Source organism: Sphaerodactylus townsendi, linkage group LG08, assembly GCF_021028975.2.
Source record: "Sphaerodactylus townsendi isolate TG3544 linkage group LG08, MPM_Stown_v2.3, whole genome shotgun sequence".
NCBI classification, from domain to species: domain Eukaryota; kingdom Metazoa; phylum Chordata; class Lepidosauria; order Squamata; family Sphaerodactylidae; genus Sphaerodactylus; species Sphaerodactylus townsendi.
In genome coordinates, this window is record NC_059432.1 from 8198595 (window position 1) to 8483229 (window position 284635).

Genomic DNA, 284635 nt, shown 5'->3' on the forward strand with positions numbered 1-284635 from the left:
GGGGTGGGGGGGGGGGGGGGTGGGGGGGGGGGGGGGTGGGGGGGGGGGGGGGTGGGGGGGGGGGGGGGTGGGGGGGGGGGGGGGTGGGGGGGGGGGGGGGTGGGGGGGGGGGGGGGTGGGGGGGGGGGGGGGTGGGGGGGGGGGGGGGTGGGGGGGGGGGGGGGTGGGGGGGGGGGGGGGTGGGGGGGGGGGGGGGTGGGGGGGGGGGGGGGTGGGGGGGGGGGGGGGTGGGGGGGGGGGGGGGTGGGGGGGGGGGGGGGTGGGGGGGGGGGGGGGTGGGGGGGGGGGGGGGTGGGGGGGGGGGGGGGTGGGGGGGGGGGGGGGTGGGGGGGGGGGGGGGTGGGGGGGGGGGGGGGTGGGGGGGGGGGGGGGTGGGGGGGGGGGGGGGTGGGGGGGGGGGGGGGTGGGGGGGGGGGGGGGTGGGGGGGGGGGGGGGTGGGGGGGGGGGGGGGTGGGGGGGGGGGGGGGTGGGGGGGGGGGGGGGTGGGGGGGGGGGGGGGTGGGGGGGGGGGGGGGTGGGGGGGGGGGGGGGTGGGGGGGGGGGGGGGTGGGGGGGGGGGGGGGTGGGGGGGGGGGGGGGTGGGGGGGGGGGGGGGTGGGGGGGGGGGGGGGTGGGGGGGGGGGGGGGTGGGGGGGGGGGGGGGTGGGGGGGGGGGGGGGTGGGGGGGGGGGGGGGTGGGGGGGGGGGGGGGTGGGGGGGGGGGGGGGTGGGGGGGGGGGGGGGTGGGGGGGGGGGGGGGTGGGGGGGGGGGGGGGTGGGGGGGGGGGGGGGTGGGGGGGGGGGGGGGTGGGGGGGGGGGGGGGTGGGGGGGGGGGGGGGTGGGGGGGGGGGGGGGTGGGGGGGGGGGGGGGTGGGGGGGGGGGGGGGTGGGGGGGGGGGGGGGTGGGGGGGGGGGGGGGTGGGGGGGGGGGGGGGTGGGGGGGGGGGGGGGTGGGGGGGGGGGGGGGTGGGGGGGGGGGGGGGTGGGGGGGGGGGGGGGTGGGGGGGGGGGGGGGTGGGGGGGGGGGGGGGTGGGGGGGGGGGGGGGTGGGGGGGGGGGGGGGTGGGGGGGGGGGGGGGTGGGGGGGGGGGGGGGTGGGGGGGGGGGGGGGTGGGGGGGGGGGGGGGTGGGGGGGGGGGGGGGTGGGGGGGGGGGGGGGTGGGGGGGGGGGGGGGTGGGGGGGGGGGGGGGTGGGGGGGGGGGGGGGTGGGGGGGGGGGGGGGTGGGGGGGGGGGGGGGTGGGGGGGGGGGGGGGTGGGGGGGGGGGGGGGTGGGGGGGGGGGGGGGTGGGGGGGGGGGGGGGTGGGGGGGGGGGGGGGTGGGGGGGGGGGGGGGTGGGGGGGGGGGGGGGTGGGGGGGGGGGGGGGTGGGGGGGGGGGGGGGTGGGGGGGGGGGGGGGTGGGGGGGGGGGGGGGTGGGGGGGGGGGGGGGTGGGGGGGGGGGGGGGTGGGGGGGGGGGGGGGTGGGGGGGGGGGGGGGTGGGGGGGGGGGGGGGTGGGGGGGGGGGGGGGTGGGGGGGGGGGGGGGTGGGGGGGGGGGGGGGTGGGGGGGGGGGGGGGTGGGGGGGGGGGGGGGTGGGGGGGGGGGGGGGTGGGGGGGGGGGGGGGTGGGGGGGGGGGGGGGTGGGGGGGGGGGGGGGTGGGGGGGGGGGGGGGTGGGGGGGGGGGGGGGTGGGGGGGGGGGGGGGTGGGGGGGGGGGGGGGTGGGGGGGGGGGGGGGTGGGGGGGGGGGGGGGTGGGGGGGGGGGGGGGTGGGGGGGGGGGGGGGTGGGGGGGGGGGGGGGTGGGGGGGGGGGGGGGTGGGGGGGGGGGGGGGTGGGGGGGGGGGGGGGTGGGGGGGGGGGGGGGTGGGGGGGGGGGGGGGTGGGGGGGGGGGGGGGTGGGGGGGGGGGGGGGTGGGGGGGGGGGGGGGTGGGGGGGGGGGGGGGTGGGGGGGGGGGGGGGTGGGGGGGGGGGGGGGTGGGGGGGGGGGGGGGTGGGGGGGGGGGGGGGTGGGGGGGGGGGGGGGTGGGGGGGGGGGGGGGTGGGGGGGGGGGGGGGTGGGGGGGGGGGGGGGTGGGGGGGGGGGGGGGTGGGGGGGGGGGGGGGTGGGGGGGGGGGGGGGTGGGGGGGGGGGGGGGTGGGGGGGGGGGGGGGTGGGGGGGGGGGGGGGTGGGGGGGGGGGGGGGTGGGGGGGGGGGGGGGTGGGGGGGGGGGGGGGTGGGGGGGGGGGGGGGTGGGGGGGGGGGGGGGTGGGGGGGGGGGGGGGTGGGGGGGGGGGGGGGTGGGGGGGGGGGGGGGTGGGGGGGGGGGGGGGTGGGGGGGGGGGGGGGTGGGGGGGGGGGGGGGTGGGGGGGGGGGGGGGTGGGGGGGGGGGGGGGTGGGGGGGGGGGGGGGTGGGGGGGGGGGGGGGTGGGGGGGGGGGGGGGTGGGGGGGGGGGGGGGTGGGGGGGGGGGGGGGTGGGGGGGGGGGGGGGTGGGGGGGGGGGGGGGTGGGGGGGGGGGGGGGTGGGGGGGGGGGGGGGTGGGGGGGGGGGGGGGTGGGGGGGGGGGGGGGTGGGGGGGGGGGGGGGTGGGGGGGGGGGGGGGTGGGGGGGGGGGGGGGTGGGGGGGGGGGGGGGTGGGGGGGGGGGGGGGTGGGGGGGGGGGGGGGTGGGGGGGGGGGGGGGTGGGGGGGGGGGGGGGTGGGGGGGGGGGGGGGTGGGGGGGGGGGGGGGTGGGGGGGGGGGGGGGTGGGGGGGGGGGGGGGTGGGGGGGGGGGGGGGTGGGGGGGGGGGGGGGTGGGGGGGGGGGGGGGTGGGGGGGGGGGGGGGTGGGGGGGGGGGGGGGTGGGGGGGGGGGGGGGTGGGGGGGGGGGGGGGTGGGGGGGGGGGGGGGTGGGGGGGGGGGGGGGTGGGGGGGGGGGGGGGTGGGGGGGGGGGGGGGTGGGGGGGGGGGGGGGTGGGGGGGGGGGGGGGTGGGGGGGGGGGGGGGTGGGGGGGGGGGGGGGTGGGGGGGGGGGGGGGTGGGGGGGGGGGGGGGTGGGGGGGGGGGGGGGTGGGGGGGGGGGGGGGTGGGGGGGGGGGGGGGTGGGGGGGGGGGGGGGTGGGGGGGGGGGGGGGTGGGGGGGGGGGGGGGTGGGGGGGGGGGGGGGTGGGGGGGGGGGGGGGTGGGGGGGGGGGGGGGTGGGGGGGGGGGGGGGTGGGGGGGGGGGGGGGTGGGGGGGGGGGGGGGTGGGGGGGGGGGGGGGTGGGGGGGGGGGGGGGTGGGGGGGGGGGGGGGTGGGGGGGGGGGGGGGTGGGGGGGGGGGGGGGTGGGGGGGGGGGGGGGTGGGGGGGGGGGGGGGTGGGGGGGGGGGGGGGTGGGGGGGGGGGGGGGTGGGGGGGGGGGGGGGTGGGGGGGGGGGGGGGTGGGGGGGGGGGGGGGTGGGGGGGGGGGGGGGTGGGGGGGGGGGGGGGTGGGGGGGGGGGGGGGTGGGGGGGGGGGGGGGTGGGGGGGGGGGGGGGTGGGGGGGGGGGGGGGTGGGGGGGGGGGGGGGTGGGGGGGGGGGGGGGTGGGGGGGGGGGGGGGTGGGGGGGGGGGGGGGTGGGGGGGGGGGGGGGTGGGGGGGGGGGGGGGTGGGGGGGGGGGGGGGTGGGGGGGGGGGGGGGTGGGGGGGGGGGGGGGTGGGGGGGGGGGGGGGTGGGGGGGGGGGGGGGTGGGGGGGGGGGGGGGTGGGGGGGGGGGGGGGTGGGGGGGGGGGGGGGTGGGGGGGGGGGGGGGTGGGGGGGGGGGGGGGTGGGGGGGGGGGGGGGTGGGGGGGGGGGGGGGTGGGGGGGGGGGGGGGTGGGGGGGGGGGGGGGTGGGGGGGGGGGGGGGTGGGGGGGGGGGGGGGTGGGGGGGGGGGGGGGTGGGGGGGGGGGGGGGTGGGGGGGGGGGGGGGTGGGGGGGGGGGGGGGTGGGGGGGGGGGGGGGTGGGGGGGGGGGGGGGTGGGGGGGGGGGGGGGTGGGGGGGGGGGGGGGTGGGGGGGGGGGGGGGTGGGGGGGGGGGGGGGTGGGGGGGGGGGGGGGTGGGGGGGGGGGGGGGTGGGGGGGGGGGGGGGTGGGGGGGGGGGGGGGTGGGGGGGGGGGGGGGTGGGGGGGGGGGGGGGTGGGGGGGGGGGGGGGTGGGGGGGGGGGGGGGTGGGGGGGGGGGGGGGTGGGGGGGGGGGGGGGTGGGGGGGGGGGGGGGTGGGGGGGGGGGGGGGTGGGGGGGGGGGGGGGTGGGGGGGGGGGGGGGTGGGGGGGGGGGGGGGTGGGGGGGGGGGGGGGTGGGGGGGGGGGGGGGTGGGGGGGGGGGGGGGTGGGGGGGGGGGGGGGTGGGGGGGGGGGGGGGTGGGGGGGGGGGGGGGTGGGGGGGGGGGGGGGTGGGGGGGGGGGGGGGTGGGGGGGGGGGGGGGTGGGGGGGGGGGGGGGTGGGGGGGGGGGGGGGTGGGGGGGGGGGGGGGTGGGGGGGGGGGGGGGTGGGGGGGGGGGGGGGTGGGGGGGGGGGGGGGTGGGGGGGGGGGGGGGTGGGGGGGGGGGGGGGTGGGGGGGGGGGGGGGTGGGGGGGGGGGGGGGTGGGGGGGGGGGGGGGTGGGGGGGGGGGGGGGTGGGGGGGGGGGGGGGTGGGGGGGGGGGGGGGTGGGGGGGGGGGGGGGTGGGGGGGGGGGGGGGTGGGGGGGGGGGGGGGTGGGGGGGGGGGGGGGTGGGGGGGGGGGGGGGTGGGGGGGGGGGGGGGTGGGGGGGGGGGGGGGTGGGGGGGGGGGGGGGTGGGGGGGGGGGGGGGTGGGGGGGGGGGGGGGTGGGGGGGGGGGGGGGTGGGGGGGGGGGGGGGTGGGGGGGGGGGGGGGTGGGGGGGGGGGGGGGTGGGGGGGGGGGGGGGTGGGGGGGGGGGGGGGTGGGGGGGGGGGGGGGTGGGGGGGGGGGGGGGTGGGGGGGGGGGGGGGTGGGGGGGGGGGGGGGTGGGGGGGGGGGGGGGTGGGGGGGGGGGGGGGTGGGGGGGGGGGGGGGTGGGGGGGGGGGGGGGTGGGGGGGGGGGGGGGTGGGGGGGGGGGGGGGTGGGGGGGGGGGGGGGTGGGGGGGGGGGGGGGTGGGGGGGGGGGGGGGTGGGGGGGGGGGGGGGTGGGGGGGGGGGGGGGTGGGGGGGGGGGGGGGTGGGGGGGGGGGGGGGTGGGGGGGGGGGGGGGTGGGGGGGGGGGGGGGTGGGGGGGGGGGGGGGTGGGGGGGGGGGGGGGTGGGGGGGGGGGGGGGTGGGGGGGGGGGGGGGTGGGGGGGGGGGGGGGTGGGGGGGGGGGGGGGTGGGGGGGGGGGGGGGTGGGGGGGGGGGGGGGTGGGGGGGGGGGGGGGTGGGGGGGGGGGGGGGTGGGGGGGGGGGGGGGTGGGGGGGGGGGGGGGTGGGGGGGGGGGGGGGTGGGGGGGGGGGGGGGTGGGGGGGGGGGGGGGTGGGGGGGGGGGGGGGTGGGGGGGGGGGGGGGTGGGGGGGGGGGGGGGTGGGGGGGGGGGGGGGTGGGGGGGGGGGGGGGTGGGGGGGGGGGGGGGTGGGGGGGGGGGGGGGTGGGGGGGGGGGGGGGTGGGGGGGGGGGGGGGTGGGGGGGGGGGGGGGTGGGGGGGGGGGGGGGTGGGGGGGGGGGGGGGTGGGGGGGGGGGGGGGTGGGGGGGGGGGGGGGTGGGGGGGGGGGGGGGTGGGGGGGGGGGGGGGTGGGGGGGGGGGGGGGTGGGGGGGGGGGGGGGTGGGGGGGGGGGGGGGTGGGGGGGGGGGGGGGTGGGGGGGGGGGGGGGTGGGGGGGGGGGGGGGTGGGGGGGGGGGGGGGTGGGGGGGGGGGGGGGTGGGGGGGGGGGGGGGTGGGGGGGGGGGGGGGTGGGGGGGGGGGGGGGTGGGGGGGGGGGGGGGTGGGGGGGGGGGGGGGTGGGGGGGGGGGGGGGTGGGGGGGGGGGGGGGTGGGGGGGGGGGGGGGTGGGGGGGGGGGGGGGTGGGGGGGGGGGGGGGTGGGGGGGGGGGGGGGTGGGGGGGGGGGGGGGTGGGGGGGGGGGGGGGTGGGGGGGGGGGGGGGTGGGGGGGGGGGGGGGTGGGGGGGGGGGGGGGTGGGGGGGGGGGGGGGTGGGGGGGGGGGGGGGTGGGGGGGGGGGGGGGTGGGGGGGGGGGGGGGTGGGGGGGGGGGGGGGTGGGGGGGGGGGGGGGTGGGGGGGGGGGGGGGTGGGGGGGGGGGGGGGTGGGGGGGGGGGGGGGTGGGGGGGGGGGGGGGTGGGGGGGGGGGGGGGTGGGGGGGGGGGGGGGTGGGGGGGGGGGGGGGTGGGGGGGGGGGGGGGTGGGGGGGGGGGGGGGTGGGGGGGGGGGGGGGTGGGGGGGGGGGGGGGTGGGGGGGGGGGGGGGTGGGGGGGGGGGGGGGTGGGGGGGGGGGGGGGTGGGGGGGGGGGGGGGTGGGGGGGGGGGGGGGTGGGGGGGGGGGGGGGTGGGGGGGGGGGGGGGTGGGGGGGGGGGGGGGTGGGGGGGGGGGGGGGTGGGGGGGGGGGGGGGTGGGGGGGGGGGGGGGTGGGGGGGGGGGGGGGTGGGGGGGGGGGGGGGTGGGGGGGGGGGGGGGTGGGGGGGGGGGGGGGTGGGGGGGGGGGGGGGTGGGGGGGGGGGGGGGTGGGGGGGGGGGGGGGTGGGGGGGGGGGGGGGTGGGGGGGGGGGGGGGTGGGGGGGGGGGGGGGTGGGGGGGGGGGGGGGTGGGGGGGGGGGGGGGTGGGGGGGGGGGGGGGTGGGGGGGGGGGGGGGTGGGGGGGGGGGGGGGTGGGGGGGGGGGGGGGTGGGGGGGGGGGGGGGTGGGGGGGGGGGGGGGTGGGGGGGGGGGGGGGTGGGGGGGGGGGGGGGTGGGGGGGGGGGGGGGTGGGGGGGGGGGGGGGTGGGGGGGGGGGGGGGTGGGGGGGGGGGGGGGTGGGGGGGGGGGGGGGTGGGGGGGGGGGGGGGTGGGGGGGGGGGGGGGTGGGGGGGGGGGGGGGTGGGGGGGGGGGGGGGTGGGGGGGGGGGGGGGTGGGGGGGGGGGGGGGTGGGGGGGGGGGGGGGTGGGGGGGGGGGGGGGTGGGGGGGGGGGGGGGTGGGGGGGGGGGGGGGTGGGGGGGGGGGGGGGTGGGGGGGGGGGGGGGTGGGGGGGGGGGGGGGTGGGGGGGGGGGGGGGTGGGGGGGGGGGGGGGTGGGGGGGGGGGGGGGTGGGGGGGGGGGGGGGTGGGGGGGGGGGGGGGTGGGGGGGGGGGGGGGTGGGGGGGGGGGGGGGTGGGGGGGGGGGGGGGTGGGGGGGGGGGGGGGTGGGGGGGGGGGGGGGTGGGGGGGGGGGGGGGTGGGGGGGGGGGGGGGTGGGGGGGGGGGGGGGTGGGGGGGGGGGGGGGTGGGGGGGGGGGGGGGTGGGGGGGGGGGGGGGTGGGGGGGGGGGGGGGTGGGGGGGGGGGGGGGTGGGGGGGGGGGGGGGTGGGGGGGGGGGGGGGTGGGGGGGGGGGGGGGTGGGGGGGGGGGGGGGTGGGGGGGGGGGGGGGTGGGGGGGGGGGGGGGTGGGGGGGGGGGGGGGTGGGGGGGGGGGGGGGTGGGGGGGGGGGGGGGTGGGGGGGGGGGGGGGTGGGGGGGGGGGGGGGTGGGGGGGGGGGGGGGTGGGGGGGGGGGGGGGTGGGGGGGGGGGGGGGTGGGGGGGGGGGGGGGTGGGGGGGGGGGGGGGTGGGGGGGGGGGGGGGTGGGGGGGGGGGGGGGTGGGGGGGGGGGGGGGTGGGGGGGGGGGGGGGTGGGGGGGGGGGGGGGTGGGGGGGGGGGGGGGTGGGGGGGGGGGGGGGTGGGGGGGGGGGGGGGTGGGGGGGGGGGGGGGTGGGGGGGGGGGGGGGTGGGGGGGGGGGGGGGTGGGGGGGGGGGGGGGTGGGGGGGGGGGGGGGTGGGGGGGGGGGGGGGTGGGGGGGGGGGGGGGTGGGGGGGGGGGGGGGTGGGGGGGGGGGGGGGTGGGGGGGGGGGGGGGTGGGGGGGGGGGGGGGTGGGGGGGGGGGGGGGTGGGGGGGGGGGGGGGTGGGGGGGGGGGGGGGTGGGGGGGGGGGGGGGTGGGGGGGGGGGGGGGTGGGGGGGGGGGGGGGTGGGGGGGGGGGGGGGTGGGGGGGGGGGGGGGTGGGGGGGGGGGGGGGTGGGGGGGGGGGGGGGTGGGGGGGGGGGGGGGTGGGGGGGGGGGGGGGTGGGGGGGGGGGGGGGTGGGGGGGGGGGGGGGTGGGGGGGGGGGGGGGTGGGGGGGGGGGGGGGTGGGGGGGGGGGGGGGTGGGGGGGGGGGGGGGTGGGGGGGGGGGGGGGTGGGGGGGGGGGGGGGTGGGGGGGGGGGGGGGTGGGGGGGGGGGGGGGTGGGGGGGGGGGGGGGTGGGGGGGGGGGGGGGTGGGGGGGGGGGGGGGTGGGGGGGGGGGGGGGTGGGGGGGGGGGGGGGTGGGGGGGGGGGGGGGTGGGGGGGGGGGGGGGTGGGGGGGGGGGGGGGTGGGGGGGGGGGGGGGTGGGGGGGGGGGGGGGTGGGGGGGGGGGGGGGTGGGGGGGGGGGGGGGTGGGGGGGGGGGGGGGTGGGGGGGGGGGGGGGTGGGGGGGGGGGGGGGTGGGGGGGGGGGGGGGTGGGGGGGGGGGGGGGTGGGGGGGGGGGGGGGTGGGGGGGGGGGGGGGTGGGGGGGGGGGGGGGTGGGGGGGGGGGGGGGTGGGGGGGGGGGGGGGTGGGGGGGGGGGGGGGTGGGGGGGGGGGGGGGTGGGGGGGGGGGGGGGTGGGGGGGGGGGGGGGTGGGGGGGGGGGGGGGTGGGGGGGGGGGGGGGTGGGGGGGGGGGGGGGTGGGGGGGGGGGGGGGTGGGGGGGGGGGGGGGTGGGGGGGGGGGGGGGTGGGGGGGGGGGGGGGTGGGGGGGGGGGGGGGTGGGGGGGGGGGGGGGTGGGGGGGGGGGGGGGTGGGGGGGGGGGGGGGTGGGGGGGGGGGGGGGTGGGGGGGGGGGGGGGTGGGGGGGGGGGGGGGTGGGGGGGGGGGGGGGTGGGGGGGGGGGGGGGTGGGGGGGGGGGGGGGTGGGGGGGGGGGGGGGTGGGGGGGGGGGGGGGTGGGGGGGGGGGGGGGTGGGGGGGGGGGGGGGTGGGGGGGGGGGGGGGTGGGGGGGGGGGGGGGTGGGGGGGGGGGGGGGTGGGGGGGGGGGGGGGTGGGGGGGGGGGGGGGTGGGGGGGGGGGGGGGTGGGGGGGGGGGGGGGTGGGGGGGGGGGGGGGTGGGGGGGGGGGGGGGTGGGGGGGGGGGGGGGTGGGGGGGGGGGGGGGTGGGGGGGGGGGGGGGTGGGGGGGGGGGGGGGTGGGGGGGGGGGGGGGTGGGGGGGGGGGGGGGTGGGGGGGGGGGGGGGTGGGGGGGGGGGGGGGTGGGGGGGGGGGGGGGTGGGGGGGGGGGGGGGTGGGGGGGGGGGGGGGTGGGGGGGGGGGGGGGTGGGGGGGGGGGGGGGTGGGGGGGGGGGGGGGTGGGGGGGGGGGGGGGTGGGGGGGGGGGGGGGTGGGGGGGGGGGGGGGTGGGGGGGGGGGGGGGTGGGGGGGGGGGGGGGTGGGGGGGGGGGGGGGTGGGGGGGGGGGGGGGTGGGGGGGGGGGGGGGTGGGGGGGGGGGGGGGTGGGGGGGGGGGGGGGTGGGGGGGGGGGGGGGTGGGGGGGGGGGGGGGTGGGGGGGGGGGGGGGTGGGGGGGGGGGGGGGTGGGGGGGGGGGGGGGTGGGGGGGGGGGGGGGTGGGGGGGGGGGGGGGTGGGGGGGGGGGGGGGTGGGGGGGGGGGGGGGTGGGGGGGGGGGGGGGTGGGGGGGGGGGGGGGTGGGGGGGGGGGGGGGTGGGGGGGGGGGGGGGTGGGGGGGGGGGGGGGTGGGGGGGGGGGGGGGTGGGGGGGGGGGGGGGTGGGGGGGGGGGGGGGTGGGGGGGGGGGGGGGTGGGGGGGGGGGGGGGTGGGGGGGGGGGGGGGTGGGGGGGGGGGGGGGTGGGGGGGGGGGGGGGTGGGGGGGGGGGGGGGTGGGGGGGGGGGGGGGTGGGGGGGGGGGGGGGTGGGGGGGGGGGGGGGTGGGGGGGGGGGGGGGTGGGGGGGGGGGGGGGTGGGGGGGGGGGGGGGTGGGGGGGGGGGGGGGTGGGGGGGGGGGGGGGTGGGGGGGGGGGGGGGTGGGGGGGGGGGGGGGTGGGGGGGGGGGGGGGTGGGGGGGGGGGGGGGTGGGGGGGGGGGGGGGTGGGGGGGGGGGGGGGTGGGGGGGGGGGGGGGTGGGGGGGGGGGGGGGTGGGGGGGGGGGGGGGTGGGGGGGGGGGGGGGTGGGGGGGGGGGGGGGTGGGGGGGGGGGGGGGTGGGGGGGGGGGGGGGTGGGGGGGGGGGGGGGTGGGGGGGGGGGGGGGTGGGGGGGGGGGGGGGTGGGGGGGGGGGGGGGTGGGGGGGGGGGGGGGTGGGGGGGGGGGGGGGTGGGGGGGGGGGGGGGTGGGGGGGGGGGGGGGTGGGGGGGGGGGGGGGTGGGGGGGGGGGGGGGTGGGGGGGGGGGGGGGTGGGGGGGGGGGGGGGTGGGGGGGGGGGGGGGTGGGGGGGGGGGGGGGTGGGGGGGGGGGGGGGTGGGGGGGGGGGGGGGTGGGGGGGGGGGGGGGTGGGGGGGGGGGGGGGTGGGGGGGGGGGGGGGTGGGGGGGGGGGGGGGTGGGGGGGGGGGGGGGTGGGGGGGGGGGGGGGTGGGGGGGGGGGGGGGTGGGGGGGGGGGGGGGTGGGGGGGGGGGGGGGTGGGGGGGGGGGGGGGTGGGGGGGGGGGGGGGTGGGGGGGGGGGGGGGTGGGGGGGGGGGGGGGTGGGGGGGGGGGGGGGTGGGGGGGGGGGGGGGTGGGGGGGGGGGGGGGTGGGGGGGGGGGGGGGTGGGGGGGGGGGGGGGTGGGGGGGGGGGGGGGTGGGGGGGGGGGGGGGTGGGGGGGGGGGGGGGTGGGGGGGGGGGGGGGTGGGGGGGGGGGGGGGTGGGGGGGGGGGGGGGTGGGGGGGGGGGGGGGTGGGGGGGGGGGGGGGTGGGGGGGGGGGGGGGTGGGGGGGGGGGGGGGTGGGGGGGGGGGGGGGTGGGGGGGGGGGGGGGTGGGGGGGGGGGGGGGTGGGGGGGGGGGGGGGTGGGGGGGGGGGGGGGTGGGGGGGGGGGGGGGTGGGGGGGGGGGGGGGTGGGGGGGGGGGGGGGTGGGGGGGGGGGGGGGTGGGGGGGGGGGGGGGTGGGGGGGGGGGGGGGTGGGGGGGGGGGGGGGTGGGGGGGGGGGGGGGTGGGGGGGGGGGGGGGTGGGGGGGGGGGGGGGTGGGGGGGGGGGGGGGTGGGGGGGGGGGGGGGTGGGGGGGGGGGGGGGTGGGGGGGGGGGGGGGTGGGGGGGGGGGGGGGTGGGGGGGGGGGGGGGTGGGGGGGGGGGGGGGTGGGGGGGGGGGGGGGTGGGGGGGGGGGGGGGTGGGGGGGGGGGGGGGTGGGGGGGGGGGGGGGTGGGGGGGGGGGGGGGTGGGGGGGGGGGGGGGTGGGGGGGGGGGGGGGTGGGGGGGGGGGGGGGTGGGGGGGGGGGGGGGTGGGGGGGGGGGGGGGTGGGGGGGGGGGGGGGTGGGGGGGGGGGGGGGTGGGGGGGGGGGGGGGTGGGGGGGGGGGGGGGTGGGGGGGGGGGGGGGTGGGGGGGGGGGGGGGTGGGGGGGGGGGGGGGTGGGGGGGGGGGGGGGTGGGGGGGGGGGGGGGTGGGGGGGGGGGGGGGTGGGGGGGGGGGGGGGTGGGGGGGGGGGGGGGTGGGGGGGGGGGGGGGTGGGGGGGGGGGGGGGTGGGGGGGGGGGGGGGTGGGGGGGGGGGGGGGTGGGGGGGGGGGGGGGTGGGGGGGGGGGGGGGTGGGGGGGGGGGGGGGTGGGGGGGGGGGGGGGTGGGGGGGGGGGGGGGTGGGGGGGGGGGGGGGTGGGGGGGGGGGGGGGTGGGGGGGGGGGGGGGTGGGGGGGGGGGGGGGTGGGGGGGGGGGGGGGTGGGGGGGGGGGGGGGTGGGGGGGGGGGGGGGTGGGGGGGGGGGGGGGTGGGGGGGGGGGGGGGTGGGGGGGGGGGGGGGTGGGGGGGGGGGGGGGTGGGGGGGGGGGGGGGTGGGGGGGGGGGGGGGTGGGGGGGGGGGGGGGTGGGGGGGGGGGGGGGTGGGGGGGGGGGGGGGTGGGGGGGGGGGGGGGTGGGGGGGGGGGGGGGTGGGGGGGGGGGGGGGTGGGGGGGGGGGGGGGTGGGGGGGGGGGGGGGTGGGGGGGGGGGGGGGTGGGGGGGGGGGGGGGTGGGGGGGGGGGGGGGTGGGGGGGGGGGGGGGTGGGGGGGGGGGGGGGTGGGGGGGGGGGGGGGTGGGGGGGGGGGGGGGTGGGGGGGGGGGGGGGTGGGGGGGGGGGGGGGTGGGGGGGGGGGGGGGTGGGGGGGGGGGGGGGTGGGGGGGGGGGGGGGTGGGGGGGGGGGGGGGTGGGGGGGGGGGGGGGTGGGGGGGGGGGGGGGTGGGGGGGGGGGGGGGTGGGGGGGGGGGGGGGTGGGGGGGGGGGGGGGTGGGGGGGGGGGGGGGTGGGGGGGGGGGGGGGTGGGGGGGGGGGGGGGTGGGGGGGGGGGGGGGTGGGGGGGGGGGGGGGTGGGGGGGGGGGGGGGTGGGGGGGGGGGGGGGTGGGGGGGGGGGGGGGTGGGGGGGGGGGGGGGTGGGGGGGGGGGGGGGTGGGGGGGGGGGGGGGTGGGGGGGGGGGGGGGTGGGGGGGGGGGGGGGTGGGGGGGGGGGGGGGTGGGGGGGGGGGGGGGTGGGGGGGGGGGGGGGTGGGGGGGGGGGGGGGTGGGGGGGGGGGGGGGTGGGGGGGGGGGGGGGTGGGGGGGGGGGGGGGTGGGGGGGGGGGGGGGTGGGGGGGGGGGGGGGTGGGGGGGGGGGGGGGTGGGGGGGGGGGGGGGTGGGGGGGGGGGGGGGTGGGGGGGGGGGGGGGTGGGGGGGGGGGGGGGTGGGGGGGGGGGGGGGTGGGGGGGGGGGGGGGTGGGGGGGGGGGGGGGTGGGGGGGGGGGGGGGTGGGGGGGGGGGGGGGTGGGGGGGGGGGGGGGTGGGGGGGGGGGGGGGTGGGGGGGGGGGGGGGTGGGGGGGGGGGGGGGTGGGGGGGGGGGGGGGTGGGGGGGGGGGGGGGTGGGGGGGGGGGGGGGTGGGGGGGGGGGGGGGTGGGGGGGGGGGGGGGTGGGGGGGGGGGGGGGTGGGGGGGGGGGGGGGTGGGGGGGGGGGGGGGTGGGGGGGGGGGGGGGTGGGGGGGGGGGGGGGTGGGGGGGGGGGGGGGTGGGGGGGGGGGGGGGTGGGGGGGGGGGGGGGTGGGGGGGGGGGGGGGTGGGGGGGGGGGGGGGTGGGGGGGGGGGGGGGTGGGGGGGGGGGGGGGTGGGGGGGGGGGGGGGTGGGGGGGGGGGGGGGTGGGGGGGGGGGGGGGTGGGGGGGGGGGGGGGTGGGGGGGGGGGGGGGTGGGGGGGGGGGGGGGTGGGGGGGGGGGGGGGTGGGGGGGGGGGGGGGTGGGGGGGGGGGGGGGTGGGGGGGGGGGGGGGTGGGGGGGGGGGGGGGTGGGGGGGGGGGGGGGTGGGGGGGGGGGGGGGTGGGGGGGGGGGGGGGTGGGGGGGGGGGGGGGTGGGGGGGGGGGGGGGTGGGGGGGGGGGGGGGTGGGGGGGGGGGGGGGTGGGGGGGGGGGGGGGTGGGGGGGGGGGGGGGTGGGGGGGGGGGGGGGTGGGGGGGGGGGGGGGTGGGGGGGGGGGGGGGTGGGGGGGGGGGGGGGTGGGGGGGGGGGGGGGTGGGGGGGGGGGGGGGTGGGGGGGGGGGGGGGTGGGGGGGGGGGGGGGTGGGGGGGGGGGGGGGTGGGGGGGGGGGGGGGTGGGGGGGGGGGGGGGTGGGGGGGGGGGGGGGTGGGGGGGGGGGGGGGTGGGGGGGGGGGGGGGTGGGGGGGGGGGGGGGTGGGGGGGGGGGGGGGTGGGGGGGGGGGGGGGTGGGGGGGGGGGGGGGTGGGGGGGGGGGGGGGTGGGGGGGGGGGGGGGTGGGGGGGGGGGGGGGTGGGGGGGGGGGGGGGTGGGGGGGGGGGGGGGTGGGGGGGGGGGGGGGTGGGGGGGGGGGGGGGTGGGGGGGGGGGGGGGTGGGGGGGGGGGGGGGTGGGGGGGGGGGGGGGTGGGGGGGGGGGGGGGTGGGGGGGGGGGGGGGTGGGGGGGGGGGGGGGTGGGGGGGGGGGGGGGTGGGGGGGGGGGGGGGTGGGGGGGGGGGGGGGTGGGGGGGGGGGGGGGTGGGGGGGGGGGGGGGTGGGGGGGGGGGGGGGTGGGGGGGGGGGGGGGTGGGGGGGGGGGGGGGTGGGGGGGGGGGGGGGTGGGGGGGGGGGGGGGTGGGGGGGGGGGGGGGTGGGGGGGGGGGGGGGTGGGGGGGGGGGGGGGTGGGGGGGGGGGGGGGTGGGGGGGGGGGGGGGTGGGGGGGGGGGGGGGTGGGGGGGGGGGGGGGTGGGGGGGGGGGGGGGTGGGGGGGGGGGGGGGTGGGGGGGGGGGGGGGTGGGGGGGGGGGGGGGTGGGGGGGGGGGGGGGTGGGGGGGGGGGGGGGTGGGGGGGGGGGGGGGTGGGGGGGGGGGGGGGTGGGGGGGGGGGGGGGTGGGGGGGGGGGGGGGTGGGGGGGGGGGGGGGTGGGGGGGGGGGGGGGTGGGGGGGGGGGGGGGTGGGGGGGGGGGGGGGTGGGGGGGGGGGGGGGTGGGGGGGGGGGGGGGTGGGGGGGGGGGGGGGTGGGGGGGGGGGGGGGTGGGGGGGGGGGGGGGTGGGGGGGGGGGGGGGTGGGGGGGGGGGGGGGTGGGGGGGGGGGGGGGTGGGGGGGGGGGGGGGTGGGGGGGGGGGGGGGTGGGGGGGGGGGGGGGTGGGGGGGGGGGGGGGTGGGGGGGGGGGGGGGTGGGGGGGGGGGGGGGTGGGGGGGGGGGGGGGTGGGGGGGGGGGGGGGTGGGGGGGGGGGGGGGTGGGGGGGGGGGGGGGTGGGGGGGGGGGGGGGTGGGGGGGGGGGGGGGTGGGGGGGGGGGGGGGTGGGGGGGGGGGGGGGTGGGGGGGGGGGGGGGTGGGGGGGGGGGGGGGTGGGGGGGGGGGGGGGTGGGGGGGGGGGGGGGTGGGGGGGGGGGGGGGTGGGGGGGGGGGGGGGTGGGGGGGGGGGGGGGTGGGGGGGGGGGGGGGTGGGGGGGGGGGGGGGTGGGGGGGGGGGGGGGTGGGGGGGGGGGGGGGTGGGGGGGGGGGGGGGTGGGGGGGGGGGGGGGTGGGGGGGGGGGGGGGTGGGGGGGGGGGGGGGTGGGGGGGGGGGGGGGTGGGGGGGGGGGGGGGTGGGGGGGGGGGGGGGTGGGGGGGGGGGGGGGTGGGGGGGGGGGGGGGTGGGGGGGGGGGGGGGTGGGGGGGGGGGGGGGTGGGGGGGGGGGGGGGTGGGGGGGGGGGGGGGTGGGGGGGGGGGGGGGTGGGGGGGGGGGGGGGTGGGGGGGGGGGGGGGTGGGGGGGGGGGGGGGTGGGGGGGGGGGGGGGTGGGGGGGGGGGGGGGTGGGGGGGGGGGGGGGTGGGGGGGGGGGGGGGTGGGGGGGGGGGGGGGTGGGGGGGGGGGGGGGTGGGGGGGGGGGGGGGTGGGGGGGGGGGGGGGTGGGGGGGGGGGGGGGTGGGGGGGGGGGGGGGTGGGGGGGGGGGGGGGTGGGGGGGGGGGGGGGTGGGGGGGGGGGGGGGTGGGGGGGGGGGGGGGTGGGGGGGGGGGGGGGTGGGGGGGGGGGGGGGTGGGGGGGGGGGGGGGTGGGGGGGGGGGGGGGTGGGGGGGGGGGGGGGTGGGGGGGGGGGGGGGTGGGGGGGGGGGGGGGTGGGGGGGGGGGGGGGTGGGGGGGGGGGGGGGTGGGGGGGGGGGGGGGTGGGGGGGGGGGGGGGTGGGGGGGGGGGGGGGTGGGGGGGGGGGGGGGTGGGGGGGGGGGGGGGTGGGGGGGGGGGGGGGTGGGGGGGGGGGGGGGTGGGGGGGGGGGGGGGTGGGGGGGGGGGGGGGTGGGGGGGGGGGGGGGTGGGGGGGGGGGGGGGTGGGGGGGGGGGGGGGTGGGGGGGGGGGGGGGTGGGGGGGGGGGGGGGTGGGGGGGGGGGGGGGTGGGGGGGGGGGGGGGTGGGGGGGGGGGGGGGTGGGGGGGGGGGGGGGTGGGGGGGGGGGGGGGTGGGGGGGGGGGGGGGTGGGGGGGGGGGGGGGTGGGGGGGGGGGGGGGTGGGGGGGGGGGGGGGTGGGGGGGGGGGGGGGTGGGGGGGGGGGGGGGTGGGGGGGGGGGGGGGTGGGGGGGGGGGGGGGTGGGGGGGGGGGGGGGTGGGGGGGGGGGGGGGTGGGGGGGGGGGGGGGTGGGGGGGGGGGGGGGTGGGGGGGGGGGGGGGTGGGGGGGGGGGGGGGTGGGGGGGGGGGGGGGTGGGGGGGGGGGGGGGTGGGGGGGGGGGGGGGTGGGGGGGGGGGGGGGTGGGGGGGGGGGGGGGTGGGGGGGGGGGGGGGTGGGGGGGGGGGGGGGTGGGGGGGGGGGGGGGTGGGGGGGGGGGGGGGTGGGGGGGGGGGGGGGTGGGGGGGGGGGGGGGTGGGGGGGGGGGGGGGTGGGGGGGGGGGGGGGTGGGGGGGGGGGGGGGTGGGGGGGGGGGGGGGTGGGGGGGGGGGGGGGTGGGGGGGGGGGGGGGTGGGGGGGGGGGGGGGTGGGGGGGGGGGGGGGTGGGGGGGGGGGGGGGTGGGGGGGGGGGGGGGTGGGGGGGGGGGGGGGTGGGGGGGGGGGGGGGTGGGGGGGGGGGGGGGTGGGGGGGGGGGGGGGTGGGGGGGGGGGGGGGTGGGGGGGGGGGGGGGTGGGGGGGGGGGGGGGTGGGGGGGGGGGGGGGTGGGGGGGGGGGGGGGTGGGGGGGGGGGGGGGTGGGGGGGGGGGGGGGTGGGGGGGGGGGGGGGTGGGGGGGGGGGGGGGTGGGGGGGGGGGGGGGTGGGGGGGGGGGGGGGTGGGGGGGGGGGGGGGTGGGGGGGGGGGGGGGTGGGGGGGGGGGGGGGTGGGGGGGGGGGGGGGTGGGGGGGGGGGGGGGTGGGGGGGGGGGGGGGTGGGGGGGGGGGGGGGTGGGGGGGGGGGGGGGTGGGGGGGGGGGGGGGTGGGGGGGGGGGGGGGTGGGGGGGGGGGGGGGTGGGGGGGGGGGGGGGTGGGGGGGGGGGGGGGTGGGGGGGGGGGGGGGTGGGGGGGGGGGGGGGTGGGGGGGGGGGGGGGTGGGGGGGGGGGGGGGTGGGGGGGGGGGGGGGTGGGGGGGGGGGGGGGTGGGGGGGGGGGGGGGTGGGGGGGGGGGGGGGTGGGGGGGGGGGGGGGTGGGGGGGGGGGGGGGTGGGGGGGGGGGGGGGTGGGGGGGGGGGGGGGTGGGGGGGGGGGGGGGTGGGGGGGGGGGGGGGTGGGGGGGGGGGGGGGTGGGGGGGGGGGGGGGTGGGGGGGGGGGGGGGTGGGGGGGGGGGGGGGTGGGGGGGGGGGGGGGTGGGGGGGGGGGGGGGTGGGGGGGGGGGGGGGTGGGGGGGGGGGGGGGTGGGGGGGGGGGGGGGTGGGGGGGGGGGGGGGTGGGGGGGGGGGGGGGTGGGGGGGGGGGGGGGTGGGGGGGGGGGGGGGTGGGGGGGGGGGGGGGTGGGGGGGGGGGGGGGTGGGGGGGGGGGGGGGTGGGGGGGGGGGGGGGTGGGGGGGGGGGGGGGTGGGGGGGGGGGGGGGTGGGGGGGGGGGGGGGTGGGGGGGGGGGGGGGTGGGGGGGGGGGGGGGTGGGGGGGGGGGGGGGTGGGGGGGGGGGGGGGTGGGGGGGGGGGGGGGTGGGGGGGGGGGGGGGTGGGGGGGGGGGGGGGTGGGGGGGGGGGGGGGTGGGGGGGGGGGGGGGTGGGGGGGGGGGGGGGTGGGGGGGGGGGGGGGTGGGGGGGGGGGGGGGTGGGGGGGGGGGGGGGTGGGGGGGGGGGGGGGTGGGGGGGGGGGGGGGTGGGGGGGGGGGGGGGTGGGGGGGGGGGGGGGTGGGGGGGGGGGGGGGTGGGGGGGGGGGGGGGTGGGGGGGGGGGGGGGTGGGGGGGGGGGGGGGTGGGGGGGGGGGGGGGTGGGGGGGGGGGGGGGTGGGGGGGGGGGGGGGTGGGGGGGGGGGGGGGTGGGGGGGGGGGGGGGTGGGGGGGGGGGGGGGTGGGGGGGGGGGGGGGTGGGGGGGGGGGGGGGTGGGGGGGGGGGGGGGTGGGGGGGGGGGGGGGTGGGGGGGGGGGGGGGTGGGGGGGGGGGGGGGTGGGGGGGGGGGGGGGTGGGGGGGGGGGGGGGTGGGGGGGGGGGGGGGTGGGGGGGGGGGGGGGTGGGGGGGGGGGGGGGTGGGGGGGGGGGGGGGTGGGGGGGGGGGGGGGTGGGGGGGGGGGGGGGTGGGGGGGGGGGGGGGTGGGGGGGGGGGGGGGTGGGGGGGGGGGGGGGTGGGGGGGGGGGGGGGTGGGGGGGGGGGGGGGTGGGGGGGGGGGGGGGTGGGGGGGGGGGGGGGTGGGGGGGGGGGGGGGTGGGGGGGGGGGGGGGTGGGGGGGGGGGGGGGTGGGGGGGGGGGGGGGTGGGGGGGGGGGGGGGTGGGGGGGGGGGGGGGTGGGGGGGGGGGGGGGTGGGGGGGGGGGGGGGTGGGGGGGGGGGGGGGTGGGGGGGGGGGGGGGTGGGGGGGGGGGGGGGTGGGGGGGGGGGGGGGTGGGGGGGGGGGGGGGTGGGGGGGGGGGGGGGTGGGGGGGGGGGGGGGTGGGGGGGGGGGGGGGTGGGGGGGGGGGGGGGTGGGGGGGGGGGGGGGTGGGGGGGGGGGGGGGTGGGGGGGGGGGGGGGTGGGGGGGGGGGGGGGTGGGGGGGGGGGGGGGTGGGGGGGGGGGGGGGTGGGGGGGGGGGGGGGTGGGGGGGGGGGGGGGTGGGGGGGGGGGGGGGTGGGGGGGGGGGGGGGTGGGGGGGGGGGGGGGTGGGGGGGGGGGGGGGTGGGGGGGGGGGGGGGTGGGGGGGGGGGGGGGTGGGGGGGGGGGGGGGTGGGGGGGGGGGGGGGTGGGGGGGGGGGGGGGTGGGGGGGGGGGGGGGTGGGGGGGGGGGGGGGTGGGGGGGGGGGGGGGTGGGGGGGGGGGGGGGTGGGGGGGGGGGGGGGTGGGGGGGGGGGGGGGTGGGGGGGGGGGGGGGTGGGGGGGGGGGGGGGTGGGGGGGGGGGGGGGTGGGGGGGGGGGGGGGTGGGGGGGGGGGGGGGTGGGGGGGGGGGGGGGTGGGGGGGGGGGGGGGTGGGGGGGGGGGGGGGTGGGGGGGGGGGGGGGTGGGGGGGGGGGGGGGTGGGGGGGGGGGGGGGTGGGGGGGGGGGGGGGTGGGGGGGGGGGGGGGTGGGGGGGGGGGGGGGTGGGGGGGGGGGGGGGTGGGGGGGGGGGGGGGTGGGGGGGGGGGGGGGTGGGGGGGGGGGGGGGTGGGGGGGGGGGGGGGTGGGGGGGGGGGGGGGTGGGGGGGGGGGGGGGTGGGGGGGGGGGGGGGTGGGGGGGGGGGGGGGTGGGGGGGGGGGGGGGTGGGGGGGGGGGGGGGTGGGGGGGGGGGGGGGTGGGGGGGGGGGGGCGTGGGGGGGGGGGGGGGTGGGTGTGGTTATGAGGGGGGGGGGGGGTGGGTGGTGGGGGTGGTGGGGGGGGGGGGGGGGGGGGGGGGGGGGGGGGGGGGGAGGGGGGGGGGGGGGGGGGGGGGGGGGGGGGGGGGGGGGGGGTGGGGGGGAGGGTGGGGGGGGTGGGGGGGGGGGAAGGGGTAGGGAACCTGCGGCTCTCCAGATGTTCAGGAACTACAATTCCCATCAGCCTCTGTCAGCATGGCCAATTGGCCATGCTGGTAGGGGCTGATGGGAATTGTAGTTCCTGAACATCTGGAGAGCCGCAGGGTCCCTACCCCTGCGCTAGACCCTCTGCAGGGCTGATGCAGGTCGCCCACCTTGTATCTGCCAGTCTCACCTACTACATGGTGGAAGCTGGGAAAGAGACCCACAGCCTCTCTCTCACCATCTCTTCCTGCCTCAGGTGCAGGATAAGGAGGAATAAATCAGAGAAGCCCTTCTCAGTGGTAGCAAATACTTTAGCTTTTCTGAGATCATCTTGAATTTATGGTGCTGGCAGGGTTGCCAACTCTGGGTTGGGAAATACCCAGAGATTTTGGAGGTGGAGCTTGGGTGGGTTTTGAGGAGGGGAGAGGCACCAGCGAGGTCTAATGCTACAAAGTCTACCCTCCCAAGCAGCCATTTTCTCCAGGGGAAATGATCGCTGGAGTCTGGAGGGGAGATCTCCAGATGCCACCTGGATGTTGGCAACCTCTTGCTACCTGTTCAAAAGCCAGTGGTGTACTGGTTAAGAGCAAGTGGACTCTTATTTGGAGAGCTGGGATTGATTCCCCACTCCTTCACATGATGCCTGCTGGGTGACTGTGGGCTAGTCACAGTTCTCTCAGACCATTCTCAGCCTCACCTGCCTCACAAGGTCTCTGTTATGGAGAGAGGAAGGCAAAAGGAGTTTGTAAGCCACCTTGAGTCTCCTTTCAGGACAGAAAGGTGGGATATAAATCCAAACGCTGCCTCCTCCTCCTCTTCAGTGTCTGGCCTGGCACCCATATTAATGGCACTGGGAACAACCAAAATCCCAGCTATACAAAACAGCCTTCAATTCAGCTGCTGCCCATCTGGGTGCATCTCGAACCCAGGTGAGCCATCCTGTTAATTGTGCGGTTTCAAGTTGCTGCTTGCCTTTTGCGGCTACTGGCTTTTTCAGAATCCCTCTAACTTCTCTTTCTGCTTTGTTTTGGCATTCACAGAGGTCGATTCTACACAGACCAGAAGTTGTGGGCAGTGACGTAGGTATAGGTTTTTTATGGGGTGGGTTCAGGGGGCAGGGTCCTGCCCCACCTGCCCTTGGGGGTATGGCCACAACTCCCCAAGCCCCGCCCCTGGCCTCAATGCTTATAAAAGCAGCTCTCCCACCGGCTGAGCTCCCAGCTGGCAGCTGGCAGTCCCTTCTGCCCTCCCCTCCAGGCAGAGGCGTAGCTAGGGAAAATGGACCCGGGTGAAAAATCGCCCCCCCTTTTTTGCACCCCCTCCCCCAGGTGGTCGCTGTGATGCTGGAATTCACCTCTAAACAGCATCACCTTCAATGTGTTTAAACTAGGGAGCCCAGATTCTTAAATCCACCTTAAAGGGAGAATCTGGGGTCCCCAGTTAAAACAACATTGAAAGTGATGGTGTTCTGGGGTGGATTCTCCCACATCCTGAAACAGGATCACTTTCGATGTTTAAACTGGGGACCTCAGATTTTCCCTTTAAATCCATGCCAAAGTGAGTGGATTTAAAAGGAGAATTTGGGGAAATTTGGAGGTGGTGGTGGTGCCTGCTTTCAGGGATGCAATTGTTAAGCTAGCAGCACCAAAATTGCAGGGTATCTTTAGGAGGCTCTCCTGATGATACCATCCAGGTCTGGTGAAGTTTGGTTCAGAGGGTCCAATGTTATGGACCCTCAAAGGTGTAGCCCCCATCTCCTATTAGCTCCCATTGGAAACAATGGGGGATGAGGCACCCCCTTTGGGAGTCCACAAGTTTGGGCCCTCTAAAACAAATCTCACCAAACCTGGGTGGTATCATCAGGAGCGTCTCCCAAAAAATTCCTGAAATTGTGGTGCTGCTAGCCTAAAAACTGCACCCCCTGCAGGCCAAAAACTGAAAAAACACAAAAATGCAAAAAAAACACAAACGGGGGCAGAGCTTCGGACATGTAATGGGGGGATTGAACCCGGGAACCCCCCCTACATTCTCATGAGTATAGAATGCTATGTAACTCAGGGTTTTTTTTGGGGGGGTTTCGCATAGATCCCACCCCCAAAACAAGCCTGGCCATTTTTATTTCCCACAACACTGGATTTGTAATGTTTTAATGGATCTTTTAACCCCATTATGTTAGCTGCCCTGGGACTTCCGTGTAGGGTGGAGTATAAATGGAATAAATAAATTTATATTTTTTGAAAATGGCTAAACCGGGGATCTTTTTGAAAAATGCCTGGTTGGAGCCACTCCTGCACAAATGGCCAGGCTGCCGGCACTTTATTTCCTGCCCTTCCACTGCGCCGCCCACAATCAGGGAGAATCCACCTGCCAATGCCTGGCCATTGAAGGGAGGCCCCATTTTCTTTTAAAACATTTTTGTGGGTTGCATCATCTTGGCTTTGCAGATGCAGCCGGTCGTATTGCAGGATGATGGTGTGGCTGGGGGTGGGGGGGGCGGTGTTCATTTCTGCAGGCCTGCATAGCAATGCATGTGCTGCTGGAATTTTTTTTAAAGGGAGAGCAGCATATCTGTGTGAAGGAGATTGTTTCCTTGGGCTCCAGTCACTGCCTGCACAGAACTCATGTGAATGAGAAAAAGGCAAACAGGTTCCTTTATAACAACTGCAGCCCGCTGGACATTTGCTGTGCAGAATTGGTCAGAGTCATGTAACCAGTCTTCTGTCTCTGTTTTGAGTAAGGACTCTGGCAAAATAGGACTCTGGCAAAATTCAGGGCAGCCCCTGAATTAAAGTCACAACAAATTGAGAGCACAGAGAGAGGCCCTTCTGACTGTCCCAACAATCAAAGAAGTTCGTTCTGTGAGTGCATGAAAGAAGGCCTTCTCAGTGGTAGCTCCACAGCTATGGCATAACCTCCCCACGTAAGTTCACTGGCCCCCTCTCTTTTGATCTTTAGGAGGCAGCTGGTTTCATTTGATCACAGCAATCCTAAACAGTGATTTTAATTTTTGGGTTTGTGTATTTGATGGACTTTATGTTAAGCCACTTAGACTTAAGGAAGAAAGGTGGCTAATAAATGTTTTAAATAAATAAATAGCCATGTTGGTCTGCAGTAGAAAAACTAGATTTGAATCTAAGGTTGGTAGATGGGCAAAAAATTCGGCCCCAGTTTGGATCTGGGCCAGCCTTGGATAGAGGAGCTCGGATTGGCCGAGCTCCGAGCCTACCAGCCTCGGATCCATCCGATCCTGCAGGAACATCCGAGAAATTCGGATGTGGTTTTATTTTTTGTTTTGTTTTCACATTTTGTCCTGCAGGGGGCGCATTTTGGGTGTATCATCACCAAAATTGCAAGGTATCATCAGGAGACTGTCCCGATGATACCCCCCAATTTTGGTGCAGTTTGGTTCAGGGGGGGCAAAGTTATGGGCCCTCAAAGTGGGTGCCCATATCCCTAGTTTTGCAGCAGTAGCACAATAGGGCAGCCTAGCCTTGTGCTAGCCTGCTCCATCCATTCATAATTCAGTCATCGGACTGGGAAGCAGCAGCAGCAATGAGTGTGTGAGTGGGGTCATTTTGGGGGGTTGCAGGGGGTTATTTTGGGTTGGGGTGTTGGGGTTGTGTTGCCACCGGAGTGTGTGTGTGCTCCCCCCGCCCCCACGTGGGATCCCTGCCAGCTAGTGGGATCAGCTGGTGTCTCACTTTTCCCCAGGCTTGGTTGTTCTTTTTTGAATGAATGGAGTTTGCTGGGGGAATTTGGGGAGTTGCGGGGGATTATTTTGGGGTTGGAGTGCTGAAGTTTTGTGCCACAGGTGTGTGTGTGTGTGTGTTGTGTGTGTGTGTGTGTGTGTCCCCAGCCAAACCTTGCCAGCTGGGAGTGTTTGTTTTCATTTTTAAACTGCCGGCTGGGAGGGTTTTTTCTTTTTTGTAAGGCTCAGCTGCGTGTGCCTGGAAGGGTTTTTTCTTTTGCTGGGGCAGGGATCCCACGCTGCCCTTGCAGGGCTCGTCTGCATCCATGCAGGGGAGGGTTTTTTCTTTATTGGGGGTGGGGATTCCACGCTGCCCTTGGAGGGCTCGTCGTGCGTGCAGGAGGATTTTTTCCCCAGGCTTGGGGTGAGCTGCAGTTCGGGGGATCCGCCGCTCCGAACCTCATGGATTCGGAGTGGCTGATGTTTGGAGGGCCTTGGCTCGGCCCAGCGGCACCTGAGCTTGCCCGAGCCACGCCCAGCTCGGGCCGAACTGCTGGGTCGGAGCTCCAGAACCGCCATCTCCATTTGAATCCAGTAACACATTAAAGATCACAGCCCCTTCCACACAGCAAATGTATAACAGGTTGCAGTCATGATAAAGGAACCCGATCTCCTCTTTTCGTGTTCACGGGCGTTCCATGCAGGCAGCGACTGGAGCCCATGGAAACAATCCGGGTTGCTGTCGTGCCTTCGCACGGAGAGGCTTCTCTCTCTCTTTAAATTACTGCTTAGCTATGCAGCTGCAAGCTGCAAAATTTTTTTAAAATGGAAAGGGGCCTTCCCTACAACAGCCAGGCAATGGCGGGCGGCTTCTCCCTCCTCGTGGACGATGCATCGGAAATGAGGGAAATAGAGCCCCTTCTGCCTGACCATTCGCTTGGGAGAGGCTCCAACCTGAGATTTTTTGAAAAGGATCACTTGTTTAATGATTTTTTAAAAAACCAGGTTGGAGGAAATAAAGTGGAGCAGACTCGTTTTGGGGGGAGGACCTGTGTGAAGTGTCCCCCCCCGGGTTATTTAGTGTCCTACACCCGTGTTTATTGGCCTGTGTGGATGGGGCCCAAGAAGACTTTTTTGCACAGCCAGTCTCACTGAGGGAGCTGACACCCCGAACATCTTGGTCTAAGCTGCTACTGCGCTCCAATCTGGCAAAACTTCCCCTCTCCCTTTCTTCTTGGTAACAAAAGGGAGGGTTTTTGGGGGGAGGGGTGAAGCTGAGCCAAGAGACATAAACCTGCATCCTCAGCCCACCACCTGGGTTCAAAATGATGGACTTCAAAACATGACAGCATTGCTGCTTGTCCGGGGTGGCTGCTGCACTCCCACGATGTGCTGTGGCTGGCAGGAGTGGCAAGGGAAGGGGCCCAGTTTGGGGAAGGCTGCAGCGGGTGAGGCGGGAGGACCGCTGGGGAGAGGTCACTCAGCTGCACCTGCTGCACCCACTCCGGCCTGCCTTGGAACACCCCCATGGTGAACAGATCAGCAAGGTGAAGCGAGGAGGGCAGTCTGCTTGGGAAAACCTTGACAGCTCTAGCAGAGACATTTGCTACTGGTGACACTTTCCCCTCCTGGCAGGAATGGTGGGACTTCTCTCCATCACACTGATGAGTGCTGACCCTGGCTTTCACCCCACAGTTCACCGAGGCAGCGGGATTGGGGAGAATGGTGGCTTTGTGATGGGAAAAGAATCGAAGCTGCAACAAGGCCTCGGTCAGAGGAAGGAAGAGCGTCGACTTGTCTTTGTTGGAATCCCAGTTGTTGAAACGTTGGCTCTGAACAGAGTGTCACTTTTGTCAAGGAAGGAATACTTTTAGCATATTTTGTACCCTTCAGTGAACCCAGCCCCTCACAATAACCCTGTGAGGTAGGTGAGGGTGAGAGATAGCACAGCCCACAGCCACTAAAATACCAGTGGTGCTACACCTATGGTAGCAAAGGGGGGGGGCTTTTCTCTTCCATGGAGGGTCAAAGTTATCTGGCACAGCTGGTCCAGAGGGGTGTGTGTGTGTGTGTGTGTGTGTGTGTGTGTGTGTGTGTGAGAGAGAGAGAGAGAGAGAGAGAGAGAGAGAGAGAGAGAGAGAGAGTAGCCTGAACAGCCACATGCAAGCAGAGCCACTGACGGTGCTTAGTTGTTTGACGACAGTGTTGCGTTGTGCTGTTTGATCCAGTCACTTGCATTAGATGGCCCCACAGAGGCAGATCCCAGGCCTGAGGAGTCACCCCCACATTGTCTTGAGCTGCTTGTTCAGATCGGGTTCACCTGGTTACGTTGTAGGATGACAACAGAACACCAGGACCAGCATCTAGCACACACCCCCCCTCTTCTTGGGGGCTATTGATTAGTTTGCCTTGGTTTTTATCTCTGCCAATGCTCTTGAAGTGGCCTGCAAGGAACAGCCAAGACTGTCACCCTGAGGGTGGGGCAGTTATTAATTTGTCTATTGGCCAGTCTCAAGGGGCCTTTTACAGAGAGACTGGGCACGTTATGTATGAGTGTGTCCTCAAATCCTGGCAACTCGGAACAAGGCACGAGGCCTCCGCATTTAGCACTGTGTCGGTTGACCTCCTGAGCAGCTTTTCTTTGGAGGGCGGCTGAGGTGATACTGTTGGGTTTTAATTGGAACATGGTGGTGTCGTCCATGGGAGAGACCCGCAACTCCTGTGTAGTGACTGATGGGAATAGCAGGCCCTTATAGAAAAGATTCTGTTTCCTTTATTGGCCATTCAAATAGGGCGATAATAGGGACTAACTTGAGGTCCCCAGCATGGCTCCCACTGGCACTGGCAGGATGCCCACCGACACCTTTCCTGGCACCTGCTGCCCACTGTCTCTAGAAAGCAGACACAGCAGGCCGGTGGTCTTTTTGTGTGTGTGTGGCTCAGCTGGGTTTCTGGTGGGCCACGGGTGATCTGATTGGCTGCACAGATTTTTAAAACGTGTTTTGGCAGCTGCTGCCACAACAGTCCGAGGGTATTTCCTTCAGTCATGCTGTGACACTGTGTGTATTTTTAAACCACTTGTTCATTTTGAAAGGCAGAGCTTCTGCCTGAAATGTTGTAGAGCTGTTGTTAGAGTTACCCTTGCCCCTGACAGAACCCTTCGAGGATAGGGCGGGATACAAATCCAGTAGACAAACAAACTGCATGTTATGCCTGGCTCCGCCTTCTGTGGCAGCCATTTTGTTGCTGTGCCCACCATCCTGTGTCAAAATTCACAAGGTGCCTGCAGGTTCAAAAGGTTTGGGGGCCCTGGACTAGACTTCCTAGGAGCTACCATTTGGCATCCCACGCGGATCCATTTTCTCAATAGTTTTAATATGAAATAGCTACCGGTAGCTCATTTTAGATTCATGTGGATACTGGTGATGCCTGATACATTTCTTGTCTCCCACTGATATAGGAGCACTGAGTCAAAGGCCCGTTTTCCAATGGTTCCCTCCCCCTCCCCCCAATAGGCTTCTGGACAAAACTCAAGGTCTTCTAAGTTTGCAAGGCTTTAAGGAATTCCTCCACTCCATTCTTCACCGTTCATTACAATAAGATAAGCAGCCCACCATTATGAAACTGCCAGCGAGGTGTAGCAATTAACAGGGGTGGGCTCTAATCTGGAGAACCAGGTTTGTTTCCTTGCTCCTCCCCATGAATTCTGCTGGATGACCTTGGGCCAGCCACAGTTCTCTCAGAACTCTCTCAGCCCCACCTGCCTCACAAGGTGTCTGCATTGGGGACAGGAAGGGAAAAGGAGTTTGTAAGCTGTACTGAGACTCCTCACAGCAGAGAAAGACTGGGCTTAAATTAACTCTTCTTCATCTCTTCTGAGAGTGTGGACTGGCCTAAGGTCATCCAATGAGGGTCCATGGCTGAGTGGGGATTCGAACCTGGGTTTCCCAGGTCCTAGTTTGACACCTTAACCACAACAGCATGTCCTAATGTAGCCAACAATAAATGGATCTGGTATTATTTTTAGAACTGATCTTATTAGTGACTATTCTGACTTTCATTTTTTATCTTGTTTGTGGAGATATGCAAATATACACACCCCATGATCCTGCCCAGGGATATAGCAGCCTCTCACAAGAAAAGAGAAGTTATTTTTCATTTCTTATCTGAAAAAGAAGCTAAAAGAAATGCCAAATAGCCAAGAGGAGCCAAAACAGCTCAGAGAGCCCAAGGAGTAGAAAAGTCCCTGCACTGGAGCTGGCTTCTCCTCCATTTCTCCTTTAGGATGGGGGATGTCCTCTGGATGTGTGCAGCCCAGACAAATCCAAGTTCCCACAAAATCACAATTGTGTTTTTCCTCTCGTCACCCTTGGAGGATGGTCATTATAAGTTTTAGACAATTCCATACAGAGAAAATAACCTTTTTTTAAAAGGAGAACTCAAGAGGAGATAGCTGGCCATGTGGGTTTTTCTCTGCTTGTTTAATATCTTCACATCTTCCATATGTGGTTATCTCTGTATGTTCACTGTCCCCATCGAAGGGTGGGAAAGCATGCAACAGCCCCAGGAACATTCACAGCTCCAAAAAGGTGCCTGTTGTAATCAATAACTTTCTCCTCCCGCTCCATCATTTCACGCCCCTTTGGTGGTAGATGGCAGGTTGTACCCAACCAGATTAAGGTTGCCATTCCTGTTTCTTGTGAATAGCAAGAGTTGGTGGCATCCTTTCCCCAACATGAAAGTGAAGGGGTAGCCAAATAGCCTTATCACTTGTTTGAAAAGGAGAATTAGAGCAACACTGTGGGCTGTGGCAGGAAATGAGGGAGAGGAAAGAATAAGATGACAGAAGGATACGGGAGTCAAAAAAGGGGCCAAGTCAGGCAATGAAACCCCTTCATTCCCCAGGGTTCTTCCCCAAATACCTCCACATACTCAGCCAATGCTAGCGAGTGAAGAATCACAACACCCCCACCATGTACGGGTGTCTTTTTATTCCCATCATACAGCTTGGGAGGGTGGGGAACAGAAAGCACAAATTGGAGAGGCATGCCCAAAATAATCAGGAGAAGAACCTCGGAGCCTTGAATCCACTCATTTTTGTCAGCTGTCAGACAACCCAGTGCGCAAAGAGAGAGCAGGCGAAGGAGCAGCAATGGAGGGCAACGGCATGGAAGCTGGAGAGGAGGGGGACGGACGCACGGGCGGTGCAGGCGCCAAAGACACCTTTTTTGTTTTCTTCCCCTTTTGCATAGAGATTTTTCCTTCCAATGTTTTTTGCATTTTTCTTTCCCTGTATTTTAAGTTTTCTGCTGCTTAGAATTAACAAAAACAGAGGTAAAAATGGCCCTCCGCTTCTGAGGCTGTCGGACCGGGTCGCCAGGGAAAGGCCTTGCTGGCCTTGGTGGTTCCCACAGGTCTGGAGTTTGTGCTGTGCTTTATTGAACACAGAGCTTTGTTTCCAATGAACACAATGAGATTTGAACAGTACAGACAGCACGTTCCTTATCTACATGACGACGAGGGGGAGCCTGTTTTTTAATTACTACCATGATGATGGAGAATGAATGGGCTTATATACAAGAGGAATTTGCCTTCACAGTACACACAGTTTCTTCTTACAAAGCAGCCGTTCCACCCCTCACCTCGCATATAACAAAATATTAAATAATGAATAGGCTTTCCGTATTTCCTGCATAGTCCAGTCCAAAGGAATTGATATGAACATTGATGAACATTGCCATAGATAGTCACATGAATTCCCCCCATATCAGTGACTCCACTTCACTACAATACTGCTTTACACAATGCAACCCACCAACTGCTGCTGTAACCAGCCAAAACAAGAACGTCTTTGGCAAATGTAATGCAAACATTCGCAGGTGGCTCTTGAGAAGAGGCCGAGGGAATGGCCACGGCACGGCCAAGACGCTCCAGGCAGAACTGCGCTTCATACACCTGCCAGACAAAGTCAGACTGGGGAGTGAAGTCAGCAATGCTGCATCAGCACGAAAGAAAGGCTGGGTTATTCCTTTCCTTGTATCTGTTTCCTCGAAGAAGGGAGGATTGCAAATGAAACCTCCAGTCTGGGAGAGGATTTGGGCTGCAGTCCAAAACTGGCGACTTCACTTCCCAGTCACCCCGAGGCTCACCTTTAAGGAAAGTCAGTGGACAACTTGAAGGAGTTCTCTCTTTAAACAGAGACCTGCATGCAGGCAAGTGACTGCTGTAGCTGGAGAAGCAGCCGTCCCAGCCAGCCAGAGCTGAATTTTGGATAAGGAGGTAAATGGTGGCACTGAACCAATTCCAGACGGCCCACGATTACTAGGTGTGCCCAGAAAGAGGTCCAAGAACTGGTTCAGACAATGAGTTTCAACTTGGGGGCATTTGTGGCATGCATAGCACAGGCATGACTCTCTGCCCTTTCTTTTGGAAGTGGATTCTTGGCTGTCTCTTGGCTCAGTCAATGCGTGACTCCAAGAAGGAAATTCCATCCCCTTCAGTGTTTGCCTTGCCTACTCCAGAATTACACTTGCTGGAAGGGAGCAGACCCACCGCCTTCGGCAATACTTCTCCTAATCAGAATCCCTCAGTTCAGCGCACACCCACACGCCCACACACACACACACGCGCGCGCACACACATACACACAAACACCCTGCAAAATTCTGCATGCACAACAATGTGTGTAAGTAAAGCAACACAGTTAATGCAGAGGGGCCTCCTGGCATCAGCTTGGCCTACCTGCCGGTTTATTTTTGACCCAGGCATTTGACAGTTTGCGGGATGGAATCTATTTTCACAATGTGATGGTGTGTCATGGGGGGGGGGGCAGCAGGAAACGCGTGGGTCACAGGACTCGTGGGTGCCATGAAGGAAGGACACAGCAATGCAGGGAGTTCCGTCCCCCAAGAGGTGTGCTCGTTTTAAAAACCAAACCCAACTAAGTGAAACTGTTGAGTAATCCAAGTTCTGCCCAGCTTTTAAACCTGTGCAGAAATGGAGGACAAGAGCAGTCCCTAGAACTGGGATCTCATTAAGCTGGTTGCCAAAAGAGTCTATCAGAAAAATAAGGTGAGTTCAAGCAGAAAGGAAAGTGCATGTTTTAGGGAGGTGCCCCCTATTCCAAAATATCACAGATCCATCGAGAAAAGAGGACCCTCAGGCCCCCATCCAGACCCTCCAGGATAACCTGTGAAGTAGGAACAACCAAAGGGGGGGGGGGAAGGAACGATGGGAGGGCTTTTGTTGTGGGCTCAGCCTCAGCTGCTGTCACCCTTCAACGGCTGATGACTGAGCCCAGAAATCTGCACCTGGGAAGGGTGGGGGTGGGGCGGGGCTATTTGAAGTTTTCTTCTGCTCCTTAATTGCATCTCATGTGGACAGCAGCTCCCCCCAGAATGGCACTTGCACTCCGCCTCACACCACGTGGACCTCCTAGTGCATAACAAAAAAGGAATGAAATCCAGGAGAGAAAGGGGGACGTGATTTCTTCAGAAGAACATGTCTGCCATTTGGATCAGCTTATTTTCGCTGGGTCTTTTTGCTATTTAGAAAATTGAGGGTTCAATCTTTCTCTCTTTTTCCATTTTACAGACCTTCAGGACAAAGCATTAAAAACAGTTATATTTATATATCTATTTATATAGTTCTTCATTTCACCTATGGCTTGACTGGCCGACGTCACTCCGTCCTGCTGCCTGACTTGACCTGTGGGTCTGAGCATGTCTATGTTGGTGACCTGCTGCCAATCTACTGTCTGTGAGATTATGTCATAATGGGTACAGTCAGTCTTCAGATGAAACTAGGAAAATGGACCATACGAGGAAACCCTTGTGGAACACACACAACGCGGCAGAGGTCTTTTCCCCTTGAACCAGCTGGTTCCCTCTCTGGCTTCCGGAAACAGAGTTGTTGACCATTTTCAAGCATCGTCTCTTGAGGGAACATGATCTGTGAGTAGAAGTCTCCTTTTGCCATTCCTGTCTGTGCCACTTCCAAAATGACACATTGCAGGTGATACTGCTCACATTCCTCTCACAGTTGGAAAAGGTAGGGAAGCCTTTTGGAGAAGGAGCCGGAGGATAAAGAACACAGGAACAATTTGTGTGGGTCAGTCAGTCTGTGGTGACATTAGGAACAGCAGATGAAGCTGGGCCGCTGGTCACTGGGCCTGCTCTTGCCGTCATCCAGAGAAGTAGCTTGCATGGGTTTCTCAAACTGGTGATGGCAAATGCACAACATCCCAGTTTGTTCTGGAGTCTTAAAAAGGATGACAGGGTGGAGGGGGCAGGTGAGGGGAACGGAGAGAGTCTCTTCATCCTTCCCAGGGGTGGAGGAATGTTCATCAGACAGGTACAATATGGAGGCCTAGGCTGTCCCCCTGCAGTTTCATGTGGTTTCCGTGGTAACTAGTGGCGGTCATAGGCAGCGGCAGCAGTGGGAGGTGCGGAGCCCCGGGATGTGGCACTATAATAATAAGGGGAACCTGAAAGTTAACACAGGAGAAGAATGGACTGATTGAAAGGACATACAGTAAAATAAAATAAGAAAGAAAGTGAGAAAGTGAGAGAAAGAGGAATTAAAAGAAAAATTAAAGGGTTTTCAAAAGAACTAAAGGCAGACGTCTGGGGGTGGGGATTCATTCCTGCAGGGATCACCCAGGTTGCCAAGCCTGTGAGCATTTTGGGAATTTTGAGAATATCGAGTGTGTCTCCCCACCAAACGGCTGCCATGGGCTGTGGGTCCAAACACCAAATCCTGGCAGGATCCGAGCTGAGCAATTTTGTATGATTAAAAATGCGGTGGACTTTAGCCTCTTCTGGAGCATCTTGCGCTCCATGGAGACAGAGGAAACCAAGGCGGATTTTGCACTTGCTAAATGTTCCGTGGCTTAACTGGGGAGTGTACCTGCTGTGGGGCTTCTCACCTTGCTTGTAGTTCCCCCCCAGCTGCCTGGCACTTTCCAAGTCAGGGCCGGTGAGGGAAGCCCCTAATGGTTCCCCACAAGCCCAGAGCTTTCCCATAAGCACTGCTTAAGCACTGCGAGCTCTTCTACAGACTCTTTCATGCATGCGCGGGCAGCCTCCGTTTCCTGCGTTGGCCAAATCTTGCCCGATTCCCCCCACTCACTTTCACTATTTTTGTTTTAAATGACTCTGAACACAAATCAGCTGCTGAGAATTGGCGCCCTCCCCCCCATCTCAAATCCTTGCGTGTGTGACGGGATCGCTGTCCTCTACCCCCTTCCATCTAAAATCTAAATCTAAAATTCTTGCGTGTGTGAGAGAATCGCCACCCTTCTGTTCGTGGCACCTGCTTTTCTGCCCAAGGTTTCTCCCTCCGTTCTAAAAACCAAGGTTTCTCCCTCTGTTTTTTCAACTGCAAGGGGGGGACGGTGCCGCTTCTTAGCACCTGTCCATTGGTGGGGCAGGCCAGAGCAGCGAGGTGGGAAGACTGGCCCTGTTTATGCTAAGGAGGAGTTCTGCACGGCAGTGGAAGCCTCCAGAGCAACAAAGGGGCATTTCAAAAGGACCTCAACCTTTCCGATTCGGGAAATTCATGGAGCAAAGCCATTGCCTGAGGAGATCATTGGACTGACTGACTTTCCATGGCAGTTATTCCCAGACTCATTCCAAAAGCCACGTCACAGGTGCAAAGTGTCGTGCTGGAGCTGGGCCCAGCTTGTGTCTGTACTGGCCCACCTCAATTAAAGTCTATAACACTTGGTGGCTCAATAAGTTGCTTTGTATCAGCTTTCTACAGTGTTCAGTGGCCTCACAGTTCTAGAATACCTGAGTGGTCACTCCTGGTTGAAGGGATGTTGAACACAATGCTGAAGTGTGCAAACCAATACCAATCATTGCTCAGACAAACTGCTTCAACTGACTCCAGGGGGTTCCATATGCTTGGGGAGAAAACACAGTTCTGCCTTGGAATGGGCTTTTATCAGCCATTCTCACAGTGAAAACGTGATCATTCACTTGGTGGTCTAACAAATATTTCCATTTGAAAGGCAGTGGAACTGAGGCAAGGGATGAAGCCATACAAGTCCATGGCTTAACAAGGCCGGACACAAAGATCAGTGTTCCCCACACTGTGTTTGGCCTTTGAGAAAGTACTGGAGGTTTCCATTTGCAGGATGGGGCAGAAGGGTCAAAGGAGGTATGGAAAGGAACCGGTGGGATGCTCTGGCTTGTGAAATTGAGACCAGAGAGAGGATGGAGCCTCTGATAATAGCAGTGCCAATAAAAGAAGAAACAGTACCGCTTGCTGGAGAAATATCCCTGTGGGAGGCAGTGAAAAAAACTTCCTTTCCAGCTTGTTTACACAATCAGTTTTTGTGGGAAAACAACTGCTTAATGCCTTTCACTTTCTGATGTGTTTACCTGACCAAGGGACTAATCACTGATAGACAAGAGATGAAATGGATGGGAGGCCTCTTGTCTGCAATCTGCCTTAGGTGAAGCGACTGCATAAATCACCTGCCTGCCTGCCTGCCTGCCTGCCTGCCTGCCTGCCTGCCTGCCTGCCTGCCTGCCTGCCTGCCTGCCTGCCTGCCTGCCTGCCTGCCTGCCTGCCTGCCTGCCTGCCTGCCTGCCTGCCTGCCTGCCTGCCTGCCTGCCTGCCTGCCTGCCTGCCTGCCTGCCTGCCTGCCTGCCTGCCTGCTTCCTTCCTTCCTTCCTTCCTTCCTTCCTTCCTTCCTTCCTTCCTTCCTTCCTTCCTTCCTTCCTTCCTTCCTTCCTTCCTTCCTTCCTTCCTTCCTTCCTTCCTTCCTTCCAAGCCGTTCTGAAAGTGGGGAGGGTGGCCAAAGGAGTGTTAAAAGCCTATCTGCCTACACAATGGTGATGCCACCAGCTCTTGCCTCACACAGGGGAATCTCTCTAAGGATCACCGATGGCGAGGTCGAGGTCAACAGATCTACCTTCTGACTGCCTCCTGTTTGGAGGATCATGCAGACTACAGCAGCCAAATAGATCAGGACCCCTCTCCCCCGAACAATCCAGGAATATATGTAATCATGATCTTTCTTCTTCATGACTTCAATATGTTGGGACATTCCCCTGAGAAACTTTGACATCACTCACCTACCAGCCTGGCAGTACATTCCAAACCAGAGTTAGACCCTGCTGACTTCAAGGGTGTAACTCCACTTGGGTCTGCACTCGATGCATTTCTTCATCTGCCATCCCTTTGCAAGAACTCAGCCTTTTCTCAAAGCAAACCAGACTTGTGGCACTTTCTCAGGCCCACCCACCTTAGCCGGGATCGAATTCTCTCCAATGTGGCTCTACCCAAACTTCCTTTGGGGTCTTCTTACATCAGGGCTAGTCCGAAATCTGAAATGTCCTGTTCCTGGCAACAGACACTTCCTGCAGCCGTGCTTGCCTTAGTGTCACCCCATCCTGATTCCAGTTCAGATCCTGGGCACTAAAATGCACTGGGCTCCTTCTTGCAGTAGCAACCACCTGGCTAGCAGCACTTCAGCACATGCCAGGTCCTTTGCGTCTTGAGAGTTTGTGTGCGTGTGTGTGCACGTGCCTGAGTGTATGGTGCCTCTTATAGAAGAAGAAGAATCGTAACTTTGGAGGGACCCTAGTTGTTAAGAGAACCAAAGATCATAGGACAGATCTTCCCCACAAGTGCACACCCGTGTTTCTGTAGCCTTGTTGATTCCTCTTGGCCAAGCAGTTATGCCAGGTTTCAAAGCCCTACAAAAACTTGCAAAGTTTATCTACCTGTGGCAACTGTGGCACAAGTGTGCCCACTGTGGTCCACAATGTCTGCTTATACTACCTTGAACTTGTTGAAATGATATTATCTGTTTCTAGCCACAGTTAAAGCTTGGCATTACACAAACTGGAGGGGGGGGGGGTTGGGGGACTGTTTCGACATGTGCTGGAATAGTAACAAAATTAGAATAAAATGTCACTAAAATGCTAAAGCTCTGCCAATATGCAGGTAGCAACGATGGTTTGTTTTCCTGCCCATCTGCTCCCACGGGGATGCCTGCGGAGTGCCCCCTCCCCACTCCCCCGGCAGGCAGCTTCTTTGCTGAGAGCACCAAGCGTTCAAAGGCTCCATTCACTGGTGCCTCCAGCATCGCCCCCAAAACTATGGCAACTCAGGAATCTGGGCAAAGCTGGAAACTGGCACTGCTGCACTCTGTGTGCATGTGTGTGTGTGTCTGCGTGTGCGTGCGTGCGTGCGTGTGTGTGTGTGGACACGTATGTTGGGGTTTGTGCAGGTTCCAGGCTCTCCAGGCAATTTATGTCCTTGCTGACACAGGGACCAGCATGGTCCTGGCTGAATTCCCATCAGGTCACTCTAGAAATGGTTGCAGTCAGACGCCACTGGCACAGGCCGCCAGGAAAAATGTATTTGTGTCCCCAGTCTCAGAACACGGCAGAATGAAGAAAATGACGGCTCTCAGGTCAGACTCAAACTAGACATTTCCAGAAGAAAGAAGCCACTGGAATGACCGCTGCAGACCCAGAGAAGACAACTTCAGACTAGCTCTGTGAAGAGGGGTGGTCCAAAATATCTTCCTTCAGTAGCCAAGGAGGGAGGGGGGGGGGGAAGGAAAGGCTTGTGGGGAGGACAGTGAGGACATCTCGGGGGGGGGGGGCAGCCTGTTCTCCCCATTCCCAGGTGAGCTAGAAACAAAAAGAGGAAAGGAAACGGAGGGACAAACAGCAGGAAGAGAGCAAGAGAGGGAGGGGGTGCAGAGGTCACAGTGGATACTCACTTAGTAATGCTGGGTTGCTGAACCTCCAGGCCTCGTTGTATGTTGTGTACTGGGGGTGGCTGTAAGGGTTTCCCGAGAATTCGCTCCCTGGAAAGAGCAAAGGGGATGTCATTCCTAAAACACATCCGGAATTGGAGAAGGAAGAGTAGCAAAATTCTGCAGCGGAGAGCAAAGAAAGGAGGAGGCGCTGGCACAAGTCTGGGATCCCACTTGCATCTTTATTCCTCCAGCACATTGAGGTTTGCCAAGGATGCCTAAGGCCACCGGCTGCCACCGCCCTTTGCACTCCCTGGACCCTCCATCTACCAGACCTCTCTGCGGTCATGCAATCTGGGCTGGAGAAATAGCACTGTGAATGTGTGGGACAGCATGTACATTCGCACCATAGTAGTCATCTGTGGCCAGGGAGTGGCAGAGGGCTTTAAAAGTAAGGTCTACTCCAGGGGAAGAGCCAAACAGGAACGGGAAGGCAGACGGGCAACCTGCTCTGAAAGAGAAACGTGGGATCCAGAGCTCGTCCCAAAATATGCCGCTTAATCCTTCAGATGCAGCCTGACTCCTCGCTTGGGCGGGTGGGCAAGAGGAGAGTCCCGAGGGCACAAAGGTCATCGTGGTGCCTGAGGGAAACGCTCTCAAGTGAGCTCCAGCCCCTGAGCCTTGGACTGAGCGCTGCCAGCGACTGGGTGCACACTTTCATGAGGGCGAGAAGCTTGCTTGCCTTCCTTCCTTCCTTTCTTTTTTTAGCCTGACAGACACCAGACTGGTTCCGCTTGCCAGCGGCCTGCCTTCCCCAACCAGCAGCACTTCAGCCAAGGTCCAAATGGTCATCAAGACCACCCAGGAAAAAGTCCTCGTTGGCCTCAGCCCCACACAAGATGGGCAGGAGTTTCTGCCCCGGCTGTCAGCTGGCAGGCAGCCTCTGCCACCACTTTGGGCCTCCCCGCGGTGAGCCTGCTCTTCCCTCCTTCCTTTGGGGAGTGGGGACGCCACATCCCCCCCCCCATGTGCTACTGCCTGACTCCTCTCTCATGTGGAGACTGCCCAGTTCCTGGGGACTGAAGTGGAGCACTGTGACAGGCCCCCTCCCTCCAAGTGAAGGCCTGCTAGAGGGAGGCTAGCAGAGGGCCGGGCTCAGGGCTGGGAGGACCAGGTTGCCCAGAGAGACAGGGTCACCATGGGCGCTCACAGAACAGCTGGGATGCCAGAGCAGCCTGGCCTCCCTCCCTCCACTGCCTGGCCCTGCCCTCTCCTCACGGACTGTCACCCTAAACTGTTTACAATGATCCTGAACTGCAGGTTAAGTAGAGGAGAAAGATCCTCCCCCCCTTCTCCCTCTCTCCGGAGCAGCAGCAGCAGCGGAGGGTTGCTGGGGAGGGAGCCGCGGTGGGCGTGAGGCGGTGTTTATTGACGAGGAGTGAAGGGAAGCGTGCCACCGGATAATGAGCTTTTGAGCTCAACTGTGACCAAGAGGAACTGAGCTATCGTCTTCCCCCATTGCTAATGAAACACATGTAATTTCCTCATCAGTGCTGGATCCTCTTTAACTGCTCCCATCGCAGCCCGCTTTTTTCTGTGACCTGTTCTTATCTGGCCTTAGAGTTTTTCTGCCAAAGCCTAGGGTGCGCCATGGAAATGACCGATGGGGAGAGAGTGGAGGGTGAAAAGAAAGGCCAGCCACAGGAACCGTCCCAGGGGCCCCCAGATAACCTCCAGGGGGTGATCGGAGCCCCCCTGGAATTACCACTGATCTCTTCTAGGCAACAGAGATCAGTTCACCCCCAAAAATGGCCACATTGGAAGAAGAGGAGGAGGAGGAGGAGGAGGAGGAGGAGGCAGTGTTGTTTTTTATGCCCCACTTTTCTCAACCTTTAAGGTGTCTCAAAGGTGCTTACCAACTCCTTTCCGTTCCCCCCCCCCCCCCAGAATAGACACCTTATGAGGCAGGTGGGGCTGAGAGAGTCCTGAGAGAACTGTGACTGGCCCAAGGTCACCCAACAGGCTTCAAGTAGAGGAGTAGGGAATCAAACCTGGTTCTCCAGATTCGAGCCCACCACTCTTAGCCATTACACCATGCTGGTTGGAAGGGGGGCCTTCTGGCACCCCATTGAACTCCCACCCCTCCCCAAAACCCCCAGATACTACAGCTTTGCTTTTTGATGAATAACAAAATGAAGCATCCCTAACCCACCAATTCAATGCAGTTGTAAAACAGACAATCTAGACGATGCCCTGCTGGGCCCACAGGACTGGACAACTCAGCTCACCAGGGATGCCCCCAATCCTCAGGATTGGCCCAGTGGCCAGGCTGCCCCCAAGACAAGGGACTGGACTGTTTTTAGCACGGCCAACAAGAGGCAGGATGGGAATGGGTGAACTGGGATGTGGACACTTCTAGCAGTCACATGGGTTTCTCAGAAGATGCTTTTCATCCTAGGCAAGAGGATGAAAAAGCACTTTGTGTGCACAGTAAGAACCTCATCTAAAGACAATGCAGGCTCTGAAAGAACTGCTGTTGGGTCGGCTTTAAGAACATAAGAACATAAGAACAAGCCAGCTGGATCAGACCAAAGTCCATCTAGTCCAGCTCTCTGCTACTCGCAGTGGCTCACCAGGTGCCTTGGGGAGCTCACATGTAGGATGTGAATGCAGTGGCCTTTTGCGGCTGTTGCTCCCGAGCACCTGGACTGTTGAGGCATTTGCAATCTCAGATCAAGGAGGATCAAGATTGGTAGCCATAGATTGACTTCTCCTCCATAAATCTGTCCAAGCCCCTTTTAAAGCTATCCAGGTTAGTGGCCATCACCACCTCCTGTGGCAGCATATTCCAAACACCAATCACACGTTGCGTGAAGAAGTGTTTCCTTTTATTAGTTCTAATTCTTCTCCCCAGCATTTTCAATGGATGCCCCCTGGTTCTAGTATTGTGAGAAAGAGAGAAAAAATTCTCTCTGTCAACATTTTCTACCCCATGCATAATTTTGTAGACTTCAATCATATCCCCCCTCAGCCGCCTCCTCTCCAAACTAAAGAGTCCCAAACGCTGCAGCCTCTCCTCATAAGGAAGGTGCTCCAGTCCCTCAATCATCCTTGTTGCCCTTCTCTGCACTTTTTCTATCTCCTCAATATCCTTTTTGAGACGCGGCGACCAGAACTGGACACAGTACTCCAAGTGCGGTCGCACCACTGCCTTATATAAGGGCATGACAATCTTTGCAGTTTTATTATCAACTCCTTTCCTAATTATCCCCAGCATAGAGTTTGCCTTTTTTACAGCTGCCATGCATTGAGTTGACATTCCCATGGAACTATCAACTATCAACTAACTATCAACTACACTGCCGCTCCCCTTCTAGGCTCAGTTTTGTTTCCTGCTTTCCCATTACTTAAATCCTTGCTAGTGCAGCCAGTGTGAGGGTTTCACTCACGTAACTGGAAGCAAAATGGACTCAAAAGTTCTTTAGCATCCTTGGGGATGGGGCGGTATAAAAATCTAAACAACAAACAAACAAACAAACAAACAAATAAATAAAATGTATTTCCAAGCTGATACCGACAGTTTAATGTCCAACCCACACGTCCGTTCTTACAAGATGCTTCCTCATCCAACATAACCTGCCCCCGCACACTCATGCCCAGCCTGAAACACACTACAAACGTCCACGGGGCCATTGGGCTTCATGGAAGTCACTCTCAGGTGGGAAGAGACCCTGGCAGAGGGAGCCGCCGCATGTCTACCAGCTGAGGTCTGAGAGGAATGCCAGTCATCTAGAAGGTGTCCTGCTTGCAGACAAGAGAAGTGTGCATCTATGCTGTGCTACATCAAAAGGAGGAGCAGGGAGTCATGTTAGGTGGCCAGCAACACCCTGCCTGAGAAAGCTGTCCTGTGCGCCCAGGGCCCTCCTCAGGAGCTCCAGCAGCACCCGCAGGCAGGCCTGGCTTCTACCCATGGTGAGTGTGTCAAACAAGGAGGGACTTACCAGGCACCATTCCAGCCAGAGTTGAGGTTGGGTAGCTACCCTGTCCAGTTGGTGGGACGTGGGGTGGGTAGCCAGGCAAGGTTGTGCTGGCCATGTCGCGACCTAGCAAGGAAGAAAGCAGGGAGAGCTCATTGCGGGGGAGGCACTGAAGAGGACACGGCCAGCCAGAAGGGAGGGCTCTAGTTGAAACGGGGCTTCAGTCATGAACTCACTGGCCAACTCACACTCTCCTCTTGACTCCAGGCCCAGCTCCAGTATCAGGACAACACTACTAACCTACCTGGGTGGCCCAAGCTGGCCACAGAAGCTAAGATGGGACACCCCCCCCCCCCCCCCCCAAGGAAGAAATCCAGAGGCAGGCAGCGGCAAACTACTTCTGAATGCCTTCTGCCTTGAGATAGGACAGACTGAGAGAGAGAGAGAGAGAGAGAGAGAGAGAGAGAGAGAGAGAGAGAGAGAGAGGCTGGCCCAAGTCCCATGCGTCAAGAGGCAGCAGCAGGTGGCCCAGTTGCTGAAGACATCTGGATAAACATCTGTACTGTCTTCAACAAAATCGAGTTGCGCAAACACAACTTTACTCCACAAACATCTGAATGAAAAAGCTGGATGGAATGCATATTTACTCAGAAATCAGTCGAATTTAGTTCAATGGAACTCATTTCCCAGTCAGTGCCCCCAGAGCTGTAGACTTGATCTCAAGGCCCCATCTATAGGGCAGGATTAATGTACAAGGAAATTGTCTGTTTCTCTTTACTCAGAATTTTAATTGAAGTGCTCTATCTATTTTAAAAGATATTTTAATGGTCAACTTCTAGTCTGATGGCTAAATGTGTAGACTTTCTTACAATTGACCCTTAGCACACTTTTTTTGGGGGGGGGGGGTCAGTTCTGCATCTGTGCTACATCTACGATTATCAAAATATATTCACATCACTAAAAGGGACTGCACAAACAGTGCCTCATTGCTATAACTTTTTAAATATTTTAAGAATTACTGTATGTTAAAAATAGCAACAGAAAAAATTGCAGAAAAAATGTATATAATGTGACTTACTATTAATATAAAATTTGAATTTTCAGATCCCAGAATTGTCAGCTCCTAGATAATCCGCACTTGAGTGCAGTCAGAATAACCTCATTCACAATCATGCACCAGAAAGGGAGAAACCCACCCTTTGAGCTCCCCGGCTGTATGATGAGATGCTTAAAGTACATTCAAGTGGGGGCCAGTTGCTTTTGAAGCACCCTGGGATATGCTTGCATTTTTATTCTTAAGGGAACATCAGCAACAAGTTGTGGCAGAAGCAGGAAATGGCAAAAAGCCCCCCCCCCTTCTCTCCAGCCTTGAAACCCCTCCCAGGTCTGCCTCAGTTGGCTGTGACTTGGCAGCACTTTCCCCCAAGAGACAGTCACCCTCGCATAGCCAAGTTTCCCTGACATGTCTTTTTCCCCCTCCTTAATGCACAGAGTCCTTCAAGCCTCACTTTTGGTGGTTTTGTCTCTCTGCCATTTTCTCTAGAGCAGCCGATCTCTGTCACCCGGAGCTTTGATTCCAGGGGAATCCCAGTCCTCACTTGCCGGCTGGTGACCTCCTCCGTGGGAGGCCAGAACCTGGTGGAGGGTCAGCAGCCCTCTGGGTGGGCCGCAGGAAAGGCTTGTCCTTGGCACAGAGGCTCTCCCAGTCCTGAGGCACCCGGGCTCCTTCCCCAGTCCTTGCCTAGCTTTCTTTCTCTTTTAAAGCACTGCAGCCACACACACACACCCACCCACCTAATCCCTTCTATCCTGCAGCATTTTTCAGGCGCTCCATGTAAGTGAAACGATAATCTCTGGCAGAACAGGCTGCTTAAGCTGCTGAAGCATCAGGGCAATTCAGTCCCGGGCGTGGATTTCCTCTCCCTCCAGCCACCAGCGAGAGGATTTCCTCCTCAAAGGCTGCCTAAAGCCCGGCGATGGGAATGGCAGGGCCATGCAAAGCCAGGCAGGGTTAAGAGACCAACAGGTTATTTGTCCTCAGCATCTGGAGCCTCGTTGCGGCTGATCTTCCTTGTCAGGGTCTCTGAGGAGATCAGTCGACCGGGCCTCTTTCTCAGGCCTGGCAAGGAAAACTATCTGACACTTCTCAGAGTTTGGGATTGGAAGGGAATAGCAACCGACGGAGGGTGGAGGGCAGCACGCCGTTCAGACCCCCGGGAACAACTCTCAGTTGGCCAAAGAGAAAACTGTTTTAGCTCAGGCAAATGCGGGAGGAGCGACGTATGTACCTATTGGGTGGTGGAAAGGGCCATCGTGGTGACCCTGTAGCGTCCTCAAGGGCGGAGACGTCCAGAGGTGGGCTTTGCCATGGCCTGCCCTGCCCCTGTGTGGCCACCCTGCACTCCCCAGGGGGTCTCCCACACTAGGAACAACCCAGGCCAGCCCTGCTCTGCTCCTGAGATCTGGTGCGATCAGGCCAGTCGGTGCGGGCCATCCTTCGGCCCAGCCTTCCCTGCTCACCGCTTGATTCTGGACACAGGCTGGGACATGCAAATAGGCCCTTTTCATTTTCCACAAAGCTCCTTACTGGAACTGTTGTTCAAAGGGAACCAAGCGGGCTTTTTCTTACGTGCTGCTGAAAATGGGATGGCTTTACGAATCTTTATGCATAAATGAGCCCCCCCCCCCCCCCACACACACACATGCTCTGTCTCTCCTTCACAGCAAGAGTTGTACATAGCCAGCACATCCAGAAACATGGAAAATGAAAATTGTAGCATAGCCTGCAGAAAGAACCCAGCAAAGTCGTTTCCACGGAAGCTGATTTAGGGCTGATTTTGTTACAGACTTTATGCATTTTTAAGGATATCTATATTCTGCCTTTTCGTTCCCCTAAGATGTTCCAGGCCCGTTCTCAGAATGTTAAGTTTTTAGTTGCTTTTAAAGATCTGTTCTCAGCTTTTTACTGGGCAAAAGTATAAGTAAAGATATGCAATTGCTCAGTAGGAAGAATCCCTGGCCCCAACTTCCTGTCTTTTAGCCAATGAGGAAAGACACACGATTATGGATGCTGTGGGTGCGTGGGGAGCCGAGCAGCCCTCCTCCATTCCTTGCTCGTGCATGATCTAAGTGACACAGTTAGAAAAGGCAACGTTTTTTAATTTGGTCAGCAAGAGGCAAATATTTTCCCAAACTGAGAATGCCCCTGGGCTCTGGCTTGAGAATAAGTTTTAATTTTGAATTTTACATTTAATTACACTGAATATCATTAAGTTGTATTTTTGTGGCTGGCATTTTCAGAGGTGTATCACAGAGGGAAGTCTGTTACACACTGAGTCCAGAGAGAAGGAAATGTTTGGGGTACATATTTTTGTTCTTTCAACATGGCTTATAATGTCTCATACAAATGTGGATATAGTGTTCCGCAAAAAATGTAATTTTTAATCTGCTCTTAAATTTAGAACATCTGAAAAGAGATGACTTGAAGGGATAAAACGTGCTCTTTGCCTCCTTAGATATTGGCAGGGTTGGATTCAGACATGATAAGTTTAAGAGCTCTCCCTCAGTGTTATCCAAATGAACATTTTTTTTCTATTGGGAGGCCCCTTACAACTTGGGGCCCCAAATCATAGGCCCCTTCCGCACACGCAAAATAATGCATTTTCAAACCACTTTCACAACTGTTTGCAAGTGGATTTTGCTATTCCACACAGCTTCAAAGAGAACTGAAAGCAGTTTGAAAGTGCATTATTCTGCATGTGTGGAATGAGCCATAGCTTGCTTAGCCCTGTTGTTGGAACAGCAAGATTGCATTAGAGGAACCCAACAGTGGTCTGGTTCTGGTGGGTTTTCTGGGCTGTGTGGCCGTGGTCTGGTGGATCTTGTTCCTAACTTTTCGCCTGCATCTGTGGCTGGCATTTTCAGAGGTGTATCACAGAGGGAAGTCTGTTACACACTGAGTCCAGAGAGAAGGAAATGTTTGGGGTACATATTGTCCATGTCCCATGCCCCCAAAATTTCCTTCTCTCTGGACTCAGTGTGTAACAGACTCCCCTCTGTGATACACCACTGAAAATGCCAGCCACAGATGCAGGCGAAATGTTAGGAACAAGATCCACCAGACCATGGCCAGAAAACCCAACAGCCCAGAAAACCCATCAGAACCAGTTGAATCCGGCCGTGAAAGCCTTTGACAACAGTGGTCTGTTCTGTACAGCACAAAAAAGACATCTAGGGGGTGTCTGAAAAAGAGGCGACTTCTCTTTTTTACTCCACAAACCCAAAAGGACATCCTGGGAACCCCTTTTAAAAAGCCACCTACCTGGTTTGTTCTGGGCAGCACAGACATCACGAGGAGAAAAGAGGCTGTTGGCGCCCAGCATTTTGTGTGCTGCTGAAGGGATGCTCCCTGCCTCCATGTGCGGAAGGTTGCCCCAGGATGTTTGCTCTGCAGGCTCCGGTCCTGGGGGCCTTTTTAGCCTGCAGAGCACACAGCCGTGTTCAGCTCATCCTGCAAATTCTGGCAATATATAGTTTTCCTCTTTTTATAATTTTTTTTGGAGGAGCTGTATTTGAAGACACACACTCGAGAATCTTAGCCACTTGAATGAAAAGCATTGGATAATTTTTTCTTAATGAACAGAAAAACTAAGACACTCCGTGGAGGGCAGGTCTACCCAATGGAGGGTAGAACCGTCTTCCGAGTGCCTAAGACTGTCGTGTGCATGCCTGCGTATCTTCGCATATAGATCCTCCAAAATAAAAAAATAGGAAAACTATATATTTCCAGAATCAGCAGGACCAGCTGAGAACCACGATGCACTTTCAGGGCTGAAGTATCCTGGGGCAACTTTCAGCAGATGGAGATGCAGGGAGAATTCTTTCAGCAGAACGCAAAATGCTGGGTGCCAGCTGGGCAGGAAACCGACCAGAGAGCTGAACAGTCGGGTGGGAAACAGAAGACTCCTCCTGAGCTCCACACAGGCAGGCAGTTGACGTCTTGCAGACGACGTAAAGGAAAAAAGTCCACCTTTTAGGGTCTTCAAAATAAGATGGCTTGTTCTGAAATAAGACATCCTGAAACTACTTATCCTATGGGATTCCTCTAATGCAAGAACTGAAAGAGGTGGAATGTGAGTGGCCTTTATGACACCCACTCACAGTCCAAATCAAATTTCACTTTCCTTTTCAAATCCCATAAAATGGTGTATAAGTTTTAACCCAGGAGGAACCTGCAAATTGGTCTCAATCTTAACTTTTATTAGTAACACTGAGTAGCATTATGTGGAAGGTTCCACATTTAGCAAAAACCTTTTTTTGCTTCCACATGTTTTGCCCTAGCAAGAATCTCCAAATACACATTGAGATGACCATTTGAAGATATTCAGTGGAAACATAGGGGCTTTGGCTACCATGGAGACAGGCTACGGAATGTTCCTGAGGATTATACCATAACAGTCTTTACTTCTGGCTGCATCAGTTTGATCTGACCGGCCTTCCTTTCCATCACTGATAAATAGATAGAAGGGTTCTTGCCCCAAAATAGGCAAAGCCAAAGGATTCTTCCAACATTCCTCAGAGTTGGTTGCCTTCTTTGCTGCTAAAAAAAGGGAGGGGCAGAGCTGTTTCCATGATGTTTCTACCAGTTGCATCTAGAATTTCTTCTCCTTTTAGAACAGAACAAAGGAGACTGAATGGAAGATTCCCAACCAGATGTCACCGAGAGGATTAATAGTCCAGGCTAGGGAGGGTTGTGGGTTGGGGACTTGGGGGTCATGCAACATTGGTCACATCCCTATGACATTTCTGGGGAAGATCCAGAAGTGAGATAGGGCAGCTCTAGGTGATTCCCAGAGCTTCCCTCCATCACTTCTGGTGTTCCCTGTGAGTGACACTGTGATGCAGTCAACACTGCTGCTGTTTTTTAAAATCTTGCATCTGCTTGGGGAGGACGCAGGCAAAGAGGAAAGTCTCCCACTGTGGCAGGAAGCCTGGCTATGGCTGATCACTTTTTTTGGGGGGGGGAGAGAATGTACTCATGCAAAGAACTTACTGAGAGAAGCAAATCTGCATACAAGCAACAATGTTGTAGCTTCCCTTCCACTGACTAGAAATTCACAAGTTGCCATTTTCCAGTTCAGAGAGGGAGCATTTTTGTAATCATTCTAAAGTTAAACTACTAGCACTGAGGGGCCAAAGACGACATGATCATGTCCTCATGGCTAAACAACATCAAACTGAGTATAATGTCCACATAAGCAACGAGCAGAACAAAGTCACTATGCCCAGGCTACGAAAATAAGCAAAAAGTTGCTAACAAATGTGCAAATTTATTCCAACAAGAATAGAAACAAAATGCAAGGATCAAAGTCCTATGTGAGAACGGTCTCTTCTTTCATCTTCTTCCTTGATCTGCCTCAGATACTGCCTTTGCTGGCAAGAATTTGCCTTGTTTCCTGATCTGTGTGTTTATGGTTCCATTCTAACCTGGCTTAATGTTTACCTTTGGCACTGTTCATTCTGGATTCTTCAAGTTCTTTCTCCATTCCTACAAGCTTACACTAGCTGGTCTTCATGGGCTTGCCTTTGACTCCTCCCTTCTGGGCCCGTCCTTCCCCTCTTGGACCCTCTTTTAGTTGGTCCCATTATTTTTCTACAGATGTTTGGAACAGGGAGCTGCACTGACTGGCAAATGGTTTCGCTCCAGCCCCAAGACAGAGCTGCTTCCTTTGTGGCAATTCTCACCCTGCACGACTGCCCCTTGTGAAGCTCTTCCTTGCTTAAACACATGGAAGTAGCCATCAGGAAGAGGCAAAGACCACATTTCAGTGTTTACTGAAGAGAAAAGTGGCCGCTTCACATACCTTTCATGACTACTACTAGTCTGTGCTCAGGTGTCTATATTCAAGTTCGTGTTTCTTTAAGGCTGGCAGAACAACAAAGACCTTTTGAAAATTCTTGAACTCCTACAGGGGAAACGCTGTCTAGAAGACCACAGGGCAGGAAAATGAAAGGGGCAGAAGCAGGAGCATTTGCTGAGCCTTCAAAGGTGCCACCTCCAGGGGGCCAGCAGCCCCCTCGCAAGGTGCCCCTTCTCCGTCACGCTGCACTTCCTGGCTTTGGCTAAGATACATCTGGATCTCATGCTCGGTCTCCTTGTGGAGGCCTCCCCCTCTGCCCAACCCCCTGGCCCATTCCTATAATAAACACACCATGAATCATTCATCTTTAACAGATTATGCAAGTTGGGGGACACAAGATCAATAACAATCAATAACTGCAGCTCTTTAATTGCCAGAAAATACATTTTTAAGAATGAACATTATCTGCAGCCCCTTCTTGGGTAATGGCACCATTAATTCAAGTGCTGGATCTGGGCCTAAGCGCACCAAAACCCTCCTCTGCCCTTCCCCCACCTCCCAGTCCCCCACCCCTCACGGAATGTGTGTTCTTAATTTCCACTCTCTGCATTTTCCCCTCATTACTGCTGGCACACAACTCCGAATGTTAATGGCTCCTGCTTTTTTGTTACTCTGCGCCTGATTGAAAAGTCGCATACAGATTGTGATGTTAGTGCTAAACGGCCACCTGGGAACATCCAGCTGGGCCTGAAATGAACTTTTCTCTCTCTCAGAACCAGATGGATCAGCCAGGAGTGATCCCAAGCGGGGCAGGGGCTGTTCCTGGGCAGGCCGCTGGGGAACCGAAGAGAAGCCAGGCTCTCTGGCAAGGAAACGCCACCTCCTCTGGCTCCGGCATCCCAAGCCCTTCCTGCACATCTCGGCCTTTGTGAGGGGCCTGCCTCTCAGCACGCCTGAGCAACAAATGCTCGTTCTCCTGCAACAGGTGGAAAAACGTCTCCCGTGCCGGTTCTTCAGAGGCTGCCACGGGCATCCCAGTGAGCAACAGAGATCGCGTCAAGATAAACAGGAGTCTCCTCTCCACTCTATCTGGGTGATCGTGAGGCCTTGTGACACATTCAGAGATTCTCCTCCTACAAAGAAAATAGGGTGCCTGTTGCCACAGCACAGAAGGAGCGCAGTGGCTCAGTGGTCCAGCATCTACTTGGGAAGCAGAAGGTCACCAGTTCAATCCCCAGCATCTCCAAGTCAAAGGCCAGGCGGGAGATGATGTGAAAGACCTCGACCTGGGCAGCAGACGTCAGTCTGGGCGGGCAGAACTGACCTCGGCGGATCAGGATCAGGCAACTTCAGGTGAGTCCACTGGTCAAATTAAGCATTGTCCCAGCACTGCAGCAGACCAGGCCCTCAGCCAGCCTCTGACCACTTCCAAGCACCAGGAGGTGTCCCGCAGGGAAGGGAAGCGGTGGCGGAGGGAGCCCTCTCGGCTGTTCCGTGAGTGAGTGCGCTGCCTCGCAGGTACGATCCTGCTCCTCTAGAGGCAAGAGGCAGGCCAGCCTCGCTTGCTCGCTCGCTCGCGACACGTCCACACTTGCAGTGCATCTTTCCAGAAAGCAGCCGAAGCAATACGTTTGCTTGGCAGATGCCAGGATGTTTCCAAAAAGCTTGCTGGGCTTATTATTTGATACATGATGAGATTACTTATAACCGGGAGGAAAGACAGATCCTTAGGAAGGCTGATCAAGGGGTTCCGGTCACCGAGGTCTGAGCACTGCCTCCAGCTGCCGTTGGGTGATCTGCGGTAATGCATGCAGATGGCCCAGGCAGAAAAGGAGGAAATCAACCCCAAATACAACGCAAGCAAGAACTGGGGACCTAAAGTGTAAGAACGACTGCATGGGCACTGAGATACCCTGGAACTGGGATAGTCCCAGCTTCCTCCTTGCATTTCCCTGTTGGGGACCCTCTTGTGGAACCCATCGGAGCCAGCCATGCTGGGATCTCTCTGGTTCCTGGAGTTGGCTGAAAGCCCCGGTCAATCTCTTAGCTGTGGCTAGCTTAACTAAGGTTGCCAACTTTGGGCTGGGAAATTCTTCACGATGTGGGGATGGTGCGTAGGGGCAGGGGGGCAGGGCTTTTGGGGGAAATAGGTTGGGACGTGATGCCAGAGAACCCACCCTGCAAAGCTGCCATTTTCTCCAGGGGAAATCATCTCTGTAGTCTGGGGATCACCTATAATTCCAGGAGTTCTCCTGGTCCCTCCTGGAGATGGCAACTCTATGAAGGGCACTTCAGCCTGCAAGCTTCATACCCTTTTCAAAATTACAACAATTTGCCCTTACAAGGCAAAAACAGGCACTTCTGAAAAGTGAGAGTCAGACCAGAGGACAAGAGCAGCTGGCAGAACCCAGGAGGAAAAGAGGAGCTGCCGTCCCACAGGCGGGCGGGCGGGCGGGCGGGCGGGCGGGCGGGGGGCATTGCAGCAAACCTAATAGAGCTGTTGTGAAATGGAAACTGCTGGAACCCCAAACTGACCATTAGGCAAAATCAGCACCGCTGTCCTGAGGTTTCACTGCCTGGAGGAGGGGCCTCTGTCTGCTTCAGTTCAGAGGGGCAGCAGGTGAGAGAGACACTCCCTTGCTGAGGAAGGCAACAGGGAGGGAAGAGCGGGAGGTGGGGAATCGTTCCTCCTCCTGAACCAGAGCAAGCGGCTTCTCTGATGGAGACAAGAAAAAGCCAGTCTCACCAGCACCCCGTTGCTTGGATCCAAAGTCTGGTCCCAACCTGTGTTCATTTGAGAAAGTGATTTTGGGATTTTGGGAGAAATGGAAATGTGGGCACAAGAACTACCCTGCCCAGATCAGACCTGGAGAATCCCTAGTCCAGCATCCTGTTCCTACCTTACAAGGAGGGCAGGAAGTCCTCCTCCCTTTTATTAGTCCTCGCATCAGAGTCCCAGAGGTAGCGGGCCTCTTCAACACATTTGTTCCATTTAGCTACAGCAATTAATAGCCACCACTTTGATGTCTTTTCAAGTAATGCTTTTGTTTGCTTAGTTGTATTGTCTCATCATGTAACACTGACTTAAGGGGACTTTCTCTGCTATCCAAGCTGAGACTCAGATGAAGAGCACTGGGCTTCACCCACCTTCTTCGGGGTTGCACAAATTGTTACACCTGGCGTGGAAGACTGAAGCTGCTGTCCAGAAATAGCCGCCTTCTTTAACATTCAGAGAAAAGTCCTCTTTTCTTGAAACTTTTTTCTTACAAGTGCTTGTTTTTCTAGCCCTTTGGTCATTTCAACTGTCCTCTCTTATTCACTTTAACCGCCCTTATCCAACTTTATACCTTGTCCAGCTTCTAGATTGAGACAACCGGAATTCCACGTACTACTTTAAGTGTAACAACACCTGCGGTGTCTATCATGGAGTGCTGCTATTGGCTGATCATTATGAGGCGAGACCAAGAAAAACAACTTACTATGTAAATGGGCAGCAACTATATTTCCTGCTCTTGACCATCAAAAAAGGAACACTTGTCGGCAACCCACATTCATCCTCCTCCCTCAGTGATGAAGACCCAAAAAACTGGGCTCGGTTCAAGAAGACGCTGCATGAGTGGATGCAAAACACACTTATTTTCCAAAGACAGAGAGGCCGCGTCTTCACAGAGGTTTGGCTCTGGTCTGATAAACGGCAGCTGGGATCCACGGAAGATGCTTTCCACATCATCCCCCCCTGCTTGGCTATCTTCCCCAGACACGGTTTTGGAATCGTCTTTTGGAAAAGACCGCAGTCAGGACATGTTTGCGTCCCTTGTGGATGGGGAGGCCTATGCAGTTTTGAAAGTCTGGCCCATCTTGCTTCAGGCCCCCAATGGCCATCATTCCCTGCTCCTCTGAACAGAGGCAGGGTTTTTTTTTTTTTTTGGGGGGGGGGGTTGGCTATTAAAAATCTGGCCATTGACATATCACTTCACAATTACAATGATCTGCCTACTACTACTACTACTACTACTACTACTACTACTACTACTACTACTACTACTACTACTACTATTATTATTATTTTATTAAATTTCTATACCGCCTTTCCCCGAAGGGCTCAGGGCGGTGTCCATCATTCAAACAACAGTTAAAATCCATTCCACCCCAATCCCAGTTAAAACCATATACAAATTATAAAATTCAAAGTCCCGATGGCGATTAAAATTATTTCCCCTCCCCCTTCCTGCGCCCCCCCCCCACAGGAGGCCAGATTTTTCCACAAAAGTGAGATGTTATCCCGGCTGGCCAAATGCCTGGCGGAACAGGGTCTGCTTTTTACAGGCCCCGGCGGAAACTCTTGCACAACCCAGAGGGGCTCCTGATCTCACTTTGGGAGCCTGTTCCACTCAGGTAGGGCTAAGGTTGTAAAAGCTCCTTGCGGCCCTTGTGGAGGCCAGCCGATCACTTTTGGGGTCCAGGGATCACCTCTAGGGAGGTCCGCCTCCCAGGAGTGGAGGGGCTCTAGCAGGGCGATAGTAGGGAGAGACGGTCCCAGAGGTATGCTGGGTCCAGTCATGTAATAGCTTTAGAAGGTCAAACCAGAATCTTTAAACATGACTGCACTGGATTGGCAGCTACAGTGTAGTTGGTACAGGACCGGAGTAATCCGGTCCCTGATAGATGTTCCCCACAGCAACCTTGGCTGCCGATTTTGTACGAAAGCTTCAATTTCTGGATCATGGCTTAAAGGTGTGTTCACACAGAGCTGAAGTTACAGTAGTCCAACCTGGTAGAGGTGACCGTGGCATGGATCACTGTGGCCAGATCCGGGAAGGGAGAGGTAGGGGACCAGTTGTTCAGCCCGCCGCCGATGGTAGAACGCCGCCTTAAACGCCTGGGTGGACCTGGGCAACCAACAATAGTGATGGGTCCGGGTATCATCCCCAGAGGTTTTGGGCGGACGAGGCTAATGTTACTGCCTTGCCGCAGCGTAGGCAGACTAGCGTCACGGGCACTTGTACCCCCCGACTCTAGCCACACATGTGACCTCCGCTCTTTGTAGGGTTCAACTTCTCAGCCGACCTCGACTCAACCCAACCAGACATCGCATACTAAACAACGTATTGGAGAGCATCAGGAGCAGAGGTCGGGTGGCCCTCCATTGTGAACAAGAGCTGGGTGTCATCAAGTGATAGCTGCAGACAACGCGAGCCCAAAAAACCCGGACTCAAATCCTTGCCAGGGGTGGCATATAGATGTTAAAGAGCACTCGGAGAGAGTATCGTCTCCTTGTAGGCACCCCACTACATGGATGGGCCGTCGTCCAGAGATCTCACCCCCCGACGCTACCTGCTGTCCCCGGTCTTGGAGAAATGAGGTCAGCCAATTCAAGGCTGAACCCCGAATCCCAATACCAGTGAGGCGGTGGATAGATTTCTCATCTATCTCATCTGAATTCCAAGCTCTGATTTTCAAAAACCTCTGGCCCTTTTCATGAGAGAGAAATGCCTCCCTCCTCCTATCTCCACCACGAAGGGGCTGGGCACTTGCTTGGAAAAAACCCCCGGAATTCAGAGGATGGACTCTGTGGAGGAGGCGGGGGAGCCGTCAGCGCCTGCCAGAGCAGCTTCCCCTCTTCTCCCTCCCCAGCAGCTGCTGAGACTTCTTTCCTGGCACTTTTGAAAGGGACCTGCAGATAACAAAATGCTGATTGTGGTCACTTGGACATTTGGCAACTGGCTTTAATTTAAAGTGCTCAGATTGAAGAGACTCCCAGTGGCAAAAGCCACACAAGGAAGAAAGCGAAGAGAAGAACGGGAGAAGGGTGAGCACAGCCCTCTTCGTGACACTATCAAACAAGGGACTGATTCATGGTCGCGTTTTCAGTGACTTTACATTGTAACTTGGGAAGTGACCCTTGGAAATCCCCAGGCACCTCCCTTTGTGAGGCCTGAAAGAGGAGGCGGGGCCGGCCCATTTCCCCAGCCTCACCTGCGGGCAGTGCAGCTTGCGGAGGGCTTGGCCTGCTGCTCTGGGAAACAGCCTGCCGGGTGAGGCTGCCCAAGGAGTGCGCCTTCCCCAGGGACTCTCCAGACGCGTTCCAGGTGGGCAGCGGTGGCTGTCCGCAGAAGCAGCAGAGCCTCTGAGCTGGGTCCAGCGTGTGTCTCCTCTGCCCATCCCTACGACCAGCTACAGGCCCCATAACCAGCCTGTGCCCGCTTCCTCTGCCTACGTACGAGCCCTCCCACCGCGCACACTCACAACTGGCCATCCTCTTTCTGCAGTGAGTTTAGACAGTGTGAAACCAGGAGGGCTACTGCTGCGGTTGCCAAAAGGACCCCCCCCCCCACACACACACATGTAACCTTCCCAGAACATGCAGCTGAGAACACGGGGGGGGGGGGGCGAGTGCTTACAAATGAACAGGGGAAGGGGGTCCTGACAGGTAGGTGGGCGGAGGGCAACGGGTCCTACTAGGAGCCAAGGCCCTGCCAGATGCCCCACCTCAGGGGAAGTGAGCGCCAGCCTGACTCAAGGTCTGCAGTGCCTGGAAGACAGACAATGTTGTCTGATTGGGACAAGGGATTAGCACGTCCCCTAGGAAACACGGCTGGTCTTTCAGGCTCCTTGAACGTGGTTCGGCTCTTGAAAGCTCTCCCCACATTTTGCTGCAGATCTGCTGATGTTTGGTGGAGACTTTGTTAAGAATAAGACAGAATAAAATCAGAAGTCCTTTGATTAAGCCGTGGCTCTGGCTCAGGACTGGGGTGTGTGTGCATTTACTGCCATTGTTTTAACACTGGGGTGGGCTATTCCAGTGAGTATCTTAACTCTTAATTTATCCTGTGAGCTCCCTCACAGGCGCAGCACAGGTCAAAGGGTGGGCGAGAGAAAGAAAATAGAAATGGGACAAGTAAAAACATGCACGATAAAATGGACAGAAAACTTCAAGGAAGAGATAACTTTTCAGCAATGGGCATCATTATGGACTAAAAACATTAAACTCACTGCAAGTCAAATACTAAAGGAGAACTGGTATAAAATGTTTTTTAGGCACCTGAAATGATTAAGAAGATGACTAAACAACATGACGGTGTCTGCTGGAGATGTAATGAAGAGGTTGGAACTTTTTTTCATATGTGGTGGACTTATAAAAAACCTCAAGAAGTTCTGGATAGAAATACATGAGGATACAGCAGATAATCAAATTTAAATTTCCTCTTACTGCAAAAACAATGCTGTTGGGTATACTACCAGAAAAGCTTTCTAAGAAACTGAATGAACTGTGTTGGCATTTAAATTGCAGCAAACTGGAAATCTGAATGCTGGGAGGATAAAATCAGAGAATCTGCTATCACGGCCAAACCAACTAATCTTGTGAACTGACATCCAAAAGATGAATTTGAGGAGAAATAGAGTCTTTATTTTTCATATCAACCTGACCTGATCATGTAAAAACAAACTATCTCAAAGTTTGGAATTTAACAACGTTTAAGATATAATTAATGGATAACAATTTTTTTTAGAAGCATACAAATGATAAAGATTTTAAAACTTTATAAAATCTCTTAGAAAATATTATATTGGAATCCTTTATGTAATATGCACTTAGTATACATATTACAACTTTTTCTGATGTAATTATGTCTGTTTTCTATTCTTTCCTTTCCTTCTCTTCTTTTTTCTTGCTTTTGTATGTTTAATAAGTGCTGAAAAATAATAAAAAATTTTTTAAAGGTGGGAGATAAATGTGTATTTATTTATAGCCCACTTTCTCTCCAGGGGGAGCCCCAAGTGGCTTCTGTTAGTCTCCCTGCCTCCACTGTATCCTCACAACAACCCTGGGAGGTGGATCACTCTGTATGTGCACGACTGGCCCAGTGAACTTGTGCTGAAATAGTGCATTTATTAGCCTTTCTTTCTCATATAGGTCAATGCGGCTCACAATATAAATGTAAAAAAGAATACATAAGAGATATAAATTTAAAATCACAATTTTGGAGTGCAAATGCAATCCTAAATAAAGCAATCTTCAGCTGCTTGCTAAATTTTTTTGGGGGGGGGGAGCTGCATCTCCCTGGGGAAGTTTTTCTATAACCATAAACTTCCATGGCAGAGTGGGGATTCGAACCCAGGCCTCCCAGGTCCTAGACTCAAACGATGTGACTGAATCAAGGAAGCCAGCTTGTGCCACCCAAATGCTGCCTTCCTCCCTCTCTTCACAAGGCCTCTTCCTTTGCTGGACCCAGGTGGACAAACTGCACAAGGCAAAGCCAGGCTGGGCCCCGGCCTCTGGTCATGCCACTTACCAGTCACTACGGGGTAGGTTTGGGGTCCTGACACGTTGTTCCCCAGATCTGGATTAGCGGAGGTGGATAAACTCGACTTGACTTCATCAAGACCAGGGGTCAGAGCCGGGAGGGAGTATTCATTACCCTGGGGAAGAGAGAAAAGACAGCTCTCCATTGATGGGCTGGAAGGAAGGGAGTTGTGGGCAGGCTGGGTGGGGAGGGGGAGATGCTGCTGCTGCTGCACAGATGGGTGCAGGCAAAAAAGAGGGGCAGGAAGCAGATGAAGAGAGAGAGAGAGGCCACAGTCTCTGTGGCCTCCTCCCTATGCAGACAGTGGCCTTCCCTTCTTGGCCAGATCCTTGGTTTTCCAGCAGATGACTCTGCCCAGTGGAGCAGCTACTAGGGGTGGGGGGTGGGAAGAGCGGTTGTGGGGAGAGGGGGTGTTGGTGGAGCCTGCCCGTCTCCTTTTCAGGACATACAGCCTGCTTGATCACTTCTCCGCGCAGAGGGAAGGGTGGCCGCAGTGTGTGGCTGCAGGTCTGGCGACAGACAGACATGGTTCTCCAGGGTGTTTCTCCTGCCTGCCAGAAGGAGAGTGCCGGGGAGGAGATCAGGGGCTGCTGCTCCCCAGTAGCCTTGCTCGGGTGCTACATATAAAAAAGGCTCATCTTGCCTCCCCCAGCCCTTGTGCATCAGGGTATGAAATTGGGGTAGGGGCCGGCCACATGGCTGACAGAAGGGTGGGAGGGGGAACCTCATTGCATTTGAAAGGTTGTCCTGTCAAAGAGGCAGAGGTAATTGCCTTTGTATTGTGTTGGCCCCCCAAACCAGACACGAGAACTGGAAGAGAGGACAAAAAAGCAGGAAAAGTTGTTCTGATTAATATTACGTTAAATTAAAACTGATTTTCTGCTCTTTCTGTTTGGTGCTCTTTTCCCTCCCCCGCTGTCCCTGCCTGCGAGGCCCACTCCCCACTGGCTGCCCTCCTCCGGCCGCCCTCCCTGGCCAGCCACGATTGCCTAGTCATTTCCAATTCCTTCTTGTATTGATCTTGCTGTAGAAATCAGTTTTGTAATTAGCTGCAAATTAGGCTTTCTGCTGGGGGTGAGGCGGCCCCCTGATTTATCACCAGAGTAATTCGCTGTGATTGGAGAGAAATTAAAATGAACTCAATTAGGCTCTGGATTTGCTTTATGGGCCCCATTCAAGAGTTTCTGGGGGAAGAACGGCTGTGCTGGTGTTTAATAGTCTAATGAAAGTAAATAAAGGTTATTCATTGCAATAAACTTGGGGACTCGGGGATAGCGGGAGCCCAACACCAACCCAGCCTTTGCGTCGATGGCTGGCTTTCCACTTGGGGCAGTTTTAAAAGGCTTTTGATCTTTGTATTAAGACAAACTGCTTGGGGATAAAAGACCAGGGTGTGTGCGTGTGGGCGTCCATGCGTGCGTGCACGCGCTTTCCAAAGCAGTGGCCCTTCAGAATAGATCTGGCCCTCAGCTGCAACCTTCTGACTTAACAAATGAAGGAAGACAAAACACAGTGGAAGGTTCTCCTGAAGAAGGCCAGACAAAAGCACCAGAAACCTACAGCGCCAGGGTGCATTGTGGGAAACCCCAAAAGCAACATTTCCTCTTGCCATCTCTACTGCAAGAAGGACAGTTGTATTCCTCCATTATTAAGTACGGGTGGGTGGGGAGAGTGTAAGAATCCACCCAGTAGTTGTCACAAAACTATGATATGAAATAGCCATTTTAGGAATCCATTTTCTTAACTGAGAATTCAGTCAAAATAAAAAAAATATCAATAATTCCGCAAACTACAGGAAGACTGGCTGAAAGACAGATTCATGGTCAGCGTCTGACTCAGTCATCTGTATCTCCTTAAAGCTCTCGGAGAAAAGTATCATGTGGGGGCTGCACAGCGACACGGCCACCTGGCCAGCTGCCGGTGCAAGAACTGCCGTGTTAACATATGACGCTGACACAAGTGCAGCATCAGGCAGCTGAGGCATCCTCAACCCCTGTCCGTCAGGAGCCCAGGTAAAGGTGGGACCACAGCCTTCTGCCTAACAACCATTAATTTTGTTTCATTCAGTGGGAAAAAAATCTAGGTGCATTTACTAGCAATGAAATAAACAAATGGAGCGCGTCTACAAAAATGTATGTGTATAAAAATACAAAATAGTGAGTAAATGTGTATTTGTCTGTATTATTAACATGTCCGTAGGCAGGCAGGCAGAGGATTTGGCACACTTGATAAGACAGACAGTGGAGGAAAGGTTTATGGCTATCAGCAGACTTGTGGAGCTAACAGGGAGCGGGGGAGGTGCGCATTGTAGGGGAGGGGGTCAAGAGCCTACCTTAGTTCAGCCTGAAAGTGCAGGCTGGAAAAAGCGGCCTGTTCACTTGAGGCTGAAAACGGCCTGGTGGGAACTACACTTCCCAGGAGACCTTGCGAGCCCCAAAGTCTCCTGGGAAGTGTAGTTCCCACCAGGCTGTTTTCAGCCTCAAGTGAACAGGTCGCTTTTTCCAGCCTGCACTTTCAGGCTGAACTAAGGTAAGAGTGTGTGTGCTTGTGTGTGTGGGCGCCGCGGGATGTGTGTGTTGGAAACGCAGACTGCGCACCGGGCGCAGTATGGCCCAGCTACGCCTCTGGCCTTAGCTTTTGATCATGATGATCACAAGTGCCCATCCACAGGCTTGTGGGTCATGGATTCCTAGGTGCCTCCATCCACTTGTCTGTGCAGGGACTGTGTGCAGATATGAGTGTGTGTGACCTTTAAAAGGAGAGGCACAGGTGGTTTGGGTGAACATGTAAAAACACCCAGAGCAGTGGAAGTGTTTCCCCCATAAAATGCACTCTGCAGACGTAAATTGGTCTGAGGGGAGCTTGTCATGGCTGAGTGTAAGGAATGTTGGGGACAGTAGCTGGGTGTGACTGCTGAGATTCCTGTGGAGAGACTCCCCAGCCCCCTCCTGCAGCGCTGATCCTTGGGAGAGAGGGCATGGCCGTTCGTCCCGTGGTATGACCAGTGTGTAGTCCCTCTTCTCTCAGCACCTGCCTGGATCCCACCTGCTGCTCTTCCCAGGGCTCACACCTGCTCAGATTTGATATGTTCCGATGCCTGGAAGACATCTGGGTAAGAAGGACGCTCGAAGACTCGATCTAAAGCTTCCAGCTGCTGCTGCGTGAAGGTGTCAGCACGAAGGTGTTTCCGCAAACTATCCACACTACTCTGGGAATCGCCATTGGGGACGGAGCCCTCTGATACTTCTGCAAGATACAGCAAGAGAGAACAGGACATTAGTGAGGCCTGCCCCTCCCCTCCCCCCCAAGTACCCACTGATGCTGCACAGTTCTCTTGGCAAGGCAGCTCAGACGCCGCCTCACCATCCACTTCGGGGGGGGGGGTGTTGCGCTCTTGTCCCCTTTCAGAGAGAAAACCAGGGAGGAGGGGCCTCTAGGGTGTGGGATTTCAGGGACTCATTCTTTGCCCGGGAGGAAGTGAGCTCATTTGGCTGTGGAAGACCACAAGAGGGACACAACCTTCATCCTGGCGTTATGTTGGTTCCCACTGTTAAAAATCATCAAATTATGGCTGAGCCTTCGGGGAGGGCGGTATACAAATACAAAAATAAATAAAAGGGAGCAAAAGCGAGCAACAGGGATGCCTCCACTTCAGCCAGCCCCTGAGCGGTGATGATTACGCCTCCAGCAAGTTGTACAGGAGGAACACTCCTAGATGATGCTTCCAAACAAACATCAACCAAACAGCTTTTCAGGACTGGTGTGTGCAGATACCACACCCAGATTTGCTCATTTTGCTTCTTGACTAACCGGGCTTTTCAGTGGCTTCTGTTTAGAGCCCAAAGACAATCCCTATCTTGGCAAATATAAATGGTACTTCTCTGCTGTGTTACCTCTCTTCTGACTGTTCTATATGTCAGTTTATATGTGATTATACAATATGATATAATCAATATTGCATTATATACAGTAACCTAATATAATATCACTCGTAAGACCACGGACAATATTACATATTGATTAATCTGAGTCCGCTGCCTCCCCCTCTGGTCCCCCCCCCTTCTCATTTCCATAGAGACAAAGTGGGATTGCCAACAAACAAGTGTTCTAAGCACAAAACCAGTGTCCGCATCTCCTCTAAACCAGGAAAGAGGCTCCGGACGATGGGATGATGGCTAGAAAGAATAGAAGGAACCACCCAGTCAATGTGGAGCACTTCAGAGAGGCCGGCACAGATCAGCGAGACTCAGTGTCTGTTTTCTCCAACAACAATGAACGTTAGGATCACACTAGGCACCTTCAGAAAACACCACAATCTCCTCCCCAAACCACAAAGGCATTTTCCTTTCTTGCTATTGGTGGGCCATAAAAAGCAGAAGCATCAGCACAGCTGAGGAGTCTAAAAGATCTTTGCAGCGTTGGGAAGATCCATTTTAAATTTTGACAGGCTCCTAATCAATTGCAGGTGTTTTATAAGTATCTTAGTCACTTGAGTATCTTTCTGGATCCATCCCCATTGAAAATGACAGGAGAGCTCCTTAAGGAATCCTCTGACAAAACAAAGGTCCAACCTGGAGGCGAGTCCCGACAGGAACGGCTGCTTGTTTCAGCTGAATGGCTGTTGCAACTTCGGACGTCTCTCCCTCTTCCTGAGCACCCTCGTCCTCTCGCAGGAGAGGCGCAGAGTGGCCAACTGGCAACCAGGGAAAGGAAGCCACAGCCTGCCTCTGGGCTAACTACAACCGAGCAGGCTTGGTCCCTGCTGACTGTGAGCCACTCGATCCTGCATGACCAAAGGAGCCCTGAGGGGTCTTAATGACTCCAGAGGGGCCCCCCTCTATGGGTCTTCAGTGGCTTTCTTCCAGCACCCATCAAGGCTTGCAGGAAGCAGCTCCCTGTGGCCAGAGGGAAGGAGCAGGCGGCTGCCTGTGAGGAAAGAAAGGGGAGTTTCGATTCTGAAAACGGACACAGAGGGAGGCAGGGAGTCATAGGGGCAAGCTGGCCAAAGCATCCGGGGCGCACCCATCTCTCTCTCTCTCTCTTTTGGGGGTGGGGTCTGTTGTGGGGAATCTGCTCTGTAGTCTGGCTCCTTTGCTTCCACTAGTTCTCCAAATCAATTGCTGCCAAGTTCCCAGTGTTTCCTCTCCCCAGGAGAAAAGCCAACACCACCACCACCTATCCCCTACAACATGTCACCAGCTAGCGAAGAAGGACCCGGTAAAATGGCGGATCCTGGGCTGGCAGCTGACTTGGGATGGCAAAAAGGTCATGAACACAACAGTCTCAGAGGCGCAGCATCCTAGCACTGGTCACACTGAGCTTTGTCTAAGGCAGGGATGGCGAACCTTTTCGAGACCGAGTGGAGCCCAAATGGCATCCCCAAAACCCACTTATTTATTGCAAAGTGCCAACACGGCAATTTCACCTGAATACTGAGGTTTTAGTTTAGAAAAAATGGTTGGCTCCAAGGCATGCATTACTCGGGAGTAAGCTTAACGGTAGTCAGTGGCTTTGCTTTGAAACAACTGTGCAACTCTTCCAACAAGTGAATCACGACCCTAGCAGGGTTTACTCGGAAGCAAGCCCCATTGCCAGCAACTGAACTTATACTCAGGTAAAGGATCGTGCTTCAGTTCTTCGCATGAAAATCAGTGGGGTTTAACAGCGCTTAACAGGGTTACCTACACTGCTTTCCCAAAACTAGGTCTTAGGTTTAATGCTAATAATCGAGCCCAGCGGCCCAGGCCAGCCTAGATGTGTGGGGAGGGAGTACTCTGTTTGCGCGTGCCCACAGAGAGGGCTCTGAGTGCCACCTCTGGCACCCGTGCCATAGGTTCGCCACCACAGGTCTAGGTGATATTTCCTTGTATGGGCAAGCTTCCCAAATCAATGAATCAACTCATCTTTCCTTAGACACCCAAGTCAGCTTCTCTGGACCCATCCTTCTTTGTCACCCCAGTCATCTTCCACTCAAGAGGTCCCCCTGCATGCTTCACCCGTGCCCCGTGCCCATCAGATCTTGAAAGACCCCCATGACTGAAGGATGTCCCTGCTTCACAAGGTCTCGGCTCACCAGAATGTCACTGGGACAGCAGCAGGAAGCAGGGGTCTGGCAGCAGCAGCTGCCCCCAAAAGACCGAACAGCCTCTTTCCCTCAAACCACATCTCTTACACAACGTCGGGGGGGGGGGGGGAAGCATTCTTTGTCAGCAGATATTCAGTTGAATTTCAGATTTTATTTGAAAAAAATCAAAGGCCCGTTATGCATGGAATGCTTACCTTGGGGCTCTTAACTGAGCAGTGGGCTTGTAGTGGGGCCTCCTCGCATTTCTTGGTTTCCATGCAAGGAGGCATCCACTCCTTGCTATACAGCGTATCACCTGAAATCTCTCCCTGGTCTGTTTTTCCTGGCTCTCTTAACTCTGCCCATTAATTCTCTCTTAAAGGCACAGATCTCACATCACACCTGGTAGTCCCAATTTTGCTAGCTTTGCTAAAGCCCTTTAGATCACAGTTATAACATCATTGCTTTACTTGCAGCTATATCAATATTGTGGCCCCTATCCAGAAATAATCCCCCCCTGCTCAAATTAAAGAGGCAAAGCAATTCAGTGGACCAGATTCAGCTGAAGAAGGCGGGGGGGGGGGGACCATGTCCTAGAACTGATATTCTTTCCCCCCTCCCCTCCCCTCCCCTCCCCACTCCACCCCTACCCCCCCCAAAAAAAACACATTTCCCGCCACTGCTGGGATATTCCTGTATTAAATCTATCATTATTTTAATAGATTTAATATCATACAAATGCCTAAATTAGAAATAAAGTTTTTAAAAGCCCTCTAAATCATCGGAGAGGGCAGAAGTAGAGTGGAGGAAATGTGGTGCTGTGAGCAGAGGCAAGAGGTCTGGGGCAAATCTGCCCTTCTCTGGTGGTGAAGGAAATTAAAGTCATGCTAGTGGTGTTGCTCACCATGGAGAGAATGGAAGATGAAAGCGGGGCTCAAAGAAATATGTCTGTACAAGAAATCTTTGCTGCGTCAGACATAAGCTGCTGCAGCGCAACAGCCAGACAGCCATCTCAAGATATGATTAAACATATAGTGATGTCAATCCTGCAAGCAACAAGTGGAACCTAGCCAGCTCTCCCACTCAATTTCCCACAGATCCCCTCATCCGGTGTGGCTTTTGAACTTGCACAACCCATGATTCTTAGCACAGCCTTTGTGGTGGTCAAAGGGAACCCTCCTTCCTTTTCCTCAGCAGAATAGTGTGGTCCAGCCAATCCATATGCTTATTAAATTATTAATTATTAAAGCCATAATTCCCAGAGATAATCACAGGAGTCCAGGCAACCACCTCCAAAGAAACCCAGCTAAAAATCTTTCTGGAGAGTACCATCCTACAAGCAGTTCAAAACGCCACTGGCTGACCTAGTTCTCTTCCTTGTGGGAAGGCACAGAAAGAAGTACTTGCCAGAGGGATGCTGAAAGCAACTTCTGTGCACAGGTGGGCTGCTGCATTCTGAACTAGCCCAAGATTCTGGGTGCTCCAGCTCCATGCAAAGAGAATGTGGGGGTCCATGGGGCCAGATCAGCAGATTCTAGGACAGGAGATAATCTCCAAACCAAACATAGATGTAAGAAATAATTCAGCAACAGCACTGACCAGCCTGCCCATCAACAGTGCCCCCCATGAAGAAAAGGGCTCTCCCACCTTTCTCTTTTCAACTAGCATCATCTCAGTCTTGTCTGAACTTCATTTCAGTTTATTGTCGAAGGCTTTCACGGCCGGATTCAACTGGTTCTGGTGGGTTTTCCGGGCTGTGAGGGGAATGGTAGCCTCAGTGGATCCACTACCTATCGTTTCACGAGCATCTGTAGTTGAGTATCTCAGAGGTGCATCACAGAGGGAAGTCTGTTACACACTGTGCGATACTTCCCTCTGTGATACACCTCTGAAGATGCCAGCCACAGGTGCAGGCGAAACGTTAGGAACAAGATCCACCAGACCACGACCACGCAGCCAGGAAAAACCACCAGAACCAATCATTTCAGTTTGTTCATTCTTAGCCGCCTGATTCCGTTCCACTGGCTGTTTCCTATTCCTAATTCTTAAATACTAATTTATTCCTATTTTATTAATGTTTGTTAATTTTATGAATTATTTTGAGCTTTTGAAAACTGATGGTGGGATAGTGGCATAAAATATCTAAAATTAATATATAAATAAAATAAAAGCCAAATGGAAAAATACTGCTGCCTAAAGCCCAAGGGTCCGTGTGATCCAGGGAACTGAAGAAGAGTTTGGATTTATATCCCCCTTTCTCTCCTGTAGGAGACTCAAAGGGGCTTACGATCTCCTTGCCCTTCCCCCCTCACAACAAACACCCTGTGAGGCAGGTGGGGCTGAGAGAGCTCCATAGAGCTGTGACTAGCCCAAGGTCACCCAGCTGGCGTGTGTGGGAGTGCACAGGCTAATCTGAATTCCCCAGATAAGCCTCCGCAGCTCAGGCGGCAGAGCAGAGAATCAAACCCGGTTCCTCCAGATTAGAGTACACCTGCTCTTAACCACTATGCCACTGAGGAAAGAGCATGGAAACATCTGAAAAGCTTTACCCCACACAGGGCTCAGAGGCCAAGAAGAGCATCAGAAGAGCCCTGCTGGGTCACACCAGTGAGGGTCCATCTTGCCCAGCAGCCTGTCTCACACAGAGGCCAGCCAATTCCTCTGGAGGGCCAACAACAGCGCGCAAAGGCTTAGACCTTCCTCCGATGTTGCCTCCTGGTGCTGTGATTCAGAGGTTGACTGCTTCTGGACGCGGAGGTTTCCTTGAGTCACCATGGACCCCCCCTCCATGAATTTGGCCAACCCACCTTTAAAGCCACCTATGCACGTGATCCTCATTATGCCCACTGACAGTGAATGCCACAATTTAATTACTTGTTTAGTAAAGGAGTATTTCCTTTTGACTGTCCTGCATCCAGCTCCCATCAGCTTAGTTGACTACCTCCCAGTTCTAGTACTATGGGAGCAGGAGAGAAAAGCTCTCTCTGTCCCTTCCCTCCACCTGTGCCTATCTGTACGGACCTCTATCATGTCCTCCTCCCGCCTCAGTTGTCCCCCCCCCCCCCCGCCACGCAGACTCTTTGGGCCCCCTCCCCCAGTGAGCAGCTGCTTCACAGCCTGGGCTTCCCGTTCTGTGGGAAGCCTTTCCTCCCCCTCAGCCCTCCGTGCTTTCCGAGGGTTCTGTGCAAGTCAAATGACTCTGAAGATAAACAGCTAAGTAATAAGTGATCACCTTTGTTTTGTAATATTGCCCCTGAAAAGCCTTGAAACCAGAGTCCTAAATCATCTCTGTTTTGGGCAGTGCAAACTGAACCGCCATCCAATTAGTGCCATCTGCTCAGTATCTACAATGCCCCGCAATGGATTCCTGCCATACAGAAACGTGCGTCTGCACACTGCAACTTTGTCTGTGGGAGCTGAAACCTGAGCTCTCTCGAGCCACTGTAAGCTTCTCTTTTCCTTCATTTATTCAGGGCCCTTCAAATCTTGACAAATCTGTCACTCTAAATTTGAGAGAGATTATGGCGCTCTCCTTGGTATGGAGAGAGGTGATATATGATATCTGCTGCCGCTATTGATTGCCTGAGCTGGTGGCAGAGGGCCGGCAAAATGAACTTGAAATGAACATCATGCCTCAACTCATTGTGCGTATAATACACTACTTAATCCCACATTCTTCAGCCGCTATGGAATTCAATTGATCAATCATGTCCCACTGATAGTTCTGTTCTGGGGGTTATTGCTTCTCGGCACACAAACCCAGGACCTCAGATGCGGTGGCAGGGCCCCTGAGCAGACATCGAGGCAGGGAGATGAAAGAGAAAGATCCCACGGAGAGAGAGAGAGGGGGGGGGGGAGCAGGGACCTGGGATGCTGTGAAAAAAGGAGGAAAAAGGGGAAAAAATGCAGAGCCCACAGCAAGCGTACTTCTGTTTGGGAACAAGAACAGTCCCATTCTGCTCAGAAACAAAATGAAACCGAATGCAAAAAGTCACGGGATAAAATGCCAGTGGCAGATGCAGGAAGCCCCCGGTCAGCACAGGCTGTGAGGCTGCCACTCCGCGTTCATGTTCAAGAGTTACACACTGCAAACTATGTACCCTGAGGAGACCCCAGAGATGACGAATGGTTAGATTCAGAATGCCAACAGACTTCTCTGCGCCTCTCTGTGTTCTTCATCCCTGGAATGTCCCAAGAGGAGAAGCAGAGACCCCCCCCCCCAAATTCTGAGCAAAGGAAGACCTCACCCCCTGCCCCCAAAGCCTCCAAGTGATTGTGCTATAACTTTGGAGGCTTTCAGGCCCACCTTCCTGGGGATGAGCCCAGCTGAGAAGGCTTCTGCTCACCTGGTCTGCTGGCTACTTCCAAATGCCAGTCAGGATCCACCGGGAAGGGGGTGGGGTCAGCTCCTGACCTACCAGCAACCCAAGACGTAGGTGAGGATCCAGAAAGGTGGCAGGCCACCGTGGGCCCTTCCCTCTCCAGGCGCTGCTGTGATCGGAGCCTGGAGCCCTGTCACACGGCTGATTTCACAAAACCAGGAAACCAGCAAAAGTACATCCACCCGCCGCAACCTGCTTTACAGACCTTGCCAGTCAGTTCTTCTCAGATCCACTGTGTAGATCTACTGTAGCTGAAAGGAATCTGGTGCTGTAGCACCAGAGGAGAAGTGAGTGGAGTGGATCTGGGCCACTGCTGAAACAAAGAACAAAAGACCCCCTAGCCCTTCACCGGGGGTGGGGGGGGGGAACTGCAGGAGGAGCAGCCGGCAACAGCCAGCCCTGGCCTTCTGCACAGGCAGGCAGGCAGGCAGAGGGGCACTGGGGGACTCAGGTTCAACCCCCGCTTTTGGCAACAAAAGCTTGGGCCAGTCAGGAGCCTTCTGGGAGAATAAAATGAAGAAGGGGAGAACTCCGGACGTCCCTTGCGCTCAGCAGGGGACGTCAGGACGATACCAGTGCCCTGGGCAGGTTCTAGTTGCGCCCGTCCTTGGGCCTGAGTAGGAGCCGGGTCAGCCTCCGACATTTGTTACAGACCCCTCGGCATCCTTCAGCCCCCTCCATCCGCCCCTTTCTCCCCTTCCCTGCCCTCAGCCCCCCCGTCCCCAGGTAACCAGGGGCAGTCGACTGACTTCTCCCCGAGATATCCGCTGTGCGGGGCTTTCGCATCACTGCCAGCTGTTGCCGTTTCAAACTCAATTGTTCTCCTCGGTACTGAGGCAAATGGAGTCATTAATTACCTTCTATCGGCTGGGACGAGTTCAGAAAGCGATCAATACGCTGCGCTTGTCATTCACGGCAGCCGGCCCGGCCTGCACAGACAGGCCCTGCTTCCGGCTGCACTGCCCGTAGGCCCTGGGCCCAGTGAGGGGCGGCCAGCACGCCAGCCACCTCCCCGGGGCCCCTCCTGCAGCAAGGAACCACGGTGGAAGAGACAGGGGCCGGGGGTCCCTGTTTCACAAGCGGCTCCCCGTCCCTGATGCCTCTGGGTCGGGCTCCAGGGGACAGTTCTCAAGCACCCCTCCCCCACCTCCCGTGCTTGCAAGAATACCGAGAAAGCGTTTGCAGGCGGCAGCGCCTGGCAGCAGGTTTCTCCTCCTGGGCTGTATGTGGCAGATGCCGCCGGGTGCCTGGCTAAGTGCTCACCAAAAGCCTCCTTCTCACCGCCTGCCTGCAGTCACTTCTTTCACCAAGCACTGCTCAGCCCCCACTGCACGGCAGATTGTTTTTCTTTATCACAGGGAGCATTTGCAAGCGGTACCCCCACCCCCCACCCCACGCTGCGTAGCCACACACGAGTGCTGCCGTCCAGTCACCCTCTCAACATTCTGGTACACTTTTCTGCAGCCCTGCCAGATCCGGTTTCAGTGGCTGTGCCCAGCAATGCCCACTGCTGCTCAGCCAGAGGCACACACGGAGCGCAGGAAGAGAAATGGAGCCGCAGCTCAGAGGCCCACAGTGGACAGGCAGCTGTGGCAGACTCCGGAGTGACCCTGCAAAGGGCTTTCAGGGCAGTTGGCCGTTGCCTCCCTCTGCAGACTCCTCCTTAGTGGTCTCCCTTCCAAGTACTGACCCTACTCAGCTTCTCCACTCTGACAAGATCAAGCTACCCCAAACCTCCTTCCCTCCCTGATTTCGAGCACCTTAAAGAGGCTTTCCCAAGATCCTCGGCTCTCAGGGCTACCTGACACTTTGCAGTTCATCCTCCCCAGGGCTGCCCCCAGGACCTCCGATCAGACCCGTGCTCAGAATCTTTTCCTGCGTCCAGAGGCACCCAGTTTGGATCAGGACCCCCATGCACGGGAAGAGAGGCTTAAACTGTGCCTTCTGAAATCCTCCAGGGGGATGCATACGTGTAGTGAGGGCCACGTGTTGATTTCTCCAACGGGTAAACTGATCCCCCCCCCCCCCAGTGTTATACTAGACTTCACCATGCTCTGCTCAACCTATTCTACTGTGCTGAGGTGATCACCTGAAGTCCTGTTCCGTGTGCTGCCTGGAGTTGCCAGGACATGCCAACCAGAGCTCTCCTGCTGAGACACCGTCCCACCCCATGTGGAAGGGGGTCGGTCTCAACTCCCTTCCCAGACTGCGCCAACCTTATGCTCTTTTCAGCACCTGGTGAAGATGACTGTGGTGTGCATCCAGTGGCCCAACACCTGGCTATTTTGCTGCACCCCACTGAGCCCTGATGTTTTATTGACACTACAAATTCTCTAGATCTGCCGGAAGGTGGGTGTTCGATTATCATTGCCCTGTTTTTATGACTTGTAAACCTTTGCTAGCATTGAGAGAGGCAGGATAGAAATTAACAAAATGAAATAAACCACCAAAACCCTTGTTTAGACACTGTCCCAGAAATTGTGAAAATACTGATGATAAAAAACAGCACAATGAAAGCTGGACAACGTATTGGTTCAAACCTTGGTTTTAATGCCAGTGCGTTTGACCGGCGGCAGCCACACTGATGGCTGCGCCCATTCGAGGTGACTTGTAGGTGGGGGGTGGGCAAACCAACGGACAGGCTCCTGCCCCTCCTGCCCCCAACTGACAGGCTCCTGCCCCAGACGAGGGTTGCCCAGAGATCTCCCAGGATTTCCACTTATCTTCCGGACTACAGACGTTTGTTCCCCAGGAGAAACTGGCTACTTTGGAGAGTGAACGGCTGGTGGCATTTTGTCACACTGAGGTTCTTCCCCAGGCTTTGCCCCCGGCCCCATTTCCAGGAATTTTCCAACCCACCATGGGCAGCCCTACCCCAGACACAGGCAGACTGGTCCCAAACTGGTCCTGCTGGGCCTCCCAGTCGTCCGGGAGGTTCTCTCCGAGTAGCCCCCCCCCCTTCACACAGGAGCAGAGCTTGTTCCCTTTCACCAAATCTAGACAGGACAGAATCTGAGGGTCTGTGACCCGCCAGCAAGGCCCTCCCCTGCCATCTCCCCCCCCCCCCGGGGTGCTTTTCTTTGCAGCAGCGGCGGTGGCGGCAGAGGAGCAACCAGTGGGAAACCACGCAATCCACGGGCGGAGCCTCCAGCTGGCAGCTGCTGTGTGGAGAGGAAGAGGCGGTCCCCTCCTGCATCAACTTCCTGGTGGGCTTTAGGACCCTCTTGGGCTCGCAGCCCCTTCAACTGTAGCCCCCCCCATCCCCTCCCATTTTGGGGGGTGTTGTTAGCTCAAAGGACACCAGAAAGGGGAAAAATCACCTCACATGCAGCTCCTAACTATGCTTGTTTAGAGAAACGGCTTGCACTTACGAAGCCTTCGGTGCGGAAAGCTGGCTCGCAAATGACTGCATCTGAACGACAGTCAAAGCCATTAATTTCCTGTTATGTTTTCCAGTGTTGGGGGCTTTATTAATTTAATTTTACATTGTCAAACAACAGCTCCAGAGCTGACACGGCCACGCTCGCGGGCCTCCCCTCCCTTCGTAGTAGCAGACTGGCAGGCAAAGCAACACTGTTAGGGAAACCAGTGGGCTCTGAGGGGACCAGAAAGACACAACCTGTCCGCTGGCTGTTCACACACTTCCCCCGTGCAATTCGTGGGGACTGACAGGGCCTTGGCCAATCCAGGAGCCTCCACAACACACCCCAAGGACTTCTTTTTCTGCACAGTCTCTTGGGTTCCCTTGCTGATCCTACACCTGCTCCCGTCCCTGTGCCAATCGGCGCCTGCTCCTCTTCCCCGTCTCTCAGCCTGGCGACCGCTTCCCCTTCCCTGGGCGATCCCCCAGCTCGGACTTGGACACGGGATGAGCTCCCATCCGGCAGCTGCCGTTTGCCTGATGCCTTCTCTGCAGGGGTTAAATAAAGATTTTGTGTGTGTGGAATGGAGAAATGAAGCACTTTGGACACCCATTAAAACGTGTAGCCTTATCAGTGAAATTTGTAGCCTTATCAGTGATATGATATTCTGTAGAAAGGCTGAGTCATCCATGTAGTCATGGATTAGTGTTTAAGAAATGAAGAGTTGCCAACCTCCAGATAGGGCCTGGAGATCTCCTGAAGCTATAACTGATCGTCAGAGGACAGAGATTGGTTCCCCTGGAGAAAAGGGCTACTTTGGGGGGGGGGGGGGGCTCTGTCCCATCATGGGGGCGACTGCTGCCAAGACCACATTTTTTAAAATACCTGCACAGCACACCCAGTCAGAAGCCTTGCTGGGCAAAAGCCTCCCCTGCCCCGCCCCCCCCTTCCTAAAACCACTTGTCAGGGGCCAGAAAAGGCGTCTCTGGGCTCTGTGGCTCCCACCACAGGCACCACGCGGGGGAGCCCTGCAGCGCACCAGAGGCAGAGCAAGCCTGCCCGTGAAGCCTGACGTGGCCTGCTGAGGATTCCACGTGGAGTGGTCTTCCTCCTTTCCGTAAAAGGGGATGCGTGGATTCACGGGGCTCTTCTGCTGCTGCTGCTGCTGCTGCTGCTGCTGCCGCTGCCCAGCCGGGCCAATCTAACCGCAGTGACCACCACAGAGCCCAAAGCGTGTGGCATCTGACTGACCCCTCTCACATGTCTCAGAAGGAATCTGGCTGAGGACACCTCCTCCCCTGCTGGGCTCCCAGCAGCCCTTCAGAAGGGACAATGGAGACATGGGGGGGGGGGGGCAGTCTCTGCAGGCTTCAAGGAGCCCTTTATGATTTTGGAAGGAATTTCTCAGAGATGCCATTTTCAGGGGTGCTGACCTGGACCTGGAGATCTCCCAGAGTTACAACAGATCTCCAGATTACAGAGGTGAGTAGTTCCCCTGGAGGAGACGGCTGCTTTGGAAGGTGGCCTTGATGGCCGTTTTGCCTCCCCAAACCCCACCCTCAAGTCACCAGGGACGCCCCAACTCTCATTGGGGACTGACGAACAAACTCCATGGTGGCTGTTAAAACAATCATTTCTATGCTCTTTAATTTCTTTAAACCATGACATTGTTTCTCTGTGGCTCACCAACAGAGCTGACAGCATTTTTTAAAAGCATACAAAATTGCAAGAAAATGAAATGGCACATTGAGAGACTCGCGTGCCTATTGCCACTGGCCTTGTAATTAAACAGTGCCCGGTCTGGTTTCCTCTTTGCAATCACAGCTTTTTACAAACTAGGGGATGGACTGCCAATGTGAAAAGGGCACTGCAGCCAGGAAACGGAGAGGTGCTGCAGTTTCGGTGCAGGGCAAGACACGTGTCAGGAAGGCACTTTGTCCTGCTGAAGAGTGCTCTGGCCTCCTTGCGCATCCCTTACCCTGTGCAGAAACTGCAGCGCATGGAAAAGTGACTTTGCCCAAGAGAAAGTCCTGGCTACAGAGAGCCACAAGCCACAGGGTGGAGGCACGGCCTCTTCCACACCCCAAATGTTCTTTGAATGGTGTGTGTCCCCCACCTATTGCCCGGGGAGGAGGTGCTTGGGGGCTCCCATCCAGCTGCTTGGCAGTCAGGGGCCTTCCGGTGCAGGCCCCTTTGGTGCAGGCCTGGCCCCTTTGGTGCAGGACCTGGGACAGCTGCCCTGGTTGCCCTGTGCACAAGACCAACCTGCAGGATGTCAGTTCAATGCAAAATCCCCATTCACCCCACAAACTGAATTTGGCCAAGTCCATCTTTCTCAACTTAACCTACCTCACAGGGTTGTTGTGAGGATAAAATGGGAAAGAGAAAGCAGTAAACACTGTTGTGAGCTTCCTGAAGGAAAACCAATATAGAAATATGAATGATAGATTTAAGTGTCAAGGAAAGACACTGAAGAAATTCCATATGTGGATTTAAAATTAGCTTTGTTGAAAATTTCACAAGCTTTAGATTAAACTTTACAGCACCAATTAGTCTCTTGACCACCCTGCTGATATGTGCTTAAAAGGGCTAAGATTAGCTTTGGAACAGTCATTCAGGGGTGGCAGTCTGAAATGTAAACCCCGGCTCCATAGAATCATAGAGTTGGAAGAGACCACAAGGGTCATCAAGCCCAACCCCCTGCCATGCAGGAACGCACAATTAAAGCACTCCCGAGATGTTCATCAAGCCTCTGTTTAAAAACCTCCAAAGAAGGAGTCTCCACCACTCCCTGAGGCAGTGAATTCCACTGTCGAACAGCCCTGACGGTCAGGAAGTTCTTCCTGATGTTTAGGTGGAATCTCTTTTCCTGCACCTTGAATCCATTACTCCATGTCCTAATCTCTCAGGCAGCAGAAAACAAGCTTGCTCCCTCTTCAACATGACATCCCTTCAAATATTTAAACATAGCTATCATGTCCCCCCTTAACCTTTGCTTCTCCAGACTAAACATCCCCAGCTCCCTTAGTCTCTCTTCATTGGGCATGGCCTCCAGATCTTTTACCATTTTGGTTGCCCTCCTCTGGACACGTTCCAGCTTGTCAATATCCTTCTTGAATTGCGGTGCCCAGAACTGAACACAGTACTCCAGGTGAGGTTCGACCAATGCAGAGTAAAGTCGTACAATTACTTCCCTCAATCTAGACACTATACTCTTATTGATGCATCTCAGAATTGCATTGGCTTCCTTGGCTGCCATATCACAGTGCTGACTCATGTTCCATTTGCGGTCTACTAAGACTCCCAGATCCCTTTCGCATATAGTGTTGTCAAACCCATCCTATATCTGTACATTTCATTTTTTCTGCTTAAGTATAGTATCTTACGTTTATCTCTATTGAAATTCATTTTCTTTGTTTTGGCCAAGCTCTCTAATCTGTCCAGGTCATTTTGAATTCTGACTCTGTCCACTGGGGTATTAGCTATCCCTCCTATTTTGGTGTCGTCTGCAGATTCGATTAACATGCCCTCTATTTCATTATCAAAGTCACTGATAAAAAATATTGAATAGCACTGGGCCCAGGACAGAACCCTGTGGCACCCCACTAGTCACTTCTCTCCAGGATTAAAATGAGCCATTGATGAGCACTCTTTGTGTTCAGCCAGTCAACCAATTACAAATCCATCTAACTATTGCGTTGTCTAGTCCACATCTTCTAGCTTACTCACAAGAATATCATGGGGCACCTTGTCAAAGCCCTTACTAAAATCAAGGTATGCTACGTCCACAGCATTCCCTTCATCTACCAAGTTTGTCAGTCTATCAAAAAAAGATATAAGATTAGTCTGGCATGACTGGTTTTTGAGAAACCTATGGTGATTTTCAGTGATCACACTATTCCCTTCCAAGTGCTTACAGACTGTCTCCTGTCTGTAAGCACTTGGAAGGGAATAATGTGACCCCTGAAAATCAACCACTCCAGGGATTGCGTAAATACGTCACACCACTCTAATGAATCCACAACTGCTCCCATCCACAATATGTATGCCATTATGAGGCCCCTCCCCAAGCCCCACACACAAATCCCCAGGAATTCCCCTTTCCCAACCTGGAGTTGGCAACCCTATTTAGCAAGTCCAAGATGGAGATATTGCTGTTCTACCATTCTGAACCCAAATGCATTGCAGGTGTCAGAAGTGCTCCATTCATCTACCATTAAATGCCAGTTGGAAACACACTGCTGAGAACACATCCTGTGAGGATCCTTTTGCCAGAAGCTGAGATATCCCACCAAATGCCATAGAAAGACCTCAAGCATAACCATCTATATGGCAAGGCCCATGTGAAATCCAGAAGAGAAGCCGTGGCTTTGCCTGGTGACCAAAGAAGATTTTGCTCTCCCCGCCCCCCCCCACACACACGCTTTCCTTGATCCCACTTGGAAGGAAAGCATTCCCAATCCCAGCTCTCAGCATTGCTGCTGGTTCCCTGCTCCTAATCTTCCAGCCCGCCCCCCCCCCCCCGCAACACACACACATACATTTTCTGCTTTGTCTCTGATGCCAGCCAAAACCCAACACAATCAAGAGATGTCAAAAGGAATAGAACATCCATGTTCTGAATTGGGGTGGTGATAGTAAGAAATGTGTTTCCATCAGCAATAGAGGAGGGGTGACTACTCTTTATCCCATCTAACGAAAGATTCTGTCCACATTGCCTGAACCAAGTAGAAACTCTAAATCACATAATCTTCTCCTGTCCTAAGTACTCAAACATCAGATACTTACTGCCACAACTCACATACCATAAAGCACTAAACTGTCCAGCTGACTCGCAAATGAACTTACTTCTCAATAGCAAAAAACAGGAGACATTGGAAAAGACTGCTGTGCAGAACCAAGGAAAACAGAAGGGAACATGACCTGTTTGATATTTACCCACTGCAACACCTTTTATTCTGCATGCCTAATAAAGGTTATTGACTTTTTAATGTTTACATTAAAAAGGCCAATATTAGGATTAGAAATTTTGAGTTCCAAATCTGCACGGTGAAATTAGCGCTTTTGTGCATTTGAGAACACTTTCACCTCTATTTCCTACATCCGATCTGCAATATCTGATATTCTTTCACTTCTATTTCCAATATATATCTTGATTTGCCAGACCCTTCTTTCTCATCATGTGATTCTCCCCCCGCCCCGGCCCAGTGTACAGCCCCCATTTTTATGAAGGCCTCTGCTATGATCACTTGGCCTCCTCCTCCCCTGAGGGGAGTTGCCCATTCCCACGTCTGTAGCAAGAGGATCTGATGCCCTAAGCGAGGCAGCAGCAGGTCTGGCTTTTCCTCACACAAGCATTTGGCCTGCAAAAGGCTCTGGCTTGCTCACCAAGAGGGCCGTGTGTGAGTATGTTTCCTTTCACAAAAGTTGGCCAGTGCCCTCCTGCCACCTTGCTGGCCACGGGGTATATTTGATCTCCAGGTACCAAGTGGTGCTGAGTAGCAAAGGGGCTCTCAAGGTGCACTGGAAGAATATCATGAGGCCCCACAGCTGCTGCAGAGGAGGAGGAGGAGGAGGAGGAAAACCAGCGGCATCCTGTCCTGCCTTTGTACAGGTGGGGAGTTTGGAGCCTGCAGTTGTACAGCGCTGTCAAGGTCAGCAGGTTTGGGTTCACTGAACGGTCAGGATGGTTTGAATTACCGGTGCTGTCTGCCGATTCCTTCACTGATTGCTCTCCGCTCAAGAGCAGCAGCAGCAGCAGCAGCTACAAGATGCTGTTCTGGGCATGCACTGATACAGAAACAAAGTGGGGGTGGGGGGGACAGCAGTCTTTGTGGTGGGCAGTCAGGTGTACTGAGCAAACAAGCATAATAGAAAAATGCAGAAAACCGTCTTGGCCTACAGAGGCAGACCCAAACTATCAGATCCTCATCCTGGATCAGAAATGGCAAAATCCCCAACCCATTACAATACGGAATGTCTTTTCAAGCTTTGGCCTCTCCAGAAATGACCAAATGGCATCCTGCATATCTCCCAAGCAGGAGAGAATGGGAATATCTCTAGTACCTGGACTCCCCCTTCCTGGGTTAATGCCCCAGGGCTACCTGGGATTTCTCTCTTTGTTCTGCCCCGGGATCCTTTTCCATCCACAGTGTGTAGGAGGCTTTTATAAATAATTAGGATTAGATATGGGCACCATCTTTTTAGTATAAGTTTTAGTTAAGTTTATAGGAGGTTTAAATGTGCATTAACAATGAATTTTGTATGTTTTTAATCCATTATTATTTTATATTGTACTATGCAGGGTTAGAGCAAAGGGGAACTGCGCTCGGGCGCACGCGCCCTTCGCCCCTGCCGCAACACCACTCGCCCCCGCCCTGGAACGCCTCGGCCATGCCCCCCACGCTGTGGGGGCTACACCACTGGTACTATGTATTGTTGGAAGCCATCCAGGGATGAATGAGACAAATATGGACTGGCTCATATTGAAGATATACGAATGAAATGGAAACTCTTACTGTAGGAGATTTGCCGTAGTACACAACACAGAGAACAGGGAATAGCAGAGATATGTGCTAAACAGGCCCAATGGATCCCTGCCTTTATCTTACATTCTCCAACAACCATGCATTGTGAGATCCCTGGCCCGATAAAACATATCTAACTGTAAGCATGGGGCTGTATGATATCTATTCTATGATGGTATCCATATATACATAGTTCAAGTATTATTTATTTATGGGGGGGGAGAGCGGATCCTGCAGAGTGGGACTTCAGCAGGGTATAATGCCATAGAATCCATCCTTCAAAGCAGTCATTTTCTCTAGGAAAACTGGCCTCTGCAATCTGGAGATCAGTTGCAACAGTGTGAGATCTCCAGATACAAGCCAGAGGCTGGCAGTCCAACTTTTCTCCCCAAGGGGTATCCAAAGCAGCTTACATTGTTCTTTGATTTAGTGTCACAACAACCCTGTGAGGTAGTTTAGGTTGAGAGTGTATGACTGGTCCAAGGTCACCCACAAAATGGGGATTCAAACCTGGGTCTGACACTCTAACAACAACACCCTACTGGCTGTTTCTATATATGCATCTGGCTTAGAATCTTACTATATAATTGAGCAGCGTGTTCCCAATGACAAACAAGAAAAAGTGAAGGACTCTGGGAGATGTAGTCCAGAGGGTGCCATTTCTCATGTACAGAGGGGCTGACAGGACGACAACTCCCAGACTCTTCACTCAGCTGACAATACCTCTGAAAGCTCCGGGGTTTGCACAGGGTTGTCCTATTCCTTGCCTGAGCCAACTCCCCAGTAGAGGTCCTTGCACAGAGCTGTCCTGTTCCTTGCCTGGGAAACTCGAGGGTAAATTAGCAGTGAGCTTCGTGCCGGCTGCCAGGACTGAACAGGCCTCCCCGGGCTGTTTGGGAGGAAGAGGAAGGCCTCGTCTCCAGCTGAGGTGGTGAGAGCGGGGCTGTGGGGGGAGAGGTCTCACCCTGCCCACCCAGAGCCCTCCAGGCAAGCTACCTGCAATTGGCCCCGGGTGGGAGAAAGAGAGAGAGAGTTGGAGTAGGGGCAGAAAGGGAACGAGTGCTGGGGAGAGGCAGAGAGGCAAAGAGCGAGCTGGGGTTGGTGGCCAGAAAGACAGAACGGAAGCTGGGCTCGTGTGGCAGAAGCATAGAGAAGAGAGATTTGAGGAAGGAAGACAAAAAGAGACAGCTGGAATAAGTGGGCAGACAAAGGCAGTTGGGAGAAGGACGGCAGAAAGAGGGTTGGGGTAGCCGGGCAAAAATGGAGAAAATTAAGAGAAGGGGTGGCAAGACGGAGATTGAGAGGCAGAGAAGAAGGGGGAGGACAGAAGAAAAAGGGTGGGAATAATGTCCTCTCAGGGCCCCACTTGTGGGTTTCCACCTGTTAGAACCCACTGTATTTGTTTCCTCACAATGGACTCCCCATCTTCACAGGCACCCTGCTGGCTCCACCCCTGCTGGGATTCAGCTTTGCAAACGGGGGGGGGGGGGTTGCCAATGGAGATGGGGAGAACTCTCTTCATCTTCCCATACACCCTGCTGGCTCCCCCCTTTGCTAAGCCAGGATCCAGCTTTGCAAATTGGAGGGCGGGGGGTGGGCAGTGCCTATGAAGATGAGGAGAAAGACACACTGCTGCCCCTTCTTGGCAAAGCTGGGTTGCGGGGGGGGGAGGGGGGAGTGCAATTTCATGGTTTGCACTGGGCTTCATTTCCTGTAGGTATCATTTCCTGTAGGTGTGCCCCACCCACATCTCTTGCCCTGGGAGGATTAGTTTAGAGCCCGTTGTGTTTTTTTATTTTGTACATCAGGCTGTGTTGTTCGTGTGGCTGGCAGACACCTGGTGGGGCAGGACAGCCTTCAAGTGAAATCTCACCTACTGAAGGACAGGAATTCTGCTCCAGCGCCTCAGAACTAGGAAAGGGCAGGCATTTCCAGAGGCCAAGGGCAATCTGCCCATTTAAAAAGTATGAAGTAAAATCCATCCTTAATCTTGAATACGAAGAAAAGAACCACTGGCCAGGCCTGGGCAGAGAAGGGTTCCTCACCTGGGTGGGAGGTGCCCCCTTTGTGAGTTCTGCATTCGGCCTCAGGGGCTGAGAGTGCGGCCCCTCCAGTCATCTCCCACACTGTCTCTGCCTGGACCTGCCACGCCACTGCTGTGCTTTTGGGGTGAGGAGAGCAGACTTTCTGAGCCTGGGCGAAGGGGGCCAATTCAAACCACCACCAAAAATCTGCACAGTTCAAAGATGAGCAGTTTCCACATAAGACCACAACAAGAAACATCTCCATGTGGACTTACCCAGAAACCACTTGAAAACTCTTCTTTGTGCCATCTGATCTCATGCCAGTTGGTGTAGAGGTTAAGAGCAGTGGACTCTAATCTGGAGAACTGGGTTTGTTTTCTTCACTCCTCCACATGAAGCCTGCTGGGTGACCTTGGGCCAGTCCTGGTCCTTTCAGAACTCTCTCAGCCCCACCTACCTGACAAGGTTGCTGTTGTAGGGAGAGGAAGGGAAGGAGTTTGAAAGCCACCCTGAGTCTCCTTACAGGGGAGGAAGGTGGGGGATAAATCCAAACTCCTCTTCTTCACTGTAGAGTTGCCAGCTCCAGGTTGGGAAATTCCTGGAGATTTGGGAGCTTAAGCCGGGGGGGGGGAGGATGATGGGGGGGGAGGATGATGAGGGGAGGGGAGGGACCTCAGAGGGGTACAAATTCATCCTCCAAAGCAGCCATTTTGTCCATTGGAACTGATCTCTGTTGTCTGGAGACGAGTTATAATTCTGGGGAATCAGCAGGTCCCGCCAGAAGGATGGCCACTCTCGTCACGAAAGTGGGGAGGACGAGGTGTTCCCTCCCTGAGCTCTGCTTAGAATTCAGCAGCCCTTGTGAAGGCTGGGGGTCAGTGCCACAGGCCAAGCCTTTCTGGCCCTCCCTGCCTGCCACAACCTACAGGCGGGAGGAGGGTGCCTAGCTCTGGGAGCCTTGCCGGTGTACATTAATGAGATCCCGGCCGCCCGGCCGAGGCCCCTCTGCAGCCCTGCAAACAGGAGTCTGCCACAAAGGGCGCCGCTCAGGTAATTGGTTTATCTATCTGGAAGCAGGGGTAGCAATCTCCACCCAGACAGACGAGCCAGCAGCCGTAAAGGCTCTTCCTTAGGGCTATTTCCTTTGTCTTTTCAATTGCTTCTCACATCCATGTGAGAGGGGGAGAGAGAGAGGAATGTTAATTTGTGAATTAATGGCTTTTCTCAGCGGAATTGTAAATTCAAATGTCACCTCACAGGGTGATGCTGCGCCTGAGCTGCTGAGGAAGAAATGATGAATCCGCCCCGTCCTCCCCCTCCTCCCCAAACACACAGGCCCACATTTGCCTGCCCTCCTCAGCAAGGAACCACGTTGGGCAAAACGGCCGGGCAGAGCACAGCCAGGACGCCTCTGTGGCTGCCTCCCCGTCCACCTGCTGCCCCGAACCTGGAGGGCTGCCGGAGCAGGCCCCGCTTGCCGTCAGAAACAGGCTGGAGGACCCCAGCAGCCTCCACCCCCACCCCACCCAGGGAGTGGAAAGAGGGTCTCTGTCTGAAGGGGACTCTTCGCTTCTCCTTCAGTAATCAGGAGAATTAATGACCCAGAATTTCCAGAGACCGCAGCAGCTACTCGGGCCTGCCCACCCGCCTTGCAGAGGGGAGGACAACTTGGCCCATTCTGAGCAGGAGGCGGGCGGTGGAGAGGGAGATTCATGGATGGAGATTGAATATGCAATTTCCTTTCACCTTGCCAAGAGCTGCCCCTGGGCTGTGCCTGGCCTAAATTCCTCCCCACCCCCCACCCCCGGCTTCCCCATCTCTGCCTTCTCCAGCCCCCCCCCCCACCTCCCTTTCATTCTTTCCAGAAAATTACCTTCAAAATTGATTTCTACTTTTACAAACAAATATAACGGGACCATGAAAGCGGTCCCGGTCCTGTGTTGAGCCGGGAGGGGTGTGAGGGCCCTTTCGGTCCTCTTCGCCTTGTGTCCCATGCCCACCCGCCCTCTGTTTTGCCAGTTAAGGTCCCACTTCCTGCCCTACCACTTGGGCAGTGGGCCCCTGGAGAGGAGCCCCCTCCCTGGAATGACACCCGATCTGCAAGCTCCAATTTCCCTGAAGATGGCAGCTTTGGAGGCACTATGCACCCTCCCCACCCCAATGCACACCAGGCTCACTGTGCCCAATGCACCCTCCCCACCCCAATGCACACCAGACTCCTCATGACGGGGGTGTCACGAAAGTGGCACAAAAAGGGAAGCATCTGATGTGTGTTCTGTTTTTGGCATCTGCTTGCCTCTGTCAACAACCTCCTTCTCACACAGCATTGCAGAGAGAGAATTCTAGGTTGAAAGGCCCAAAGACCCACTACACAGGTGGACCAGAGGCCAGTATCTCCAACCCCAAAGAGTTCTTGGCTGCCTCCACAAAAGGACGTGCATCAGAATAAAGGATATGTCTTGCTGTGTTAGACTGAGAGTCTCTCTGGCTCTTCTCCCTCTCTTGAAACTCTCCTTCCCTGCTCTGATTCACCAGGAAACTCCTTTACAGTTTGGTTGTATGCAAACTGCTTTCTTACCACCCTACACACCTCAACATGCACGCATATGTGCACATGAACACGCGCGCACACACACAAAACAATCCCAGCTCACACTGGATGATTTGAAAGATAATGCTAGATCTACACAACCTCGCTTAGTTATATGCTGGGTTGGAAAACACAATATTTTTCCCAAATGCACCACTGACAGCTACCACACAGAGGTACTATCATCCTCACTCCTGTAGAAGACATGCAAACTATACACATATCAAAAGAGAATTAAAGAAGATGAGTTGGTTTTTATATCCCACTCTGTTCTTCCCAGAGGACTCTCAAAGAAGTTTACAGTCATAATCCCTTCCTCTCCCCACAACCGGCACCTTGTGGAGCAGGTGGGGCTGAGAGAGTTTGGCTGGCCCAAGATCACCCAGCAGGAGCGGGGAATCAAATCCAGTTCTGATCTTCTGTCCAGTGGTGGGATTCAGCCGGTTCACACCACTTTGGCAGAACCGGTTGTTAAAATGGTGCTTGTAAACAACCAGTTGTTAAATTATTTGAATCCCACCACTGAGCACATCCCACTGTACTAACATGTACTCAGATTTGAGCATGGAAGACCTATAACCAATGGGCAACATGAAATGGGCAGACATAAATCAACAGCAAATATAAAACAGGCCCTTTGTCCTCTTGGCAGAAGTTCACGTAACTGCCAGCCCCCTTGGAGGCAATACGCAGGCACCTGTCCAGATATCAAAACCGTTACCTATGATGTGTTCAAATGCATGGGAATATCAAGAGCAGGCATGCAAATACTGGCACGTGAAAGAGTGGTGCAGGGCGGGTAGCCTGGCGTATCACAAAGTCCAAGCCAACTTGAGTCTGGAGATTGTCCCTTCCAGAAATGGTCACACCAATGACAGCATTTACGTTTCCTTCCCCATGTCTCCTTGAATCACGGAATCACAGAGTTGCAAGGGACCAGACTGGCTACCTAGTCCAATCCCCACTCAATGCAGGATCAGCCTCCAAGGAGCAGCCCTGACAGGCCCCACTGATTCTGTGCTGCTTGTTCAGCAGCATGCCATAGAGATCAAGGAGAAGATCAGATAAAGCGCTCTGGATGCTCAACAATGCCAAGGATCACTCTTTGCCTGGGTGGATCAGCAAGCACTTCCTACTGGGTGGATCAGCAAGCACTTCTCCACTTGGACAGGAGATGCCACCAGCAGGAAAGCAGGACAGCACCAGAGGAAACAAAGCCGGCTCAGCAGCACCAAGTTGGCAAGTGCTTGCTTGGCTCCATCTTTTCTCTCCTTCCATCACTTCGTCTCCTTCCTTCCGGCCATTCCTTTCAAGGAGTGGGAGCCGTCTGACCAGGAGCCTCTCTCAGTTTCACCTCCTAATCTACTTGCTGGAGTGAAATCTTTGCTCTTGGGAAACCCGCTGGGAATCAACAGCTGTCTCTTCAAAACACAACTTCATCTGGAGCCAAAGGCAGGGAGGGACTTATCAGACTGGATGGCCCTGACTGTGTTACAAGGGAGAGTCACTCTGCCTGCAGTGCTGGCGAGGGACCTTCTCTGCTACTGGAAGGGATCCTGCCATCCCCGGTATGCAAGCAGATCCCAGAAACAAGCTGCTCCTAAGGAAAAGATCTGGGCTCTGGCTTTACTGGCACAACCCGGTCTTAGTCAGTGTCAGAGCAACAGGCCCATTACTCATGGGAGACTGACCTCAGGCCTTTTAGTTGCGTGGTGGGACTGAAGTGGGGTCTTCTTGCATTTGTCTGTTTACATGCGAGGAGGCAGCCCAGTCCTCCCCGACAACTATTCTCAATAGGCCCCTGACTCTCTTAACTGCACCTCTCTAAAAGGCACTCACAACACACAGTAGTCAGAATACTATAGAGCTCACATTCTCCCCCCCCCCCTTCCCCTCCACAGGCACACACTCTCTCTCCTCCCCAGCCTCTCTCTTATGCTACTGCTGCAGGAGAGAGGCTTGTTTTTTAAAAAGAGGCTTTAAAAAAGTTTTAAGAAGGCCTCTGGATCATCGGGGAGGGCAGAAGCAGCCTGGGGGAGGTGGGCTGGAGCCAGAAGCAGACCCTGCTTGTGTTGTTTCTTGCAAAAGCCAACTCTGTTACATCGATCCATTGATATATCGCAACGAGTAAACACTCGTTGAAGCAGGAAGAAGCAGGAAGGAGCTGGCAACATGGAAGGGGGGGTGAGGGGGAAGGCACGCATGGCAGCGGGAGGAGTGAGAAGGGTGGGATTAGGCAGGCTGGCCGTGGACCGAGGGAAGAGGTCCGGGGCAAAGCTGTGCTCACTGGAAACCTCCCCACTCTGGCGGCGAAGCAAATTAAATTCGTGCTAGAAGTGGTCTTGCTTGCCACAGGGAGACTAGAAAGTGAAAGCGGGCCTTGAGGAAATCTTGTGGCAACACACATTTCCCCCCATCCTGCAGCAGATGCCTTGTGCGTAATCAGCCGTGGTTCACACAATATATCCATCATGTTCTTGGGAATTTAGGGTGTCTATTTCCTTAAAAAGCAAATTGCTAGCCTGGTTGCAGAAAAAGGCTTTAAACAGCCCAGGCTGCTTTCACTAGAGTCTGCAGGAGGTTTGGGCAGCGCTTCCAGTGCTCACAGTCCCCACCCCCACTTTTCCTGTTCAGTCCCTATTTTCCTTTCTCCTGTGTATTAGGATGCAACTTTTAACAACCATTTCTTTTCCTTTCCCTCAGTTCTTCATTAATACAGAATGTAGACTCAAAAAGTCCAACTCTACGCAATACGAGTTGGCTCAGGCAAGGGGTTTCCAGCTTCTGGTGGGGGCTGGAAATCTCCTGGAATTACAACTGATCAGTTCCCCTGGAGAAAATGGCAGCTTTGGAGGGTGGGCTGGTTTTCAGGTCACTCCTGGCCACCAGGGGAAGATGTGGGGTGGGGGGTGTGGAGTAGGGTGGACATGACCAGGTTGGGAAACTCCTGGAGCCTGGAGGTGGAGTCTGGGAAGGGCATGGACCTGAGTGGGGCAAAAGGCCACTGAGCCCACCCTCCAAAGCAGCCATTTTCTTCACGGGAACTGATCTTTGCACTCTGAAGATGAGCTGCAGCTCCAGGGAATCTCCAGATCCCACCTGCAGGCTGATGCCCATAACTCCAGGGCGCCCTGCCCTGCCCTGCCGAGCCCCTCCCCTTCCCCAAACCTTGCCCTCTTCAGAATCCACCTCCACATTTCCAGGAATTTCTCAACACAGAGTTGACAACCTTAGGCAGGGCCAAAAATTTGGATTAAACTATCTGCACAGCATCAACACAACTTTGTATCAACGGAACATAAGAACATGAGAATATAAGAACATAAGAACATAAGAACAAGCCAGCTGGATCAGACCAGAGTCCATCTAGTCCAGCATTCTGCTACTTGCAGTGGCCCACCAGGTGCCTTTGGGAGCTCACATGCAGGATGTGAAAGCAATGGCCTTCTGCGGCTGTTGCTCCCGATCACCTGGTCTGCTAAGGCATTTGCAATCTCAGATCAAAGAGGATCAAGATTGGTAGCCATAAATTGACTTCTCCTCCATAAATCTATCCAAGCCCCTTTTAAAGCTATCCAGATTAGTGGCCATCACCACCTCCTGTGGCAGCATATTCCAAACACCAATCACACGTTGCTTGAAGAAGTGTTTCCTTTTAGCATAGAGTTTGCCTTTTTCACAGCTGCCATGCATTGAGTTGACATTCCCATGGAACTATCAACTAAGACGCCCAAATCCCTTTCCTGGTCTGTGACTGATAGCACTGACCCCTGTAGCGTGTATGTGAAGTTTGGATTTTTTGCCCCTATGTGCATCACTTTTGCTACATAGAACTGCATTTGCCATTTCTGAGCCCACTCACCTAATTCATCAAGGTCCGCTTGGAGCTCTTCGCAATCCTTTACAGTTCTCACCACCCTACATAATTTGGTATCATCTGCAAACTTGGCCACCACGCTACCCACCCTACTTCCAGGTCACTTATGAATAAATTAAAGAGCACTGGTCCCTATTAAGAAGCGTAATAGTTTGCACTAACTGCAAGGTTGCATCACACAGCAAAGCTGGAGCCGGGGGTCCACGACTGAGCCTGAAGGACGCAGAACACAGCAATATTGGCTGAGGGTGGGGGTGGGGGTGGGCCCTCAATCCCTATGCAGAATCTTACAGCATTCAGGATTGCTTTCAGGTCACTGTCCGGCTGCCGCCCTGCTTGCAATGGACAGCATCGCAATGTGTTGCGAGCTTGTCTGCGGCCCCCATGGCTCAGCAACCCTTCCCTTCGCCTGATCAGCCGTTCAGCGGCAGATCAGCTCCTGCCCAGATCCCCACAAAGCATCCATCTGACAGAGGCTTGAAATGTTCAAGCGAACATAATCTGGAATCTTCTTTTGCAACGCTGGAGACCCAAAGTAGCGAGAGGACCACTTCTGTCCCCATGTGAGGTTTTGGCCTCAGGTCCCGGCTCTTCGGCTCCCACAGCAGAGGGGGGCAAGTTTAAAACAGCATCCATTTATTGCCAAGGCGATAACTGAGACGGGAGGAGCTCTTTTCAGAAGAAGGGAGCTGAGGCAGCCTGCAGTCCTAATAAAGGAGTAGAGACTCCACCCCTTGAAACTAAACCAAGACATGCAAGCATCTGAGAGGGGAGCAGGGTGTTCCACTGTAATGTATACAACGAATACACCACAATGCGTGGATCAGGGGCAGGATCCTTAGGCTGGAGGAAAACTTTAAATGCTGCTCAGCAAAGTGGCAGAATACGAGCGGGGAGGTCTCTGCAGAGACCCATCTCAAACTTGGTAGAGAATGAGATATGGAAAGGAGCCAGGGGCGTAACGAGGCAAACGGTAGCCCTGGGCAAAACCTGAGTTGGATGCCCCCCCCCCCCCACCCCCATGGTCGGCCACTTCACCATGACCAATTTTTTTTTGCACCTGGACATTGGTGCGTGCAGGGGGTGCATTTTTAGACATATCAGCACTAAAATTTCAGCGTATCATCAGAAGACTGTCCTTATGCTATCCCCCAAGTTTGGTGAGGTTTGGTTCAAGGAGTCCAAAGTTATGGACTCCCAAAGGGGGTGCCCCATCCCCCATTGTTTCCAATGGGAGCTAATCCCCAAATTGCGTGCCCTATGCAGCCCTTTGTCTGGAGTTAGGTCAAAACTCCTTGGAATCAGCCGCTTGGCTGAGGGCTTTTAGATTCTGGCTGCAAATTCATTTTCTCTCGGGCTGTAATTCCCTGGTCCACCGTCTGCTCTCTAACACCCATTCCAACCCCTGGTTTTCCATAATTGAAGAAAAAATGGCCTCTATTGGACTGTCAGTGGATTCACTTTGCCTTTTGTCCTATTCAGAAGCTTATAGAAAATTAAAAGGTCAACTATTGGATAGAGAGTTCTCTACCCTAATCACCACAGCCAAGAAAACATGCTCCCCCCCCCCACCCCCGTATTTTTCTCTCTCATTTGAATTGGGCCACTTGGCACACTACCTGTATTGCTTAATAAACCCTGCTCAAAGGAGAGCCATAATGCTTGCCAGGTTTAATGTTATGCCTTCTGCCTTGTTACATGGCAGATTTAATAAGCAAGAAAAGGCTAAAAGATTGTGCCCATGTAATGATGGCTCAGTTGAATCTCTGGCCCACCAATTACTACTCTGTCTCAGATTCAAAGAAATCAGATCCAAGTATGTGAATCTTACTCCTTTACATTTACCAGATCTCCCCGTTTTAATTAGATTACACTACTTGATGGACAATCCTGATCCTTTTCTCTGTATGATAGTGGCAGACTTTCTCCTGGAAATTACTAAACGCCAGTAGATTTCCTTCGACCTAACGTTTATTTCCTGTATTGTATATGCTTTTTAATCCGTTTTTATTATTGTTGTACTGTTGTCTGTGGGCCTTTCCCCACTTATGTTTTGCAGTGCGCTACTCTGAGTGCGAGCAATTTCCGCCCCGGGGTCATGTTCCCCACTGCCCCGCGCTCTGCAGTCAGAAGGTGCCATTTTCTTCAGTGTAACTTTTCTTCCATAACTTTGGCCCCCCTGAACCAAACTGCACCAAACCTGGGGGGTATCATCAGGGCAGTCTCCTGATGAGTCCCTGAAAGTTTTGAGACTGTGCCTTCAGAAATGTGCCCCCCCCCAGCCTGCAACCCCCATTGACAGCAATACAGCCTGCAACCCCCATTGACAGCAATGCAGAAAACTCAATGCAGAACAAAGATTCCTGGGCAAATGTCTGGGATGTTCCCGAAGGGGGCACATTTTTGGATGTATCAGCACCAAAATGTCAGGTATCATCTGGAAACTGTCCTATTTATTTTATTTATTTATTAAACTTAATATACCGCCCTATCCCCGAAGGGCTCAGGGCGGTGACGAAGGGCTCAGGGCGGTGAGGGGGGGGTCCTAATGGGACCCCCCCAAGTTTGGTGCAGTTTGGTTTAGGTTGTCCAAAGTTATGGACCCTCAAAGGGGGTACCCCATCCCACATTCTTTGCTAAGGAGATGGGGGCTACCCTTTTGAGGGTCCATAACTTTGGACCCCCTGAACCAAACTGCACCAAAACTTGGGGGGTCCGATCAGGACATTTTCCAGATGATACCCTGAAATTTTGGTACTGATACGTCCAAAAATGCACCCCCTGCAGGAACATCCCGAAATTTGCCCAAGAATCTTTGTTCTGCATTGAGTTTTCTGCATTGCTGTCAACGGGGGTTGCAGGCTGGGGGGGGGCACATTTCTAAAGGCACAGTCTCAAAGCTTTCAGGGTCTCATCAGGAGATTACCCTAGTGATACCCCCCAGGTTTGGTGCAGTTTGATTCAGGGGGGCCAAGGTTATGGACCCTCAAAACTGTAGCCCCCATCTCCTATTAGCTCCCATTGGAAACAATGGGGGATAGGGGCACCCCCTTTGGGAGTCCATAACTTTGGACTCCCTGAACCAAATCTCACCAAACTTGGGGGGTAGCATAAGGACAGTCTCCTGATGATACGCTGAAACTTTGGTGCTGCTAGCCTAAAAACCGAGCCCCCTGCAGGCCAAAAATGGAAAAACACTAAAATACCCAAAAATGAACCCAGCATTTTGATGCCCCCCACAAGGTAATGCCCTGGGTAGCTGTCCACCTTGCCCAATGGGCATTACGCCAGTGAAAGGAGCAAAGTATGTGCAGGGCCCCAACTCTCCTCCCAGAAGCACAGCTGGAAACTCCTGTCAAAGGCTGCCGGCACCTTCCCTGTGACGTCTCGATGCCTTGCAGGCAGCCCAGAACACAGGACTGTGTCTCCTCTAGAGCCACGGGAGCCATCCCTGCTGTCTTGGCAAGAGTAAATAGGCCTGGATGCTCCAAGAGTCAGCCACCTTGTTTCCTGAGGGGCTTAGGGGAAAGCTGGGTTTATAAATAAAGGGCTAGAAGGAGTCTATCCCAAAGAAAATAAGATTGCAAAGAATGGACCAAGAGCTTTCAGAACAGTGCTAGGAAAGGGGAGAGCACCGTTCCTGCAAAGGGGCAGGGAAAGAAACGGGTCACAGGAGCATGGCACAGAAGCAGACAAACACAGACAAATGCGTGGGATATTTTCCTGCCAAGACCACCAGACTGCAAGCTGACAGGGTCTAGTAGACACTTCAAGGGTTAGCACCTGTGTTTGCACCTGTGTTTTTATGCTCCCTTGAATCCTACCACATGAATGAAGCAGCCAACCAGCAGAAAGACCCTCTGAATTCATTGGCCAAATTCCCACTGAAAATTTAATCTAGATACAACCAAATTTCAAAAGAATTGGCACCTTTTCATCCAGGTTCCAACATCCCCGCTGCAGCATGTTTCCAGTGAAGACGTCTAGTCCTGCCCCTTGGGGGGGGGGGGGGTACCTGCTGTCAGGAGTGCAATTGTTAAGCCAGCAGCACCAAAATTTCCGAGTATCTTTAGGAGACCCTCCTGATGATACCAACCAGTTCATTTCTCAGGAACATGTCCTGCCCTGCCAAGGATTTCCAGCAGTAAAACCGAGAACTCTACAAACCTAAAGTTAACCACAGCAGAATCATTGTTAGGAAGGCAAGCAAAACAAGCAAAAACAAAACACAATTTCCCAACCTTTCAAATATGAAACGTCTTAGTAGACAGAAACGTGAAAAAGCCACACCTACAAATGTGCCGCTCTAGTGGGGGGTGGGGGGGAGAGGTTATCGGCGGAACATTTCTAGGTTAACAGGTGAGACAAAAATTCAACAAAGGCAGCAGTGGAATGATCAAAGCCACCTTCCTGTGTGACCATTTTAAAACTGGCTACAGGAAACACAGAGCTGCATTCCTGCTTTCTCCATGCGAGCCCCTGCAGCTGAAAGGTCTTGACACACCGTGTGATACCTGCTTGGCAGTGAACAGAGAGGCCCTCCTTTGAAAGGGGCCTCCCTCCTACACCCTCGCTGGGGATATCATTACCACCACTGAAAGCAACAATCTGTGTATTATGCTAACGATGTATCAAAACTGCTGTGGGTTTCATTCCCAGTGACACTGACATGCGGCGGCTGCTAATGCCCCTCCAAGGCAGGCCCCGTAATAACCCTTCTGACGACCCTTGGGGAATTATCCCGTAGTGGAGTGCCTCGGGAGGATCCCAGCAAGGCTCAAAGCTCCGGAGAAACTGCTGACGTTAATGTGGAGAAGGAGTTTGTGTCGCAGTCCCAGGGAATCCAGCTAGAAGGATTGCCATTAGGGAAATGCCAGATGATCACAGGAAACGGGACACAAAGGCTTCTTTCGCCAGATGGAGTGGAAAATGCAAATGGTTATCATTGAGTTTTTCCTTTTAAAAACCCTGCATTTTTTCATATAAAAGTGTCCAGGGACAGGGCTACTTCCCATTGCTGTGGTGGTGGCGGCGGCGGCGGCGGCGGCGGCGGCGGCGGCGGCGGCGGCGAAGAAGAAGAAGAAGAAGAAGAAGAAGAAGAAGAAGAAGAAGAAGAAGAAGAAGAAGAAGAAGAAGAAGAAGAGTTGGATTTATATCCCCCTTTCTCTCCTGTAGGAGACTCAAAGGGGCTTACAATCTCCTTGTCCTTCCCCCCCCCCCCAACAAACACCCGGTGAGGTAGGTGGGGCTGAGAGAGCTCGGAAGAACTGTGACTAGCCCAAGGTCACCCAGCTGGCGTATGTGGGAGTGCACAAGCTAATCTGAATTCCCCAGATATAGAACATTACCAATAGAGATCAGTAAAAAACAATTTGAGGAATGGGATAGGAAATTGAAAGCATGGGTGTTTGATAAAAAAAAAAGCAAGAGTAATGAATAAAGTAGTATACATGACAAAAAAACTCTTGGGATGGGGAATACCGAAAATGCAAGAATATCTTCCTGTGAGCCATTTCCAGTGTGATTTTGTGTACTTACCTGCTGCTTTGCACTGACCTTCGCCTCCTCTGAGCAGCTGCCTCGTTACTTGGCTCTTTGGAGATCCCTGAAGGTTCTCCCTGCTGCACGACAACAAACTCTGCCTGAGCCTGCAAGGAAGTGCTTGGAACTGGCTCTGCTGACTGCATTTCCTCAGGAGGAGCCAGCTCTGAATCCATAGTGCCTTCAGGCTCTGCATTGGAGTCCTCAGTACTCCAATCAGTGCCCAGGGACGGGCTCACGACATCATACCCCCCCTCAAAATCCCCCACCCCTCCAGGGGGAGCTGGGCTTGTGGGGTGGCGGGCATAGTGAAAGACCTGAACCAGCTGTGGGGCATGGACTTGTGTGGCAGGTTCCCAGGAGCAGTCCTCACGGCCATACCTCAGCCGGTCAATGAACTCTTGATGCTAACCCCTGTGTACTCAGGAATCCAGGATGCGGGCCACCTCAAACTCCTCCGAGTCATCAACTTGTCTCCTGCTGGCAGTTGCTGTCCTTTGGAGGTGCTGGGACCTGTAGAGACCTGTGGAATACAGGATGTACTTTCAGGCTGGCAGGCAAGTCAAGGAGAAAGGCCACTGTGTCGGTCTGTTGCAGTGCTGTAAAAAGCCTGATGAACTGGTAGTCCAGTTTCTTGGATGGACAGGCCAACCAGAGGCATTGGGTAGATAGCCAGACCTTGTCTCTTAACTAGCTCAGGGGCCCCACTTGGCATTTGGCATCTGCGTGCTGTTTACAGCATTGCTTGGCATGTTGCAGGTCCTCCTGCCGCAGGGTATGCTGTGCTTGCAGTTCTTGCAGGAGGGCATCTGTGGCCGGGGCCAGGTTGGTTGGAACAACATCAGGAAAGAACCGTGGATGAAATCCATAGGTGACCTGGAATGGAGTCTGGTTGGTTGAGGAGTGGACTGAGTTGTTGTAGGCAAATTCTGCCAATGGAAGGAACTCAACCTAATTGTACTGCTGGTATGATATGTAACACCACAGGTATTGTTAACTATTCAATTTGCCCATCTGTCTGAGACGATCAAACATCAGTCCCCAGAGATGCATAAAGGCTGCACCAACACTTGGAGGTAAACTGGATAAGTTCTGGGATACCATGAAGCCGGAAGACATGTTGCAGGTAGACCTGCCCGGTCTCCTTGGCTGGAGGGATGCCATTGCAGGGGAGAAAGTGGGCCAGTTGGTGAACAGGTCCATGACCATGAAGATACTGGTGTATCAGTTGAACCTGCTCTGTGTTAGTCCATAGAGATAGTGCACCAGTGACCCGATGCAGTCAGCAGGAGAACCAGGTGGCCTGGGGGCTTGCCAGACTGAATCTTGGCATGATGGCAGACTTCGCATGTGACCATGTACCACTGCACTTCTCTGAGCACTTGAGGCCACCAAAAGTTCCTTGTGACCAAATGCAGCGTTTTGTACTGACCAAAGTGCCCAGCCAGCAGGCATCAAGGCATAGTCTTAGGATCTCTGCACACATAGGTTTGGGCACATAAAGATGCCCCTGTTAAGTCAGGAGGCCATCCTGGAAGACACGCTCCGAAGCATCAGTCCTGGCTCGCTGGAGTGCAGTTTTCTGTTTCTGAACCCAGGGGTCGGCTGCCTGGGGTTGTTGGATTTGCTCCCAGAGGGTCACAGCAGCACAGCTGTTGGCCATTGCCCGAGCAGGCAGAATGGTCATCAGATCAGGTTGTGGGCTGTTCATGCACTGGCACTCGGGTTTGCAGGAGAGGGCATCCACCTGTCAGTTTCATGTTTTGGGGATGTACATGACTCAAAGCTGAACCAAGAGAAAAACACCACCCACCTGATTTGCCCCTGGGTTGGACATCTGGCAGACTGGAGGTGTTTCAGGTTTCCATGGTCAGGGCAGACCTGGACCGGCTGGCTGGTGAGCACCTTTGAGGGGAGGCCACCACATCTTGAAGACAGTTTTGATAGCAAGGAGCTTGTGTTCCCATATGGCGTAGTTCCGCTTGGCTGGAGTGAGTTGGCAGAAGTAGAATGCATACAATTGCAGGTGCTGGCTGCCGGTTGAAGCAGGACCACTCCAAGGCTGATTCCGCACGGGCCAAAAACAGCAGTGTGAAAATGGTGTGAAAACAGTATAAACCCTTTTACACTGTTTTAAACCCTTTTACACCGTTTTCGCACCACTTTCACACTGCTGTTTTTGGCCCATGCGGAATCAGCCCAAGGGTGGTTCTGGATGCATCTGTTTCCACTGTGAAGGGCAAGGCAGGACTGAGTAGTTGTAGACATGGCTTGGTTGCAAAATACTTTCTGAAAATCTTCTTTTGTAGTTGGCATCCAGATGAACCCTCCTTGGGGTGGCAGAAGTTGGGTCAGAGGTCAATCAAGCTCAGCAAACTGAGGAATAAACTGTCTGTAGTAATTGGCAAACCAAGAACCACTGGATGGCGTTCTTAGTCCGGGGTTCTTGCCAAGACAGCAGAGCCTCCACTTTCATGACATTCCGCTGAATACTCACAGGCAACAGCCTGTGGGTATTAATAAAATTAATAAAAATAAAATTAATAAATTGCTGGAAGACTACGGTGCATTGCACAGGTCAAAGATACTTGTACTGGCCGTATCAAGTTCCGAAGGTGGACTTCCACTCCTTTCTTTATTCGAATCAGGTTGTAAGCCCCTCACAGATTGATCCTGTTATAGATTCGAGTCCCGCAGACCCATCCCAGGAGTTCTGAAATGAGGGCCAAGGGATAGAGGTCTTTGACTGTGATTTTATTCCAGTCATCATTTCACAGCTGAAGTTCTCTGCACTTTTCTTTTTGACAAATAAGGTGCTGATGTGAGAGAAGCCCACGAAGCCCAGGAAGTGCCGCACGTTCTTGCCCAAGAAGTCTTGTAAGGCTTGTTCTTTGGGTTCCATGAAAGAGTACTGTCTTTTGATCGGCAAGGGAGCTCCCAATATCAACTCGATGCCACAGTGGTATGGCTGATGTAGAGACAACGTATTGCTCCCCCTTTCTTCAAAGACATCCTGGAAATCTTCGTACTCAATGGGGAGCCCCAGCAGGTCTTTGTGCAGAACTCCTGAGACCATAGCAGGTGTCTGCTGGTGGATGCAGGGATCTCTGAAGTACAGCTCCTGTGTTTTCCAGTCGATTAACATGTTGTAGGCCTCCAGTCATGACATGGCCAGGATCAAGGGGAACTGGAGCATCTGGGCGATGTCGAACACGGTCGTTTCTGTATGGCCCTGAACCACCATAATGAGGGGAGGCATTTCCTAGACCCGTGGTGGCGAACTTTTGGCACTCCAGATGTTATGGACTACAATTCCCATCAGCCCCTGCCAGCATGGCCAATTGTAGGGGCTGATGGGAATTGTAGTAGAACCAGGGGGCATTCATTGAAAATGCTGGGGGGAAGAATTAGGACTAATAAAAGGAAACACTTCTTCACGCAACGTGTGATTGGTGTTTGGAATATGCTGCCACAGGAGGTGGTGATGGCCACTAACCTGGATAGCTTTAAAAGGGGCTTGGACAGATTGATGGAGGAGAAGTCGATTTATGGCTACCAATCTTGATCCTCTTTGATCTGAGATTGCAAATGCCTTAACAGACCAGGTGATCGGGAGCAACAGCCGCAGAAGGCCATTGCTTTCACATCCTGCATGTGAGCTCCCAAAGGCACCTGGTGGGCCACTGCAAGTAGCAGAGAGCTGGACTAGATGGACTTTGGTCTGATCCAGCTGGCTTGTTCTTATGTTCTTATGTTCTTATGTTCTTATGTAGTCCATAACATCTGGAGTGCCAAAGGTTCGCCACCACTGTCCTAGACCATTGGTTCTGACTTCAGAGGCCAGTTGTCGATGTCCTCCACCTGCATTGGTGTTGCCTTGGCCACCAGGGAGAGCTGCTGTTGCTATGCAAAAGCCTGGTTTAAATAGGACCAGGAAGCGCCGGAGTCCATCAAGGCATGGGCCAGGAGTCACCTGCCCATAGGCAGGAGGAATCTCACAGAGAGCAGCAAGTGATTTAATCAGGAGTTGGAGGCCCCGTGGTGTCTGGTGAGTTCCCCCAGGCTGGGAGGGCTGCACTGACCTGAGGGTCGGCATTTCTTGCCAGTGGTGGGGCCACTCATTTTTCTGGACACTGGCTGGCATCGTGGCTATTCCTGCCACAATAGAGTCATGAGTTCTGGGAGTGCTGGTGCACCTTCTCCTCCGGAGTCAATCAGGGTCATGCCCCTCCAAGCTGCATGGGCTCTTTGCCCATCTTGGGTCATGACTGCACCCCTGTTGGACAACCACACTAGGCAGAAAGGCTGGCTCTCATGTTCGAGGTTGGGCTCCCTCGCAGGCTTGCTTGCATTCCTCAAGGAGATCCTCCGTGGCCTGAAACAGCTGTAATGATCCATTGAGAGTATGAGGCCGTTTGATTTGGGCTAGCTTATCCAGGATCACGTCTGATAACCATGCTGCAAACTGGTCCACCAGTGCTGGCTCATTCTGCCAGGTTGTGAGCAAGGAGTTCAAACTCTGCAAGATAATAGGTGATGGATACTCCCCTTGTCTCAGGACTTGGAGGCGACGACTGGCACGGCTAACCTTCTGACAGTCCCCAAATGTGGCTTCCCTCTTGGTCACAAAAGCATCTAAATCAATTCGCTCTGGAGCCCCAGCAAGCAGCAGGGGAATGACTCACCAGCCAGCGCAGCCTTTCATCAGGCTGATGATGAAACTCACTTTGGCTCTTGCAGCTATGGATAGTTTGCATTGGGCCAGGAAAGTGGCATGGTTTCCCCACTCTGCCTATCAAATTATCAGGAGCAGCAAGTGGGCATTTGGGTGAAGAATCTGAAGCCGTGGTGGCCGGGACCACCCGTTGCCGGAGGTCAGCCAGTAAGTTGTAAGCTGTAAGCTGTAAGTTGCTGCACCTGATTGGCAAGAGTCTGGTTCTGGGAGACCAGGTCTGCGAGGGTCTCCTCCATGGCGACCTGTAAGCAGGGTGCAGCAAGGGCTGGGTGCAAACTGTGATGCCACAGGCAGGCAGCAGGCAGGCAGGAGCTACAGTGCGGACAGACAAGCCAGAGTCAAGGCGGACGGCACGCGAGGCACAGTCAACCAGTCCAGAGTCAGGGCAGGCAGCAAACAAAGGCATGGTCAAGGCAGTCCAGGGTCTAGATAGGCAGCAGCCAAAGTCAAGACACAGGTAGAACATCAGCTGTCAGGCTGAGAGCTGGAGGTCAGAGGGAGACCTGGCATGTGGAGCTTACCAGGAAGTCCACTAGTTGCACCCAGGCAGAGCCAAGCCCAAGGCAGGGTTTATAGAGGGAGTTTTGGCTAATGAGGCTGCGATCCTGCAAGAGCTCAACCCTCCTCAGATGCCTTCATCTGGCAGAGCCTTCTGCCATACTTCCAGGGTTGTAGCTATAGATTGTTATGGGGCGTGGCCATGCCCCCACCCACCCCTTGGGGTGTTGCCACGCCTCCCCAAGCCCTGTCCCTCATCCTCAGTGCTTATAAAAGCAGCTCTCCGAGGCCGGGACGGCAGTCTCTTCTCCCCAGAGGGGAGGGAAGAAGGGACTGCCGGCTGGGACCCCAACCGGAGGGAGGGGCCAGAGGTTTGGACATGTAATGGGGGGTTGAACCTGCATACCTTGCAACAATACGTGCACTTCTCCTTTGACTTTGCAGCGGTATCCTCTGTCTTTGCCTCTTTTGAACAGCTGGCTTGTTACCCAGCTCTTGGAGATTCCTGAAGGCTGCCTGGCATCAAGCTGTGCCTGAGCTTGCAAGGAAGGGCTTGGAAATGGCTCTGCTGACTGCATGTCCTTGTAAGGAGCCACAGTGAGTCCTCAGTGCCCCAGTCAGTGCCCAGGGGCTGGCTCATGAAACTGCCATCCAGCCAGGGAACAGCCAGGGCCAAATGAGGCTACGGGGCCAGCGGCACTCAGATGAGGGCCACCAGGCCTTGGCACCAAGATGAGGCTGGAGATGGGTCTGGAAAGGCAGATGGCCCAGCCAATCAGAGCCCTGAGGGAAGGGCTCTGAGCCAGCACTGGGCTACTGAATGGTGGAAATGGGTCTAGAGTGGTGGAGGAAGCAGGGAGGGGCACAGCCAAGGTGGAATGGGGCAGAGGAAACTCCAGATCACACTGGGGAATCTCCCTGCCAGGGCCTGAGAGAGCATGGCCCCCGCCTTCTGTGAGCCTCATTCTGAGGCCAATCCCCCACCCCTCGCCAGACCTGGAAACCCACGAGGAGGATGCGGACAGTGGCAGCAGGATGGGCGGCAGCGCCAGGCTTGTTACACGGAGGGGGGGGCGAGGTTTGAGCCTAATTTTTTTACTCATGTTGAATTGAAGCAACTTACAACTATTTTATATTCACTCCCATTCTGGTTTGCATATTTGAGTTTCATCTAAACTGAGAGAGACAAATAGAACAAAGGGCGTCTCAAGAAAAATGGTGAAAAGGCCCAGTTCACGCACACGAGGAAACCAACCTCCGGGGGGAACCTGGAGATTTCCCAAAACTATAGCTGATTTCCAGATGACAGAGCCCCGCCCCCTGGAGAAAATGGCAGCTGCAGACTCAATGTTACTGTGCCTCACTGAAGTCCCCCCCACTTGAGCACGGTGGGAGGGATCAATAGACTCACACAAGCATCATTTCAGGGCGCTCGGAGGAAATGGGGAGGAAACCCCTGCTCATATATAGGTCCCTTCCTGTTTGCCATGTGGTGCCACTGAGGAAATCAACCCCTTCAGCATAGCCCCCCCCCCCATATCTTGAACATGTGCCAGCCTCAAGAACATAGCAACCACGCTGCCGGATCAGAGCAAAGAGCATCTAGTCTGATGCCCCCGGCAAGCCTGCAAGAAGCACATGAAGAAGCAGCCCCTCCCCCTTGCTTGCAGAGCTGCTTCAAGTAGGTTGACCAAACACCAGGTAGGGCCGGGAACCTCCCGGAATGACAACTGATTTCCAGACTACGGGGATCAGCTCCCCTGGAAAGAGTGGACTCAATGGCATTACCCTCCTCCCCAAGCCTTGCCCATTCCCATCCCAGGTTCCACCCTCCAAATCTCCAGGAATTTCCCAGCTCAGGGTTGGCAACACCCAATGCACATAGATAGTTCCAGGCAATTTAATTCATGCACTATTCTATATATATAAAAAGCCAACAGTGACTTTGTTAGTCATGCCCTAAGGCCAAAACAGCTGGACGGATCGCCTCCAAATTTTCACATGACGTCCCTCCCTGTTGCGGGCAGGTAATCGGACCTTCAAATCGCCAAAAGTACATACCTGAGCCAGGTAAAACGTCTTTTTCCTGGCACACCAGGCCATGAAGCTGGCTGTGTTTAACTGTCACCCTTAGAATGTCCGTGCAGCATGTCTGTGGCCTGAGGGATTGGAATGCCCTTAGAATGTTCGCGCAGATGGCCACAGATGAGCAGTTAAAAAAGTACATAGGTAACACTGTTAGGTAATACGAGTGGAAGTGAAACACATACACATTTTGCCGTGTGAGATGTCAGGTGGGGTCCCCCCCTCACACTCAGGTAACTTTCACTCTCTGTGCCTCACCCACTGCTACCACACAACACACATACTCTCATACACATCCAGCTCATCCTCACACACCTCACTCTGCCCTCCCTCACATCCAACCACCACTTACCCACTTCCTCACCCATATTCACCACAGCTCTCTTTTACTAAAAGTGAGCTGGAGTTTGCCTTTTTCTTCTAAGAAAATCTGTGGGGTGGGGGGCGAACGAACACTACTGGTTCTGGAGGGTTTTCCGGGCTGTGTGGCTGTGGTCTGGTGGCTCCGCTTTTTTTGCACATGGCCCTTTAAGAACCCAGGGATCTGGCCTCAATCTGAGCGCCTCACCCCCCTGCCTCTGCTGCCTGACTGGGATAGCCTCCTTGCCCCAGTTCTGCCTTACCCAAGCCAGGACTGTGCGTGTCAACCAGCCTCATGGACAGCGGGATTCGCACTCTGGACAGTTCCGTTGTGGAATGGAAAGGGTTACCTTATACTAAAAAAAAAAGACACCACCATATAACAATGTGAATTGAAAAGGGAAAGAGGGATTCCATTTGACCACCCCAAAAGGCTGTGCTGCGGATCATTGGACCTGCATGGACATCTGTGTGGGTTGCGGACTGTGATGAGAAGGACAATTGCCACAGCAACGCGTGGCCAGGCCCCGCTAGATATTCATAAACATGGTGGAAATCAATGAATCGGTTGGTAGATACATTTAATATCAGAGGTGGAGCTATCTCAGGGTGCCCTGGGCAGCTGCTGTTGGGTCACGTGGGGGGGTGGAAAATCGGCCCACCCCTCCTCCTTTGCCCCTTGGCCTGGCCCTGATAGGCCCAGCAGCAGCGGCTGCCAGGCACCCCTGCCCCACCAGGCTGCCTGGGACTGCTGCTGGCTAAAGTAAGTGAGGCAGGGGGGACAGAGCAGGTGTTGCCCCGGGCACCATTTTCCCTGGTCCAGCAAGCCTTATTGCCAGAGGCGTACCAGGGGTAACTGGCGCCCGGAGACAAATTGTCTCCAGGACGCCCCCAGGCTCTGCCCCCCCACAGCTCCGCCCTCTGATGCCCCCAGACTCCACCCCCACTGCCCTCAACCCTGCCCATGTCACCATGGACATGGGCAAGGTCTAGGGTGCCCACCTCCCCCCCGGACTTCCCTTGCCAGCTGGGCTCCCAGCCAGCAGCCTGCAGTCCCTTCTGACCTCCCCTCTGGGAAGGCCAGAAGAGACTGCAGTCCCGACCTCGGAGACCTTCTTTTATAAGCACTGAGGCCAGGGGGTGGGGCTTGGGGAGCAAGAAGGGGTGGGACTTCCTGCTCCCCACGCCCCACCCCTGCCCTCAGTGCTTATAAAAGCAAGTCTCCGAGGCTGGGACTGCAGTCTCTTACGCCACTGCTCATTGCCCATGGATCACAGGATCCATGGGCAGAGGTAGCTCTCCCAGCCTCCCCCCACCCCAACCCCAGCATGCCTCCTTGCCCATGGATCACCATGGGCACAGCAAGCTCTCCCAGACTCCCCACCCCCCATCTTGAGCAAGCCTCCCTGGCACAGAGTTTAGGGAATTACAAATTGCTTATTGCATGCATGCTACTAGATAGGATAGAATTAAGTTCCTGAAGGAGTGGTGTTTGCTCCCTTTAAAAAAGACTGAGTACATGGCTTGTTGCTAGAATAATCTGTTGAAACCTATGGATTTTGGGCATATTTTAAAGATTTTTTTTGGCAGGATTTTTGATGCTTTGTGTGAATCGACTTTTCTGCTTAGGGTTTATCACCTAGGCAATTTGAGAACTCCCTCTCTTTCCACCTCACCCCGATTTTGTACCAATTGTTGAAATCCCTTCTATATCGCTAGTCTTATGGGCTTTTGTGCAAAAGTTAAAAGTTAATACCTCAGTCTCCAAGCCTGATGCTGCTTCTGCCCTACAGTGTCATACGGGAAAACAAATGAAAGCCATTCGGAAGTGCCTTTTTGAGTCCTTTTATTTCATTTTTATATTTTTTCACAGTAGTAATAAAACATTTTGAAAGCCTTTTGAAAACGTCATTTTTTTATTTCCGCTGTGTGGCATGGAAGATTGCTGTGTTCAGATTTGTGAATTGAGGCATGTTCTGTAATGTTATGGTGACTTTGAAATTACCTGGTGCAAAAAATAATTGGTCGGTCGTGGTGGGGGAGGGCAGTCACCTACATGGGGTGGGGGTGCAAAACTCAGATTTTGCCCGGGCTCCATTTTTCTTAGCTGCAACTCTTTTTAATATAGAGCAAACATAATCTCCCAGGACATGGGAGAACCCAACTCCCCTGCCATGAAACAGACTGGGAAGCTCTGTTTTGCTGTTAACAGTTGCAAATAATTATCTTATAAAACACTGGGTGGCCTTTGGCATTTATTCAGCACTTTTACATAATGTATTGTTGCTGCCTGATGTGTTGAACATTCAGGAATGCATTACAGTGGATTCTATTTGTAAGTTTTATGTATTAATAACTATTGTAGTTAAAACAAACATTTATTGTATTTAAATGTTTAAAGATATGGAAAATATTTTAAAATTTGTTTTTTAAAAGGTATTTATTTATTTAATATTACATTTTCATAAATGGTATTTATTGTTCTTCAAATAATTATTGTTATTAGTATTTATTGTTCTAAGATTATCCATGAAATGTTGTAATGGTCTATTTTATTAGAATAATACCCTGTATTGAGGCAGGCAGCTCATCTTACTACAGAGTAAACCAGTTTGGAGAGAAACGAGCAAAAGACACAAGAACCCCCACCCCCTCCCCTTCTCCTGATACACCCAGACTGAAATTGATTCATGGACCACGGCTTGCACGGCTTTTAGCTTGACTTTGTTTCAGGAAATAGTTTCTACACTGTTTCTTTATGTTTTATATTCGCTGCTTTTGTCGATTGCCATACGTTGGTTTGGTTTTATATGTGGCTTGTTGTACTGTTTTTGCACTTGTCTCACTAGTTCAATTATATATGCCGACTTTTCTTTGCCAATAGCCTTTGTATAGCAGGTATCTTTTTATTTTCACCTCTAGCTCTGCTATAGCTACACTCTTTCGCTGTGGTCCTCTCAGTGTTATTGTGAGGGGAAAATGGAGGCAGTGAGACCACCTGTGTGACACTCGGAGCACCTGGGGGCAAGTGTGGGATAATGACTTGTGATGAATAAAATGTAACTCTGAAAAAGCTGCATGTGTAAAAAAAGTAACTGAAATAGATGAAAACAATTATTCTAATTAAGATGGGCAAGAAGAGGAAGAAGATGATGATGAAGAAGAAGAAGAGGCCGAGTACTAGTAGTAGTAGTTTGGATTTATACTTTCTCTCCTGTAAGGAGACACAAGATGGCTTACACCTTTCCTTTCCTCTTCCCACAACAGACACCTTGTGAGGCAGGCGGGACTGAGAGAACTGTGACTAGCCCAGGGTCACCCAGCAGGGATGCAGGAGTGGAGAAACACATCTGGTTCACCAGGTAAGCCTCTGTAAATTAACTATTTACAACTTATAAATAAGTAACAATACCAAAAACCTGTAGGTTTTACATCATTTCTAGTTAGCAACTGTTGCTTTCATTTTTCTGCATATGGTCATATATGAATTAGGTCTTGATGAGACCAGGAAAGCAGCAATCGTGCCTCTCTCTGGGGGCTGCCAGTTCTGCTGTTTTGGCTGTTAAAGGCATTGAAAATGAAATAGACATAATATTTTAAAGTAAATCTCTGAGAAAGGTCGGAGGACATTAGGTGGATCTGGTGCAGTGCCTGTGCCAGCCTCCAGAGAGGATCTGGGGATCCCTCAGAATTACTACAGAGATCGGTTCCCTTGGAGAAAATGGATGCTGTGGAAGGTGTGCTCTGTGGCACTGGGCCTCACGGATGTCCCTGTCCTCCCCGTGCTTCCCCCCTAAATCTGCAGGGATTTCCCAACCCGGAGTTGGCAACGCTTCCTCCCTTCCCCGCTGGTGCCCAGAGAGGACTTGGAATCCCTCGTCAGCAGTCACAGAATCAACTTGTGACCCCAAGTGGGGTCAAAACAGTACAGAATATGGGAAATATTGGATGTTGCCTAGTAGAATATGGCTGGACTCCAATAGTTAAACATCCGTGTTTGGGTGGCTCTGAAGCATCTTGCTTTGCAGGCCCCTCTACTGGCTACTTGCCAGGACATGGCTGAACAGGCCAGAGAAGGTTGGGAAATTCCTGGAGGTTTCGGGGATGAGCCCAGGGTTTGGGGAGGGGGGGGAGGGGCCTCGGTGCAGTATAGTTCATTGACTTCACTCTCCAAACCAGCCATTTTCTCTGGGGGAACGGATCCCTGTCACTTGTAATTCCCGGAGGGAGGGGCTGCACCTCACGGCTGTATGTAAGAATATTGTTGCTAAGAGGGCTTTAAGACAAACTTTGTCAGGAGGGCTTTAAACAGCGTTATGAAGGGAAGGGAGACAGTATTCAAGAGGACAGCAATTAATCCAGTACTAAATGTTATAGAGAGAATGTTATAGAGAGAACTGAGCAAATCATTCAAGAACCCAACATGGGGGGGGGGGGGGGGGAAGAAGACCCAAACAATTACTGCCCAGTCTTCCTGACATCAATACCAGAAAAATTCTAGAGCAGATAGTTAAACAGACAGTCTGTAAGCACATAGAAGGGAATGTTGCGATCACTAAAAGTCAGCATGGGTTTCTGAAAAACAAGTCATGGCAGACTAATCCTATTTCTTTTTTGATAGAGTGACAAGTTTGGTAAACAAAGGGAATGCTGTGGATGTAGCATACCTTGATTTCAGTAAGGCCTCTGACAAGGTTCTCCCTGACATTCTTGCAGGGAAGCTAGTACAATGTGAGCTAGACAAGGCTACTGTTACATGGATTTGCAATTGGTTGACTGACCAAACTCAAAGGGTGCTCACCAATAGCTCATTTTCATCCTGGAGAGAAATGACTAGTGGGGTGCCACAGGGTTCTGTCCTGGACCCAGTGCTATTCAATATTTTCATCAATAACTTGTATGATGGAATAGAGGGCATGCTAATCAGATTTGCAGATAACACCAGAGGATAGGGTGAGAATTCAAAATGACCAGGACAGATTAGAGAGCTGGGTCAAAGCTAACAAAATGAATTTCAACAGAGATAAATGTAAGCTTCTTTCCTTAGACAGAAAAAATGAAATGTACAGATACAGGATGGGGGGACACCTGGCTTGAAAACACTACATGCAAAAGGGATCTGGGAGTCTTAGTAGACCACAAACGGAACATGAGTCAGCACTGTGATACAGCAGCCGAGGAAGCCAATGCAATTCTGAGATGTATCAATAAGAGTATAGTGTCTAGATCAAGGAAGTAATTGTACCACTCTACTCTGCATTGGTCAGAGCTCACCTGGAGTACTGTGTTCAGTTCTGGGCACTGCAATTCAAGAAGGATATTGACAAGCTGGAAAGTGTTCAGAGGAGGGCAACCAAAATGGTAAAAGGTCTGGAATCTTTGCCCTACAAAGAGAGGCTTAGGGAGCTGGGGATACTATCCACCTAAAGTATAGTATCTAGGTTAAGAGACTTAATATTACCACTCTATTCTGCATTGGTCAGACCTCACCTGGAATACTGTGTCCAGTTCTGGGCACCACAGTTCAAGAAGGATATTGACATGGTGGTGTGTGTCCAGAGGAGAGTGACTAAATTAGTAAAAGGATTCTATACCCTATGAGCAGCGGCTTAGGGAGCTGGGAGTATTTAGTCTGGAGAAGAGAAGGCTAAGGGGTGACATGATAGCCACGTTTAAATATTGAAAGGGATGTCATGTTGAAGATGGAACAGTCTGGTTTTCTGCTGCTCCAGAGACTCGGGCAAGGAAAAGAGATTCCACCTAAACATTAGAAAAAACTTCCTGACAGTTAGGGCTGTTCGACGGTGGAATGCACTGCCTTGGGGTGGGGTCGGGGTTTAGTATCCTCCTTTAGAGTTTTTTTTACTAGGGGCTGGAAGTCATCTGTCAAGGGTGCTTTGACTGTATCTTCCTGCATGGCAGGGGTTGGATTTGATGGCTCCTGTGGTCTCTTCCAGCTCTATGGTTCTATGAGCTCTCCGGGCCGTGTCTGGAGATTGGCAACACTACAGCGGGGCCAGTGAAATACTGCCTGTCTGACAAGTCCACCCAGTGTTCCCATCTGTGTCAGTCTGAATGGATGTGCTCAGGCAATGTGCCTCAGGTAGCCAAGCAATTATGTATTTCTGGCAGGGGGCTTGCATTCTGCTGGGGGCTTGAAATGATGTTGTCTTACTTAATTCTTTCCCCACTGAGTCGCTTGACGCAATCAAGACTGAGCTTTGCAAACATTTTTTCTTGCGCTTTGTCTTAATTACATTTGGCCTGCGGGCCAGAAATGTGCCAAAGCTCGGTTCACTTGTTTCTTGTTTTGAGGAGGTAGCAGTGATGGAGTTTGGGTAACCATCCCTCTCAGAGCCTCAGGCAGAGCTACTGCTGTGAAGGGCCCTATCCAGGAACCCCAGATCTCTCCCCGCTATGAACCAGAGCCTGCCCAGAGACAGCCACGCTCCCCACAGCTCATTAATGCTCCACGTGAAGGCCAGCCTGGCCCCTTTCCTGTGCTGGCCATTTCCCACTACTCAAGAACACCGTGGGGGAGGGGAAGAGGCTATCAATAATTACGGAATCATATTCCTCCCCTGAAGGCAGCCGTTTTATCAGCTGAGATGATGCTCTGGCACATGAAACTTTGCTACATGTATTGCAGAATCAAATATCCCAGGGGAGTGAAAATGCATGGGGTTTTTTTGGTGCTGGTTCCACCCACCCACCCACCCACCCCCCACCCCTAAATCGTTAAGTCTGCATGCGAGGAGCCCCAACCGGCATTAAACCAGAGTGGTAAATGCCTCCATTTCCCCCAGGGCCTGCATCGTGGCAGGCCCAGGGAAGTGTGTGAATAAATGACAGAGCTAAAATAGTTGTGGCCAGTGCACACGGGAGGACACTCTTCAGTGGATGCAAATGGCATCTTTTTCACATTTTAAAGTGATTATTACCAGTTGGAGGCCCTTTGAGAAGTAACGGAGGAAGATACACATTTGGGAAATCTCCTCCTGATCCAAATCTCTCCTTCCTTCAAGATACTCTCTGTAGGTGTCAAACTCGCGGCCCTCCAGATCTTATGGACTACAGTTCTCATCATCCCCTGCCAGCATCATGCAGTTCCCTTGTAGGTCTCAGCAGGGGAATTTCTCCCACTCGCCTCTGTCTGCTTTGTGATCCTGCTGCAACTGCAAAAGGCTGCCGCCCTCCAAGCAGGGCCTGGAGACCTCCCAGAACTATAACCGGCCTCCAGGTGATCAGCCACCCGGGAGAAAATGACTGCCTTGAAGGGTGGCCTGGATGGCATTATAACTCTCCAGAGTGGATTTTGCACGGTAAAAATGCCCCTCTGTTGTTGGCACGGGGATTGCCCCGGCGCAACGGGGAGTTCTGCACAGCTCCCGGTGCTGCAGCGTGTCTGCCACGCTGTTGCCCCCGAGCCGCCCCACAGCAGTGGCTTTGCTCCAGGTCTTTCCAGAACCGCAAAGCTTGAGGAGCTTTTTGAATGCCCCTCTATTGCTCCGGTGGCTTCGGCTGCTGTGAAAACGGGGCCATTTTTCCTGCCTCACCGCTCTGTCCCGCCCCTCCAATGAACAGGCACCCCCCCGCCCCCTGCAGTGGAATAAAAAACACGGGAGAAACCTTGCAAAAAAGTGGTGTGTGAAAGTGCTGCGAATGGGAGGGCGGCGATTCCCTGATACATGCGAGGAGTTTAGACCGAGGTGTGTGTCTGTGTGTTGGAGTACCACAATTCCCTCACACATGCAGAGATTTTAGACCGGTGTGTGTGTGTGTGTGTGTGTGTGTTTTGTGCAGAGTCATTTAAAACTAAATTGGTGAAAGTGAGTGGGGGGGAGCGGGGGGAGGAGATTCAGCCAATCAGAACTCAGGAAACGGAGATTGCCTGTGCATGCATAGAAGACATTGCCGAAGACCTTTCAGTGAAAGTGGAGGAGAGCTGGGGAGCAGTGCAAAGTCAACAGCAGGGTAAAAAGCCCCGCAGCAGCTGTGCTTCTGGATATAGCACGGGGCATTTTCACTGTGCAAAATCAGCATAGGGTCCTTTCCCTCCCCAAATCTGGGCACTAGTCCGGGCTCAGCATGCTACCCTAGTGGCGTAGTGGTTAAGAGCAGGGGTACTCTAATCTGGAGGAACCGGGTTTGGTTCCCTGCTCTGCCCCTTGAGCTGTGGAGGCTTATCTGGGGAATTCAGATTAGCCTGTGCACTCCCACACACACCAGCTGGGTGACCTTGGGCTAGTCACAGCTTCTCGGAGCTCTCTCAGCCCCACCCACCTCACAGGGTGTTTGTTGTAAGGGGGGAGGAAAAGGAGATTGTAAACTCCTCTGAGTCTCCTACAGGAGAGAAAGGGGGATATAAATCCAAACTCTTCTTCTTCAAACTAGGTCTTCCCCAGGCTTTACCCCCAACCTCCAGGAACTTCCCACACTGGATTGGTCGACCCCAGGTGATTGGAGGGCAACGAGCACGCCTGGCACTCATCCAGGTGCCAGGGAGCGGTGACCTTTTCCTTCTGAATTCATCCACTGATCTTTTCCCTGCATGTCTAGAGGTTCCCCCAGCTAAGCAGATGTCCATGTCACGGCCCCGCAAAGGGCCCTCAGGTGCCCACACTGGCAACAGAGAAAAGAAGCCGGATAACTTGCAAAAAATCATAAGCAAAGCATAATAAACATGGAAGTTACTCATCCTCCACTCCCTCATCTCCCCCTACAAGATTTATAAACTGTCATGGGCTTGTGGGGAACCGGGTTTTTGTCCAGGCATTTCCCAACCTGGAGTTGGCAACACTTGGCCACGTGTCTGCCACAGTTCTATTGCCCAAGTGTGCTCTGGGAGGCCCATCCAATTCAGATCATGACCACGCTGCTTGGGGAGGGAAGCTTGAGTGCCCCCATGCCTCTTCTCCCCGCCCCCGCCCCCCGTCCCCCGCCCCCCGCCCCCGACCTGACATGGCCCAGGGGCTGCGCCTCATGCATGACCCCCACTTTCTACTCTGCTATAGCGCCATCATGGTCGGATACCTTCAGATGTCTGCAAATTTTATTTACCCAAACTGGCACTTTGAACAAGTTTTCAGGTTCAAAATATTGAACAAAACGTGTACATGAGGAAAGCAACTTTCCCCCAGGGCTGCCCTTCTGCCTTTCGGCCCCATTGGCAGTCCCACCAGTGTATCTGCAGCCAGTGTGCCCAGTTAAAAAGCATCTGGAAACTCCCTCTATGCTTGCTTGCAAGTGGAACATACGTTTGACTTTTCAATTCTTCCAAGGGGCAGGAAGGACTGCTGTCTGTAATTCCTAACTCCTCACCTATCTGGGATGGTCCCAATGGAAAGCATACGGTGCCTCGTTTTCAAATGCTTTGGGGGGAAAAAGAACTCTGCATGGAGCATCTAGGACTGGTGGATCTTTTTGGGACTATCATCTTGCTGGCTTTGATTGGAAATGCACCTGAGTAACCAAGGGAAGGGGGCATTTGCTCCTGGAAGGGCTGCCAACCAGTTCGTCTGGAAAATGTTGCCTGTCATGTAAGGTGGTCCAGCCCAGCCAAGTTGTGAGGGGACATGCTGCCCGCTTTCCAGCTACACTCACATGCAAAGCATTCTGCAAGCCTTCGTCCAAAGCCAGATCTCTCTGGGGCAGCAGAGGTGGAAAGGATGGGAATAAAGGGGTCAGAGCAATGGGGGCAGAGGAGAAGAGAGAAAAGAGGGGGGGAGCAAAGAAAAAGGGAGGATGAGTCCCTCCCGCCCCCTACCTTCATCACGTTTCCTTTTCTCGCCATTCGACCGAGGAATCCCCAGGATCCCGTTAATGGAGTAGGAACCCACTGGATCATTGGAGGCACTGGAGACAGGAGGGGACGCTGTACTAGGAACTGGACAAAATGAAAAGGGAGAAAGTCCCATGAGGAGAGCAGCCACTGGACCCGACTGCCATCGCTGGCATGCCCCAACTGCAGACACCCAAAGGGGACTCCTCCGGAAGCACCAGGCCTGGCAGCGCACCCCTTTCAAAACCCCTCTCTGGGCAGCATGTCCCCGGGCATCACACAAGTCGCTCACAACGGCAGCCGAACAAAGACTCTTTCTCAGCGTCCCCTGCTTTGGGAGTATGTCCAAGTCTGCCTGGGCTCCCCAGTTACATATCCTCAAATTCAGTGGGCAAAGAGGAAACCTGGCCCTGTGGTTTACTCATAAGCCACGTGCACCAACTCTGAAAGTAGACTTGCATGCATTTGACTTGAGTGGTGGTTGTAAAACTCAATGTCTAGGTTTAGGGAAGCAAGTGTGTAAGGAGGGGAGAGAGAGAGAGAGAGAGAGAGAGAGAGAGGAATAGGTGGGGGTGGAAGGGGAGAATTCTGCTAAGTGAAGGGGCTGAATCCCTTTAAAACAGCTAAAACTGACAATTGCACCTCATATAACAGGAAATGGTAATGAAAACTCATTGCTGTCCTGTTCCTTTTCTCAAATTAATGACAGGAAGTGTTGAGAGTGTGGTGAGCGTCATGCCAATAGAGGGCAGAATGGGGCACCATTTTTGTACCCAGCTCTTCACTGGCCGTGGGCCACGAGAGGAAGGGCCAGTGGAAAATTCCTGGAAATTCTGGGGCGGAGCCTGGGGAGGGGGCGGTTTTGGACAAGGGGAGAGTCCACCCTCCCAAGGGGTTGTTTTCTCCAGGGGGCAGCTCTCTGCTGCCTGGAGATCCATTGTAATCCCACAAGACCTTTAGGCTCCGCCAAAGCAGAGGTTGTGGGGATTTTGTGCAATTTTTTCTTGAAATACCAGGGATGTGTGGGGCTCATTCAAGCGGGCTCTGTGGTGTTAGGGGAAAAGGTTTGAGCCATACAGTTCTACCCTCCAAGCCTGCTGTTTGCTTCACTCCGGGGGGGGGGGGGCTTGAAATCTGGGGGTGGGGGCTTGCTCACTGCTCCCCAGGCAAATGCCAGCCTCAACTGGCAAGTAAACAGTCGACTGTGCAGTTAGCCCTCCACCGTCATGCCAGCACCTCCCAACCATGCTGGTAAGCCAGGGGTCTGAAATAGTGGGAGCCTGGGGGAGCTGGGACGGGGGGGGGGGGGCACCATTAGGTGATGCCATTACGTCACCTCTAGGAAAAAACCAGAAGTGACATTATGTCACTCTAAGAATTGCCAGGCACTCTCTGCACCACTGGTCCCCAGCCTGCACAGAGGTCAGTTCCTTTGGAGGCACGCTCGTGCTTCCCGGGGGTGGGTGGGGTGTCCCCTGCCCACCAGGAGCTGCACTGGGAGGAGGGCATTTGGGGCCGCAGCAGAAGGGGGCAGGCGGAGAAGCTTCATGCCAATCATAGAAATCCTTCCGCCAGTGGAGGTTGTGAGTCAAGCTATTGTAATGGCCTTGTGCAGCAGCCCCCTTGCCCCTGGAGCCAGCTGCATCCCAAGGCAGGGGGGAGGCTACGTGGGGCACATTCGCCTTGCTTCGAATCCCTGTTGAAGGGCTAACCCAAAAGGCCTCAGCACAAGTTGCAGAGATGTGACTTCATGTCGCTGTGAGTGCGCTGCAGGCCTGCTGGGCCTAAACAGACTGTGTTGGAGTCAGCTGGGACAGCCCTGGGCCTCGTGGACAAGATACAGAATGGCCAAGTACTATAAATCTCCTTTTCCAACCAAGTTGTTTGCTCTGAAGTTCCAGTGTTTGTTGGTGCTTTGCTATGCAATTGTCTCGTTACTCTGACCTTACGTTTAATATCTTGCATTTAAGTTACTCTGACCTTACATTTAATAGCCAAGTATTGGCTCCCTTGCACATTACAAAATAAATAAATTCCACAAAACAAGCTCAGACCCAACCACAGTGTAGCATTTTGCAAATTCAGGTTTACAGGGAGAAAAATTAGGGTGTAGAAGTACCCCAAAATATTACCAGCAATGTCTGCACAGGCACAAACACTGGCACAAAGGTAACCATGGACCGTGGGCAGCGTACTGAGTTTCTTAGCAACCCAAAATGGAACTCTGAAAGGTGGGGGGGCTGGGTTACCAACTTCCAGGAAGTACCTGAAGATCTCCTGGAATTATATCTTATCTCCAGACACCTGAGGTCTGCTCCCCTGGAAGAAGCCAGCAGCTTCAGGGGGCGGGGGGGGGGGGGACTCCAAGGCATCCTTTCCCACTCTTGGTGCTCCCCCCCAGTGGTGGGATTCAGCCGGTTCGCACCACTTTGGCAGAACTGGTTGTTAAAATGGTGCTTGTAGACAACCACTTGTTAAATTATTTGAAGCCCACCACTACTCCACCCTCAGAAGTTCCAGGAATTTCCCAACCTGGGGCTGGCAACGATGGGAGGAGGAGGGGGGTCTGGGGCAAGAGGCAGGAAAAGGGGGAAGGGGTTGAAGTAGATCTAACACGGGAGTAGATTTGCCAGCTCAGGGCAGGCAAACACCTGGAGATTTGGTGGCAGAGCTGGGGGAGGGGGAGGGGTTTGGGGAGGGTTAGGGTTAGGGTTAGGGTGACGCCACTTTCCAATGTGGCCATTTCCCCCAGGTGAATTGACCTCTGTCACCTGGAGATCAATTGTAATCCCAGGAGATTTCTCGCCACCTCCTGGAGATGGGCAACCCTAGAGAAGGGAGAGCAGGGGCTGATGGGGTGGGGGTGGAACTTCTCCTTCTGTTAAATGTGGCATCAGCCATTACCCTGGCAGGCCGAACAGCAGCTCTCAGTTTGACCTCTCCTCCTAACTGGCATCTCCTAACTGGCATCCGCTGCTCTGAAGTGAGAGCTCAGGTGCTCAGCACTTGCACTCTGCAGCACGGTCGGTCACACAGCAGGCATGAAACCACAGCTGGGGCCACACAGTGCGCTGCTGCGTATGTCACACCCGACACACAAACCCTCATAGGTTTCAGTTGAGGCAGAAAAGTGCCCTTTATCTCTAAGGGCGTTTCCCCACTTACCTCATAGCCCCCTATGCCGTGCGCTACTCTCAGCACGCGTCATTTCTGGCGCACACCTGGGCTTCCCCATGACCCTGCGCTCTGCGCAGGGTCCTCAAAAGGCGCCGTTTGGAAGAGTGCCAGGAATGACACGCGCTGAGGGGGCGCCACAGTGGCAGCGTCGGGGCGGCTGCGTTGTCGCCGCCCCTGTAGTGGGGAGTGCCGGGGGACTCCGCGCTACTTGCCTACGGTAGCACGGGGCAGAAGGTAAGTGCAAGGTAAGTGGGAAAACGGCCCAAGACTGTAGGTTCAATGTAGACAATTTTAAAAGGTGCTTGTGAAGGAACCTCAGCACTGTTCACACCCTGGCTTCTGAAACCTGCCAGTTTGAGTTTGTTTTGCATCTTCCTGTGTCCTTCCTCGGTGACGTTCCAGGGGGTGCCTCCTCTCCTGGCCTCTTGGCACGCTGAGTCATGAGAGGAAAGGGGGCACATCTGGTGTCCAGGCAGCTGCCAGGAGAGCTTTCCCCATCTCAAAAGCCCCGCACCTTTTGACTCTGCCGCCTGGGGCCTCTGCTTGCTTTCTCTGGCCCCCGCTCTGCCCTGTCCCTCCTCTTGCCAAACCCTTCTCAAATCTTCAAGAGCTGCCAATCCAGAGTGGGCAGCCCCAGCCCAGCACAAGCAAAATCCCACAGTGTGTGTGTGTGTGGGGGGGGGGGGGGGCTGAAAGGGCTCTTCATTCCTCTCTCAGCTTTGGCAGGCAAAATCTTCTTACAATATGCTGCGCACCCAGTGGTGGGATCCAAAATTTTTAATAACAGGTTCCGATGGTGGTGGGATTCAAACAGTGGCGCCGCCGCACACAAGCACCTCCAGTCCCTATTGGGCAGGGAGGTTGCTTTAGTAACCCCTTCTCGACACTCAGAAAAAAATTAGTAACCACTTCTAGAGAAGTGGTGAGAACTGGTTGGATCCCACCTCTGTGCGCAACCCCCCCCCCCCCCCCCGCCCCTGGCATAGAAAGAGGCAGGATTAGGCAGGATTGCACTGAGTGGAGGCGGAGGCAAAAAGCAGTGCCAGTTTTTCCTCTTGCAGGGGATTGACAGAGAGACGACGGATGCCTTGTTTGCCAGCTGCCAACGTAGCAAAGGCTGAGATGCGGTGGTGGCAGCGGCGGGCCTCTCATGCAGAAAAGCCAATGCAGTGATCAAACACAGGGGAAGACCTTGTGGGTTGTTTCAGAGTGGTCTGTGAACTTCACCTCTGTGAGTCGTTCTCTCTCTGCCAATTCTACCTCGCAGTGTCCTTTGCCACCTCCGGAGGCACCTCTGAAGCCACCTTCCTGGAGATTTTGGGGCAGTGCCTCGGAAGGGCAAAGTTTGCAGAGGGAAAGGATGTGGTTCCACAGAGTCTGTCTTCTGAAGCAGCCGCTGGTTCCAGATGTATGGCAATTATTAGGTGCTTTTCATTCCTTGAAAGGCTTCAACTGCAGAATTCTCCACATTAAACCTCTGTTACAGGGACAGGGCATTGTTCCGCTGTGCACAGGAGATCCCGCCAGTCCTGCCTCCCCGCCCCCCTTACGCTTGCCAGCCTCCAGATAGGCCAGGAGATCTCCTGCTATTACAACTGATCTCCAGGCAACCCGGGGGGGGGGGGAGGGGCTCTATGGCATTGCAACCCATTGAAGTCCCCCCCTTCCCTGCTGAAATCTCCAGGTATTTCCCAACTCAGAGTTGCCGACCATACCCCTACTCCACCTCCGCCACCACAGTTTCCTCTTACCTATAGTATGTCCAGGTGCAGACACTCCGGTCCCACTCCCATCTGGTGTTGGATGGAACGGCTGCTGCACTTTGGTTCGGATGATCCTGCCAAAGCAAAAACAAGCAGGCCAGGTTAGCGGAGGCTGACCTCCTGGAGATGCACAGGAGGACTCAGCAGCTGTGTGTGGAGGAGGCAAGTCAGACACGCAAGCAGGTGTGAGTGCGGAGTGACCTGGCCCTCAACTGATCTTCCATACCAAAAAGTAAATTGGCGCGTAGGGAGGTTTCTATACACCAGCTATATAATTTGCAGGTTTGATACAGTACATGTTTGGAAACTGGACTTGGAGCTCAAGAGGGAGGACGGGTGGCCCTCTCTGTGCCCCACCCTCATCTCATATGTCTTTTTGTCTTTGCAGCAGCCTCCATCCTTGGGTGCCACAGCTGTTCCTGGACAGAGGAGCCCTTCTCTCCTTGTGGGCCCGTGGGAAAGCCCACCTGCACTCCTGCTCTTCATGCAGAACCAGCCTGGAAAAATCACGGGTCAGTGGGAGAAGCTCACACGGAGGTGAGGCAGTTGGCCCTGGGTGCCTTGACTGTTTCAGTGGCAGCAGCTTCACTGCGGTGCTGCTCTCTGGCTGGAGTTGCTGCTGCAACGATTAATGTTTTATCTACAAGGTAACTCTCTCCTTTCCAAATAGCAGTTTGCATCGTGCTGTAAGCAAAAAAGGTCAGATCTCAAAGGACTGGACAGCGGCAGAGAGCAGGATTGGGGAGGGGTGTGTGTTTTTGTGTTGCCTTGAGGGATGAGATGAATTTGGAAAGCTAATTCAAGTCAAAGATCGGTATTTTGATTCCACTTATCACTTGTCAGACACAAACTTGCACATTTTAATTTCCATACCATTTCCACTTTCCTAGTGCCAGATTTGTTGAATTGTTATTTTTGTACTGCTGGTGTATAATTCTGCACATGTAAACAGCATAAAAGCAGCTTAAAAACCCAAAAGAATAAACAGCAGTAACGAACAGCGATGACAATAGCAATGTACAAAAGCAAAACCAAAAACCCTCCCTAGTAAACACAAATGACCTCAGAGGGCTCACTTCCAAGTAGATATGTTTAAGAACTTGCCTATGGAATAGACTGCCGACTTTCACACACACATACACACCGCCCACTCCCAACTCAATCCACACAAAGGACCTGAATAGTGGGAATCTTTGTGGTTAACACAGCATCTCCCTCCCTGCCCTCTTCCAAGGGCTCCAATATTACATATAAAAAGATGATTCAAAAACATAACCATATTTACAGCAATAAAATAAAATAGCCAGGCAAAATATATAATAAGGTATTCCCTTTCAAGGGATAAGAACTCCCAAAGAAACTCTGGGAGTGCAAAACACTTCCTTGAATCTTAATAAAATACTTTTATGCAATCTGGAAATCTGACTGCAATCCTGATGCTTCTCATGAACCACTCATGACATGAAACAAGGCGAAGTGTGCGGCTGAGTGACAAACCATTCATGGCAACCCCCTGAAGTGGAACTTTTCCAGGCTAGGGATGGCACAGAGGTGCACACCCAGTGGGGGAAATACAAATAATTTAACGACCGGTTCCGGTGGTGGGATTCAAATAATTTACCAACTGGTTGTTTACAAACACCATTTTAACAACCGGTTCTGCCGAAGTGGTGCGAAGCTGCTGAATCCCACCACTGTGCACACCACCCCGTTTGTGTGGGCTCCTTTTCCCCGTCAGCAGATGTTTTTGTTGGACCCTGTCCTCTGCAAGATTGGGAACTATCACCCATAGCTGAAACCCTCTCCAACTCCTCCCTTTCCACTTTTAGTTGGCTCTGGAATGCTTTGTGTGGTGTGTGTGTGGTCAGTGCTTGAAAACATATTGCTCATTTTTCATTATTTTATTAATAAAGCTCAATTTTACAATGACCGGCTCATTTAAGAGATTCCACCTGGACCCTTTTTATAGGCACAGGTTACAGAGCTCAGTCCCGCTTTCTTGCTAAGCTCTGTCTCTGAAAGCTGGTTTCTCCAAGTAAGTGGACACAGCCTGCTTGGGAGGTCCCAGAGCTCTCCCAGATTTAGGACTGATCTCCAGACCACAGAGATAACTTTTTTCTGGAGAAGACGGCTGCTTCGGAGGGTGGGTTCTGCAGTATTGCATCCCACAAAGATCCATCCTCTCTCCAAACCTCACCCATTGATTTCCAGAACTTTCCCTCACTGAGTTAGCAACCCTCTCTGGGAGCCCTGGGCTCAGAGCCCCACTCCATGAGACTCGGTGGCCACGGGCAACTGTCCTACCTCCCTGCCTCACCTTCCACACAAGGTCCAAGAAAGAGAAAACCCTTCCTTGAAAAAAGGAAGGGTGGCAATAAAAAATGGGCTGGAGGGGCAGAGGCCGACGGTGCATCCCTAGAAAGGGCCCCAGAAGTCTTGGGGAGAGGGCCCCCGCGTGTTGTGGAAGAGCCACAGAGCTTCAGGTGGTGGAACCTGGGAGATAACGGACACGGTGTTGTGCTTGGAAAAGAGGCCACCCTGGGCCATAAATCATTCATAGGCTGGTGATGTCTTTATAGCTGGATTTGATTGGCGTGTTAGGAGAAACATTTTGTTCGTCCAATGCTAGATACAGTTTGTCTGTCTGTGTTTTGAATGTACTTTTGATTTGTACTTCAGAAATGTCTGTAATGCTCTGGAGCCTATTTTAAGATGCCTAATGAAGGTTGTTGTATTGTAAACATTTTGTTTATGTGCAGAGAGGCTTGCGGGGTGGGTGGGCCCGGGTGGGGGGGAGGGATGTTGGTTGGCTGATCTCTAGTCTCTCCCAGTCTGGTGTTGCTTCACATGTAAACCAAATGGGTTTTTAAAGATGCTGAACAGGCAAATGATCTAATCCTGAGATTAATTTAAGAATGAGGTCCCAGAGCCTTGAAAGGGCAGACAGGGCTGTGCTAGAGAGAGGACTTCAGCTTTGGATGTTCCTTTGCATTGAAAAACAAAAACAAAACCCTCCGCGCACATAGAAAATGAGCACAGAGGACATCCCCTTTCTTGACGGGATCATTGTGCATGGCCAAGGTTCACACTGGCTTTCTGGGGTGGTGCAAATCCATGCAGCCACCTCACTGTCCGCTCATTTTCTGGCGTGTGTGAACCAGGCCTTGTGAACCGGGGTCAGCCTCCTGTCCAAATGTTCCTCTGATAGGTAAACCAACATACATGATGGGGCTGCAGCTCAGTGGAAGAGCATCTACGTGCAGGGGTGGAGTGAGGGGGAACTGCGCCTGGGGCTTGCGTGTGCCCCGTGCCCCTGCCACGCCCCTGCCACAGCGCACATCCGGGGCATCGCCCCCCCCCTGCCCCATTGGCGCTATACCTCATCTACATGCCATCAGTTGTGGAGGGGCATTACTGAGCTTGATCCTAACCACAGATGGAGTGCCCAAGCCTTGCCCCCGCAAAGGCTACCTTCAAATCTCCCCCGCATACATACATACACACACTTGTTTTCTGTTGTGGGAGATGTATCAGGTCCATTTATGTTTTGCTCTGGGTAGGGAAAAGCTTGGGGCGGGGGGAGGAATCCTGATGAGTCAAACACCTCTTTGGACTGGTGATCTGGTCCCCCCCACCCACATTAATGAAGACCAAAAAAAATCAGGAGACGGCCATGCATGTTCTGCACTGTAGCAGAGATAACATCTGCTCTGTGAGGTTCCCAAGACAAGCAAGGCAGGGCTACGGAGAGCACAGGAGGCCAGAGTAAAACCTTTGGTGCCCAGAAGGGTTATGAACCAAGGAAATTCTCCAGCCAACAGTCAGAGCTGCTCTGCTTATTCTCATGGTTGCGTACAGTTCTGGATCTGGAAGGATTGTTCCTGTGCAGTTTCTGCAAGGCAAATAGCTGCCCCTGAAGCCTCCACCAGACTCCCTTCCCATTCTTCTCAACCACAAGGAGAACGAGCCACTTGACCCTTCCAAAAGACCATGTGGGGTTCTGGGGAGCTGCTGCACACAGTCATGTTGAGTACCTTATTCTCAGATTTCACCTGTTGTAGAACAGCCCGGAAACCACACAACACTCAGGTGAGATACTGTCATTTTCACAATGTAGCTGACCTCAGTCAGTCACACTAGAGGAAGTTTGTGCAGGTTTTATAGGCCCCGGCCGCCCTCTATTTCGTTTGTGATGCTGAAACAATTCCAGTGTTCTTTCGTTTGTGATGCTGAAACAATTCCAGTGTGCTCTATGAGCCTTGCTATAGGTGACATTTTCCCCTGGAGGATGTCCTCAGCTCGGGTAGAGCCATGGGTTCCAGAGTTGTGCATTTCCCAGGGGGAAGTAGGGGCCCACTTCAGATTGGAACCACAACTTGCAAGGAGGGGAGACAGAGACCATCTCCCCAGTCCCATGTATGCGAGGGGAGGGTTGGGGAGGGGCCTCAGCAGGGGATAATGCCACAGAGCTCACCTCCCCAAGCAGCCTATTCTTTTAGAATTTTCTCAAGATGAAGGCATCACTTTTTTCTTAATCAATAGTATCCGGTACTCCATAAGTTGCAAATAATTGACGGAGGGGTGTCAGAGTGGTGGAAACAGAAAAGTAATTTTGAATAAGACTCCATAACAGTAAGTATACTGAAAAGGCCTAGCAGAGTTAATGTACATGTAAGGTCAGGGATTCTTAAAGACTATTCATGTTTAGAAACTGTATGGTGGGGTAGCTTCTGACCTGTGTTTTTAACCACACAGTTCCTGGGAGTGCTCAGTGCGGCATTGACAATATAAACGGGTGTCTCTGGGGCTCCTGTGTGCTTTTTCCACACTGAAGCTACTTTTGTGAGCCAACAGAGCCACCCTGGAAGATGCTTTGGAAACTTCAGCTGGTGCAAAAAGGGGCAGCCTGTTTGATTCTTTATCCGTCTCCCTCAGCTGACGCCACTGTCCTTAGCTTAAAAGGCTGCACGTGCATCAGTACAACAGACTCCGCGTCCCTTAGGACAACTCCCACTTTGAGGAGGTCATCGACCCTTGAATGTCATGGTGTCCAGTGGAAAAAAACCAGAAGTTTCTTCTCATTTCATTGTGCTGATGCGTCCACTCCCACTGAACATCTTATTCCCATTTGATGACGGGCTTCTGCTTTGTGGGTTTATCTTTCAAGATGTGATTTTAAAAGCTCAACAATCCTAGGAAGACTCAAAGCGAATCTACAAACCCGGATTCGAATATCACTGAGCAAAAACTGGCAGATAATAAGGCGATTCATCATACGAATAAAGTGTTTACAGAGACAGAATTGGAAGAAATTTTTAAAAACTGTGAAAAGAAATCAACTGTAACACCAGAAGAAAGAGCAGTTCATACTCCAGAAACATCAGGAGATATAACAGTCGACCTGCCAGATGAAAACGCCAGTACAGGAGAGGGAATAATAGTGCAACCACCAGAGAAGGTCCTCATGGAAACAACTGATGAACTGACCAAAAGACAAAAAGAACTAAGGGAAAAGATCATCCAGCATGCGCAAGCAAATGAGGAAAGACAACAGCCGCCAGCATTGAAAATGGTGCCCAAAAAAGACCCTGGCACCCATAATGAGGGATGTGAACAAGGCACTGATGACAATTGAAACAATTTCCATCAACGAACCAATCAGCTCATGTCCTGTGTGGCTGTAGTTGTCACACGAGAACTGGGCATTGAAATACCTAAACCCAAGGTAAAGCAAACATCAAAACCAAAGTGGAAAATTAGACTGAAACAAAAAATCAAAAAACTAAGATCAGATGCCAGTAACCTGAAAAATTTGAAGGAACAAAGATTAAATAATGGCAAGATCGTGAAAGAACTAATTAGACTGTGCTGGCTACACACTAGAACAATTGAAGAAGTGCTGGAGATCACCCAACAACAAATAACAGCCACAGTGAGGAAAATGGAACAATATGAAGCAAGAAACATTCAGTACAGACAAAATCAGCAATTTTGATCAGACAAAAGGCATTTCTACTGGTGGGAACATTGTCCAGAGAAAGTCATGGAAAATGAGACTGTCAAGATCTTGTGGGACTTTCAAATCCAAATGGACAAAGTATTGGCACATAATACGTTGGACATCACAGTGATCAAGGACAAGAAAGTGACCATCGTCGACATAGCAGTACTTGGTGGCAGCAGGGTCATTAAGAACATGAGAAGGTCACTAAATATCACGATTTGAAAATCAAGCTTCAGCGACTGTGGCACAAACCAGCTGAGGTTGGCCCAGTGGTAATCGACACCCTGGGCACCATTCTGAAGACATTGGGACAGCACTTGAAACATCTTCAAATGGACAAAACCATCATCTGTCAGATTCAGAAGGCAGCCCTGCTGGGATCCGCACGGATACGATACAGATACATTACAACTTCCTAGGCCTCTGGGCAAGACTCAAATTGTAATGAAAGGCCAACAACCAGCTAAAGATCTGGCAGCTGTGAAATCTACCATAGTAATAACCTCAACACAAAGATCAATGTTGAAAGAAAAAAAACAGAGAAAAATGCAACACTTCAGTTTTGGAAAGATCTGTGGGAAAACGAGAAGGATAACAACAAGAAGGCACAGTGGATAAAAGATTTTGAGTGAGATGTTAGCCAAAAACAAACACAAGAGGTGGAAATAACAACTGATATGATAAAAAAATCAAATCAAGAGAGTGAAAAACAGCCCCTGGACATGATCAACTGCACAGCTTCTGGCTCAAATACCTAACCAGTTTGCACCCAACAATGGCCAAGTAGTTCAATGAAGCCATGCAAAATGGGGAGATTGATGAATGGCTAACAACTGGGAAGACATACTTGATTCAGAAAGATCCAGCCAAAGGAACAACACCTAATTAGACTACATGAAACTACAGGCCAATAACATGTTTGCCCACGATGCTCAAACTGCTCACCAGCATAATAGCAGATAACATCATGGACTACTTGGAAGCTAATAACATCCTGCCAGTGGAGCAAAAAGGGAACAAAAGAAGGAGCAGGGGTACAAAAGATCAACTCCTGATAGACAAAACGATAATGGAGAACTGCAAGAATCGAAGAACAAATTTGCATATGGTCTGGATCGATTACAAGAAGGCATTCGACTCACTGCTCCATAGTTGGATCATGAAATGCTTGAAAACAATTGGTGTCAGCGAAAGCATTCGAGTATTCACTGAAAAAGTGATGAGACAGTGGAAATCTGAAGTGACTGTTGGAAATGAAAACTTCGGAACTGTCAACATTAAGTGAGGAATTTTCCAAGGAGATTCACTATCGCCCTTACTGTTTATCATGGTCATGATCCCACTCAAGTAATTTTGAAGAAAACAACGTCGGGATATCAAATGGCCAAAAACTCAGGCCAAAACTCAGGAAAAATATCTCGTAATGCCATTTGGATTACATGGTGCGCCCGGGGCTTCCATGTCCTTGATCAACGAGGTTTTGCAAGATTTATTGTCTAAAGGAGTGGTGGTGTATTTAGATGATGTCCTGATTTATTCCCGCACCGAGGAGGAGCATGTAGCTCTGGTTCGCACAGTGCTGCAAAGGCTTCTTGACAACTCTTTATTTGTGAAACTGTCCAAATGTGCCTTCCATCAGGAAAAATTGGATTTTCTTGGATATCGTATGTCGGGGAGGGGATTGGAAATGGACCTGCTAAGGTGGCAGCAGTAGTAAATTGGCCCATCCCTACCACCATAATAATCAAGGCAGGTGTACAACAGTCCTTTGTCTTCGGCAGTCCTTTGTCAAGCCAATAATTGTTGTACAAAGTATTCTTTTTCTTACTCCTCTAGGAGCACAACTGTTTTTTCTTACACTATCCTGATATCCAAAGGACTATTTAAAGAAGAGCCATTGAAGTGAAACTTGAAATTCAGTTTGGAAACTATTTAGTGTAAGAAAAAACAGTTGTGCTCCTAGAGGAGTAAGAAAAAGAATACTTGTTGGACTGCCGAAATAAAAACCTAATCTAGAGGTTTTATAGCCATACCTGATGGTGTACTTACTAAACATTTTTTGTATATTTATGATAGTAAGAATATGTTAAAATGATACTCACTTAGTGAGTTGGATACGCATGGGTGTAATATTTGTTACCATCCCTACCACCTGCAGGAAGCTCCAATCGTTTCTGGGATTTGCTAACTTCTATCGTGACTTTATGCTGCAATTCACCCAGATATCCTTGCCCTTAACTGATTTACTACATATGAAAGGCAAGGGGCCGCAAGCAGCTAAGCCGGGTGCCCCTCTTAATTGGACCAATGGTTGCCAGCGGGCATTTCAACAACTTAAGACTGCCTTTACAACCGAGCCTATTTTAACCCATTCTGATCCTGACTTGCCGTTTATAGTACATGTAGATGTGTCCGACAAAGCTTTAGGGGCAGCCCTGTTACAATGGGGTGTGGATGGAAAACTGTCTCCTTGCGTATATCTTTCGAAGAAGTTCTCTGGTCCTGAGCTCAACTGGACAGTAGGTGACAAGGAAACTGCAGTGATTAAAGAAACTCTCAGCACTTGGCGCCATTGGTTAGAGGGTGCTGCCCGCCCTTTCCAAGTTTGGTTGGATCATAAAAGCCTGTCAACTCTGTCCACCTCCAGTAAAATGTCGGCTAAGCAATTGTGATGGGCTGATTTCTTTTCCCAGTTCCAGTTTACAGTGCATTTTCCCCCCGGAAAAACCAACCGATTAGCGTGCGCGCTCTCCCGCATTCCTGGGGGGTGGATACCTCCTTACACGCCATCCCCCGTACTGTGCTTTCTTCATTGCAATTGGGTCTTGCAGTCACCCGGTCCCAAACTTGCGCGCAGTCCGAACTGCCCCTGGTTTCATCAACCCTGGCCGATGCTCCTCCCAGGTATCCTAATATGGTTTCCTCTATCTTACATTACTTTCTCATGGCGGGGAAAAGCCCCGTTCCGGAGAGTGAAGGCATCCCGTCACTGTTACTGCGGGATGGGGCGTGGCGAAAAGGAGACTGTTGGTATGTGCCACCGCATCTTACAAAAACTGTGCTTCTTGCTGGCCACGACGCTAAACAAGCAGGGCATTTCGGATTTTTGAAAATGTTGCATCTGCTATGCCGCCAACTTTGGTGGTGCACCATGCGGAAGGACATTGAGGCTTATGTCAAAGGGTGTCCTGTTTGTGCTGAAGCCAAATCCATTTCGGGAAAGACTCATGGGTTGTTGCAGCCTATTCCTCCTCCCGACCGGCCATGGCAGGTTATTTCCATGGATTTTATCACAGACCTTCTGGAAAGTCAAGGCAACACTGTCTTGTGGGTGGTGGTGGAGGACCTGTTTTCTAAACAAGCACATCTCATACCTTGTTCCACCATTCCCTCTGCCCCTAGGTTGGCAAGATTATTCATTCAACACATCTATCGATTACACTCTGACTCATCTAAGATAATTTCGGACAGGGGCCCCCAATTTGTTTCTAAATTTTGGAAGGTGTTTCTGGCCCTTTGGGGAGTTGAATCGGCTTTATCTTCTCCTTATCACGTGCAATCTGACAGCCAATCGGAACGTACGAATCAGACTTTGGAACAATATTTGCGATGCTGCACTAACTACCATCAGAATAATTGGGCAGACCTGCTGCCTTTTGCTGAATATGCGTATAACAATGCTATGCATACCAGCACCCAGAAGACTCCTTTTGAGATCATCTCTGGACGCTCTGCCCCACCATTTCCCCTTCTGGGCTCAGACCCAATACAGCCTCCTGAACTAAATGTCTGGGTCCAAACCATTGTTAAGGGCTGGGACTCAATTGGAATAGCTTGCGCAAAGCCCAGGAGTCCCAGAAAATGCAAGCGGATAAGCATCAGATTTCATTTCCTTTACGTGTGAATGACTGGGTGTATCTTTCCACTAAAAACCTTCAAGATGTACATAAATATACTAAGCTTGGAAAAAAGTTTATTGGTCCATTTAAGATTGTACAAGTTATCAATAATGTCACTGATAAACTTGAATTGCCAAACTCACTTAGCAATATTCATCCTGTCTTTCATTCCAGCCTGCTCAAGTGAGCTCCAGATTTTGATGCCTAGCACGGCCCCCCAGAATGGCCTCCTCCAGTTCTGATTGACAGACACAAGCATTATGAAATGATGCCATTCTGGATTCACTCACTCGTCGCCAGTGACTACAATATCTGGTTTCGTGGGTGGGGTTTCCCATGGGTCACAATCAATGGGTCTATGCTACTGACGTTCACGTCCCTATTCTTGTTACTGCTTTCCACAAGGCATTTCCTGACAAACCTGGGGGGGGGGGTTCTTAGGGGAGGCGGAATGTCAGGATGATGTTGGTGTGTGTTCTGTCCTTGGATTTCTTCCCGCCTGTTGGTCCTGGCTCTCTGCCTGTTCTGCGCTCTGTGTGAAACTCTGTGTGAAACCATGCATTGTTGATTATTCTGTGGCGGGAAAGTGGTTTGCTACTGTATTAAAGCTACTATCAAAGTTCTGAGTCTTTTAGAACTCGCATTGCCTGTATTCGACTATGACTGCCAGTACAATAAAGAACTGAAAACGGTTACTTTTGCCTGGACTTTACTAGTTCATTACATTCCCCTTTGTCCCACCTGGCAGGATCCAGGCCTGTGGTGCAGGCGATGGTGGATAGTCCTTCTTTCAGGAGGCAAAATGCCTTGAACCTAAGGTTTCCATCTCCAGGTTGGGCAATTCCTGGAGATTTGGGGGTGGAGCTTGGGGAGGGTTGGATTTGGGGAAGGGAAGGGTGGGGTATGATGCCATTGAGTCCACCCTCCAAAGCATCAATTTTTTTTTCCAGGGGAGCAGATCTCTGTAGTCTGGAAATCAGTTGTCATTCCAGGAGATCACCTACCCTACCTGGTGTTTGGTCAACCTACTTGCAGCAGCTCTGCAGGCAAGGGAGAGGAGCTACTTCTTCATGTGCTTCTTGCAGGCTTGTCGGGGGCATCAGACTAGATGCTCTTTGGAACAGCGTGCTGGGCTTGACAGACCTTTTGTCTGATCTGGCAGCATGGTTGCTATGTTCTTGAGGCTGGCACATGCTCAAAGTACTTTGTGGTGGGGGGGGGAGAGGCCTGTGCCGAAGGGGTCGATTTCCTCAGTGGCACCATGTGGCAAACAGGAAGGGACCAATATGAGCACGGGTTTCCTCTCCGCTTCCTCTGAGCACCCTGAAGTGTGAGTCTATTGATCCATCCCGCCGTGCTCAAGCTCCCTGTCCTGTGCCAGCCTCGGGAAGCCATGACGGGGGCAGGCAAAGGAACGGACATGGAAAGCTATGAATTATTTGTGACAGGAAAGCAATAGTGCCGGAGAGCGACGCACAAGTCCTGCATCACCATCAGATTCCTTTTAGCTCGATGACACTCTTAAGAGGGGTTAAGTGTCTGATGGGATCCTATACCTGGCAGGGCCAGCTGGGAGCTCCAGAACGTCTATGGGGAGGGGGAGGGGGGCGATATCAATTCTGCAGACCAATAATATCCCTCTCATTGATCACAGCCCAAAGTTCAGAAATCTCATTACAGCTAGGCAGGCCAGCAACTTTTCAGAAATCAATAGAGTGATATAATGTATGTATACTTAGTATAAATGTATCTATTCATCAGTCGGTCCACCCAAAATCTGCCCGAGGGGGTTTGAATTAAACCGACACATCATATCATGTCCCACTGTATTATAATATGCTCACCATAATGAATTGTGTCTGAAGTCTCCTCGGCAGCCTTGGCTGACACATGATCCAAAATATTTCCTAGGCTCTGTGTCCTGGGCAGGTCCCAATTGCTTCCTGAGCCACTTCACAAAGGCCCTTCCAGACACAGGGGGCACCCCCAGAATGTCACTCCTGCTGCACTGGCAGCACATGCGAACTACTCTTGACCTCCCCATCAGTTCCATCCCAGACTTCTGACATTTTAGCTGGGTCTCACATGTGTCCTTTCTGAATCTTTCTATGTTCAGGGGCAGAGTGCGACGGAGGGAGCAGATGGCTCCTCCGTGCCCTGCTGGTGTTCTTTAAGGTTGGCCCTTTTCATTTTGGTTTGCTGGACTTGGTCTGGTCAAATATGGGTTTTTTTCACATTCTCCTCAGGTTGCCCCTGAGCAGATAAACAAAACCACACAACTGGGTCAGCTAGACCTGGGAGATAAATTCACTGGGGGGTGGGAGGGACACAACGTTTAAAATTTAAAATGATTATTTTTTAAAAAAATCAAAATTGTCCCATTCCAAGGCAGTAGACACTACGAGAGAGAGAGAGAGAGAGAGAGAGAGAGAGAGAGAGGCCCTTTCTGCACAGAGGAAAGGGTGCCTCTCCACCAGCAGAAATTATGCCAGTGGAGGAGAGGGGGCTGTTCGCACGGGAGCGTGCGAGCGGCCCCCGCAGAGGCCAGCACAGAAGAGGTGGCTCTGCATGGAGCCGCCTCTTCTGCGTCCCCCCCACTCATCTTGTTCTCCAGCGTCGGTCTGGAGGGGTGCAGGGACCCGCCCATGCTGCCCTCCGACCTCCACGGGTCAGAGGGCAGTGTGGGTGGGTCTCAGCAGCCCTCCAGACCGACGCTGGAGGACAAGATGAGTGGGGGCGGATGGGAAAGTGGTGCCTTCAGCGCGGTGCAGTTCACATCACGCCAGTGGGAAGGCAGCGCTTTCCAAAAACCTCCCTCGGGAAGGGAGGTGGAAAGCGGTGCCTTCACGCCGCTCAGGGCCGCACAGGACGGGGCTGCTGCATTGCAGCAGCGCTGCCTGTGCAAACAGCTCCCCAGGAACTGGTGTTTTTCCATCCCTGGGCCACTGTTTTTGGCCCTGTGCAGAAAGGGCCAGAGTTTGGAGAGCATGTTGAACACACATGAACCCACCTTTCACTAAACCAGAGCAGTGGTCCATCATCACAGACAATATTATCTGCTGTTCAGAATGGCTGTCGCTCTCTGGAGTCTCAAACGGAGAACTTTTGCTTCACCTGCTCTTTTCACTGGAGTTACCAGGTAACCGGGGATCGAACCTGGGACCTGGTACATGACAAGCAGGTGCCCCCCCCCCCCCACGGAGTCACAGCCACTTCCCAGGCGGGGTGAGCACAACGTGCAGCATGAAAACACCATGGCCGTGGGGGCTTAAGGAGGCGGGACTGCCAGCCAGCTGAGGAGGCCGCCCTCTCTCAGGCACGCCCCACCCGCTGCTGTGGCCTCAGGGGCTTGGCTCAGGCCTGCTTGGTCCAGGAGAGGATCCAGCTCTCCTTTGCTGCTGAGACTCCCCAGCAGTTTTGCCTGCTGTCACTCCCACTCCATTATTTTATATACAAATAAACACGGCTAGATCAGTGCTCGATTGCTGAAATTGTACGTCAGGAAATGCACAATCCAGAAAGTCAATAAAGCTCCCAGAAAAGTTGCATCTAAAAGTGCTGGCACTGGAAAGAGCTGGGCAGTAACTCATGAGTAACTCTTATTAAATTCACTCATAGCTAGCTGCAAAATTTCCCATTTTGCCATAGGCAATTTGAACTCATGCAGTTTAGGGCTGCCAACCTCCAGGTGTGGTCTGGAGCTCACCTGGAATGATCTATGACCTCTAGTCTACAGAGGCTTGGAGGAAATGCCTTCTGTGGGAGGCGGATCCCATGGCATTGTGCCCCACTGGATTCCTCCCCTCCCCAAACTCTACTTTCCCCAGGTTCCACACACCGCCCCCCCCCCCAAATCTCCATGAGTTTCCCAGCTTGGAGTTGGCCCCCTTTGCTAGTCTCACAAAATGTCTCTTCAGGACCTCTGCATTCTGACATCATATCCTGCACCCAAACTGGAGCATTTTGCATGGCACATGTAGAAAATGTTATAAAGAAATGGACGTTCCAACATGCAGTCACATTTTCCACATGGCCTCCATAGGAGCCACCCCCTGAAGCACACTTGTGGATTTAACATATGATGCCAGAAGTGGCCTGGGTTGTTCCACACCTTATTCTCAAGAAGGAGGCTGTTTTGAGCCACACGGCCCTGCAGTTTTCCCTAGAACAGTGATGGCGAACCTATGGCACGGGTGCCAGAGGTGGCACTCAGAGCCCTCTCTGGGCACGCGCACACAGAGTTCCTCATGTGGGGAGCGGAGAATCAACCCCCCCACACACACACACACACATCTAGGCTGGCCTGGGCCACTGAGCACGACATGCGCGCACCACAGTGGGCAGGGAGGACTCGGCTGGCGGGCCTGGTGCCTGTGCTCCGGGTGGCTGCTGCCCAAGGGTGGGGGGGGGGGTGCAGAGGAAGCAGAGATGCTACAGAGGCACAGAGTGGTGCACGCGGGACTGGCTGGAGGCTAGAGCAGGCTGGCCCCTGCTCAAGTGGGTGGGGCAGAAGAAGAGGGAGCCAACCATTTTTTTCTAAACTAAAACCTCAGCATTCAGGTTAAATTGCCGGGTTGGCACTTTGCGATAAATAAGTGGGTTTGGGTTGCAATTTGGGCACTCGGTCTCAAAAAGGTTCACCATCACTGCCCTAGAAGCTAGTCGTCTGTCAGCCACAGAACAAAATGCAAATCTCGTTTTCCCATAGAATCTGGCACAAAAACTGTACTGTGTAACTAGTGGGAAACGCCTGGCACAGGAAGTAAAACACCAACATTTATGGGAGGAAGAGGAATATTCTTGTCAGAAAGCGAAGTTTTTGGAATCTGAGGCATGGAGCATGTGCAACAGAAGACTGGCAGCAGGCCAGGGGCAGGCAAAGCAGAGCTCTGCGGGGCCTTTCCCAAATCAGGTGTTCCTTCCTAGCCCTCAACAAATAAAATGCGCTTTTTTGGGTTCCACCTGCACACCACAGCACATCCAGACACAGAACATGCCGCCTATATCCGCCCAGTTGTGCAGATTGCTCACCACATGTTCAGAGCCTCGTTTGCTTGGGTGGGTCCCCGCAACCGTCTCTGAGTACAGTTTAGAGGCATCCAAACAGTGCGCAGTCAGGAGGTGGGGCCAGCAGCCGTGATCATAATGAGGCATGAAGACATGGTGACCTACTTGGACTGTCTGCACACAACTTCTCTCCCTCAGTCTTTAGCAGATGGTCTTTGCACTAAGGGCTAAACTACACAATACATTTTTTAATGAGCTGTGTGGGGATTCGTTTTCCCCACAGTCGCACAGCAGCTGTGAGGAATGAAACTCCACATTCAGAGGCCGTCACCCTCCAAATGCCAGTCCCAAGAGGCAGCATCAGGGAAAGGCCTCGGCCTCTCTGCCCTGCTGTGAGTCCTACAGGGGAACCGGCTGACCCCCGTGTGATCCAAGATGCTGGCCTAGAGGGCCCCTCGTGGGTTTGATCCAGCAGGGCTCTTCTGAGGTTCTGAGGAAGAATTAAGCACCAAAAGGTCACGAATAAATTCACATTTAGGGGCAAAAAAATTCAACTAATACAAATTGTATAAATACCGTCTCGCTAGTTTTTTTTAAAAAATACCACAAATGGGGACTTTAATAGCTCACTAGTCTTCCTCAGTGGTCAAAACACTAATCAAGTCTTTTTAATTTATTTTCTTTTATTGGATTTATATCCCTCCTTCCTGACTACAGGCAGACTCAGGGTGCCGTATAAACATTTTGAAACAATTTGCTACTGCATAAAATCACTAACCACATATCGTTGAAACACATTAAAACACTGAAAGGCAAGATGGCGAACTGATTGAAACATAGGAAAGCCCCTCTGGTCCACTCAAGTACAAGCATTTATCTAACAGGGACACTAACAGAAAAAGAGGCAACACAGAATGACCAGCGTTGTTGTTATATTTCAAAGTTGTCATAGGTTTTTATGTAAGTTTTTTTTTATGTAGGAAGGCCAGCAGATGGTATAGGGATGCACAATTGACCTCAGTCCAAGGCCAGGTGAAACCTCTCCGTCTTTCAGGCCCTGTGGAATTACTAAGATCCTGCAGGGCCCTCATGTCAGCCGGTGGAGAGCTCCACCAGGCCGGAGCCAGGGCAAAAAAAGGCTTGCCTCTGGTCAAGGCCAATCACACATCCCTGGCACCAGGGACTACCAGATGACTTTTATCTGAGGACCGTAACATCCTCCATAGGCAATATGGGGTAAAGTGCGTTGTAGATGTAATGGTCCCAGTCCACGCAGGGACTTAACCTGAACCTTGAACCTGATTTAGAATTCCACCAGCAACCAGTGCAGCTCCTGGAGCTCAGGTGTTATATGCTCCCTCGCCGATGCATCGTGAGGAGTCTAGCAGCCTCACAGAACCATACAATTGGAAGAGACCCCAAGGGCCATCCAGTCCAACCCCCTGCAATGCAGGAACACACAATCAAAACACTCCTGACAGATGGTCATCCAGACTCTTTTTAAAAACCTCCAAAGAAGGAGACTCCACCACACTTTGAGATAGTGCATTCCACTGTCGAACAGCCCTGACTGTCAGGAAGTTTTTCCTAATGTTTAGGTGGAATCTCTTTACCTTGAACCCATTGCTCCTGGTCCTAGCCTCTGGAGCAGCAGAAAACAAGCTTGCTCCCTCACCAACATGACATCCCTTCAAATATCTAAACATGGCTATCATGTCACCTCTTCACCAAACTAAACATGCCCAGCTCCTCTCCTCGTAGGGCATGGATTCCAGACCTTTTACCATTTTGGTTGCCCTCCTCTGGACCCGTTCCAGCTTGTCAATATCCTTCTTGAACTGTGGTGCCCAGAACTGTACACAATATTTCACATGAGGTCTAACCAATGCAGAATAGAGAGGTACAATTACCTTCCCTCGATCTAGACACTGTACTCCTATTGATAGTCCAGAATCACACTGGCTTTCTGGGCCACTGAATCACACTGCTGACTCATGTTCAGTTTGTGGTTTACAAAGACTCCCAGATCCCCTTCACATGTAGTGTTGTCAAGTCAGGTGTCATCCCTCCTGTATCTGTGCATTTCATTTTTTCTGCCTAAGTGTAGAATCTTACATTTATCTCTGTTGAAATTCATTTTGTTAGTTTTGACCCAGCTCTCTAATCTGTCCAGGTCATTTTGATTTTTGACTTTGTCCTTGGGAGTATTAGCTACCCCTCTTATTTTGATGTCATCTGCAAAATTGATCAGCATGCCCTCTATTCCATCATCCATTGATAAAAATATTGAATAGCACTGGGCCCAGAATAGAACCCTGTGGCACCCCACTAGTCACTTATCTCCAAGATGAAGATGAGCCACTGATGAGCCCTTTGAGTTTGATCAGTCAACCAATTACAAATCCATCTAATAGTAGCATTGTCTAGTCCACATTTCTCTAGCTTATTTGCAAGAATATTATGGGGCATCTTGTCAAATGCTCTACTAATATCAAGGTATGCTACGTCCACATGCATTCCCTTCATCTACCAAGCCTGTCACTCTATCAAAAAAGAGATAAGATTAGTATGGTATGACTTGCTTTTCAGAAACCCATGCTGACTTTTTGTGATCACAGTATTCCCTTCTAAGTGCTGGCAGACCGTCTGATGATCTGCTCTAGAATCTTCCCTGGTATTGATGTCAGGCTGACTGGACAGTAATTATTAGGGTCCTCCTTTTTTCCGCTTTTTGTAGATGGGGACAACATTAGCCCTCCTCTGGCAAGCATCAGCCAATTCTGAAATTTAGCTTTTCTCACTTTCTCCCTACATATCCTTGTTATTTGTTCGAATTCCTCTTTGGTGATTTCCTCCCTTTGGTGATTTCCGCCCTTAAAAGCTCAGTTGGGTTCTTTAGACAGCCACCCTGGTTTCCTTAGACACCTCCCATTTTTGCTCCTCATTGGAACCGTTTGAAATTGTGCCCTCAAGATCTCACTTTTAAGAAACTCCCATCCAACATGCACTCCCTACTCTTTTACTATTTTTGACCACGGGATCGCACCCAGTAGATTCCTAAGCTTACTGAAATCTGCTTTCTTAAAATCTAGAATGCTTAGCATCCCCTTTCCACTGGATAACAAACTCCAGAAAAGCATGATCACTCCTACCCAAGGATCCTACCACTTCCACTCCACTAATCAGGTCATCATTAGTAGTTAGGAGCAGATCTAAAATAGCTGTTCCCCTTGTTGCTTCTTCCACCTTCTGGACATGAAATTGTCTGCAAGGCAAGTGAGAAATTTGTTGGACCTGAATGTCATGGAAGAGTTTGATAATTGAAATCTCCCATTACTACCTCCTTTCTGAAAGTTTGATAATCTGTTCCAAGAATGCATCATCCCTCTCTTCAGACTGGCACGAGAGTCTATAATAGACCCCCAAAATGAGATCAGTGCTGTTTCTCTCCTCCTTAATTTTTACCCAAATGCTCTCGACCTGGCTTGCAGGATTTAAGTCATGGACCTGCTCACAGCTTTTACATATAATGCTACTCCTCCTCCTTTCCTATTTGATCTGTTATGCCCCCAGATAAGCTTTTGTTATTTTCCTATTAAGTATCAGTTTCCCTATAGTTATAATGGGTTTAGTTCTTTGTATAGTCTTCTAAAGGAGGGGATTTTAGTGGACCCTGTCCCTTTAAGAAATCTCACTAGAGGCAGTCTTCATGTTATTACCCAGTAATCCCCCTGGTCAGTCAGTCAGTCTAAGGAGCCGAGGGTAGTTGGAAGGCTGCAATATATGTTACGTCCAAGGTGTATAGAGATAACTTAAAGTTAAGGTGCACAAAAAATAGAATCCAGATAAAGGACACTCAAGGAACCCAGAAGAAGCACAGACAAAGTGGACTTTCTTGGAAGCAGTCAAAGAAAGAATAAAAGTCTCAAGCTTCAAACTGTTCCAGTCAAGCAAGTACCTTATCTTAGTCAGACACTGGGAGGAGTTAGGGTTTCAGTTCTAAGCAATAAACCTTGTTTTTGAATGGTTACACCAGTGATGGCAAACCTTTTCGAGACCGAGTGCCCAAATTGCAACCCAAACCCCACTTATTTATCGCAAAGTGCCAACACGGCAATTTAACCTGAATACTGAGGTTTTAGTTTTTAAAAAACCGGTTGGTTCCGAGGTGTGCGTTACTTGGGAGTAAGCTTGGTGGTAGTTGGTGGCTTTGTTTTGAAGAAACCATGCAACTCTTCCAACGGGTGAATCACAACCCTAGGAGGGTTTACTCAGAAGCAAGCCTCATTGCTAGCAACCGAGCTTACCCCCAGGTAAAGGATCGCGCTTCAGTTCTTCACATGAAAATCAGTGGGGTTTAACAGTGCTTAGCAGGGTTACCTACACTGTTTTCCCAAAACTAGGTCTTAGGTTTAATGCTAATAATCGAGCCCAGCGGCCCAGGCCAGCCTAGATGTGGGAGGGGGTGACTCTGTTTGTGTGTGCCCACAGAGAGGGCTCTGAGTGCCACCTCTGGCACCCGTGGCATAGGTTCGCCACCACTGGGTTACACCTTGCTTGTGTGTCTCCCACTCTGTTCCACCCAAGAACAGGGCACCTTTAGATTGTTGTATTTGGGTGACAGAACATGATCTGTTTCTCTGAAATAGGTTATACCAGTGGTGGCGAACCTATAGCATGGGTGCCAGAGGTGGCACTCAGAGCCCTCTCTGTGGGCACGTGCAAACAGAGTGTGCGCACACACACACACACATCTAGGCTGGCCTAGGCTGCTGGGCACGATGTGTAGATAACCCTGTTAAGTGCTGTTAAACCCCACTGATTTTCATGGGAAGAACTGAAGCACAATCCTTTACCTAGGAGTAAGCTCGGTTGCTGGCAATGGGGCTTGCTTCTAAACCTTCCTAGGGTCGTGATTCACCCATTCGAAGCGTTGCATGGTTGCTTCAAAGCAAAGCCACCAACTACCACCAAGCTTACTCCCAAGTAATGTGTGCCTTGGACCCAACCGTTCTTTCTAAATTAAAACCTCAGTATTCAGGTTAAATTGCCGTGTTGGCACTTTGCGATAAATAAGTGGGTTTTGGGTTGTAGTTTGGGTACTCGGCCTCAAAAAGGTTCACCATCACTGGGTTATACCCTTCAATTCTTATGTTCCAGATCATGATACTCATCCCACCAGGTTTCAGTGATATCTGTTATATTTGTTTTGCTGTGTTAAGAGTTTGAGTTCATTTTGTTTATTTCCCACACTCTGTGGCCATGGTGCATTTCCTCTGGCAGCTTTTTAAAGGTATTTTCCCTCCTGCTGTTGGCTTTTTTTCACTCAGTTCTCTCTATAACCTGTAACTTGATGAACTATTCTGCTTGAATACTGTCTCCCTCCCATACATAACTCAGTTTAAAGCCCTTCTGATCAGGTTTTCCGGACCAGCATTCTAAACCAGCATTAGTTCCTGAGTCAGTCTCCAGGGCAGGCCCGCATAGATCGAGTTAACAGTAGTCTATCCTACAGGTGACTATTGCACGGATCATTGTGGCTAGGTTGGGGCAGGATAAGTAGGGGTCCAGCTGCCCAGCCTGCTGAAGATAGGAAAAGGTGATCCTCACCACATTGGTGACCTCCACAGAAAGGGAGGACTTCATGGTCACACCCAGACTTTTTATAGATGCCACATCACTAAATCTTGGCAGTTGGAAACCCTCCACCGGTCCGCCTTGAGCTGGCCTCAGGATCTCTGTCTTCACTGCATTTAGTCTCAATCTGTTCTTTTCCACCCAACAAGCGATGGTTTCCATACGCTGTGCCAAAACAACTGGGGCAACAGGCCATCCATCAACAGAACAAGCTGAGTGTCATCAGCATATTGGTGACAGCTCAGCCCAAACAAACTGTGCCAGGGTCTGCATGTAGACGTTAAAAACACTGGGGAGAGGATGGCCCTTTGCAGCACACCACAGATGAGTGGATGCCTCGGGGGGGGGGGGGGGGGGCTCCTGCCATATGTCAGCTGCTGTCCCCAGTTGTGAAGAAATGATATCACCCATTTTAAGGCTGTACCCTGAATTCCAGCAACAGCAAGGTGGCGGATCAGGAGATTCATAATTGACCATGTCAAATGCAGTGGTGAGATCTAATAACACCAGCAGTGCTGACCGGCCTCGGTCCAGCTGCATCCAAAGCTTGTCTGTAACGGCAACCAGTCTCTGTCCCATGGCCAGGGTGGAAGCCAGATCCAACACCGATGCGTCATTTAGAAATACCCGCAGCTGTTCCACAACCGCTCTCTTAACTACTCTGCCCAGAAACGACAGATTGAAGACTGGGCGGATCCAAGGGAGCTTATGATAGCGGCTTCAAGGGGAGGTGCGCCACTGCCTCCTTAAGCCTCCCTGGGAAAACTCCCCAAGATAGGAAGCGGTTGATGACTTCCAACAGGAGGCCCCACAGCAGAAGGACATGGGCCCAGAGAGCAAGTGGTAGATCATTCAGCTGCAAGCGCACTGTCGGCATCAGACCAAGGGAGCAGATCAAAGAGGTCCAATACAGGACCAGAAGACAGCCAAAGGGTCTCCAGTCCCCTTACTGTTTCAACCAGTGGGAGGTCATGGCGGAGCACAAGACGTTGTCCACCAAGAAGCTCACAAAAGCCTCACAGCCGTGTGCCAATTCCCATCGGCAAGGATGTCAGAAAGCAAATCACATTAAATGATTGTGCTGGATGAGAGCTAGGAGACACAATGCAAGATGCACAGAGTCTCTTCTTTGGTGCCTTCACCACCATCTCATGGACCTTCAGAAACGTCCTCTAAGATGTTCTTGTAGTTTCATCATGACTTCGCCTCCAACCTCACTGTAGCCATCTCAGCTCCCTTTTCATCAGCCGAAGCTCCTCGATGTACCAAGGTGCCAAGCTGGTCTGGGAGTGGGGAGGACGTCAGGGAGCAATCACCTCGATGGCTTTGGAGAGCCGGATAGTCCAGTCCTCCACCAGCACATCAAGGGAGCCGATGGCAGGCTTTGGATCCCACAGGGCATTCTGGAAACCAATTGGATCCATGAGTTTCCATGGGAAAGCATAAAGAAGCCCGTTGCCTAGACAGGACATGGCGGGGGCGGGGGGGGATTGATATTCACCCAAGTCCTCAGAGCAAAGTGGTCAGACCACAGCACTCTATCAGTAGAGGTCAAGGCCACCTCTGCCCCACATCCCCATCCCAAAATCAGATCCAGCGTGTGGCCTGCTTAGTGGGTGTGATCCATTTCCATCAGGGAGAGCCCCAGCATTGCCATGTATGATACCAGGTCTGCTGCCTGTGATGATGGGGCCAAATCAACATGGCTGTTGATATTACCATAGACAAGAAGCCTAGGATGTCTCAAGGCCCACACAGAGATGACCTCCAGCAGTTTCGGCAGGCTGTCTGCCAGCGAATGAGGCCAACGGTACACCAGCAGGACAGCCAAACTCTCCGCGGTATCCCACGCCAGGCCCACACCTTCAAAGCCAGCCATCGCTGGCATGGGCAGTCCTCTGAAAGAGAAAGCCTCAGATAAGCATGGCCACTCTCACCCCCTGGCCCTTTGTCCGAGACTGGTGGGGGAAAGTTCTTCCAAGGCGATGCTTTTCCCTCCCTAGCACAGGACCTCCCAGACCCGGGTCTCGGTCACTCAGGCCAGCTCCACATTTTGTGCTGCTAAGTAATCTTGTAGCATTTTGGTCTTGCTGCTTCTGGGCCTGGCATTGCACAACACCAGAGTGGGCAAAAGGGGCAGCTTCCTGGGCCCGCCACCATTACTTTTTAAGTTATTTATGACTGTGGTGTAATATATTGCAGGATTAATCATAAATAACCCCGGGGCTTCCTCATACACTATCGACTTCAATCAGAGGTTGGTGCATTAACTCAGTGTATATCTTTCTCATGAAGGAAAAGATTTAAGCCGATTGTAGAAAGAAATTAACCTAGCATCATAGTCATAATTATCTCAATAAAAGGTCTGGAACATGCATAAAGTAGGAAGGTTGGCCACTGTGTGTGGCAGGATGCTGGGCTAGAGAGACCCTCACTGCTCTGAGTTTTCTTACATTATGTTCTTGTGACATTTTAATTGGGGGGAGAAGCAAGAGCCATTCTTTCTCCATATTGCATTCCCAAACTGAACTGACCCCATGGATTTTAAAAACAGTGTTCCCTACAGCAGCTGTGGGGATGCAGGGAAACTAACTCGCTTTTCAAAAGGACCCTGTCATTTGGCAAACAGGGGTTCTACCCGGGCCTATTCAATTTCACACTGCAGGGAGGGTGTCATGCAGAATTCTCCTCCATACAAACCAATAAGCATATTCTTGAATGTAGAAGTCTAAACAGCCAAGGGGACAAGTCGCCTGCCCTCTGATTTCCATGTTCAGAGGATATTCACCACCTAAAGTTGGCGATATCCTGGAATTTCTATTCCTGGCCAGACTCCAGAAATCCGTTCCCCTGGAAAAAACTACTGATTTGATGGGTCGACTCTTGTGGCCTTCCACCCTGTTTTGATCCCTAAACCCCATACTCCTCAGGCTCCACTTCCAAATCTACAGGAATTTGCCAACCCAGAGTTGGCAACCATGCCAACTGCTCTCTAGAAGGGGTGAAGCTCTGGCGCCAGTTCACCTCCTGCTGTTCAGGATCACCAGCCTCTCCCATGATCACAATTGATGTCCAGACAACAAAGATCAGATCCCCTGGAGGCAGCGGCTGCTTGGGGTGGGGGGGCTCCGTGGCACTGGCTTCCTCTCCTCCCTGCCTCGCTGCTGTTTGTGAGAACTGGTCATCATCCTCACCCCCGTTTTTGAGGCCCAGCCTTTCCTAGCTGGTGGGTGGTTCTCTGTGTCCCCAGTTCTCTTCTGCAGACAGGTCTGGTTTCCTTGTTTCTCGTCTTCATGTCTTTGCCTTGCGAATATCCTCAGGGTGGGGATGGCATGTCTGCGTGCCTTTTGTTTCTGTGGCTGGGAGAGGCAGGGAGGACCTCTCTTTCCCCGTATATTTATAAGGCGTGTGCGTGTAAGAAAGAATTATGAAACGCTCGTGAACATGCCGTATATCTCATTGATTTTTCAGACTCAACTTGTCTTCCGTCTCTTTCTGTTCCTTATCCTGGGGGCATGGCAACAAGCCCCTGTTTTAAATACCTTTGCTTCCTTCCCCCTCCCCCCCCCCGCCTCCCACTCCTCCAAAAAAGTGTCAATATTTTATTTGGATTTTTAACTTCACTCCATAACAGTTGCTTGACCTCCTGACTCGTACGAGTCACATAAATTCTGAGACTTTATTCAGGAGCCATGTTCATGCTATTGAATAAGCAATTTGGGAGGATGAATTAATGACTTGTGCTGTTGCCAGAAAGTCCCTGAAGAAATATTAAAATTGCTTGCAGACTGAATCAATACTCACTGAACACCCAGCGCGAGGACTTCGAGGCTTTTTAATGGTGGAAAAAAAGGCATTGGGGAGAAGAGGAATTCCTGAACACCCCACAAACATTCACACTCTTTAGATCTCCTCCCTCTGCCCTTTCAACATCAGCAGAATCACGTGGCACCCCAGAGCTGGCAGGAGAGGCCAGATCCGAAAGCTGCCGCCACCAGAGACGATCCCTTGCTCTCCTTGGGCGGTGGCCGGCCATAGAGGGGAATTAGTCTCACCCTCTGGAGGAGTTAACTGGAAGGCATGAAAAGAGGGTTGAACCTGATAGAGCAGCTGGGATCCGCGAGCACTGAGCCTTCGGTTCCTTCGGGCCGACCCGACCCAGAACTCCCTCCTCTGGATGCTGCACAGCAGCGCTGCCGGGAAAAGCTGGCCGAGATGTCTTCAAATTGCTGCATGAGCTTACAATTGTCCAAAGTGCGTGCGGGGGGGGGGGGCACCTTTCCAAGAGCAAGCAGGGACTCTGGCCTCAGGAATGTTCACCAGCAGCTGGGGATATTTGCACCCCAAAGTGTCTGTAGGCGTGCAAGGAAAGAGTGCAGGTCTTGTGTGCCTGCAGTTCTTGAGAGCCGTTCAGTCAGGACTTCCGTCTCCCCCAGGGTTGCCCACCAAGTCACTTCCGACTTATGGCAGCCCTGCAGAACATGATCTCAGGTCCAGGCAGCTGGGGGGGGGGCGTGGCTTCCTTGATGAAGTCAGCCCAGCTCCTCCTGGAGGAGGGTCTCCTCCTGATGCCTCCTGCTTCTCCTGGCATGACTGTCTTTTCCAGGGAGCCCTGTCATCTTCTCATAGATACGATCATCTCAGCCTCAGGCAGGAGTGCAGACCAGGTTACGGGGCCAGTGTGGCGCAGAAGGGAGTGTCGCACCGTGATGTGGGAGCCCCCATGTTCCAATCCCCGCTTTGCCACAGCCTCTCTCTGGGTGGCCTGGCGGCACAGCTTGTCACCTGCTGTCAGCCTAAATGACCTCACAGGGTTGTTGGGAGGATGAAATGGAGAGCAAAATAGTGGAAGCCACTGGATTCCCCATAGGATAGAAAAGAAGTAAATAAATAAAATAGACAGCAAAGCAGAATTCTCATCCTGGAGTAGGGATGCCAGCCTCCAGGTGGAACGTGGGGACCCCCCAGAATTACAACCCATTTCCAGACTATTGAGATCCGTTCCCCTGGAGAAAATGGCTGCTTTGGAGGGCGGACTCTCTGGCACTGGACCCCAAACCTTGAGCACCTTCCCAGTGGTGGGATCCGAACATTTTAGTAACTGGTTCCCATGGTGGTGCGATTCAAACTGTGATGTAGCGCCAATGGGGCTGGGTGGGACACGACAGGGGCGTGGCCAGGCATTCCGGGGGCGGGGCATTCCTGGGTGGGGCTGTGGCAAGGACGCAGCCGCTGCGCCTAGTCCTTGGGCGGGAAACGGATGCACACAGGCGCAGGCTGCTACGCACGCCGGTGCACCTCCTGCTAGACTGCTTCGAGTTCTGCGCGCTACTGCTGAGAGGAGGGGCGTAACGAAGGCAAAAATCACGTGGCAAAAACAACCATTAGTAACCCCCTCTCGGCACACACAAATAACTAGTAACCTACTCTCGGGAACCTGTGAGAACCTGCTGGATCCCACCTCTGCACCTTCTCCTTGGATCTGCCAACCCTAGCCCTGCCCCCCCCAAGGGAGGCCTGGCAGCTCTATAAACTTGGCCCAGTTGGGAGGGGAAGGAGGCCAGCAGCCACTGCTGGAACGGCTGCCATTGCGCTGGCCATCCCTTGTGAGCCTGCACTGCCACTGGCCACAGTCAGGACTTTGTGGTCTTGCCAGACAGGCCTGGCTTGGACCTGCCCTGAGCACCAGCCCGGGAGAGGGGGAGGGCACTTGATGGCTGGGAGGGATCCAACCCCCCCCCCCTTGTGCAACTCAAGGAAGTCCCTTGTGGGTCTGGGCAAGAGGCAGGCAGCAGAACGAGGGCATCCAGATGTCTGTTTCTCCCACTGTTGATATCACAAAGGTGCCAGCAGTCCTAGAACAGGCTCAGTCCAGAGCAGGGCCACAACATGCCCAGCAAGAGGGCTTCATCTCCCCCAGGTGGGTCCTGTTGGGAAATTCCTGGCAAGAGGAGAGAAAAGCCTGTGGAGGGCGGGGCTTGGATATGATGCCATCAAGTCCATCTGGGAAACACCTGGAGGCTGACAACTCCACAGGCAATCCATGGCAGGTGGCTGCAGGCAGCAGACCAAAGTCAGCTGATCCAAAGGGCCCCGGACCAGAGACAGGCCTCTGGGCAGGAGGACCCTTGCAGTCAAGTCAGTCATCCCCTTTGTTTTAGCTTGTTCCTGGGGAAACACACTGATTGAGCCGCAAATGGAGAGGTTGCCTCAAGAAATCTTTCACCAATCAATTGGGGAGCCCCGGGAGCCGCTTTTTCAAGGTTGTTCTTGTCCAGGTGATGGGACTAAGCACCAGGGCTGAGAAACTCAGGCTGAATGTAATCGTTGCCTTGATGCGTCCTCTGACTTCCCATCCTGCTTTGCTGGCGTGCTGAAGTCTCTGGCGGGTAAAGGCTCCCTCTTTCTAAGGCTTTCTGTGTTTCAACAACAATTCTGGAGTCTCCCCACAAATCTGCACTTCCGCTGTGTGCTCCAGAGGACAGCTCCGGCTTGCAGACGCCCTCCTAGGCGAACACCTCTGACTGCTCTTTTGTGTTCTAGTTTCATTGATCCTATCAATATTATTTTGTAATTCTGTCTTCAACATTGACTCAGCAGGCAGTCCCAGGGCTCCAGTGTATTGAATAATGATGTTATGTCTTTGTAATGGCCTCTTGTCCGCCTGGCAAGCCGATTTGCTGTTTGTATGTCTACAGCTGAGATCCCTTCTGTGTTGCGCTATTCCCAAATTTAGAAGAGCTCTAATGCACCCTTCCCACCCACACAGCACTGCAAATCACAGCGCATAAACCTGCTTGCAAGAAAACATATAGTCTCTGACCAGCTCACATTTCAGCGTATGGCGTCAGCAAAATGCATATTTTCATTAGCATTCTCTTGTGCAGGTGGGATAACCAATACAGTGGGAGTATGAAAAGAGTTAAGTCCAGGATTCCATATGCTGCACCCCAAGAGCCTCCAACAAGGGAAAAGTTGCCAACCTCCAGGCAGGGCCTGGGGATCTCCTGGAATCACAACTGATCTCCAGACGACAGAGCTCACTCCCCCTGGAGAAAGTGGCTGCTGGGGGGGGGGGGGGCTTTATGGCATCATACCTGGCTGAAATCCCCCCTTCCCCAAACCACACTTTCCCCAGGCTCCACCCCCAAATCTCCAGGCATTTCCCAGCCTGGAGTTGAAACCATAAGGCAGTAGACTAGGGCTGCATCACCCACTAATCCCAAAGCACACGTTCCCCTCCCCTCCCCATCCTTTGATGAAACTGACACACCTGTACAAACAGCCCAATCAAGGGCCCGCAAGAGCAGTTTTTGCTGAATTACTACTTATTGGTCCTGAGCCTCAGATGCAGATAAATTATGACTGGGGGTGGGGGGTGGGGAGCCAAAAAGTGAACACTGGGTAAAGAACTGCAACATACAAAGCATGCCGTTGCTAAAAGTAGATGTCAGAACACCTGTTACATGACATTGGCAGCAAAGTTACAAAGCAGAAGGTCTAACCTTGACACTTCCGTAGATTTTTAAAGTAGCACAACTGGCCACAGATGCTGCTGCTGCTGCACAGCCCCCCTACCCCACCCCCCCTCCAGATCTTCAGACTGCAGGTATCTGTTTGCCTGCAGAAGACGGCAGCTGTCGCAGGGGGGCCCTCTGGCATGCTGCTCTGCTGCTGGGGTCCCTCCCCTCCTCTCGCTCCGCTGCCTCCAGGCTTCTGCCCAGCAGGAACATGTGGCTGTGAGGCTGCCCTACGCTTCTGAGGCAGAAGATGCGACCTCACAGAGCCTGCCGTTTTCTTCAGGGGGACGGATCAGTTGTAATGCTGGGAGAACCCCGGGCCTCGCCTGGACTTCCTTCAGACCAGAATGCACCAGAGATGGGAGCAAAATGACATAGAAGTCCACTATCACCTTAATGACTAACAAAACAGCTGGAATACACTGTTAGCCTTTAAGGAGCTGTGAGACTCTGATTTATCTTTTTGCTGCAGAGTAACACAGCTACCCATCTGGAATTATCACGAAAGAGAATGCTAAAAAATCAATTTGGCTCAAAAAATTTACAATTCTTTTTTTGGAACTCCAAAATGTAAGAGTTTGTCTTACATGCTCATTTTGGCATAAGCCATTTTGAAAAAGCAACAGAAAAACTTTCCCAACCAGGTCACAAATGCCATATACGGCGCCACTACTGGGAAATTTGGCAGCGCATTTCGAAACTGGGAATCCCTTGGTGCTCCTAACACACCACAGCTTGGGGTCCACTTGGATCAGTACTGCTGATCTTGCAGTTATCTGGGCAATAAGGCAGGCAGGCAGGCAGCATTGACCACTTTGACCATCATAAGGACTGGACCTCTGTTTGATCTCTGATTATCATGACAATCTCATCCCTGCTGCTTTTATTGCCCAGGTACAGGGAGCTACAAGAACGGCAGAAGGCTGCATCCGTCCAGAAAACAGCGTCTTCTGAGCAAGCAAGTGGTGGGTTCATGTGTATCTCTTAAGAACATAAGTACATAAGAACAAGCCAGCTGGATCAGACCAGAGTCCATCTAGTCCAGCACTCTGCTACTCGCAGTGGCCCACCAGGTGCCTTTGGGAGCTCACATGCAGGATGTGAAAGCAATGGCCTTCTGCTGCTGCTCCTCCTGAGCACCTGGTCTGCTAAGGCATTTGTAACCTCAGATCAAGGAGGGTCAAGATTGGTAGCCATAGATCGACTTCTCCTCCATACATCTGTCCAAGCCCTTTTTAAAGCTATCCAGGTTAGTGGCCATCACCACCTCCTGTGGCAGCATATTCCAAACACCAATCACATGTTGTGTGAAGGCTTGAGGAGGAGACCAAACACAGCAAAAAGACCCTACGTGAAGATGGGATGGGATGGGAGGAGCCATGATGGTTTGGTTGTGACTTTGCCTTTGTGTGGCTCAACTTTTTCATCAACAGGGATCACATGGAGGGGGGAAGGGAAGATTAACCAACCAACCAACCCCCCCCCCCCCCCCCGGCCGCTCAGCCTTTCAGTTCTGATGACCCTGAATATATTGTCTCAGTGTGGCTTACTGAGAAAGAGTACTGTTCAAGCAACAGACTGTAGGCAGGTCGGGTGAGGGTTGATCTCTTCACCTGTACACCCCGTTGATGTTAAAATCAGCCACTCAACATGATGTTCTATCCAAGGAAGCAGTGTCTGGGTCTCATGCCTGGTGGGGATCTACCATGCTGGGAATGAATAAAGGGACCCTTCCTTTGCAGACCGTCTGCACCTACTGGCGTCCCCAAAGGACAAAACATGCCCCAGATCTCCAGGGACTGCTGTTCAAAGCGGGCTTTTAGCAGGAGCACACTTGGCGATGCCTTTGGCTGTCTTCAGTGCCTCTCTCTTCTCTCCCATTCCTTGCTCTCTGTTGGCTGTGTTTTCCCAACAAAATATCCCCAGAGGTGACCTTGGACTCGCACATGCTACCACGCCCCCCCCCCCCACTTACCCACCCCCCCTCATCTTCTCCAAGCTCCCTCACCTTCTCACTTAGGGGTGGCAACTTCTAAGGGAGAACTTGGCAAAACACAAAGGAGGCTGACTTTAAAATAATTGGAGGCTGTTAAACAGAGGAGCCCAGCATATCACTCTGGTAATGGAAATAAATTCTGTTATATTTGCATTTTAATTTTCCACATAAACAAAGGCCCAGAGCATGCCTGCTTCAGCAGAATTGGCGGCCAGAATTTAATTAGAAATGAAAAGTTTATAGGGTCCTCTTTAATGCGATTAATGCACAGTTAACATTTATCACATACATATGTCAGAGTTGCCTTATCTAAGCTCTCGGAGGCCAAGCAATACGTTTCTTTTCAGTATTTTGAGAACGTGAGTGAGCCTCGGGGTGTTCCCAGGAGGATGCTCTAGTTGGTTCGGGAAGACCGAGGTGGCCTCTGCCAGCCAGCCAGACAGCCAGCAGGTGGGGCCGGGGGCCGCCGGGTCTCCTGGGACCAGTTGCCTTGGAGGAAACAGCTGCTTTGGGGCAATGGACTCAGCAGCATCAGATCCCTGCTGAGCTCCTCCCACTCTCCAGGCTCCACCCTCAAATGTCCAGGAATTTCCCAACCTGTAATTGGCAGCCCTTCTGGTGGTGCCTCCTAGGAGGGGGAAGGGGGGTAAGGAAGTCCAGCAGTTCAAACCTCTCAGGGTCTCCCCACCCCCACTCCCTTCAGCCCCAGTCTATTTACAGTTGGGCAAATCACAGCCTAGAATATGTGCTCCTTTATGTGAATTAGCAGTCCTCTCCCTACGGGGGCGGGGGGAGGCTGGGGGGCAGCCAGTGTGCCTTTCTTGAGCACAGAATGACTGGGAAGCCCTGGGATGCAGCTCAAGCCAGGCAGCTCCCAGAGATTTGGAGGTGGAGCCCAAGGAGGGCAAGGTCTGGGGAGGGGCGAGACCTGCATGGAGCTTGAAATTATTTCATTTTGTATTTTATTGCATTTATATCCTGCCCTTCCTGACCAAAGTTGGGTCCATAAAGCTGAGCCCATGCTCTGAAGCTGCCATTTTCTCCAGGAGACCTGATTTCTGACATCTGGAGATCAGTTGTAATTCTGGGATCCCTCCAGGCCCCGCCAGAGAATGGAACGAGATGATGCAGCATCTTTGCAAAGCAGAGCTCTTTAGGAACCTTTTGGCTCAAAGCCTGTGATGATACTGGTTGTTGTGGGTTTTCCGGGCTGTGTGGCCCACAACAATCGGTTGAATCCGGCTGTGGAAGCCTTCGACAATACCTGTGACGATACTTTGCTTTGATGTTTTAATCTTGTGCATTTGGGAAAATTTTTTATTTTAATTGGTGTCTGTTTTAGTTGGAGGTGTGGGAGTGGGGAGGCACTGGAGCTGCATGAGAAAATGCAGTATAAATATCTTCAATAAGTAAATGCTAAATATTTGACAAAATGTTCAATATTTTTGATGTCAAGTGATATTTGATGTAAATATTGGAGGGTTACAAACGTGGCTGCTTTGGAGGACTCTGTGTTAGCAGGTTTCTGTGTACAGCAGCTTGAGAAGGCTGTGAAGAGAATACACATTTTGCTTGTCTGCTGCTACGTCCAAAGAGACTCCATTTTGATTATGGAAATGTTTTATGCCTCTCTTATTTTTCACATAACTGAGGAGCAGGTGTTTGCAATTAACAGACAAACTGCACCACCCTCCAGTCAAATTTCTCGTGAGGGGCCTGGAATCATCCTTGTTAGGTTCAGCTGGATCCAACCAGTCTGCTAAAGTCCATGAGATCTCCAGGAGCCGTCTGGAGTTTGGCAACCACATGTGCCCTTGGGTTACTTCTTACAGCTGTACACATATCTGAAATGATTCCACCAAGTTCTATTACTCCAGCAGTATTTTCCCCACTGTGCTCTGCCTGTTTGAAGAACGCCTGTTTCTGTGCCCTCTATGCCCTGCTGCCGGCCTTTCCTGAGGTGCCAGGTGCTTCCCCAAGCAGAGGCATAGCTGGGCCAAACTGAACCCGGTGCCAGTCTATATTTTCCGCCCCCCATGGCCCCCCTGCAGCTCCCCTTCCCACACTTACTTTAGTTCCTTTCCTTTTCCTAGAACTTTTTCAGGCTGAAAAAAAGCCCTATTCGCAGATCAGGCTTAAAAACGGCCTGGTGGGAACTATACTTCCCAGGAGACCTCGTGAACTCCAAAGTCTCCTGGGAACTGTAGTTCCTCAGGCCTTTTTTTCAGCCTGAAAAAGTTCTAGGAAAAGGAAAGGAACTAAGGTAAGTGTGGGAAGGGGGGTGGGAGTGCCGCAAGGGGTGCCGCGGGGGGAGGGGAGGGGCCTGGGGATGATTTTCTGTGCTTCCCAGGCGTGCGCCCGGTGCACAGCGCACCCCCATTCCCCTTGTAGCTCCACCACTGTCCCCAAGCCTACCAGGCAAGTCAAAGTGAGGCTTATGAAGCTAGGGGTGAGTCCTTCTCCCCTCTGTCTGTCTTCAATTTGTCAGGGAAAATGTCTAGCTCCTGAAAAAGTCATCCTGATTGGGTGGATAGAGGGGAGACCCAGAAATGTGTCTCTGATTAAAACCAATGGAAATGAAGCAAGTTCCCCTGGAGGAAATGGCAGAGGGTAGACATGCGGACATCACATCCATGCTGAGTGCCTTCCCAGGCCCCGCCCTCAAAGCTCCAGTTTAGGGACAAGTGACTCAGCCTAAGACCGTGTTGTGTCATAAAAGATCAAAAACCCTTTTCAAAGCCCTTGCTGGTATGTCGGGGGCGCAGGTGCCCCCAGCTCCAGAATTCTGGGGACAAAAGGCGCTGGATGGGGAAGGGAGTTTCAGGGGCCGTCCACTTCTCGGCTTCCTTCCCGACCATCCTTTCTGTTGCCCCCTCCTGAGAGATGCTCCCCAAACAACTTTGTGACGCACAGCAGAGGACACCTGCGCTTGCCACTCAAGGGTTTCATGACAAACTGTAGGAAACCTGCTCTAAGACAAACCAAAGGTTTCCAGAACTGCTGTTCCCAAAAGACTTTCCTACCAGCTTAGATAAAAATCTGAGGAATGTTTGAAATTAAATTTCAGCACCTCTCAATTTTGTTCCAAAATCTCTGTATCGATTTAGCCTCTACTTAAGATTTCTAGCACACTTGACAATCCAAGGCCAGACCTGCCGCCGACCCCCGAGGGCCCAGCAAACTTTTTTCAAAAGCAGCCATGTCCCCCTGCATTTCAGAATTCCTGATGCCTTCCAGCAACCCCTCGTTTCCTTTCCTTTCTTTTTTCTTTTTTTGTCATGGGTGTGTGTTATGTGGGGACCTGACAATGAGAGTTTTCTGCCAGGGCCTGAGCTGGACTGGACCAGAGGACTGGCTTTCACTCAAGAGCTGATTCTCACAACTCTGATGGTAGGAAGTGCCGCGGAGTCGCAACAGACTCATGGAAGCCCCATCAGTGAGGTGTTCCAGACAAGAGACAAGCAGAGGTGGTTTGCCATGGTGTGCCTCTGCGCAGCAACCCTGGGCTTCCTTGGAGGGTCTCCCTTCAAAGTTGCAACCAGGGCTGACCCTGCTCAGCTTCTGAGGAGGCTGCGCCGGCTGGATTGCCCGGGTCGGGGCCTCATGGCTCCAGGAGTAACTACGTTTCAGAATTCTGAAAATGGCTAGTAGTTTGCAAGGGAAAATGCTGGTGATAATAAAAGGGAGCCAAACAATATTATCCCCATTTTACAGTTGTTGTTTTTTAATTTACTTTACACATCTATATAGCACATTCACAGAAAGATAAAGAAAAGATGCCAATCTAGTCCCCCCTCCCCACATCATCATCATCATCATCATCATCATCATCATCATCATCATCATCATCATCATCATCATCATCATCATCATCATCATCATCATCATCATCAATGAAAAGGAAAGGAAAAAACACCTACACAAACACCTACACATATGTATGGTGACTTCTAGCTACCGCACTAAGGATCCAAGCATAAATCTTAACTTTGTTCTTATAATTAATATCTAATTTTTTTCATTTTTAGTCCGTCTTATAAAGTTATCTTAATCCAATACGCTGTTTTCATTTAAGTCTCGGACCCTGCCTTTGTTTCCCTGTTTGTGTATGTTTTCAATAAGTAGTCCGCAAAGAACCCCATTTTACAGTTGGAGAGAGGAAGGCTGATAGAAAGTAGCTGTTAAACCCCCAAAGACCCTGCTGCCTGTCCTCGGTGCTCATGGTCTGGACATTTTGCTGTGCTCACCGGTTCTTAGAGGTATTCCCAAATAAATCAATTAGCTGCAAAACTAACCAACAGCCCCTGCAACCTTTGTGGCTTGACAAGTAATTTCCTGTTTGGGAAAGAGGCTTGTAGCATTGACACAAACTCTGACCCTGCACAATCAGCACCTTCGGAAGTTTTTTCCTCCACCTGGTGTCCTCAGGTGACCCCTTCATCAGACCCTCACCTGCCTGCCTTGTCAGTCACCAAGCAGGTGCCCTCCGTCCATCCACACAAGTTTCCAGCACCAAGATAGCATCGATCCTTACAGACGATTGCCTTAGCCATCACTGCCTCCTCCAGAGGGATGGCCAGCCAGGAGGACAGCAGCAGCGCTGGATCCCTTTTTCTCTCGCCATTCCTCTGCAAGGCAAGCCCGATCAGCTGTTGCTTCCGTGTTCGATGGCAACACAGTGTACTGACCACACAGGCAGACTGTGTGTATTCAGAGGTTCTCTCTGGGCCCCAGAGGTTCCAGAACCTCAGCTGCTGGGTCAGAGGAGAGGGGAAGAACAGCTGCCAGATGAAGGGCATTCTGGGGCTGCCCAGCAGTCAGAGAGAGCCTCTTCTCCCTCCAGACCGGCCTGTCTTAGACCTCATTTTTAAGTGGCAGGCAGTACAGAGTAGGCCTACCAAATTTGCTTAAGAATGGGTGCCTCCCCTCCATGGGTGGACTCTGGAGCACTCAACACAGTGAATGCACAATGGAGCCATTGTTGTGTAAGCAGCAGCTCCAATGAAATCTTGGTAACCAAGCAATCAAACAGGTTCTCACTAAAACCAGGGAAGTGGAGTGGCCCTTTGGCTTATCAGAAGAGTTCCTGGTGGGCCACTAGAAGACAGGAAGACTCTTGAGGCCTCTGCCTGTGCATGGATTGGGCCAAGCTGGCAATGGCCACAGGGGCTGGATGAGCTTATGGCCACTGAATCACCCACCCAGCCTGGCCCCAAGTCAGTTGGCCCCTTGGCTCAGCTTGCTCCAGGGCTGCTTGGAAGCCCCAGTCCTGCCCCATGGAGGCCCCTCCCCAGGGCTAGAAGCAGAGTGTCCGGGGGATACTGTTATCTAGGTGATTGAGAGGCATTCCCGGAACCACGTACCTGCTTAAAATAACACATTGCTGCTGCTACAGAGATATATGTAACCAGCCTGCTATATGTATCCACTGCCATCTGCACATTCTTCCCTTGATCCTTGCTTTATGGCTTCACATGCTTGTAGACGACTAGGCTTCCCTTGGCCCTCTTGTTTACCAGTGTGGTACTTCAATGCCTGCTCAATAAACGCTACTGATCAATACTTCAGAGTCTGTTTATTGGCTTAAGGATCCGAGACCTGACATTAAGCCAGTTCTCCCTGACCCCTGTGCCTACTTCCATTCCTATCACTATGGATGGATCTATGGATGGGGAGGATACCAACAATGGGAGCAACGGGGACAATGGAGCCTAAGCTGCAGATGGTGGGGCTGCTGGGGGTATCCTTGAAGACCTCCTGGGGGACTCCCAGGAGATACCCTCAACGATATGGACCTGACCCAAGTGGAAGAAACACCCTTGAGATGTTTCAGCTGGGAGCGAATTGGGTGTACCCCATCCCACCAGGCCTCGTGGCTACAGCTTATACCAAAGCCACAGGTGGAGGAGATAGAAGGGGGAGAGCTGCTGGAGATCAAGCAGCAGGCCCCCCTGTAGGTGGGGAGGGGTCAGGCATGAGAGACAGCATTCCTGCAACGAAGCCACGAAAAGCTGAGATGGGGCCTCTGGGTTTTACAACAGCAGCTGATCGACCTATGCCTGGCTCCTGGTCAACCCCAGGGGGTGCCCTGGTGGCGGCCCATCCGCCAGTGGTGGGTTCTCAGCAACCAGTAGCACCCATGGCCGGGGCTGGTGTGTAGGCTCCACAAGCCCTCCAGGCTCCTATCGGGCAAGTGGGGTGAAGACGGAAGGAGCTGAAAGCTACTTTCAGCGGGGACCCTGAGAAACTCCTCTATTTCCTCATTCAGGTGGATTCCTACATGAGAATGATGAGGGATGAATTTGAAACCGATGTGGAACAGGTGTACAAAATCAGGGCACTACTGGCAGGTGAAGCTGCCACCTGGCTGGTGGGGCTGCTCGAGGACGCCCTAGAGCTGCAAGATTTTGACTGCTTCATGCTGTCGCTGCAGCAGTGATTCGAGGACCGGCTCCTGGAAGACAAGGCCCAGGCGCAGCTCCAGTGCCTCCGTCAAGGTCAGTGGCAGATTATGCGGGCAAGTTCTGGCAGCTAGCCAGCAGGATCCGCAACTGGCCTGAACGGATTTTCATCCATATGTTCAAGAATGGCCTCGATCCAATGTGCTGCAGTGGGTGCTGGTGGCCAGAGATCCCGAAACCCTGAGGGGGTGGATCTACTTGCCTGGAGATATGGAAGGGCCATTGAAGGATATACAGCACACCTGGCAACGAGCAACAGGACCCCCGCAAAGTGCAGCCCCGAAGGCAGGGCCCAAGAAAGGCAACCTCGGCCAAGCCTCAAAAGAACACGAGGAGACAGTGCTGGCCAATGAGTGCAGTGCTGCTGCATGGGGTTGTGCTTTTGGTGTGAAGAGGCCAGTCACCTGATTGTGGCGTGCCCGAAAAAGCTGACAGGGCTGGGACCAGCTCCACTGTCACGCGCCTCCACCCACAAACCCACCTTGGGGAAGAAGGGACTGAAGCACAGCCCCATGGGTGGAAAAGGGACAGTGGTGGGGACCCTCGACTCAACAGATTACAATTTCACCAAGGAAACTTCTGAGAGCGAGAACGGTGGTGAGTCAGCGGGAAACGACCATGACCTGGCCTAGACGGCGCCAATGGCCAGATCGGGAAATCGGGTGCTACTGAATGGGTGACTGTGGTCTTAGTCTTGCCATTGACTCTAATAAACAGACAGAGCGGGAATAAAACGACTGTGCAGGGCCTAAGTGACTCTGGGTGCTTGAAATGCCTAATGCACCCCACTGTGGCCAAGGGACTGGGACTCAAGTTGTTCTGGCTCAAATACCCCCTCCAACTCGAACAGATGGACGGGCATATGATGGGGGGGCAGCGGCCTATCAAACTGAACCAGTATTGGCTGGGTGTGGGACCCATTGGGAGAAGTTGCAGCGCATAATCATGGCTGTAGAAAAATACCCCGCGGTCCTGGGGATGACTTGGTTGGCTAAACATGACCTCAAAATCCAGTGGAGGGGCAGACTGGTGCAGTTCATGTCCCTTCCCTGCGAGAGCCATACGTGGTCCCAGCGAACAGCCATGGATGTACGGACTATGGCAAGAGCCACAGAGGGAGGGGCTCTAGCGGCAGTGGCTACAGAGAAGTCGCTGATCCCCATTGAATACTGGGACTTGAAGAGAGTGTTCGAGGAGGGGGAGTTCAGTGTCCTCCCCCCTGGCTGCTCCGGTGCTGTTCCAGAAGAAGAAGGACGGGTCGCTAAGGTTGTGCATGGACTACTGGGGCATCAATGCTACCTCAAAGAGTAATGAATACCCCTTGCCGCTCATCAAAGACCTGTTGGGGAGTTTAGCCCAAGGCGGATATTCACCAAACTGGACCTATGAGAGGCTTACTACCGGGTCCAAACTGCGGAAGGGCAAAAATGGATGATAGCACTCAATACCTGTTATAGACAGTTTGAGTACCCGGTCATGCCATTCAGACAAAGTGGGGCACCAGGGATATTCATGAGCTTGAGTAATGAGATAACGCATGACCTGTTATTCAAGGAGGTGGTGGTGTATTTGGACGATGTACTGAAACGATGGACGAAAATGTAAAATTGGTATGTGAAGTGTTAAAAGTGACTGATGGTAAACCAACTGTATGTCAAACTGTCAAAATGCGAATTTCACAAAGATAAGTTAGACTTCCTTGGTTACCGGGTATCCCTCGAGGTATTAGAAATGGACCCCAATAAGGTCCAGGAAGTAGTGGGGTAGGAGGCTCCGCAGACGCAGAGGCAACGCCACTCCTTTTTGGGATTCGCTAATTTATACAGAGATTTCATCCCAGTGTTTGCTGAAATAGGACTCCCTCTGACCAATTTGATATGAACTAAAGGCCCCACAGTAGGAAGCCAGGCCCCCCCTGCATTGGGATACGGCTTGTCAGGTGGCTTTTGATAATTTTTTTAAAAGCCAGTTGGCCATGCTGGCAGGGGCTGATGGGAATTGTAGTCCATAACATCTGGAGTGCCAAAGGTTTGCCACCACTGCCCTAGTAAATTAAACACTAAGCAAATATGATGGGCGGATTTCCTTTCAAAATTCAGTTTTACCCTACACTTCTTCCTGGGGAAGAAGAACTTTCTTGCTGATGCCCTCTCCTGACTGCCCCAAATCCCCTGTCACAAAGAGCCCACCCACTCCATTACTTTCACACCGACCCAGTTGGGGCTGGCTGTGACAACTTGTAGTCAGGCCCGATGGGAAAGGGGGACGGGGACTCCACCCAAACAATGAATTCCGAACTGTGTGTCAAATTGATCCTGAGACTAAAGAATTGGGGAATGAATTAAAGGAGGAGGAGAAGGCGGGACTATAGTGATGGGAGGGGAGGCTATATGTCCCTTCCACAATGTGTGTGAAGGGTGGGGTGCCATGATGTAAAATCAGCAGGACATTTTGGGTATGTAAAAACACTGCATTTGGTGAGAAGGCGGTTCTGGTGGCACACACGACAGAAAGGCGCCCGGTGTGCACCAGGACCCAAACGGTGCCAGGGCTGCAGCCAGGGCTGCTTCAGTTGCTCTCAGTCAGTCCTAACACAGAGCTGGTTGGAAGCCTGGTTTTTTCGAGCACCGGGCTTTGTGCAGGACATGAGATGCTTCCATTCTGAGTGACGGCCATGCTCAGATGTTTAAAGCAATTAAGGTACAGGATGCCAACTTTGTAAACTGCTGGGCTGTGGGAAGCAGCTGTCCTGAGCTTGCTGGGAGAAGTGTGATAAATGAGAAAGTCAGTATATGATAGTGTGGTCCTGTGCTGAGATCCAGCGCCCTTTTAAGTGGAGTCACGCAGGGACGTAGGTATAGATTTTTTATGGGGGGTGCGCGGGTGGGGCCACACCCCCACCCACCCCTAGGGCATGGCCACGCATCCCCAAGCCCCGCCCTCAGCCTAGTGCTTATAAAAGCAGCTCACCAAGGCAAGAGACAGCAGACTCCCCCGCCTTTCCCTCCCCTGCCCCGCACCAGCTGGGCTCCCAGCCGGCAGCTGGCAGTTCCTTCTGCCCTCCCCTCTGGGCAGAGGCATAGAGGGAAAATGGAGCCCAGTGCAAAATCTGAGTTTTGCGTCCCGCCCCCCCCCCCCGCTCCCCCAGGCAGCCGCTGTGATGCTGGAATCCACCCCCAAACAGCATCATTTTCAATGGTGTTTAAACTAGAGAGCCCAAATTCTCCTTTTAAATCCACCTTAAAGGGAGAATCTGGGGTCCCTGGTTAAACAACATTGAAAGTGATGCTGTTTTGGAGTGGATTATCCCCCACCCTGAAACAGCATCACTTTCAGCGTGACGTAGTGGTTAAGAGCAGGTGTATTCTAATCTGGAGGAACCGGGTTTGATTCCCTGCTGTGGAGGCTTATCTGGGGAATTCAGATTAGCCTGTGCACTCGCACACACGCCAGCTGGGTGACCTTGGGCTAGTCACAGTTCTTCTGAGCTCTCTCAGCCCCACCCACCTCACAGGGTGTTTGTTGTGAGGGGGGAAGGGCAAGGAGATTGTAAGCTCCTTTGAGTCTCCTACAGGAGAGAAAGGGAGGCTATAAATCCAAACTCTTCTTCTTCTTAACTGAGGACCTCAGATTCTCCCTTTAAATCCATGCCGAAGGGGGTGGATTAAAAAGGAGAATCTGGGGATATATGAGGGGTGCCTGCTGTCAGGGGTGCAATTGTTAAGCCAGCAGCACCAAACTTTTAGGGTATCTTTAGGAGACTCTCCTAATGATACCACCCAGGTTTGGTGAAGTTTGGTTCAGGGGGTCCAAAGTTATGGACCCTCAAAGGTGTAGCCCCCATTTCCTATTACCTCCCATTGGAAACAATGGGGGATGGGGGCACCCGCTTTGGGAGTCCATAGCTTTGGACCCCCTGGACCAAACTTCACCAAACCTGGGTGGTATCAGTAAGAGACTCTCCTGATGATACCTCCCAGGTTTGGTGAAGTTTGGTTCAGGGTGTCAAAGTTATGGACCCTCAAAGGTGTAGCCCCATCTTCTATTAGCTCCCATTGGAAACAATGGAGGATGGGTCACCCCTTTTGGGAGTCCATAGCTTTGGACCCCCTGGACCAAACTTCACAAAACCTGGGTGGTATCAGTAAGAGACTCTCCTGATGATACCTCCCATGTTTGATGAAGTTTGGTTCAGGGTGTCTAAAGTTATGGACCCTCAAAGGTGTAGCCCCCATCTTCTATTAGCTCCCATTGGAAACAATGGAGGATGGGGACACCCATTTTGATACCTCCCAGATTTGGTGAAGTTTGGTTCAGGGTGTCAAAGTTATGGACCCTCAAAGGTGTAGCCCCATCTTCTATTAGCTCCCATTGGAAACAATGGAGGATGGGTCACCCCTTTTGGGAGTCCCTAACTTTGGACCCCCTGAACCAAACCTCACCAAATCTGGGTAGTATCATCAGGAGAGTCCCCCAAACAATCCCTGAAAGTTTGGTGTTGCTAGCCTAAACAATGCGCCTCCTGCAGGCCAAAAACCAAAAATCACTAAAAATGTTTTTAAAACCCACAAACGGGTGGGCGGAGCTTTGGACCTTAATGGAGGGGGTTTGAACCCGAGAAACCCCCCCTTACTTACGTCCTTGGAGTCACGCCCTTCTGAGCACGTGGCCTGGATGGCCCAGGCTAGCCTGGCTGCATCAGCTCTAGAAGCGAAGCAGGCTGGCGAGCATTTGGCTGGGAGGGGCTGTGACGTGGAGGCAGGCAAAGGCAAAGCACCGCTGAATGACCTGTGCCTTCAAAACACCACCAGCCATCACCATAAATCAAATGTGACTTGATGGCACCAACCTCTCTTTTCCACCCTGCAAATAAAAAAACCCCATCATTGCCTCCAATGAACACAACAACACCAGAAGAGTCCTGCTAGGGCAGACCAGCGAGGGTCCATCCATCTCACTCAGTGGCCAACAGCAGGGCATGGAGACTGCAGCCTCGCCCCTGTTGTTATCCTCCCTGGCCCTGGGATCCAGGGGCTGACTGCCTCTGAATTGGGTGGGGGGAGGGAAGTCTGTTTTAGTCTCCATGGCTGGTAGCCTCTGACAGACCTCTCCTCCTCCTCCTCCTCCTCCTCCTCCTCCTCCTCCTCCTCCATGAATCTGTCCCCTGAAAGCAGAGATCACCACATCTCGTGGCAGCAAATGCCACATTTTAATCACAAGCTGAGAAAAGAAGGGCTTCATTCTGGCCACCCTGAATCTACTGTCCATTGACTTCATAGGATGGCATTGAGTTCTTGTATTTTGGGAGCGGTAGAAAAAGTTCAGAACAGTATGATCCTGTTTTCTATTGCAAAGGATTAATTATTCCGTGTTATTCCAACAGTGCCTGAAGGACAAACAACATCTATTTCAATATGAGCTCTGAGTTACAACTTCACTTCTTCAAACAATATATGAAAATCTAAGCCCAATTATTTCAGTGCACTTAGATGAGAGTTACTCTGTTTAGGATCTCACTGTAAATAATCTGGACTTTAAAAAAAAACTGTGCATAAAATCAATTTTTTTCAATACAATTTTGATTCATTCTCCAACCTCTGCTGGGCATTTGCTTTGCCAGTCATGGTCCTTGTATTGTTTGCTTGCAACTGACTCAAAGCTGCACAATTACACAATCCTAGTTTTACAGAAGGAGCAAAACACACATCTAAAAACAATACCCAAGACTAAAAACTGTGAAGAGCAAATGGAAACTCAAACAATAAAACCTGGATCAGGGAGGACAGTAATGACTCAGCGAATCTGCGAAGAGATGCTCCGAAAGAGACCAGCCCAGACAAGAGCAGAAGCAACAGGAAGCCTGTGGGTCGTTCCTGCAGCAGTCATGAGCTTTGCGTGGGGAAAATACAAAAGGAGCTCCCCACTACCTCCCCACATTCCTCACTGGCTATTAATCCTGGGATAGTCACCTGAAATATCCAGGCTCCCTTGAGATCTCCTCACAGCCAAACCATGGAACACAGATCAGTCCCGTTTCTAGCCCCCCCCCCCCCCCATCACAGGAGTTTTCTGGACCTGCTTGTATATGCACCTTTTGGGGGCGGGGAACACTCCACTAGGAGATGGTGGCTACACAGTTGAGGGTCCATAACTTTGGCCCCCTGAACCAAACTTCACCAAACCTTGGTGGTGTCATCAGGAGAGTCTGCTACTGATAACACCCAGGTTTTGTGAAGTTTGGTTCAGGGGGTCCAAAGCTATGGACTTCCAAAGGGGGTATCCCCATCCCCCATTGTTTCCAATGTGAGCTAATAGGAGATGGGGGCTACACATTCAAGGGTCCATAACTTTGGACCCCATGAACCAAACTTCACCAAACCTGGGGGGTATCATCAGGAGGGTCTCCTAAAGATACTCTGAAATTTTGGTGCTGCTGGCTTAACAATTGCACTCCTGACAGCAGGCACCTCCCCACCTCCCCACCCCCAGGGGCAGGGCTAGACGTCTTCACTAAGAACATGCTGCAGTGAGGATGTTGGAACCTGGATGAAAAGGTGCCGATTCTTTTGAAACTTGGTTGTATCTAGATTAAAGTTGGCCAAAAGGTGCTTTTCTGCACTCGCACCTATCCACATTTCATGTATCTGATTAACTGGAAAATTAAATGTTTTAGGTTTTAAAGATGCCACAAGATTCAGCCAGTGTGATGTAGTGGTCAGACTGTTGGACTAGAGTCCGAGAAACCCAGGTTTGAATCCCTGCTCTCCCATGGAGGCTGGCTGGGGTGGGAGGTGGGGAGTGGGGGTGGACCTTGGGCCAGTTACAGCCTAGCCTACCTCACAGGGTTGTTGTGATGATAACATGGAGGAGAGGGGGTGATGTAAGCTGGGTACCCATTGGGAAGAATGGAGGGTTTTGACATTGTTAACATGTCCTATCTAATACTTATGCTTTGCTTTCAAATTCCTGTCATCTAAGTGCTGTCACTGCCCTGGCCTGGATGGCCCAGACTGACCTGATCTTGTCAGATCTTAAAAGCCCAGCAGAGTCTACCCGGGCGTGTATTTGGAAGGCCAGCGCCACCACGGAAGGCCACAGCCACGAAGCAGAGCCAGGCCACGGCAAACCGCTGTGCGGACAGCAGAAGCCAGCTGGAGCTCGACAGCACTTCTCTTCACTGACCAGGGGCTGCATTCTGTTGGCTGGTTTTGTCATATGTGATCCACCTTGAGTCTCAGTGAGAAATAAATCTGAGTGAACATAGTTCTGTTCACAACCTCACAAAGTTTGAATGCCGACTGTTAAAGGCCCAGAGCTCTTGCCTCTAGAAAGCACTGTTTGGGTTCCCAAAAGGAAAAACTTTCAAAATGCAGAGCCAGGGGTCTCACCCGTGCACTAGCCAAGTAAGTAGCCAAAATTGCTGGTAAAATTCATGGAGAGAAAGTGTGTGTTATGGACCCCCAAAGGGGGTGCTTCATCCCCCATTGCTTCCAATGGGAGCTAATAATAGATGGGGCTACATTTTGAGGGTCCATAACTTTGGACCCCTTGAACCAAACTTCACCAAACCTGGGTGGTATCATCAGGAGGGTCTCTGAAATGTTGGTACTGCTAACATAGACATTCATCCCCTGACCAAAAATCCAGTTTTGAAGGATTTTAACTCTTGTGTTTAAGCTTGGTTCCTGGTTGAGCTAAGGTTTTTGTACTTTTCAAGTTATTGTTGAGACCATATTGTTTTTGTTGACCCTCTTTTCCACTTACAGAGCTAGTTTACTGTTTTTCTTTGAAATAAATATTCAAAAACATTTTACCTACTGATTAATGTAATTTTATTGGTATCAATTTTTATTTTTTAAATTTACCAGTAGCTGCTGCATTTCCCACCCACGATTTATATGCGAGTCAATAAGTTTTCCCAGTTTTTTGTGGTAAAATTAGGTGCCTCGACTTATATGCGGGTCGACTTATACACAAGTATATACGGTATTTGCCTGATGGTTTTTTTAAACCACAAACACGTTTTGAGCTTCTGCTGTCCATTTTTTGGAGGAGCTGTTTATATGGTTAATTTTTATGAATGATCTAGAACTGAAAGTGCAGAAGCTTTGAATTAATAGGCAAACTGCAGAGGCGTATCTAGGCAAACTGGAGCCCGGGGACAAAACCTGAGTTTGGCACCCCCCCCCCAAACTTGGTATGGGCAGCCACCCTCCCCCACCACAATCAAACAATGATTTTTTTGCTCCAGCTCACGAAACACCTCCCATCCCCAGTAAAACATACATGGCTCTCTCCCCACCAACTCTCTTTCCTAATTTTGTCCTCACACCAACCCTACGAGGTAGGTTGTTAGCCTGAGAAACAGCTCCAAGCCAGTGCAAGTGGTATTAAGCGTGTAAATCTCTCACAAATCACCCCCAGCAAAATATTTACCAAACGTCAGCATCACCTCTCACAAAACACCTCCAGTGGAATCCACCCCCAAACAGCATCACTTTCAATGGTGTTTAAACGAGGGAGCACAGATTCTCCTTTTAAATCCACCTTAAAGGGAGAATTTGGGGTCCCCAGTTAAAACAACATTGAAAGTGATGCTGTTGTGGGGTGGATTCTCCCCCACCCTGAAACAGCATCACTTTCAATGTTTAAATTGGGGACTTCACATTCTCCCTTTAAGTCCATGCCGAAGGGGGTGGATTTAAAAGGAGAATCTGGAGAAAATTTTTTTTTTGGGGGGGGGTGCCTGCCGTCAGGGGTGCAGCACCAAAATTGCAGGGTATCTTTAGGACACTCTCCTGATGATACCACCCAGGTTTGATGGTGTAGCCCCCATCTCCTATTAGCTCCCATTGGAAACAATTTGGGATGGGGGCACCTCCTTTGGGAGTCCATAACTTTGGACCTGCTGAACCAAACCTCACCAAACCTGGGTGGTATCATCAGAAGAGACTCCCAAAAATCCCTGAAATGTTGGTGCTGCTTGTCTAAAAACGGCACCCCCTGCAGGCCAAAACTGAAAAAACACTAAAAATACAAAAGAACACACAAACAAACATGAAATTTTTGCGCCGCTCCACATGACCAAATGCGGGTGCCCGGGGACATTTGACTCCCCATGTCCCCATAGCAGATATGCCCCTGTCACATGGTTAAACATAAAGGCAGTCAATATGGAAACATTCTTGGCCAGAAGATCAGTATCTGTTTACTGCATATTTCACCCTCAGCCCATTATCACAGGGGGGCTCCGGGTGGTACACCTACTTGCCTTGCTCACTAGCTGTTAAAGAGGCATGGGAGAACACTGCTGCATGCCAGTGACCCTGGTGCATGCAGCCACGGGGTGACATCTGAGCTGTGGGGAATTAGGTTTGTCCACAACAGCTACATGGCTTTCAGGAAAGGTGTCTAGGTGTCACACTATATTTGAGTAACAACTGCACAGTTCTTTTTGGAAGGAAAGCTGTAAGTATCAAATATAAACGATGAAACTATCATTTGAACAAACCGATCATCTCGGGGAAGCAAAAGAGGCAAATCCAGGTGGTCATGTAGAACAACATTTTCCAATCTGTGGGCCCTGACTCAAAAGGTTTCTGCCGTTTCAATTATTTGTGCCATTCTCTATTTTTGCAAGTGGCCCACACCAAGTCTTGGTCACCATGTCAAAAAGGTTGGGGACTATCGACGAGGGCTGTTGACATCTGGTGACCTGGGTATCTTTAAAAAGTGTGCAACATTTTGTCAACATTGCATTGTTTCAAGGTTGTGCCTTTTCAACTAAAAATTCTTTTTTTAATGCAACATTTCAAATATTTTCCAGCCTGTCTGCTGAAAATACTCCCTGCCCCCCACCATGGGAACTCCTTCAAACATGCTGTTTTAAAAATGTCATTGCATTTTATGCCAATAAAGGATTATGAATGTATGTTCTAAAAAAAAACGCCTTTGCATTGAGGGCATCGGTGTTCCCCTCCATGGTCCTCCTTCCTCCCGTTCTCCATCCCCCTCCCAGCAGCCTGCGGCCTGCCAGTTTCAAACTATTGTGTGGTCCATTTCCCAGTGACAAGGGCTCTTGTTACAAAGTTATTGGTTGACTTTCCTGCAGACAGGTGGGCTCATGGAGGTCTCCCCACCCCCTTGCCCACCGAATCCACCTCTGATGGTTGCAGCTTCAGGGGACAGGATTGCAGGGGAAGCCCACCCTTCACCCCCACACTGGACGGTAATAAGTAGAGCCCAACCAAGAGACAATAAAAGCAACAGAGTCCGTTACCTGTGCTGGCCTAGGATTTATATAGCCTCATATTTGAAGTGACTGTTTTATGGACTTCTCTATGAGGTCTGGGTGCTTTCTGTTCATTTGCTGGGGTTTGTGGCCTGGCCTAGCAGCCCTTTTCATTTTCTCAAGGGTGGGGACAAGAGTCCCCCGTGCTGGAAACAGGGATGGGCCCACCGCTGCCCACCTCCCTTTCCCAGTGCTGCCACCGGGTCTCTACTGAGATGCGAGCCAGAGTATTGATGCTTGCATATGCAGCAAAGACAATAGAAACACCGGACTACGGAAGGAAGAAAAACCCTTCGAACCAAACATCTCTCATGCTGAAGAGCAATGTGCACCACTTCTCAGACAGACAGACAAACAAACAAACAAACAAACACTGATAAGACAGGATGACACTGTGGAGGGCGGCTGGTGGCAGCGACCTCCTTTTTCTTTTTGAAGGGCTCCTGGTTGCCACTTCCAGGTTGGGACATTGCTGGAGATTTGAGGAGTGGGACCTGGGGAGGGCAGGATTCGAGGAAGGAGTTCAGTAGGGTGTGATACCAGCAGCCATTTTCTCCTGGGGGAAGACATGAGTAGTCTGGAGGCCAATTATAATTCTGGGTGACCCCCCAGGTCCCACCTGCAGGCTGGCAGCCTTGGTCTAGGGCCACTTCAGCACTTTGGTGGTGCAACTGAATGGGGCTGGCCCAGTGGTGGGATTCAAATGATTTAACAGCTGGTTGTTTACAAGCACTGAGACTCCCAGATCCCCTTCACGTGTAGTGTTGTCAAGCCAGATGTCACCCATCCTATATCTCTCTCTGTGTGTTTTTACCTAAGTGTAGTATCTTAAATTTATCTCTTTTCAAATTAATTTTGTTCGTTTTGGCCCAGCTCTCTAATCTGTCCAGGTCATTTTGAATTCTGACTCTGTTCTCTGGGGTATTAGCTACCCCTCCTAATTTGGCGTCATCTTCAAAATTGATTAGCATGCCCTTTATTCCATCATCCAATTAATTGATAAAAATGTTGAATAGCACTGGGCCCTAGACAAAACCCTGTGGCACCCCACTAGTCACCTCTGTCCAGGAGGAAGATGAGCCATCGGTGAGCACCCTTTGGGTTCGATCAGTCAACCAATTAAAAATTCATCTAACAGTAGTGTTGTCTTGGCCCACATTTTATTAGCTTGCTTGCAAGAATGTCATGGGGGACCTTGTCAAAGGCTTTATTAAAATCAAATATGCTATTTCCACAGCATTCCCTTTGTCTACCAAACTTGTCACCCTATCAAAAAACCATGTGGACTTTTAGAGATCCCAGTATTTCCTCTAAGTGCTTTCAGTCTGTCTATTTAACAATCTGCTCAAGAATTTTTCCTGGTATTGATGTCAGGTTGACTGGGCAGTAATTGTTTGGATCACTTTTTTCCCCTTTTTGAAGATGAGGACAACATTAGCCCTCCTCCAGTCTGCTGGGACTTCTCTTGTTCTCCAAGACTTCTCAGAGATTACTTCTGCTGGTTCTTTTAATACCCTTGGATGTAGTTCAACAGGCCCTGGAGATTTGAATTCCAAGTAATCAGGTATTTCTGTACTACCCCTTTCATTATTCTAAGCTGAATTTCCCCTACTGTATCTTCTGTTCCATTTTTTCCTGGCTGAGCACTGTTTTTCTTTTGGGAAAAGACTGAGGCAAAGAATGTTCAATCGTTCTGCCTTTTCTCCATCCCCTGTTAGCATTTTGCCGTCTCCTCCAGGCAATGACCCCATCATGTCTTTCTTCTTCCTTTTGCTAGGGATGCAACCAAAAAAGCCTTTTTAACTTCTTAACCTCTCTGGCAAGCCCGAGTTCATTCTGAACTTTAGCTTTTCTGACTTTCTCACTACACATCCTGAATATTTTTTTAAAATTCCTCTATGATAAGTTCCCCCCTTTTCCGTTTCTTGTATATGTCCATTTTAAGTCTCCGCTCAGCTGAAAGTTCTTAAACATCCATTCTGTTTTCTTTAGGCACCTCCTATTTTTCCTCCTTATTGGAACTTTTTGAAATTGTACTTCAAGATCTCACTTTTAAGAAACTCCCATCCACCTGCACTCCCTTCTCTTTTAGTATTCTTAACCATGGGATCACACTCAGTAGTTTCCTTTCCATTGTATAACAAACTCCAGGAGAACATGATCACTCACACCTAAGGATCTTACCACTTCCACCCCATTAACTAGGTCATTATTGCTGGTTAGGAGCAGATCTAAAATAGCCAAAATCCATGGTGCCTCTTCCACTTTCTGGACCATGAAGTTGTCTGCAAGGAAAGGGAGGAATTTGTTGGACCTTACAGTCCTGGTAGAGTTTGACTCCCAACAAGTATCAGGATAATTGAAATATCCCATTACTACTACTTCTCTCCTTTCTGAAAGTTTGGTCATCTGTTCCAGGAAGGCATCATCCAGCTCTTCAGTCTGGCTTGGGAGTCTACACTGAGATCACTGTTGTTTCTCTTCCCCTTAATTTTTATCCAGATGCTCCCAACCTGGCTTCCAGAATTGAAGTCATGGACCTGCTCACAGGTGTAATCATCCCTGATATATAATGCTATTATCCCTCCTTTCCTCCTTTGTCTATTTCTCAGAAATGGTTTATACCCCTCAGTTTTTATATTCCGATCATGAGATTCATCCCATCAGGTTTCAGTGATGCTTATTATATTATGTTTGCTATGACATGTTAAGAGTTCAAGTTTGTCTTGTTTATTTCCCATGCTCTGTGCATTAGTGTAGAGGCATCTAAGGCCATGGTTCATTCCCCCTGGCAGCTTATTTAAAGTTTTTTCCCTTGTCTCTATAACCTTTGGACTTTTATCTCTAGCACTTGATGAACTCCTGCCCACTTGAATACTGTCTCCCTCCCCCACTTAATTCAGTTTAAAGCCCTCCTGATCAGGTTTGTGGGCCTCCTAGCAAAAATGTTCCTACCTACAGTCCTGAGGTGCAACCCATCCCTTTCCAGTAGTCCAACTTCATGAAATCGACACTTGTCGTGCCAGGCAGGTGTCATCTTTCTGAGCATCCCCCCCCCCCGCCCCACCGGTGCTCTGGCCACTATTTCCTTGATTCATGTATATGTGTGTGCTGCCAAGTCTCAACCAACTTATGGCAAGTGAAAAGTCAAGCTGACCTGCCCCTGCCTTCCTCTGCAGAGTCTTCCTTGGTGGTTTCATCCAAGCACCAACTCTGCTTAGCTCCCAAGAACTGACAAGGTTGGGCTATACCATAAACACTGTCCGCTCCCTTGACTCTTGACTGCCTTTTAAAAATGTGACTGCTTTGTTAAAGCAGAAGTCAACATGTAAAATAACATCCTCTCTTCTCCCCCGACCCACAAAAAGGTAAATATAGTCAAGGCTGAAGCTTTAGGAGTAGACAAACACTTCCAAAACTATCCAGCAATGCTTCAAAGGGAGCAGGCAATGGGGGCTCGCCAAGGACTTCACTGCGACCTGCAAGGAGCATTTTATATGGTTATTTTAAATATTGGTCTCCCATTTATCCATCAGACATTTTCCAAAGGCTCCACAGTGGGTTTCATAGCAGCATAAAAATCTAACTGCCATTCATACTTAGCAAATAACCCTATATTTAAACACAGTAGCTAGTTCTATTTTAACTCACAGGAGAAGAAGCAAATGCTAACTCATCCCAGGCAACATTCAAACCTTTTCTTTGAAGCTAGGCATGCACTACCTGTTGAAACACAAGCTGCTTTCTCAGGGACTATATTCTCAAATGTGTGGCCACCACTGAAAAGAGGCTTCATCATTTGCTGTGCCTCAGATGGAAAAGGGTCATGCAAGATGGAGGGTTCCCCCATGTTGAACTGAGAAGGTGGGTAGTTATAGATGGTGGAAGATCTTTAAGAGAACCAGGCCCAGATCATGTAGGACTTTAAAAGCCAGGCTCAGCAGTGCAAATGGCATCCAGCACCAGACAGGTGGCTAATACAGCTGAAGGCATCTGGGAATGGCAGACTCCATTTACAATCAGTTTACACTCAAGCCACTTTATTGTGAACCAGCTGCAATTTCCAAATACTCTTCCTGAAGAGCACCTTATGGTACAGTTATCCCTCCCACATCATGACTTTCCCCATCACAGTTTTTGATATATTGCAGGTTGGCATAAGAAAACAAATGGGATTTTTTGGGGGAAGTTTTGTAGAAGCCACAGACAACAGGCAGCCAGCAGCTGACACAGGAAAAGTTTAGAAACTCAGAAATGCATAAAATATATGTATAGTATTGTATTATAACATCAACACATTTTATCTTTTAATACCATAAATATACACAATTTCTTTTAAAAAGTTAAAACAGGGGTCTTCAAACTGTGACCCTCCAGATGTTCATGGACTACAATTCCCATCAGCCCCTGCCAACATGGCCAAGTGGCAGGGCTCATGGAAATTGTAGTCTATGAACATCTGGAGGGCCATAATTTGAAGACCCCTGAGTTAAAATAAAAGAAGAAAATCAGACTTATTATCTGGTACAAGGGGAGGGCTAACATTTTTTACACAAATTTCCAGTCTGCGGGTGATGCCATGCCCCTCGTTCCAGCACTGTGGAAGAGATAACTGTCATCTAGTCTGAATTTCCTGTTTGGATCACACTAAAAACTTCCAGGCTAGCATTCTGAGTAGCAAACAGATGCCTCTGGAAGCTCAGGCATATGGCACAAAGTGGACAATTACCCCTATTTTGGTCAGTGTTTGATGGCCAGAGATATGCTACCTGAGTGAACCAAGATTGCATTTTGCTTTGTTGAGAGTCCAGGTACACATTACCAAGTTATCTAGGGCAAACGTCATTATAATTAAAGACCACATCTTGCAGCAAGGAACTGCAACACTTAATTATATATTGCTTTAAAAAATAGTTCCTCTGGCCAGTCCTGAATTAATTGCAGTAATTTCATTGGGAACAGCCAAGTTCCAGTATTATGAGAAAGGGTAAAATATTTTTTCCTATTCACGCTCTCTACATCTCTGACAATTTCACTCTTCCATCAAGTCTCACCACACACAAATACACCCCACCCATCCACTGCTTCTTCTAAACTAAAAAGCCCTGATGTGTTGATCCTTCCATTGTTGAGAAACCTGGATTCACTTGGGTTGCACTGTCCTTTGGGCCTTTGATCTCCTTCATGAGATCAGGCATCCAATCCCAAAGCAGAACATGCCAGATATTTTGACTGGTATTTTTCACTTATGAACAACTTCCTTGAATCCCAATTTGGAGAAAGGGGAGTATATGCTTTTGAAATAGTACAGAAGTATATCAAGAACACCGTCAATCTCACCGTTTGGTTTCAAACTCTTTTCCTCATTTGAATCAGTCGTCTTTTGAACAAAGCAGTAAAATCATCAAAGCAACTGGTCTTAAATAGGGAGGGTGGGAACACCCAGGCAAGTGCCAGAGCTCGCTGGATAAAAATATACAGACGCTTCACACTGTGCGTGTGGGTGTGCGTGTGCGCGGGGGGCGGGGAGGCTCCAGGGAAGGGAGATGACCAATTTTAGCAGAAGTCAAGTCTTGATCTGGATTGTTCAAGCTAGCCCCATCTCATCAGATTTCAGAAGCTAGGACTGGTCAGCCCTGGCCATCACTTGGGTTCCCAGGAGACCACCAAGGGAGCCCAGGGCTGCTGAGCAGAGGCGGGCAATGGCGAGCCACTTCTGTGTGCCTTTTGCCCTGACTTGGATAGCCCAGGCTAGTCCAATTTCATCAGAGCTCAGAAGGGTTGGCCTGGGTTAGTAGTTGGACCACCAAGGTAGGCCAGGGTTGTGACAAGGAGGGCAGGTAATGGCAAACCACCTCTGTCTCCTGCCTTGTAAGCCCCACTAGAGGTCCCCATAAGTTGGCACTTTCCACCCCCAAGAAGCCCCTTGGATAGCTCGGGCATATAACTGGTGCTGCTGACAGCAGGAACCCAATAAAGATGTGAGCCGACTTGGGTGGGACTTTCACATTGTGGATTGATTTGAAAGCGTGCCGGCCGTGTCACCAGGCAGCCCTGATTGCGCAGAAAGACAGAGTATAAATCTTCGTGAATCAATAAATAATAAACACGACTCTTTTCCATATAGGGGTGGAATATTTTTCCCTTTGCGCACTGACAGATTCAGTAGGAATTTAAGGAAATGTTGCAGTGATTAGGCTCCCTTCTGAAGCAAGGGAAGGGGGCAACCGCTGACAGGCAGATTTTACATCAAGCCCAGCATTTAGGTGTCTTATTGTTTGACAGGCACATCTGTCAAAGGACCTCATAGTCAAGGAGCGTAAGAAGACCCTCCCACTCGCCCGCCCACCCACCCTTCCTCTGGGGCGTGGCTCTGAGGGCCGGGAGTTCTGAAGCACTTCCTGATCCCTCTCGTCAGGTCCTAGCCTTGAACTCTTCTTGAGCGCAGGAAAAAAAGGAAGGAGTGGAGCTCCTCTACAGAGCACTGAGAACACGCCCCCTGCTGGGTGAAGCCCAGTAAAGCAACTCTTCCTCTTACACACACACACACACACACACACACACACTATCCAATTCGTTCTTAAATTAGTTGCTGCTTAAGACACAGCTGCATATGACTCCACCAAAATATATTGAAGTTTGTGACTCTGAAGAACTCTCTCTCTCTCTCTCGGGGGGTGGGGTGGGGGGCGGGGTGGGGTGGGGGTGGTAATGAAATTCTATGCTGGAGGTTCTTTTTCTGGCCTGTTTCATGACCAGGGGTGTTTTTTGCTGTCACATAGAAATCCAATCATTCCTGTCCCCCCAGACAGTTTAAAAACTGGGAGTGCCCTCATCTTCTCACAGCCCAATCCGATGCCAGTTTTCACATAAGTAATTCCAAGTGAGCAAATGGTATTTCCCCTACAGCAGCCTCTTAGGGCTGAGTCTTCACATCCCTGCCTACTTCCCATACTCTTTCCATGCAAAGTTTCCTACTAGTCCTGCACCAGTAGAAATGCAACAACCCCCCCCCCTCCCCTCTTGGAAGAAGTCTGCAATGCCAACATGGCAGACTTCTGATTGCAAAGGGCGTGACTTTCCCGGGCTCCTGCAGCTCTTCCCAAATCTCCAAGGAACAGGCACCCCTGGCATCCTGGCATCCAAGGAACAGGCAGACGACTGCTGGGTGCATTTTATGCCTCCCATGTCAGCGGCAACAATTGACTCCAGAGGGCGCACATGTTGTTATACCATCAACAGGAAAGGGGAGGCAGGGAAGTGGCTCATGAAATGGAATCTCCAGTTACAAATGATCCCATCCTGTGCTAATCAGATCCAGCAACCAGCAAAAACTCACATAAACTACCCCATGAGCCCCACTACAACTGCTCATGGTTGGTATAAAGGAAATGCCCTGGAACAGGAAACATTCTTGTGTAAATTGCCGGCGGGGGGGGGTCTGCTGCATCTAGATTTTCACCTCTTCCAGCTGCCTCCTATCTTGGGCTCTCAAAAGAAGCAGCCCTTCCTTATCTGGACTCCACTTACACCTGGCCCTCCCTTCCCCTTGGCCAACTGCACATCTCGAGCACCTTAGCTTTCTGCCAACTCCCAGACAGTGGGTGGCCCTGGGAACCTGCGCCTTGGCCAATGTGGACTCTGGGTCAGCAGCAATAGTCCCACATCACGACGCATGCCCCTGCACCACCAGGCCTGCAACATGCACCACCGCATTGTGCAAACTTCTTTTTCCTGTGGGATTGGGGCCAGCCCTACCCACCACACAAATCAGGCAGAGGAGTCCTCTGATTAAATCGGAAACCGGGCACGATTTGAAGTTGTCCTTCTACTATTTCTGCCTCACCCCCCATACCCACGCTCTGAGCCCAAACTCTGCTCCAAAATGCAAAGGTGCCTGTCTCTCAATCCCAGTGGCTGAGCCAGCATCTCACGCTCACACACCCTTGGTTGTTTCTGAGACACCCCACGGCCGAAAGTTCTCTGGCTCACCACAGAGCAAAAAACTTGCTCAAGTTCTTCCTTAGGCTCCCCCTCAAATCTTCAGGAATTTCCTAACCCAGAGTTGGCAACTGGAGCTCGACCTCTGCTAATATATAATGTGTGTACCTGCATAAATACATACACACATATATATATACTGAAGGACTTTTGAGTGTCACAGAACTGTGACATCCCAAAGACACGACTGAGAAAAAGCCCCGTGAAGCCACCTCACCGTCTCTCTTTTTTTGCTCAACAGACTTTGGCAAAAGGCGACCAGACCAACCCCGCCTGTCAGCAGCAGGCTCTCCTCTCGGGGGAGTCTCGTGTGGGGGATGCTGTTGGGATCTCTTTTTTTCTTCTTTTTTCAGTTTAAAAAATTAGGTCATCCTGGCAGCTCTGCAAACATTGTAACTGAGAATCTTTAGCCAATTGTTAGATGGCATAATGAAAAGCCTTCTTTAAACATAATTTCCAGTAGTGCCCTGATATAAGATTGGAAAACAGCACATCTGCCATCTATCACACCCCAAAAAATAGTCCAGCCTGCCAGGTGCCAAATCGGAATCAACACGTTCTCCAGGAGAGCTGGGCAGGTGAGGGCTGCCCATGCAAATGTTGCATTCTTCCTCCAGATGGAATCCAAAAAGGACAGAAAGAGCGGCAGTGGCCATGCCCCAAGATGCAGATTCTTGGTCAAAGGACCTCAGCCGTTCCAGCGCAGGCAGGCAACTGTGATTTCAGCAAGCGCAAGTAGAGAAGTTCTCATATGTACAAGGCCAGCTCCCCAGAAGGGCAAGTCCTGGCCTACCCCGGGGCTCTCTCTTGGCAGTGCCTTGGAACAACAACATACACATGCTTTTTACCACATGCAACTAAGCACTGTCGTCTTGCTGCTGTTAAAGGCACAGTTACAGGTTGGGTTCCAAAATGGGCAGTGTTAGTTCTTCATTTCTGTCTGCCTTTGCAGACTGTCCTAACATTTCAAACCAAACCCAGGGATGGGGTGGGAGGAGTAGACAGCAGGAGATGAACAAAGCAAAGGCCTGTGAGTCTTGTAAAAAGACTGCGCGCCGTGAAAGGAATGGAGGAAGGCACAGAAACTCCAGCCCTTCCCTAAGTCCTGCCATTTTGCATCAGTTTGTTGTTTCCCGTCTGTCAGACTATCGCTCATTTAATGGCACGTTTATATCATTCGGTACAACCCGTCCTGTCTGAGTTTACCAACCCTAATCTGGTTTATTCATTGATTGGTGTATCACGGACATCTGTTTTCTGCCGTTCATAGACAATTGCCAATTTTAGGCCATCGATTTCCTCCTCCCTTCCAGAATCCAAAGATCCTCTCAAAGCCTTTCCCCCCTGCTCCTTGTTTGCATAACCAGAGAGCTTCCCTTTGTGCCTAGCAGCACCTCACGGCAATGCTTCCATCCCCACAACATTTTTAACCATTTAGATGTCCAGTTTTTGAAAAAACACTTTGCCTTGTGACCTGCAGATGCCTTTGTACTAGGACCATCCGAGCAGCTCAGAGGCAAACCTTACTGAGGTTCCAATCATCTTTCTGTCGCTCCAACACACACACTTCACCTCAAAAGTAACAAAAGAGACAAGAAACGGGGGAGGGGGGCAAAGGCATCTGCAGGTTAAACAACCAAACAGAACCAAAGGCATCTGCAGGTTAAACAACCATGGTTAAACAACCAAACAGAGTAAAAGTTCATTAATAACTCAAGCAACTCCCAGACGTTTTCTATGCTGGAATTGTTGCTCAGCTGCAAATTGCAGCACATTTATCATGCAGACAAATGCTTAGAAATGTTTGAGTGCAGAGGAGAAACGAAGCAGCCGCCACCACCACCGAATGGTTAAATGGAAGGAGGGATTCCACAGCTGCCCCATTTCAATTGGGTGCTTCACCAGCTACTGTTTTGCAGCACCCCAAATGAATCCCGTTTGCTTCTCCTATCAAGGCATGCAGCTGAAGAAATACTACAATTATACTGTGATTATTTACAATAGTTCTACACGTACAGACAAAGAAGGCTGTTTACCAAGCTGGATTGCACGGTGCTTGAGAAAGAGACAACCAGATTGAACACAGAACTCCTAAGAGTCATTTATGCACCGTTCAGAACCTCTTGCCCCACAAGCCTGATTAAAAATAAGAGGGCCTGCTCTTTCATACCTTGGAGAAACTGAAATTCTCTGCCTCCCACAAGCATCTCTCACAAAACATAACAATACTTTGCTTATGACATCAAGCAGTCCCATCTTAAACCCAACTGCACTGTTGACAAACTTTTCTGTAGTGGAGGAAGTGGCAGCGGCGGCCAGAGGATTCTCTCCTGGAAACTCAGTTTTTAACAATGGTGAAAATATGCATTTGACGGCAAGTAGTTGGTTGGTGTGCATTTTCATATTTTCAGCTGTCTCATCATACTCCCAATACTTTGCTTCCCCTTCATGGAAGAAGGAAGGAAGGAAGGCATGCCAGGACTGGGTAATAAGTTACTCTTCTTCGATTTCTGAGTGGGCATGCTCTGGGGCGAGTCATTTCACACAGGGCCTTAAATTCTCAGACTGATAAGCAGAAGGAAGGAAAGGGGGAACTCAGAAAGGGGGGATTCAGTAACAAGGGAACCTGATGTTCTACAAACTTGTGCCGATTAGTTTAACTGATTATTTTTACCATTACAGGAGTGTGAAACCCCCTTCCAGAAAGCTGAGTTTCAAAGGGAGGGAAGGTCTTTAGGGCCAGTAGGGTGAGACAGCGTTTATAGCCTTCTCCTCCATGACTTGATCAGATATAATGATCAGACGTTATTAGCAGCATCAACTTAATTTCAGGGACATGTACATAATATCCTGAACAATCAAGGTTCTCCTCTGAAATGGAGAACAGCTAGATCCAAGAAATTACTGATTCAGGTAGATTTGGGCTGATCTAGTGAATCAACAGCTGGTCAATGATAGAAGAAAACATGGAGTGTGGACAATAATGGGCTGATGCCCCATCCCCCCAAAGATCCCTGACCTGTGGTCACTGCGGAAGCTGATGGGAACTACAGATGAACATTGGACAAATGTATGGGGCTCATTATGGCAAAGGAATGTTGATGCCTGTGATCGCCACTCCACCTCTCCCCTCCCCCAAAAGGACTTTCATGCAGGGTGGGAAATGTGTGCGCAAGTCCTCCGTGTACTGCATTTACTGCTTCCCCAAAGATGGCACCCTCCCCATGCTGACACCTTGCTGGCCATGGGAATTCTTCGGTGCTAGCTGAGGAACTATGCAGCAATTGGGAGAGATGTCCTGCTCCATTGCAAACTCCCAATAAATCCAATCCGCCTGCTGGCATTTTGGGGCACTGACCTCTCCCTTCTCTTGGCTGCACCCCCCCTTCCCATCTCCAAAGGCACTGAAATGTCAAACTGCAATTATTTTAGTACCAGACTCAGATAAAAACAAAGGCCTGCTTCTTTTTTTTAGGAGGGTGCATAATTAGCCAATCAGTATGATGTTATTCTGTTAATAACTTAATAACCATTTTAATACAGATGGCCCACACAGGGATCATTTCTGAGGATGGCTGCGTGTCAAGGGGATTTTTTGAAAGCCGAAGTGCACATTCTCCCACTTGATTTTACCTGCTGTTTTTGAGATGATTTGGGATCATTCCATATAATTTTCAAAAATATGAACAGATACTGCTACCGGCTAGGAAAATGTCTACCAGTTATTACAATTCTTTTGATAAAATCTTCCACTGAGACACCAGGAATTAACCCTTCCCACCCCCCACTCTAAAAAAACCCTGATTCCAGGCATACTGGTATAATTTTTTTTACATGGGTAAATGTTCTACAAATTCCAGGATTGAGTGTCTAGCCAAGCAGCAGTGCAGACGAAGCGGTATTTGGTTGTGTCCATCTGGACAGAAGTTCCTCTAAAGGGCTGCTTTTATTGTGTGTTTTTTTTACCTAGAGATTTGAAAGTGCTTCCAGCAAAGGAGGAGACAGACTCGCGGGAACTCAGTCTACATTTTCTAAAATATCCGCGGGGGGTGGGGGGGAGAGGAGTGCCAGCAGCACCGACTTCTTGCTGATATGATATGCGAAGCTTAACCAGCCTCATTTCTTCCAAAGGGGCGTCCAGGAGAAGAGGGCGCCTGCAGCAGACACCTCGCGGCAGCAGAGCAGGTGGGGAAGAAAAGCAAGCTGTTCCTCCCCACAGACTGAGCGCCCTTCTGCCCAGAGGACTTTCCATCTCTGGGGCGCCCAGAGACGTTCTGCCGGGCGGGCGGGGCCTCTGCTGCAGCGCCCAGGATGTCCCGGCCCGCCCGGGGTGCTCCGTATGACCCTACTGGGGCCATTTGGACAAGTGCTGAGTCTGACCTCCATCATGCGGGCACCGTCTTTTCATTCCTAAGCAAGAACGTGCCTGATCGGCGAGGTCGCTCCCGGGGCTCTGCCAGCGCCACAGAAGACCTGACCTGGGACGCCCCGACGGCCCCCTTTGCCGCAGCCACCGACCCAGCCCGCCAGCAAAACCCGACAGGGGGCAGGAAGAGGCAGCGGCGCCACAGCCGGGCACAGGAGGCGAAGAAAACGCCCCAAGCCCGACGCTCCTCCGGGACACGGAACCCCCGTCCGCTCCCCGCCTCCTTCCGCTCAGAAATCGCTGCTGCCTGAAGCTTCTCAGAAAGTCCCCCCACCCCCGTTTCCTCCGGGAGGAAGATGTCCGTGCCCCGAAGAGGCGAGGCGAGGCGAGCCGAGGCGCGCGGGGGTGGGGGTGGGGGGGGGAACCTCGACGTCCTGCGGCGGCCTGGCTCTTTCCCAGGCCCCGCGCCCTGCCCAACTGGGGAGCCTCTTTCCCAGGCCCCGCGCCCTGCCCCACTCCCCAGCGTGCTGGGGAGTGAGGGTGGGGCGGCGGCCTCTCCTGTCATCAAGCAACCGGCCTCACGATTTTCTTCCAAAAGTTGAGCAAGCCCCGCGCCAAGTCCTTCCCAAAGCCGTCCGGGACGCACATTCCTCGCAAAGCACAAGCCAAACGTGGCGGCGGCGGCGGGGTGGGGGAGTGGGGAGCGCCTGGCACCTCGCGGCCGGGGGTGGGTGGGCGGGAGGGAGGGAGGGAGGGAGGCGTCAGGGCAATGCCCGGGCGGTCCGCCTACTTACCGGTTGATGGAGGAGACGCTGGGCACCGTGTCGTTGTCGCAGATGCCCTCGGCCAGGAGCCGGTCGCGGATCTCCCAGGCGAACATGGTGGGGTTCTGCCTCTTGTATTCGGCGATTTTATCCACGACTTTGGGGGTGGCCACTTTGGGCTTGGAGCCGCCGATGACGCCGGGCTTGATGCTGCCGGTCTCGTAGTACCTGCCGGGGCAAAGCCGGGGTCAGCCGCTGCGCCCCCCTCAGCCCAAGGTCCCCGGCCCGGAGCCCCCCCCCCCAAGGCCGCTGGGGCAAAAGGGCGGGGAGGGGCGTCATCCCCACGACACCCTGCCAGAACCGCCCTCCAGGATCTGCAAGAAAAAGCCCTCGCCTGCCCTCGCCCCCCCCCCCGGCCCAGGTGGGTCTTCGGCAGCAGCCTCGAAGGCGCGCCAAATGGCAGCAGGTCTTCCCGTTACACGCCCCCCCCCCCCACACACACGGGAAGAGCTATACCAGCTTGGGTCGACGCAACACCTCCAGCCCTCGCCCGCCCCCTCCCCAGGCACCTGCAGCAGACTCGGTTAAGCAGACTCTCTGGAGGGTGGGAGGGCGCCAGAAAGCAGCTCCTCGCCCCCCCCCCTTCCCGTCCAGCTTTCGAAGCGGGGCTCTCCTGCTCCGGCCACTCTCCCTCCCTTCCTTTCCTCCGGGGCTTTGCAGCCCCCTTGGGGCGGCCACTGCCAAGCAGTTGGCCCCTTGCTCTGGGCGGGGGTCGACTCACCCTCCGGCATGCAGGCTACTGCTCCCCCCTCCCCTCCCCTCCCCTCCTCGGAGCCCCGCTGTGGCAAAGGCCGGCGGTGACCCGGGGTGGGTGGGCGGGCGGGGCGGGCGGCCGCTGGGTGCTGCTGACCTGGGGGTGGCGAGAGAGTAGGGCGCGGGGAAGGGAGGCTTGCCGGCGGGCCTCGCAGCAAATGGGGCGGCGGGCGGGTCGGGTCTTTGCGTGTTTGGCTTTTCGCCCTCTCGCCGAACCCACAGCGGGTGCCTGTTGCAAGACAGTGCCAGACAATTAACGCAGCCGGCGGCCTGGCCTGGCCTGGCCTGGCCCGTCGGCCACCCCCACCCCCACCCCCGGTCAGGGCGCGGCGGCGGCGGCGGCGGCACGGACACCCCCCCCCCCCAGCCCGTCCTTGGCCCACCGGCCTTACCTGCCCAGGATCTTGCTGACGCAGCCGTGGCTGACCCGTAGCTGCCGGGAGATGTCGCAGGGCCGGACGCCCTGGTGGGCCAGCTCCACTATCCGTTGCCTCACCACGTCCGGTAGGGGCCGGCCGTTCACAAACACCCCCCCGAGCTGATTGACACCCCCGTGCCCTGCTGGGAAGAGAGAAGAAAACACGCACAGAGCCAGGCACGCAACACGCAAACACACACGGGGACAGAGACACGCGCGCACACACAGCACACACACACACACACACAAGAAACGCCATTAGTCGGGGCAGTTCCGTCCTGTAAAAGTTTCAGGGACAACCGCGGGTCGGGGGGGGGGGGGGCGCGGAGGGAAGGAAGGGATTCGGCACCCACAGGATTTTAAACCCCGGGGGCTCTTGTTCGGGGCGGGAGGACACCGGCTATTCCGAAGCTAATGAAGGCAACACCAGCAGTAAAGAGACCCCCAGCCCCAGCCCTGCGCCCGACGGCTCCCCTCCCGCAGCCTTCGTAAAGGTCGGACATCGCAAACGACCCTTCGCAAATGGGCCTTCGCGGACCCAACGCGCCGCTGGCCCCGCAGATTTTATTTCGATGGGACCGCTCAGGTATCCAGGGTGTGTCCCCCCCCCCCACAGCTTGATATTTCCTTGCCTTACGTAATTGTTTATTAATTGATCGAGATGTAAAAATCGACCATAGATGAGAGAGGAAGATAAAAGGAGAGAGACAGAGAAAAAGAAAGAGGTGCTTAAATCCTTTTAGACACGAGATGTTTCCTTCCATCCTTCCTCATGTGTATATAGATACAATATCTATCTATCTATCTATCTATCTATCTATCTATCTATCTATCTATCTATCTATCTATCTATCTATCTATCTATCTATCTATCTATCTATCTAAGATAGATCTATCTAAGATAGATCTATCTAAGATAGATAGATAGATAGATAGATAGATAGATAGATAGATAGATAGATAGATAGATAGATAGATAGATAGATAGATAGATAGATAGATAGATAGATAGATAGATAGATAATATAAATTATCCCGGGGAGCGGAGAAGTCTCAGTCAGTCTCAGGTGTTTATTTTTAAGGAGATTCCTTTTCCGGCTTTGTTATTTGTTTATTTATTCTTTAAAAACCCGGCCCCCTTCCTTGTCTCCGCTTCTAGATGCAGCGGCTTTTAAACTCTTCTAATAATCCGAATTTGGCTGCAAATGGCGAGCGGGGCTGAGTGCGGCCTCGAAGCTGCGGAGCGGGCTTTTGGGGCGAGGGGTGGCGGCGGCAGCCTCGGTCCGCCTGTGGGCCGTGTTGTCCTGGCTCGGCTGGGAAGGCGCACCTGGCGCCGCCACCGCTGCCCGAGAGCCGGGGGCCGGTGCTCCTGCTGGGTGGGTCGGGCTGTCAGGGGTGCCCCGGCTGGCCCTTGGCGGGGACCCCCACGAGAGACGCGTCCTGGCTTTCGCAATTCAGGGAAAAATGAGCTGTTTGTCCTTTCGCCGAGCGCCGCTCGCCCCAAGGCCGCTGACACTGACGGATGGCCTCTGCACTCCCGGGAAACTCGCCTCGCCCCTGCGATCGATGCCGGCCCCCAGTGCCGAGCCGGCTGCCCTGCCCCCCCCCCCTCACGCCCGCCCGCACCTTCCCCCGCGCCCGACCGGGAGCCGCCGCTCGCCTTCCCCATGGCCGGCCCGCGCGGCCTGATCCGCCGGCTCTCTTTCTGCCGTGCCCCCCCCCCCCGCCGCGGGCTTTGTGTTCGGTGTGGTGGCCCTGGGGGCGTCCGTGTGTGTGTGTGTGTGTGTGTGTTCAGATGGGTTCGGCCAGCGGGGCTTTCTGGCCGCCGCGTGGCTGTTGTCATTGGCTTCGTTTGCCTGGGTCACCTTTTGCAGATGTTGCCTCTAAAGTTACCGACGGGCCGTTTCTGCCGCGCCTCCCGCCTGAATAATTGAAGGCCCCTTTGATAACTCGCATTACAGAGGATTAAAAGGCAACAGATGCAAAAAAGATTAAGGAATTAATAATTCAGATTATTTGCACCTGCGCCTGTCTCGCAACCCCGGCGCTGCGGCCGCGGCTGCTCTGCCTCCAGTCACCTCGGCCAGGTGGGGCCTTTGTGGTGCCTGCAAGCCGCCCAGAGCCCGCCCGTGCGAAGGCGCCCCGGGTCGGAAGGGGTCCCGGGTGATCGCAGGGGCCGTCCGGGCCGCCGGGAAGGGCCGCCGGTTCTGGGAGTCAGACCCGCGGAAGAGATTTCCCAAGGCCACGATCGACATGTCAGCTCCGTGCTGTGAAACGGCGCGCGCGTGGATCGGCCCCCGCCAGTCTGTTTTCTGCCACATAGAAATGTGTTCCGAAATGTTTTTTTAATTGAAACGATCTGCGGAAAATATTGCCTAGAAATAACCATTTAATCAGCGTAAAAGATATTCAGGTTATTTTCTGATGTATTTACAACATTTTCCGCTCTCGAAATAGACATATATCCTGGTACCCTCAATTTCTTTCTGCCTTTCCCCCATCTTTTTAAGTTTATTTTTATGCTAAAAAGTTACGGGTGTCCAAAGTAACAAATGGATGTTAATTATAAATGTACCAGTTCGGTACTACATGGCCTTCTCCCTCCCTTCCCGGTTTCATTTTATGTTCAAAAATCCGTAAATGGTTTTCCCCTCTGCCCTTTTTGTTTGTTTAACATAAAAGAGCTGGAGTCGATCAAAATAATACAGAGCCAGGTGAATTCTGCTTATTTCTCCTGACGAAAAAAGGGTCTGTTCTAGACTGAAACGACTCCGGGATGTGTCAGAATGCGGGCCAAGGAGGGGAAGAATCTAACTCGGACAGAAGCTGCCTCCCCCCAAAACTCCTTTTGAAAAAAGCGAAGAATTGAATCGAAGGGCCTCTACGTCTCTTTTTAAAAAAGGAATCGCCGCTCAGGTCAGGGCGAAATTTCAGCTCTTCCCCAGATAAATCAGGGGACGCGGAAATGGATTTCTGCCCAAGCGGAATTCTGCTTTTGCCAGGCTCGTTTCAGTACTGCCCGGCCGGATTTGGAGCAGCAAAGGAGCCGGAGCGTGGCCGGGAGTTCGGGCCCGGGATCGCTTTCTCCAGGTGGCCGAGAAAGAGCGGCCAGCAGCGCGCCCGGGGCTCGGCTCCATCGCGGGCCGGGGAGAGGGGCTTGGCCTGTTGTTTTTTTTGCTGGGCTGGGCTGGGCTGGGGGGTCCCCGAGCGGGCTGTGCCCAGGTGAGGAGCGGCCGGTACTCACGGTGCATCGCAGAGAAGGGGTCTGCCTTGCAGTGCATATCCATGGGGAGGCAGAGGAAGGGGAAGAGGTCGGCCGACGCCGCCGCCGTGGCGCCTCTCCGGTCCAACTTCAGCACTTGGGGGAGAATCGGGTCGCCGGGCGGCCGCTGCAGAGAGCGACGCCACGCAGCCAGGCAGCAGGCGAGCGGGGGCCGGCGGGGCCGCCACCGGCGCCCCCCGGACCGGACCGGACCGGTAGCGGCAACTTTCGGCAGCAGCGGCGGCGGCAGGGGCGTTCAGAGTCCGGCGGGGCCGGGGCAGGTGCGCGGCATGGCCGAGGCGGGCAGATCCGGGCCGGGCGCGCCTTCCTCTTCTTCTTCCTCCTCCTCCTCCTCCTTTGCCTCCTCCTCCTCCTCCTCCTCTTCCTCCGCCTGGCTGCCCCCCGCCCGCCCCCTCGCGTCTCTCTTGGCGGCACCGGGCAGGATGTGCTTGCCACGAGCGGTGCCGGGAGAATGGCGCGCCCGCCGCCAGTGTCTCTGGCTCTAAAAGCCGCGAAGCCCCCGCCGGAGCGCCCCCTCCCAGCCTCCCGCCCTCCGCCCTCCTCCCTCCTCCTCCTCCTCCTCTTCCTCCTCCTCCTCCTCGCGCCGGGCGGGCGGCCGAGATGGATGGCTTGTCAGACAAAGGCAAGAGATTCCACCACTCTCGGTTTCGCCAATCGGCCGCGCCCCGGCCCCGGCCCCCAAAAGTGCCGGCCTGCGCGGAGGGCAGGCGCCCGGGCGCCCGGAAGGCCTGGCCCGCGGGCCCTGGACCACCTCTTGGGCCTCGGCCGGGCTCTCCGCTGCGGGCACGGGCAGAGGCCTCGGCCGGGGTGGGGTGGGGGGAGAACGGGGGCCTGCAGCCTGCATGCCGGCGCCCCTCTGCGGCCCGGCCTCCCTTGGCAAGGTGGCGGCGGCGGGAAGGGCGCAGTTGCCGCCGGTTGGCTTTCACACTGGGCGGAGGCTGTGGAAGCGGAGGGCGCCCGCCGCTCGACTCGCCCAGGAAGGCCGCGGCAGCCGACCACCCCCGCCTCCTCCACCAGCGCCGCCGGGGGGATTCTGTGGCTTGGCGCGGCCCTGCGGTGGCGGAAGCACGGGAGGGGGGGGTTCAGACCCCCCCATCTCCCGATCCCTGGCGCGGACTGGGAACGGCCTTCCGCAATGGTGGGGTGGGCAAAACCTGGGGTGGGGGGTCGGGCAGGGGGAGTTCCATTTGTGGTCGCTCTTTTTTTCTCGAAGCAACTTTTGGGCCTTTATTTTGTCTCGTCCTGGGAAGCGGTTGAAGGAAGATCTCCGGAGGGAAACGTGACCCGGGATCCCGAGGCGGCTCTTGACTTCAGGCTCCCGCCACTGCCCGCAGACTTGCCCCGCCGGCCTCTTCGCGGAGCCAGAAGCCCCTCCCCCCGCGTCTGTGAAAAGGCCGCGCGTGGGCCCCCGGGGTGTGCGGGTCAGTCTTTCGGGGTCTCCCTGGACCGGGTCGGGCGCTTCCCCGGGCCTGCAGGGCGGCCTCTGAGGCCTGCTCCCGAGGAGAACGGACATGCGAGGTGGTCCGGAATAGGCGAACTGCGGGCCCCACGTTTGGGGAATAGCCAGGCGGCATTTCCGCACGCGCCCTCGAAGCAGGTGCGATGTATGTTTGTTTCACACATACTCACAAGCACACCCTTCTGCACACGCACACATGCACGCACGCACACGCACAGCGAGAGAGGGAGAGAGCGAGGCCAACAAAGACTGTCGTCAGCGCAACTGTCCGGAAGATCTGAACTTGCATCGGCTCCCACCCCAGACTGGCCAGACCCTCCTTCCACCCACCGGTGAACTCTTCACAGAGTCTCCAGGCCAGCCCCTCCCCCCGCTCCTCCAGGGCCCCCCCCTCTGGCCGCCCCACGCCTGCTTCTCCCCCTCCCGTGCCGAATTCTGCCCCCCGCCCTGAGGTTGGGGGCTCCAGGCGGGGCTGTCCTCTGCTGGCCAGGGCGAGGCGGGAGGCGGGCCGGCTCCGGGGACAGGTGGAGAACGGGAGTCGCTCTGGGTCCAATCCGGAGCCGGGAGAGGAAGGCAGCGGGCCAGGCCTTTCCCAGGCGGCGCCTGCAGGTGGCGCTCCGCGGTTGGCTTTGGGTGCCAGAGCGAAGGGGAAAGTTTCCGACCGGCCGCCAGACGGGACTGCTGGTCCGGCCCCGCAAAGCCGCTTCCGCCGCCTGGGCCGGCGCTCGAGGGGGCGAGGGGAAGGCGCCGCCCAGGCCCGACTGGCCCCTTCCAAACCACGGGCTCCCCAGTCAAATCACCCCCTCCCACCCTGGCCGGACCCAGCGGGGAGACTGGGCCAAACCCAACCACATGCTCAGGACCAATAAGGGAGCGGGGCTGTGAGGGCGAAAGGCCTCTGAAAGGAACTGCCTCTCCTTCCCCAGTGCAGCCTTGCCCTCTGTTACTTTATTTATTTCGACTACAGTCAGAGACCAGCATATACAAATAAACACACTGTTTGATGTTAAAATACAAATATTGTGAAAAAATAGTACTAGAAAAATAGTTTTCTGTTAATCTAAAATTCACAAATTGCGAGTTACACGTTAAATCGATGGGCCTTCCCAAGTGTATGGAAGGACTGATGTCAATAACCAGAACGCATTGCGGGGGGGGGCTCCTCCTCCCCCGCTCCTCCTCCCCTGTCCCAGTGGTCTTTGGGGAAAGTCTCCAAGCCCCGCTCGAGGCCTGTCAGGCTTGGCTGCTTCGTCCACCCCCCCCCCCCATCTTTTTTTTCCCTTTTCAAAGAGAGGTCTCCTGCCCGCCCGGCTCGTCCCGCCCCCTCCCGCTCCAAAGATGTACACTTCAAAAGAGGCTCCCGCTTCTGGCGGAAATTTCGAGGAAGGGGGGGGGGGACAAAGTTGGGAGGGAGCTGCGGCCCTGCCGGTCGCACCGGTTCTCCCCACCCCACTCCCTATCACGAGACAGGCCATCCCCTTCTTCCCCCATCCCCCTTCCAATATGATGCCCTCCAGAGAGCGGCCGGAGACCCCGCCCATCCCCCTCCCGTTCACGGCCTGCCTTGGTGGCCTTCCTAGTTCACACTAACCTTCTGCTCTGTGATTGTTTCTTTGGGGGGGGGGGTCAACTGAGTGTGTCTGACAGGCAGGAACAGGAAGGCAAGTTTGGAGCCCACCCCCCCACCACCGGGAAGCCCGCTCTATGTGCCTGAAAATTCGGACGGCTCCAGTCTGCCCAGTCATTCGCGGAAGCCTGCCCCAGCGCGGAGGGCTCTGAGCTGGGGGTGGAAACGTGCGGGGGAGGGGGGGCTGGTCTGAAAAGGACCCTCTCTTGGCAGTGAGGACCCCCAGCGCCTTTTCCCAGGAAGAAACTCCTGTGAATAACCCGGAGCAGAGTTCTGTGCAGATCTGCTCCTTCCAGCAAAGCTAGCAAAAGCCTTGGGGGGGGGGGGGAGGACGAACCTGCCGCGGCTCTTCCCCCCCCTCCCGCCACAAGCCCACCGCGATCCTTGCTCAACCCAGTGACCGGACCGGGAGGAAAACATCTGGGCCCAGTGCCCGGCGCTGGTTGGGACCTTCTGGGAGAGCTGTAGCCTGTCGCTGAAAAGGAGCTTCTCCTCGCCCCCCCCCCCCCGCCCCGTTGCGGTGCCTCCCCGCTCTGCCCCCGCGGTCGCGTCGCAGGATGCGGGCTTTTGGAGAGCTTCTGGTACAATCTGGCGCACCGGGGGCTGCAATTTCACACTCCAGAGCGCATCCCGCCGCCGGCAACTTTCTCCTTGCCTCGCCAAGCCCCCTCCCCGCCCGCCCGCCCGCTCGTTTGTGGCTCGCGGGTGGGTTCGTGTCTGGGGAACTCGCAGGCGCGGGGGCGGGGGGAGGCACCTTGGCACCGGGCTTTCCTCTTTGGACATTGGCCTGCCCGGAGCGAGCGGGAGGCCGCGTGCTTGGCGGGGACGCTGGAACCTGCCGTCGGCCGCTGGGGCTGGCCCCGGCCCCGCCGGCCCCTCCCCACAGCGCGCTTCCCCGAGCCCCGGCCTGCCTGGCTCCGCTGCCGCTCGGCCGCAAACTCCGAACGAAGCAAGTGCAGCGGCTTTTGCCACCGAGGAAATATGCCAGGCCCCCCTCCCACCGAGGGACAGTCACAGGAGAACACTTGCCCCTTCTTTCCGTTGGGCAGGAAAGGGCTGCTGGAATGGAAGGGAGGCACGCAAGCCCCCGCCCCCGCCCCCCCCCATCACAAAATATTATGTGGCTTTGATGTACTTGAAGAAAGAGCATTGCTTTTTTCCGGGAGAAACGGGCCTTCGAGCAGACGAAATGGGCCACCACCCCACCCTCACCGCCACTGGATTTTCTTTCTTTCTTTCTTTCTTTCTTTCTTTCTTTCTTTCTTTCTTTCTTTCTTTCTTTCTTTCTTTCTTTCTTTCTTTCTTTCTTTCTTTCTTTCTTTCTTTCTGTCCTCTCTAATTTCTCCATAAAACTCCCGATGAGTGAATTAGATGCTTATTAAAGACTCCTTTTAATCAGCAGTAATGGGAGATCCTCCCCGCCCCCCTCGGTCTCTCTTCTCTCTCTTCTCCCTCTCCCACTCCCCACCCCCTTTGTCCGTCCAAGGTTGGTTTGCCTTGGGGCCTTTTGCAAATGTTAGGATTTACAGATCTATAACCCCCTCACTATAATACACCCGTAAAAACCGGGAAAGGAGGCGAAAGCGCTGCGCCTCAGCGAAAACCCCGCAGCTCCCCTATTAAAGCCCCTGCGAAGGGTTAAGAGGGCCAAAGAGAATGACGCGCGCCGAGAACGCGGCCCAGAACGCGGCCCAGGAAAGGCTGGCCAGGGAGGGGAGCGAACCAGCGGGGCGGGGGGAGGGGAGAGAGAGCGCTCCCTCCCACCCCCAAACTTGTGCAGCCACCAAAAAATGCAAGAGGTCCAGAAGTTTATTTGCAGACCCCCTGCCTTCCTCTCTCTCGCCTTTTAGGCTAACAGTGTTTGTTTTATCTGGGCAGCCACCGAGGGGGAGGCATTGTCGTTGAGATCCACTGGATTCTGAAGCCATCCCGGCCATCATCGCGATCCACCAACGGGATTCGTTTGCTCCTCTGTTTTCTTCAAAGGCTGTGATGTTATTTTCATTCCAAATATTATTGTAATGTTCTATTCTTAATTTAAATGACTGAATTATTTTATATCAACTGAAGAAAGGTCTTTTTCTTCCCCGGAAAAGAACAAACACAAACGCCCGGGGTTCTCTGCCGCCAGCTCCCTTCCTGATATTTCAGAACCCGGAGGAAAGCAGTTCAGATCTTAGTATGTTTGTGGAAGGAAGGAAGGAAGGAAGGAAGGAAGGAAGGAAGGAAGGAAGGAAGGTTTCTCTTTGACCATAAACACGCGGGGTGTGTGTAGGAAGCGTCTTCCTCCCCAAACACGTGCAGGTGAAAGAGCGACCCAGGCCGTGGGTTTCAAAGGCCGCCAAAACTTTATTAGAGGCTAGCGTCCGCTGAGAGAACAGCGCGAGGCCCGGTAACTCCCCCCCCCTCGCCATTTACTCGTCCCTTTGAACTCCTGCAAACAGGTAAACCTGGGATCGGCAGCCCAATTAAGGCGGGTGTCACTTCGAGTCACTCGTCTCCGGCAGGCCTGGCTAATGGAGCGCGCGCGCCGGTGTGTGTGTGAACGCGGGAAGTGGAGGGGGTGGCAAGACGGGGGCGAATTATGGAATTATTCACCATGAAAGGGACAAATCGGCAGGGGCGGGGGGGGGGGGAGCTGGCAGCAGATCCCGGCAAAAGCCGGGATTCTATTCAAGGCACCTAAGAAAGGCGCCAAGTTGTGGGAGAGCCGCTCCCAAGAAATGGGGACCGAGTCGCCGTTTCCAGAGGCAAAAATGAAACCAATGAAACCACAAGGCTTTTCTTTCATAAAAAGGCGCGCACGCGCGTGTGTGCGTGCGTGTGCGCGCAAAGGGAAGGGGAATGAGTGACCAGCAGAATTTTCCTTTCCAACCCCAGATCCGCAGAGACCTGACCAAACGCCGAATGGGTAAAAGCGATCTTCACCCGCTTGCCCGTTTGTGAGGGAAAGGAACAATCTGTGGACGGTGGCCTGCTGGTGGTGGGGCGGGGGGGGGGGGGCGGGGATGGCACAGGCGAAGGGCTTTGCAGGGCCTGGCCTGCCACTCTCCCTTGCCAGCCCGGCTGCGTCCTGCGCTTCCTCCGCGCCTCCCCACGCGGCACCCTTCTCTCCTGGGGGTGTGCTTGAGAAAGTCCCTCTGTGCGTGCTGATCCTGACCGCAGGAACTTCTCTGCAACGAGGCAAGCGCCCAGACGTCCCTGCCGGCCTGTAAATTCAAACTTTCCTCCTTACTTCATTTATTTGATAAGATTTTATATCTCGCTCTCCCCGGTTCAACGGCCAGGCCCCGAGCCGCTTAAAAAATCCCACTTTCGAGGGGTCCTGAGCCCCGGAGAAGCGCAGCCGTCCGCGCCGGCCCGCAGGGATCCGCGCAGTTTCTCTGCTTGCAAACTTTGCGCAGGAATTCTTGAGCTACTTGCAGGGAGAAAGGCGCGCCCGGAGCACTGGGTTGGATCCGTTAATTTCGGACACAATCCCCACCCACCCCAAGGAAAACAAGGCCTTCCGGGTACATCCCCCCACCTCTCTCTCCAGGAATCCTGCGGGAGCCTCGGCAGGTAAGGCGGGGGGGGGCGGCTCTGCCTCCCCCCCCCCCCGTGAGCAGAACGCAGAAGGGCCGCCCGGGTGCCGGGGTGCCGGGGGCGAGGGGGGGGGGACTCAGCTCAACACCCACAGAGAAGCTGGGGGGAAGGGTCAGGCGGGAGAATGGATGTTGGTGGGTCTCCCTAGCTGGCAATATTCTTCTGGTCCCTAGATTGAGAGGGTGCTGAGTAGTAGTAGTAGTAGTAGTAGTAGGGAGGAGAAGGAGGAGGAGGAGGATAGTGTCGGCGGCAGTAGCCTCTGCGGGGCTGGTGGCCATTTCTTTTTGCCTCCGCCATCGGCTTTTCGAGAGGTGCCGGAGAGCCACTCCGGCCTGGAGGGATCCCCGGGGTTTCTGTGTGGAGTCCCCTCCGCCCGCCCCTGCCCCTGCCCCTGCCCCGCTCCCCCTCGGCGTTCCCTGTCCACCTGCAGGAGGGGAGGGCGGTTGGCAGCCGAGAACTGGGGCGGGAGGAGGGCGAGCCGGGGCTGCGGCTGATTTGGGCGCTTCCTTTTTCGCAGGGCTCCAGCAGGCAGGCAGGCAGGCAGGCGGGGAGCGGTTGGGGCGAGTCGCGGGCGCCGGCCGGCCGGCCCCACGCCAGGGCCCGGCTGCTGCTACCGCCGCCGCCGCCGCCGCTGCCGGAGAAGCCGAGGAGACAAAGGCGAGCCGGGCAGGGCTGGAGCGGCGGCGGGGACGGCAGAGGACCCAGGAGGAGCAGCGGGGGGCTGACTCCAGAGGCGAAGGAACCGGCGACCGAGGGGCAGGTATGTGTGGCTGCTGGGGGCTGGGATGCCTGGCTAAAATCGACGGGACCACGCGTGTTTGCACGCACACACGGACGGTCACCCGGGTCTCCCCCGCGTATGGCCTTGCCTTTGCCCGTGCCGCTGCTGCAGCCGCCGCCGGGGGACCCGTCTCAGGGCAGAGTCGTTGTGGCCACGGCAGCAGCCTCGGTCAAGCGACAAGAGCCGCTGTTGCTGGATTGGCTGCCCGGCCCGCCTGGAGCGGAGGGCAAAACATCCTTGTTCGGACGGCACGGAAGGCCCCTCCCAAATGGAAGCCCGCTTCCGTTGCAGCGGGGTCTACTCTCGAGTTTGGGAGTGCGGTACGGTTGCATTAACGCCACCAATTCGCCTCCTTTTCAAAAAGACAGCTCAACGGCCTTGCAGAGTTGGGCTGCTCAGAGGTTTCTCCATCCCCCCCTCCCCACAAATAATATACCAGGCATTTAAGTTCCATTCGTTGATAGGGGGGGGGGGAGCGTTTTGGGGCTAGGTGGGACAAAATTCCTGGCTCAAAATAAACGACAGCGATCGGTCTAACCGATTAAACCCGAAGGCGGTCCCTCCAAGTCCCCTGCGGGTGGTGGGTGGCACGCGATAGGGAGCTCCTCGCCTGGCAAAAGTGGGGAGGGGGCTGTGGGTCCACGTGGGTCCCGTCTGAATGGGGCACGGGATGGTCTAACACGAATCTACTTTTCCCAAGTATTCACCGGCCACAGGCAGGAACAGGAGCGCGGAAGGCAGCGGAGGCTGAGGCTCTTGTTCTGCAACTTTACACTTTAGGAAGGAGAGAAGGGGGGGGGGGTCGAGATAGGAGGAGATTCCCAACAGCCTGATCCCATCAGCTCCGTCCTTGGACTGCCTGTTTATACGGTCTAGGAGGTGAACAGATGGACTATCAATTTAATTCCATCTTCAACACCATCAGAGATTGATTTTCTACTCGCTTTTAATTTTGCTATAATTAATTAGATCATTACAACTGTTTTCTATTGATCTCCCCATTTAAACCTCAGATGCAACGGGACTTCAGCCGATCTTTTAGAGACACAGAAGGGAAATGGAACAGAGGGGACTGCAAATGGGGGGGGGAGAGGAAGCGGGGGGTGGTATTCCCATTTCCTCTCTCGAGCCCTTGTGTGGGAGGCCGGCAAACTGACTGACAGGGACGCGCCTTGCATTTCGCAGGTGTATCGTGCAAGTAGAATGTTTAACAGCACAGGCTATTTGCGTGTCTGGCGGTTTTTTAAAATGACTAAGACCCTCCGTCCAGACATGCCGGTTTTGCCTATGAAATGTTTGCTTTATAATGAAACTAATTCGGTTTTTTAAAATATGTTTTCTAATAACACCCCGCACTTTACGTGGAACGGTTTTGATGATATAATACATGGAATATAAATATAGTTGCGCGGGAGGGGGGCTGCGGGGCGGGACCCCTCCGAGCCGGCTCCTCCCCCCTTCCCCCCAAGTGGGGCATCTCTTGGCTTGCAACAAAGAAGCTACCAGCCCGAGCCCTCGGCTTTCCCACCGCATTCCCGCCAGCCAGGCCCCGCTGCAGCTCCGGCTTGCGTCTCCTCCGCCGCCCCCGCAAACACCTCTGGGGCCTCCTCCAGAACACAAGTTGTGAGCCCCCCCCCTCTGTTCTGTCCAACGACTTGGCCGCCTCTTAACCGCCCCTTCCCATTTGCTACATAAGAACATAAGAACAAGCCAGCTGGATCAGACCAGAGTCCATCTAGTCCAGCTCTCTGCTACTGGCAGTGGCCCACCAGGTGCCTTTGGGAACTCATATGCAGGAGGTGAAAGCAAGGGCCTTCTGCTGCTGCTGCTGCTGCTGCTGCTGCTCCCAAGCACCTGGTCTGCTAAGGCATTTGCAGTCTAAGATCAAGGAGGATCAAGATTGGTAGCCATAAATCGACTTCTCCTCCATAAATTTGTCCAAGCCCCTTTTAAAGCTATCCAGGTTAGTGGCCATCACCACCTCCTGTGGCAGCATATTCCAAACACCAATCACACGTTGCGTGAAGAAGTGTTTCCTTTTATTAGTCCTAATTCTTCCCCCCAGCATTTTCAATGAATGCCCCCTGGTTCTAGTATTGTGAGAAAGAGAGAGAAATTTCTCTCTGTCAACGTTTTCTACCCCATGCATAATTTTATAGACTTCAAACATATCCCCCCTCAGACGTCTCCTCTCCAAACTAAAGAGTCCCAAATGCTGCAGCCTCTCCTCATAAGGAAGGTGCTCCAGTCCCTCAATCATCCTCGTTGCCCTTCTCTGCACTTTTTCTATTTCTTCGATATCCTTTTTGAGATGTGGCGACCAGAACTGAACACAGTACTCCAAGTGCGGTTGCACCACGGCTGTATATAAGGGCATGACAATCCTTGCAGTTTTATTATCAACTCCTTTCCTAATTATCCCCACCATAGAGTTTGCCTTTTTCACAGCTGCCATGCATTGAGTTGACATTCCCATGGAACTATCAACTAAGACGCCCAAATCCATTTCCTGGTCTGTGACTGATAGCACTGACCCCTGTAGCGTGTATGTGAAGTTTGGCTTTTTTGCCCCTATGTGCATCACTTTGCATTTTGCTACATTGAACTGCATTTGCCATTTCTTAGCCCACTCACTTAATTTACCTGGCGATCCTGACCTCCGCCCCCCCCCCCCAGCCACCAAGTCACTCGCCCAAGTGGCTACCGGGAGCACCACCTCTCTCTCTCCCCCCCCCCCAGCCCTCTCTCCCCGAAACCGGTGGCCCCTGTTGGAGAAGAGAACCTTGGAGGGGGGTCAGGTGGGTGCTGTGGGCCGGGGCTTTACGGCTGGGGGAGGGGAGTGTCCTGGGAGGCAGACACAAAATGGCAAAGGGGGGGGCACTTCATGGGGACCGACTTCCTTTCCCTGCCGGGGAGATTTCCGCTTCTCAGGGAATCCCACCTGGCTGTGAAGTCGGTTCAGAAGGGAGCTGGAGGAGGGCAGAGCAGGCAAATCCCCGGCAGAAAAAGTGTCTGAAAGAAGAGGAAGAAGAAAGGGGGCGGGGCGGGGCGGGGCGGGCGAGGGGCCAACGGAGGGAAGGCTCTGTCTCTTCCTCCCGGCGAAGGCGGCCTGCGGCGGCTGGGGTCCCTGCTGGGCTCCCCCCCCCCGCCTCTGGCCGCCCTTTCCTGCTCTCCCGCCGCCGGAGCCGTGACCGCGTTGCCTAATGGTGCGACTCCCGCTTGCCCTCGCCTGGTTCAGCCCGGCAGACCCGCCGCGGCCTTCTGCGGCCCCCCTCCTCCCCCTCCTCCCCGCTGACTTTGGAGACTTCGGCCGACGCAACCACCCGCAACTAAACGGTTAAGAGAATGAGCGTGCTGCGGGGGGGGGGGTCTTCTCTCCCTCCCCGCAAGGAAAATAGAAGCAGGTCCAAAAGAAGACGCAGACGCTGCTCCACGGGGCCAGGCTGGCTTAAGTTGGGGGGCGGGGGCGTGCGTGCGAGTGTGGAGACCGCTGCTGCACAATCCAGTTCTGGGGCATCCCTTGAAGCTCGCCTGGGGCTGCGGCCACCCTGCCCCCCCCCCCACCAAATGCCCCCGCCCCAGGCCGCCGGCCTTCGGTTCTTCTTCCCAGCTTGGGGGCGCAAGAACTTCCCGGGAAGTGTGGGGTTGATGAAATGTGGCGCGAGGAAGGGTCCAGGGCCACTGGCCCGGCCCCCCAAGAGCAGAGGCAACCGCGCTTCTCAGCAGTCCAGAAGCAAACGAAAGGGACTCCAAAGCCTGCTCGGGGCGCCGCGCTGTGCTCTGCCCCGCCGCCGCCGCCACCCCTCCCTCCTTCCAGAAAGAGACCCCCGGAAACGGTTCTGGAGCCCTCCCGGGTCGTTGTGCGGGAAGGGGAGCCAGCTGGCCCGGAAAAGGCTTCAAGCGCCTGGGCGGAAGTCTGACTGGAAGCCCCGAGACCTCGGCCTCTCCCCCCCCCCCCCGCAGCTCCCCAGGAGGCGGCGGGAGGCCCAGGTTGGCGACTGCGAAGCTGGCGCCCCCTCGTCTTCCGCCCCCCTCTTTGATTGAAAGTCTTGCAACTCCAGCAGTGGATCTTCGGAACACTGAGCCGTTGGCCCATCGATTCCTCATTAAAATTCCATTTCTGCATCGGCTAAATTGGTTTTAAAAGGTTTCCCCGGTTATTCTTGTCTTGTCAAAACCGACGCGGCTCCGGACAAACAGCCCCCCCCCCCCAGTCCCGGGCGCTTCCCCGTCCCATTACGCTACCCTGGAGCGTAATGGGGGCACAAGATGGGGGGCACAAGAAGCTATAGTTTTTTTTGGGGGGGGGTGTTACTGTGGGGTCATCAGCATGGACTCTGGACCCTGCCCTCTCCCCTTCCGGAAGCAAATACAGGGAACATCGATTTAGGCCCATGGAAACAGACCCGACTGAATCTGGACTCTCCTGTGGATCCGTCTGGAAGGGAAGAGGGTCTGGCGAGGGGGCGGGGTCGCGGCCTGCAAACTCAGTCCTGGTCGGAATTATCGTGGCCCTTCGCAGAAGCCCTTCGCAGAAGCCACTCTAGACCAAGCGAGCCCCCCCCCTGAAAATAAGCCCTCCTGCTGCCTGCCACCCTGCGGCCCGGCAGCAGCACCTTCTGGGCCTGACAGCGTGGGGGGGGGCGTGTTGTCGGGGTTCCGGGGTGGGTGCTGCCCCCCCCGAAGGCGGCCCGGGCCCCCTCTTCTTCTTCAGACCCCTTCGTGCCGGAGTGGGGCCGGATGGCGGCGGCTGCGGGGAGCGGAGGAGCAGAAAACGTCTTCGCGATGTGTTTATCCGCTAATCAGTTCATTAGTTATAAACAACATGACATTAGAAGTTAGGAGGCAGCTGATATTAATTTTTATTTAACTAGTTGATGTTTAATCCGTCACGCGGGGCTGCCTCGGAGAGCGCGCCGCACACAAGAGCCGCAGCCAGCCAGCCAGCCAGGGGTGGGGGACGCCGCCCGAGAAGGGGGTCGCCCGGCCGGGTGGGCCGCAAGAGAGCAGCGACTGCGGCGCGCCAAAGGGGTCCGGAGGCCTCGGGGCAGCCGCGGCCAGAAAACTGAGCCGAGCCCAGGAGCCGCAGGCGGGGCGGCCAACCCAGGTGGGCTCCTGCTTCGCGGCAGAGCAAAGGTCGCCCGGTGGCCCTCCTGCCTCCTCCCCCCGCCCGTCTGCATGCCCCACTAGTGGAAAGCGGCGGTGGGTCTTCCCAGGGATGCCGGCGGCCCAGAAGGAGGCGAAGCCGCAGCTAGTTTACAGTCGAACTATTTCAAAAGGCTCCGGTCTCCTTGGCCTGGTTACGGACTGGTCTCCTCAGCCGGCAGGTCGAGAACTCGGCTCAGAAACCCCGGAGAGGCGTCTCTGCCCCCTCCCCACTTATCACACACACAGAGAGAGGGAGAAGCAGCGGCTGGAATGAGATTATGCCCCCCCCCCCCACACACACACTTGCGCCTTTCCTTCTCGGGCACTTTGCCACTGAGCCACAGCGGATCGGTCTCTCACTCGTCCGGGATCCAGACAGCGGGGCTGGAGCATTTCAGCCCCAAACCACCTGCCTGAGACCCCCCCTCCCCTCCCCTCCCCTCCCCGCTCGGCGAGGCCTCCCCCAGCTCCTGTCCCTTTGGGTTCTGCAGTCGGCGCGTTTGAGTGCCTGGTTGGTTTTCTTCCATAAGAACAAGCTGTTGGTCGCGACTCCCCTCTGAACTGGCACTTGGGGTGTGTGTGTGTGTGTGTCTGGGTGTGCGCGGGTCCCTGTACAAATTCGTCTTCTTCGCGACTTCTGGGGAACCTCCCCCCCCAGCTCCCCGAAAAGGAAGTCTCTGAAATATCTCTCTCCATATTAACCCCCCGCCCCGTTCATCCGCAGCAGAAAGGAAATGCTTCGCATTCCCCAGAAAATTGCCCGTTCTGCCTCGGTTAATCGTTAACTCGGGGCGGGAAAAGTTCCCAGGGAAACCGGGCTGGAGAGGTGAGCTGAGGCGGCCGGATCCGCGGCTCTCCCTTGCGGTGTGGGGGAGGGGGGGCTCCGGGAGGCCAGGGGGATGTCGGCACGGCAGGCTGGGGCTCCGCAGGCGGGCTTGCAAGGGAGCCCCGTTCTCAAGTGGCACACAACGCGGGTCCGACGCGTGTACAGGGAGGCGGGATGGCCGACTCGCCAACGACCGTGCCCGCAGGAGGGGGCGACGCCAGCCCCGCATCCATCCCGGTCCTGGTGGTCACTTGAAGGTGCCAAGGGAACGCGCCGACCCCTCCACGCAGCGTGCCGGCCCCCACCGGGACACGGGAACAGGGATCGTGCCCGAGCGCGCGGGTGTGGGGGAAGCGCTCTAGATCGCGCAACGACCAGAACAGTCGTCAGCAACGGGCTGGGGGGGTGGGGGCTTTAAGTCCAAAGTGGAACACACCTCCGGGCTAGCAGGACTCACGAATCACTCCAGACCTGCTTTCCTTTTCGGGGTGGGCGGGCATTTTCTTCGCAGGCGGAACAGCCTTCTCATGGCCTTCTCGTGGCCAGACTCGTTCCGGGGGGTAGAGAACTAGCCAAGGAAATGAAAACGGGGCTCCCCCTGAGACCCTTCCATGTCCCAGCGGCAGCCCCACTGAACCCCCCCCCCTTCCGCAGTGACCCGGCCAGAAAAGATTAAAATCTTGTCCGACTTTTCCACACGTGACACCCGTGGACTCAAGTGGACAATCTCCAGGCATGTGTAACGCCCCCTGTCCGGCCGGCTGGGGAGCGGCATCCTACACGCTGTTTTCGGGGGCTTCTGCAGGGATTGGGGAGAACCCCCCCCCCCTCCGGGTGGGGCTTCCCGGCCAGGCAACGTCCGAGGCAGGGGCCCGATCCTTGCCCTCCTGGCTTCCAGGGGGCTGGGTGTGGGAGCCCCCCATCCTCGTCCAGGGCGTGTGTGCGGGCAGGCAAAGATATGCATGACGGAAAAATGAAATCTAATTTTCGTTCCTCGGTTGGTAACCCCTCATTTTCTGACCCAGCAGGTTGGGGACAGCCGAAGAGCCACGTTCTGCCGAACTTGAACCCGCGGCCGGCCGGCTGGGACGCCGGATGGTGAGACCCGGGTAGAATTCGGCCTTCGGGTTTTGCAGTGTCCAGTCGATCAGAATGAAGGGGGGGGGGGTGTAGCATTTGCTCGGTTGCAAGCAATGGGAGGGGGGACTCCTACAATGTGACCGCGGGTTGGACAACTTCTGTAACTGGGCAGCCCTCGCGTCGTTTCTGAGCTTCAGCGTCATTTAGCAAAAAACCTAAATAATCTGGCTCTTCTGCAAAATTTGAAAGTCCTTAAAAAACAGGGGGGAAAACACATTTAAAAGGGAGGCTTTGAACCTCTGAACCCAGAAAGATTTCTTGGCCTTGGAAAGGACTCATTTATAGCAACTGGGCACCAGTGGGGGACGGCTGGGATCAGAGCCATGTGCCCCCCCCATTTGTGCAGGACTCTGGATAGACAGGTGGTGATGTGCTTGCCACAGACAGACAGACAGACAGACAGACTGCCTTACTATTTAGAGGAACGTAATTTAAAGAATTCCAGATATTCTACTTCCGGGTAAAACCAAATTCTAACGGCACCGTAAAGGCGAACGACATTTATTTCCCTAAAAGCTGCCCAGAGTTTGCTCAGAAGTTGCAGGGAAAACGTGCTCGGGATGGCGACCTGCCAAACCCTGAGTTCCACCTTCGGCGACTGCGCGGCCACTCGATTAATAGACGTTTTAAAACGAATATTGCAGCGGACTCCGCTCCTTCCCGGGACAGCAAACGGGTCTCCGCAGGGCAAGACGGCTTTCGGCTGGCAGCAAAATTGCACAAAAAGGAAGGCGTCCCCGGGTGGGTCTCGGAAGCGGCCCAGAGGAGGGGAGGGGGCGCCGGCGGATCCCACTGGAGTTCTCCTCCGAACAAGGGAGCCGGAACCCGGGTCCTGAGAACGCGGAGCTCGGCGGTCCAGGGGACTCCCGCGGCGCTTCGGGCGGCGGCTCTTGCACGGCTCCCTTCGCAGCAGGCGGCGCTTCTCCACACCCCCGCGGGTCGCGCGAGTCCGCCTGAAAAGGGCGCAAAGGAAACACCTCGGGGAAGGGGCTTCCGGCACCCGAGCCCCATGGCCGCCCTGAGGGGCGCGCTGGGCTGTGCTTTTCGCCTGGGCCAGGAACACTCCAGGCCTTTCAGAGGAAGACTCTTCAGGGGGGGTCACCAACCACAGCTTTGCTGAGGCCTGCAGCTGGGAGACAGAAAAGACCCAGGCGCCGCCCTACCGTGAAACGCATTATCATTATATTGTTGTTGTTGTTGCTGCTGCTGCTGCTGCTGCTATTGGTTGATTTCACAGCTGCCAGATCTTTAGCTGGTTGTTGACCTTAATAATAATGATAATAATAATGATGATGATGGTGATAATGATAATAATAAAAGATTGCCCAGACTGAGTACAGACAATTAGATTTTGTTTAACATCACAGCTGCTAGATCTTTAGCTGGTTGTTGGCCTTCATTACAATTCGAGGTTCACCCAGATGCCTAGGAAGTTGCAATGTATCGGCAGCAGCGGCATAGTATTCCTGCGGATTCCAGCAGGGCTGCCTTCTGAATCTGACAGATGTTAATTTTGTCAATTCAAAGATATTTCAAGTGTTGCCCTGGCATTTTCAGAATGGTGCCCAGGGTGTTGATTGCCACTGGGATGACCTCAACTGGTTAGTGCCATAGATGCTGGAGATCGATTTTTGAATGCCTGGTATTTAGTGACATATTCTTTTTCAATGACTCTGCTGTCACCGGGTACTGCTACATCGATGATGGTCATTTTTTTGTCCTGAATCACTGTGATGTCCAGTGTATTATGTGCCAATACTTTGTGCCAACACTTTGTCTGGTCATTATGTACTTTGTCCTTTTGGAGGAGCAGCAGTGGCGTGGTAGTTAAGAGCAGGTGTACTCTAATCTGGAGGAAACGGGTTTGATTCCCCGCTCTGCTGCTTGAACTGTGGAGGCTTATCTGGGGAATTCAGATTAGCCTGTGTACTCCCACACACGCCAGCTGGGTGACCTTGGGCTAGTCACAGGTCTTCTGAACTCTTTCAGCCCCACCTACGTCACAGGGTATTTGTTGTGAGGGTGGAAGGGAAAGGAGTTTGTAAGCCCCGTTGAGTCTCCTATATAGGAGAGAAAGGCAGGATATAAATCCAACTCTCCTCCTCCTCCTCCTCCTCCTCCTCATTTTCCATGATTTTTCTGGACAATGTTCCCACCAGTTTTTAGCTGTCCTTTCATTACAATGCCTGAATAAATTCCAGTGGATCTGTACTCCGTCTGGGAGATCTTTTTGCATCAGCTGAGGACATGATCTACAGTTTCCTCAGCTTCCTTGCTCAATCTCACTTTGCATCATCTGAGGATTTTTTTGATACTGGCCTTGACTGTGTTTGTTCTAATGGGTTGAGAGGCTAAAATCAAGGATTCAGTTTCCTTTTTTCAGAGTTCCCGTTGTTAATCACAGCCAGGTCTTTTCGTTGTCCACCTTTTCCTTGATCTTCCCCAGAAATTATGATGATGCTTTCTGATATCACAGCTTCCAGTTCTTTAGTTGGTTGTTGGCCTTTCATTACAATTTGAGCCTCACCCAGAGGCTCAGGAATTTGTCATGTATCAGGGTGGTATTCGGGCAGATTCCATAACAACAACAGCAACAAAGACGACTGTGATGATGGTAAAGGCAACCGCAGCAGCGCCTCCATCAGAGTTAGAACCTTTAAAGAAACACGCTCCAGGGTGAGCCAGCTTTGGCGTTCTTTTTTCAGGGTGGGGCGACCGGCAACTTCCCCTTCTCTCCAAGCCACGAGCCTTTCTCTAGGGCAGAGGCGCTTCTTCCTCCCCTCCTCTTGTGGGCCAAGAGTGAGTGAGTGAGTGAGTGAGTGAGTGAGTGAGTGAGTGAGTGAGTGAGTGAGTGAGAGAGAGAGAGAGAGAGAGAGAGAGAGCCTGGAGGGCCCCTAAAATTTGACCCCCAAGTCCCACACATCTGTGGTTATCCCAAGGTATCCTCTTTGGACTCTGCCACGCAACAGGTATTTGGGCCATGATCCCTCGGGGAAGATTAGACAGCCCCATGGCTTTCCTCTTGAGAAGAACAAAAGTCTCCAGCGCCTCTACTTTTCCTCTCTTGGGGGCTTCCGGGAGGGGGGGGCAGCGGGCTACACGGTGAAGAGGCGGCGTGCTTTGGCGCCCTTTGCTTGACACGTGTTGCGCAGCAGCACCGTCTCCTGGTTCGAGTAGCCCCGATGCCGGGTGGGAGGAGGCGGGCCTCGGGCGAAGTCCACTCGCTGGCTGGGAAACCGGCATCCCCCCGGTAGAGGTTTCCCCGCCAACGAGGGTACGGAAGTCCTTCGCACCAGTGCCGCCCCCCCACCCAACGTTTGGCAAAGCGGCCCGTCGCCCCGGGAAGCTCCATCCCGGCCCCGGGGGAAGGGAGCCGGTGCGGCAATGCCTGAGACCCCGAGGAAGGTCCAGCAACGAGGGCGGCGGTGGCTCAGGTGGCCTTCGTACTCGGAGGGTCTCTCGGCAGCAAGATCCCCGGCCAGGGGCTCAGTCAGGCTGCGGGGTCCGATCCCAGCTTTGGGGCGCACACTGAGTTGCCCGGAGGAAGAGGCCCCCGAGCAGAGCATTTTTAGGGAGGCTGAAACTGAGAAGGCTCCAACAGGGGATGGGGGGGGGGGGGGGGGATTCGGGTCCAGGCAGAACCCCGGGAACCACGCAAGCGCCGGGTGGGTTTCACTTTCAGGGGAAGGAGGAAATCTGTACAGGAGCTGCCGGGAGGCCTCGGTCCCTTCGAAGGACCCGTCAGGCGCCTTCCCGGGAACTGGTCCCGCTCATCCCTGAATGGGCCCCTCAGCAGGGGCGGCGGGGGGGGGGGGGAAGGCGCGCCCGCAAGTTCGAGGGCCACCTTGGCAAGAATAGTTTCGGAGGCCAGCCAGCCAGCCAGCCAGCCAGGTGCGAGTCTGGGGGCCTGAAAAAACGCCTCGCTTCCTTTCTCCCACCCTGCTGGAAGCAGCTCTGCCCCGAGGCTATTCCAGGCGGGGTCACATCGCAAGAGCCGTTCACACAAAACAGGAGTCCATTCGGAGCTGAGGGTCTCCTATGGCTGCCCAGGGGCCCTTCTTTGCATGAGTTCCCAGCTCTGGCTTCGGAGTCCGGCCTGCACAAAGGGGGGAGGGCTTCATCGGAAGGGGAGCGGTTTTGATCTTTCAGTTGGACATAGTGGAATAGCCACATTCCAGCCCCGCCCAACCCACCGGTGGACACCGATCCAGGGCAAGCCCCCCTCCAATCCAAGTCGCCATCTGCAAATTTTAAATTGTTTAAATTCTATGAATTTAATATTGTTATAGATTGTTTTTATATTTGTATTTATATGATGTTGATGTACACCGCCCTGAGCCCTCCGGGGGAGGGCGGTTAAAAATGGAATGAAAAATAAAAATTTGCCGGCTGCCCCTTTGTGCGCAGAGATTAGTCTCCTGCGCCGGATCTCTGGAGAGGCGGCATACACGTGTTCAAAAGAAAGAACCACGCAATAGGCTGTACACGCAAGAGTGTGCTTGTGAGAGTGCCCACACCCACATGGCCGGGGTTTTTTTTCAAGGGAAAATCTCTTCGAGCACAATATGATTGGGGACAGTCTCCCCCCCCCCCCCCATGGGCTCCGGGTGTAGTAGACAAGCAGAGTGTTCGTTTTCAAAAAACTTTCCTTGCCGAACTACCCGTGCCCCCCCCTCCCCCGCTTGTTTCATTGTTATGTTATTCGTGGACTGGCCAAGGCGCGACCTCCTGCGACCGCGCAGAACACCCCATCATCGCATCAACAACGCCCGAGGACGCCCCCGCCCGCGAATGGCCCCACCGCTTCGCTGCCCCCGTCCGAAGTGGACAAGCCAGGTCTTTCCAGCCGGAGGTCCGCCTGGGCGTTTGTCTGCCCCGAGTGCGGCAGGGTGTCCACTTTCCTGCGAGCTCCGAGCTGCGGGTGCGGTTCTGAGGAGCCCTGCAGAGAAGGAATCCAGCCAGACCCAAACGAAGATGCGGGGGGGGGGAGGGGGGTTGCATGTAACTCCCTAAGAAGTTTTGCTAGAGGACTGCGGACTCCCGGGTTCGGGGGCGGGGGAGTGCGCCTGCTGCTCGGGCTCTTTTGGCTCCCCAAATCGGGCTGCGACGCGAGCCCCACGATCTGGTCAGATCTCCAATGCGAAGCAGGGCTGGCCCCGGTCAGCATTTGACTCCTGGCGGGGGGGAGGGAGACCACCAGGCAGCAACGCTTCAGAAACCGCCTCTGCTGTCTCTCGGCTGAGTCGCTGGCGAAGTGGGGGGGGGGGGGCTTTCCAGCCCCGGCAGCTTGGGTGAGTTTGGGCTAAAGCGTGCAGCGCCCCCTCCCCCACTTGGGGTTCCGTCTTTGCGCGCGCGCCTGAAACCTGGAAACCGAGGCAGGGGGGCGAGGCAATGGCCAGGAATGGGGTAACCGAGGGAGGGCTATCCGCCAGTCCCTCCACTCTTGGGGTGCCAGTTCAACACCCTCGCTCCCAGGCTGCCCCTGCGTTCAGACGTCGCTTGGAACCCGCAGCTCTTCAATAGCTGGGGGCGAAGTGGGGGGGACGCCATCTAGGAGCGGCGCTGTTGGCGTTTGGGTCCCCTAATTAAAAGCCCGAAATGCGTTTCCGACAGTGATGTGCCCACAACCAGCGGCCGACCCATCATTTCACACCGGGATTTACTTGCAGGGGTAGGAGATGCGAGCTCTATTAATAATCATAAAAATCCTGCTAACCCTCTTTTTAAAATTAATAACTCTGTAATTATAATAATTTTATGTGCTTTTTTATACGAAGAGGTTAATGTTGTCACAGTGTGGGGACAGGAAAAGAAGCCAAGCGCGAGGCCGGCTGCTTCAACTGACACCTTCCTATTTTATTAGGAGACATTATTATTATTAGACATCTGCAGGTAGAGAATTAAAATTAAAATCGCTTTCAACAATTCAATACACTTTTTATCAGCCATCTATCTGAAAATCAGGAACATTCATCATCGGAGGCATTCTCCCTGAAAACAAGAACCCATTCAAATTTTATACAAATTATCATATTTATCATAGTCTGAAAATCTGGAGTCGCGTCTCCACAAACTGTCTGCCAGCTCCCTGGGGAACTGAATCACACTTCGCAGCGGCTAAAAGCGAACCCCCCCCCCCCTTCATGATACACAAAACTAGGGGGAGGGGATACAAGTTCAAAAGGCAATTTTTTCTTCCCCCCCATTCCATCAGACACAGTCAAAGTGGGGGAGGAGCAAAAAATACCAATCTTGATTTCGCGAGTCACTTTTAACCCTTGGTGAACAGGCGCCCCCCTCTTTTGAAAGCCCAGATAGCCCCTGCGTCCAGGGCAGCCGGGCTGAGGCCTCGAGGCCAGGCAAAGCCAACCCCGGCCCTCCCCCTCCCCCTCCTGACGGATTGCGGCTTCTGCCTGGAGTGGACCGCGTCATTCACTGGACGAAACTCAGGGCAACAAAATGCAGTTGGGGGGGGGGGGTTACGTCGTCGCCTAAGCTCGCATTTGTTGTTGTTTTTGAGGGATTTATGATCAACGGATTCTGGCAAAGACAGCTATTAAGTACCAAGACCGGCGAGTACCCTCCCCCCCCGCCCCGAGCACGTGGGAAGGCGTTCTCTCTGCCCCAGAGCTGCTGGCGCCCGAGTTTGCCGCTTTCCCCCCTTCCCCCCTCCGCCCCGCCCCAGGGCAGACCCAGAAGGAGCTCTGCCAGTTTTGGGTCCTCCCGACTCCACCTGCGGGCTGCCGAAGCGCAACTCAGCTGAAGTTTCAGGGGAGCACAGTCCCCAAATGTGACTTGGCGGCACCTCTGCTCTGCCGGGAATCCGTGTCCATCCCAGGAGACCAGCTGGAAAACCCCAGAGGCTTCAGTCCGGCCCGTTCCGCCCGTGCAGAAGAAATGCGCCCTCCATCCACTTTCAGGGCACTTCGCAGCCGAGCGGAAGAGCAAAATCCACTTTCAAACAATGGTGACAGCGGATGGAAAGGGCTTTCTTCGGCATGTGCGGAAGGGGCCTCTGATCTCCTGCGAAGGAAGAAGCCCAGCCCCTCCCTGCGGGCCTCTCTGAGGGCCCCTCTCACCCCAACCCCCTTAGCGCCCTGGCCCAGCCGCCTCCGAAGGGGCTGGTGGAAGTCCGGCTGCCTCGATCCGCTCCTCGCCCGCCTTCTCCGGCCAGGCGACTCCGCAGGCCGAGCACGACCCTCTCGAGGGCTGAAGAGGAGCTGTAGCGGCGGCGGGCAGCCCAGCACCACCGTGTGCCTCCTGGATCCAGCAACCACGGACCGCGCCGAGGGGCGGCTGAGATGATGGGGGGGGGGGGGGTGCCCAGCCCAGGCAAAGGGACAAGGCGGGGGGAGGACGCTTCCCAGCCTGTTTACATTTCTCCTCGACGGTCTCCCCACCTGCTCGGGCCGGGGGACCTGCGGGCTGGGGAGGGGGGGTTCCCCTGGTCCCCCCTAACCGTTTCGGCCGGGCGGCTTCTTGGGAGGAAATAGGCCGCCCCTGCCCGGACTCCAGCGCCCCATGGCCACGAACTGCCCCGCCAGGCACAGATGGCCTCCGAGGTGCCCTCGCTTCCTTCCCTCTCCCCTGCACCCTTCTTTTCCGCACTACAAGCGACTGAGCTTTGAACCCCACTCCCCCCCCTCGCCGCCGTCGTTCCCGCAAAAAAGCAGCTCTGCGCACAGCCAGCCAGCCCCCCCCCCCCCCCATCCTGCACAGCAAAAGCGCGATCCGGCCGCCAGCGGGGTTGTTTCCCTGCCAAACTCGGCACGTGGGAACCTGGCAGCTCCCGTCGGGGGAACAGACCCGCGTTCGCTTCTGACGCGCCCCCACGCGGCCGGGAACTGCGTTGCAGACGGCCAAGGGGAAGCCCGGAGCCGCCCCCCCCCCGCTCTAGGGGGGCGGATGGGTGGGGGAAGAAGAGACCCCTCAGCCCAGCAAGAAAAGTACTTCCAATACGATGTTTGTTAACTAGGTTATCCAGGCAGTAGAAGATTTTAATGCTGAATTTTATGGCTCCACCACGCTCTACCGTCCTTGTGAATATTGTAATATTGCATTTTTTACAAGTTACTCTTCTGTTAATGTTCCAGCTAGTAACTTTTATAATCCTCCTCAATGAAATTTTTTTGTATTCTTCTGCACCGTTAACCTCAATGGCAGCACCTCACCAGCCCCCGGCAGCGGGCGGGCGGGCGGGGGGGGGGCTCTTTTCGCAGAATCAGCGGCAGCATCAAAACAGGCACACGCCTCCCTCCATCTCGGGATCGCGCCTATCCCCGACGGGGGGGGGGGCAGCAACGAGGGAGCTTCACTCTCCCAAAGAAACCCCCGGTTCCCCTGGAGAGGGTTGGCGGCAAGATCTTGGGTGGGCTCCATGCCATATTTTCCCGGCAACCGACTGGCAACTCCATGCCTGGCTGATGCTTTGCTCCCGCCCCAGTAGCGCTAGCAAACCGCTCCCAGACGCTGGGCAGCCGGGCTCCCCCCTTGAACCGGAGATTCCCCACTCCTCCACATGAGCTGCAGATTCTTATTTGGTGAACCAGGTTTGTTTCCGCACTCCTGCATTCCTGCTGGGTGACCTTGGGCCAGTCCCAGTTCTCTCAGAACTCTCTCACAAGATATCTGCTGTGGAGAGAGGAAGGGAAACGAGTTCCCTGCCTTGAGTCTACTTACAGGAGAGAAAGGAGGGATATAAGGAGCAAATCAGAAAGGATCAGCAGTGGCTAAGAGCAGGTGCATTCTGATCTGGAGAAACCGGGTTTGATTCCCAGCTCTGCTGCCTGAGTTGTGGAGGCTTATCTGGGGAATTCAGATTAGCCTGTGCACTCCCACACATGCCAGCTGGGTGACCTTGGGCTAGTCACAGCTTTTCGGAGCTCTCTCAGCCCCACCCATCTCACAGGGTGATTGTTGTGAGGGGGGAAAGGCAAGGATATTGTCAGCCCCTTTGAGTCTCCTACAGGAGGGATATAAATCCAAACTCCTCCTCCTCCTCCTCTTCTTCGTCTTTGTCTTCGTCTTCTATGAAGCTAAACTCCTTTTCTGCTTACTCTGGGCACCAGGTCAGGACAAGCAAAGGCTGCGGAAATGGCACCCAGACCTCAGCAGAGAGGGGGGAGCCATCCTGGATGTTCCCAGGCCCCATGAGCCCTGGCCCAGTGAAACAGGAAGCCCAGTGGGGGAGGGGCTCAGCCCTGCTTGCTGATTGTCACCCACCTGCCTGACCCAGCAGCTTTGAGGGTTGGGTTAACCAGGTGCTCCCCCTCCTCCAGTCTTCCTGCCATTTTTCCACGGACAGCAGGAACCCTTTTTAAAAACTCCTTGACTCTCTACTTAAAAAAACATTTGCACAGGGCATGGGTACCCTGATAATGTCCTTGGAGTCGAAGTCGGCAGTCAGAACAGCTGGTCATGGGTGTCTCTTTGTGTGCTTGTGTGTGTGTGTGTGTGTGGGGGGGGGATCTAATTCAAAGGATCTGATGTGAGGCCATTCTGCTCAACCAGCAACCGTATTTTAACCAATTTAACCAATTTTAACCAATAATCCCCACAATCCCAATCCAGAAGAAGAAGAAGGGTTTTTTTCCCCCCCAATTAATACTCCCTCCCTTTTTCAAATCTGGTTCAATCAGTGGCTCCAGACAGGAGTTTGCAGCCTCTAAAGAGCCATAAAATAAGTCAACTTGAAATAAGGCCTCATCCCCCAAAGTGAAGCTGTTCTCTGAGGAGTGCTGGTTTGGTGGGGCTTGAGCATCCTCAGCCATGGGGGCCACGTGAAACTCCACACCAGCTCCTTGGGGGTGTGGAAGAACCTGCTGCCACGCCTCCTTGAGGTCCTCTGAGGTCCTGCCACCCCCTGTGCTGCCTGGGCCAAGAGGAGCGGGAGGGGAAGAGAAACCTTTTGAACATTTGACTCTTGGGTACTGGTTGTTCTGAGTCCCATTTTGTTTCAAACATCTCCTCGTGCCTCACCCAAGCAGCAAAAGTCAAGCACTGGAGCCAGCATGATCTGCAAGGGGGAGGGGGGGGGGTTTCCTTCCTTGGACTCAAGGCAGAAGACACAGAGTCAGCCAATACAGTGGAGGGATGGGGTATTCAATAGTCAATGCAAAGGGATTAGGGATGTAGAAACAACTTGAAGTCTAAAAATAGAACCAGATGTTCACAGGCATTAAAATATAGGGCACTCTGATTAGCAGGATACCATTCCCACTGAAAGACACCCAGTGCGATTTTCCCTCTTCACTGTTCACTGCTCGGCAGCCAATCATAGAAATAAATAGTGAGCCAATAAATTGATCACCCAGGGATTATATATAAATTCTGAAGTCTTATCATTCAGTTTTAAAGTCCATGCTGTCATCAAAGTTATTTCAGCCATGCAAATTTCACATATAATTGCAGGAGTTGTAGTCTCCCTCCCTCCAGCATAGATTATCTACCAGGCCAGGCCACCCACTAGTCCAGGGAAGGACCGACATTACTGGCTGTAAAGTAGGCTGAAATGCAAAAGGCAAGAGAAAATGAAACCGAAGCACTACAGCCACTGAATAGCTGCAGAACTATTGGACAACTGGTGGAGACAGACCACGGCTCATGAGAATCCACAGCCACAGAATATGACATCCTCACCTGCTGAACCTGCTTGCTGCCACGCTTTTCACCAGGGCCAGGAACACAATGCACGCGCGCACGCACACACACTCTCCCCTTTGCATTAGGAAACTATGGCTCCTTTGCTTCCCAGTTCAGGCCATCTCCTGCCTTGTTCCCATGGGCCATCTCATGCCATGACTGCTGCAGCTCTCTTCTCTCTGGCCGTACCTCACCAGCCCTCTGACCTCTCTATTCAACATTCCACCAACAAAACACCCCACCTCTCCTGCCCCCTGCCTTGAACCTCACCTTCAGCTTCACCCTCCTCTCTCAGGCTTCTCAGGGTCTTCACCTGCTTTCCTCATCTCTCTTTATTTCCCATTTTATGCCTCCTCGTGACCCCTGCTCCTCTCCCTTTTCTACTCTCTGAGGCATCTCCACCCAATTTCCTTTGCTGCCCCCCTATACCTGGGACCCCAAGAATCTCTGTGTGGTGCCAATTTTCCATTTTCAAATGTTTCCTCAAAACACATCATTTTCCATCGCCTATGGTCAGCTGCAGCCCCTCAGCTGTCCTCCCACAAACTCCTTGTTCTCCTGGTCTCTCCATCATCTTCTTTCCCTTCCCTCTTAGTGGAAGTGGATGTAGCTCTTGAAAGCTGCTACCTTGGAGAGCTAGTTGGTCTTTAAAGTGTTGCAGGACCCTTCCTGCTGCAGACCAACATGGCTACCTGCTTGAAACTCCCCTCTGAGTTGTTTATCTCACACCATCAACACCAAGACTGAAAGTTCCTGGCCTGCCTTTTTCTGCCCTTTAGTGGGCCACGTGGAAGACAGTGCTGTGATCCACGGGATAGTGGCTATGGCAGCAACAAGGATTGGTCCCAACATTCTGGCGGTGGTCGAGAAAGGGGCTCAGGATGCAGCCGGAAGTGAGGGACATTTGGGAAAGGATAAAGGTTTCACGAATAAGAGGAGAATGTATAATGGCTAAACAAGCTTTGAACTATAAGTGAAAAAATGTATGGGAAAATTTTGGGACATGTATATAAGTATATGGTTGATGACAAAGACTTTATGATAAGAACATTGAATCAAAAATGGGAGAAGGAAGGTTTTCTAGACACTGGGGAAACTGAAAATTTAATAGACAGTTGGAAAAATATAAAGATTGAGAAATATATGGAGTTGGAAAGAAAAGTGATATTTATTTTTATTTATTTTATTTATTTTATTAAACTTCTATACCGCCCTTCCCCGAAGGGCTCAGGGTAGTGTCTATCAATTATATAAAACAGTTAAAATCCATTTCACACCCAATCCCAGTTAAGAACCATATATAAATTATAAAAATTCAGATGGCGATTAAAATTGTTTCCCCTTCCCCATTCTTGCACCTACAGAAGGCCAGATATTTATCACAGAAGTGTGGTGTTATCCTGGCTGGCCAAATGCCTGGCGGAACAGGTCCGTTTTACAGGCCCTGCGGAAACTCTGTATGTCCCGCAGGGCCCTGATCTCCCTAGGGAGCCTGTTCCACCAGGTAGGGGCCAGGGCCATAAAAGCCTTGTAACCCTTGTAGAGGCCAGCCGGTATAGAACACCAAAACAGTGGTATGGAAATGGTATAGAACACCAAAACAACTAGCATACATGATTAAAGGACTTAGTCCTAAATGCTGGCACTGTGGAGAACAGGAGGCATATTATAGCCATATGTGGACGGAATGTATAGAAGTGAAAAAAATTTGGACAACCGTATTGTTATATATCGAGAAACTGGTGAAGATTAATATTGGGATGAATAATGATTTAATGTTCATGGGTGTAATGGAGGATAGAAGGGTAGATAAAAATATAGCTATATGTATAAAATAATGATCAAAGCAGCACATGCAACAATAGCTTTAGGCTGGAAAGAAAAGAAAAAATGGACAATCCAGAAATGGTTGGAATATATCTGGGAACAAGTGACACTGGACATTTTTGATATAATAACAAAAAATAAACTGTGGCAAGATAAAAAGAGTGAAATTTTGAAGATATGGACAATATATGCGGACTGGATGAAAGAAGCTGGAGTCAGTGAGGAGATATAAGAGAAGAGATTACAAAGAATGAACTTACTGCTGTTTGATAAAACTATGAAGAAAATACAGCGGGGAGGGGGAAAAGGGGAAAATGTATTGTTTGAGAACGAATGAAGTATTAATATAAAATGTAATATTCAAATGATACAATAAAAAATTAAGAACGAAAAAGGATGCAGCCGGAGGGAGGCTCGTTTCTCGGTGCCCTCTGGCAGAGGCTTGCCAGGAGTAAATGGCGCCTGGAGACCCCAGGCTCTGCCCCCCATCACCCCAGCTCTGCCCCCTGATGCCCCCCGGCTCCACCCTACTGCCCTCAACCCCACCCATGTCACCATGGACATGGGCAAGATCTAGGGTGCCCCCCCCTGCTGGCTGGGCTGGTCGGCAGCTTGCAGTCTCTTCTGACCTCCCCTCCAGACAGGCCTGAAGAGACTGCAGTCCCAGCCTCGGAGACCTTTTTTTATAAGCACTGAGGGGGTGGGGCGGGGCTTGGGGAGCAGGAAGGGGTGGGACTTCCTGCTCCCCAAGCTCCACCCCCGGCCCTAGTGGTTATAAAAGCAGGTCTCCCGAGGCCAGCACTGCAGTCTCTTCTGGCCTGCCCAGAGGGGAGGTCAGAAGAGTCTGCAGGCTGCTGGCTTGGCTCCAGCTGGCAAGGGGCGGAGGGGGGAGTCCTGGGTGGGGCTAGGGGTACCCCTTGTCTGTAGGCAGATATGCCACTGCCCACTGGGCTCCCTCAGGAAAGGGGGTAGGTTTGACAAACACCCCTTGGAGAAGCCACCCCCTGTTCCTGGAGAGAAAGGAGGACAAAGGAACCCACCTTGGCCATGACTTTGCAACACCACAACCACATTGCCAGTAGAATCCTTGCAAGGGCTGCTTCCACTACCACCCTCTGACAATGACAATTTGCCAGTAAAGAAAGACTGCTTCTTGCAATGCAATAATAGCTGCCCAAATAGCTTGGACTGAGAGCCTGGAAGCTAAGCCATGGATGGAAGATGGTCCAGACTAGCCCAAGACTCATCAGGTCTCCAAAGACAAGCAGGGGTGGCTCTTGGACTGGAAACCACAGAAGAATTCTAGGGCTCCTAGACTGGTCAGAATTTGCATGGGAGACCGCCACAGAAGCCCAGGGCTGCCACGCAGAGGCAGGCAATGGCAAACCACCCCTGAATGCCTCTTGCCTTGGAAACCTCATGAAGGGTCACATTCAGTCAGTTGTGATTTGATAGCACTTTTTTTGTTATTATTATATTGCAATTATACATGAACCAAACGGTCCAAAACAAAAGAACGATTCTCTGCACCACCAACTGAAAACCTCCCCACCCTTTTCAAATGCCCCTTACAGATTTCATTGATTTGCTTACCACTGCAACCAATGCAGCTCGTAAATCCAATGATACTGCATATATGAGATTTGCATTTTGAGTCTGGCCAATGTGCACTGAATAAAGGTTGGAATAGTGCACAACATTTTTTAAAGAGATGACTAGCCTAACTACTATACAATCTCATAGGTGCCCCAATGAGATATCAGTGACAACTAAGGAACTTTCCCTCCTAAAACGCAAGGAACCTCTCCCTTCTTGCAAGAGGTGGCCATGCTTGGCAAATACAAAGCATTGCTCTCTAGCAGGAAAGAAACAATGCCTGATGAATGATCTAACTGCCTCTTCCTCTAGTGCCTGAAGGCCAGCAACCAGAATTGCCACTGTCTCCCAAAGCAGATGTTTCTTTTGGATTCACCAGCAGCTTTTCAAGCGTATCCTACTTCAAGAGGTTAGCTGTGGGGTAATTCTGGCCCTCTTTTCATTAGAGCCACGAGAGAGGGGGAAATGCCTTTGGCCGCGCACTGAGCCCCGGCCACCTTTAAAGAGGCTCTTTCTCCTTCTCCCTCCCCCAAACACAAACAGGCCATTTCCGCAGCTGAGCTGATAAAGATCTGATCCCTATTGAGGGCCACCTTAGCTGATGGTCATGAATAATTTGTTGGCGTCTCAGAGCTCAAAGGTTAATTTAATAAAAGGATCAGCTCACACTCTGAGGGGAGAGTGAGATCCATTGATCTTAGCCTCTTCAACCAATGAGGTTCACAGTTTGGCATTTAGCTCAATTCTTCAGGAGATAAGTGAACAGGATAACAAGAAACAATTTAATTAATATTAACTCCGAGGCACATTTATTTATTTGCTTATTACTACTGCCACAATTGCTTCTTCCAGAAATCTAGAGACTGCACATGGATTGCTTGTAATGTCATCATCAACAAGTACCTTTTAAGGGGAAATTCTGGTTTAAATCCAGTGAAAATTCATGTCATATCTGCAATTCATAATAGGTTAGAACAATTTTCCTTTATTATCTAATTGTAATTTTTGTCTCTGCTATTCAGTGGAATGCAGTCATGGTAGTATCTATTCTTCTGTATTTCATTCTTTTTCATGTATTCTTGTGCATTTTTGTACCTTTATGAAATAAATCTTTAAAAAGAATCATCCCTCTTGTCTGCACAGATGCCCATTGGTTTTTTATCTATAAGGATGGCTGTAAAGGGACTAAAGAGAAGGATCCACTTTTGAAGTGATGCTTGGAGATGTTCCTAATCTTAAAAATCAGATTTTCTGCAATAAGGCACAGAGGCAACACAGAGGCAGGAGGTAATTATGTGCCATCTTGTGTCCTGAGCCAATGTGGCACACACCTTGGGGATGGACCCTATGTGAGCACAGATTCCTTTTGGTGGGGTTAAAAAACAATGGAAGCTAACACCTTTTGTTAAAGCTGTAGTGACTGGCCAGGCCAAACCTTCAGAACATGGAACCCTCATCCCCAGCGTGTCCGCTGCACGCATCACCCCTCTGGTCCGCAAGCTGAAAGGGAGCCCTTATTTCCTTCTACCTAGGCTTCTCAGTTCTGCCCCATGAGCCTCTTTGATCTGTTGACATCTTGAGGGCAGTCATGAGTCAATGCATTTTCTCCTCCAATATTCAATACAAGAATTGACTTTTACATTAATATATGGGAGAATTTTCTTCCATGATTGTGCATTCAACAGTCTATACAAATACTGGTATTTGGCACATCTGGAACAATGAAATAATCACCTTCCTTCCTTCCTTCCTTCCTTCCTTCCTTCCTTCCTTCCTTCCTTCCTTCCTTCCTTCCTTCCTTCCTTCCTTCCTTCCTTCCTTCCTTCCTTCCTTCCTTCCTTCCTTCCTTCCTTCCTTCCTTCCTTCCTTCCTTCCTTCCTTCCTTCCTTCCTTCCTTCCTGCTTCCTCCCTCCCTCCCTCCCTCCCTTCAAAAGTGTGATAAAGAATAGCAATCAAATTAGTAAGTCATAATGATACAGAAAAGACAAGTAAAAGGCGTGTGGGGGAGGGAGAGAAGAAAGAGAAATAAATAGCGTAGGTTATTGTGTGAGATTTTCCATGATACCCTGATATTTGGAATGCAATATGTCTTTAAACAGATTGAATTCTGTTCAATTGTCCATTTTTATACCATTCTTTAACTCGTGCATATCTTACAGAACAAAGTTCAGTTTAGAATGAATGAATTCCAATAAGAGACTCCTAACATATAAAATAAGATCACTTCTTGTCTTACAAAGAGGTCCAGCTTGACACGGCCTCCAGCAGACATGACAGAGTATCTATTGGTGGCGCGTTAAATGGATGGTACACCAACCAGAGAGCCCAACTCTCCTTGGTGTCCCATGCCAGACCAACACATACAAGTCTTGGGATTTCCAGGGTGTGGAGAGCCCTGAAGGAGAAAGCCTCCCATATCAGCATTGCCACCCCCCAGCCCTTTGCTGTGACTGATGGAGGATCGGGAATACAGTGGGGGAGGGGGAAGTTCTTTCAAAGCGACCATTTCACCCTCCCTCACCCAGATCTCAGTCACACACGCTGGGTCCACCTTGTGCTCTTCAAGGAAACCTTGTAGAATCTTGGTATTACATTACACAGTGACAAAGAAGGGCTGTGTCTCCTAGCCTAGCAGAAAACATGCCTTGGGAAAAGGACTGAGCTTGCCCATATGACTCTTCCCTTCACATGCCTCCTCCCACTGGGATCCCTCGCCCATTCTTGGCTTCCTCTGTAGCTCAAACACCCTCCAACACAGAGCAGCTTAAGACGCGAAGGGACCCTGGATGGGGAAGATAACACGTCCACTGGTTCTGGTGGGTTTTCCGGGCTGTGTGGCCATGGTCTGGTGGATTTTGTTCCTAACGTTTCACCTTCATCAACAATAGGAACAAAATCCACCAGACCACGGCCACACAGCCCGGAAAACCCACCAGAACCAGTTGAATCCGGCCATGAAAGCCTTTGACAATACATAACATGTCCAGCTTGCCACATTCCAAGAAATGACCTTGATGCTTGAGGAGGGAGGTGTGTGTGTGGGGTGGGTGGGTTGTGTGCATAAGTCAATCAAGCTCAGTTCATTGTTCCAAAAATTATTGGCATCATGATTGACTCAGCCATTTCCAGGCCTCCTCCTATAATTGTCCCTTGGTTCTTGTGGTATATTAGACACCTCACTGTTTTTTTCTTGTACACAGGTTGAAACTTCATCAGAGGAAGGGGACTGGTGGACTGAGGCCTCAGACATCAAGACATCAGGTATTACAGGGTTCTGTAAGATGTCTGCTGCTCATGTCGTATCCTGGCATGGCATCAAGGTGTTCTCCAGATGGTGGTGGCAGAAATACTATTAAGCAGGCTTTCTCTTACAGGACTGAATCTATCTGTTGTCATAATTTGTTCAGCTGTTGCCAAATCTTGGAAGGAGCCCAATAAATCCTTCTCTGATATGGTTAGTTTTAGAAGCTTCATCAGGTGACTCTACCCAAGCTGCTAGGTCCTTGGGTGAGAGGTATCCTTCAGACATACTTTTGTTTTGAGGCACAGACGGGAATGCAGCTTCATTCCTATCTTGAGGTCTTCTGATGGCAAAGTTGGGCAATAAAGGAGATAAGGTTGTATTGTTGAAGACTCAAATTGGAAAAAATCTTTGGTGCTCAAAAGTATTTTTGTTGGAATAACATTGTAGGGATTTTGAAGCTTTCAAAAATTAGCTGTCAAAACCTTTTGAGCTTGATTAGCATTAGATGTTCGACTGATCTTAAAATCCACATATCCAGTTTTCTCTCCCAGAAGCATTCTTAAATGTCTTAAAACAAGTGTTTTAGATCTTCACATAGGAGTGTGGCCTCTAAACTTACAGTTTGTATCTTTGCAGCACCAGTTGGTAAGAGAGCTTCATTCTCCGATGACGTGACTGCCCAGGAGTCCTGCCGCCGCATCCTCCTGCAGAGCAGCCCCCTGTGAGACTATGAGGACTTAACGCAAACTGCAGTTTATTTTGTTTTCATATAAGTTGGCTACCTTTCTAATTAAATCCTCCAATTCTGAGTGCAAAAATCTAACATCTTTGCAAATAAAGTTCACTTTCCATTATTAATGAGAAAAAATCTGTTCAGATCTTGTTTTTTAATTTTCACTCTTTCCCCTCCTGAAATAAGGACTGAATTGATCATATCCCTTTCAAGGAAGGCAGGTCTTAAATGGGAAACCTCTGGCAAAAAACCAGAAATATCTGCCAGCGCTGGAAAATGGTTTGAGAAGGGAATTTGAGAGGGCAGAGTATGATATGGCAAAAAATAGTCTCCAACTAGATTGCTTTAAAGGCAAGGGTGAAAAATCCTCAGCTTCTCTCCCCTGTTTGCAAGAGCCCATTTTATTCTCTGAATGGCAACTACAGATCCACAGAATGACCTTCCCTTAGCAAATGTTGCTGTTGTCATTGACAGTTTACAGTGCCTTCCAAATAAAAAGCTCTCCAATCAGAGAGATAGGAGGGTCTTTTCAATAATGTTATTATGACAGAAACCTTCCAGCAGTATTTTCTCAAAGCTGCGCTCACACAGTTGCCAAACGACGGAGTTAAAAATAAGCATCTTACCAGGAAAGTGAAGTTCTCAGCCTTAGTGAGAGAAGGGCAGCTATTTTCGCTATCTTATCTCAAGCTGCTCCAACAACTTGTAAGAAGAGGAATTTTGTTTTTTGTTGAGCCATCAGAGAGTCTTTGCAAAACACAGCTGCTCCGGCGCCATCTTGAATCTATTTAGCTTCTGTGCCAACTGAGGTTTTTGAGTTTTCCTTAAGGACTGACCCATGCAGGGGGCATCACAGTTGTTCAGCCTTGAGGCAAATGTAGCATCAGTCCATGGGTCCAGGTCAACAGAATCGAAGCAGTCGTTTCCCCAGTGCAGCAAGGCGTGGCGAATGCTTTTTTTTTGCAGCAGCCATCTCAGCTGGCTGGATGCAAACTCACCCCTGGCCTCTTACCTGAGTCAGCAAGAAACAATTGGACCCCATAGAAAATGGGAAGCCCCACATAAGTCAGATTGTTAAGCTGCATCTCGAAACCCTCTGGAGCAAGCAGGGGGTGGGGATTGGTGTGCCAGAAGCACGCTGGCACACCACTCTGCAAAAAAACCCCAAACATATGGAGGTGACTGTGAGATGCTCTAAGATTTGGGACACTCTAGGTTTCTTCATAGAGATTTTGCATATTCTACAGCATCTGTGATGTCACCTGTGGTAAAAACTGGAAGTGACATCAGCATCTTAGCACTGCTGGCATATGTCCCCCTTCCTGCAGGAGCTTCAGGCCCTGGCGGGAAAAGCGCTGGGTCATTCATTGGTAGGACCCCTGCAATAGCAGTAGACCTGACAGCCTTTCCGCTGTCTTTTCAGGATTCAGTTTCAGCTTCACTACTTCACAGCAGCAGTCAGGCCCTTGTCCAGAGACTCTGTGGGACCAGCAAGAGATCTGCGTAGGTAGATGTGGGTGCCTGCCATCAACATACTGATAGAGCCCTGTTCCAAAAGCATGAAGGAGTTCTCCCAAAGACTCCTCATAGAGAATGAATAGTTGTTTTACTGCCTCTAAACTAGCTCTGGAAACCTCTTTCTTTTTTTGTAACAGTCTAATTTCTCATTCAAACAAATTCAGCTAATGGTGGCTGTTTCCCATAATTTCTGAACATTGGTTGTAAGTTTTCATTCCCCACATTGACAATCATTTTCAAACATTTGTTAAACCTTCAGGATTCCTACAATTAAATTCCTACAGTTCAAAACTTCAATTCTTATACAATTCTGAATCCAAAGTAACAAAAACCAAAAGGTTTTTTCATGCTTGTCTCTGTCCCCTTCTACACAGCCCAGGCTGTAAGGCTGAACACACTCAAACAAAGCAGCTTAAAAAAAGAAGAACTTTATTGACTTATGTCACCCTAGGTACAGGGTGCTGGAACTGAGGATTCCTGTCCTCAGTTCCAGTATTTAAACTATTTACAAAAACAGACAGCAACCAATCAGCCTTTTCCCTCCTCTCAGCTGCTGGTCTCCCATTGGTTCTGAAGCTCTGGTGGAATGTAGCTTCTCAGTTTGTTTTCCCGCACTTTTTGGAAAAAGGTGGGAACATGGTGCATGTTGGGAGTTGCAGTTCTGACATCCCGCTCCCTCTAAGGCCCCCCTTCACCTGGCCTGTCTGGATGGGCATGGTGAAATGCCCAGTCAAGGCGCAGGGCTGACACATGATGGCTGGCCACCCACTCGTTGAACCCAGAGGGGAGGTCCTTCCACTGGATCAAATATGGTAACTGACCCCTGTGCAACCGGGAATCAACGATGCTGCTAATTTCCCGGTGCAATTTGCCATTCACCTCGTACAGCTCAGCCGGGGGGAGGTCGGAGTGTCAAGCGTCTGGAGGGGCAGCTTTCTTTAACCGGCTAACGTGAAAGACAGAGTGAACAAACTTAAAGTTCTTTGGAAGGTCAAGTTCTACAGCTATGGGATTGACCATATGGGAGACGCGAACGGGCCGGATAAACTTGGCACCCAGTTTCCTGGTCCCTGGGAACCCCCTTAAGTTTTTAGTGGAAAGATATGCCCGATCGTCCACCGCATAAACTGGTCGCCGTTTGCGGTCCACGAAACGTTTGTAATCCGCCCTAGCTTTAGCTAATGAGTCCTGTACAATCCGCCAGGTGGTGCGTGTAAGGGTGGGGGTTAGTTTCTGCTCTTTCTGCCTGGCCTTGACGCATTCCTCGTTCTGGGCTTCGTGCCCGGGATGGTTGGGGCCTTAACCTTGCTGTGGCTATCTTGTGTGTTTGAAGTTTGTTTCTGCTCTGTCGTGGGAAACCTGCTGGGACGTTTGGGGGAGGTGGCTGAAGGTTCCGTAAAAGCGATACCTGAAGCCCGGGAAAGTCAGAATCCGCATCCCGTGTAATGCGATCGTTGAAGTTTATGAAATAAACGTACTGAACTCAGTTCCTTTGTTTCGAGTCCTTTGAGGTTCCTTACATTATGCGGATTCTCACATCTCTATCTTCGGATTGATTTTGGGTCACTACCATTACCCTTCCATTTTGTGAATCCCTGATGCCCAACGACATGCAGGGATTGAACACCGAGAGTTCGTCGCACTTGGAAGGCGACAAGACTGTGGTAGCCCCCAAAGAGGGCTCCATATCTTCCTTCCACGCAACGGGCTCTCTGGAGGAGCCAGCGGAACCCGTCTCCCTGGTGACCCTCTCTAAGCCTCGGCTCAGCCGGAGCTTAGCCTTCCTCCAGCTGCATGAGCAATTGGAAGAAGCCCCCCTGATGGCTCGGCGCCTGGTTTCGGCCGGCCGCCTGGAAGTGCGTCAGGATTTCTACGATCCTGGTGGTGGAGTGTCGATGGATCGCGCCCCTCTGGGGCAACATATCACCACCTGCCAACATGTGGATTACAAACCGGTGATGCGACGGGTGGAGGAGGAAATCGGGGTATCAACCATCCACGGGGACACAGAAGAGTCCCTGGCAAGGTTCCTGGATCAATACCTCGAGGATCCCCCTCCCAAAGATCACTGGCAGAGCACCGGAGCGCGCCCGAAAGGCTCGCGCCCCCCAACGACCCAGGACTCTGAGGAGGAAGTGTTGGAGTTACCTAAAACTTCCAGACTCCGACTCACGTTCGCGGAAGATGCCCGTACCCGCGACCCTCCGGACTTATCGGATCTCGAAGAAGCGGAGGCCATGCCCCTGGACGGTGCCCGCGCCTCCAGACCTGAGTTGATGGGGGCTACCGCCCTATCGGCCGCGGACACACGGCGTCCCCTGGTTTCGGATCTTTGGGAACAGATGGAGGCTCTCGAGAGAACCAAACGGGACTGGGAGCAGGAACGGATGGCTCTCGAGAAAGAGCGTGAAGCCTTAGAACAAGAACGTGAACAGCAGCGCCGGGCCGTGGAAGCGGAACTGTCCCGAGAGAAGGACGTCCTAAGAGACCAGTTCCTCAAAGACCTCACCTCCCGTGACCAAGTCTTAGAACACTCCCGACTCGAGCTCCAGCGCCAACGCGAATGCCTTAAAGCGCTGGAAAACCAAGGAGTTGTCGAGGCGGAATTGCAACGTAGAGAACGGGATAGACTGCAACGTGAACGGGAGGCTCTCACACGTCGTGAGAGGGAGTTGGCGGCAAGGGAGGCGACGTTCCGGAGAGATCTCGAAGCGCCACCAGTGGCTCTACCCGGCACCGGTGGCGCGACTCACCGACCCATCGCCCCGGATCGTACCGCTCCCCTACCCCAGCGTAGAGTCCTGCTCCCGGTGCAACCTCCAGCCCCCGGTCCAGGGGCGCAACCACCGCCTGCACAAGCTCCGGCCCCAGTTCCACGAGCCGGTAGGGGTTACCCTCGCCCTCACATCCCTGCACGTTTTGATGGGACAGCTTCCAGATTGCCATACTTCATCCTACAACTTGACGCACACATGCTTGAGTTTGATGATCTTTATAGGTCCGAAGCCGAGAAAGTGCGTGACATCGGGTCCGTGCTGGATGGAGACGCGGCGGAATGGTTTGTGGAATTGCATGAAGTTCCAGGGGCCCCTGAACTGCAAACCGTGGCAGCTTTACTTCAAGGGTTGCGACTCCGTTTTCAAGATCCGGAAGAGGTGAACAAAGCCATCAAGACTGTTAAAACTCTCAAGCAGGGAAACAAAACCTTTGCAGAGTTCGCCCGAGAATTCCGGTTGGCCGCGAGCAAGCTCCCGGACTGGCCCGAACGCATGAAATGTGAATACTTCCACGACGCTGTCGAGGAGGAAATCTGCACCTGGGCATGCATGGTGCACGAACCCCAGACCATCGCGGAGTGGATTACCACCGGCAATCTTATTGCGGCCCGTCTTAATCGATCCAAGACGGGGAAAACATCCGACCAAACCTCCCTGCCAAACCTCCTGCCAAACCGGCTTCAGCGGTCTGCGTCCCTCCGAAGAAGGTGAGTGCAGGACTGCGGCGCAACTGAATCCTACCTCTGAGCGCCGCGCCCGTCTTTAGGTTGTGTCTATATTCGCGGGGGGCCGAGGAACACCTGGCGATAACTGCCCAAAAAAACAAAAGAAGCCTGTCCCGCACCCCGCAAAGTCAGCAGTAGCGGACTCCTCGCATAAGACAGGCCCCTCGGGGGCCTCAAGGAGCTGTGCAAACCTCCTGTGATGGCGGGCTTTCGGGGAGATTGATGACACCGAACCTGAAGGGGTGAGCCTTTTCGTCTGGTCCCGCGGAAGATTTTCCCTCGCCAGATGCGGTGTGAGTGAAGGGGGAGCCCCCATAACTAATATGGCCATGCTAACCAATACCTCCAAGCACACCCATATTCTGGCCGCGAGCTCACCGTAGATTCCGGTTACTCCCACTGCCTTATGAAACCTCAGGTTGGCTGAGCAGCTAGAGCTTCCGAATGTATAGCACTGGCCAAACCAATTCCCTTTACTCAAATGGATGGCAGCCAGCTGGGCACCGGCGGTCTGACCCGCTTCAAGAAACCAACCAGTGCTTCTGCGATGTGCTGAACACTGGGAAAGACGTAACTTCATTTTGGCTCCAGTAAAGCCAAACATCCCATAGTGCTGGGCATGCCCTGGCTCCTCTCCCATGAACCCACCACCATCTTCTGGGGAGACGCGCATAGTCCAATTCACAGATCCCCGTAGAGGGGATCACATGCTACGAGGGTGAGCCACCGGCGAAGAGGCTAAAAAAAGATCAGGTAAAGTCGCCCTAGGCAATGGCACAGCCAGTGACCCGAGCCCAGAACTAGCCGGAGTTCCCAAACAGTACTGGGATTTAGCCAAGGTCTTTGCAGAACAGGAGTCAGATCAACTTCCCCCCCATGGGGACTGAGACTGTAAAATCCTCTTGGTCCCAGGGGCACAACTTCCAAAAGGTAGAATATGTCGGATGAGCCCAGCCCGAGAAGAGGCTTCGAGCCTTTCACCGATAAGAATCTGGCTCAGCCGGTTTCATCCGCCCGAGCCACAAGAAACACCCTTCACAGCACCCGTTCTGTTTGTGAAAAAGAAAGATGGAACCCTACGTCTATGCACTGATTGCTCGTGGTCTCAAGCGGCTGTTTAGTTGTCAAAATAAATACCACTTGCCCCTCATCGGGACTTGCACCGATGCCTTGGGAAAGAAACATTATTTTACCAAACTGGATCTGAGGGAGGCTTATTGCCGAGTCACCGCAGTTGCTGAGGGTTTCGAGCATTTAACAGCATTTAATACCAAATTTGGCCAGTATGAATATCTTGTAATGCCATTCGGATTATCCGGTGCCCCAGGGGCTTTCATGTCTCTTATCAACGACGTTCTACAAGAATTTCTGTTTAAGGGGGTGGTGGTGTATTTGGACGACGTTCTAATCTATTCCCAAACGATGGAAGAGCATGAACGTTTGGTCAGGGCTGTGTTGCAACGTTTGCTTGATAACTCTCTTTTCGCAAAACTGTCCAAATGTGCTTTCCACCAAACCTCCATGGATTACCTAGGGTATCGGATCTCTCCAGAGGGTCTGGAGATGGACCCGGCAAAAGTCGCAGCTGTAGTGAATTGGCCGATACCCACCACCCGTAAGGAACTTCAATCGTTTCTAGGGTTTGCGAACTTTTATCGAGATTTTATTCCCCAATTTGCCAAGCTTGCTCTACCACTCACAGATTTGCTGCGCACCAAAGGAAAGGGACCCCAGGCGTCGAAACCCGGGGCTCCCCTTGCTTGGTCCCCTGAGTGTCAAAAATCGTTTCAGGCTCTTAAGACAGCTTTCACTACTGAACCTATTTTGAAACACCCAGATCCTGCTTTGCCTTTCATCGTACATGTCGATGCTTCGGATAAAGCCCTTGGAGCAGCACTCTTGCAGAAAAATAAAGATAACAAACTTGTACCGTGTGCTTATTTATCGAAAAAACTGTCCGGCCCTGAACTCAATTGGACGGTTGGAGATAAAGAAACTGCAGCCATTAAAGAGGCTTTGTCTACGTGGCGGCATTGGCTGGAAGGCGCCGCGCGCCCGTTCCAAGTCTGGTCCGATCATAAAAACTTGGCAGCTTTGTCTACTCCACTCAAAATGTCAGCCAAACAGTTAAGATGGGCGGATTTCTTTTCCAGATTCAACTTCACTGTCCATTTTTTCCCTGGTAATAGTAACAAATTAGCTGACGCCCTATCCCGCCTCCCCAGGGGGACGGACACTTCCTTACGCGCCATGCCTCGTACCATTCTCACGCCTTCTCAATTGGGTTTGGCGGTAACCCGATCCCAGACAGTCACGCCCCCGAAACATTCCCCCGTGCAGGTGCCGGACGTTGTATCCCCGTTTCTACGTCAGCTGGAGGAGGCGGGACGGCAGGAGGTTCCGAAGGAGGAATCTGACCCCCTCCTGCAGTTACAAGGGGGAGTGTGGAGACGGGGGGACTGCTGGTACGTCCCACCGGCCTTACGTAAGCAGGTTCTAATGGCTGGTCATGACGCCCGACAAGCAGGACACTTTGGATTTCTGAAAACGCTTCACCTACTTAGAAGGCAGTTTTGGTGGCGCACCATGCGCAAGGACATTGAGGCATACATAAAGGGGTGTCCGACGTGCGCAGAGGCTAAAGCCAGCCCTACTAAGCCGCATGGATTGCTACACCCCATCCCTCCGGCGGCTCGGCCGTGGCAAGTGATTTCCATGGATTTCATCACAGATCTCCCCGAAAGCCATGGTAATACAGTACTTTGGGTAGTGGTGGACCTCTTTTCCAAACAGGCGCACTTCGTTCCGTGTTCCACCATTCCCTCGGCGCCTAAATTGGCCAAATTGTTTATTCAACATATCTATCGTTTGCATTCATCGCCGGAGAGAGTGATTTCCGACAGGGGCCCACAGTTCATATCTAAGTTCTGGAAAGCGTTCCTGGAGTTGTTGGGAACGGTCTCGGCTGTGGCGGCCCCGTACCACGTGCAAAGTGACGGCCAGACCGAACGGACCAACAGAACGCTTGAGCAGTACCTACGTTGCTACACCAACTATCATCAGGATAACTGGACGGAGCTTCTACCCTTCGCCGAATATGCCTACAACAACGCGGTTCACAGCAGCACCAATAAAACTCCATTTGAAGTGGTCTCGGGTCGTTCGTTTCCCCCGTTACCCCAGCTCCCCGATCAGGCGCTTCAACCCCCTGACTTTGGTGACTGGATCCGGTCTCTAGCTGAAGGCTGGAAATCCGTCTCTTCCTCGCTCTCGCAAGCGCAGGAAGCCCAAAAGAGACAAGCGGACAAACATAGAATGGATTTTCCTCTGCAAGTGGGGGCTTGGGTTTATTTGTCCACCAAAAACCTTAGGGATGTGCATAAATATTCTAAACTAGGCAAGAAATTTATAGGCCCGTTTAGGATCACCCAGGTGATCAACGATGTGACAGCCCGGTTAGAGTTGCCTAATTCTCTTAGTAATATTCACCCTGTATTTCATTCTAGCTTACTCAAGCGGGCTCCAGATTCAGATGCTTGGCACGACCCAACGGAGATTCCCCCGCCGGTGATCGTTGATGGCCACAAGCACTACGAAATCGACGCTATTCTGGATTCTCGTTACATACGCAAACGTCTGCAATATTTGGTATCCTGGGTGGGATATCCCTCAGGACATAATCAATGGGTGTATGTTGAAAATATTGATGCCCCCCCCTTTGATTGCTGCTTTTCATAAGGCTTTCCCTCTTAAACCCGGGGGGAGGGGGCTTTCGTGGAGGAGGCGGAGTGTAAGGGTGGGGGTTAGTTTCTGCTCTTTCTGCCTGGCCTTGACGCATTCCTCGTTCTGGGCTTCGTGCCCGGGATGGTTGGGGCCTTAACCTTGCTGTGGCTATCTTGTGTGTTTGAAGTTTGTTTCTGCTCTGTCGTGGGAAACCTGCTGGGACGTTTGGGGGAGGTGGCTGAAGGTTCCGTAAAAGCGATACCTGAAGCCCGGGAAAGTCAGAATCCGCATCCCGTGTAATGCGATCGTTGAAGTTTATGAAATAAACGTACTGAACTCAGTTCCTTTGTTTCGAGTCCTTTGAGGTTCCTTACAGATAAGCCCGATCGTCCACCGCATAAACTGGTTGCCGTTTGCGGTCCACAAAACGTTTGTAATCCGCCCTAGCTTTAGCTAATGAGTCCTGTACAATCCACCAGGTGGTGCGTAGAGATGCAATCCACTCCTGCAGGTCAGCCGGCCCATCCGGAATAGCGCCCTCTAGGGGAAACGGGTTATTGTCCTGGCCATACACCACCCTGAAGGCACTTTGCCCGGTACTAGTATGGACAGCGTTGTTGTATGCGAATTTGGCCCAATTATCGTTGTGTTGGTTAACATAGCACCACAGGTCCTGTTCCAGAATCCTATTCACCCTCTCCGTTTGCCTATCTGTGGCCGCATGGTAGGCAGAAGACAACCCCAGTTCCACCCCGAGAAGCTTCATAAACTCCCGCCAGAACCTGGAGATGAATTGGGCCCCCCGATCCGAGATGACCTTCTGGGGCGCCCCATGGAGTCTATATACATGTGTGAGGAAGAGCCGGGCCAATTTCTGAGCAGTGGGGACCCCCCCCAGGGGACAAAGTGGGCCTGCTTGGAGAACAAATCCACTACCACCAAACAACCGTTTCCCCCTTACTCGTGGGCAAGTCCATAATAAAGTCCATTAAGATGGTCTGCCAAGGGGCTAGGTAGAGGTTGTAACAGCCCGGGCTGGTGACCCAGGACATGCTTGGCCGTGGCACACACAAGGCAGCCAGTGACATAACTCGCCACATCCTTGCGGAGGGAGGGCCACCAGAACTGCCACCTGTCAGGAGGCCTGTTATTATGGGGCATTTGCTATTGCTGCTTTCTGTATGCTGGGGGTGGTGGAATGGGTTAATTGCATTTCTAACTGACTTTCAACTGTCTTCTGTATGATGTTATACTGTACCAGTCAAGGTCAGTGCCTGGCCATCTCTACTGTTATCTCTTTTGCAGTTCCTTTTGGGTGCACTTTCCCAGGATGGGGGTGCAAGCTACTTTAATTACTGGGTTTTGCATGGGCAAACCTCAGTTCTGGCATGACCAGAGAAGATCCTCAATACTCAATAAACTACTGTTCTTATACATGAGTTTGTTTCAGTTTTTGGGATTCTGACAGTAAAAGAAAGAAAGAGCCTGCTGGATCAGACCAGAGTCCATCTAGTCCAGCACTCTGCTACTCGCAGTGGCCCACCAGGAGCCTTTGGGAGCTCACGTGCTGGAGGTGAAAGCAATAGCCTTCTGCTGCTGCTGTTCCCGAGCACCTGGTCTGTTAAGGCATTTGCAACCTCAGATCAAGAAGGATCAAGATTGGTAGCCATAGATTGACTTCTCCATAAATCTGTCCAAACCCTTTTTAAAGCTATCCACGTTAGTGGCCATCACCACCTCCTGTGGCAGCATATTCCAAACACCAATCACACGTTGCGTGGAGAAATGTTTCCTTTTATTAGTCCTAATTCTTCCCCCCAGCATTTTCAATGTATGTCCCCTGATTCTAGTATTGTGAGAAAGAGAGAAAAATTTCTCTCTGTCAACATTTTCTATCCCATGCATAATTTTATAGACTTCAATCATATCCCCCCTCAGACATCTCCTCTCCAAACTAAAGAGTTCCAAACGCTGCAGCCTGTCCTCATAAGGAAGGTGCTCCAATCCTTCAATCATCCTCGTTGCCCTTCTCTGCACTTTTTCTATCTCTTCGATATCCTTTTTGAGATGTGGCAACCAGAACTGAACTCAGTACTTCAAGTGCGTTCGCACCACTGCTTTATATAAGGGCATGACAATCTTTGCAGTTTTATTCTCAGTTCCTTTCCTAATTATCCCCAGCATAGAGTTTGCCTTTTTCACAGCTGCCATGCATTGAGTTGACATTCCCATGGAACTATCAACTAAGACGCCCAAATCCCTTTCCTGGTCTGTGACTGATAGTACTGACCCCTGTAGCGTGTATGTGAAGTTTGGATTTTTTGCCCCTATGTGCATCACTTTACATTTTGCTACATTGAACAGCATTTGCCATTTTATTGTCGAAGGCTTTCACGGCCGGAATCACTTGGGTGCTGTGTGGTTTCCGGGCTGTATGGCCGTGTTCTAGCAGCATTCTCTCCTGACGTTTCGCCTGCATCTGTGGCTGGCATCTTCAGAGGATCTGATGTTGGGAAAGCAAGTGGAGTATATATCTGTCCAGGGTGTGTGGGGAGTGTCCAGGGTGGGTGGGGAAACCTTGTCTGTGAGTAACAAAGGCGGCAAACAGGTCATGGTTGCTGCCTTTGTTACTCACAGACAAGGTTTCCCCACCCACCCTGGAAACTCCCCACACACCCTGGACAGATATATACTCCACTTGCTTTCCCAACATCAGATCCTCTGAAGATGCCAGCCACAGATGCAGGCGAAACGTCAGGAGAGAATGCTGCTAGAACATGGCCATACAGCCCGGAAACCACACAGCACCCAAGCATTTGCCATTTCTGGGCCCACTCACCTAATTTTTCAAGGTCCGCTTGGAGCTCTTCGCAATCCTTTGTGGTTCTCACCACCCTACATAATTTGGTATCATCTGCAAACTTGGCCACCACGCTACCCACCCCTACTTCCAGGTCATTTATGAATAGGTTAAAGAGCACTGGTCCCAAAACGGATCCTTGGGGGACACCACTCCCTACATCTCTCCATTGTGAGAACTTCCCATTTATACCCACCCTTTGCTTCCTGTTCCTCAACCAGTTTTTAATCCATAGGAGGACTTCCCCTCTTATTCCTTGATTGCTGAGTTTTCTCAGTAGTCTCTGGTGAGGAACTTTGTCAAAAGCCTTTTGGAAATCCAAGTAGACAATGTCCACTGGTTCCTCCTTATCCACATGTCTGTTTACACCCTCAAAGAACTCTAGTAAGTTTGTAAGACAGGACCTGCCTCTGCAAAAGCCATGCTGACTCTTTCTCAGCAGGTCTTGCTTTTCTACATGTTTAATAATTTTATCTTTAACTAGTGAAGCCTGGCCACCCGTTGCTTTGGCTTATTGTGGTGAAATGGGAAAGGAACAGTAGCAGGAAATCAATTGCAGAGGCCAGCAGTACGTGCTCATGCAAACATGCAGCGTGATACTGTGCGATGTCATTGATGTGTGTGCCTGCATTCCTGGGGGCGGGGGGAATGGAAAGGCACCCCTCCCACACATCTAGGCTGGCTGGTCCTTTACCTGGGAGTAAGTTTGGTTGGTGGCAATGGGTGTCGCTTCTGAGGAAACCCTCTGAGGGGCGCGACGCAGCCATTCAAAGTATGTCAAGGTTGCTGTACCAAGCTTACTCCTCAGTAATGCGTGCCTGGTTTTCTTAACTGTAATTGCAGTATTCAGGGAATCTAGGGTGCCTGGCCCCTCCTGCCCGTCCCTTGCATGTCGCCCCTCACTCTCTTCCCTCCCTCACTTCTCTTCCCTTGCATGCCACCCCTCCCCCTCCCTCTGTTCCCTTTCCCTTCGCTAGGGTGGGTGGGTCATATCAAGATGCTGGGCCCGCTGCTTCCCCTCTCTTGCATGCCACCCCTCACTGTCTCCCCTCTCTTACTTCTCTTCCCTTGCATGCCTCCCCCTCCCTCCCTTCCCTTCCCTCTCCCTCCCTCTCTTCCCTTGCATGCCACCCCTCCCTCCCTCTCCCTCCCTTCCCTCTCCCTCTTGTGTATGTGCGTGTATGCGTTTCACTTCCACTTGAGTTACTGCCTATGTACTGTTTCCACTGCTCATATTTGGCCATCTGAGTGAACATTCTAAGCAGCACAAACATTCTAAGGGTGAAAGTTACACACAGGCAGCTGCATGTCCTTCACCATGGAGCACCAGGAAAAAGGCGTTTTACCTGGGTCAGGTGTAAAATTTCAGGTATATGAACATCTAAAAACACTCTCACCTGGCTCACTATAGTGGCTGGGAATTTTCAGAGGAATTGGCCCAGCAGTTACTGAGGTATACCATCATCAACAAATACACTGTTAGCTTTTTATATATATAGATGATAGATTCTACTAATTTACCAGGAACAGATGTCAAACTGACTGGCCTGTAATTTCCTGGGTCCCCCCTAGATCCTTTCTTAAAGGTTGGTGCGACATTGGCCATCTTCCAGTCTTCAGGAATGGAGGCTGATTTCAGGGATAAGTTGCATATTGAAGTGAGAAGATCAGCAATTTCATGCTTGAGCTCTTTAAGAACTCTTGGGTGAATGTAATCTGGGCCAGGAGATTTGGTAGCATTTAGTTTATCAATGGCTGCCAGGACTTCTTCCTTGTTTACTACTATCTTCGCTAGTTCCTTGGATTCGCCTCCTAAGAAGCATGGTTCAGGTGCATGGATTTTCCTCACCTCCTCTTGGGTGAAGACAGAGGCAAAGAATTCATTCAGCTTCTCTGCAATCTCCCTGTCATCTTTTAGCACACCCTTTGTTCCTTTGTCATCTAATGGGCCTACCGCTTCCCTAGCTGGCTTCCTACTTTTGATATACTTGAAGAACTGTTTGTTGCTGTTCTTGATGTTCGCAGCCATGTTTGCCTCATAATCCTTTTTTGCCTCCCTTTACAGCTAACTTCTTGCTTCTCTTTTGCCACCATTTGTGTTCTCTCTCATATTCTTCATCGGTCAAACTGGACTTCCATTTTCTAAAAGACATTTTCTTTTTTCTGATAATTTCCTCAACCTCTCTTGTTAACCATGGTGGCTTCATTTTGGACTGGGTGCTGCCTTTCCTAACCTGCGGAACACACTCCAGCTGAACTTTGATTACTGTGTTTTTTAATAACCTCCAAGCATTTTGGACAGTTTTGACTCTCTTGATTTTCAGCTTCCTGTGCACTATCCCCCTCATCTGAGAAATTTCCCTTTCTGAAGGTGAATGTAACTACATTAGTAGTTGTCACTTGTTCGCATGTAGGGATACTGAATCTGACAGCATTATGGCCACTGTTCCCTATCGGCTCAACAACACTGACTTCCTGCACCAGGTCCTGGGTCCCACATAGAATTAGATCTAGGATCACCTCTCCCCTGGTTGGTTCTACAACCATCTGCTCTAAGCCACAGTCATTTAGCATATCCAGGAATGCTCTCTCCTTACTTGAACATGCATTTTTCCAGTTTATATGGGGATAGTTAAAATTGCCCATTACCACTACATTTTTGTTTTTGTTGGCCTCTCTAATTTCTTTTTCCATCTCAGAATCCTCTTGTGCGCTTTGGTCAGGGGGACGATAATATATTCCTAATATTAAACTGTCCTTCACACCTGGTATTGATATCCACTGTGATTCTGTAGGGGAACCAGCTCCCCTTGCATTGTCTATTTTATGTGACACTATGCTCTCTTTTATGTAAAGGGCAACTCCACCCCCAATGCGCCCTGTCCTATCCTTCCTATAGAGCCTGTAACCTGGTATAACAGCATTCCACTGGTTCTCCTCATTCCACCATGTCTCTGTAATGCCCACTATATCAAGTCAAGTCATTTTATTTACAGTCAGCGACCAGTAGTACAAGATCAAGGTACATCAGTTTCAAGGTACCGTTACTTTAGTATATATATAGACAAAACAGTACTAGAAGCACTATTCAAAATGTTACATAATCTATAATAAGAGTACTAGAAGCACTATACGAAATATTACATAGTCTATGGTTTTTGCAAGAAGGAATGTTTGTGACACTAATATAATTATTATTGTACTTATACACAGTCGGTGACTGTTTACTAAAAGGTCAACTCACGAAAAAAGCAAGCGGTAGGTAAAATACATTTGATTATGACAAAAGATTAAAAAGTTAGTATAGCTACACTTGTAAAGTGCCTGTGCAGTCTTGCTAAAACCTATAGTGACATTACTAAAAAACTCAGGCCTCCGACCATATCTTCTAAGGATCACAATTTATTTAGTCTTTCCCTCCCTTAACTATTCAGCCGGCAGATGTCTCTTATTGTGTTTGCAGATTAAAGAACAAAAATGGGCCATTGCCCATGTAATTTTCTGGTCCCTACCTGTCAATATGTAGGCCAGTACATCTTTGTAGTTTAGGCCTGTTAGACCTATCATGGCTGGGCTGAGGATTTCCTTTCGGGGCTTTTCAAAAGTGGGACATCTAAATAACATGTGTTCTAATGTGTCTATTTTGCCTAGAGGGCAGGGGCAGAGCCTCTTTTCATAAGGGATTTTCTTGGATTTCCCCTCTAACAGCGAGGAGGGAAGAGAATTACATCTGGCCAATGAGAAAGGTCTTCATGTATTACTGTTTTCAAGGAAAAATGGATATGGTGCTGTAGTTACTTGCCATCTTAGGTGTTCCGGTGCTATGTACTTGGATATCTTTAGGAGATCTGTTTGTCTCTCAATATCAAAGTCCTCTTTCAAAACTCTGTACTCCAGCTCCCCCATTTTAGGTCGAAGGCTTCTACTATTAGCATAGAGACACCTGTATATCCTATCTCTGTCTTTAACCTGGGATTTATGTGCTTTACCCTCAAGTCTTTTGTAGACACTATCTGTAAGGAATTCCATAGAAGCAGAAATAAAAGGCTTTTTTGGTGTAAAAGACCGTTTATTCAGACATCCTAGAAAGCTCACGTACACGACGTGGCAGGAATAAAGTCTCCCGCCAGAAGCACAGGTATTAGTAACTCTGTCCATCCCATCCCCTCGGATTCCCATGGGAGCGGAGTTCTCTATCTACCGCCCAGAGATAAAAGGTCTCAGGCAAGATGCTGGGCCCATCGCCGGGTTATGGAGATGCCAGTCAAAGGCCAGGCGGCTGTCCCGGCTCATCAACACCATTGAATCCTTTACACTCTGCCTCCCTTAAAAAGACTTCTCCCCAGGTTTGTGCGGAAAGGTGCGATGGAAAGCAGAAATGAGAGTGATCAACTATTTTTCGGAATAAACCCATTGATTATGCCCAGAGGAATATCCCACCCAAGAGACTAAATATTGCAGTTTGCGATACTAAAGCGAGATCCAGGATGGCGATCCATTTTAAGTAATGCTTGTGGCCACTAATTATAGTCGATTGGGGGGTCTCTCGGCGAATCGCTAGTGCCAAACATCGGAAAGCGGGGAGCCTCCTTGAGCAAACTGGAATGGAAGACAGGATGGATATTACTTAGAATTAAAACCAAGTCCAATTGGGCAGTGACATCATTAATCACTTTAGTAATCTGAAAAAAGGTCCCACCAATCTTTTGCCCAGTTTTGAAAGGGGTATGCGATAACTCCTTGAGTTTTGGTAGACAAATACAATTCCAGGCGTCAGCACGTAGCAAGGGAAATCGGCGGTGCTTATCGGCAAGTTTTAAGGAGTCTTTAGCCTGCTGTAAAAGCGGTGTCTGGACCATTTTCCACCCCTACGACCAGAGATGAAATCCTACTTGTTGAAACTCCGGAGGATTCAGCGCTTCCGCCCAGGTAGTTAGCGACAGCGGAAGGATCGATTGCAGACACAATTTCGAAGGGGTTTTTTTGTACTGCTATGAACCGCATTATTATAGAGCATTATTCTGCTGCAAAGCGGAATTAGCTTCGCGCAATTGTCCACCGTGGTGGTAGTTGGTGTAACAAACGTAAATACTGCTCAGGGTTCTGTTAAGTTCTCTCCTGACTCACGTCTACTTTGAGCGTGGTAGAGGGCAGTGAATACGAGCTGACCCTTCAACAAACCCAGAAAAGCTTTCAGAGAACTTTGAAATGAAATTGGGGCCAGCGATTGGTCGGAGACCACCTTTAACGGGGCGGTGAGTGTGAAGACGATAAATATGCTGCATATGAACAACAGACGGTAGCTTAATTTAGAGGCCGAGGAGGGGATGGAAGCACAGCATGCGGATGAAATGGGTTTGTTTAGAAAATAAGTCCAATTTCACCACCCACAAGACCCGGTGGTTGCCTTGGCTTTCTGGCAAAATCCGTGTATAAATCCATGGAGATGACTTCCAGAGGCGAGGAGGCCACCGGGAGAGCTTCAACAGACCATGGGGCTTTCAGGAACGGTTTTGGCTTCCGCGACAAACAGAGCAACCTTTGTATATGTCATCAATGTCCTTGCGCGATGCTAGGCTGCCACCAGAATTGACTGGCCGGGCCAAATGCAGAGTTTTTAGGAAGCCAAAAATGTCCAACCCGGTGGGCATCATGACGGAGCCTCGAGAACCTGCTTGCGAGGGGGGGGAGGCGCGTACCAACAACTCCCCCGCCGCCAAACACCATTCTCCAGGCGCAATTGGGAGTCACCTTCCTCCGGCTGGTGGCTCGGCGCCAGCCACGCCTCCCCGGCCTCGAGAGTTCGTCGAGGAAAGGAGAGACCAGGCTGGGGAATGGGTGGAGAAGGAGAAGTGGACGTCTGAGATCGAGTGACAGCCAGCCCCAATTAGGGAGGGAAGAGAACAGTCTTGCTGAATATCCTGTAAAGGCAGCTCCACTCCTCCTTCGGCAGACGCGAGCCGAGATCAGCCATTTATTGGTTTTTCTCCGGGAAAACATGGACCCAGTGAACGAAGCGAGAAAATCGACCGCCGGAGTTGTTTAGCGGACATCTTGGTGGAAGGCATGCCAAGTTCTTGTGATCCGACTCAAGCGTTGAAGGGTGTTGCAGCCCTTCCAGCCAGTGGCTTTCAAGTGGAAAGTGCTACTTTGATGGCGCAAGTATCTCTTTATCCCCTACAGTCCAGGTTGAGCTCAGCACCAGAGAATTTCTTTTGATAAATAAGCAATTGACCGGAACCAGCCTATCATCTTTATTTCTCTGCAACAGGGCTGCTCAAAGCTTTGTCGGAAACATCCACGTGAACCACAAGCGGGAAGATCTGGGTCAGGGTGTTTAGGATAGGTTAGGTAGTAAAGCTGATTTTAAACGCTGAAAGGCTGTCTGACATTCTTTAGATCAGGAAAGGGGCCCAGACTTGGCAACCTATGGATCTTTACCCTTAGTGGCATTAAGAGGTCTGTAGAGTGGAGAGTCAGTTCAGCGAATTGGGGTGACAAAGTCCGCGATAGAAATTAGCAAACCCTAGGAAAGATTGGGTTCCTTTTCGATTGGTAGGGGGCAGGCCATTGGAGGACTGCTTCAATCTTAGCAGGATCCATTTTAGCCCCCTTCGGAAGGAATCGGTAACTTAAATTAGCTTCGATATAGGGGTCTGGTGGAAACAACATTTAGAAAGTTTGGCAAAGAGGGAGTTGTTGAGCAAGCCGTTTCAATACTTTCCGAACCAATGCTTCATGCTCCTCCATGGTTTGTGAATAAATTAAAAGCGTCATCTAAGTACACCACCTACTCCCTTGTATAATAATAAATCATGGAGAACTTAGTTGATAAGGGCCATAAAAGCTCAGGGCCCCACTTAACCCGAATGGCATTATTAAGTATTCATACTGTCCAAATTTTTGTGTTAAATGCAGTCAAATGTTCGCCCAGCCTTCCGCCAATCCCTGACCCTGTATTAAGCTTCTCTTTAAGTCCAACTCTGAAGTAAAATGCGTCCCTTGCCCAATGCATCTAAAAGGTCCTTTGATTAATGGCAAAGGGTATTTATTGGACAGGAGACTCGCGTTGAGTCCTCATTAATCCGGGTGGCGGCAGAGCCTTTAAAGACTCCCATCCTTTTTTTTAACAAACAATAAAGGAGCAGAATGCGTGAGTTTGGTAGCCCGTCGTCTGAACCCGCTGTAGGCCGAAATGCAGGTTCTTAACTTCCGTCTAGCTGAAGGCACGGTTCCCTTCTCCTCATTGGGACTCATCGCGTAGATTCTACCTTTGGGCAGTTAAACTGAAACTGTAATGCGATTTTGACAGTCAGTGTCTCTATGGGGTGGCAATTGATCGCGATTCTTGCTCCTGGAAATACTCTGGCTAAATCTTGGTAAGCCAATTGGAATGCCGTGAGAATCAGGGAGCAATTAGAAGTGCAGCATCGCTGATGAAGTCCGGGTATGTCAGGAGAAGGTGAGTTTTCCCTAATTCGGCGTGTTCTCCGCGGGGAGGGTCAGTGAATTCTAAGATCCCTTTCTTTCCAAATGAATTTTTGGTTCATGCAACAACAACCACGGCATGCCTTTAAGAACTATGGAGTGTTTATTACACCGCCAGGTGAATAATAAAACTAATTTTTCTCCCAATGGTCAGCGTGAAGCTGCGGAGGACCGGTTATGCGTTTTGAACTGGGCGGTCCTTCACATTGTAGAGGACTGCTACATCCATTTTGGTGAAGCGGTATGGGCTTAGCCAGGGGGACTCGGTCTAGTCCAAGTTCCTCCGGCCTACCTGGGGGCAAAGATTAAAACAAATAGGAGCACCCAGAATCTACAAGGGCTGAGGCGCTATAATACGAGGTATGCTTAAGCGGGTTGGCCAGAAACGCTTTGAATCGTAATGGGGCGCTGCGCTTCACTCACCGCGATCTGGAGTCGCAACTCCATATCCATGGGGCTGAAGAGAGAGGCAAACAGCTGCTTCCCTCCTCAGGGTAAGCCTTCCGGTAACTGCCTTGAAACCCGAGGCTCGCTTCGCTGGGGTGGCCCGGATTTGGCGTGGTGGCTTGGCGAGATGGGAGGTGCTGTCGTCCGGAGCCGGTTGGCTTCTTGCTTTTAGGGCAGTTGGCGGCTAGATGACCCGGACCTCCGCCCAGTAAAGACACAATCCCAGACGGCGGCATTTCGAGGAAGTGAAGTTTCGGGTAGAGGCTGGCTTTGGGTAACTGTCGGTACCATGGCGGTGAGGAGGTAAGTAGCGAGCGTGGTCACGGTTTAGTGGGCGCATGCCCTCGCACGGGCTTAATCCAAAACGAGGCGCCACTGGAGATCCCAAGTCGCATCCAATCAGCAATAGTGCGGGGGATCCAATAAGAAACCTGCCGCTTCCGCGCAGCTTCTGCCAGGGCCGACAGCATCCGGTGAAGAAGTATTCGCATTTCATGCGCTCCATAGGCCACTCAGGAGGGAGTTTTCGAGCAGCAGCACGCCTCGAAATTCACGGGCAAATTCTGCAAACGAAGCGCGTTGCCTTGCTGAATATAGATTTTGATGATGCGCAGATGGCTTCATTTTTCAGCACCCGGATCTTGGAAGCAAAGCCCGCCCAAGGTTTGGAGGAACGTACGCCGCACCGTCGCGTAGTATCCTCCCCTTGCAGATCAAAAGAGTCACAAACCAGTCGGAAACAGCTTCCATCTAAAGAGCCGGAACCGATGTCCCTGCGATTTTTTCGGCGTTCGGGCCGCAATTTCGTCGTCATAGTCCCTCCATGTGAATCGAGTTGTAGGGATGAAGTAGAGAGGAAGTTTGGAAAGCGGTCCCCATCGAAGCGGGCAGGTATTGGAGGTCTGTAATATCCTCTCTCTCCGGCCCCTTGGTGCCCAGCTAGCGGTGCCAGCCGGTTAGCGCCAGGTTGAACGCAGCGCGCCAGGGAGGGCCGAGAATCGGGTGGAGGTGGGGGGGTACCAACGCGCCCGGTGCCGCTTGGTGTTCTGGTGGGAGCCGGTCCTTGGAAGGTGGCAGATGCGCAGCGAAAGTAAGCAGGACCCAGCAGCTGCCGCCTCTCTGGCGTTGGCTGTACCAGCATTGACAGCGTAGACTCCAACTTAGGGGCATCTTGTCCTGCTGCTTCTGCTTCAGTTCCCTCTCAAAGGCTAAATCTCTCTCCTTCTTGCGAGTCAAGGCATCCTGAATAGCGATGCAGAGCTGCTTTCTCGCTCCAGTTTTGGCCAAGCAATTAGCCTGCCCGCTGGAACAGCTGCAGATTAGTTCACTTTGGCGTCGCAAGGTTATGCGTCTTTTCGGCGTATGACGCTGTAAAGTCCCAGTTTGGAGTGTTCAGGACTTTATCATGGACTGATAGGTTCTGCACATATTGCCCGTTGCAAAGCGTCTTTAACACGGTCCAATTGAAAGTTGGATTTCTTTTGGCGCTTACTGTTCCCGGTCTCTTTGCAGGTTTCACGCTCTTGCTGCAGCTGCTCTACCGTTCCTCTTTTCCCACTTCAAGCTGGCGCTTCACGGGCCCATGCTTCCTGGAAGGCATTCGCGTGAAATCGGCCCACTTCCTCTATCCCAGCTCTCTTTGATGGGAGGGGAATAGATCCGATGGGAAGGCAGGCTTTTCGCCAGTTCCTCTCTTCATCAGGAATGTAGGACCTGCGTGCCCACAGGCGGCGTTCCGCGGGGCACCTCAGGTGCAGCTGCTGATCCGGATCACAAGGTCTGGGATTCGAAGGCTTCAGTACGGATACCCTCCCCAATCCCCTTTGGATTGAGTAGTCCCCGGGTTTCTAACCTGATTGGTCTTGGGGCGTGGCCCCAGTGCTATGCCATCGTGGATTCTCTTTGGGAGCATCACCAAAATCACGAGTCCAGGAATCGCTCAATGGACTCCTGTGTTGCCGCGATGAAATTGAGTCAGACCGATGCCTCTTCCGTGACAGAGTTGCATCTGAGGTTTGTAATCCGCTTTCACACGGAAGCGGGCAGATATCCGGATCCTGAAATTTCGCCGATCCATAGACAGCTTCCAAACGACTCGTAATGCAAATCCACATGATCGCTCTCGCCCCTCGTCCCTCGAATCTGGGCAAGTAAGGGAAGACTTCGTGGTTGGATACGATTTAGGACGAGGAAAGGAGTTACCAGCGAGACCCGCTTCTCCGCCCGGTTCCTCCAAATCCATAAGGGGAAAGCCCGAGGAAGACCCTCTCTTTGGGGGCTACGCGCGACCTTCCACAGATTCAGGGAATATTCAACCTCTCCATGCCAAGACACCAGAGGTCCGTTGCACTGGGAAGATAGATGAACTAGGTTTCCTGCCACAATGTAAGGAATTCCATAGAAGCAGAAATAAAAGGCTTTTTTGGTGTAAAAGACCGTTTATTCAGACATCCTAGAAAGCTCACGTACACGACGTGGCAGGAATAAAGTCTCCCGCCAGAAGCACAGGTTATAACTCTGTCCATCCCATCCCCCCTCCCGGATTCCCATGGGAACGGAGTTCTCATCTCTCTCGCAGAGATAAGGTCTCTGCTGCAGATGCTGGCCCATCGCCCGGGTTATGGAATGCAGTCAAGGCCAGGCGGCTGTCCCGCTCATCAACACCATTGAATCCTTTACACTATCCCTTGTCACATGCACATTGCTATGTTCCTCTCTTGTATGTGGTTGATTTAGAAAAACCTCCCTCTCTATCTGCATCCCCATAGATACTGTATTCCAAAGTCACCTCAGCTCCTGTCAGCTTTCCCCCAGGGATCAGTTTAAAAGCTGTTCTGCCACCTTTTAAATGTTGAGCGCCAGCAGCCTAGCTCCTCTTTGGTTAAGATGTACAGGCCTTTTGTACAGGCCTGCCTTGTCCCAAAAGGTTCCCCAGTTCCTGACAAATCTGAAACCCTCTGCCTTACACCACCTTCTCATCCACTCATTGAGATCCTGTATCTCCGCTTGCCTAGTTCACCCTGTGCGTGGAACAGGTAGCATTTCTGAGAATGCCACCTTGGGGGTCCTGAATTTTAACCTGTTCCCAGCAGCCTAAATTTAGCCTTCAGAACCTCCTGGCTACATTTCCCAATGTGGACCACATCCTCGTGTTGAAAGCCATTAGGTGCCCTTGGCGATCCACACCTGATAGTAGGCTTCCCGCAAATTCAACTTAGTGAAAACTTTGCCCGTCCCCAGACAACTCAGTAAGTCCTTGATCAGGGGCAACAGATATTTGTTGCACACGGAGACTGCGTTCGGTTCCTGATAGTCAGTACACAGCCAAAGGGAGTCGCCTTCTTCCGCACGAACAGTATGGGAGCGGCAAAATCACTGGTTACCCTTTTTATGAAACCTTGTTTCAAATTTTTGTCCAAAAACTCCTGAAGCGCCTGGGCTTCCGACGGGCTCATGGGGTAGAGACAGCTTTTCGGGAGCTTAGCGCCAGGCAGCAGTTTGATCTTACAGCCAGTCTTACTGTGGGGCAGCAGCTTGTCGCACTCCATTTCCTTGAACACTCTCTGCAGGTCCCGGTAGGGCTGAGGGATGGCCGAGATGTCCAGTGTGCTCCCAGCCACCTCGTGAGAGTCCCCCGCCTGCAGCGGCAGAGGACCGGACATATGGTCACTGCAAGGGGGGGTCAACAAATCGGATAGAGTTGGAGGACCAGGAGATATCGGGGTTGTCGTCGCATAGCCAAGGCACTCCTAGTACCAGGGAATATTTGGCCACCTCAACTATGATGAACCGCTGCTCTTCCCAGTGCCCCCTGCATTGGATAAGGAGGGGTCCCGTTGGATGCATGGCCGGTGCGCCCCCCAATGTACCCCCATCCATCTGCTCGAACAGGATGGGGCAGTGTAGGGGGACCCACTGCAGCCACAATTGGTCCACTAGGGATGGCTGCATTAAGCAGCGGGTGCACCCCGAGTCAACGAGTGCCTGCATTTGCACACTAGTCCCACAAATCTGATTTGACATAGTCACAGGAAGAAGGAACGGGTTTTGGTTACACTCACCCTCAGTTCCGGGCCCTTAGAAGGGACCTGGCATCGGGCGTGCTTCAGACCAGGTTGCTGACGTTTCTCGCCGACTCTGCACTGGACTCGGGGCCACCCGCCTCCTTGGAGGCCAAACTTGCCTAACGCGGCTCCACTTGTAGTCCTGAACACTTCTTGGACAGGGACTTTCTCTCTGGGGCCTTAGCCATCCCACCTTCGCTGCGCTGCTGGCAGGGACTACCAGAGGGTTGGGTTTCTTGCTAGGACACACAGCCGCTTTGTGCCCCTCTCTTCTGCAACTCAGGCAAAGTCCCAGCCATCGCTGCTGGGCCTAACGAGATTCCCTGGCCTCCTTGCCACCGCGAGCTGGAGAGGTGCCCCCCGATAGGGGACAGGTGTAACGAACTAGCAAAGTCCAGGCCAAAGTAACCGTTCTCAGTTCTTTAATGTGTTGGCAATCATAGTCGGAAACAGGCAATGCGAGGTCTGAGAGCCTCAGACCTCTAATAGCAAATTCTACACAGTGGCATATCACATTCCCGCCAATACAGAATAAACAAAGCTACAGAATAAACAAAGCATAGTTTCCCACAGGCAAGCAGAGATAACCTACAAGCAAAATCCCCATCCCAAGCAGAAAGCCAGAAGCAGCCGGCAGCCACCTCCCAAGGACAGACCACACACTCACCACATCCTGACATTCTGCCCCTCTTAAGATCCCCCTCCCCCTGGCTTGTGAGGGAAAGCTTTATGAAATGCAGAAACTAAGGTAGGGTCGTGAACATCCGAAGCATTAACCCATTGGTTATAACCAGTGGGAAACCCTGCCCATGAAACAAGATATTATAAGCGCTGATGGCGCATGCAGGAATTCAGGATAGCGTTGATATCGTAATGCTTGTGGCCATCAATCAGAACTGATGGAGGACGTTCCGAAGGGCAGTGCCAGGCATCGAAATCTGGAGCCCGTTTGAGCAAACTGGAATGGAAGACAGGGTGAATATTGCTAAGAGACTTTGGCAACTTAAGTTTAGTAGTAACATTATTAATAACTTGTACAATTCTAAAAGGACCAATAAACTTTTTTCCCAGTTTGGAATATTTATGTAGATCACAAAGATTTTTTGTGGACAAATACACCCAATCATCAACATGCAAAGGGAAATCACTCTGGGGTTTGTCTGCCTGAGTCTTTTGGGCTTCCTGAGCCTGGCGGAGAGCTATACCAATTGAGTCCCACCCCTTGACTATGGTTTGGATCCAGTCATTTAGTTCAGGGGGTTGCAAGGGATCGGAGCCCAACAGAGGAAACAGTGGGGCAGAGCGTCCAGAAACAACTTCAAAGGGAGTTTTCTTGGTGCTACTACGCACCACATTATTGTACGCATATTCCGCAAAAGGCAGTAAGTCAGCCCAATTATCCTAATGGTAATTGGTGTAGCAACACAGGTATTGTTCCAATGTCTGATTGGTCCTTTCCGACTGGCCATCAGATTGCACGTGATGCGGAGAAGACAACGTGGGTTCAATCCCCAAAAGCATTAAGAAAGCCTTCCAAAACTTGGAGATAAACTGAGGACCTCTGTCCGAAATTATCTTAGCGGGGGCAAAGTGCAAATGGTAGATATGTTGAATGAACATTTTTGCCAACTTGGGGGCTGAAGGGATAGTAGAGCAAGGTATAAAATGAACTTGTTTGGAAAACAAATCCACCACAACCCATAATACAGTACTGCCATGACTCTTGGGTAGATCTGTTATGAAATCCATGGAAATAACTTGCCATGGATAGGAGGCAGGAGGAATGGGTTGTAATAAACCATGGGATTTGCCAGGAATGGACTTGGCCTCTGCACATGTAGGACAGCCTTTAATGTACGTTTCAATATCCTTGCGCATAGAACGCCACCAAAATTGCCAGCGCAGTAAAGGAAGCGGTTTCAAAAATCTGAAATGCCCCGCCTGTTTAGCATCATGCCCAGCAAGGAGTACCTGCTTACGTAGAGAAGGCGGAATGTACCAACAGTCCCCCCTTCGCCACACCCTATCCTTTAAAACCAGTGTAGGATCGTTTTCATTTTCCGGGACGGGGTTCCTCCCTGCTAGAAGGAGGTCTTATAAGAAAGGCATAACAATGTCATTGTGTAAGGGGGCATGACGAATAGCGGGACCGAAGGTGGAGCCAGACTGGGATGTGCGCGAGTTTGGGCTCTGGTGACAGCCAGGTCCAATTGCGTCGGAGATAAAACAGTCCGTGGAATGGTGTGTAAAGAAGTTTCTGTCCCCTTTGGAAGGTGGGAAAGGGCGTCCATCAAACGGTTGCTTTTCCCAGGGAAAAAATGCACCATAAACTGGAAATGGGTAAAGAAATCTGCCATCGTAATTGTTTAGCGGACATCTTGCTAGGAGTCGAGAGAGCCGCCAGGTTCTTGTGATCAGACCAAACCTGGAAAGGGTGTGTAGCCCCCTCCAACCAATGGCGCCAAGTGCGAAGGGCTTCCTTAATAGCCACAGTCTCCTTATCCCCCACAGTTCAGTTCCGGTCCAGAAAATTTCTTGGACAAATAAGCGCAAGGGGTGAGCTTACTGTCCTTATTTCTTTGAAAAAGGGCTGCACCTAGTGCTTTATCAGAAGCATCCACATGAACCACAAAGGGAAGGGAAGGGTCAGGATGTGCCAGGATAGGTTCCATTGTGAATGCGGTTTTGAGTTGCTGGAATGCATCTTGGCACTTGTCAGTCCATGCAAGGGGGTACCCGGTTTTGTGGCTTGTGGCCCCTTACCCTTTATGCGTAACAAATCAGTCAAAGGCAGTGCAATTTGGGTGAATTGTGGGATAAAATCACAGTAGAAATTTGCAAATCCCAGGAACGACTGCAGTTCCTGGTGGGATGATGGAGTGGGCCAATTAACCACCACTTCTACCTTGGTGGGGTCCATCTCTAACCCCATAGACGAGACTCTGTATCCAATAAAGTCCAATTTCTCCTGGTGGAAGGTGCATTTGGATAATTTTACGAATAAGGAGTTATCGAGGAGTCGTCGCAGTACAGTCCGGACTAATTTAACGTGCTCCTCCTCATTCTCCGAATAAATCAACACATTATTTAAGTACACCACCACATCTTTAAACAACAAATCCTGCAACACCTCATTGATCAGAGACATGAAAGCCCCAGGTGCCCTGTTTAATCTGAATGGCATTACGAGATATTCAAACTGTCCAAACTTAGTATTAAAGGCAGAAAGATATTCATAGCCTTCGGCAATCCGGACCCTATAATAAGCTTCTCGCAAGTCCAACTTGGTAAAAATCCGACCAGATCCTAAGGCATCTAATAAGTCCTTAATCAATGGCAAGGGGTATTTATTGGAGATCAATACAGCATTTAAACCCCTATAATCAGTGCATAGTCTTAGGGAGCCATCCTTTTTCTTAACAAATAACACCGGTGCCGCATAAGTACTTCTGGTCACCTTCCGGATAAAACCTTGCGCCAAGTTTTTATCCAAAAACGCCCACAATTCAGCCTCTTCAGTAGGACTCATGCGACAAATCTGCCCTTTTGGGAGTTTGGCTCCCGGAATTAATTCAATTTTACAGTCAGTATCCCGGAGGGGCAGCAACTGATTACACTCCTGTTCTTCAAACACCTTGGAAAGATCCCAATAGTGCCTTGGCACCCCGGGCAACTCTGGATGGGAGGCAACTTCAGAAGCTGAGGCAGGGATAGTCATTTTGGGCGGTTCCCCTTCATGCATGTGGTCCCCGCAAGGCAGATCAGTAAAATGGACTTTCTCTCTGAATACAGGGTACCCAGCAGATGGTGGGGTCATGTGTTTCCAACCAAGACATACCAAGGACTATTGGGTACCTTGCCACCGGGGCCAAGATAAAACTGCGGCATTCCCAATGCTCTGCGCACCATAGGAGTATGGGTTCGGTTTTGAAACGAGTTGGCCCTCCCCACCCAACGAACTACCATCCATTTGAATGAACAGAATGGGTCTGGCTAAGGGGATCAGTTCCAGTCGAAGTTCCTCTGCTATTTGCGGGCGCATAAGGCAGTGGGAACAACCCGAGTCCACCAGGTCTTGTGCTAGAATACGCGTGTCTTTTGCTGGATTAGTCAAGGTAGTCATTAAAGTAATGGGGGTGCCACCATCACTCACTGCAGCTTTTGGAGGCTCAGAGGTTTCAGGAACTGCCATAGAGAGTCCAACTTCGGCTGGGTCTTCCCTCTCCTCAGAGGAATCTAATTCCTCTGCAGTCAGTGCTTTGGAAACGCCTTGGGATGCCTTCGGAGTGGTTGAATGACAGGGTGGTTTGGCAGTTGCTTTCTGAGGCGGGGCCCCAGGTTTGGCTTTCTTTGGGCAGTTGGCAGCCATGTGTCCAGATTCACCACAGTAAAGGCAAAGACCTAATCGGCGGCGTCTCTCAGAAGTGGTTTCAGAAGCGGTAGTAGATGGAGTCGTGGAGGTGGATGCTTTTTTGGCTGACACTGACATTTGCTTAGTTGGTTGGGGTTTGGTCACCATCCCTTTAGAGCCATTGAGCCGGCCAGCAATGATACTTCTGACTTTGATCCACTCGGCTATGGTGCGGGGTTCGTTGTTCATGGCAGCTCAATGACGAATCTCGGGGTCAACAGCTTCATAGAAGTATTCACATTTCATGCGATCTGGCCATTCAGTGATTTTACTGGCCGCAGCTGGAAATTGCTGGGCGAAGTCGGCAAATGGTTTGTTGCCCTGCCGGATCATCTTTAAGGTTTTCTTACCCTTGTCAACAACATCTCTATCCTCGAAACGGAGATGCAGTCCTTGCAGTAATTCAGCCACTGAATTCAGCTCCTCCGCGTCTACTTCAAACAATTCCACAAACCATTCAGCCGCTTCTCCATCCAATGTCTCGAACCTTTTCTAGTTCGGAGCAATACATATAATCATATTCTTGCATGTGGGCATCTAGTTTAAGGATTTCTAAACAAGCTATTTTTAAACAAGTCACTTCTTCAGCAACCTTGGGAGCTTTTGTTACTGGTAAAACTACAATACAACATGTAAACCCAAAGATAGCCCAAGACGCACAACCAGAGACTTTTTCTTTCTTACATCCAGATCCCTGTTTGATGATCCACAAAGCAGCATGTTTAACCCCTTTTCCCTTCATAGGAAGCAAGAGAGACTCTCCATCAATGGCGAGACCCTACAATAAGACCGCAGACAAGCCAAACCCACGACAAGTTCAAAGCTATATAAAAGCTGCCACCACTAGGATCCATCCAGAGGGTCAAACTACATGTGAAGTAGAAAATACAATCCAGGAGGCCTCACTCATGAATCTTACCCAGGATTTAAAGGAAGGCGGTGAGCTGGAGCTTGATCCTCCAGCACTTAGAGCCACTTACAATCATTCATCTCCAGCTGGCCCAACCTGGGCACAAGAGCTACTCAGAGTCGAAGCAGAAATAAACATTGCCCCAAAAGAGTACCAAATGGAAGTCATTGATGAGTCACTCATTACCAACTTGTCCGTGCCAACGGGAGATGAAAAGCGTCCAAACGGCTGCATATTTATAGACTCCCAAGGTTTGCTTAACCAAATAGGAACCGACTTCCATCAATCTTCTCCATCCAAGCAAACTGGCACAACCCCCAGTCTGATACCAACTGTTTGGAATCCAGCTACCAAACACTAAATGACAAAATACAAGTGCAAAAACTCTGTTCATATCGTGGAACATAGCTGGCTGGGGGGTGGGGGGAAAGCATCAAACTGCTATTTCTTATAATACCTTAATAGTGCAAGAACCCCTTGTGTGATTTTATTCTAGCAGGTGACTTTAATGCAAGGGTAGGCACTAACTTGTTGAACTCGATGAGAGAAGAGGGCCTGGATGAAGACCCCTTCTACTCCTTATTAACACCAGAAGCCCGACACTCTAAGGATCAAATATGCAACCAAGCTGGGAAATGCTTGATCAGAATGGCCACACAGCTTAACCTGTTCTGGCTAAACGGGCTCATCCAATTTCCAAACTCAGGAGACTATACCTTCACTTCATCAAGGGGCTCCAGTGTAATAGACTATATCTTGACCTCTCCCCTTATAGCAAGTTGTATTGATCTATTTGCCGTAGACAACTACTTGCTGAGTGATCACCTTCCTCTCCTCCTTATCCTGGAATTGGATAGAAGAAATACTCCCGCACTAGAACAAATTTATCCACAATACACCAGATTGAAGTGGAACGGAAGGATGGAGGGGGTGTGTATAGATATCCTAGGCTCCCAAGGAGTTTTGTCCATGAAAGGCAAGATAATTGAGAACTTAGTTATCGAGGAGGCGATCATAGGGTTTGAATCCCTTGTAAAATCTATTTTTTCAAAATTACACGATTGGCAACAAATACCGAGGAAACCTAGTGACAGACCTAAAAGCTGGTTTGATAAAGAGTGTATAATAATAAACAAACAGATACACTCGCTCTACAATGATTATTGCTCTATACATCATGACCTCCTCCTCACAAAAATCGGAGAATCTAAACAACAACTCCAATTGCTCATGGGCCAAAAACATAATGCCCGTATCGTAGCTGATTGGGAATTGCTGTTAAAGGCATCCCAAACAAACAGCACAAAGTAATTCTGGTCAATAATAAACAGGACAAACTATCCCCAGGGACTACCTAGGGTAGATATTACCTTAGAGAGATGGGGCGAGTACTTCTCAAAAGTGTTTGCCGAAACTAATCCCATCCAAGCCAATGGTAACAATGAAATCCCAGTGGGTCCAAACTGGGATCCGGTAAATTGTCAAGAGATCATCCCCTTGATACAGAACTTAAAGTCAAACAAGGCTCCAGGCAGCGATGCCATTATCCTCGAAATATTGAAAGCAAACCCACAATGATGGGCAGATTTGCTTGCAAATCTTTTTACAAGGATCAACGAAAAGGGGATAATGCTGAAGGCATGGACTTCCACCGTGCTGGTCCCAATATTCAAAAAAGGTGACCAAAACGATCTAGCAAATTATCGACCCATTAGCCTGATCTCTATTATAGGGAAGCTTTATGCTAAACTTCTCCTGACTAGATTAGAGTTATGGGTCAAGCAAAACAGCATTATCGGCCCCATGGAAAAGTGGGCTTTTCCAAGGGGAAATCAACACTAGACCAGGCCCATATCCTGGCCCACTTAGCTAATAAATACTGCAAGAACAGCTCTTCCAAACTAAATGTGGCCTTTTTGGACCTCAAGGGAGCATTCGACTCGGTGAACAGAGAAAAACTCTGGGGAAAATTTGCAGCCCTTAACATCGATCCAAGACTTCTCTTCCTGATTAAACAACTGCACACCCAAAACTCATGCCAGGTGAAAGACCATAGGGGATTTCTATCAAACCCGGTCCAGGTAAAAAAGGGAGTCAAACAAGGCTGCGTCTTAGCTACCTTACTATTCAACATCTTCTTGTATGATCTCCCCATAGCCCTGGCCCGGGTGGACTGGCATAGCCCTAAGATTGGCCCAAAGCATGTCACTCTTCTGCTATTTGTGGATGATGCAGCCCTACTGTCCCTCACTCGTGTGGGTTTAATAAGACTCCTGCATAAATTTGCTGACTTTTGCGAGACAAATGATCTGCAGGTGAACTATGATAAAACTAAGATTCTGATCTTTGGGAAAAGCAACAAAAAGCAAACCTGGAAGATAAAGGGCCATTATATCGAGCAAGTAAAAACCTTCAAGTACCGAGGACTTTGGTTTAATAACTTGTCATGGTCCACTCATCTAAAATATGCACTGGCCTGGGCTCAATCAAGTATTAGCGCCATCAAGAGGTTTTATTACTCTAAGGGTAACCAATATATTCCCCCAGCTCTGCAAGTCTTTCAAGCGAAGGTAAGAGCACAGCTACTCTATGGAGCTCCTATTTGGCTAATTCTGAATAACAGCATTATCAAATCATTCCACTCCAAATTCTTGCACAAACTATTTGGCGTGCCAAACTGCGTCTCATACGCAGTCTTATGTTTAGAATCTGGCCAATATTCTATAGAAGCAACTATCTGGTTAACCATTATAAAATTCTGGTTAAATATTCACTACCGAAGCTCCAGAAATTCATTGATCCAACTTACCTTGAGCGAACTCCACCATTCTAAATGGTGCACAATGGTTACAGCAAAGATTGGGGAACTGGTTCATGACAGTGACTCCTTCAATATGCTAACCTTCACTGAAACTTTTGTTCTCATTAAATAGAGGTTGTTAGCAATGGACTATTAACAACTGCAGAGCTTGGCAAATAAATCTTGTTCGTCATTGAATATGTCAATTCCTTTCATGCAGGGATACCCAGCCTATTATATTACAGCGCTCACAAACCCCATACACAGGAGAGCCTATATGCTGGCTAGATTTAACATCATGCCATCTCCACTACACAGAGGAAGACTTAAAGGTCTTCCAAGCGACAAGAGGTTTTGTCCCTGTAGCATAGGACAGCTGGATTCCATCCCACACATTCTCTTGAACTGCTTATTATACCAAGAACTCCGATCCAGTTTGTTACCCCAAGTTTTAGACTCCATGATTGATTATACTGAATCAGATAAAGTAGTCATGCTTTTAAATTGTCAGGATTTGCATTGTTGCTTTATAGTGGCAAAGTTTTTTTCAGAAGTTTGTAAGTCTTTTACCTTTCACTTTTTAACTGGAATTGTATTTTATACTATCGTGTTATATGCCAACAAAGGCTTATTGAAATTTAATTTAATTCAGGGTAGTTTGGATGCTGTCCCATCAAAACGAGCCGGAATGTGAGGCCAGGGAAAGCCTCGACCTGGGGGTGCTGGGGGGGGGTTGGGGCAGCTTGCTGCAACGGTACGGGTTGAGCGTAGCTCCGAGGCTGTGGTCTGGTGGGTCGGTTGTCCTTGGTTCCCGGGCGAGCCTGAATTGCCGCGTGGCGCTGGTGGTCCGACCTCATGGTAGCCTGAATGGTGAGTTCCCGTTGGAGGTCAGCAGCAGCTACTCGTTCCCGTGCTTCCATGTCGATCAGGTCCCTTTCTTTCCGGATTAGTTCAACCCGTTGCTTCTCTAGGGCCTCATGTTCATGTTGGATTTGGACGCGTTCAGCCTTCTGAGCGGCGGAACTTTCAGTTTGCTGAAGCTTCAAGGCCCACAACTGCTGCACTTCCCAGAGCAGTTCTTGTTTGGACTGCTCTGCTGCCTGCAAAAGTTCACGTTCCTGTTGCTCCCGATCCATCTGAAGTTGATGGTACAGCACTTCCCTTTCTCTGTCCAATTCTTCTCTCAGTTGAAACAACTGATGAACATTATCATCAATCAAGGCTTCATGGGCTTCCTGCCATTCACGCTTGGCCCGCTCCAGTGCTGCGTGTTGCGCATGAAGGGTGAACGAGTCTGGATCATCACGGGGTCCCGGCCATCCTGGGTCATCTGCATCTCCATGGTGCGATGAACCTGCTCCTGGAGGGTTCAGAGGCTCCACCAGCTCATCCTCACCATAGGCACCTGGAGGAAGTGAGCCTGGATGTGAAACATCCAAGTTCACCAATGGTTCCCTTTCAGTGTCCTCATCTGGCCAACGGGCTTGGATGCCCCTTTTGGGAAACTCGGAGTCAGAACATTCTCGTTGGGGAAGTGCCATCCGGGTGGTTTTGGGTCGGGCCCCTGTGCTCTGCCACTGGCTGGTCACTGTGGGGTCTTCAAAATAACGATCCAGGAACCTCTCCATCGAGCCATAAGTTGTCCCGTGAATGGTAGATAAACCAATTTCCTCGGTTACCACTCTCATGACTGGTTTGTAATCCATGCGGTGGCAGGTGGTGAAATGCATTTCCACCGGAACACGATCCATGGCAACCCCACCACCAACATCACAGGATTCACATTGCAATGGAATGCAACCTGTTGATATGGTTTGGCAGGTCGCCCTCAAGGTAGCCTGTTCGACCTGCTCCTGCAACCCGAAAAAAGCAACACTCCGGCTGAGACGAGGTCGGGATAAGGCAACCAATGACAGAGGCTCTGCTTCTGGGTCCAAGTCCCGTTCAGACTCCTCTGGAGCAGCTGGGTCAGGGGGAGAATAGACGGGACCCTCTTTGGGGGCCTCTGTCCTAATCTCATATTCAGAGTTGAATGGACCCCTGAACCCCAGCTTATCAGGATTTGTGGAGGGGAGTCCACAGCGAGACATCCGGTAACCTTGTACAGCAGTCAAAAGTTACACTGAAAAAAGGGAGACTTCACATAATGTAACGAACTAGCAAAGTCCAGGCCAAAGTAACCATTCTCAGTTCTTTATTGTGCTGGCAATCATAGTCAGAAACAGGCAATGCGAGGTTTGAGAGCCTCAGACCTTTAATAGAAAATATTACACAGTGTCATATCACATTCCCACCAATACAGAATAAACAAAGCCAATACTCAAAGCAATACAGAATAAACAAAGCAGTTTCCCACAGGCAAGTAGAGATAACCTACAAGCGAAATCCCCATCCCAGGCAGAAAGCCAGAAGCAGCCGGCAGCCACCTCCCAAGGACAGACCACACACTCATCACATCCTGACAATGGGGAGAAGCCGGCGGGGAATTGGCCTGCTGTTTCAGTAGCTGCACTCTGCCTCACCCGCCCACGTGTACTGTCAGGACCATGACTGTCAGTGCAATTTGCAATTCCCACACAGCAAGACATCCAGGCACTGACAGGCATGGTCCTGACATTCCACCTGTAAGGTTGCTTCGGTTTCTTGACGAGCCCGAAGTTAACCTTGAGTCTACATTCCTTCTTCCGGGCATTGTACCCAGGTCAGTCTTTATCTCTGTCTCAACATTGCTGCGTGCTTGCCATCTTTGGCTTCTGTTCTGTGTGAATCTCTATCTTGGTGGGAATGGTGGGATGGGAAAGCTGGGTTGTTTTGGAATGGGATTTTTTGGAAAGGTTTCAACGAAAAGCCGATCGGCCGCGGGGGAGTTTGGTCAGATTTCGCATTGTCTGTAGAAGATCATGATTGCCCACCAATAAATGAACTGTTACGGTTACTATTGGTCTGGACTGTACTGATTCCTTACATTATGCGAAATCTCATCTTCTTCTATTAATTTTCTCCTGAATGAACTCTGGTGTCCTCCGACATGCAGAAGTTGGGATTCAAGGGTTCGATGAATTCGGAATATGAGGATGAGCCGGTAGCCCCCAAAGAGGGTTCTGGTTCGCTTCGCCCTGAGTCCACTGCCCCTAGGGATCCCTCGGAGTCTATCTCCTTGGTCTCCCTTTCCAGACCGCAGCTTAGTCGCAGCATGGCTTTCCTGCAACTGCAGGAACAAGTGGACCAAACTACCCTGGTGGCCCTTCACACTGTATCATCCGAATGCCTCGGGGCACGGCGGGAGATAGTGGATCCTGGTGGTGGGATGTGAATGGATCATGCCCCATCTGAGAGATACATCACCACCCGCCAACATGTGGATTACAAACCGGTAATGCGCAAGGTTACTGAGGAAATTGGATTATCAACGATTCACGGGACGGCTGGTGAATCGTTGGAACATTTCCTGGATTGTTATCTGGAAGACCACCCTCCTGTGGAGTATTGGCAGAGCACTGGAGCGAGGCCTAAAATTGCTGATCGCGCTATGCCTATCCGTGAATCCTTGGAGTTTGCTGGTCCCCAACCAGGTGACAGAGCTGAGTCAATGGCTACAATGCAAGAGCGTGAGTTGGGAGAGCCGCGGCATGGATCTCGACTCAAACTGACGTTTCCCGACGACCTGGGAACGGAGGAACCTGAGGATCCATCTGACTCATCCGGAGAGGTTGCGGAGGAAGAGCCGCTTGGCCGTGAGGTTCTCGGAGTCCGAAGTGGAAATCAAGCCGAGGATCTGGAAAATATTAGATGGCAGCGGGTCCAGGAGTGGCAGCGAACCCACGACTCTCCCCCGGATGTTCGTCTTCCACAGGAGGCTTGTCTCCCTGGTGAGTTAGAGAGGAAAAAGGAAACTTTCTACCGCCAACTCCAACAAGATCGAGACAAACAGGAGAGAGAGTTACGTCTTTTGGCCGAGCAGTCCAGACTTGAGCTGTCCCGGGAAAACTGACTCTCCGGGCTCTTCGTGATCAAGGGGAAGTGGATGCTGTGCTGCAACGGGCTGAACAGCAACAACTTCTTCGTGATCGCCAAGAAATCGAACAACAACGAGCAGCGTTGGCTCGCAGGGAGAGAGAACTCCTGGACTTGGAAGCTCGTGTCAGACAGAATGCAGAACCCCGTCGGGTAATGCAGACCGAAGGTCCTGCTCCGCTACGCAGCCAACCAGCCGCGGCTGCACGGCGGCCGGAACAACGTGCTCAACTGGCTCCGATCCCAGCACCCGCAGTGAGGCCGGCGCCTCCTCCAGCTCCAGTGCCCGGCCGTGCCTATCCGAGACCGTGCATACCAGCTCATTTTGATGGTTCTGCGTCCAAGTTGGCCTACTTCATCCTCCAACTGGATGCTCACATGCAAGAATTCGATGATCTCTACCGTTCCGAGCGTGAGAAAGTTAGAGACATTGGGTCCGTGTTGGATGGTGATGCTGCCGAATGGTTTGTCGAATTGTTAGAGCAGGACGCTGAAGAACTAAATTCTGTGGCGGCGCTACTTCAAGGACTTCGGCTGCACTTTGAGGATAGAGATGCAGCTACCAAAGCCAAGAAACTCCTTAAAACCATCAGACAGGGTAACCGTCCTTTCGCAGAATATGCTCATCAGTTCCATGCTGCTGCCAGCAAGATTACGGATTGGCCAGATCGTATGAAATGCGAATATTTCTTCAAAGGCGTTGATCCCAAAATCCGTGAATGGGCTGTTTTGCATCAAGAACCGCGTACGGTGGCTGGATGGATTGAAGTGGGAGGCCAGATCGCAACGTGCCTTCTACACTCTGGCAGTGCATCAGCCAAAACCCAGCCACCAAAGCTACCCAGTGTCCAAGCCAAGAAGTCGGCCAGTGGAACATCTGTCCCTGAAACCGTCTCTGAGCGTCGTCGACGCCTAGGTCTCTGTCTCTATTGCGGGGAAGCCGGCCACATGGCTGCCAATTGCCCGAAGAAAACCAAGCCACCAGGAGCGGGTTCAACACGCAAGCCAGCTGCCAAACCTCCACGCAAATCGGGAGGTAAAGCCCCCCAGGGAGCATCTCAAGCCTTGATGGAGGAAGACCCAGATGTGTTGAATGTGGAAGATGAGGCTACAGACGCTGTTGGGTTTTCTTCTACGCCTTCCGACGAACTCAACCTGGCTCCAGATGCAGTGAGTGAAGGGGGTGCTCCCATTACTGTAATGACTACCCTGGCCAACCCAGTTAAGAACACCCGCATTTTAGCCCGTGCCCTTGTGGACTCGGGTTGCTCTCATTGTCTCATGCGTCCCCAAGTAGCTGAACAATTGGGTTTGAATCGGGTGCCCCTAGCTAAGCCTATCCCATTCACTCAAATGGATGGGAGCCCCCTTGGGGGGGAAGGCCCAGCCCGCTTTAGGACTGAACCTGTGCTCCTTCGTTGTGCCGAACATTCGGAGAGACGTTGCTTCATTCTAGCTCCGGGGGCTCGGCACCCCATAGTTTTAGGAATGTCATGGCTAGAGACCCACGAACCCACCATCAAGTGGAGCAAACGTATAATCCGTTTCACCGATCCACCCTGTGGAGATCATATGCATGAGGGTGAACTCCCATTGAACCACTCGCCTCTGCGGTGATGAAGGTGGCACCCCCTCCCGAATTACCTGGGGTGCCGAAAGACTATTGGGATTTGGCCAAGGTTTTTGAGGAAGGGGAGTGTGATCAATTGCCGCCCCATAGAGACACTGATTGTAAGATCACCCTTGTTACGGGGGCCAAGCTGCCCAAGGGCAGAATTTACCGAATGAGTCCCTCCGAAGAGAAGGAACTGCGATCCTTCTTAGACAAAAACTTGGCTCGAGGCTTCATTTGGAGGGCCACCAAAAGTACTTATGCAGCACCAGTATTGTTTGTGAAGAAAAAAGATGGTTCTCTTCGTTTGTGTACAGACTATAGAGGTTTAAACGCCTTTTCAGTTTCCAACAAATATCCTTTGCCCCTCATCAAGGATCTTTTGGATGCGTTCGGATCCGGGCGTATCTTTACAAAACTGGATTTGAGAGAGGCTTATTATCGGGTATGCATAGCTGACGGCTATGAACATCTCACTGCTTTCAACACTAAGTTTGGCCAATATGAATATCTTGTAATGCCCTTCAGGTTAAACAGAGCTCCGGGGGCTTTCATGTCACTTATCAATGAGGTGCTGCAAGATCTATTATTTAATGGAGTAGTAGTATATTTAGATGATGTTCTCATATACTCGCAAACGGAGGAGGAGCACGTCAAGATGGTTAGAACCATATTGCAACGCCTCCTTGACAATTCCCTATTTGTTAAACTTTCCAAATGCGCTTTCCGTCAGCTAAAAATGGATTATTTGGGATATCGGATCTCCGCTGAAGGTTTGGAAATGGATCCGAATAAAGTGTCGGCTGTTGTCAATTGGCAGGTGCCCACTACACGCCGGGAACTGCAATCCTTTTTAGGCTTTGCCAATTTCTACTGTGACTTTATTCCCCAATTTGCAGAGCTGGCTTTGCCTCTCACTGATCTCCTGTGCACCAAGGGTCGCGGGCCGTTAGCTACAAAACCGGGGCCCCCCTTGCATTGGTCTCCCTCCTGCCAGCTCTTGTTTCAACAATTGAAAACAGCTTTCACCACCGAGCCGGTCCTGAACACCCTGACCCCGCTCTTCCTTTTGTGGTTCATGTGGATGCTTCGGACAAGGCTTTAGGGGCAGCCCTGTTGCAGAAAAATAAAGATAATAAACTCACACCGTGTGCTTATTTGTCTAAAAAACTGTCAGGTCCGGAATTGAATTGGACTATGGGCGATAAAGAGACTGCTGCTATTAAAGAAGCCCTTAGCACTTGGAGAAATTGGTTGGAAGGGGCGCTTCACCCTTTCCAAGTCTGGTCGGATCATAAGAACCTCTCAGCCTTGTCGACCCCAACCAAAATGTCTGCCAAACAATTGCGCTGGGTGGATTTCTTCTCTAGGTTCAATTTCATTGTCCATTTTTTCCCAGGGAACAGTAACAAGTTAGCGGACGCCCTGTCCTGCCTTCCCAAGGGGGCGGAGCCGTCTCTGCGATCTGTGCCACGCACCGTCTTGTCTCCGTCACAGTTGGGGTTGGCCGTGACTAGATCTCAAGCAAAGGCTGATCCCCCCACTGTGATACCTTCCACCCCCATTCCGGCCCCGATATAGTCACGCCCTTTTTACTACGCTTGCAAGAGGCGGGATGGCAGCCCGTTCCTCCGGAGGATGCTGACACATTGCTTTGTCTCAAGGAGGGGGTTTGGTGCAGGGGAGAATGTTGGTTCATCCCTCCTTCGCTCCATAAGGAAGTTTTGCTGGCCGGTCATGGTGCCAAGCAGGTGGGACATTTCAGTTTCTTAAAAACTCTCCATCTCCTGCGGCGGCAATTCTGGTGGCGCACCATGCGCAAAGACATTGAGGCGTATGTTAAGGGCTGTCCCGTCTGTGCTGAAGCAAAACCCATCGTGGGCAAGCCTCATGGGTTATTGCAACCAATTCAGTTGGCATCTCAACCTTGGCAGGTTATTTCCATGGACTTTATTACAGATCTCCCTGAAAGCCATGGCAACACCATACTATGGGTAGTGGTGGACTTGTTTTCTAAACAGGCACATTTTATTCCTTGTTCCACTATTCTGTGTGCTCCGAAGCTAGCCAAACTGTTCCTGCAGCACATCTACCGTTTGCACTCCGCTCCACTCAAAGTAATTTCAGACTGCGGGCCTCAGTTTGTCTCTAAGTTCTGGAAGGCCTTTTTGAACTTGTTAGGGACCACTCCGGCAATCGCCGCCCCCTACCACATGCAAAGCGACGGTCAGTCGGAACGGACCAACAGAACATTGGAGCAGTACCTACGTTGCTACACCAACTATCATCAGGATAACTGGGTAGACTTGTTGCCCTTTGCTGAATATGCTTATAATAATGCCTTGCACAGTAGTACCAGCAAGTCTCCTTTTGAAGTGGCTACGGGGCAGGTGTTTCCCCCATTCCCCCTTCTCACCGAAGAGCCACTCCACCCTCCGGAGTTTAGTTCCTGGATTCAAACATTGACGGAGGGCTGGAAGTCGGTTACAACTGCTCTCACTCAAGCACAAGAATCTCAGAAACAGCATGCCGATTGGCATCGCTCTGACTTCCCCTTGCGGCTGGGCGATTGGGTCTATCTGTCCACAAAAAACCTTAGAGATGTCCATCGCTACTCAAAGCTTGGCAAGAAATTCATAGGGCCGTTTCAGATTAAACAAGTAATCAATAACGTTACTGCCCGCCTTGAACTGCCTAATTCGTTAAGCAACATTCATCCTGTTTTTCATTCCAGCTTGCTCAAGCGGGCTCCAGATTCCGATGCTTGGCACGGCCCTCCGGAGAAGCCCCCGCTGGTCACGATTGATGGACACAAGCACTACGAGATTGATGCTGTGTTGGACTCTCGCTTGCTTTGCAAAAGATTGCAATATTTAGTGTCTTGGGTGGGGTACCCCTCCGGCCATAACCAGTGGGTGTATTCCGAGAACGTTTTGGCCCCACAACTTGTTGCTGCTTTTCATAAGGCTTTCCCTCACAAGCCGGGAGGAGAAGGGATTTCCATTGGGGAGGCAGAGTGTAAGGTTGCTTCGGTTTCTTGACGAGCTCGAAGTTAACCTTGAGTTTACATTCCTTCTTCCAGGCGTTGTGCCCAGGTCAGTCTTTATCTCTGTCTCAACATTGCTGCGTGCTTGCCATCTTTGGCTTCTGTTCTGTGTGAATCTCTATCTTGGTGGGAATGGTGGGATGGGAAAGCTGGGTTGTTTTGGAATGGGATTTTTGCGGGAAAGGTTTCGCCCGTAAAAGCGACGGCTGGGGGGGGGGGGGAGTTTGGTCAGATTTCGCATTGTCTGTAGAAGATCATGATTGCCTACCAATAAATGAACTGTTACAGTTACTATTGGTCTGGACTGTACTGATTCCTTACACCACCCCCTTAAGACCTCTCCCCCCTCCTGGGTGATCAGGGTGAGCCCAGTGAAACGCCTTCACTAAGCGAGGGGCTTGAACATGTTCAGAATCGACCCACTTGTCCCCAGCCGGGAAATGAGTCCATGCGATCAAATACTGTAGCTGGCCACGGCGCACCCGATGTAAGGATCTCAGTCGTTCTTGTTTCCCTTACAGCCTAACCTGGCCTTGACGGAGATTCTTTTGGCCGGGCGTCCGGCCAAAACCTGCACCAACCTTGTGAGAATGCTTATCTCGCTTTTGCATAGTAGAATTCCGTTCTCATGAGAACGGGGCAGGGGGGGATGGGTTAGTCAGCGTTATAACCTGTTGTTTGAGCGGGGTTGCTCATTCCTGCCATGTCGTGTGTGTGTGCTTTCCAGGATGTCTGAATAAACGGACTTATAATCAAAAGCCTTTTTATTTCTGCTCTTTGGAATTCCTTACATTATGGCAGGAATCTAACTCAATTTTTCTCTTGACTGTGTTTGGATCTCTGGTGTTCTGACATGCAGAGATTGAGTACTCTTGACCATGTGGAAGGCACGATAGCCCCCATAGAGGGTTTCGAGCCTTCCCTTCCAGACTCCGAGGATCCGGGGGATGATCCGGTTTCGCTGGTGACTTTCTCCCGACCTCGGTCCAGTTCGAGTCTGCCTCTCTTCCCTTGGGACGATCGACATGGTTCAGATCGTGTGGAGATGCATGAGAATTTTGGGGCGCTATCTATGGATCGAAGCCTGTTGACCGGTTCATTTCCACCCGGCAACGCGTGGATTACAAACCCCAGATGCAGCCAGTCCCTGAGGAGTTTGGATTATCTACCATTCATGCTGACACCCAAGAATCCATTGAAAGGTTCCTGGACAAATACTTCGAGGATATTCCCAAAGATCAGCAGTGGCATAGCACCGAGCTCGTCCTAAAGTTACAGCGGAAGCAGGGACGATGACGCAGGGTTGGATCGATGATCGAAGAGGGTTCCACACCACCTCGCAGTACCAAACCCGAGCTAACGAAATAATGGGTGAACCGTGGAGCAGTTGGAGGCGTGGAGGAAAACCATCAGAGGAGGAACTGATCCCGATCCCTAATCGCTACCCATGCCCTCGAAGAAAATTGGGACGATGCGGTGGCCATGCTGCGGGACGCCAAACTTGCCTGGGAGCGCGAGCTGCCAACTGTGGGAAGAGGAGCGCAAAAATCTGCAACGGGACCGCGGAAAGTCTGCAACGGACCGTGAAAAGCAACGCAAGGAAATCCAAATGGAGTTGGACCGTGAAAGAGAAGGCAGTACAACAGTATCAACAGAATCTAACGATTCATGACAAAGTGCTGGATCAGTCCAAACTGGATTTACAGCCAGCCGTAAAACATCAAAGCCATCCAAACTCCAGGAATGAACTGACTCTTTAGCCGCTCAACGAGACGGTAAAGAGAGCCAAATTGATCGAGAGGGTAGCTTTGCATCGCCAGCACTCAAGATGCCTTTAACACGCAAGGAAAGGGGAATTAGCTGAACGGGAGCAAACTTCTACGACGGCAACGTGAGACGTTGGGTTAGAGCCTCCCAGTTGGTGCCTCTACACCTTCACCCCGACCGGCCGACCGTCTGCCTCCTCCTGCCGGAGGGCTGCTACCTGCGAGTCCGGGATTCCAGCTTTTCAATCCTTGGGGCACCTCCTCAACCCCCCCTGCTCCTCCAGCTACTCTACCCTATCCAGTACAACAACAACCAGGTTGGTTACCATGCAGCAGCAACCCCAACAACACGCACCTCCAGAGCGATTTTCGAAAGAGGGTTCTTCTACAGACCCCCCAGATCCCAGCTCTCGCGTTTTGATGGTACCGGGCCATTCTAAACTTCCTTACTTTTATCCTGCAACTCGATGCTCATATGCAAGAATTTCATGATCTATATCGCTTCTGAAACGCCGGAAAAAATATGAGACATTGGGTCGGTGTGTGGATGGGGTGTACGCCATGGAGTGGTTTGTTTCTGCTTATGAATTGTAGGGGATCTAAACCCGCGATGGTAACGGGCTTCCTCCAAGTGCTGGCGCGATTCGGTTCCAAGATCCCAATGCTGGAAAACGATGCTATCCGTGGGCCAGTAAAAAACCATCCAACAGGGCAACCGCCCTTTGCTGATTTTGCCCGGTGGAATTCACGGTGCAGCTGCCAGTAAACTTCCTTCCACCGACTCGGCCTCGAGCGCATGAAATGCGAAAGTATTTTTCGGGCTAATGGATATTAAACTTCGCGGAGACAGTGATCCTTATTCGATCCCGCAAAACGCTATGGATTGATCGAAAGCTCGCTCGCAGGTTGCTGCCCGCCTTGCCTATGCCCGCTTGAGGCCTTCCACTAAAACCAGCCAACACGCTTGGCGCTTGGCCGCTAGAAAATTCAAGCCCGCCGTGAAGCGTCGGACCACGCCGAACGCTGGCCGCCGCTTGGGATTGTGCCTCTACTGCGGAGGCCTGGCCACACCTGGCTGCCAACTGCCCGGCGAAGCAGAAGCCTCTCCCGGGGCCCGCGACTCCGCCTGCCAAGCTTCCACGCAAATCCAGCCTGCCAACCTGCTGATCGGCCCAAAGCTACTTTTGATGAGGATGTCGAAGAGGAAGAAACTGCGCTTAGTCTTTCAGCAGCACCCGTGGATCTTAATCCTTCTCCTGATCCGTGAGTGAAGGCAGCTTCATTACTATTTTGACTTCCTTAGCCAACCCCCAGTAAACATAATGCCAGATTTTGGCCTCTTCTACTTGTGGACTCAGGTTGCTCCCACTGCCTTATGAGACCGTTAGGTAGTCGAGAACTCCGGTTTAGACCGGAAGTTCCCTTTGGAGGAAGCTTTCCATTCCCTTCACCCAAATGGACGGTAGCCCGCTGGGTGGTGAGGGTCCGCCCGTTCAAAACCCAACCGCAATTCCGTAAACGCATCATTGGGAGAAGATTATTTCATTCTTGCTCCAGTTGCAAAGCACTCCATTGTATTAGGTATGCCATGGGTACTTTTGGTTAATCTAACCAACCTTCGCTTGGAAGGAACTAATCCACTCTCAGATCCCGGGCGGAGATCACATGGATGGGGAGATCCATCGGTAGGGGAGGGGAAGCAACCATCGCTACAGCTTTCAATGTACTGTCGGGCTCCTTTGCTGTGGTGGAATCCTAAAGGCTTATCAAGACCTATCCAGAGTTTTCCAGGAACAGGGAGTGCGAATTTCAGCTTCCCCATAGAGATACCGATTGCAAGATCCTGCTACAACCTCGAGCCCAATTACCTAAGGGTAGGATCTATCGCATGAGTCCCACCAGGGAAAAGGAGCTCACAAATTTCTTAGATAAAAAAAAATTTAGCCTTAATGGATTCATAATGGCGCAGCCACAAACACACCCATGCCGCCCCTGTTTTATTTGTTAAGAAAAAAGACGGGTTCGTTAAGACTTTGTACTGATTATCGACTAAATGCTGTTTCCATCTCCAACAAATATCCTTTTGCTCCTTAATAAAGGACCTCTTGATGCCCTAGGCAAAGGCCAGATTTTTACCAAATTGGATTTGGCGGGAAGCTTATTATCGTGAACCGTGACGCGAAGGGTACTTAACATTTAACAGCATTTAATACAAAAAATTCGGCAATATGAATATTTAATAATGCCCTTCGATTAACTAGGGCCCCAGGGGCTTTCATGGCCTCTCATAAACGAAGTATTACATGATTTGTTGTACAAGGGAGTAGTCGTGATATTTGGATGATGTTTTGATTTTACTCACAGACCCTGGAAGAGCATGAGGCTTTAGTCCGGGAAGTTTTACAACGCTTACTTGATAACTCCTCTTGCCAAGTTGTCAGCGTTGTTTTCACCAATCCTCCATAGACTACCTAAGCTATCGAATATCCTCTGATCGGTCTAGAAATGGACCCAGCTAAAGTGGCCGTAGTGGTTGACTGGCCTGCCCCACCAATAGAAGGGAATTGCACCTTCTTAGGCTTTGCTAACTTCTATCGCGGACTTCATTCCCATTTTGCCAAACTTGCCTTTACCGCCACTGATCTTTTTTTTAAGCACTAAAGGACGCCTGCTGCCAAGCCCGGGCCTCTCCCCTGGTCGCAGGAATGCCAATTAGCGCTCCAGCAGCTGGAAAACAGCTTTCACAACTGGAGCCAATTCCTGATACATCCCACCCTGAGCTTCATCATTCACGCGGATGCTTTCTCGGATAAGGCCAGCGCCGCTCCTCTTGCAGAAAAAAAATAAAGACAATAAATTGGTACCGTAGCTTATTTATCCAAAAAATTTCTGGTTCAACTAAACTGACTGTCGGAGATAAGGAAACTGCTGCCATCAACTTATAAAGTGAGCACTTGGCGCCATTGGTTAGAAGGAGCCAAGCACCCCTTTCAAGTCTGGTCGGATCATAAAAATTCTATTGCTTTCCACACCCCTCAAAAATGTCCGCTTAAACACCACGCTGGGCTGATTTTTTTCTCTCGCTTTTCCTTTACGTCCATTTTTTCCCTGGTAAAGCATTAAGCTGGCTGGATGCATTGTCCCGGCCTCGGGAGGGGAGACGATCCCTACGGGATATTCCACGCACCGCTTCTCCTCCCAGCTAGGATTGGCTGTCACCGCCACACCTTCTACGCCACCCTCCACGCTTCATCCCAGCCATCGCCTCCCTTCCTCCAGGAACTCAAGGAGGCGGATTACGCGAGCTGCCAACAGAGGAAAAGATGCACAGCCACGCTTTGGAGGATGGTGTCTGGAAAAGGGGTGTTGGTAATGCTCCTCCTCCCTCCGAAAAGCAGGTTCTTCAAGGCCATGATGCTCAGCTGTGGCTGGGCACTTCGGGTTTGTGAAAATTCTTCATCTAGCCCGGGCCGCCAGTTTTGGTGGCGCTTCATGCCAAGGACGGAGTCTTACATTAAAGGGTGTTCCATATGTGTGGAGGCCAAGTCAATACCGGAAAGCTCTCATGGATTACTGAAACCTATCCCCGCTTGCCTCCCGACCCTGGCAGGTTATTTCAATGGATTTTATCACTGACTTGCCGGACAGTCAATGGAACACTGTTTTGTGGGTGGTGGTGGATCTCTTTCCAAACAGGCGATTTACCTCTTTGCACCGCCATACCTTCAGCTCCCAAACTAGCCCGCGTTGTTCATTCAACACATCTACCGCCACATTCCTCTCTCTGAGAAGGTGGTATCGGATCGTGGCCCTCAATTCATTTCTCGATTTTGGAAGGCATTCCTGGAGTTGTTGGGAACCACACCAGCAGTCGCCGCCTTCTACCATCGCTCAAAGTGACGGGCAGTGAACGGATCTAACAGAACACTAGAGCAATATTTACGCTTGTTATACAAACTACCATCAAGACAACTGGTGTGAATTGCTTCCTTCGCGCAGAGTATGCTTACAATAATGCAATTCATAGCAGTACGCAGAAAACCCCATTCGGGGCCAGTTCTGGTTGATCCTTCCCGCCAAGGCTCCCCAGCTGCCGGCGCGGAGGTATTGCAGCCACCAGAATTCAATCATTAGATTTTGTCACTAGCTGAAGGTTGAAATCAGTTCAGTCTACCTTTAAAACAGGCTCAAGAAGCCCAAAGTTTCAGGCAGATAAACACCGGCCAGAATTCCCTTTACGTGTTGGGGCTTGGGTTATTTGTCCACTAAAACTCTTCCAGACGTGCATAAATACTCAAAACTTGGCAAGAAATTTGTGGGTCCTTTCAGATTACAAAAGTGATCACGATGTTACTGCTCGCTTAGATCTGCCTAATTCACTAAGTAACATTCATCCCGGGCTCTTCATTCTAGTTTGCTCAAGGAGGCTCTGCCAGATGCCTGGCACGACTCCTCCGAGACACCCTCGCCCAGTTATAATTGATGGACATAAGCATTATGAAATAGATGCTATCCTGACTCTCGCCTTTCACAAACGCTTACAATAGCTGGTGTCATGGGTTGGCTTTTCTTCTGGCCATAATCAAAGGTTGTATAAGTAGAATATCGATGTCCCATCTTTAGTTGCTGCATTTCACTGCTTTTCTCCGACAAACCGGGGAGGGGAAAAAGGGAGATTTCTTTTAGAGAGGCAGAGCAAGGATCTCAGTCGCTCTTGTTTCCCCTTTACAGCCTAACCTGGCCTTTGACGGAGATTCTTTTGGCCGGGCGTCCGGCCAGGACCTGCACCAACCTTGTGAGAATGCTTATCTCGCTTTTGCATAGTAGAATTCCGTTCTCATGAGAACGGGGCAGGGGGGATGGGTTAGTCAGCGTTATAACCTGTTGTTTGAGCGGGGTTGCTCATTCCTGCCATGTCGTGTGTGTGTGCTTTCCAGGATGTCTGAATAAACAGACTTATAATCAAAAGCCTTTTTATTTCTGCTCTTTGGAATTCCTTACACCCGAGAGTCTAAAACTTCCTCCACCTCGTGGTGAGGCTCCCCCCCCCTCACTGTTACCGGTACCACCGGCCGAGGGTGACAGTCATCCAGGGGAGGTCCCTTCTTGAAGAGGCTACAATGAAAAACAGGATGTACAAACTTCAAGTTTTTTGGCAACTGCAATTCGGCTGTCACATCATTAATGACTCTGAGCACCTGAAAAGGGCCAATGTACGTTCCCCCCAGTTTCCTACACCCTTGCAGTCCCCACAAGTTCTTGGTGGATAAGTACATCCAATCCCCCACCGTAAGAGTCACCGGCTGCAGCTTCTTGTTGGCCTGCCACTTGTACCCCTGCTTTGCCTTCTCCAGGGCTTGCTGCATTGGCCCCCATGCTTGCCGGATGGACTGCACCCATTCCTGAAGTTCCACAGGCTCCTGCTGAACCTCCCCCAGGAATGGAAACGGCTTAACCGATTGTCCCGAAACGACCTCAAAGGGGTTTTTCCCCCTGCTGCTATCCACCACATTATTATAGGTGAATTCAGCAAAAGGCAACCCAACTGTCCTGATGGAAATTAATGTAACACCGTAGATACTGTTCAAGAGTCGTGTTCGTGCTTTTGCTCTGACAGTCGGTAGCTGCGTGAAACGCTGAGGAAAGAGCTTGTTCCATGCCCAGCAGCTTCAGAAAGTGCCTCCAGAACTGCGAAATGAACTGCCCTCTGCGGTCTGATATTATCTTAGGAGCAGCGTGGAGTCAGTAGACGTGAGTTACAAACAAGCGAGCCAACTTGCTTGCCATTGGCAGCGAGGCGCAAGGGACAAAGTGTGCCTGCTTTGAAAACAAGTCCACAACCATCCAGATCACCAACTTCCCTCTGCTGGATGGGAGGTCGGTGATGAAATCCATAGAAAACTTGTGCCCTCTTGTGCCCTCTTGGCCATCACATGCGTCGGGCAACCTTTCACATAAGCCTCCACATCCCCCTCAACATTTTCCACCAAAATTGTCTACGGGCCAAATGCAATGTTTTCACAAACCCAAAGTGACCTGCCGATTTTACATCATGGGAGCCCTGTAATGCAGGGAGACATGCCGCCAGAGGCACATTGAGTCGATCCCCCTTCCACCAGAACTCCCCCCCGCTTTTCTAGCAGGTCACCACCTTCATCCCGCGGCACTTCGAGGGCCCCCACCCCTGTAGGCCCTCCTCCAGTGAGGTGGGAACGCCCGGGGGGCTGGAGCGAAACACTGCCTGACTACGAGTGATGACCGCCAAGCCCAGTTGAGAGGGAGAAAACACTGTCCCGACCAGAGCGGGGTCCCCCGGGGAAGGATCTGGCAACAGAGACAAGGCATCAGCCAGGCAATTGGCCTTGCTGGGGAGGAAATGCAGAGTGAAATTGAAATGAGAGAAGAAGTCAGCCTAATGAAGTTGCTTGGCGGACAACTTCCCCGGGGCGCGGAGCACAGCCAAGTTCCTATGGTCAGTCCACACCTCAAAAGAGAGGGCTGATCCCTTCAGCCAGTGACGCCAAGTAGTCAAAGCACATTTAATCGCTCCCGTCTCCTTGTCACCCACCGTCCAGTGAAGCTCAGCCCCCAAAAACTTGCGGGAAAGGTAGGCGCAGGGATACAACCTCCCATCCTCCCCTGTCTGCAGAATAGCCACGCCCATAGCTTTGTCCGAAGCGTCAACGTGAACAACAAAGGGGGGGTCACCATGGCGTAAGAGAGGCTCTGACATGAAGGCGCGTTTGATCGCCTGGAAAGCCGCCTTGCATTCCGGCAACCACGGCAGCGGAGCCGAAGGCCTCATCGCCCCTGGCCCCTTTTCCTTCGTGCGTAGCAAATCAGTGAGAGGGAGCGCCAGCTGGGCAATGTCCCGTATAAAATCCCGATAGAAGTTGGCAAAGCCCAGGCATGACTACAACTGACGTCTGGTGCAGGGCTCCTGCCACTGCACCACATCTTGAACCTTACCCGGGTCCATCTCCAACCCCCGGCTGAAGATCCGGTAACCCAGAAAGTCCAGCCGCTCCTTATGAAAGTCACATTTGGAAAGCTTCACGAACAGGTCATTGTCAAAGAACCGCTGTAGCACAGCCCACACTGTCGGACGTGCTCCTCCTTCGACTGGGAGTAAATTAGTACATCGTCCAAATACACTACCACCCCCTTGAACAGAAAGTCCTGAAGCACCTCATTTATCAAACACATGAAAGTCCCGGGCGCCCCGGATAATCCGAATGGGAGGATGCGATAGGCAAACTGGCCCAGCCTCGTGTTGAAAGCCGTCAGGTGCTCGTAGCCCTTGGCGATCCGCACCTGGTAGTAGGCTTCCCACAAATCCAACTTAGTGAAAATCTTGCCCTCGTATAAGCAACTTAGTAAGTCCTTGATCAGTGGGAGGGGGTACTTGTTACGAGCGGAGACCGCGTTGAGTCCCCGATAGTGCACAAGCGTAGGGAGCCATCCTTCTTTCGCACGAACCGGACAGGCATGGCAAAGTCACTGGTCACCCGTTTTATAAAGCCCCGTTTCAAGTTTTTGTCCAAAAATTCCTGAAGCGCCTGGGCTTCCAATGGACTCATGGGGTAAAGACAGCTTTTCGGGACTCGATCTTACAGTCAGTCTTACGGTGGGGCGGCAGCTTGTCGCACTCTGTCTCCTCGAACACCCTCCGGAGGTCCCGGTGGAGTCGAGGGATGGCCGAGATGTCCAGTGCACTCCAGCCACCTCATGGGAGACCCCTGCCCGCATCGGCGGGGGACCAGACATATGGTCGCTGCAAGGGGGGGTCAACGAATCAAATAGAGTTGGAGGACCAGGAGACAGCCAGATCGTGGATCCGCAACCAACCAGGGAATATTTGGCCAGCTCCGTGATGATGAACTGCCGCTCCTCTCAGTGCCCCCCGCATTGGATAAGGACTGGCTCTGTCCGATGCGTGGCCGGTGCGCCCCCCAATGTGCCCCCATTCATCTGCTCGAACAGGATGGGGCAGCGCAGGGGGACCCGCTGTAGCTCCAACTGGGTTACAAGGGCCGGTTGCATCCCTAGTCAACAAGAGCCTGTGTCTGCACACTAGTCCCACAAGTCTGGTTTGACACAGTCATTGGGAGAAGGAACAGGCTGCTAGTTCCACTCACCGGCAGTTCCGCGCCCTTTGAAGGGACCTGGCATCGGGCGTGCTTCAGGACAGGGACCACCCGCCTCCTCAGAGGCCGAACTTGCCTTGCGCGACACCACTTGAAGTCCCGCACCCTTCTTGAACGAGGACTTCTTCCCCGGACCTGTAGTCGTCCCGGCCTTCACTGCGCCGCTGGCGGGGACCACCTGAGCGTTGGGTTTCTTACTCGGACACACGGCCGCCTTGTGCCTCTCACCGCTGCAACTCAGGCAGAGCCCCAGCCGCCGCTGCCGGGCATAAAGCGATTCCTTTGCCTCCTTGCCACCGCGAGCTGGGGAGGTGCCCTCCAACGGGGGATGGGGGAAGCCGGCGGAGGATTGCTCTGTTGTTTCAGTAGCTGCACTCTACGTAGACAGACCTCTGCTTTGCCCGCCTGCATGTACCGCCCCACCAGGGAGGTCAACTTCGCAGACACCATGGCCCATTGTGCCACCTCCGGATGAAGTCCTTCTCGGAAGAAGTGGATCTTCACCTGCTCCGGCCAGTCCTGGACCACCCCGGCTAGCTGGCAGGGATTGGGACCCTTGCGGGATCTGCCACAGCCTGACCTGGGCCTTCTCCTCAAACGGGTCCTCGAACTGCCCCTGCAGGGCCAACATGAAGTGAGGGAAGGAACGCAATTTGGGCGCCCGGCTTTTGTAAAATTCCACGTACAAACCATCCGCTTCTCCCTCCAGGAGGGCCCCCACCTCATGTACCTGCTCGACCTCATCCTCGTAGTCACTGCCATGCTTTTCCATATGCATCTCGACCTGTACAAGGAAGTAGGCCAGTTTCTCCATTGTCCCATTGAAACGGGCCTTCAAATGCCACCGCAGCTGTGGGGCCTGCGGCAGTTGCGGCCCGGGCGGGCCCGGTGACCCTGGCTGCCCGGGTGGCTAGTCATTGGGGGCGTGGGCACCGGCACTCCCCCTCTGGAGGCTGCGGTGGCGTCAACTGTGGCGGATCCCGGCGATCCCGCTCTCCTGCCTCTGCGCGGGTCAAGAGGAGTTCCATGTCCAAGTCCAAAAGCTAGCTGGGGGAACTCTGAGACATACTCACTCATGGATCGGGACCCTTGCCTGATTTGCCGCAATCTGGCATGGGCCTTCTCTTCCTCAAACGGATCCTTGAACTGCCGCTGCAGTGCTCACATGAAGTGGGGGAAGGAACGCAACTCTGGGGCCCGGCCTTTTTAAAGTCCCATGTACCAGCTGGCTGCCCCCCCTCTAGGAGGGCCCCCACCTCATGTACTTGCTCGATCTCGTCCTCGTAGTCACCACCGCACCCCTCCATATGCGCTTCGACTTTCACGAGGAAGTAGGCTAGCGTTTCTGTCATCCGGTCGAAACGGGCCTTCAAGCGCCGCTGCCGCCATGGGGGCTGCGGCGGCTGTGGCTCAGACGGCCCTGGCGGCACATCATTGGGGGGCACTGGCTGCTCCCCTTCCAGAGTGCGGGCCAAGAGGAGTTCCATGTTGCGCCGTAGGAAGTGTATCTCCTGCCGCATCTCATCTTGCTCCCGCTGACAGGCCACCACGCCTCGCTCAGGGGCCCACACCCCTGCCTGGACCCAGACCCGCGACCACTCGCTTTGCGCCACCGTGTCCCACTCCGAGTAAATGTTCTGATCCATGGGTTGCGTGAGCCAAGTGGTCTCATGCCGCCCAGCTGCCTTGGCCCCCCCCAGCATGGCTGCTGAGGGGGGCCCCAAGAGTAGGGCGATCCCATACTTTCCTCACCGCTGGTGCTTTTAGCGGCACCCAAGTGAGGATGGTGTCAGTCGGGGATGAGGGCATCCTTCTCCTCATCTCCTGAGTTCGAGTCACAGGGCTCCTCGTCCTTCTCCAGGACCAGCCCTGTCCCCTCATCAGGTTTGCCAGCAGGGGCCCCGCCTGCAGCTCCATCCTTGCCGGCCATGGATCCAAGTGCAGGTCAAACTGGGAGATTCTGCTTAATGTCAGACTCTCAAACGTGGACATAACAGAGACCGTAGGAAAGTCCAAAAGCAGTTTATTCCAGGTGATGCAAAGAGTAACAATGTAAGGCAGAATCTGAGCTAGAGAGCTCAGATCCAGGACTTATATCTTTTAATCCGCTGTCACTTCCCCACACCAAATGTCCACTACAGTGTCTACTACAAAGCTACAAAGAACCTGGGAACCTTTCACGCCTCTTTGAAGATGGGCTGGCGCCAGGAGATTGCTAACAGGAGATTGCTAGGAAGGGAAGAGGGAAACAGGAAAACAATTGCAAATCACACACAGCAAGACATCAAGATGGAAAGAAAGAAACATGGAGAGATAGATGAAAAGAAAGAACCCAGCCTGGAAAGCAGCCACAGGACTGTGGGGTGGGGGTGAGGGGCGTCGGCTGCAAGGCTGCCCAGCGCCAGAGTCATGCTCCATCAGCCTTTCTAGCCTGCTGTTCCCAGGGAGGGACCCTCTCTGGCTTGGTGTGCTGCAATCATTGCTGGAGACCAGAGCCGTATTGGGGGGAATGGAGCCTGGGGACAAAACCTCCTCTGGGATCCCCCCCATGGATCACGGAGCCCTGCCCCCTGAATTTGCTAAAAAAAGAGGCCGGTGGGCACGTAAATAAGCAGGGGCCTCACCTTCTCGTGCATGCGGGCGCTGCGGGAGGCGCTGGTCTGTGCACGTACACCGAACCTCCATGACTCACTGGTCACATGGGGGCCGATTTTGCGCCCCTCACGTGACCAGATGGCATGCTCCCGGGAACATTGGGTACCCCATGTCACCGAGCAGATATGCCTCTGCTGGAGGCTTGCTACTGGGGAGGGGGGAGGATGCAGCCAGTTGAACGTACTGCCCTCTTGGCTCAAGCAGCCTTGTGCCCCCCCCCACTATGCCATTGGGTGGATGGTATCATTTCAGTCCTGGTTGTAACAACCTAATTGTTGAATATTGTCTGCTTTCTCATCCCATTAATACTGTAAAACATGTCCCTATGATGGGGCACAACCAGGAGTCTCTAATCCTCAGCAATCTACTTCAGCTCGCGTGGGGTGGGGGGAGCAGGGGAATCACAGCCACCATTTAGTGGTGGAAATGCCAGCAACTTTGGGCAGGTGCGCATCTGTGTCTGCACGTGGTCTGCATTTGGCAGCAGGTATGCAGTGCGTGTAACATAATTCTTATAAGCAAGAGAAAAACTGCATCATCCATTCTTTGGTTTAGGGATGGATTAAGGCTACAGGGGTCAGTCCTCTGCTCTCTCTTCTACCCCCGTCTGCTCATCATTGGCAGGCTATATTGAGATGCAGACTGGTTCCCAGCTTGGTTTACACCAGCCAGGAGTAGTCCTAAGCAGCTCAGATTAAGCAACTCGACCAGCATTTTCCAGTGAAATACTGAATTTCAAATATCAAAAACCTGAAATCCAATCCTAGAATGACAAAAAAGAGCCCATTAAGGCAGCACATAAAATGGGCGAAGACGGCCGCTTAGTTGAGAAACAGAATCATAGAACTGGAAGGGGCCCTCCAGTCCAACCGCCTGAACCATTCAACGCAGCCCAGAGGAGTGTTTGTCCAGCCGTTGCTTGAAGACTGCCAGTGAGGGGGAGCTCACCCCCTCCCCAGGCAGCCCATTCCACTGCTGAATTGCTCGATATCCACCCCCTCCCTGCCAAAGATTTCACTCTGCCCCAGATGGGTCCAAGCGTTAAACTGCAGCCTCCAGCTCCAAAGCCCACGTGGACACTCTAGGTGGAGCCCACCGTTTAAAGCTGAACCCGGCCAGGCTGAGCCCAGCTTTGAGCTGCTTGTTTGGCCTGATCAGAGCCAGATTTCTCCTGCTGACTGGCTCCACCTCTGAAGTCACATGGTTCACATGGACTTCAGGGGTGGAGCCACCAGTATAAATCCGGATCCGGTCAGGCCAAACAAGTGGTTCAAAGCTGGGCTCAGACTGTCCGGATCCAGGTGTAAATGGTAGGATCAGGCTCCAAAGCCCGCGTGGATTTTGGAGACCGAGCCTGTCGTTGATTGCAGAACTAGGCCAGGCTGGGGAGGGGAATCATACAGTTGAAAGAGACCCCAAGGGCCATCAGGTCTAGCCCCCTGCCAGGCAGGAACTCATCATGTGCTCATAAGAAGGGGAGAGGAGGGAGAAGGGTTTTCAGTGCTTGCCCAAAGACCCTGTTTCCCATCGATATGCTCCTGGTCCCCCCTCAACCTGCTCTTCTCCAGACTGAACATTCCCAGGCCCGACGGCCATTCCTTGTAGGGCTTTGTTGCCAGGTCCGTGATGCTCCTCCTCACTCTCCGCTGCACACAAGTAAACAGAACTTACAAGTTCCCAGGGTTCTCCCCACACCTTTCCGCCCACCCCCAGGGGCTTGGTCAGGACACCAGCTGTTCCCTCCAGAAAATGTTCTGGCACGTTCTTAGCTGTGGCTCCACTGAAAGGAATCCAGGCCCATCTTGGCCTTACATGGCACCTGTTTAACAGGCTGCCAGAGGAATTACACCTGAGAACGTGTAGGAGGGTTGTGTGAAAGCAGCAAGAGCAAGACCACCAGAGGACAAAATCTGCCACATGTGGCACCTGCTCATTTCTGCTCTCCCTGCCCCCCTTTCACAAAGGCGCAAATGATGCGTCAGGAAAGGGTTAAGTTCTTCTCCATAGCTGCCTCCCTAGCCAGCTTTGTGTATTTAAAAGTGAATAAAGGTTTAATTACTAAATGATGACAGAGTCATATGGTTTTGGTGATGGTGCGTGGCATCCGCTGCATGCAGAAGAGGGGCGGCAGTGGGGAAGCTGCAAATGCCAAAGACAGTAAAACATCTGTAATTTGCAATTCACTGGTGTTCACTGATTGCTCATGGATTAAAGATTAAAATCTATTCTCTGGCAGATGGGTGCGTGAGAGGAGCACATTTTGCATCTGCATTTCATTCTGCTCTCTTTGCAAGAATCAGGGAGGATGAGGAAATAAAGCCAGGGTAGGAGGGGCTGGCAGGGGGTCTCTTTGCAAGTCCTGGTGACAAGGGGGGGATCAGTGGGGGGGGGGAGGATCAGGCCAGCAGCCCTGGGAGACTTTGGAGAACCAGCCAACTGACCACTAGCAGCAAAAGAGGAAGAGCCAGAGGAACCCTTGCGCAGTTTGTTTCCTCCAGAAAAGTCTGTGCATCACAGAAGACAACTGTGGCATTGGAGAGAAAGTACCAAGGCAGGCTGGGGGCCTCTGGGGATGGTGATGGAAGTGGCAGGATTCCTGGAGTTGCCTCTCCAGATTCTCAGCTCCGCACCGGGATATGTGTGTGTGTGTGTGTGTGTGTGTGTGTGTGTGTATCTAGGACTATCGCCATGTTCCATGGGGCCTCCCTAAAGTTAAATGCCAAAGTGGCATCTTGAAGCAGAGTGCTGGAGTTCCTGGCCCTCACCCATCCTATGTGGCCCCCTTCCCAGGCTCTGCTGGCCACCCACCTCCCACTGAACCTGGTATCTGGCTGTTTCTGCTCACAGCTGTTGCCCCCTGCCTTTCTCTGGCCTCTCTTCCTCTCATGCCCCTGTCTTTCGGCTCTAACCATTCGTCTGCTTCCTCTTCCTCTTGAACAGTTCAACCGTGTAGCAAGGAGTGAGGATTGTCAACCTCCTGGTGGGGTCTGGGGGTCTCCTGGAATTACAGCTGCAGAGGGGTTCCCCTGGAGGGAGTGGCTGCTTTTGTGGCATTAGACCTTGCTGCTGACACCCCTCCCCTCCCCAGGCTCCAATTCCAAATGGCCAGGAATTTTCCAGTCCAGAGTTGGCAACCCTAGCTAGGAAGCCACCATGGAGAGAGTGAGACTTAAGGCAGCCAGGCCAGCTTGTTTCTGATCTGAGAAACTTAGACCAAAGAGCCGCTCAGCTTGTGGCAGAAGATCTCCTGCCAAGTTCCACCAACAAGGAAGCGCAGGAGGTGCCTCAGAGTTCCACTAGGAAGACAGGTCTCCAGCAGCAGCAGCAGCAGCAGCAGCAGAAAGGAAGGAAGGAAGGAAGGAAGGAAGGAAGGAAGGAAGGAAGGAAGGAAGGAAGGAAGGAAGGAAGGCAGCTCACCCATCTGGCAAACTGCCTCCTGTGGACCCCAGAAGTCATCAGATGATGGGTCCAGGTCGTGGCTATCTTGAGATGCTGATATTTGGAAACTGTTGTGACAAAAACGACTTGGGGGAATGTCAGAAGAGCCTGAAAAGTGTGGTGGTGGAAGGAATTCCGAGTTTAAAAGTGTCAATCATCTGAGCAAGTTTGTAACCGCTTTCTAATTTTCAGTCCCTCACAGTTCCAGCAACTTCTTAAAATCACAGTTGGGGGGATCAGAAGTCTGCAAAGAGCTCACAGGCAGCCCCTGCCCCCTCCGACAGGCTGCAACAAGGGGCTGCCCTCTGTCCCACCAGTGACTCTGATCAATGCTGAGTCTTTGAATCAGGGTTGCCAACTCTGACTAGTTGCCTAGAGAGCCTAGAGAGGCCAAAGTTTGGGGAGGTGGGGGACCTCAGAGGGGATGTAATTTAGGGCTCCTGTTTTTCCTAGAAGCAATTGGGTAGCAGAAGGGTCCACCCTCCAAAGCTGCCATTTCTTCCAGAGGAACAGTCCTGCGTAGTCTGGCGATCAGTTGAAATCCCAGGAGATCTCCGGGCCCCACCTGGAGATGATCATCCTACTTAGAATGAAAATTTTTTGGGGAGGAAGGGCTTGTAACCATTCTGGGCGGAACAGCCTGTTATTATTCTCTCTCTTTTACTCTCTCTCTTTTACTCTCTCTCTCTCTTTCTCTCTCTCTCTCTCTCTCTCCCCCCCCCCACCTCTCCCCTCTCTCCTACAGTGATTTTCTTGTAATCTAAACTGCTACATTTTGTTCTAACCTTGCTGGGGATGGCCGCGACTGACCTCCTCCTTTCCCAGGATCCTTCTGGATTTCTGAATTCTGCCTAAGATGCTCCCCCCCCCCCAATCTTTCATCTCAGCCAGACATACCCAGCAGCTCCGCACAGTGACGTCAACCTCACAGGCAAACAATGCAAGTAGAAATAATGTTTGGCAGCATCAATCATTTTTATAACTTCAGCTAATCAGACTCCATCCTTTTAATGCCCGCAATGAGCTCTCTCTCTCTCTCTCTCTCTCCTCTCTCTCTCCTCTCTCATTCTGTTGCTCTCAATGAGAGTTTCTCAAGTGTGTAGAACATTAAAAGAAAAATGGATAATAAAACTGCAGATGGACAGCCTGATCCTGTGCGGGGCTGAGCTACTGCTGTTCCTGCTGACTATCCGGGTGTGTGCACGTGCCTGTGTCCGTCTGGTGCGATCACGACCGAGCACTGTCAACAGGGTAAGAGGGATAATGGCCAGCTCACGGGTCTCCTGGCCACAGGGCTGACCATTCATAGCACGGATTGTGCCATTAGCCAAAGTGCTGAGCTGGGATGGTATGGGGCAGAGGGCATGTGACCAGCTGCCTCTCTGCTTGGCTGCCAGTTGCCCCCACAGGACAGGTAACCTCCGTGTGCAGCTCATCTTCCAGAACCCACAGGAAGCACTTGGTGGCTGTCTCACCTGTCACGTGTCCTCTTTCCTTCTGGCATAGAGAGTTTAGCTGGCATGCGCACACCTTTGGATCCACACACTGACCCGACCGATGCCTCTGCCGTTGTCCTGGCTACATGTGAAAATCTAGATGCAGACGACTGCAGTAGCTGAACAACATCCAACAATGGGAAGATGAGGCCCAGGATGAGGGTGGCTTGCCTGCTGAGCAAAGAGCAAAAGCATGTTTCTCACAAGCAGCTAGGACAATGGGGTGACTGTGATGAAGATGGGAGCAGCCCCACCACTCTTCAGAGAGGACCTGCGTGTCTCCTGGTACAAATCTGGGCCCTTCCAAGATCTTCCCAGAACTCCCTCCCATCTCTTCTCCGGATCAGGGACATGCCACTCAGTCTCTTTGTGCATGTGTGTGTATGTGTGTGTGTGTGTGTGGGGGGGGGGCCTATGGCTAGCGGTTGTCTTCCAACATAAGCGTGGCTGGGCTAAACACGGAGATAAAGCCTTGAAGGGTAGTAAATGCCCGTCTGCTGCTGTCCTGAATTTTTTTACCCACAATGGTGACAGATTAATCCTGGTGGCCTCGAAAGTATTCAACACAACAGTGATTCAACACCTATTGTATGGAAACCCAAGCTCGAACAGCTGCAGTCCAGCTTCCTATATAAAACCTTTGGAGTTCCACACTGTGTTCCCTATGCAGCCGTCTGCCTTGAGGCAGGACAGCACCTTCTGGAGACCAGGGTGTGGGCCACCAATTTCACATTTTGGGTGTGTCTCTGTTTCCATTCCAACCCGCACAGTTTGGTCCAACGTGTGATGCCTGAACTCCAGATCTCTGACTGGTGGCTACTAACCGAGGCTAAGATCTGCTCACTAGGCCTTTCCTGGGACTCCTTGCTTATGCTCACTGCCAACGAGATTTATCTTCAACTTAAAAACAAATTATCTGAGCAAGAATATCATTATCTTCTCAGCAAGGCACAGAGTTCCTGTTCACCCTGGCACCGTGGGACTATTCCCCAAAAGCTCTGTGTTGCCCATTATCTGAACCAGCTCCATAATGGACATTTTCAAGAGCAAGATGCAATTCCCTTCCATTGTCACTACTTCAAGGCCGGTTCTCAAACATCCCTCAGCATGAGAGACACTGCTCTTTCTGCCCTTCTTATGTGATCCTGTGATCACACCTTGTTCCTCTGCCCAAAGTACAACAACAATAGGTCTGACTTCTCTGCCTTAACCTTGGTTGGGTTTTTGGATCTTTCCATCAACACAAAAAAGACTCTTTTGCTCAACAATCCTGAGGCTGAAATAACTGAAACAGTAGTCAACATTTTACTGTGTGTTTTGAACTAGGTATCTGTAACGAACTAGCAAAGTCCAGGCCAAAGTGACCGTTCTCAGTTCTTTATTGTGCTGGCAGTCATAGTCAGATACAGACAATGCGAGGTCTGAGAGCCTCAGACCTCTAATAGCAGATTTTACACAGTGGCATATCACATTCCCCCCAATACAGAATAAACAACCAAATACTCAAAGCAATACAGAATAAACAAAGCATAGTTTCCCACAGGCAAGTAGAGATAACCTACAAGCGAAATCCCCATCCCAGGCAGAAAGCCAGAAGCAGCCGGCAGCCACCTCCCAAGGACAGACCACACACTCACCACATCCTGACAGTATCCTTGGCTTCTGCTCTCATTACCTTGACTGTTTTTTTTTACTGGATTTACTTTTCTATTCTGTCCTTTTGTTGCACGTGCCTAATAAAGGTCTTTGAATTCTGAAATTCATTACCACCATGATCAATTTGCTACTTAATTTGCACCTAATCCAAGATGGTGCCTGGAGCGGACAACTAACTATGGAGCTCTGGTATTTAGTTAAAATTAGTTAAGTTTTAAGGCCAAGGGAATGGTCAAAATTTTGTTCTCATTGCCTTTAGGAATCTAGTGGGCTTAGGGAACTTCACTGGATGTTATTGAACTTTATATCTCACCAACCATGGGATGGACTGAGGGAGGGTGGAGCGGCACAATCTTTCCCTGCTTCCTCCTTTTCCGCCTGCTGCTGGCTTGCGGCGCGTGCATCCTTAGCGAAGTGGGCTGAGGGGCACCCTTGAGATTCTCAGGTGGAACTGGCGGGGGGGGGGTCAGTGACAGAGGCCCCCAAACAATAATTGGCTGGTTGGGCCCAAGTGAAGATGCAGACCTCTGGACGATGGTGGTGGCGACGACAGCTGTGGCAGACCACTGGCAGTGACAGAGCAAGGGCGGGCTGCTCTCGTTCATCGCCAAAGGCTCCCGGGTAGCCAGTGGCAGGGACCCCCACAGAGAGTACAAGAGTTGTCCACTCAGCAGCCAGGACTGGATGTGCTCCAGGGAGAACATGGTGGCGGTGGCAGTGGCGGCCCGCAGGTGGAATGTATGCCTGTGAGCAGACAATGGAAGAGAGCGAGCTGGTAACAACTGAGCTGATTGTAGATGTTGGGTGGCTGAGTACTGATGGAATGTGGACACTGGCAATTTACTCACTGGTGATTAATCCCAGGATAGTCACTGAAAATATTGAGGTTTTGTTGCGTTCTCCCCACTGCCGAACCTTGGAATGCAGATAAATCCTGGCTCTGTTGCTCCCTCCCTTATCCCGTGTCTCTCCTGTACCTGGTTGCTTGTACAACTTTTTGGCAAAACATGTTACCAATCCACATTGGTGGGGAGGTTCGGGGGCCTGATGTAGATCAGTTTCCCACCGTTCACAGTGACACAAATGCTGCCAGCCAATCAGAGCGTGGCGGCCCATGCGCGATGCGTGCACAGTTATTCCTTTTTGTTCTTGTCTTGTTTGGTTTCGTTTGGCTTGTCTTCTGTTTTGGTCTAACGTTTAACCTCTCTGACGAGAGAACAAGAGAAGGGGACGCTCGGTATAACGTTTAAACTCAGAGGGGGTGCCTTGCTCACTGTCAGAATCCCAAAAACTGAAACAAAGTCAAGTATAAGAACAGCAGTTTATTGAGTATTGAGGATCTTCTCTGGTTATGCCAGAACTGAGGTTTGCCCATGCAAAACCCAGTAGTTAAACTAGCTTGAACACCCCATCCTGGGAAAGTGCGCCCAAAAGGAACTGTGAAAGAGACAACCGCAGAGATGGCCAGGCACTGACCTTGAGCAGCACGTGGTACAGTATACAGAAGACAGTTGAAAGTCAGTTAGAAATGCAATTAACCTGATAACCTGATAACATTTACTGATAACATCGCAGGCCCTACCTATCCCCTCCCGTCCTTGGCCTGGTTCGGGCGCTGTTTTAAATAACGTTTTAAATAACTTTTAAATAATGTTGTTTACAATACTTTCGTTGTTTTTAAATATTGCTGCATAGGTTTTAAGGGTTTAAGTTTTGCGCTGCTGTTTGTTGATTTACTGATTTGCTGTTCATTGGAACGGCCATGTTGTGAGCCTATAAGTTTAATAAATAAATAAATAAATAAATAAATAAATAAATAAATACATACATACATACATACATACATACATACATACATACATACATACATAACCCATTCCTCCACCCCTAGCACACAGAAAGCAGCAATAGCAAAATCCCCATAATAACAGGCCTCCTGACACTCACGGTCTCACATCTTCACCTGCTGATGTGATGACGTGAAGAAAAGTTCCCGCCCTGCCCCGACAGCCAATCAGGAGAGACCCGCCAAGACCCGCCAAGCCGATCGCGCGGCAGCGGAGATTGTTGCATTTCTGGAATCTGATGCAGGCCTACACGTCTCCACTGGAAAAATGGTGCAGCGAGGATGTTGAATCCACAATGAAAAGTTGTGGTTCATTTTGAAACTTGGATTAATCTACTTTTAATTTTCAGTAGGAAATCGCCCATAGGGGAGACCCCTGGACCACATGCTTGATGATGTGGACTATGTGAGGGTGGGTAGTTAGTTAGGCTGTACTGGGTTCCCTCCTGCTTTGATATTTATCAGTTTTAGGCAATGTGTTACTGTACTGTTGTAAATTTTATTGCGCTGGTGTTAGGTGTAGTTAGATTGTTTAGGTGTAGTTTAGTGATAGGATAATGTATTCTTAGATTACTCACTAGGCCCGTGGTGGCGAACCTTTGGCACTCCAGATGTTATGGACTACAATTCCCATCAGCCCCTTCCAGCATGGCCAATTGGCCATGCTGGAAGGGGCTGATGGGAATTGTAGTCCATAACATCTGGAGTGCCAAGGGTTCGCCACCACGGCACTAGGCTAAGCTTCTTACACTAATGCAGCTATAGACTGTTGGGGGTTAGCTCTTAGGTCATTATGTTTTCTGTGGTTTAAACTAAAGAAGGAGAAAGTCGACATGCATGTTTATTATTATCTATGCTGGTTATGTGTGTTGTTATGAATTTTGCTGCTTTATAGTTCATGATGTTATAATTACGACGTTTGTTGTTTCAATGCTGTTTATTGTTGCTCATAATGTTATGTTTTATAATAGCATGTTTATTATTGTTTATAATGTTATGTTTATGATGTTACATTTATGATGACATGTTTATGATGTTTATTGATCCTATGTTTATTGATGCCATGTTTACTGATGTTTGTTGTACGATGTTATGATTACTGATGTTGTTATTATATTGTTGTGCACCACCCTGAGCCTTTCAGGGGAGGACGGTATATAAATTAAATATAGAACACTATACAATAACACTTATTGTGCCATAACTGAATTAGTTGCCAAATTTCTATGTTTATGTTATCAAACTGTGTTTGTAAATGATCTGGAAAGTTGTATTGGAAAACTATTTATAGATGGCAAACATAATTTTATGTGAATTCTGTACACTCCGTTTGTATCCATCTATACCAGGGGTCAGATCATGCGGCTTTCCAGATAAACAGGATTCACTTATTCTGACATCAGCCCCTGCCAGCATGGCCATGCTGGCAGGGGCTGATGGGAATTGTAGTCCATGAACGTCTGGAGAGCCGCAGGTTGCAGATCCCTGATCTATATACCCTACTATGTTGTGGCAATAAAGGTCCTTTGATTGAAGTAAATTTGTACTTTTGGGTCACCCAACCAAGAAGGCTGGGGTTCCTTGCTCTTCAGCCCTGTAGAGAGGCAACCAACTGTTTGGCACTTGATATCTCCCTTTACTATTGATTCTTTTTGAGGTGTTACATTTGGAATATAGTGCTGGTGACTGTAAGCTGCCTTGACCAGAACCTGCGCTCCACGCATCTTCCCTGGGCCTCCCCTATCCTGGAGCGGGATCTGTCCAGAGCCCTGCAGGAACACCCATAGGCTTGTCTTGGACCAGGCAGGCACAGCTCCCAAAGAGGATGCCGGTCACCTGCAGCTGTGCAGCTGATAGCTGCGTCCCAAGCACTTGCCCAGTCCTGGCCTTGAGCTGTGAGCAACCGTGGATGGTGGGAAAGGTAGGACAGGAGGCAGTCACTCTGCTGATTTCATGGGGCTGAGGATGGCCGGTGTGACAGAGGTGGGAGATCCAGGATAAAGAATCTGGAAAGCAGCAGCAGCTCAAGCTGAACCTAGCAGGGATTCATCCAGGAGCCCCGTTTGCGGAAGGGAAGTCACATACTCAGGTGCCCAGGAGCAGATCCAGCTGGCCTGCTGATGGACTTTGCGCACAGACTGCTCTGATGCACATTTAAGCATGCACATGCCTCCTCAGGAAAGGGGAGAGCCTGCTCATCCCCTGTTGACTACATTGCTACTCTTATGTATAAAACAAAAAAATAATCACAGCCAACACTAAACAAACACTTTGTGCCTTGTTGATGTTGCAATTTTATCTTGAAGATGACCAGCTTCAGTTATCTGAATCTTGCGAAGAATTCCACTCCTCCTTATCGAAATCTGCATCTCAGTCCTGCCGGTGAGGACTGGCATCACAATCCCTGACTCAGTGTCCTGGACTGATAAGGCCTTCTCTTTTCATCACCTCCCCCTACCCCAATACACGCAAACTCAGGTGTGTCAGGACTGAGCCTGTCAGTGCCAAATGGTCTTCCCCTTGGTGCCCCAGGGTATCCCGGACAAAGTTCTTGTCAAAGGAAGGAGTGAACTGTTCCCAGGTTCACAATGCTTTGTAGTGAATGCTTTGTAGTTTGTAGAGGGGAGTAGGAGCCATTTGGCTCGGTGGGAGGGGGCGACGGGATATAGGTGGTGAGTTTGTGCGGGAATTGCCAGATTCCTCTTTTACGATGTTACCAACACTCTGAATTAAAGGCTTTAGAACAAATCTACAGTTTCCGTGATTTCCAGATCCAAGGTCTGACAGGTAACTAGAAGATCACATGAATGCAGATGAAGCCCCAGATGCTGAAACGGAGTCAATATTGTCTCCTTGGCGCTCCAGAGGTTTTCACATCATCCATTGCCTGATCCTTTTAGCTGGAGACACCTGGGATTGAACCCGGGACCTTCTGCATGCTGAGCAGGTGCTGGGCCACTGAGCCCCCCCCCCCGAGTTCCTAAGCTCGTGTTCTTCATGCCCTCTTGTAGAAATAGAATTGTGGCAGGCAGTAGTGAAGCTACAAGGGAGAGGGGGGTGGGCCGTGCACCGGACACACGCCTGGGGGCATAGAAAATCACTCCCAGGCCCCTCTGCCTTTCCCCCTCCCCCCGCGGTGCCCCCCCTCCCTTCCCACACTTACCTTAGTTCCTTTCCATTTTCTTGAAAATGGAGTAAAAATGGCCTGAGGAACTACAGTTCCCAGGAGACCTTGGGACTCACAAGGTCTCCTGGGAAGTATAATTCCCATCAGGCTGTTTTTACTGTGAACAGGCCTTTTGCAGCCTGAAAAAGTTCAAGAAAAAGGAAAGGAACTAAGGTAAGTGTGGGAAGGGGAGAGTGGGGAAGTGGGGGCGCCGGGGGGGGCATGGGGGGTGGAAAATATAGAATGCGCACCAGGCGCAGTTTGGCTCAGCTACGCCTCTGGCGGCAGGTCATGCAAAGGGTGCTGGGAAAAGTTGCGACTGCTGGAATTTGGGGTGCTCAAGAGACCACCAGTTCAGCTCAGGTTCTGCCTGCCACTCACAAACAGGAAGCCATTTTCTTTTAATTCATCAAAACAATTTTTTGCTGGGTGTTTTTGTTGTTTATGAACAGGCTGAGCCAGTTTGGTGAGTTATTTCCTTCATGTTCAGACAGTGTAGTGCGGGACAATCAGCAGTGTTTCTATCATGCACATTTCCACACAGCCCAACAGGAGTCACAGGTCCCACTCCTCCACCCACAGGCCTGCGAGGGCTTCACTCTGCTCCCCACCCAGTAAACCAGTCATTTTTTTTTAAAAAAAAAATGTTACTTTTTTAGTGTTGATCTGACTCCATGTCTCCTGTGGGAAGGGGTTTTGGGGTATGAATTAATTAGTTAATTAAAACATTATCAACAATATTTTGCAGAGATGCATTTTCATACAGTTTTATGGGAGATGTAGCACTCCACTCCAACCAATGTCAATTAATTACCTGGCTCAACGATCCATGACTTTGGGGACAAATGGGTTTCACTTATTGCGCATGAAAGTGGCCGCAAGGAGACCGGGACTGAAACTCTGGCTCTGCAGCTGTTATGGATCCTGCAAGCTGCTCAAACGGGATGGTGGTGAGACAAGGAGATGCACGGCACGGCTCAAGTTGCAGAAGTACATTGCCTGCTGAATGTCTTTGCGTCCTTTGTCCCCATGGGAAGGTCTTCTTCCGCACCGGAATGTAAAAGTGCAGGGCTCTGTGGCACCCGGCCACCTTATACCACAGCACAACTTGACCTGGCTCATTCTCTGACTTTCCATACATCGTGCTCCGGCACACCCCTCTTTAAGGTGAACTTTAAATTATACACAAAGCAGAGGACAAGGCAAATCAGAAGAGAGGACAACAAACAGCAGTAGAGGACCATTGTTTCAAGGTCACCATTCAGAAGCTCCCGGGACTCAGTCATGAGCACCTTCGCACCAAGGGGCCTCCTCGTGCTGCCTCCTGCTTCTGAGTGAAGCTCTCTCATGTTCACACCAACAAGAATGCAGCTAGGAGCTCAAGACTGGTGGTGAGGCAGGAACTACACGGGGCTCATATTTTGAAAAGGGCACCCATGTTGAAGGTGTGGAGAAACCCCCTCTATTTGGGGCAACAGGTAGGGCTGCCGGTCCCCTGCCTCTTGTTTCCTGCGGCTGCTTGGAATGGCAGCAGGAGAAAAATAATTTTAAAAAGGCCAACAGTATAAAATCACTTCTGGGGAAAACCCCAGAACTGGCCCTGCATTTATCTAGGAAATGCCAGAAACACGAGGCTTCACCTTGGAAGTGATGCTGTTCCTCTCTAGGAATCACCAAAGGCGCTACGGTTGTGCCACAACAAATCAGCACTGTTTTACTAAAGAGTTTCTGATAACAGGAATTACATCAGTTCTGTTTTCTTTGCCCACCCCATGCCTTCACCCTCCTGGTCTCCTGCTGGTTGCCAGGTCATACCTGACAACACGAGCTCTATAATGGGAGTTTTGAGGTTACAAAACTACTATATTCATTCCAAGACGATTCTCTGCCAGTAAAAGGACAGGACTGCCAGCATGGTGTACTGGCTAAGATGTCAGGCTTGGCCTGGGAAACTCAGGTTCAAATCCTCACTCGCTCTATGGAGGCTTCCTGGGTGACCTTGGACTAATCACACACTCTCGGCCTCACATGCTAGATAGTATCTGTCAAGACCCATTCCCACATGGCATTGCCATGCCTGCAGGAGAGGCTGGGAGACGAAGACACCTCAAATCCCTCTGCTTGGCGTGCAAAGTGCTGCTAACAGTTGCTTGTTGCTGTTTCTTACATCTGCTGGGATTGGTTATCTCATTTCCTGACCCTGATGAGCTCTGTGCCCAGCAAACAATTTCAGTTTTGGGAAGCTTTCGCGAGGAGGGAACCTGCAAGGGAACACAGGTACTGATTTGCCTTGGAATTCTGGCAATGCCAGATGGGTATACTGTTCATAACTCTCAGTAAAAACAGATTACGCTGACATTGGAGTCTGGATTTATTGGAAGGCTGATAGAATAAGAAGAAGATGAGAAGGATTAACTCACATAGAGTTGTGCAAACAGAGGATATAAATTCCCCCTGCACAACAGAAATACGATTCATTCTGGCTTAATCCATTTGGAGATAACTTGTAGGAAGAAACTCTGACATCTGGGTTCCACCTTGATGGCTGTCATTAGAACCTTAAGCCAATAAACGGACTCTGAAGTATTGATCAGTAGCGTTTTTTTGAATAGGCATTGAAGCACCACACTGGTAAAGCCAGTTCTGGCGAAGCTGGCATATACAGTCCACTTCATCCCCCATGGAGAACCCCCCTCCCATTTTCCCAAGAGTTTGTGAAAAACAGTCTTTGGAGCTAAGGCACCTCAAGGTTGGCAGCAGATAGCAAGAGAGAGCCACCTGGCTTCCTGCCCTATGAGATAATGGATGTAACACAGTTCCCATGGGACAGGAGTGCCAGGGGAAGCCTAGTTGTCTGCAAGCGTGTGAAGCCATAAAGTAAAGATCAAGGAAAGAATGCGCAGTTGGCAGTGGATACATATGGCAGGCTGGTCACATATATCTTTCTAGCAGCAGCAATTTGTTACTTCAAGCAGTTATCCGATTCTGGGAATGCATCTCAATCACCTAGTTAGCATCCCCCTGACATATTACTACATGGAGTAATACAAAGGGCAGACAGCCTCCATGTAATGGATGATGGACAGAATGGTTTATCTTTAGGAATAAATGGCCTGTCCTAGAACAGCAACAGGCAGGGGATGTCTAAAGGAAATGCAGAATGAAGGCACCTTTACTTTGGACCCTTGCTTGATTCATTGCAGTGCAGTGCATGTGTATGAACATTTTCTTTTAGTTTATTACGTTGAATGTTGGAACATTAATCTCTAATCAGATCAAGCCCTATTTGAGCACTTGACTTAAAAGATGGCAGAGAAAAGAGATTGTTAAGCAACAGAGCGCTAGATCCCTGGATTGTGCACCTTCAGTAAGCCATCTCTGGGATTCCTCGCTGGAGTGAGACAGGAGGGCAGCAAGCACAGCCAGTTAATGGCAAATGCAGGCAGAGTGCCAGTGTCATGGCCTCTTGGTGGGAAATGCTCCAGAAGCAAAAACAACAACAACAACAACAACTCCTGGGGGGAGGGCACCACTGCTGAATGTCTCAGCCTCTCAGTGGACCCCAAGTGGAATGATGCTTGCAGACCAGCAGGACCACAGGGTCATTCTGCAACAGGTGGTCTTTACTACCCAAGATGGAGGGAACCATTTAGGAAATGAGTTGATAGATTAAATTATGATTCTAAGTGGTCCATTTGGAATTTGAAAAGGCTCAGACACAGGCTTATGCTCCACACATGCAGGGAAGAATCCAGGCCTATTCTTTATCTGTCCATTTAAATCAAAAGGTCCTTTCAAAATAATGGAGGGAAAATTGGGTGAAGAGACCATCAGTCAGAGTAAGAGAGCGGGATATGGGGAGGGGCTGAACTCTCTGAGGGGTCCCTGTCAGCTGCATTTTCTTCAGAGAAGGAGAACAAGTCTATCTCCCTCCATGTTTCACCGAGCAAAAAAAGATGAGACAGAACAGGAGAAAGATCAATGGGAAGAAGGGGACAGCGTGGCAGATTTAATTAATTATGGTATATTAAAATGTTTGTTTACAGAAATGAACAGCTACAAAAGGTCTGATGTTAATTAATTTACAGCATTTTTCTCCTGGTCCCTGTGCTGCACCAGCAATCACAGGGGTAACACAGTGGCAGGTAAGGAATGTCTCTTTAGATGTCAAGCCGTTTCTTTGAGGGAAGCTGGGGATTCGGCTGAGTTCTGACTCAGTGCCTTCCCACAGAGGAAGAAAGACACACTGGCGCCAAAGAACTGGCAGGAGAAAGGGGAGTCAGGCATCTCTGTGACGTGTTGCACTTCATGACTAGCAAGGGGTGGAGGGGAGGAGACCCCTGCTCCCCCCCCCCAGCTGGCCTGTTCTCACCTCCTCCACTTCCAGCACACTGTCCCATCATCCTTTGCTTCTGGGCATCCCAGTAGTCTGCTGCTTCAATGCAGGTCACTTCCTCTCTCTGCGAAATGGAGAGGGGGGGTGAGGGACCTTTCCTCCCTGCTGGCAATCATGCCCACTGTCCTACATACACTCAAGGGGGGAGAGCGCCTTCTTCCCTGAGCTATCCTTGGAAGCACTCAGGTGGCTCCCAGGTTACTGATTCAGGACCTGCCGTTGTACCATTTGTTGACCAGCATTTATTTTAATGGGCAAGCATTTTATGGACAAGAATTACACCTGTCTTGTACTGAAATCCATCATTAGGTATTATTCCTAAAATCTGAGAAGCACTTCGAACAACTTGTGGGAATCTTGATAACTTCTCTGAAGATGAAAAAATGCACATGGAGAGTTCGAATGGGTAAGGATTGCCTCCCTTCTTTCAACATGGCTGAGCTTCTTCATGCAAATCATGAGCTGAGACAATGGAAGGATCCCCCCACCCCATGCCACTCTCATGAATACTTTCTCCAGTGTAAATTAGTTCTTGGCAGGGGACAAACATGCTGCTCCTTCTCGCATAGTTCCTAGGATTGCCAACTTATGGGTTGATTCTGCACTTGTGTTATAGACCAAAGTTCGACCTAGGTACTCCGCACAACCACTGGGTTCGAAGTGGGTTCGTTCCAGCATCGCCCCGTTTCACTGTCAAATTTCCGACTCCACCAAGGAGGTACACTTTTTTTGGGAACCATGGTCGAAATCAGGTCGAATCCATTAAGTGGGGAATCTCGGCGCCTGGAGTCTCCCGTCCAGCCAATTGCAGCTAAGTGCTTCGGGCATGCGCAGAGCTGGAGACTTGCCACGGCAAAAAGCGCACCTTTTCTTCTTCTTCTGGCATTGGAAGCGACTGCTTGGCGCACAAATCTCTCATCTGTACGGCACTTTGTGGCGTTGTCTCCATGTAGCTCCTACGTATCTTTTTTTTGAAAAGGGGGGACGCAGGGTTACATTTCCCGCCGTGAAACAGTAGCCAATTGGGACAGAACAGTGAAGAGGCACTGAGATGATCCCGCCCTCCAAGCTGGGATCCAGCTAGATGACGGTTGCAGTGGGGAACAACAATGGCTTCGACCTACCCTTCTCAGGGAACCGGGTTGAACCTATTACACTCATGTGCAGAATCGACTCTGTCTGGCAACTCTAGGTATTTAATGATCATTATAATCATTGACTGCATTTCTACCATGGAGCTGATGTGGGTTCCCAGGAGATCTGCCATCCAAGGGCTGATTCAGTGTTGGGTGTTCTGCCCCCCAAGTGAATCTGTTTTTGGAACCCTGAACTTGGCTACGACAGAGTGGGGAAGACACAAGCCAGGTTCAACAGTTCATACAATAGGTTTATTACTTAGGAGAATGAAGACTCTAACTCCTCCCTTGGGTCTGTCCAAATCAAAGTACTTGCTTGTCTTGAGCAGATTTGAAGCTGTAGACTGTGTCTTCTCTTGGTTGCTTTCAAGAAAGTCCACTGTGTCTTGCTTCCTTTCAGTTCTTTCAGTCTTTGTCTGAGCAGCAGTGGCGTAGGAGGTTAAAAGCTCGTGTATCTAATCTGGAGGAACCGGGTTTGATTATCCGCTCTGCCACCTGAGCTGTGGAGGCTTATCTGGGGAATTCAGATTAGCCTGTACACTCCCACACATGCCAGCTGGGTGACCTTGGGCTAGTCACAGCTTTTCAGAGCTCTCTCAGCCCCACCCACCTCACAGGGTATTTGTTGTAAGGGGGGAAGGTCAAGGAGATTGTCAGCCCCTTTGAGTCTCCTACAGGAGAGAAAGGGGGGATATAAATCCAAACTCCTCCTCCTCCTCCTCCTCCTCCTCCTCCTCCTCCTCCTTCTTCTATTGCTGTTAATCTTCACTTGTGCTCTGTATATCACCACAGACTACTATGGACCACCATATACGTCACGGATATTACAGTCTCCAGCTACCCTTGGCACCTTGCTCTGACTGACTGGTTAGAGCTAAAACAGGGGATTGCTGGGTAAAAAAGGAAGACTGCCTCTTGGGAAATGTCTTAAAGGGACATGGGCTAATTAAAATTCCCTCCCTTAGAAGACTTTACATTGAACTAAAAAGGTAAAGTTTCCCCTTCAGTCGTGTTCGATGCTGGGGTACCACTGCAAGCAGTGATTTTATAGGCAAGCCTCTTTGTGGAGTAGTTTGCCATTGCTTTCCCCGAATGAACTAAATGAAACAATGAACTAAACCCATGTTAACTATGGGGAATCTGAAGCTTAATAGGGAAATAACAAAATCCTCTGTGGGGATTAAAAAAAAACAGACAGTGGGATTCAGCAGGTTTGCACCACTTCGGCAGAACCGATTGTTAAAATGGTGCTTGTAACAACCAGTTGTTAAATTATTTGAATCCCATCACTGGGCTGATCCTACCCAATCTGACATGTCTTCAACAAGGTTTCTTGTTGGAGGTGCCCTCCAGCCCTACTCTGGGACCTGGCAATGCAAGCAGGAGAGCCAGCTGGTGGGAAGTGTGGTACTGGTGCCTGAGAAAAGTCTTGTTGGAATGGTGGTGGTTGACAGTCACCACTGCCACTTTCTCACCCAGTTCTCTTGTGAACCTGACAGTGAGCACAGAAAAGAACACAGCCAATTCGGGGGGGGGGGGGGGAACCATCATTTTATTTATTCAATTCATTGATAACCCTCATTTCTCCTCAAAGGGGACCCATGGGTTCCCAGCAAGCCTCACCATGTTGTTTCTCCCTGGCATCTGTTGGGACATAGTTCATCATCCCAGCCTCCCACAGTCAAAACCTGAGTGGAAGATAAAAGAAACCCAGAAAATATAAATTCAACCATAACTACCACCACCACTCCCCAGCTCCATCTTCATCAGGTGGTAGGCTGTACAACTTTTGGGTTCAGGGTGTCATGATCAGCACCTGTTTGATCCTGCCATGTCTCCTGCCTCCTGCCTGGGATGTGGGAAACTATCTCTTCTCAATGTATTGTCGAAGGCTTTCACGGCCGGAATCACTGGGGTGCTGTGTGGTTTCCGGGCTGTATGGCTGTGTTCTAGCAGCATTCTCTCCTGATGTTTTGCCAACATCTGTGACTGGCATCTTCAGAGGATCTGATAGTAGTAAAGGAAAGCAAGTGGACTATATATACCTTTGAGTAAAAGTCAATAGATGAGGGCATTTGAATAGGAGTGGCCTGGCAAGTGAGTAACAATGAAGTGTGGCATGTGAGTAACAATGGAGATAGCAAGGTCAATAGGTGAGGGCATCTGAATAGAAGTAGTCTGGCCTTTGTTCCCTTTGATTGTTTATTGTCTATAGTCATCCTGTGTTTGTGTGGAGCTGATTACTGATTAGCTGATTACTTCCAGTGGGATAATTAATTCTATGAACAGAAAGATGGGGTGGCCATGGGTAGCCCTCTTAGCCCTGTAATAGCAAATTTTTATATGGAATGCTTTGAGGAACAAGCCCTGGAAACAGCACCAAAAAAGCCCACCATATGGTTCCGTTATGTGGATGACACATTCACCATTTGGAGCCACGGAGAAGAACTAAACAAGTTCCTGGACCATATCAACAAGATCCACCCAAACATCCAATTTACTATGGAAAAAGAAAATGAAGGAAAACTGCCATTTCTAGATGTCTTAGTCAGCTGCAAACCAAACCAACAACTGGGCCACACAGTATACAGAAAACCTACGCACAGTGATAAATATGTACACAAAAACTCCAATCATCATCCAGGACAAAAAAGGAGCACCATAAAAACTTTGGTAGATCGCGCAAATAGAATCTATGAACCCCACCTCCTTCAAGATGAATTGAATCACCTAAACTGGGCTCTACAGGCTAATGGTTACTCCACTACAGACATCAGAAGAGCTGCAAGACCAAGAACAAGCCACATGAACAAAGATAAAGAGCCATCTAGAGGGAAAGTGTTCTTACCATACTTCAAGGGAACCACTGACCGCATAGGAAAACTGATGAAGAAGCATAACCTACAAACAATCTACAGACCCACTAAGAAAATCCAACAAATGCTAGGTTCAGCAAAGGATAAGAGGGATCCTCTAGCTACTGCAGGAGTCTACTGCATACCATGTAGCTATGGACAAGTCTACATAGGAACTACCAAATGCAGCACTCAAACACAAATCAAAGAACTTGAAAGGCACTGCAGACTATTTCAGCCAGAAAAATCAGCAATAGCAGAACACATGACAAACCAACTTGGACACAGAATATTATTTGAAAACACAGAAATTCTGGACCACCCTTGACAACCACTATGTCAGACTACACAGAGAAACCATTGAAATCCACAAGCACATGGAAAATTTCAACAGAAAGGAAAAAATCATGAAAATGAACAGAACTTGGCTGCCAGTTTTGAAAAACACTACAGTCAAGACAGTGACTAATCAGCTCCACACAAACACAGGATAAGAACATAAGAACATAAGAACAAGCCAGCAGGATCAGACCAAAGTCCATCTAGTCCAGCTCTCTGCTTCTCGCAGTGGCCCACCAGGTGCCTTTGGGAGCTCACATGTAGGATGTGAATGCAGTGGCCTTCTGCGGCTGTTGCTCCCGATCACCTGGTCTGTTAAGGCATTTGCAATCTCAGATCAAAGAGGATCAAGATTGGTAGCCATAAATCAACTTCTCCTCCATCAATCTGTCCAAGCCCCTTTTAAAGCTATCCAGGTTAGTGGCCATCACCACCTCCTGTGGCAGCATATTCCAAACACCAATCACACGTTATGTGGAAGAAGTGTTTCCTTTTATTAGTCCTAATTCTTCCCCCAGCATTTTCAATGAATGCCCACACCTGGTTCTAGTATTGTGAGAAAGAGAGAAAAATTTCTCTCTGTCAACATTTTCTACCCCATGCATAATTTTGTAGACTTCAATCATATCCCCCCTCAGCCGCCTCCTCTCCAAACTAAAGAGTCCCAAGCGCTGCAGCCTTTCCTCATAGGGAAGGTGCTCCAGTCCCTCAATCATCCTCTGTTGCCCTTGTCCTCTGCACTTTTTTTCTATCTCCTCAATATCCTTTTTTGAGATGCGAAGCGACCAGAACTGGACACAGGAACTCCAAGTGCGGTCGCGACCACTGTTTCTTTATATAAGGGCATGACAATCTTTGCAGTTTTATTATCAATTCCTTTTCTAATGATCCCCAGCATAGAGTTTGCCTTTTTTTTTTCACAGCTGCCATGCATTGAGTTGACATTCCCATGGAACTATTATCAACTAAGACGCTAAATCCCCTTTCCTGGTCTGTGACTGATAGCACTGGACTTCTGTAGCGTATGTGAAGTTTGGCTTTTTGCCCCTATGTGCATCACTTTACATTTTGCTACATTGAACAGCATTTTGCCATTTCTGAGCCCACTCACGTGAATTTATCAAGGTCCGCTTGGAACTTCTTGAAAATCCTTTGTGGTTTCTCACCACCCTCTACATAATTTGGTATCATCTGCAAATCCTACACCACGCTACCCACCCCCCTACTTCCAGGTTATCATTTTATGAATAGGTTAAAGAGCACTGGTCCCAAAAGCGGATCCTTGCAGGGGACACCTACTCCCTACATCTCTCCATTGTGAGAACTTCCCATTTACACTCCACTCTTTTGTTTCCTGTTTCTCAACCAGTTTTTTAATCCATAGGAGGACTTCCCCTCTTATTCCTTCATTGCTTAGTTTTCTCAACAGCCTCTGGTGAGGAACTTTGTCAAAAGCAACTTTTGGAAATCTAAGTAGACAATGTCCACCGGTTCCACCCCTGTCCACATGCCTGTTTACACCCTCAAAGGGCACTCTAGTAAGTTTGTAAGACAGGACCTGCCTCTGCAAAAGCCATGCTGACTCTTTCTCAGCAGGTCTTGCTTTTCTACATGTTTTATAATTTTATCTTTAATGATAGATTCTACTAATTTAACAGGAACAGATGTCAAACTGACTGTAGCCTGTAATTTCCCGGGTCCCCCCTAGATCCTTTCTTAAAGATTGGTGTGACATTGGCCATCTTCCAGTCTTCAGGGATGGAGCCTGATTTCAGGGATAAGTTGCATATTAAAGTGAGAAGATCAGCAATTTCATGCTTGAGCTCTTTAAGAACTCTTGGGTGAATGCAATCTGGGCCAGGGGATTTGGTAACATTTAGTTTATCAATGGCTGCCAGAACTTCTTCCTTGTCTACCATTATCTTCGCTAGTTCCTCGGATTCGCCTCCTAAGAAGCTTGGTTCAGGTGCAGGAATGTTCCTCACCTCCTCTTGGGTGAAGACAGATGCAAAGAATTCATTCAGCTTCTCTGCAATCTCCCTATAGATAGTAAACAATCAAAGGGAACAAAGGCCAGACTACTTCTATTCAGATGCCCTCACCTATTGACCTTGCTATCTCCATTGTTACTCACATGCTACACTTCATTGTTACTCACTTGCCAGGCCACTCCTATTCAGATACCTTTCCACTTGACCTTTCCACTTGCTTTCCTTTCCTACTATCAGATTCTCTGAAGATGCCAGCCACAGATGCAGGTGAAACGTCAGGAGAGAATGCTGCTAGAACACGGCCATACAGCCCGGAAACC

General features: G+C 53.6%; 2 protein-coding genes and 1 long non-coding RNA gene across 6 annotated transcripts; 2 read left to right on the forward strand and 1 right to left on the reverse strand.

Moving 5' to 3' along the window:
* Positions 1-28286: 28286 nt before the first annotated feature.
* PAX2 (paired box 2) lies at positions 28287-176793 on the reverse strand. 4 transcript variants are annotated; one of them, XM_048506147.1, is made up of 11 exons: positions 176388-176789; positions 173118-173286; positions 172823-172954; positions 171943-172140; positions 111955-112040; positions 107012-107131; positions 58271-58446; positions 55189-55315; positions 40059-40160; positions 36082-36168; positions 28287-31802 (listed from the first exon to the last, which is right to left on the reverse strand). In XM_048506147.1, the coding sequence occupies exons 1-11, from the start codon at positions 176428-176430 to the stop codon at positions 31681-31683; spliced, it is 1362 nt and encodes a 453-aa protein (XP_048362104.1). In that variant the 5' UTR covers positions 176431-176789; the 3' UTR covers positions 28287-31680. The 4 variants fall into 4 exon arrangements, with proteins under 4 accessions (XP_048362104.1, XP_048362105.1, XP_048362107.1 ...); XM_048506148.1 differs by lacking the exon at positions 172823-172954 and having other exon boundaries at positions 176388-176787; XM_048506150.1 differs by lacking the exon at positions 172823-172954 and having other exon boundaries at positions 28287-31821; positions 176388-176786.
* A 5727-nt stretch (positions 176794-182520) lies between these two features.
* Positions 182521-209161, forward strand: LOC125437873. Its single transcript, XM_048505908.1, has 6 exons — positions 182521-182695; positions 182843-183073; positions 183615-183857; positions 190878-190950; positions 208257-208317; positions 208937-209161. The coding sequence occupies exons 1-6, from the start codon at positions 182521-182523 to the stop codon at positions 208973-208975; spliced, it is 822 nt and encodes a 273-aa protein (XP_048361865.1). The 3' UTR covers positions 208976-209161.
* A 933-nt stretch (positions 209162-210094) lies between these two features.
* Positions 210095-234292, forward strand: LOC125438319. The gene is made up of 5 exons (XR_007245332.1): positions 210095-210106; positions 225861-225866; positions 226262-226269; positions 233034-233039; positions 234161-234292. It is a non-coding gene; the product is annotated as an uncharacterized LOC125438319 (long non-coding RNA).
* The last annotated feature ends 50343 nt before the right edge of the window (positions 234293-284635 follow it).

What these genes read in the sequence shown, in the direction of transcription:
- PAX2 (XM_048506147.1), bottom strand. Translation starts at nt 176,430, where the DNA reads ATGGATATGCACTGCAAGGCAGACCCCTTCTCTGCGATGCACC. An exon ending in AGCGTCTCCTCCATCAACCG is followed by an intron (nt 112,041 to 171,942) that starts GTAAGTAGGCGG and finishes TTGCTTTGGCAG; the next exon opens with GATCATCCGAACCAAAGTGC. An exon ending in AACATATCAAATCTGAGCAG is followed by an intron (nt 55,316 to 58,270) that starts GTGTGAGCCCTG and finishes TCTCTTCCCCAG; the next exon opens with GGTAATGAATACTCCCTCCC.
- LOC125437873 (XM_048505908.1), top strand. Translation starts at nt 182,521, where the DNA reads ATGGCACAGGCGAAGGGCTTTGCAGGGCCTGGCCTGCCACTCTCCCTT. An exon ending in AGGAACTTCTCTGCAACGAG is followed by an intron (nt 182,696 to 182,842) that starts GCAAGCGCCCAG and finishes AGGGGTCCTGAG; the next exon opens with CCCCGGAGAAGCGCAGCCGT. An exon ending in GCCGGCTGGGACGCCGGATG is followed by an intron (nt 190,951 to 208,256) that starts GTGAGACCCGGG and finishes TCTTGTACACAG; the next exon opens with GTTGAAACTTCATCAGAGGA.